This window comes from Aulonocara sp. 'chitande type north' Nkhata Bay, linkage group LG3 (assembly GCF_057382095.1).
Source record: "Aulonocara sp. 'chitande type north' Nkhata Bay isolate Kocher_YH1m ecotype deep benthic linkage group LG3, A_spYH_male_GT1.1, whole genome shotgun sequence".
Taxonomy (NCBI): domain Eukaryota; kingdom Metazoa; phylum Chordata; class Actinopteri; order Cichliformes; family Cichlidae; genus Aulonocara; species Aulonocara sp. 'chitande type north' Nkhata Bay.
The window spans coordinates 48946188-49230491 of NC_141346.1; the positions used below are offsets into that span (position 1 = coordinate 48946188).

The 284304-nt window shown below is 42.0% G+C and overlaps 16 protein-coding genes, 1 long non-coding RNA gene and 6 other non-coding genes across 35 annotated transcripts; 6 read left to right on the forward strand and 17 right to left on the reverse strand.

Annotated features, from left to right (window-relative positions):
- The first annotated feature begins 10273 nt into the window (after positions 1-10273).
- On the forward strand, positions 10274-15093 carry badb (BCL2 associated agonist of cell death b). Its single transcript, XM_086284451.1, has 4 exons — positions 10274-10428; positions 11101-11247; positions 12286-12506; positions 12608-15093. The coding sequence occupies exons 2-4, from the start codon at positions 11109-11111 to the stop codon at positions 12722-12724; spliced, it is 477 nt and encodes a 158-aa protein (XP_086140577.1). The 5' UTR covers positions 10274-10428; positions 11101-11108; the 3' UTR covers positions 12725-15093.
- A 2-nt stretch (positions 15094-15095) lies between these two features.
- LOC147335965 (uncharacterized) lies at positions 15096-17536 on the reverse strand. Its single transcript, XM_086284412.1, has 6 exons — positions 17279-17536; positions 16610-16915; positions 16338-16483; positions 16033-16172; positions 15791-15949; positions 15096-15708 (listed from the first exon to the last, which is right to left on the reverse strand). Exons 2-6 carry the CDS (start codon positions 16852-16854, stop codon positions 15529-15531), a joined length of 870 nt encoding a protein of 289 aa, XP_086140538.1. The 5' UTR covers positions 16855-16915; positions 17279-17536; the 3' UTR covers positions 15096-15528.
- Positions 17474-31183, forward strand: majin (membrane anchored junction protein). Of its 3 annotated transcripts, none has more exons than XM_086284431.1 (10): positions 17474-17701; positions 17887-18003; positions 19814-19859; positions 19958-20033; positions 20219-20317; positions 20922-20938; positions 21191-21321; positions 27050-27116; positions 30009-30076; positions 30549-31183. In XM_086284431.1, exons 2-10 carry the CDS (start codon positions 17903-17905, stop codon positions 30592-30594), a joined length of 651 nt encoding a protein of 216 aa, XP_086140557.1. In that variant the 5' UTR covers positions 17474-17701; positions 17887-17902; the 3' UTR covers positions 30595-31183. The 3 variants fall into 3 exon arrangements, with proteins under 3 accessions (XP_086140557.1, XP_086140550.1, XP_086140566.1); XM_086284424.1 differs by having other exon boundaries at positions 17476-17659; XM_086284440.1 differs by having other exon boundaries at positions 17476-17659; positions 30012-30076.
- Positions 31184-32119: 936 nt separating this feature from the next.
- gpha2 (glycoprotein hormone subunit alpha 2) lies at positions 32120-35891 on the reverse strand. The gene is made up of 3 exons (XM_086287573.1): positions 35586-35891; positions 32318-32502; positions 32120-32224 (listed from the first exon to the last, which is right to left on the reverse strand). The coding sequence occupies exons 1-3, from the start codon at positions 35704-35706 to the stop codon at positions 32120-32122; spliced, it is 411 nt and encodes a 136-aa protein (XP_086143699.1). The 5' UTR covers positions 35707-35891.
- A 6451-nt stretch (positions 35892-42342) lies between these two features.
- Positions 42343-46874, reverse strand: LOC147335968 (glycoprotein hormone beta-5-like). Its single transcript, XM_086287574.1, has 3 exons — positions 46711-46874; positions 45663-45864; positions 42343-42951 (listed from the first exon to the last, which is right to left on the reverse strand). The coding sequence occupies exons 1-3, from the start codon at positions 46872-46874 to the stop codon at positions 42763-42765; spliced, it is 555 nt and encodes a 184-aa protein (XP_086143700.1). The 3' UTR covers positions 42343-42762.
- A 2679-nt stretch (positions 46875-49553) lies between these two features.
- Positions 49554-102589, reverse strand: ppp2r5b (protein phosphatase 2, regulatory subunit B', beta). The gene is made up of 13 exons (XM_086284459.1): positions 101094-102589; positions 74850-75046; positions 71258-71359; positions 70674-70766; positions 70140-70270; positions 68253-68312; positions 63530-63638; positions 57713-57766; positions 56414-56464; positions 56160-56279; positions 55764-55891; positions 54969-55070; positions 49554-54399 (listed from the first exon to the last, which is right to left on the reverse strand). The coding sequence occupies exons 1-13, from the start codon at positions 101284-101286 to the stop codon at positions 54171-54173; spliced, it is 1569 nt and encodes a 522-aa protein (XP_086140585.1). The 5' UTR covers positions 101287-102589; the 3' UTR covers positions 49554-54170.
- Positions 87510-87591, forward strand: trnal-aag (transfer RNA leucine (anticodon AAG)). The gene has a single exon. It is a non-coding gene; the product is annotated as a tRNA-Leu (tRNA).
- Positions 102590-105541: 2952 nt separating the features above from the next.
- Positions 105542-114799, reverse strand: batf2 (basic leucine zipper ATF-like transcription factor 2). Its single transcript, XM_086287575.1, has 3 exons — positions 114427-114799; positions 113263-113382; positions 105542-109387 (listed from the first exon to the last, which is right to left on the reverse strand). The coding sequence occupies exons 1-3, from the start codon at positions 114493-114495 to the stop codon at positions 108323-108325; spliced, it is 1254 nt and encodes a 417-aa protein (XP_086143701.1). The 5' UTR covers positions 114496-114799; the 3' UTR covers positions 105542-108322.
- Positions 114800-121670: 6871 nt separating this feature from the next.
- Positions 121671-123939, forward strand: arl2 (ADP-ribosylation factor-like 2). The gene is made up of 5 exons (XM_086284466.1): positions 121671-121872; positions 122160-122270; positions 122867-123029; positions 123448-123528; positions 123617-123939. The coding sequence occupies exons 1-5, from the start codon at positions 121808-121810 to the stop codon at positions 123749-123751; spliced, it is 555 nt and encodes a 184-aa protein (XP_086140592.1). The 5' UTR covers positions 121671-121807; the 3' UTR covers positions 123752-123939.
- A 385-nt stretch (positions 123940-124324) lies between these two features.
- On the reverse strand, positions 124325-132116 carry LOC147335973 (uncharacterized). Of its 2 annotated transcripts, none has more exons than XR_015127315.1 (12): positions 132096-132116; positions 127697-127730; positions 127406-127436; positions 126997-127044; positions 126771-126807; positions 126462-126510; positions 126170-126219; positions 125917-125971; positions 125524-125567; positions 124971-125009; positions 124689-124771; positions 124325-124491 (listed from the first exon to the last, which is right to left on the reverse strand). It is a non-coding gene; the product is annotated as an uncharacterized LOC147335973 (long non-coding RNA). The 2 variants fall into 2 exon arrangements; XR_015127314.1 differs by lacking the exon at positions 132096-132116 and adding an exon at positions 128300-128365.
- LOC147335974 (small nucleolar RNA SNORD31) lies at positions 124561-124632 on the reverse strand. Its single transcript, XR_015128673.1, has one exon. It is a non-coding gene; the product is annotated as a small nucleolar RNA SNORD31 (small nucleolar RNA).
- On the reverse strand, positions 124836-124907 carry LOC147335975 (small nucleolar RNA SNORD31). Its single transcript, XR_015128672.1, has one exon. It is a non-coding gene; the product is annotated as a small nucleolar RNA SNORD31 (small nucleolar RNA).
- LOC147335976 (small nucleolar RNA SNORD22) lies at positions 125677-125802 on the reverse strand. The gene has a single exon (XR_015128674.1). It is a non-coding gene; the product is annotated as a small nucleolar RNA SNORD22 (small nucleolar RNA).
- On the reverse strand, positions 126322-126386 carry LOC147335977 (small nucleolar RNA SNORD29). The gene has a single exon (XR_015128675.1). It is a non-coding gene; the product is annotated as a small nucleolar RNA SNORD29 (small nucleolar RNA).
- A 2272-nt stretch (positions 132117-134388) lies between the features above and the next one.
- On the reverse strand, positions 134389-139739 carry LOC147335978 (uncharacterized). Of its 2 annotated transcripts, none has more exons than XM_086284488.1 (3): positions 139586-139739; positions 136987-137735; positions 134389-135598 (listed from the first exon to the last, which is right to left on the reverse strand). In XM_086284488.1, exons 2-3 carry the CDS (start codon positions 137638-137640, stop codon positions 135446-135448), a joined length of 807 nt encoding a protein of 268 aa, XP_086140614.1. In that variant the 5' UTR covers positions 137641-137735; positions 139586-139739; the 3' UTR covers positions 134389-135445. The 2 variants fall into 2 exon arrangements, with proteins under 2 accessions (XP_086140614.1, XP_086140621.1); XM_086284495.1 differs by having other exon boundaries at positions 136987-137732; positions 139586-139686.
- Positions 139740-144065: 4326 nt separating this feature from the next.
- b3gat3 (beta-1,3-glucuronyltransferase 3 (glucuronosyltransferase I)) lies at positions 144066-148669 on the reverse strand. Its single transcript, XM_086284505.1, has 8 exons — positions 148493-148669; positions 148024-148131; positions 147715-147895; positions 147438-147621; positions 147179-147340; positions 147003-147089; positions 146658-146861; positions 144066-146405 (listed from the first exon to the last, which is right to left on the reverse strand). Exons 2-8 carry the CDS (start codon positions 148115-148117, stop codon positions 146307-146309), a joined length of 1011 nt encoding a protein of 336 aa, XP_086140631.1. The 5' UTR covers positions 148118-148131; positions 148493-148669; the 3' UTR covers positions 144066-146306.
- Positions 148670-149215: 546 nt separating this feature from the next.
- On the reverse strand, positions 149216-158389 carry naa40 (N-alpha-acetyltransferase 40, NatD catalytic subunit). Its single transcript, XM_086284516.1, has 8 exons — positions 158023-158389; positions 156018-156113; positions 155147-155199; positions 154898-154993; positions 154425-154583; positions 154231-154314; positions 153914-153991; positions 149216-152816 (listed from the first exon to the last, which is right to left on the reverse strand). Exons 1-8 carry the CDS (start codon positions 158026-158028, stop codon positions 152669-152671), a joined length of 720 nt encoding a protein of 239 aa, XP_086140642.1. The 5' UTR covers positions 158029-158389; the 3' UTR covers positions 149216-152668.
- A 2775-nt stretch (positions 158390-161164) lies between these two features.
- Positions 161165-161246, reverse strand: trnal-aag (transfer RNA leucine (anticodon AAG)). The gene has a single exon. It is a non-coding gene; the product is annotated as a tRNA-Leu (tRNA).
- Positions 161247-174927: 13681 nt separating this feature from the next.
- On the forward strand, positions 174928-188054 carry rcor2 (REST corepressor 2). The gene is made up of 14 exons (XM_086284578.1): positions 174928-175174; positions 178341-178466; positions 179945-180001; positions 180757-180837; positions 181130-181182; positions 181277-181438; positions 181529-181653; positions 181925-181991; positions 182095-182334; positions 182490-182567; positions 182871-182928; positions 184524-184591; positions 184885-185046; positions 185761-188054. The coding sequence occupies exons 2-14, from the start codon at positions 178343-178345 to the stop codon at positions 186106-186108; spliced, it is 1623 nt and encodes a 540-aa protein (XP_086140704.1). The 5' UTR covers positions 174928-175174; positions 178341-178342; the 3' UTR covers positions 186109-188054.
- Positions 188055-189280: 1226 nt separating this feature from the next.
- Positions 189281-240579, reverse strand: mark2b (MAP/microtubule affinity-regulating kinase 2b). Of its 8 annotated transcripts, none has more exons than XM_086284537.1 (21): positions 239241-240579; positions 217888-218058; positions 216267-216320; positions 214172-214220; positions 213868-213933; positions 213409-213479; positions 213086-213142; positions 211132-211368; positions 209978-210097; positions 208963-209062; positions 208664-208776; positions 208349-208423; positions 208062-208119; positions 207584-207735; positions 206136-206230; positions 202638-202784; positions 199085-199351; positions 196818-196844; positions 193544-193582; positions 192722-192828; positions 189281-192039 (listed from the first exon to the last, which is right to left on the reverse strand). In XM_086284537.1, exons 1-21 carry the CDS (start codon positions 239289-239291, stop codon positions 191690-191692), a joined length of 2406 nt encoding a protein of 801 aa, XP_086140663.1. In that variant the 5' UTR covers positions 239292-240579; the 3' UTR covers positions 189281-191689. The 8 variants fall into 8 exon arrangements, with proteins under 8 accessions (XP_086140663.1, XP_086140681.1, XP_086140694.1 ...); XM_086284555.1 differs by having other exon boundaries at positions 208385-208423; positions 208963-209065; XM_086284568.1 differs by lacking the exon at positions 202638-202784 and adding an exon at positions 200832-200879 and having other exon boundaries at positions 208963-209065.
- Positions 240580-245527: 4948 nt separating this feature from the next.
- On the reverse strand, positions 245528-252146 carry krcp (kelch repeat-containing protein). Of its 2 annotated transcripts, none has more exons than XM_086287577.1 (14): positions 252009-252146; positions 251842-251918; positions 251376-251537; positions 251208-251289; positions 251041-251088; positions 250691-250931; positions 250486-250572; positions 248867-248998; positions 248591-248778; positions 248308-248504; positions 248102-248196; positions 247950-248004; positions 246660-246757; positions 245528-246267 (listed from the first exon to the last, which is right to left on the reverse strand). In XM_086287577.1, the coding sequence occupies exons 2-14, from the start codon at positions 251901-251903 to the stop codon at positions 246038-246040; spliced, it is 1677 nt and encodes a 558-aa protein (XP_086143703.1). In that variant the 5' UTR covers positions 251904-251918; positions 252009-252146; the 3' UTR covers positions 245528-246037. The 2 variants fall into 2 exon arrangements, with proteins under 2 accessions (XP_086143703.1, XP_086143702.1); XM_086287576.1 differs by having other exon boundaries at positions 250486-250575.
- Positions 252147-253346: 1200 nt separating this feature from the next.
- cct7 (chaperonin containing TCP1, subunit 7 (eta)) lies at positions 253347-258784 on the forward strand. Its single transcript, XM_086284608.1, has 12 exons — positions 253347-253456; positions 254693-254776; positions 254890-254959; positions 255048-255154; positions 255232-255410; positions 255499-255670; positions 255790-255954; positions 256033-256221; positions 256438-256535; positions 257203-257335; positions 257673-257879; positions 257971-258784. Exons 1-12 carry the CDS (start codon positions 253388-253390, stop codon positions 258199-258201), a joined length of 1704 nt encoding a protein of 567 aa, XP_086140734.1. The 5' UTR covers positions 253347-253387; the 3' UTR covers positions 258202-258784.
- Positions 258521-277828, reverse strand: hspa12b (heat shock protein family A (Hsp70) member 12B). The gene is made up of 14 exons (XM_086284593.1): positions 277147-277828; positions 275177-275240; positions 274520-274602; positions 273983-274107; positions 273712-273898; positions 273395-273499; positions 273072-273188; positions 270180-270357; positions 264942-265028; positions 263873-263977; positions 263540-263798; positions 263342-263445; positions 261538-261728; positions 258521-261452 (listed from the first exon to the last, which is right to left on the reverse strand). The coding sequence occupies exons 2-14, from the start codon at positions 275220-275222 to the stop codon at positions 260979-260981; spliced, it is 2061 nt and encodes a 686-aa protein (XP_086140719.1). The 5' UTR covers positions 275223-275240; positions 277147-277828; the 3' UTR covers positions 258521-260978.
- Positions 277829-284304: the final 6476 nt, after the last annotated feature.

Sequence of the window (284304 nt, forward strand, 5' to 3'; positions counted from 1 at the left end):
GAGGCGAGGCTGCCGGACACTGGCGCCACCGGGCCCTCTGACCACCACCAGTAGGCAACGGGTGAAGTGTCTCGCCCAAGGACACAACGATCGAGACTGTCCGAGCCGGGGCTCGAACCAGCAACCTTCCGATTACAAGGCGAACTCCCAACTCTTGAGCCACGATCGCCCCATACATGTATATATATAAATTTTTTTTAAAGGCATAGATGATGGCAGCACTCAAACCCAGCTGACATATTCAGTTGCTGGGTTATTGGTTTGTGCTGAAAAGGCGCTGCATAATCAGGGGACAGAAACCAATCAGACCCGTGACAGAAAAGCAAAGCCCAGGCACACCTGTAGAAACCCCCTCCTCCCCAATCCCATGTATCCTGAGCTCATGTCAACACCATCCACCACCCCCGCAAACACATTTCTAATATTCTGCGCCCCTGCCGATCGTTGTTGTTCCATAATTGCTGCCCAAAAATGAAAGGAGAAGTTTATGCAAGTGATGCAAGTCATTTATGGAGAGTTCCACTTCGCAATGATGAGTGTAACTGCGAGAGTGTCCAGTACAACCGCAACATGCACACGTGCTGCTGTGCATATAAACTGTCAAGTTTGCGAGCCCGCGTCTATGACCGTGTGATACTTCTCTCTTATCCTTTACACACTATAGCATTTATTTCCTCTTACTTTACTTCTGCTGAGCATACACACACGGGAACACGCACACGTGTGCCACACACCTACTCGTGCGCACCTGAACGCCCTCCCTCTCTCTCTCTCTTGTGTCTCACACACGCACTCACGTGGTTCACTACAACCTGGAGTGTTGCAGGGAAAATGGTCTGAGTGCAATTCATCACTTCTCCTCTGTTTCATCTCTCCTCGAGCCATAGTGACCTTTCACTGTGATTCATATCACCACACACAAGCTCACAGTCGCACATATATAGGCGCAGATACACACTTTTTCCTCACATGTTATGCCAGCGTGCAGTTTCGAGCTGTGCGGTTTAAAATGTAAAGCTGAGTTGATGAAACGTTCAGTAGCCAGCGGCGACTGGACTAAGTTCTACAGTAGCTGAGCGGAGCATTGTGATGACCTAAGGATGAAAAATACATTGAGTTATAGGCAAATGGGTTCCAATTCCATTTCCTTTAATGATGTCCATCTATCACAGCCTTTATTTGATTATTTTTATGCAGATTTGTATTGTTATGGTAATGTTACAGCTACTCATCCCATTTCTGTTCTGCTGACTGCGCCGTCCTGGTGCCAGCAGCGAGTGTAAGTTCTCATTAGAATTCAATAGTTTGTTAATGTAATTGTGTTTCCCGCTCTACAGTTTAGTTTTTTTTAACAGCACTTCTCTCTAACTTTGCCAAATGAAAGTGCAATCGGAGAAAAGCAAAAGTGTTCATCGTGACACTGTGTGAACCTTTTTTTTTTCTTAACGTCAAACACAAGAAAACAACTCCAAAAGTGAAATTGCAGACACCCCCAAAAATGTTTTACTCGCCTCTCGAGTTTTACCTCATAAGGGCTCTTAAGATTTTGTTACCACCTGAGTGAATCCAACAAGCAGCTTGTTTCTATCAAACAGCATCAATTAAACACAAGCGATGGCGCCATCAGCGAGGAAGCTCCTGGTGAACTAGTTCAGCAACCCAGATACAAAGAGGGAAGGAAGGAAAGAGGGAGAACTGAAACTACATGAAAGAGAAGCGGAGAAAAGAAATCAGGGTGAGTCGAGGGTGAGACGGGAAGTAACGACAGATGAGGAGAAAAGAGGGGGAAACAGGCACAGAGGGGCAACAAGTGATGGACGCAGAAGGGCAGACTAATTGAAAACAAAAAAATAAGAGGCAAAAATGATGAGCTCGTGAGTGGGTGAAATGATGGAGAAGAGAATTAGTCAGTGAGGAAGATGAATCTACTAATGCAGATGCCGTGTACTCTCGTCTGGGCTGGAAATGTGTCTTGTTTTGCACCGTGTTTTTCCTCTCCACCCAATTTCCTGCCTTTCATCAGTGTCAGTAAGCAAATAAAATCTTTAAGGAGGATGGATTACCCCTTTTTCTGGAGGATGGCAAGAAAAACAGAGGCCCCAAGCACAGATACTGAAAAGTGTTGCCTGATACCTTGAAATAAATTGCTACGACCTGACACTTTTGATATGAAAGACAGCGGCAAATCAATATATGGCTGGCGGAATAAACACAACTGAGATACTGTTAAACTGTTTCAACCATCTTAGCTAACATACATAGTACAAACTTACAAATCCAGTGTGAATTAAAAGGTCTTCAGCCATGACCACCACGGTTAAAAGAGGTCATTTACCGCATTTTTCGACCATAAGGCGCACTGTCGATGAACGGGTCTGTTTTCATACATAAGGCACACCGGATTATAAGGCGCAGTAAGCGAAACAAAACAGTCAGATAAGTCAGACTTTACTCAACTCATTCTTCCTCCACCTCGGTACCATTGATTAATTAATGTTGAATTCTCTCGCAGCTGCTCCATTCCCATGTTGTTGCAGTATATTAATGACTAACCTCGTATTGTGGATGGATTATCTCAGTTGTTCTCTTGACTGAAGTTTGGTCCGTTTACAGCATCCTGCCATGCGATTGCATTTGTCCCTAACCATCAGGAACCCTCGTGTTAACTTTTATCGAGTGGAAAAAGTTAGCGTTCATCCTCCAGCTTCACTGTTTATTATGCTAACCTAGCTATGTTGCTAGCGATCACGTAGCACATCAGTATATACCAGCTAGCCCAACTTCAGTAACTCTACAAAAGTCACTGTTGTTTAGTTTTCTGTCTTCATTTTTGTCGGAAGTGATAGCAGAGCTGTATGTTTGAATTTTTTCAGAAATCTCGTACTAAAACATTTTTTGACCGACTTTTGAGCGCAGTGTACCACATAAAATCGGTTCGAGGTCAGTAAGCACGACCAGAATTCATACATAAGGTGCACTGTTTATTTTTGTGAAAAATAAAGGATTTTAAGTGTGCCCTGTAGTCTGAAAAATGCAGTATATTTGGAGGTTCGGCTCTGTGCTGAGAGGAGCAGGAGGATCTCCACACAGATCTGAGCAGGCATGAATGACAGTATCAGTATTAGACACAGCACAAAAATCAGAGCTTGGAAGAAGCTGGGTTGCAAAACGGCTTGCAGATGCATGCCAGCTTTGGACAGGCTTGAAAAGCGAGAGCATAGCACAGTTAATCAGCAAATATTGCTGGGACTGCATGAAGCTTGATCTCAAGGCCTGCATAAACTAACTCTAGCTCAGTTCTCTTTTAATAGTGAAAACAACTAGCACACATCATAGATGTATCCTACAGAATACTATCACATTTCTCAGTAGAAGTTTCTAGATCAAGTGAAATTAGACTTTGCTCTCCCTTTGAACCCAGAAAGCCAAAAGAATAACTGTTAAATGTTAACCAGTCTTGCTTTGGTTGGTACCATTCATTTTTAACTCTTGTTTAGTGAACAAAACGGTCCACAAGTTAAAGTGTGTTTTACCCTTTAGAAACACATTGGCACTTCATTACGCTGATTGAACAATTTCAATTTGTAGGTACGGCTTCACGCTAAAAAAAATACTGATTAGCCAACAAAAGCTGAATTAAGCACAGATAATTAAAGCCGCACTCTGCTAATGACCATATTGTGGTCATTAGCAGAGTCCTTGCTTAATCATGCATTATTTCTTTTGAACTCACTGAAGAAAGGCTGATTAAGACCTGGAATCATGCACAACTATGTCAGGTTTTACAGTAAAAGCCTATCTGAGCAACCTTTTTTATATATAAAAAAAACAGCTGCTATTCATTAAGTGTCATTATACAATATAATGATAGTTAATGAATAAGTCTGTACCTTAATGACATATAAAGGATACATGTGTTTCAGATGAGCCTCTGAACTGAACTCACACACACAGCCTAGACCAACCACATGAAAACAACCCAACCATGTGATGATACTGGAGGGTTAAAAAAAGAGGAACAGACAGAAGTGTGGGTTTTTTTCTTTGTCAAAGCAGAGAACTAGCTTGGGTGGAACCTTTGCTAACCTTCAGCTCATAGAGAAAGGCAAACAAACCTTTGTTAGCTACTGTTGCTTCTTACCAAAATCAATAATCAAGTATTTAAAATAAGAAGTTTGAGATTTGAGATAAGGATTAAATTTACATGAGGTTGGAGCTACTTAGCTTAGCTTAGTGTAATAACTGCAAATCGGGAAATTAGGGCTGGGCGATATGACCCAAAATTCATATCTCGATATTTTTTAGCTGGATGGCGATATAAGATATATATATCTCGATATTTCTTTTAAAGCCAAAAAGTAAGAACAAAAAGAAAGTTCTTAGTCAAAGCTGTGTCCCAGATGTCACACAGGCACTTTTATTAACATACAGCACAGATGTACATGAAAAAAAACTACTTAAAAATAAATTATCAGCATTTATTAAATAATAATGCTCCATAAATAAAAGAAAACTGTTGTTTTTCAAGCACAACCAGAATTCATACATAAGGCGCGCTGTCAACTTATGAGAGAATGAAAGGATTCTAGGCTGTGCAGTCCCTCTGGGCTGCACGGCGTTAGCGTGGTTAGCTCGTTAACACGTTGACGCCGTCCAGCCCCACGCACGGGGCGATGCGCAGTAACTCGTTAACGGAGATTTGCCGTGTCCATCTTGTCGTTGCCTGCAGGTGAAGCGATGGGGGAGGAGGGGGAGTTGTGGAGTAACGTTGCGTAGAGACAAAAGTGGACGAAAGAGAGGCGAACTTGTGGCTCCACAACTATAATTATAACGTAACATAGATTACATCGATATAAAGGATATGATCACATCTTATATCTCGTATAAAAATATATCGATATTTTTAAAAAACTCGATATATCGCCCAGCCCTACGGGAAATCACTACTCTGGTAATTTCACATTACAGCAACTCAACTTTTTGCTATTATAAATGAATACTGGTTTTTAAACCACCAAAAAATAACAAAAGTGTAAAATGTCATGTTCCAGTTTCACAAGTGGCTTTGTGTTGAATTATATATCTTCACCAAAGTCACCAAGTTACACTTTTATTTCTAAATAGTAAATGAAGATACCATTTAGCGATATTTTTGATTCTGGTAGGTGTATTTTTTGATTCTAGACAGAGCTAGGTTAGCCGTCTTCTTTATTTTCATTATTTATATTAAACTCTGCAAACTGGCTACAGATATGAAAGTGGCGCAAATCATCCCAGTCCAGAGCTGACACATTTGGGCCCTGTGTGGGCTCATTGTGACATGTTTGTCTCAGTTACAGCTCTGGCAAATGTTATGTGGAGTGCATGTGGCCCAAAAGTCACCAGGCTAGACAAGAACACAGCAGTGTTTTGTGGCCCAGATGTGGCCCAAATGCCACTACATAGCTATACATATAGGGTGGACCTGAGGCTGAGCTGAGTCATCGCGAACCAACAATAACTGCAGATATGGACCACTTTTGGTCCAAACATTGATTGCTATAAATGATCAAAGCACACTGCTTTCCTCTGTCAGGCTATTACTTGTTTGTTTGTTATCAGATGGGATCGATTTGATATGTTTTGATATTTTTCTGCACCACAGAAAAAGACGTTTTTACCCATTTATATATTCCCAGGCTTTAAGACCTTAGGAAGAGCTGGTTCATAAGACCAGCAAGCTAAACAAGGGCGGGGTGGATCAAATTAGAAAGCTGCTAAATGCCAGCTTTGTGATCACAGAGTGACTTGGTACTACAGCAAGGGAGCGGTCCGTATATAATGAGCATGTACCGAGAGCAGTGATGAAAGGGCTCGAGTCGAAGCAGCGGGCTGCAGGAGTGGATTCACTCTGATGTAGGTTAAGTTTGCTCTCTCTCTGTGTTCCTGTCTCTTTCACATGTGCCATCCTTGAATTTCTGTCTCTCCAGCTCATTTTTATTCCGTCAGACGATGTCACCTTTTCAGCTCCTCCGTTACCTTACCTCTTCCTCTGCACTCTCAGACACCTCTCAAATCCCTTGGACTGCTTTTACTTTTGATCTGTTCATCTGTTGCTTTTTCACTTTCTTTGTCTGTATCGCTGCATTTCAAAGTAGCGGGTACACACTGCATTTCTAATATTTTTTTCAGAACTGGGTAACCAAATTGTCCTTTTCTTTCATATCACCTTTCTTTTCTTCTCTTTCTCACTCAGGTATTCAAAAACTCCTTCTTCGCCACCAGCACAGAGCTAACTGACTGAACTTGGGTCTGCAAAGGCAGGAAAATATTCGAAAGGACAGAGTGCAGCTGTGGTGGTGCCGGTAGACAGGCTGTGTCGGGGCATTAAATTGAAAGGAACATTTTGGGATCTGCTTGGACACAAACACACACATACACACACACACAGATGGGTGCACTGAAACACACTGAGTGGTGGTTTGGAGACAGTGTGGGAGTGCATACGCCTCCATTTCCCAAAATAACTAGCAGATGAGGGGCAGGGAGGCAGGGCGAGGTTGGTACAGGGAGATATAAATGGATGCTAATTGTATAGCTCCTTCGGATAAAGCTCAAATCCAGCAGACTCATGCACAAACGCACACTTTCTGAGCTTCCATGCTTGCGTGTGAAAATTATCCTGATCATACAGAGTGCGTAAGAGCTTTGACACTCACACACTGTCATGGATGGCAGTTTTAAGGGGAGTACACACACACACACACACACACAGATTAAAGCAGATATTAACTGTATAGCTTTCCAAATCCAACCCAAAGTCCCTTGTATAATTTCTATGAAATCCATCCCAAAATAGAGGTCAAAAGAAGTGAAAAAGAACAGATTATTTAATAATTTATTTTCTGAGACGATCCATTAGTGTATGAAAGGCTTTGGATGTTTGTCTAAACTTGTAAACTCACATTAGCTCCATTTGGATACACTGAATCAGAGAATGCTGCATCACATCGCTTCAAATCACATCACAGTGTCCACAGAAACAGTTTGTTCCTCCTGTTCAGGTGTCATTTACTGACTCTGCAAAAACAGACTGATGGAAAGATGGAAAGAGAAGAATGATGTAAAGGTGGAGATGAGGACTAGAGGCAGCGTTACATTTTTTAAAACAAGTTAAAGGTTAATAATTACATGGTTGACTTTTCTGTGTTGATGATGATGAAGTGCAATCCACATGGGACATTGAGCCATATACAGGTTTGCTCGAGGCCAGGCTTTCACATTATCAGTTCTCTGACAGACGCATTATTGCTGAAGCCATAGATATGCAGGAACTCCCTCTGGAGCTGTAGTTACACGTAGGATAACAACAGTTTATGCCCATTACTTTCTCGACTTAAGTTGCAGCTCAGTTTGTAGTCCTGCCTCCCCACCTGGTGCTCTCACAGGGAATAGCAACAAATTGCTGTCAGTCCTCCCTGCACTTCATTTCAGGAAGGAGAAAAGAAAAGAGCATTTTTCATCATAAATGTAATTTAAATGACTATGGAGTTACTTCTACCTGCTCTTTATAAGGCAAAGTTTGTATTGTATTTATAGTCATATTAATCAGATACAGTAAATGTTTAATCCACTGCTGAATTAGCATGTTTGTTCACTTAAATGCTCACTTAAATTAAACAGTCTCAAATGTTTGTATTAGTTTCATTTTAATAGAAAGAGACAGAATATCAACAAAAAAATCTAGAAAAAAACATTACATTACATAAAAGTTATAAATTTATTTGCATGTCATTGACTTAAAATGAGTATTTGATCCCCTATAACCGAGCCCGAATTCTGGCTCCGACACAACAACTCTGTTAACTCAGCCATTTACAGATACTCCCAATCTCAACTCATTATATAAACTTATGTCTGTCCACAGAATCAGTTTCTTCTGTTGCAACCTCTCTTCCAGACCGATTATTTGGAAATGGAAAGATCAGTCACCCTCAGTTTGGAGCTCCGTGATCCAAAAATCTTGGATCTTAGATCATGGGGTGACAGTGATTATGAGAAAGGTGTTTGATTAGCCCAAAACTACATGGGAGGAGCTTATTAATGATCTGAATGCAGTTGGGACTACAGTCACCACTGGTAACACATATACCATAATTGAATTCATAACTGAAATTTTGCAGCACCCGCAAAGTACAGGCCTGTCTTACGTTTTAGCTCGACCTGCCATGTTTGAAGAAGCTGAAATGCTGAGTATTACCTGAAGAACACCATCCCTACAGTCAAGCATGGAGGTGGAAATATTATGATTTAAGGCATTTTTTCTGCTAAGGGGACAGGACGACTTCACTGCATTGAGGGGCCAGTGGATGGGGGCACGTACCATAAAATCTTGCCCAAGAACCTTTTTCCTTCAGCCAGAATACTGAAGAAGGGTCATGGATGAGTCTTCTGGCATGACAGTGACCAAAAGCATACCGCCAAAGCAACAAAGGAGTGGCTAAAGATGTCTGTGAAGGTTCTTAGTGGCTAAAGAAGAAGCACATTAAGATCATGGAGTTCCCTAACCTGATTCCATCGAATATATATAAAATCTGTGGAGCAAGCTGATGTTTCAAGTTCCCAAGCAGTGCAGTGCAAATCAAGAAACTCTAGATGTTCCAAAGTTTTGGTACTTTGGTTTAGCAAAGTCATCCTTACCTTCACATGGGTACGTGGAATCATAAGAGGCCCCTGTCTGAAGACCTAAAAACCTGACTTGTAGACCTGGAGTGGAGCAATTTAGTAAAGGTAAGGCCACACTTTAAGGCCATAAAAGTCAGATCCACAGTGAAACTGTGGGTCAGTGAAACTCACTTCTGTCCAGTGACAGTGATGCTGAGGTGAGTTATTGAGGATATCCTGAACCTTTCTGTCTGCTTTTACGCTTTTAGCTGATGCTCGCTGGCATTAGTGAAACTTTCTTTTAAGCGGATCTAACATTGTAAGACTCAGACATTTAGCTAATAAACTCTCATGAGACATAAGAATGTAAGAAAACTTTTTATCATAGGAAAAGGGTCTTTTTTCTTTTTAGGACACTCAAAACTAACATTAGCTGGCATATTAGCTTATATCCAGTTGCTGTTGTCATTTAGCCAGCTGTCTGGAGATGGGAGGGTCACATGTTTAATCTGCTGATGATAATTACTGACAACAATATTGGGAAGTTTGGAGACTCCCTAATCAGTTTTTAATTACCAACAAAATTAAAGATATTTCTTATAAATTAATACACAGAATTTATCCATCTAAAGATTATCTTCAAAGCAAATTCAAATGAGACATTGATACAAGCTGTAGCTTTTGTAAAACTTCCAAGGACTATGCATCTTTTTTGGTTTTGTAACCTTGTGCAAGATTTTTGGCAGAGCTTATGTTTTTATCTCAGAAAATGTATTTAAAGGATTGGTACTGTTTTGGAAATATGTTTTATTTGGTCTACACAAAAACCAAAGACAATTCAACATTGATAACAGATATATGACTAACTTGTTAATTTTAATGGCTACATTTCATATTCACAAGTCCAAATGTTTAGGAAGACATCCCTCTTTTTATGTATTCTCCTTTGAACTTGTACAACTCCACTAACCCAAAAGCTATAAAAACTATGGGTGTTTGTGAAAAAATAAAGATCTTTCAATCACTTTATTCTTTGGTTTGATCAGTTACTTTTCCCCCTCGCGTGTTTATATCGTAGGTTCTGAATATTGTTCATTTATTTGTTTGTCTATGTTATGCAATCTTTTTTTTTTTGTAAGTACAACACCATTAATGTGGTACTGTTTAATTCTATTTTGTATTGTACTGTTGTTTAAATAAAGGTTTGAATGAAAAAAAAAGTATTTTCATTGGCATAATTCTAAGTTCATAAGAAGGCATTAGTTTGTTAGGAGATGTAATGACACACTAATAAATGTATATTTTGTGAGTGCAGCATATTTTTTCCTATTAAACTAAATAAAAAAACAAAACAAAAAACAAATAAAGACTAACTGTAAAATTGCAGTACTTTTAATTTAAGAGCATTTTTTATGCAACCTCGGTATTATTTATTGTGTGGGATTGTAAAAGCGGGACTCTTAAATATAAAGTTTTATTATGCAATTTTACTAGAAATCCAGCAGTTAAAAAAAATGCGGCGGCTCTTGGAGTTAATTGGTACTGCGCATCTACGCTGCATATTACGGTAAGCCGGTGAGACAAACAAAGGCACAGCCCAGTCCTAGCTCGCAACAGTGACGTCAGCGCGCCGCTGCGGTGCAGTGACGCGCGGCGATTGGGTGAGCGCGGAGCTAAAGTGTGCAGTAGAGTAAAAAGACAAGAGGCGGACAACAACAGCTGCGACCGTATGAAGCAAACTAAAGACACACTCGCACTTTTGAGGCTCACACGATAAAGATTCGGGTAAGGAGTCGTTTTTTGTGGAGTCATTTCCTTACAAACGCTGCTAGCTAAGGTTGGCCGGAGCAGCTTCCGCCCTTAAGGAACTTTCTTTTGTCCTCTTCAGTCAACAACAAAACAAGCGAGAGAGTGTGTTTACCGAAGAAGAAGGTGTATTGGTTAATTTAGCAACAGTCAAGTATCAAATCCTTATTAATAACACCAAATACAGGCCCGTGTTGTCAAAACAAGTCTGGTATCTTGTGGGTAGTTAAAGTGAAATACCTTTGGACCGGCCAGTATCAGAGGCATTAAAAAGAAAGATATAGCCCGCTGGGTGTGCTCTGTGGCTGTTCCACCGATACAATGAATTATCCCATTTTACGAGTCTTAGGTATATTTACACATAATTGGGTAATGTGTTATATGACAATAAAATTGCACACTTGCAATATAGCAACTTTTTGCAGTGCAGTCTTCTGTTAGAATAAGATGTAAATTTAAAAAAATAATCAATTTATCATTGTGGGGTTTTTTTCTATATCTGCTTGAAAGGTCAAAGGCAGAGCAACGCCAGTATTAACCTGCTGCGGTCATAACAATATTGATCTGTTATGTGCATGCACTTAAGGACACACTGTCATTTCTTTAACCGTTTTTGTCGTTCATATTTCCAACACCACCCTATCTCTCCAGATGTCAGGATGGCTGCAAACTTCAAAATTTCAGACAGTGATTCAGAGGCATCAGAGGAGGTAGGGGAAGGAGAAAACCAACAGTCAGCAGGACAAGCTCAAGAAAGCAAGCCCCAGACGCTTTCCCTTCCTGTAACCAAAACGACAGGTAGGAACACAAAATAAATTGTCTGATATACGGTGGAATAGCCAACCCCTTTGGACCATATCAACACTTAAAATTGTGCATAATTAAATTTGTGGATTAGTGATAACTCCCCAGCTCACGCGTTCAGATGTGGTCACTTTGCACCCGGTTTCCAAAACAACAGCCAAGGCCACAATGCTTGAGGCTTTCAGGCGATCTCCCACAAACCAGAGGGTGACATCGCTGTGGCTTCCTCTTTCTGTTATGTACAGTTTGAATCACGAGGTAGAACTGGGGGGGAAGCAAGGGATGTCCTTATTACAGTATGATATTAATTTTGGTAAGCAAACAAAAAATAGACTTAAAACACACTTGCTGAAAAGCTGATTGGTTTGTTTGTGTCTTTTAGTACAACCCAACCAGTGGCACGCACTTGGCATGAGGGGTGCAATTATGCGAACAGATTAAAACACTGTTTTTTTTTGTATATGGTTGTAAACATGTTTATAGCTGCAGTATTTATTTTTTTTAACTGTACTTTAAGAGGGCAAGCTGTTGGGACTTGTGCACTGGCTTTACTGTTCAGCCCTGGATGTTGCACCTTGTTGTATGTTGTGGATTAACTGAGCAGAAGTTCTGATGGCAAAACATATATTGCAGCATACGTTACCACAGCCTGCTCTAGATGAGATCCCCCCCCACCCCTTTATTTAGCCATTTCTTGGCTGTATCTGTAGAGAAGTTTAGAATATATCCTTTCTCCTTATTTTTCTTGAGATGCATTCTGGGGTGGGACATTAAAATGAGGTTGCGTTGTAAGCTAACCTGTTTTGCATTTTGAATTGCTTCATTCAAAGCACTATAGGAGGATGTTTTGGCTCTTTTTTTACCGTGCAGCTGAAAAGAGCCAAAATAACAGTGTACAATAACAGTTGCTGGTCGCAGAGACAACTAATGATTTAAATTCCTCTATTCCTACATTACTCTTTATTTCCTCCTTTCTATCTGCCTTACATTAAAACACTCTGAACCCATCTCACTTTTCCTTTTTCCATTTAGCTGCTGGAAGGCTCAGGGTGAACTCAGAGTCCCACACTTCCTCAATTGCCAGGGATGAGGAGCTCATGGCTAGAGGGGAGGATGAGGTCTGTACTCCCACAGAGGGAGACCCATTCAGGCGAAGGTCAAAGTCAGCTCCCCCTGCTCTGTGGGCTGCCAAGAAGTATGGCAGGCAGCTTCGACGAATGAGTGACGAGTTTGACAGCTTACTAGATAAAGGGGTAAGAATGGGAGTGAGTCAAGGCTTAAATTAGTTTTTTGGGGGGAAAAAGATGGTGATGATAGGTTGCTAACTTGACATTGTTCCTCTTTCACTGTGCAGGAGATGAAGGTCAAGAAGCTGCACCACTCTAAAACCTGGTGGAGCTATCTCTTTAGTCACCAAGAGACTGAAGGAGAGAACAACCATCTTGAAAACCACAACCAACGCACTGAGTAAGCACTGAGAGGACAAGGATACAAGGTCCGGAGGAGCGGATTGGGGAAACTGTAGCCGAGAGACAATATTTAAGATCAGAACAAGACTGAAGAGGATTTGGCTCGATCAAAAAGAGTGGGACGTGCAGTAAAAAGCAAAAAAGTACATGTTCAGTGAATCCCATCATAGTCATGCCATTTTATGTCATTGTTAACTACCTTTAAATAGAACTTTTGTACTCGTGTTGAGTGTGGTGTAAACAATGTTATTGGGAAGTCCACTGTGGAATTGAAAGGCAGTGATGAGGAGGAACTGCTGCCGGAATCCTGCAAAACGGATAAAAAGATGGGCCGAGAGAGGGGCTATAATCTCTTCTAAACACACAAACAAAGCCTTGTTTAGTCGTAGAAGAGACGCTCGGTTTAAAGACGCTTAGCATTACAGTTGTCTCTCACATTGACATTGCACGGTGTGCTGTGTATGGAGAGAGGAATAACACCTGACTACTGAAGGCCAAATTGAATGCTGTTAGATTTTTTTTTTCCTTCCTGCTTTCCTCATTTTCATGAGGAAATCTCCAGAAGCTGTTCGTGTTTGACTTGCACGCTCATATTGTGCCAAAACGATCTGCCAGCAACAGGAGACAGTACTTTTTTCTTTCTTTCTTTTTGGGATTCGGTTTAGGCCTCTTCTTAAACAACTGTACTCAACTATCATCTGCTTTATATCACAAATTTATCCCAAAAAAAAAAAGGAAAAATCTTTTACAAGGACAATCTCTGATGCAGAAGTAATATCTTTTTTTGTAAAACTTCAGGGATAATAGCTGAGGGCGTTAAACAGTAAGGCACAATCCAATATGAATATGTTTTTAAAGCCTTGGACGAGCATAAACAAACAATTGAAATTTTTATGTGTAAATATTTTAACATTTTATGAAATGGTAAAGGGTGGGGAGGGGGTGAGTAAGATGGTTTAGCCAGATTTTATTAACGAGGTTACCGTGCTGTTAAGCTCTGCTAACCCAGCAATAGGCAGTGTACAATCCATGGCTGTTGTGATAAATGTTGCGTGCTGAGCTCTCGGTGCATGGGTGAATACAGAGTCCAGTCACATTAAAAATGAGGGATTTCCACTTGCTTTTTGCTTGAAGGATTTTCAGGAGAAATCACATCCTGATGTTTTTTGTTGTTTATTTTGTTTTTAATCAGTTTAAATGTGAGTTGATCACTTTGACCTGTAAGGGGATGTGATTAAAATGGGCTCATAAACTCTCATGCCTTAGCTTTAGAAGTGCTGATCTGATGCCAGCTTTGCTGGTGTTTTTTAGGCACGTAAGGCGCATAATATATATGCTTTATGGAAATTCTAACTAAGGGCAAAGATCAGCATTTCTGTGCAGCTCGGTAAACATGAGTGGGCTACTTGTGGCTTGTTTATAAATACGTGATTGCTGAAAATGATAGTGGGTTTGTTCAAGTTGTCTTATTCTTCCTTCCTCTCGACTTGTAGCGTTGAGTTGTGAAGTGCTCGGGTGTGCAGGCATTTATATGGTTTTCAAATTCAAAAATATATATATGCGTATATAAATATATATAGCTTGGTTTTTAATCAGAGAATTCCAGACAATCAAACGGTGGCAACTTTACCTGACACTCATCCTGTTCTACCATCCTTTTGGTCACATGTGTCTTGACTGGTCATTTGTCAAATTTAAACTACTTCCCATTATAAAAAAGGGATGAGGAGTTTTCTGATATCAGATTTCTAGAGACACGAGTGTTTAAGCAAGAAATAGCATTTTGCATTTTAACACGTTAGACCCATGTTATCCAATTGCAGGGAGTGCACACACAGTTTTGAGAACTCTGGGTCAGATTATAAAGCTTTACTCTGCTGAAAATAAAGATCAGATGGAATTTAAATGAATTTAATGTTGCAAAGAACTGCCTTGAACATGCTGTGACCTGTGACGGCGCATAGCCAGCCTCGTCTGTTTACCCAATTACAGCCTTAAACTTCACTGCTCGCTTTCACAAGTTACACTCAGAGGAAAAACAGAAAGCACAAAAATGTCCCGGTGCATTTACTGTCATGAGATTTTTAAGTGACACACGCGTACACTATAAAATGGCTGATGTGGAGTTTGGCAACTCTTTTTGACTTTAAACATCCGTGACAGTGAACACACCCCAAACCTGCCTGGGCACCTGGATTTTTTGCAACCATCCTTAGTATTACTTGAATCTGGAGATGTGTGTGTGGAGAAAATAAAAATTTAATATTACTTTTTTTTTCTTATTTTGGTTTCTTTTTCAGTTTTAATGACTTGTAAATGTATTTTCTCTACAACTGTGAAAACTCTGGTCTAAATAAATAATTTTAAGAGAGCTTTTAAAAGGTATTTTGTTCTTTTAATTGTCTTTACACAGGTTTAGAAGACCTTTGAGTTATGTTCAATGGAGATTTCTGGTTAGTCAAAGATATTAGGCAAAGGAAAGGCAAGAGATTATGAAGAATAAGGAGCAACAGTTAAACTGACAGATATGTAAAAGTTTTCGTTATCCAATAACAAAGGGAAAGGTTCTCACTAAGACATGGCTTATGGTTGACAATAAAGTCATGTGATGGGTGACGTTCCATAGATTTAGAGTTCATACCACAATATGCTGTATTTTTGTCTTGAAATTAACAAAGTGTCGACACAAAACTTGTAACAGCTTTAAAAAAAAACAACCCAACCCCCCCCCCCCAAAAAAAAAAAAAACAACTACCACTGTAAAACTGAAGACAAAAAGGCATCATGGAGGACACAAGCTGGTGTTTCAGGCGACCCCTGACGGATCCCAGCAGTACTTCTGTCCACAGTCCAAAGCTGACAGTCTGTCCATGTCTGCGTCGCTCAGTGTAAAGTCAAAAAGTCTGGCGTTCTCCTGTATTCGGTCTGCGTTTGATGACTTTGGGAGCACAGCGACACCCTGCTGCACCGCCCACCGCAGCAGCACCTGAGGAGAGGGACAGAAGAACCTTAAAATGTTTGCAATAAAAACAAAGGTATACCCAAGATAGCAGAGCGAGTGGGCTCACTTGTGCGGGGGTGCGTTGGCACTGCTTTGCCACCTCCAGGACCACAGGGTCAGTAACCAGATCTCCTTGGCCTAAGGAGGAATATGCTTGGAAACAGACTCCATACTCCTCACAAACACTCTTCAGCTCTGCTTGGCACAGACGTGGGTGAAACTCTACCTGAAGAACACAAAAAAAAACGTGAGATTTCAAACAGCTGCTAATGTCTTTCACTGTCCTCCATTCAAACTCCTGCACTGTACCTGTAGAACTGCAGGGGGGACTTTGCAGCTCTGCATTAGTTCTCTCATGTGAGCCACTGTATAGTTGGACACTCCAATGGCCTTCAGCTTCCCCTGGCCATGCAGCTCCTCCAGCGTGGCCCAACTCTGAGCTCGGTTTCCTGGGATCAAATATTTATTAGGACCTCATCTCTGCCGTTACTCAATGCCTGCTATGTTGCAGTGGAGGAATGAGAGAAGACAGCTTGAATGGGTTTTGTGCAGTTAGTGCAGAAATGAAATATAGATCACTCGAAACACCTGGAAAAAAAAAAAGTGGAGTCTACCTGGGTTGCTCTGATCAGCCACTGCTAGACCCTGCGTGCCAGGCCAGTGAATCAAATAGAGGTCAATGTAACCCAAGTCCAGCTGAGACAGGCTGTGAAGGGCACCTTCCATAGCCCGCTCACCCTGATCCTTAGGGCCCAGCTTACTGAAACACAGGAAGAGAAACAGGGATCTGAATGAGCAGCGCAACACCTCAAGTCAGCTTTAGAAGCCCCAATGTGTTCTCTTAGAAATCATGTGTCAACTTATGCTTTAGAAGCCTGTGCATCACCTGGTTATGAACACATCCTGTCTGGTCAAGCCATGCTTGTGCAGGAGCTCCCTCAGGGATCGGCCCATGTCGGCTTCATTCCGGTAGACGGCTGCACTATCAAAGGCCCGGTAACCCGCAGCCAGGGCGGCATCCACGGCGCGATACACTTCTTCAGAGCCGTGCAACTTGTAAGTCCCCAACCCCAGGAGGGGCATTTGAACCCCAGTATTCAGGGTAACAGAGGAGGTGGTGGTGGACGACATCCTGGACTGCAAGGCCCTTCTTTACTTTGCACCCTGTTAGGAATAACTGGTTTGCCAAGCTCTATCAAAGATGGATAGAGAAAGTGAGTTTAGCCGGTTTTCTGCTGCCCTTTGCCCCATTTTGTGTGTTACATCACTGGAAAATTGCTTGAAAGCACTTCCTTAAACTTGGTAACAATACAGATTTTATCTTGTTCCACTAGAGACTTTTTGGTGCTTCTCTAACGCAAAATAAGAAAGGCAAGCAACACGAAGATGTAAACTAACATCACTAATTTAGCTGGTCACAGTGTATGAAGACTATGACACTTGAAGAGCACTTTTAATAATTTCTGTAGGCAGACACGTGGACATTACAATGCAGGAAGGGGACGGTATACTCTAATATATAAACAATTTTACGTGAAAAATATTTCCACCCCACCTTTTTTTCACCTCAAGTGACTTCTTTAGGAAAGGCGGTGCATACACTGGCAGTGTCCTCTCAAAGAAATTACTAACAAGTTATAAAGCAAAGGTAACTTCCAGCATGAGCACAGTTTCCTACTACTAGCTACCATATGTGGTCAGCTGACAGTCACGTGACAGTTGGGTCGGTTTTCGCCGTCACCATAGTGACACCTGCTCTGACACTGTGGATTGGAAGAAGACGTGAGGGATCCAACGAATCACAGCAGCCCGAGCGGCCGGAAGGCGGGAATATATCCTGCTCAGCAAATCTCGAGACGAATCAGACGTTTGATTGACGGATACAGATTTAACTGTTCACGGTCTGCTTGAGGTCGGAGATAACCCAGTGAACGAGGTAGCGAATTCGAGGTCGCAATTTTAAGCATTAGACAATACGGTAATTAAAAAAATACTAAAGCGAGAAAGAAATTTTGTTTTTCTAACATATGTAAGGACAGTACTGCATGTGAAATCTGCCCTGTATAGCTATCTGAACATTTTCTCCCTGCTGTATTTCCTATTGAATCCTCACTATAACAATGAATACATGAATTGGCTAATTTTCTCATTTTATTTCCTAAGCTCATTTAGGTCGACTATGCCGTTGCAGGCCTTCTCATTTCCTCTCCCAGAAACTCGATTCTTTAAAGCAGGGAGTTTCATCTACAAGTTCACGATCAGAGGAGGCTCCAGCTACAGGCAAGGCAGCGTTATACATAGTGTTTCGTACTCAGGCTCTAGTTTATATGTGTACAGCTCAGAAAAATGAAAGGAAGGCTTTTTAATCAGAGTATAGCTTAATATTAGCTAAACTTCAGCAATATTGATGTGGTCAGTTAAACAGCAGATGGGGTTGTTAATTAGTTTCAGCTGCTGCAGTGTTAATGGAATTAACTAAAGGTTCACAACAACTGGGCGACAATAAGACAACCCCCAACACAGCAACGGTGTTAGAGGGTGGACGTCACTGACATTTTTCCCCTCCTGATCGTTTGTCACTATTTTTTTTAACTAGTTTTGCATCTGGCTAGTATCACTGTCACTGCTGATAGCATGAGTTGATACCTGGACTCTACAAAAGTTTCACAGGTAGCGAGACTCCTCCAGGATGCCCCGACATTCTCGGGCTTGCATACAAGCACGTAGGGGCCATGCAAATTACTGGGTACCATTTTGAGTTGCTCCAATGAAATTTCGGCCCATTTTCAGAGTTTTTCGAGTTCAGTTACTCTCTAGGTTGATAATTTTCATTTTCAGGAAATTCTGCATGCTTTCATTCCTAATACACGACTCAGTCAATATCAGTATAGTTATCAAGCATTGTAGTCACAGTGAGAGACAACTGTAATGCTAAGCGCCTTTAAACCGAGCGTCTCTTTAGTCTTCTACTAAACAAGGCTTTGTTTGAGATCTGATGTGTTTTCAAAGTGTTCCTGTGATTTTTGTGATTAGTGCGTTTTGCCTCTCTTCAGTATAGAGAATGAACCAACGTCACATCCCCACATAAAAAAGCAGAAATAAACATGGTAACAGTCGAATCCTAATTGTGTGCTAGTGAAGACTTTCTTGTTTGCTCGTTTCTTAGTAGTCTTTCTCCAAACCAGAATGAGCTTTACTAGCATTTTCAGCTATGAAATAATTTAACTGTGTCTAAGCCTGAGACGATTCCACTTCCACGTGTATGTCTTCAAAGCAGAGCAAACCTGCAGCACAGCTTCAAATCAGTACACGCGCTGCAGAGAAAGTAAGGATTCAGGTTGCACCTACCTTTTTTCTTCTTGCCACGTGGGACATCCCTTTTCCTTTGATAGTCTAAGTTCTTTAAAGCACTGTAAAATGTTTTCAATCCCCAAATCAGTTGGGGAAACAGCTGTGCTTCAAGCTTTGATGATTTCCGTGCTTTTAATGCCACTCTTTATAAGGGTTTCTGTTATATATCACGATATATGATTCCTGGCAGTTATTTTGATCAGCAAAAGAGAAACATATCTCACTGGAGCTGTATGTCTATATTCCAGGATAATGCCCCATAATAAAAGTCTGAGTGATCCTTGATTCTGCCTTAAAGCTATTTTCTGTTATTTAAAATACAACATACATGTTTTTTTTACACATTTAAAGCCCTGCAGCACTTAACCGTTTCTATTTCTGTCAGGACAACTTTAATCAAAATATTCTCACCACAGTGTGTCATATTTGGTCGTACAGTATGGCTCTGCTCTGGTGTCCACCCATACTCTATCAAAGCAGCAGCAGCAGCAGAACCTCAGTGGTAACAGAGGGGGTGGAGGTGGGTTGCAAAGAAGCTTGCAGTCATCGAAAACTATTCATGCTGAAATGGTTTAAATAGCACAGTTCGTATGGGAATTCCAAGCAGGATGGCCAGGTTGATAAAAAGCCTTTAGTGACACGATAGATATTATATTTAACCTTACTGCTTTTGTAATAAGTTGACAACTTCTTTAAGAGAGAAACTTTATGTGAGCATCAAATGGGTGTGTCTCAACAGCCAACAGGATGTTATGGGAGAAGTCGCCTTCAATCAGGAATTAGAGGTAATTGTGGATCCTTCTCAGCACCCATGTGTTCTTTCACACACTGTTCTTTTTTAGATCCTCTTTTCATGTTTGTGCCTCTTCTTCTCTGTTTTAAGGAAATTATTAGAACCGTTCTTGGCAACCTGGATGACCTTCAGCCCTTCTCCTCCACCCATTACATCATCTTTCCTTGTATCCTTCACCTCTGCATCATCTCTGCGTTTAAGCGCCTTTCATCCCTCAATTTGACCCATTATTTCTCTACCTATGCTACTAAACTGATATAATACAGTCCATAGGTATGTAATAAGGATCACAGAAGTCAAAATGTGAATGGTAGCTCCTGCCTGGTGTATTTTGTTAACTGTAGCTGTCAGATAAGAAACAGTGGGAGAGTGTGTGCAAACATGATGAGATGAATCTGAGCATCTACCCTTTCACTCTTATCCTCTACCTGGAGAAAAACATGCAGAACGGTGAGGGCAGCTGCACGTCTGCTGGATATCTTGCAGCTTTAAAGCTGACGTACTAACATAACACACTATAAAGTAAAGGAAGCTTCAACTAAACTGACTTTCACCTTTTTTTTTTTTTTAAATTATGTTTTAAGGACAGAATCTGGGAAGAGAGATTTAATTCGTCACCCTTATTTATCTTTTTGTGTCATCAAAAGCAAGATGCAAGCAGAGGCATGGACGAATACTTTATAGAGGTTTAGCAGTTTTCTATTCTTTATTTTATGCCACCTTGTTGCTTCTCCTCTGTCCATCTCTTAAGGATGACTCCACTTCATCTGACAGATAAAATATGTCAAATGGCCCATAAAATATAACAATATATCATAACACAGCTATATTGTGCAATACCTAATATTAACTGTTTTCATTTAAAATTATGGCTCCAAAACAAAAAAATTCTTTCCCTGTTGGTTTACACCTGCCTTCTTTATAACTCATCTTTAAGACACGAGGAAATAAGGGAAGGAATCAAAGAGAGAAAATCTTGGGAAATGAGAACAATGATCAAGGATAGTGTTCAGGGATGATGATATCTCATGTCAGTTTATTTGTGTTCTTTCAGGGTCTCAATCAGTGGAGGTGAGTGGATTATTATGTTACTCACAAGAGTACACGAGAGAATGTTTACATTTTATATTCAAACTATTAAACAAAGAAATATATGTTGCTGTGGTTAGTGCCGAAAAGTTCTGCTCTGAACACATAGTTTAAAGTTAAAATCAGTGACTAGATGAAAGGTTGTATGATGTTTTCCTTATAATATAATAGAGTGCAATCAGGTAATACAACAGTACAGTCGAGCTGGGAAGTCATTGAAGCGTCTTTCTGTAGGAGAATGATGTAAGGCAGCACATCCCTTCCATTCCTGAGCCTCAGTTAAAGAGAGATTCACCACTAGAGGAGGCCATACTAAAGGACTTAATCAATGACACGGAGGCCGAAAACAGGGTGGCAGTGACTGGGTGAGTGTTCTCTCTCTACATACATCTCTCACAAACTGCATTTGCTCCATTTGTAACATTTAAAATTGTCTTTGAAAATGTAAAAATTGCATATCTTCAACACTCACCTGGTTCTCTTGTGACAAGTTTTATGCTAATGGAAAACAGCAGAAGTTGCACTTGGTTTGAAGTGAAATGGTGAGCTAGTTGAAGGTGGCGAGAGAGCAGACACATAGTTAGCTACTCCCCTAAGTTGGGCATAATAAACCCACCACATACTTTAACAGGCCAAATAAACGTGAGATGATGGGTGGTGGGAATGAACAAAGAAGTAGAAAAACGAACCGGCAGCAATACAAAGCTGTGGTACAACCTGGAATCGTCTTGGAAAGCGAAGATGGCACAACAGAAGAAGTGGACCGCCAAGTTCACAACGAGACACTCCGAGTTTGGCTTGCTACAATCGGTAGAGACATAAAAGACCTTACGCAAGAGCTAAAAACCGAACTAAGCACTTTGAAAGGCAAACTGAAAAGAGAGTTAAAAGAAGAAATTGGTGCTCTTCAGCAGAAACTTGAGCGCGAGCCAACTGAGCATGTAAACAAACTATAGACGTAGAAGGTGAGCCTCACTGAAGCCCGGATGCACATAGCAGATGGAGTTTTATCTTCAAAGCTGATGTTCGAAGCAGGAAAAATGAAAAAGCGTAACGATTTGAGTGAGTCTAACAAGGACCAAACTGTGATGGCTGGATTACTGGGTCAGAACGTCTCCAAAACTGCTGCTCTTGTAGGGTGTTTCCGTCTGCAATGGTCAGTATCTATTAAAGTGGTCCAAAGAAGAAACAGTGGTGAAACAGAGACAGGGTCATGAATGGCCAAGGTTCGTGGGGAGGCTGGCCTGTGTGGTACGATCCAACAGACGGGCTACTGTAGCTCAGATTGTGGGAAAAAGTTATTATTGGTTCTGATAGACAGTTGTCAGAATACACAGAGTATCACAGTTTGTTTGCATAACCACAGACCAGTCAGGGCAGAGCTTTAATCTCAATGTGTAACATACCGACGATGTGTCACACCCCTAGGTGTCACATAGTAACGAGAAAGGTACCCTTCCGTGTCCTTATCAAACGCTTTGTGTTGTCAATTGAATCCAATAGAAACATGCTGATAATTTGTCACAGTCATCGGTATGTTCCACGTTGGGATGAGAGCGTGTTGGTCAGGGTGTCCATGGTGGCCCCTGTCCACTACTGAAAGTGCCAACAATGGGCATGTGAGGATCAGAACTAGACCACAGAGCATTAGGGCAAGTGGCATGGTCAGATTCCACAGCACACCTTCACGGGTCTGGTGAAGTCTGTGCCTCGACAGGTCAGGGCTGTTTTGGAACCCAAAGGGGGACAGATTTGACTGGACAATTTAAATCGGACCAACACAACAACAACAACAAAAAGCTGTCCAGTTCTGCTTCCTCTAAATTAGATCCAGCTCTAGATTTAAAACCAATGCAAACTGCAGAATAACATTGTTCTTATCCTGACTTCATGGATTAATCCGTTTGCTCCCTGTACATTTTATAATTGATTTTAAGATAATAATAACTTCTAAAGCACGCCCGGACCTGCCCTCTGCTTCATCTGAGCCAGTCACAGCGTTAGATCCACGGATGGAGCCTTTCCAAAGTCAAGTTTTCAGTCTGAAGGTCATCATCCTTTTTCAATTGGGGCCTTAGAAGAGGACATAAAGCTTGTAGAGTCAGTTCCTTTAAGGACTTGCTTTTTATGTGATGACATCTTTTATCGCCCTTTTTCTCACTTTTTTTCTATTGATTAACATATTTTAGTCTTCTGGTGTATTCCTTTTTTATTTAATCGTTATAATTATTATTGTTATGATGATTATTATTATATAGGATCGGCTCATAGCTGACATACTTTTGGCTATCTGGAGGACTGCACCAATGCACATCTTGTAGCTTCTGTATTGGCTCTGTGTACACGCAGAGCTCGACAAAGGGTCACCCAGTGGGGGCCTTAACCCTCGTTTAGATTTACTCTATTTCAGGTGAAATAAGGTGACTGAGTCACTGAGGTGACTGACATAGGTAAACTTTCTCGGAAAGAAGCCAGTGCATATTTTTGTGTTCTCCTTCGGAGTCCATTTATGTTGCTGTTATAAGACGATGCGAACAATAAGAGGACACTTGTTCATACAAGTATTATACACGCACAGTTTAGGGATCAAAATCAGTGTCCTTGCTCATAAAATCACTAAGTCATTCATTTTGACGACCACTTTGTTTCACACACACAAACGCACGCTTCAGTGGTTCTTGCAGTTATGAAACAGGCAAGAGGCGCCACCTCAATCACTCTGACAGTCAGATCAGTGGGGCGAAAATTATTATTTGAAATGTGTGCACACACATAAACAAGGTCTCGTGTTCCATCTAGTTTGTTTTAACTTATGTAAACAGAAGTGTCTCCTTTTTAAAACTCAGGAAACACACACACACCCTGCAAACGGCACAGCCTCAAGCTTCAGAACCAATTCACAGGAAATAAAATTTCACTGAGATTTTTAAGCCTAGTCTTGAAAGTAGAGATAGTGTCTGTCTCCCGAATCCAAACTGGAAGCTGGTTCCACAGAAGAGGGGCCTGAAAACTGAAGGCTCTGCCTCCCATTCTACTTTTAAATACTCTAGGAACAACAAGTAGGCCTGCAGAGCGAGAGCGAAGTGCTCTAATAGGGTGATATGGTACTACAAGGTCATTAAGATAAGATGGGGCCTGATTATTTAAGACCTTGTATGTGAGGAGCAGGATTTTGAATTCAATTCTGGATTTAACAGGAAGCCAATGAGGGGAAGCCAAAACAGGAGAAATATGCTCTCTCTTTCTAGTCCCTGTCAGGACTCTTGCTGCAGCATTTTGGATTAACTGAAGGAGGGAGTTTTTAGGACTTCCTGATAAAAATGAATTACATCTCTACTGTTTTCCTGTGAAGCAGGATCAGTTATAGTTAGGCTCTCAATTGTATTTTTAACACAAGCCACCATTGGTTCACTTTTCTCTTTTCTGGGCCTTGACTCTAAATGATGGTTATTTTCAAGCCTCTATGTATCTGGATTTAGAAGTTCTTGTTTTTTGCACACAAATCATATAAGCACTGCTGTTTTTAAGATTTCTGGCCAATCGGAAGCTTTCTGAACCAGAAAGTTTCCTTAGTCACAAGAAAAAATGAATAGTTTAGTGCCCTTAAGGGCGCTTGTAGAGTTTCTTTGTACTTGCTCACTGACCTAATATAGTGTGGATGGCAGATTATGTTAGATCTAAAGATGTACAAGGATATTTCATGGAAGGTTGGCTTTTTTTTTGACATGTACTATTTTGATAAGCAGACACTTGATCCAGTATAAGGAAGCAGTTAATGATGAAGCTTATGTGCAAATTTCATACACAACTGGCATTGTGTAGTTATTTGCTCACATGGCAAAGTACTTCCACTACATTTCTCCCACTGTAATCTACACACTTCCATGTGAGACCCTCGCTAACTCAGTTGTACTGGCTCCCATCAATTTCAGGGTCCACTTTAAGATGCTGTTTTTAACTTTTAGAACTCTGCATGGACAAGCACCAGCATCTTAAAGTGGACATTTACATCCATACATCCCTAGCAGGTGGTTGTGAACAGGGCCTGCCTGCTGTGAACTAAAGGAGGCAGAGCCTTTGCAACAGTGGTGTCATGGTCCTCGGTCGTTGACCCAGCATTTTGTGTTTCATTTTGGTGTCATCTTGTGTTTTGTGTTAATTCTTATTTTATATTAGGGCTTAGGGTTTGGGTCTTGTGTTTAAGTGCTTTAGTGTTCTCCCTCCTGTGATCTGTTCGTGTCCCTGAGTTTGTCTTTGTGAATTTCCTGTTTTACTTTGAAGGTCTGTTATCACTGTGTCAGCTTGTGTTTTCCTGTCGTCTTGTGAATTAGCATCTGCTGTGCTTCCCTCCTGTGTGCCATTACCTGATTACCTTTTGTGTGTACATATCGTGGGTGTCAGTCTGTGCTCCTTGTCGGTTCGTCTGTGTAACCTGTGTCATTCTGCGTCTTGTGGTCATCTCTACGCCACACTCTGATCTTCCTTCCCAGCTCTTCATCCCCTGCATACCTCCTTACGTTTTCCCCGGCTGTGACTTTGTGAGTTATGGTTTTGTTATTATTAGTTTTCCCCAGTTTAGGTTCATGTTTAGTTCTGCCCTCGTCTTTTGTTATCGAGCACTGTAAACAAACCTCACTCGCATCTCCACCACTGTCTGCAACTTGGGTCCTCATTCACTCCACCACGGCTGCTGCCCCAGCTGTGACAAGTGGCCCCAGACTCTGGAGATCTCTCACATTGAGCCTGAGATCTGTGGTGTCTTTTAAAAAGCACCAAAAAAAAAAACTTTTTAAACTTGCTTTTGGCAAATAGTTGGTTCTTATTTTGCTCTTTTTTTGTGTGTTTTTTATTTATTTCTTGTCATTGACCTAGCAGATTAAAGTTCTTGGACTAACATGTTTTAACAGTAGGTTCTTTATTTGGCCGGACTTGGGTGGTGCTTTCTGTGAAAATAGTAGAACCTACTTAGAGAATGACAAAAGCTCTGATAGTTTGCTGTTACTGTCACAGTGTCAGAGTTTTTAAGAACTGTGCAGACTAGTTACAGTTAGTAGAAATGTAAAAGAAACTAGATGATCTAATAAATGACCAAAGATCTGCCATCAACGATGTGATTCCGGGTTCTGACTTATGGTGATAGAAGTTAGCTAGTTGCTGTGTGTCCCTTAATTTTTGAAAGCCAGCATTAAAGTGCAATACCACTCTCTACTATCTTGGATATGTATATACTAATATGAATACATTCATTTTTTTTAAGCAACATGGTGATCGTCAATATCCCCCCCCCCCCCCCCCCCCCCCCCCCCAAAAAAAAAGTCTGCTGGGTTTTTTTTATGTGTGTAATTTGGTCATATTATCATATTTTAAAGACTGCTAGTTCGTTCGAGGCTGGGTGTCATGCCCAAGAAAAAAAATCCTTCAACAATCCCAAAATTTTATCCTGGGATCTGCAGGTAACTGTTGCAACTGTTGTGCCACCTTGCATGCGTCACCAATCACAAAGAAGCTGAACACAAATTTCAAAAGACCAGGCCTCAACGACAGAGATGTTTGCTGTAGTGAGACAGCTGTTCATCAGAAGAACCTCAAAGCAGCTGTAAAGCCAGTTGAAATTTTGATTGCTTGTTCCTCTGCCTCAGGGACTGGGTCAGGTACTTGCATTCACTGATCGTACTACGGTTTGTGAATAATAGCAAAAGCATTTAAAGGTTATGTAAGGCCTTGTTTCTAAAAACTGAAGTAGACATGGAATTGGACTTTTTAACAACATCCTAAGCAAATACGCAAAGGACTGAATGCTGATAGATGGGCTAGATTTAAATCCTATTTTGAATCCTCAAATGTATCACCTTAATCTGTGGAGCCACTATTTGCTTGTTAAAATAAAAAAATCAAAGGCGAACATTTTCCATTTGATGACAAAGGTATCGATCTGTGGTGGCCGAGCGAGCATAACGCACACTTAAACGATCACACCAACACACTTAAATCAGGACAATTATTGCCGAGGCAACCAAAACTGACTGACAGATCTTCTTGTATTTATAATAAAGTTCCTCAGATACTTGAAAGTTGTCTGTGTCTAAATTACAGCAAGTTGGACTTGGTCAGTGAGCACTCTCAGGGAAAGACCAAAGAAGATCCAGGACACGTTGACAAGGTGATCCTTTCCAGTTCGACGTTTTACTCGTAACTTCTGATCGATTCTCACACTCTTCCGTGTAAAATTGAAGCGTCAGTCATTGTTTAGAGTTACGATTCCAACGCTTCAAACTCTAATGTCAGTCTTGTAACACCCTTTCATTTCCTCTCTGACACACACACTCTTGTAGCATCTTTGTCTTTATTGCAGCCCGAGGCTAACATTAGCGCAGACAGGTAGGATAACTAGTGTCATTAAGGTTAATAATAGCATTACATCAGACACAGAACTCTGTAATTGTGTGCATGTGAGAGAGTGGTGATGTGCTTTCGTTTAATTAGCAGTAAAATCCAAAATTACCCCTCTCTCCGTTCCTTTCTCGTTCATGCCCTTTCATCTAACCTGATCCTCTGTTTCTACATTTGTCCACTCTGTCTTTTTCCACCTCTCGCTTCTGTTCCTTTTTTTCCCCTTCAGCATTTGTTTCAAGTGGAAAAAATGATTTAAACTTGTTATGTCAGCCCTTTGAGTTATTATTGTCTTAACGCTGAGAAGGAAGTGTCGATACAAGTCTGCAAGCTTTAAAAAGAATTATGTTCGAACGTTGTGGTCTTGATGATGTTAATGTACATACGAGCTTTAAGAGAAGGATGGCAAACATTTTTATGAAATTAATTTCAATTTAAACTAATGTTGACTGCAAATTTGTGGTTATTTTAAGGCCGTAGTTTGCTTTTTACATGTAGTTTTAGTAACCCAGGACTTGTCTGTGAAGGTTCTCAGTCATCCAGGTCATCGTAGTCAAAGGAGCTTGCAAAGAAAAGTGTCTGGACTTCTTTAAGTTGCTTGAAGACGTTTCACCTCTCATCCGAGAAGCTTCTTCAGTTCTAAGGTCAAATGGTGGGGAGTCCCAGATTTAAACCTAGTGGGAGTATCCCCTCGCAGAGGGACAAAAGGACCCCCTGATGATCCTCTAATCGCCTGAGCCAAGGTGTGAAACTGGGTGTGGGTCCCAATCAGCCAGAGTTTCGGGTGTGTTCATTGTGAAACCTGGCCCCACCTTATCATGCGAATTCCTGAGGTCAGATGGCCCAGGATGTGAGTGGGCGTTAAGGCGTCTTGGGAGGGAACTCAAAACTGGATTATAGATGGCAGACAGTTGGTGTGGTAAACCACCGCCTCTGTTCAAAGATGGTCGCTCACAGTGGACATAGATGGCTTCTTTCACTCCTCTCTGTTCAAAAATTGGATGCCAATGTTCACATTTTGGACAGAGAGGACAGATGGTTTGAAAGAGGAGTGAAAGAAGCCATCTATGTCCACTGTGAGCGACCATCTTTGAACAGAGGCAGTGGTTTACCACACCAACTGTCTGCCATCTATAATCCAGTTTTGAGTTCCCTCCCAAGACGCCTTAACGCCCACTCACATCCTGGGCCATCTGACCTCAGGAATTCGCATGATAAGGTGGGGCCAGGTTTCACAATGAACACACCCGAAACTCTGGCTGATTGGGACCCACACCCAGTTTCACACCTTGGCTCAGGCGATTAGAGGATCATCAGGGGGTCCTTTTGTCCCTCTGCGAGGGGATACTCCCACTAGGTTTAAATCTGGGACTCCCCACCATTTGACCTTAGAACTGAAGAAGCTTCTAGGATGAGAGGTGAAACGTCTTCAAGCAACTTAAAGAAGTCCAGACGCTTTTCTTTGCAAGCTCCTTTGAATAACCCAGGACTTCACTTACTGAAAGAATTTTGTGGTCGCATTTGGCTGTTTCTGTTCACCGAAACAGCCAAATGTGCACTTGCTGGTCACCTTATTACTGTTCAGTAAACCTTGCTACTATCAGTTTGGCTCAGCTTTTGCCTTCAGAACTACCTTAATTTCTCATTACACAGATTCAACAAGGTGCTGGAAAGATTCCTCAGAGATTTTTCTCTGAGTCTTTCACATGACAGCATCACATAGTTGCTACACATTTGTTTGCTGAACATCTGTGATGTAAGTCTCCTGTTCCGCCAGATCCCAAATCTACTCTATTGGATTGATCTGGTGACTGTGGAGGCCATACGAGTACAAAGAACTCATTGTCATGTTCAAGAAACCAGGTTGAGATGGTTTGAGCTTTGTGACGTGTTGCGTTATCATGCTGGGAGTAGGCATCAGACGATTGGCTCACTGTGGTTGTGTACCAATGGATGTGGTCAGCAACAGAATTCAGAGAGGCTGTGGCGTTTAAATAATGCTAAAGTAGTACTACGAGACCCAAAGAGTACCAATTGTGTACCACTAACACCAACTTGAGCCATTCATATAAGGCTGGAGGGATCTATACTTTTATGTTTTTACACCACATTCAGACCAAGTTGAATTTTGCTGCAGAAATCAGACTCATCAGACCAGACAACATTTTTCCAATCTTCAATTGTCCAGTTATGGTGACCTCATGAATTGTACCCTCAGTTTCCCATTATTAGCTTACAGGAGTGGTACCTGGTGGGGTCTTCTGCTGCTATAACCCATCTGTTTTAAGGTTCCACATGTTTAGCTTGAACTTCAGCAGGTTGTCTGGACCATGTCTTCACGTCTAAAGCCATTGAGCGATGCAATGTGATTGGTTGGTTACATATTTGAGTTAACAAGAGTTGAAAAAGTGCACATAACAAGTTGGCTGTTGAATGGACCACTGAAAACCTCATACTGGCTTAGTTAATGCATCTCTTCCTATGCCCTTTTGTGGCTCTGTCCTGGTCAATTCACATACTTGAACATTTTAGATTTGTTTTGGGGGTATTTGGGTTTTTTATGCTTTTTGGGGTTATATCACCATATGGGAAAAGTGGTGAAAACAAGTTATAGCAGGTGTGTGTTATTTATCTATATTTTCTTCTCTTTTTTAAATAAAAGCAGCCTGAGATAGTACTGCAGGAGCAGGGGACACCTGTGAGACCAGGATTTCTGAAGCAGCTGGCCAGGTCAGTATGACAGTGCAGTGCCAACACCATCAGTAGAGTTTTTCCTTGAATGCTGCAGGCAGACACAGCAGGGTAACAGTCAGACAGTTAATTGATTTTTTACACCCAGGGGAGAAACAAGAGCTGATTTGTACGGTCGATCTGCTGATAAAATAAGATGTCAAAGATTACAATGGGTTGGGAAGTCCCACTCTGCAGGAATGCTGTAATTCCTGTGCATGTAAGCACAGAAATTACAGTATTCCTGCGAAATGCCTGCTCACAGTCGCCCGATGTCCTTAGGCATATCAAGGACTGACATGAGCATGTTCTGAACGAGCATGCCAAACCATTTAACAAGTCTTTTCGTGGTGGTAATGAAATACGGTAGCAGCTCTGTGGACTGAGCCCAAGAACCCTGTCTTAATGTTATCAAATGTGCATTTCGTTCACTGCAACAATCTCTAAAAGTCTTTGTTTTTTTTCTTTGCAGCCATGTCTTCCCTTTCTCATTGTTCGTCAAAGATCCAGAGAATTAGAAAAGCATTTCCTCAGTAATATTACCAACTGAATTGTTTATTGATATGATGCGTGTACAGTGAGTCAGTGATGAATGAGGTTCATAGGAGCACAAACTCACTCAACATTTATCACTTAATTCAAGGCTGAATTTAAAGTTAAGCTTAGGGATAGAGGTTGTGGTTAGGCATGTTATGTGACCGCTTAAGTTTATTTGTGCGTGGTTGTTAAGAAAAAAAAAATAGAAAATTCACAGAAATTATTTTAAAGTTGCAGAATAGAAATTTATTGACATACAGTTTCATTACAAATTACACAGTGCATTGTTCCTCTTTTTCATTTCCAACATTCTTTGGTTTCATCAATAGATATTATTTACAAAATGACTTTAGTTCAGATTCTTAAATATAAATAAATTGTGTACATTCTTTGGTCTCATGACTGTGATTAGTGGTTACTACAAGAATGACATTCCTCATATATTTGAGCTTTACGTTGTTTCCAAAGACGGTATTTCAACTTTTTTGTTAATCGAAGTCAACAAAGACATGACTCGACTGTTTTATCGACTGCTATGTTTTCATTCATTTTATATTAAAGTCATTCTAAATCTGACTTTCGGTTCCTGCGAGTTTGATTATATCTGTGTCCTGACACTTGCTACTGAGTCACAAAGTGTGATGAAAGATGATTGAATTATGAAGTGTTTGCCAAGCCTCAAAGCCCCGAGGCAACACTATAAAAATGTTTAGTTTGTGTGCAGTGTGTGTGTGACAGAATGGTTTCTACAGCCTAAACTCAAAGCATGTCAATCAAGTTTCTCTTACATCACATTTTACACAAAAAAACTAACAGCACATTAAAAAGCGTGAATTTTTCATCCAGTAATAAAGTAGTTAGATCTGTAGCCAGAGAATTTACTGTCTACAATTTCAGGGTGTCGTGGTCATTAGTACGTTTAGTACTGCCGGGAGCTTTTCTATTTTGGATCTCTTGTTATTTCATTTCCTGTTATGCTCATTTTCGATCTTGGACTTTACTAGAGTAGCTTTGCATGAATCACATATCAGATTAATCTTTAATTATCTAATACTGAGCCTTGGTGCAGCCCCTCAGCTCTTCTGCTGTCAGAAATAAGTCGTTTTAGCTCCTCCCCCTCACCTCAGGCTCACTTTGTTCTGATTGGCTGTCTGTCTTAAACAAAAGATTTGAATTGTGTGCTATATATGTAAACTATATATATGTTTATAGCCAAAACTCTGTGCTTCTGATGACCATATTAAGGATGAGTTTAATTAATATGAGCGTCCACCACTAAAGCAAAGTATATATATTTCACAAAATTAAGGGAAAGCATAATAGGTCCACTTTAGTGAAGGAGGCCCTGCTATGAAAGTACCATATTACAATGTCAGTTAAAGTTAATTTTGTTCAAACAAGCCAAAATGGACAGAAAAAGAAAAGTTGTCAGTATTTTACTGCCTACACTGTAACCTGGTTTCTCATTGTGGTTAACATTAGTATGCAGTATAATATCATTGTGTATCAATAGCGTGATTTGCGGCACATGTCACAGCGACACGCCTTCGCTGTCAGGATCTCTATTTCGTCATGGTGACGACCCTGCGGGCAGTCCAGGCGAACTTTGACCTAAGTGAAGAGAAGCCAAAGAAAATGAACAACAGTAAAAATGAAGCAGTAGTTGCTCCTATAATTGTTTCCTCAACATCTCCCACCTCTTACCTTGGCGTCCTTGCTAATGGTGCAGCATCGTGAAGTGGAAGTGATGTTGTGGGTGAAGTTGGAGGCCATCAGTACTGAGTATCTGGATGGAAAGGCACTGGACTCACAGTAGCCCACGCAGGCGTAGACCAGATGGGTGCCTTTACATGTGCCGCGACGGTCACTGCGGATGGTCACGTTGAAGGCTGGAGGAGGGGGAAAAGTACAGGTTTGCAGATCCATGCAGGAATTTAAGACTAACCAATAGCTCACTCCCAAAGAATCATGGTCTTTGATATGCATTCCCACTAAGTCCAAGAGTGCTTAGTTATGTCCCACTGTCATACAATGAAATGCATAAGAGTTCTCAATGTGTACATTTTCTCACCACTAGATATCAGTAGATTGCAGATTCCAATCAACTGAGTTCTGTTTTCTTACCTCTCCCAATTCAAGGCAAGGCAAGGCAAGTTTATTTGTATAGCACAATTCAACAACAAGGTGATTCAAAGTGCTTTACAGAGACATTAGAAACAAGAACAAATAAAAAGCATGATTTAAAATTGAATAAAACAAGCAAATAAACTAACTAACTAATTAACAAACAAACAAACAAACAAACAAACAACAGTATATAAAAGCAAAACAGATAAAATCAGAACAGTAGATAAAATCAGTAGTTAAATGTAAGTTTTGAAATTTAAGCTTAAAGTGTGGATTTGGTGCTTTATTCAAATGCAGCTGAGAACAGGTGAGTCTTCAACCTGGATTTAAATAAACTGAGTGTTTCAGCTGATCTGAGGCTTTCTGGGAGTTTGTTCCAGATATAAGGAGCATAAAAGCTGAATGCAGCTTCTCCGTGTCTGGTTCTGACTCTGGGAACTGATAAAAGACCGGATCCAGATGACCTGAGGGATCTGGATGGTTCATACTGGGTCAGGAGGTCATTGATGTATTTTGGTCCTAAACCATTCAGAGCTTTATAGGCCAGCATCAGAACTTTAAAGTCTATGCTCTGACGGACAGGCAGCCAGTGTAAGGACCTCAGAGCTGGACTGATGTGGTCCACTTTTTTGGTCTTAGTGAGGACTCGAGCAGCAGAGTTCTGAATGAGCTGTAGTTGTCTGACTGATTTTTTAGGTAGACCTGTAAAGATGCTGTTACAGTAATCAAGCCTACTAAAGATGAATGCATGGACTAGTTTTTCCAGGTCCTGTTGAGACATCAGATCTTTTATCCTTGATATATTCTTGAGGTGATAGTAAGCTGACTTTGTTATTGTCTTAATGTGTTTTTCTAAGTTTAGGTCTGCATCCATCACTACACCCAAATTTCTCGCCTGGTTTGTGGTTTTTAGATGTATAGATTGAAGTTCTCTGGTGACCTGTAATCGTTTTTCTTTGGCGCCAAAGACTATTACCTCAGTTTTGTTTTTGTTTAGCTGGAGAAAATTGTGGCACAACCAGTCATTGATTTCCTCAATGCATTTACCAAGAGCCTGTACAGGGCCTCGGTCTCCTGGTGACATTGTGATATATATTTGTGTGTCATCTGCATAGCTGTGATAGTTTATTTTGTTGTTGTTTATAATCTGTGCCAGTGGGAGCATGTAGATGTTAAACAGAAGGGGTCCCAAGATGGAACCTTGGGGAACTCCACATGTGATACTTGTCTGCTCAGATTCAAGTGCATAGTCCTTGCTACGGTGGCTGCTGTAGGACAAACGGCCAAAAAAACATTCAATTTAGACTGAGCTGATCCGTTTGGACTGAATCCATCCGGGAGTTTTTCCCTATCTGTGGAAGGCTGCCATTTCCACATTTCACCTCACCTGCCAATGCCATGTGAAAAGTGTCCAACTTTATTTACACTGGGAGACGGTATAAAATTTGTGAACAAAAATTTGTGAAAATCATCCCATACAAATCATCATTCTTGCTTCTGAAGAATATTACTGTGGTGATTTGTGAGGATATGCTAAACTTTGCCACCCTTAACTACTGTACTGTCTATTAGCTATTGTTAGCCTCTATCAGCTACTATTTGCTGACAATAATAAAACTTTCTTTGAAGTGACACTGGTGCACTTTGGCGCTTAGTGAATTAGCACTAATATGTTGTGAGAATGTAATGGACACTCAAGCTTAGCATTAGCTGGCGTAATGCTTTGGTGTACTGCAAATGTGGTGGGTCTCTGGCTACATGGTGGAGCACGGTGGTTTCCACCAACTTCAGACCAGTTCCTATGTATTTTTAATGCATGAATTATAAGTTTATGAGAAGGCAGCATTGGGCTGTTCCCAAGTAACCTTAGGTAAATACTGAACCCTAAGTTGCTCCCCAGTGCGTCCATCAGTGTGGGAATGTTAGACAGAAAGCACTTAGGTAGAAAAGGTATAGAAAACAAGTGCATATATGAATGAATGAATAAATGAGACATGTTGTATAAAGCATTTTGAGTGCAGTTAATAGAAGAGCACTATATAAGAACTAGTCCATTTACCTTTTATTACATACACCCCCCCCCCCCAAAAAAAAAAATGCTGAGTGTACTTTTTAAGTCCACAATGAAAATGTCAAAATGATATTTTGACCTGGGACAGCCTGGCGTCCTGTAGAGTGTACCCAGCTCATGCTATGGCAGCTGGGATAAACTCCAGAACCCCGCGGGGCCGCTGAATTGGATAAGTGGAAGAAAGTGGATGTATGATACTTTGACAAGTACATACAAATTGATTGTGGGACTATTGTTTCTCGGTCATGTTTATAAATGCAAAAGCCTATAAGTCAGTTTAAATCAGACCTCAGTCTCTGAGGTTATTCATCCATGAAAAAGTAAAATACGTTAAAATAAAAAAGATCCAAACCACAATTATGAAAAGTATGGTTTGGCACTGTCAGGATAATGCTGCTAGAATAGGACATAATTTAAGTCTGTGAGGATTTAATGCTAAAAGCTAACTTTGAACAAAAAAGTATATCTAAGTGGACACTGCAGCAACACCGAACTGTTTCCATTCTGGTTGGTGAACCTATATTTGAAGAAAAACACCCAAAATTTGGTTCCTGTTTGGTTTACAGTTTGGAAAGGGGCTACAGTGTCTGCTGAGAAACAGCCCACACTGGAAGAGGTTTGGGAATTGAATATCGCATAAAACTGTGCAGCCAAAGGTGGGGTAATTTCCGTAGTATGAGCATACTGAATCCGCGAATCATCTGTGAATTTCTTCTGGTTACCTCTTCCACAAACTTTAGACCTGGAAACTGAACTATACAGTTCAAAACTTACGGTAAAGGTGACAGCCTGGGGTGAGGACATCGGAGCTCCAACCAATAGAAGAGGAGAGCAGCAGGAGTGAGATCACTGGTAGGGCCAGCAGGCAGAGATGTGAGGTCATGCACAGCGACATCTGAATGGTTCAAACAGAGGGATACGTTAAATGTTGCTACAAGAACCCAGGAAAGAGAAAAAGTGTTTTGTCCCCAGCTTTTAAGGAAATCATGCAAAATGCACAGGGCCAGTGGTTTCCGATCCTTGGCGCAATAAATCAGAGCAGCCTCAGGACGGCTCAGAATGATTATTGCTGCACAAAAGAGTTTTTCAGCTTTGTCTTATTTTATTGCCTGGTTTCCTGTAAAATCTTGGAGAGTTTAACCTCTTTAAGCCGAGCAGGCATTGTTTGGTTTTGAAGAACATGCCAAAAAAAAAGTTGGAGCCAGTCATTACGTCACTTAAATCAGATTTGCATTTGGTCTTCTGGGCCATGAAGAAGCCACGATGCCTTTTTTAAAATCTTCTCAGGATGAACTTTCCCCTCAAATGAATGGCCTCCTGAGAGCCTCCTGCTCTTTCTGCCAAGGTGGTTTCCCATCCTGCATGTCTGCCTGTGTGTCACTCGGTTGAGTAACGGCTGATGTGAATAAAGACAACACTGTCTCTATCTTTACAGTCTGCTTCATTTAACAGGTACCCGCTGACGCACGCACGCACTCCGTTTAAGTTCACAGAACGTACACAGCCACAAATATATATGTCAAGCGCACACGCAGACGAACACAAGTCGCGATCGATGAGCCTGAACATCGTAGGTTTGACGTACCCACCAACTTCACCCACACGTGTGCAAACAATAAAGTCACGCTGCTGACCCCTGCCTCTAAATTTGCAGCTCTTTCCAGCTCTACTTCTGAGAAATCACGACTGTGGCATTGGCAGAAAGGCTTGGGGGATGCCATTAACACTGCCTGTGCAACCAAATCAACAGTCAAGCCGCTTACATATGACTGCATGACAGTAGAAATTTCCCCCCTTTGGGAAAAGTTTTAGGCTTCTCTGAAAATAAAAAAGTAAAAGATAAATATTTAGCTTTAACTTAACCTGTTTCCTTAACCCTAAAGCTCTTCCCGTGAATATGATACACTAAAATAAATACATATTAGTGTGTTATATATGTTTGTTTGTTTTCATGTTACGGACTCCAAAAAACCATTGTGTAAATGATATTCACTTTGCTTAGTTTTGCAAAGATAATTTTGAAAACAAAGGGATACAATTGTAGTCATGACTTTCAAAATAAAACCCCTGCAAAACTCTTTTCTACAAACTGCATCATTTGGATGTATTTTTGAGAAATGCAAATGAATAAAAAATAGCATTTTTTCATATTTATGGATACTTGATATGACGCAAGACGTGCTTTTACCGTGATATGTTTCTTATTATATAATACATGAAAAATCCTCCCACGGCAGGATGTTAGGAAGCGAGAAAAAAGATGAAAGCGCTTCCTTAAAATTTAGTAATGTCAATATAATCTAGTTTGTAGGAAATTAAGAAAGAAAAAAGCACCATTTGATTTAAATTTCTAAGTGCATTAAAGTTTAGATCTGGTGTAAAAAACAAACTAAACAAAAAGGAGAAGGCTCTTACCTGGAGATGCAGAGCTGAGAGTTCTCAAGTGCAGGGGTGTGTCGTCTGACAGGTGTCTGTGAGAGAGTGCTTGTTCTGAGCCTCATGCAGGGATATAAGTAACACAGGTAAGAACGAAGGCACTTTTAGCTCTGGACACGCCCACAATTAGAGAGCTGAGTGTGTCTGAAGCTTTTTTCTTTTCCTCTGCTCCCGTTTCCTCCTCCTCTGTGGCTGCTCTTTCTACCTGCGCGACAAAACTTGTGGTACTGAATTCTCTCTATATTCTAAAATCGAGGTGAACCGTTTTTTCCTGAATGACTTCTTCTTGGAGCGTGTTACCATCCCTTCACCACTCCCTCCCCCTTTGTCTCAGGCTCCCCAGTTTTTAACCTTTTTAAGGGGACCGCTGCTGTGACACAGAGGAAAACTAGATAGGTTTTCCATCAAGCTCACAGCTTTGCCCCACATGCATGCACGGAGACACACACACAAATCACACAGGAAATAATAATGTTGTAGGCCTCGGTTGCCAGTTGATACACAGCACGAGTGAACTGAAAGGCGGACCTCACACAAGCCCATACAGAGTCGGGCTGGCTTTTCCATTTGTGGCTGCCGGAGGAAGGACGGGGTCAGGTCCGAAGATTTTGTGGGTTTGGGTCAACTGTGTGTGTATGTGTTAGTAAGAGAGAGAGACACATGGTAGGTATATTGTATATTGTGGGGAACAGCTGGCTCTGCTTCTCTTCTTCCTCATCATGAACAGAGAGAGTCAGCTTAGCAACCACCCTCATCCAAACTCCAGCAGGTAAAGACATTCTTTTAATAGACTCCCACATTATTAGTTGGATTTTTAACAGCAGCTTCAGCAACATGTCGCTAATGTCCCAAACTGCCAGATCAGACCGCTGATGGCTGTGTAAATCTTTAAAAAGGTTCCCGAGGGATACTTTAATGTCTTTGGTTTTTCATTGAGTTTTATTTAATGCTGTGAGAAAGAATCTGGGACCCGAGTAGACCACTGATGTTAGGCTATACAACTGTGGACCTTTTAAAGCCATCTATGCCCCTGACAGAACTGGATACTGTGCCAGTAGAGACGATTTTAAGAAGTCAATAAAGTCAATAAAACTTAACTTTGGTTTGGGTTCTTTGAACAGATGTTTCTGAGTGAAACTGTCACTCGAGATCAAAAGATGTCAGAAGGTGAAACTCTGCAAGCAATTTCTGAAGGTAACAACAGTGAGTAAGACAGGAGGGCTGCTCTGTGCTCTTATCAAAACTTTGCTTTCTATACGTGCCTTCAAAGATTCTGCTCTGTGATTTACTTATAGATAAATGTGGAGAGAAAATGCAAAAATACCAAGTCCCATGAGTCTTATCAAAAGATTTAGACCATCAGCCATAAAAACACTAATACTTTAGAACTTTAAATTGGTTTAAAACAAATTACTAAATTACTAAAGTCACATTTTTATATTTAGTCCACATGCTGGACTTCTTTGGGAAATTAATGAAACATTAGATTTAACCAGTAAATCTGATTTTCCTGTTCAGTAAAGCCATCATTTTAAAGACTGTAATCATTTTTGGCGTCTTAATAAACTACTTTTTGTAAAAGCACAGATTTTAAAATTCACTGATAATAGCAATTATTATATTTTAGCATTAAAAATATGATTCTGATTAAACATTTTTTTTAATTAAAACAAAATGTTTACTGTAAGTTAATTAGTGGAATTGTTTTATTTTACTTTACAATAGCAAATGATAATAATTTATACACCACAATAAAAAAATGGCTTTAGAAAAGAATCGGCTGATTTGCACTGTAAGGAATCAATAAATAAAAATATACATAGATTAGAAACATTTTTAAAATTTCAAGCCTGTTGCTTGTAGGCAAAAGTTAGAAAGCTGGGCTTTTCTTCCTTGCAGCTTCTGCTCCCTGGCTTTTCAAGACACCTACAGTGTCTCACTGTGAACAACACTGAAAACAACATTGCAAAATATATCAATACATCATTAGAAAATTAGAAATATAAAATAGTAATGACGCTGTCCGGGATGGAGAGATATTCTGTAACTATAACTGTAACAATATTAATGACATGTGCATTATTGACAAGACATACATGAATTTCACTTTTATCATGACTTTGAGTTTGTAGCTAAAACATGGTAACGTTTCTCACTACCAGGACACTCTGAACACTTTATTTGAATGACATAAGCGGTTATATCTCCATGGTACTGCAAAGCAGTTCAACCCCTGAGAACATTGGTGCTCCCAGTGTGTGCAGCCTCACACACTCTTCTCTCTCTCTCACACACACACACACCTTCTTAGGAAAACACAATTATCAATATGGCCCCTCTACCCCAAACATTCCCACTCCAGTTATGTCAATGGAAAATGGAATGTGTGACATCATCACCGTGAACCCCTCACCTATACACACACGGAGTCATAAAACTATTAGCCTGTTGACCCCAAGTGTCATGGACGGTCACAGTGTGTGTGTGTGTGTGTGTGTGTGTGTGTGTGTGTGTGTGTGTGTGTGTTTCCTCTTATTCCATGCCAACCAGAAACAAAAAGAAAGAGAGACAGAGAGAGGTTATAAATCTGAAAGGGCCACAGCACCTCATCAGGAGTCAATGAACTGAGTTGAAGCGTACACACGCACACACACACACATATTACTCCAGGGTGACTCAGCGGGGTGACTGATGTTTGTATCGCTCAGTGTCCCCGTCGCTTTCAGCTGCCATGGAAACCATGGCGTCTTGAATAACTATAATATCATTAATGTGTCCGCTTCCACTTCTGCCCTGTTATTTTAATCTCATTGTGTGCGTGTGTGTGTCTGAAGTGAGGGTAGGGATATTGTGTGCGACTGTTATTCTAAGCGGCGTACGTGTGTGTATCATCACGTCTGACGGGATATTGTGTGTGCTGTCAAAGTGTTGAAGTCGATGTGAGTTTGAGATAAATTACGTGTGTGTTATTTTGGGCGCAGAGACAATGCACGGAGAGGATTAGACAAAGTTTTCCTGTTTCTAAGATGATGTTTTAATCCTGCCGACCCATTTACTTCCACTGATAATGCAAACAACCTTAGACACACCACACACAGACCCACAGACGCACAAATTAACAAGCATACAGTCTTTTACTTTTTCTGTATCTTTATAGTTCCAACAAGTGACACAAATCAGCTGTACATAACTACTTTGTGTGCATCTGAAATAGCATCGTATATCTCAGACTGCACACACAAGCTCACAGAAACACAGACACACACATAGAACACTTAACTAATTTAGACTGACAGGAGGAAAGTGGAGTTTCCACAAAGTGAGCTCAAGGTGTACCATTCTGAGGACACGTGCACACACACACACACACACACACGGAGGAGTGGAAATATAAAAAGGCCAGCATTGTCTACAAAAAGCAGAGCAAAAGCCTGTGGAATGTGTTCCTGTGAACTCATCTGACAGTCAGCGTGCTGAGGAGCATCAGGATGTCACTTACTGGATTAAACTGTGCCTGCATCCATTTAAACAGTGTGAGATTTATTTGAAGATGCCTGACATGTGAAGCTGCTCACACTTATTTCCATTTCACTTACAGCACACTGTTTAACCACTTGATCTCTCACTGTTGATACAGTGCTAAATCCTTTGTAATCTGTAGGTAAACCAGGAGGCAAACTGTGGGCATGTGTCAGAAACTGCAGTTCCCTTAACGGCCACTTGAGGCTGGCTGTAAAAGTGAAACAATAACCACAGACTGCTGAGTTGAAATGTTCGACTTTACAGCGTTCAAAAGCATGTTTACAGCCTGTTTTTCAGTCTCTATAGTTTCCCTCCTCATATCAACTCAACTTGGTTCATGCACTCGGACATTGTGAAGGCTTGGAGTGGAGTGAGGGGATTGCTTGATTACTAAGGAGCCATGACTGTTTTGGGTTGGGTGGGTTTCACCTCCAGTAATTGAAGGTACTGAACTGGAACTCGTAACTGTGTTTGTGCTGCTGGTGCCTTCCTGCCTTGTTTTAATTGAAATATTTGACTAATAATCTGGCTTGCTATGAGGTGGAACCAGTCCAAGTAGAAGAAGAAGTAATTCTACCATTTTATTAGTCTGCGACTTAGCATGCATTTAGCACGTGCCTGTGGAATGTGCCAGTACAGATTACGAATGCAGCTTATAACTCTTCATTCGTATTATTGTAAGGTAAAGACATTACATTAGTACAGACAAAATCCCAGCAATCAAACGTCGCCCTACGAGCAAGCACTTGGTGACAGCGGGAAGGAAAAACTCCCTTTTAACAGGAAGGAGCAGAACCGGGATCAGGGAGAGGCGACCATCTGCCGAGACTGGTTGGAGATGAAGGGAGGAAGACGGGACAAAAGAAACTGTGGAAGAAATTACACGTGGAGTTGTGTATAACCACACAGAGAGCGAATAAAGGTGAGTGAAGAAGAAACAGTGCGTCATGGTAAGCAAAGTGCTTCACACACTGATGGGTAGAAAGCCTTTGACCAGCCTGCCTTTGGAATTAATGCAAATCTGCCCACATCTGGAGCGTTACTCAGTAAATACATTGTAATTGTTACCATTTCCTTTCATGTGCACTGCTGTCATGTCTCTGATGGCAGACAAGCAGATGCCATGTCCAGTAATCTGAGAGTTTGAAAAGAAGGCAAATGGACCTCTTTAGGTTTCTGAAGATGTTTTGCGTCTCCTGTAACGAGGGCTGTTTCCTTTGGTGCCGGTTTTGAGGGTCCCGCGGAGGTTTCACCTGCTAACCCCAGTGATGGTAATAATGACCCATCCATTTCTTTAATGTGATGACTCATATGATCAATAGCGAGTTAACAGCCCTCACCTCCCTTGCATTAGCTTTCCCTTTTATTTTCACCCATGTCATCTTTAATGTGTTTGAAGCCTGTTTTATGGTACAGGTAACTGCGTCCCATAGTTTTTGTTTGCTTATAGTGTGTTTTCCTTAATGCCTTTAAGTATTACATGCTGACGAAGAGCTCTTGCAAACAGTGCACTGCATATTACCTGTTTTTTTTTCTTTTCAGACATTGATGTAAAAGTAGGAAAACTGCGGGCTGGAATTTTATTTTATTTTATTTGTGAGTATTCCCAAACATATTAGTTGTATCCAATTTCGGTATAACTTGGTACACAAGGACAGGAAAACTGTTACGTTACAAAATGCATTCAATGTTAATTTTTCTGCAGTCTATATAATGAGAAACCGAGTATCGTGAACATTATGAGTATGACATTACTTGTATTTTTTACAGCAGATGCAAAATAGATGCACATTATTGTTAGTTGACAAAGTCATGAAATATCCATCTTCCTGGACTTTTTTTGTTTTTCAGTTTAAACATCCTGCTGTTATATCTTTCTAAGTGCTATCACCACCAACTTAAAGTTTGAATCACATGTTTTTATCTTTTTTCAGTTCAGACTCCGCCATCACACTGTTGATGGAAGCGTTTAGGGAGAGGAGAGCCTTGTCTGTCAGAAGGTCTCACACTCTGTGTCCTGTGTGGAGCACACATCGCAGTGGCACTCCAGAGCCACGGGATAGTGGTAGAGAGGGGAGACGTCAGGCTGGCAGCCGGGCAGCCGGGCGGTCATGTGGCGACTGCGGTTGTACGTGCACACACGGTGGTGACGGTGGATGTAGGGGGGTTCTGGTACAGGTTTCTGCAGGGTTCACACACACACACACACACACACACACACACACACACACACACACACACACACACACACACACACAGGTGAATCACAGGTTGCGATTGGAGGAAACAAACTTCAATGACTCTCACATGAATTAAAAGCTTTTAAGAAGTTGAACTAAAAACAAAGAAACATAAATTTTGGTGGTTTTTTTGGTAGTTTAAAAACAAACTTCAAATTTTATGTAGTAATAGTTGACATAAAAAAACAGTCTGAAAAACACAGAGACTGCAAGTTGTTGTTGTCTAAAGTTACCCAGATGTACAGCATTAACATGTCAAGTTTTCAGAAGTACAGCGGAAGATTGGTATCCCCTGACTGGGATCTGAGCATTTCTTATAAAAAAAAAAGTTACCAGAAAGCTAACAAGACAATAACAGATCATCAGCTTTGTTATAGTTTGGTACAAGTCCTAGGACATGTAGGTGGGACGTTCAATCCAAATATCGATAGTTTGATACCAGTTTTGGTTAAAAGCACTTCTTCCCTGCACATCATACGCACTAGAGATGGCACGATACCACTTTTTTATGTCCGATACCGATATCATAAATTTGGATATCTGCCGATACCGATATGAATCCGATATAGTGTTTTTTAATCAACAAAACTGTTTTTTAAATATCTTGCTGCATTTTGTATAAGTTCATACTCAAGTTTAAAACAACAACTACACTAAAGCTATTCTGTTATACCTGTATGCAAAAAAAATATTTCATAGTTCAGCAATACTGATCAATCTAATAAACTTCAACCTACACCATCCTCCCTATTCTGGTATTTTAAAGAGTACTTAGCGTAAATATTAAGCAACCTAACTAATAGGGTTCCAACTCCCAGCAACAACAAAAATAAATAAATAAAAAATAGGGAACCACCCCTCACGCTCCACCTCATGATGCTTAATCGCCGTAATCAACCTTAATTTGATGCAGTGTGAAAAAAAATGCACAGAAATCAATTATTTTTCAAGAAATATTAAATAGATTCAACATCTTTCTTCAACAAAATTGCAGACTGCACAGATGATACCTTCCCAAAGGAAAAAGTACTATAGCTTACTAGGGTATATATATTAGACTTAATAGTCACTATATACAGTAATGGACTTCTATTCATTTTACATCAAATTAAAACTTTGGCTGTCAGATAATTATTTATTAAAAGCTAGACATTTTAAATGAGAATAAGAAAGAAAAGTATGTCTTTGTGCCCCCTTTTCCCTGTTAATGCCCTATCGGCCCCCCTGGCTAAACTTTGCTAGATCCGCCCCTGCACAGTTACCAGCGTCAGCTACGTAGAAAAAGATCCTGGAGTAGAAAGTAATATTAAATACATTCTAACAACAGCTTATCAAGCTTAAACGTGCTGCTGTTGTTCAGCCGCTGGTTTCCTCTTTCTGGTGCAAAGTGGGCCAAAAACAAACAAGAGAGACGGACTCGCGACAGAAAAGCTGATCAGCTGATCATTAAGCAGTTTCATGATTGAAGTAGCAGCAGGCGAGGCAGTCGCTCCATATATCGTTTGTTAAGCTTAACGCAGGAATGCTTTACAAACATTCAGAGATGGACTTACACACTTGCTTTACTTCTCTCGGGGATAACTTTGTCGGAGATGAAATGCCGGGTTGCTAGCGAAGCTCCAAATGCTATCCAGACCACCGACAGGTCCCGCATGCCACAGCCGCTCTATCACGTGACGCATACTGCTCCGACGTGCTAACGTTCTGAGGTGAGTTACGGCGTGTTGCAAGTTTTGTGAGGTGCTTTCGTGATATTTAATGGATCGGATTACATTTTTTATTTTTCTCCGATATCCGATCCAGTAATTTAGGTCAGTATCGGACCGATACCGATATGTAATATCGGATCGGTCCATCTCTAATACGCACCACACTCGCTCGTATATCCCCCATGTTTCGATTATTGTATCGTCTGAGTCGTCTATGTCCTTGTCCTGGATATGTCTCTTCTAAGATGTTTTCCTGTTTTGTTTGCAAATGAAGTTGTTGTTTTTTAAAAGATTGTTTCTAGCACAATGTCTCTATCTGCTACCTTCAGTATATAGCCAACGGTATTATGTGAAATCTTATTTACTTATTTTGTTTATGGAAGTAAAGTAATATACCTCAAATATGCACTATGAAAAATGCAGGTGTAAATGTCTTTACACCTGCAGTGAAATTGGACCCCCCCGACCATACATACATAGCAAAGACATGACGTGGGGAAACAGGTCGGAGAGCCTATATCACATATCGCATTAAAACAACAGAAAATAACCCAAAGTCCTTTAGAGACAGGTGTATTTACATTCCATGTCTTCAAAAAACCCAGTTTCAAAATACATAAAAAGCTGAAAGGTGTGTCATTACTGTGTAAAATGAAAATCACAGTGATTAGGCAGTCATTAAAAAGTGTTCATGATTCATCTCATAAATTAAAACACACTGCTCTCTCCTAAGTATCAGTATCGCTATCGGCCCCGTAATTAGTTAGTGTCGGATCAATACCAAAATTTGTAGTATCGACATCTTATTAGTGCACTAATAGGAGATGACTCTTTTATTGGATGTTTCAGTATCCCAGCATTAAAGACACAAACTCCTGTGTAGGTTACAAGTAGCTGATGTGACATTTATTTTCTCTGTGTGTGTGTGTGAGAGAGAGAGCTACCTCCCACGTGTGACAGCGCCCCCAGCAGGCCTCTGTGGTGATGCGCAGCCCCTTGCAGCCAGGCTTGTGGGCCACAAAGGAGAACTCCCGCACTGCGCATCCACGGAAACCCTGGAGTACTGTTGTCACGTTGACACACAGCACGGCTGCCCCGGCAACCAGCAGGAGGAAGAAGGAGAAGGCGATACGGTGGAGGTGCATGCTGGGTATAATGGAACAAATAATAAATAAAGAGGGTTAAGTTCAGCAGCTTTGTGGAGTAAATCATATTATTATTTCACTCAATCATCAGGAACACATGATGTGCTGTGATACATGGAAAGATGCTATCATTGATATTGAAGAAAAAAATATTAAATGGAGAAATATTATCACTAATTACTTAAAGAATATACCTATACAGTGTATATCTCTTCTTGTATATTGAAAACAAGTGATAGTAGCCAGTAAAGGTGATGAATTGTCAATATTTTACATGAGAACAGAAGTTGATCTACAGCAGTGTGGCAATGAGCATGACTCACAACTCCCTCTAGTGTCTACTCTGGCTACTGCAGCCAGCAACGCCACTAAAAAGTTGGACACAAAAACATTTCTTAGTGTTGAGTACAAACATCTTTGCAGATGGGAAACCTGACACTGGTGTTTACGTGCATAAAACCTCATCTTCGTCTTCTCTTGTAGGAAACACAATAAACATTTGTGTCTTTTCAAAGGTCTTTAATGCTACAGGAGACGTTTACTCAAAAACTGAACGTTTTCAAGCAACCCACCTGAAGTTTACTGAAACAGCTGGATTTAACTCAATGTAGCCAGACTGTTAACTGTTTCACTGGTTTCTTTTAAGAATACATACAACCCCATTAAGTTAGCAGAAAATTAAATTCTTTCAGAAGCTCTGAGACCACGGTCACTGGACTCACTCTGTAATGACTCAATAAAGACTGCAAAAGCATCTGAACAAAACCATGCACATCAAGCTCAATTTGTTATTGTCGCATACCCATCCTACCTTATTTTAAAAATGTTTCAGAAGACGATCTCTCACCTTTTCAGCTGAAGATCTTTCAGAGGGTTTGAGCTGCAGGACTCGGGTCTCTCTCTGTCCGGACAATCCAGTGAATGGAACCAATCTGTCCTTGTTATTGTTTTTAGAAGGCCAATAGGGCGGACGGACACTCTGACATCATAGCAATTACAATAAAATACCATTAGAGACCCCAAGCCAGAAATAATGGAGACTCCCTGGAAAATAATGATGCTTGTCTGTATTTTCTTAACCTCATCCTGTATTGTATCTCTCTCTCTCTCTCTCTCTCTGTGTGTGTGTGTGTGTGTGTGTGTGTGCAGTTTCATGTGGGGAGTTGCAGTACTGAACTGTACACCAGAGTTACAGAATGGATAGACTATATATATATATATATAGTCTATATATATATATATAGTCTATATATATATATATAGTCTATATATATATATATATATATATATATATATATATATATATATATATATATATAGACTATATATATATATATATATATATATATATATATATATATATATATATATATATATATATAATGCACAAGTCAAACCGCTGACATCAGCAGTGTTTGCAATCTTCATTTATATGATCTTAATGCATCAGAATACAGATTAACTGTGTCCTCAGCTACAGAACTGTTTAAACTGTACCCATTCTAGTGCTGTCACCATCGGGGATGCTCTTTTGCACTCACACACTGGCACTGCCAAGTTGAAAATCTAAAAACCAGAGTCACAATTATAGTCAGTTTGTTAAAATACCCCTGTGCGCTAGCAGATACAAGTAAACAAAATCGGAACTAAAAATCAGGATCTCTGAGCACAAAAGCAAGACAAGAAGTGCTGAAAGATTCCCAATGGCTAAGCATCATAATCCAGCTGGCAATCTTGCAAATTCTCTTAAATTCCAAAATATAGAAATAATACTTCTTCCTAAAAGAGGCGGTGCCTGAGAAAGATTATTGCTACAAAGATAATCATACTGGATTCATGCCCTTCACACAGAAACGCTTGGATAAAAAAAATATTGTCATATTATAGAATGTTTATATTTTACTGTCTGATAACTTTAGTGCAAATATGTCTGTGAAGGTTCTCAGTCATCCAGGTCATCATTGTCATGTATTGATATGTTCTCCGAAGGAGGCCCCGTTAAGTGGCTAGTTGTCAGATGGACAGTGTTCAATAAAGCAAGATAAAGACCGTGCTTTATGTCCTGATTTAATTCAGTAATAAGGTGGGCACACAACAATGGCGACGAGGATGACACGGACCTGGATTTGTTTTTGTGAGAAGTAGACCCAGCGGCGGCACGGTGTTAGCAAAAACTTGTGGGCTAACATGGAAAAGTCGGGCATTCAACCATTCGCCTGCTACACTGAGATGGACGCGTGGTTAACATCCTTCGAGTTGTTTGCTGATGGGAAAGGTCTTCTTTTGACGCGATCAGACAGCGTAGACGCGCTCTTCTACTGCACTTGGCCGGACAGGACGTGCAGGACGTCTTCTCCACTCTACCACAGACGGGAGAGGCGAAGGATTACACCGCGGCGGTGACTGCGCTCAACACTTATTTTGTTCCTCAAGTGAATGCAGCATACGCACGCCAAACTTTCCACAAATTGTCCCAAACACCAGGTGAGACTGTGCAACAATTTTGTACACGTTTAAGGCGAGCTGCAAAAGACTGTGACTTTCAAGGTGACAATGATAACCAGATAAGGGACGCTATCCTGAGTAAATGCACTTCTGAATATGTACGGAGAAAGCTGCTCGAGGAGGGTCCCGGCTTAACTCTAACTCGCACGTTAGAGGTGGCTTCACACTGCGAACACGTGGAGGAGCAGATGGCGGCGATGAGTGTCGCCGGGGAAAAGAAAGGAGAGGACACGGTCAGCCGGATTTTTACGGTAGACTTACTGGGACCGTTACCTTCGAACCACTCAATACTTGTACTGATAGATTACTACAGTAGGTACTATGAGTATGATGTAATGTCATCTACAACTGCTGAAAAAGTCATTGACTCTATTGACTGTATATCTAGCAGACATGGGCTACCAGTTACCATCAAATCTGATAACGACCCACAGTTCAAATCTGAGCTGTTCAGAGAATATTGTGAAACTAATATCAAAATGGGCTCAAGCAAATGGGGAAGTGGAATGTCAAAATGCATCATTGATGAAAAGAATCAGGATCGCACAAGCCGAAGGACTTGACTGGAAGCGAGAGCTAAGAAAATATGTGACAGTGTATCGCAGCATTGAACATCCAACCACGGGCAAAAGTCCAGCAGAACTCCTGTTCAACCGCAAAATGAGAGGAAAGTTACCGAACATCGGTGAGGCAAAAGCAACGGAGTTGGACGTGCGTGACAGAGACGCTGAACAGAAAGGAAAATCAAAGATTTCTGCTGATGAACGACGGGGAGCTGAGTATTCAAAAGTTGACACGGGAGACACAGTGCTGGTTCAACAAGACAAAGTGGACAAGTTTACAACACCATTCAACGCAACACCACACAAAGTTGTAAGCGGAACTGGAAACCAAGCCTACCCAGCTTTTGGAGGACTCAGCCCACTTGGACCGCGAAGGCCGGGTCCTCAGGTGGATGCAGCCTCTGAATTTGGACACCCGGTGAAATCCAATTAATTTTATTCCGAGTTTTTTGTATATATGTATGTCACCCCCCCCCCCAACAGCCCTTTTGAATGTCTCCCCAATTCCGAGGTCTCAAGTTTGGCAAGTATGTGATAAGTATCCCAATCATGTCTGGAAATGGAAGAATCATTGATAGGAATTAGGCGATGCAAAAAAGACACAGACTCCAGAGTGTTTTCTCAAAGTGAAGTTTTAGTTTTTAGCACATTATATTTTTTTCTCCATTCTACACTTCCCTGTAATGATACATACAGTAGTAAGCCACTCTACATTCAAACCCCCCCACCACTGTGTTGGTCCCCAAAATATACATCTTCTTCGTCTGCATCATCTTTATCATTTTCTCTTGTTTTTTTTTCTTCAACACAACAAACAGACCATTGGGCAGACAGTGCAAATCTAGAAATTCAGTGAAATTGCTACGTAATGCAGTAGTAGGTTTCGGTAACGTTATATTCTCATTCTGTTGCTCTGACTTATTGCCATTCTATCGTGTCTATGTCTTTTCTTTCCTCTATCTTCCCCCTCCTGTTTTCTTTTTTTGTCTTTACTGTCTGTCTTTCATCAGATCCGCCCACATCGCCCCTCTGACTTAAAGCATTTGTTAAAATCTGGCCTCCTGAAAACGGCCACAGAGAGGAAATGCGAGCGTCCATGAAAGCAGCGCTTGATGGCTGTCTGTGAGGCGACACCGGAGCTCTCTACAAACACTCTCTCCTCTCTCACTTCCTGTTCTGGAGCAGTTCCTGATTGGATGGCAGAATGCTAGAATTGAGGAATATTATTATTAATCATTATCATGGAGAATTCTTGAACAGTGGGAGCTGGGGTCATCCCAACAACAACAATCTAGAGGGTTTGTGAGTAAGCAACCCAAGAAAAAAAAATCATGAAGCAAACCAAGTTTAGTGACAGCGAGGTCAAGTTTTGTCTCTGTTCGATTGTGTTTCTGAGTGTCACCTGCCTGAATCAAGACAATGTTTGAAATCCCAAAAATGGAAGGGTCTCTCGTTGTCAGCCAGGTGGCGACGTGGAGTAAATTATAGGATTTAAGAAAGGAAATGTTCCACTTGTTTTTGGAGTTTCAGGCGATTGAGGATGACGACGAAATCAGACTTTGGATTTTTGCACTCTTTTTGCAAAATACAATCAAAGAAAAAAGTCAAATTAATGAAACCAGCACCAATAACTTATCTGTAGTTGCCCGCTTCTAGCGTTACCCATAGACTGGTGGTGGTGTTCAGTTGTCCTGTTGTTGTAACGATAACTCAGGCGCCTTTATGTGACGGTAGCTATCAAACAGTGGCAAAATTTGGTTTTTGGCGTCAAAGGTGACATAAGTTGTAAGGTCTTTATGAAAAAGAAAAGAAAAAAACGCAAAGCCGCTTCACCAAAGTTTGAAAGCAAAAAACCCTTTTGGTACGAAGATGGAAACGATTTCGAAACATTGCTGATTCAGACAAGTTTTTAAGTGAGCGTCTAGGAAAAAAACGGTTCTGCGGGGTTTTTTGAAAGTTTGGTTCGAAGCAGCCGACACTTAGTTCTGCCTGTCAAGCGTAAAAAAAAAAGAACAATCAGTTTTGTTTCACGATACATTCGGATTCAAACCCTGTCCCACAGGAAGGAGAGAAGGCGAGAGAGAGAAAAAGAAGCAAAGAGACGACTGCTTTCTCCCGTTCTCTGTCGCTCTGTCTACGCATATCTCCTGCTCGCCGAAACACTCACTGGATACACGCTCAAGCACCCACGCACGCAAACACATGCGCGCACACACACGCACACACAACCTGACCGTCAAATAAGGTTACATTTCCTGATCAAATAGAAAATAAATAGCATCAGACTCAGTTTTCCACAAAAAACAAGATTATACAAAAACCAATAAAATTAACAACGTAATTTACAAAGCAAAATCATTTCTCATCAAATAAATCTACACAGAAGGTACCTTTAAGACAATGTGAATATCAAGGACGCAACAGGAGTAAAAACAAGAGTGGGAGGTAAACGTTTCAGTGTGACACCCACTTCCTGTCGTCACCCCCTAAAAAACACAGATTATCCTGAAAGAATGAAAATATTGCTAAAATAATTTTTTTTTTCAGTTTTTTTCCTCCCTCTCTTGTATCCCATCACTCTATCATAATGATCAGACAAGAATAAACAGATTTTTGTTGGTTCACATCAAAAAAAAAAAAAAAAGCTTCCTCATCATGGTCACCATCTAGCAGCTTTTGGTCTGCTCGAACCTGCAGACGTTCCAGGTTCAGAAATCCAACTGGATTGCGGTGTTTTTCTTTTGATTTGACACACATGCGGTGGGTTTCATTCATTCTCATGTGTTGGGTGGGCTTTATGAGTCTGCTTGGATTCGTTTAAATTTAATACTCTGTGATGAGGTTCTAAATGAGAGAATAGACACACGTACACACCAAAAAAAAAATCATCATTTGGTGCCAAATTAAAATTAAAGGTAAGCTGTGGAACTTTTAACCAATAAGAGATGATAGATAAAGCATGTTTTATGACTGGATCCAAGTTTTGTTTGCGTGTAAGCAACACATTCACAATACTGATTTCATGCTGTTCTCCTGATCCAACATTTAGTGATGTGTAGAATTTGTGCCAGAAAATGCTGGAAAGTGAAGCAAATGTGCCCAAAACCGCAGTTCCTCAAATGACCACTTGAAGCTCTCCTGTTGAAATATTTATTAATGGTGGAACCCAACCTAGCTGTCTGCTAATCTCACCCAGTCAACTACACCCACGTGGAAAGCGTTTGTGGGGTTGGTGTGCTCTCTTAGAGCTCGGTTAAGAAGCTCGATCATCCAGGAGGCGCTCAGACTAAAGCTGCCACTTCACCACACAGAAAAGAAGTCGATTCAGGTGGTTTGTGACCAGGATGCCTCCCGGGCACCCCCTAAAGGCCCATGTATGCTCAACATGCATCAAGTTGCGATTGGTTAGTTTTTGTGGCGATCGCGTCAATTTTCACAACCATTTTATTGACACAGATTTACAGATTGCAACAGTATTGAAAAGATGAGACATTCTGGAATAAATAAACATTCAGTGATTTCTTTATTTACGATTTTGACCGAACCAGCGCTAATGTGGAGGTTCTGTCTGAATCGCCACGCCTATCATTTAGGAAAATACTGCGGCGAGTACCGAGTCGTGGCAAAGCCATTATTCGCAGACACGACGACCAACACGTCGACCAACACGTCGAGGATTAATTAGCCATCAGTCACGGGTGGATGCATGGATTGAGGCTATGCTACTCCCATTCAGTGTATGCACCTTGCTAACAAAGGTTGCTATCATTAGCCAATAACCTCTGGATCCAGAAAGCCAAACTTCAAAACAGGACTTCACAAACCAGTGGGTATCACCACAGAAGCTAAACCTAGCATATGTAGCTTTTTTTAGCGAGCAAAGGCAGATGTTAAAAATGTAAATTCACCAGGCCTCCCTAACAGACAAAGTACATTCATGATGAGTGAGACATAAAATCATCAACGTAAAACTGTGTTTAGAACAAAACTCCACACGGCACCTTTAAAAAAAATGATTCAGCTTTAAACGTGGAATGTTTGGGGATTTCTTTGTTTTTTTAAATCCACCACACCACAAGTAATGAATGAAAGCAAATCCACCCATGCCAATCCAGTTCATTCCTCCTCCTTTTAAGGTCTGCTAAAGGGGAATTCTGCTGAATTTCAGCACTCACATTACAGCCTCACACATTTAACACGTGATGTGAATTCAGAATTCGAGTGGACTTCCCCTTTATGATATCTGCTACACTAGTGTTTCTCCCGTAATACACTACAGAAATATCCAGAGACATATGTATATATATAAAAACATTATCATCATCAGTAGTACTTAGAGTAGAGTAATAGTAGTAGAGTAACAAGTAAGAAGAAGGAACATTATTGTACTTATATCATCATCTTCATCAGTGGTTATTAGGGACTTCAGGCTCATCCTTTGGTGGAACCCGGCAGACTGGGAGAGGAGTTAACGCCAGAATCAGCCGTGTGTGTCTGTGTATGTGTGTGTGTGTGTGTGAGACAGTGTGATTTAAAGTAATATTCAGGTGCATGAATCAGCTGTTGGCGTGTGAATTGTTTAACCTGGATAAACTCTCTGTAGCTCTGTCCTCTGATATTTACAGTAAAAATGTACCTGCGCCCGCGTCTATGTGGCGGTTCGTGGGTTCGGCAATAGTTTTGGGACTTTTGTGTGAAATTGCTTCTTTTGTTTATTGATGTATTGTGCTATCCACGCATGAAATCAGCATCTCTGACCAAAAGATAAATACGAGGCCACGGCGCAGACCCTTCCTCCCTTAGGTGACTTAGAAATGTGTTAAACGTGGTAAGTGTTGCACCAAAAGAGATGTTATATCTCTCGTTTTGAGGCAGATTTGAAGCAGGCCAGCTACCGATTTCAGGGCACTGATCTGCCGTTTCCACGAATTTAAATTTCCACGAGTCTGCACTCGGACAGTATTTATCTTCTGGTCTGCAACATAATGTGTGTACAGCAAAATGTGAACCAGTTTCACACAACTCAGTTAGAAAGAAGGTACAGTGTTTACCTTGGATCACCGAGTTTGCGCCTTTTTACAAAAAGCAACCACCTCCGTGACACAAGACGACAGAGGAAAAAAAACAGTGGATTGTTTTGTACCTTTTTCTGTCTCCCAACACTTTTACCGTCATCTTCCTGATTTCTCCCTGTCCCCTAACCCTCCCCTACCCCCCATTGGATCTAATGGAGTGACACCTAGGTGGCGCTCTCCCCGGCTCCAGAAGAGGCCCCGCTGGGCTTGGGCTCGGGCTGGTCGGAGTGAGCTGTCTGCGGGGAGGAAGGGTTAAGCGTGTCCCCTCTCTCGCCTCGCTCCTGGAGGTTGCGCTGGTTCCTGGCGGCCTCCGTGAGCATCTGCATCCGGCGCTCCTGGTACTCCTCCAGGCCTCGCCAGAGCTCGGCACGCTCCCGTTCTCGCTTCAGCTCCCTGGAGAGGCGGCGGAGAAAGGAAAGTAGTTAAGTTTAAAGGGCAGAAATTAGAAAGTGGTACCGGGCCTCAACTCTCACGGCCCAGTACCAAACGACTCGGGGGTTGGGGACCGTTGATTTATATCGGACTGTCATCCCTGACTCTAATTTCAGCTTCTATTAAAATGCTAATTCTTACAGATATGTAATTCTAGATCTAGTTCGTGAATAACAGGGTCCAAATTTTCTATCCTAAGCTAAACTTAGATAAATTCATCCAGTCTTTACTTCATCACTTAACAAATAAAACGTGTCTTTTCATTAAGAGATGATCAAACTGCTGAACTATCCCTGTAGATTTTATTTTCCTCTGGTATCTACTATCTTGAGGTTGAGGCTGGAATTATGATGTGATCCGTGTCCAAAAGATGACCTAAGCGATACATACTTACAACGTGAAATACAATGTGACAGATAATGGAAGAAACGCCGCCTAAAAAATGACTTAGTTCTTAGTTTCTTCCTCTTGTTGTCACCGTCGTATCCAGTGACACAAAGACACGCACAAAAGCAGTGAGTCACACTCACTTCTGTTTCTCCACTTTGTAGGAGGCAGTGAGGTCATCAAAGAGTTTGCTGTTCATCTCCATGAAGGTCTTCAGCACGTTGTAAATCAGAGACACGATGGTCCTGGAGAAACACAGATGGGTCATCAAATGCTTCAATGATGGTGAGAATATGAAAAAAGTCATTTGGTGTGTACCTAAAAATTTAAATGAATAGTGAAACGTAACAGGAGCTTGTATAGTAATATGGCAGTATAGTATCAGGGTCTGAATACTGTGTGTGATAAAGACAAGAATAAAAGGACTTCTGTTATGGCTAACTTAAGGGTTCCTACCAACAATTATTTTCATTATTCAACTAATTTGTAGCCTAAAATATGACAAAAGATCTTCCCAAATGAACTCGCCACTAACAGACTAAACTCATAGACTGAATATAAAAGATGGAAACCAGCCCCTGCCTCCTTTAAGCTGGAAAGCTTTGGCCTGAGTATTTTACATGTTGCCATCTTGGGGGTTTGTAACCGAATATTACGAATGAGGAGCAGATCTCAGTGAGAAACGGAGGGTTATGCACGCTCGTGGCGTATCATCGTATGAGCCACACGGCTGCAGACTCCTTTTTGACTCTAATGGGACCATAAATTGAAAGTGAACATCAGGCTGTATTCATAAGGACTTGAAGCTAACGACTAAGCCTGTGAACCCATCATGACCCTTTTCACCCTCTGACTGGACAAGTTGTGATATTTGCTCGTAACAGAGGTTAAGCTCTAAACAAAAAGTTACGATGGGAGTGGTTATGCGTGCCACTGACTGGTTCCAGTGCTCCTTGGAGACTCTGTAGAGGGTAGCGAACACCAGTGGAAGGATGACTTGACAGTTTTCCTCAATCAGACTGAGGATGTATTCATTGTTCCAGAAGTAAAGAGCCCGCTCCGCTACCTAAAGCACACACACACACACACACACACACACACACACACACACACACACGGGCACAAAGAAGAGTTGATTTTCTTTCATCAGAGTTGTGCAACATTCTTTTTATTAAACTGATTCGTCTAAGAAGTAACTGATTTTCCAGCCTAATACCTGGAGGTAATCAGATTACTATAATCACATTTGTTTTAATCCTGTCTACACCCAAAGCGGTTTTAATCTGTGAGTGACGTCTGTGGTTATTGTTTCCACTTCTGCGTTATTTTAGCACCTGGAAGTGAGGACTGGAGATGCAGGCTGCTATCTGCTTGAAGAGCGGCTCCTGAATCCGCATGAACTGAGATGGCTCTATCACATCCAGGATCTCCTCGATCTCCCCCAGGAACATCACCTAAGTGCGTGCACATTTTTTAAAATGCAGATACAGAGAGATAGGGAACGACGAGTTAAATCGACACAGTTGCAGCGATGCAACAGTTGAGGAGAAAGAAACATCAACAGCTTTTTCATCGTCATCGGTCTCACCTCTTTCTGCGTGCAGGTTTTAGGCCAGTACTTGAGCAGCCCTCTGATGATCTGCAGAGCAAATATGAGCACATGTTAAGAGAAATAAACACTGAAGCCATTAGCTCAGCAGGGTGGCTGGCTGACATCCATCTCTACCATCTCCAATGAGTCATTTCCATGCTCTGGCTTTTGCATTAAGAATAATGTCTTTAAGTTTTCACTGACTCTCAGCTGGCTGCATGGGTAACATTAACCATGCTGCTTAAAACTCCTACTTGCTATCTGTCTAAAGTCTAGGATCATGCGGTTATTTTGGTTATTATTAAAAAGGCAAAAAAAAAAAAAAAGAGAAAGATTTTTTTAAAACATTTTAAACTGGTTTCTTCGGGGAGTAAAACTAAAAAGGCGTGCAGCTAAATGTTCAGAATAATTTTGAATTTCCTGTAAAGTGTGAACAGAAGCATATCTAAACCAAAATAATGAAGTTGTGGGCCCCAAAATCAAATCAGAAAAAGATCAAATGACTTAGTTTCAGGAAATTCACAACATATGGCTGCCCCTCGCTGAGAGTTTTTCTTTCCCACTGTCGCCAAGTGTTTGCTCATAGGGGCTCATCTGATTGTTAGAGTTTCCTCTGTATTATTCAACCCAGTATCAGCAAAACGTGTAATAGACACACCGGTCCACCGTGTCCATGCTTTGCCTCTCCAAAATGTGAAATAGACATGCACGCATGTTGCAGCACCAGCAGGGGGAGATAATATCTTTAAAGCCAAGAAATCAAAAAACATATAGAGTATATTTCAGGGTTCTTAATAGTCAGAAATTATTAAGTTAATATGTGTTTACATGTAAATGTGTCAATAATGTCAGTTTAAAGCTTTCGCATGATTATTATATTGTTTGCAACTTTTATTGTTTGCAACTTACTGCAACTTCTGCGTGTTTTTTCCCTTCGCGTTTTGGAGAGGAAAAGCGTGACATGGACACACTTTGTGGTGATATCAGGTCGTATTTTTGCCGGTCTTTACTTTGCAATTAAGAACGCTTTCAGGCGACTTTGTTTTGACGGTTTATAAATGAAATTCAATTCGTCCAATAACTTTTTGTGAGTTTATCTCTACAGTTGTCTTTCCTCACTTCACAAATAGTCAGATGACCCACTGTTTACCTTAAAGAAATGATTCATACAGCTTTAAAGCGTCTATGATTATTCACATGCATTATTTTCTCCCATATTTTCAGTTCTTAGGAAAAAACTGAAAATCTTTATAAAACGTGTTGGAATAAGTACAGCGAATGAAGAAGCAGTCTTACATATTCAGTGACTGTGGCATCTTTCTCCATAAACTGCACCACACAGTAGGCCAGCTGTAACGACAGAGAACACGGGGTTACGCACACACAAACTGTCACACTCACACCTACGCACTCTCTCTCTCTCTGGCGCTGTCAACGAGACAATGGGGAATTTAGCACTTATCCCTCAGGATTACACACTGCTAAAGATCGGAAAGACAAGTTTTCCAAATGTGCGCGAGTGCGCGTACGTGTGAGTGTGTGTCTGCAGCTACATCAGCTTTTGTCTCCTCTTATATTAGCGGCAATCATTTCCTATTATTCTGATATTGTGTGTGCATTTGTGTGTTTGCATATGTGTGTTCTGCGGTTGCCCCCTCCGCCCAGGCCGGTTGCCGTGGCGAGTGGGCACCGTGGCGACGGAGACTGTGTGTACGTGTGTTTACTTCGGAAGGAGTGATGTCACACACGCAAAGTCCCTTAAGGGCAATGTGAGATAGAGGTTAGACCTCTTGTCTCTCCCCCTCCGTCTATCCTTTGACTGGTTCCCAGTATTACACTAGTGGTTCATTTTATCTTCATAAGTTAGAGCCGAAGTGACTCAATTAAAAGTTTTTTGGGATTATACTGTCATATTATTGATGATGTTTTTAGATCTTTTTGTAGGACAGTTTTCTTCTTTGTTGTTCCTTCCTTTGCCACCTTGTTGAACTGCAGCATCATTGTCTGCCTCACTGTCTGAGCTTTCATCTCTTACAGATTTTTCTGTCTAATCTCCCTTTTTCTCCATACTGGCTATCTTTCTTGTTCATCTTCTTCTCTCCCTTCATCCAAGACTTTCCTATTGCTGCACCCGTGGCACAACATGTTTACAAAAATACAGTGTAAGAGGGAGTGGCGGCTAAAAAAGGAAGTGTTGAAAGCTGGAATATAAAGAAAGCAGGAGAAAAGAAGAGGATTAAAATAAAGTGGGCAAACTATTTAAAGCATTAGTGAGGCGTTTGAGAAACTTGGGGTAAATATGACATTGGATTCTGCTGTCGAGTCAAGGTTTGCGGTTGCATGAGGTCATTGTTAGGCAGGGATTATGTAGTAGACTTCTGTGGACCTTTGTAAAGATTTTACTGATATTGATTTGTCAGGGTGACAGGTCAAATTAAGCTCTATTTTTGGAGCTGAAGTCAGCTCTACTTGATAATGGAAATGCAAGGCAAGCCCTGCTTGCCCAAAAAAACCGAGCAAAAGACATGAATTAAAACCCAAGTGAGTGCTATCTCTGTCCTTGCATCTCAAACAATCTGTTCCATAAGCTTCTCTCATTGCCTGTTTGCACCATCTTTTAAATTACTGTCATCTTCTGGCCACAGTTGGCTAGTGTCTCTAAAAGCAGCTCTGCTTGCCCCTGGTTCCATTGAAATCTGTCTATTTCATGCGCATGCCTGTGTCCAGTTAGCAATGACTGGAACATGTCAAGCTAAGAGGCCTAAAACTTTTTCTGGTTGCACATGTGAGAATTAACTTATAGCATATCAGTTTTTTGCTCTTTAAATACAGTATTGGAATACAAATATTACAGCTAAATAAAGCCTATGACCAAATCATCTTTGTAGTGTCTCTATACTGTTTCCACACTTTGGAATTAAAGAAAATAAAAATACTGAAATCAGAGGAATGAGACCGTCCAAGAAGGTTGGTTCATAAAAATAAAGTTATTACTATCAAATAATGATAGACTTCAGTCACTTCAGTACATCTCACACTTCAGTATCCACAGTAACTGCTCAAAGCCTAACTATATGCTTAAGAAATGAAAATATGTATATTTTTAAAATCTGAGCTGCAAACAGTGGACCTGCAGCCGAAAATAACAGCCATAAATCGCTAAGGAACACACTTTTTAATTACACTGGTGACACAGTTAATGACTGGTAATGGTTAAGGGGTTAGGAGAGCAGAGAACTCCATTTGTGTTCATGAATAATTTTGCCAGTGCACAAGTGAATAATAAAAAAGCCCCCGTACTGCATCCCTTTCTTCCCCATTTTATAATCAGATTCCGATCATAAACACTTGCCACCCTGGAAGTTCCTGTTCCTGTATATGAGTTTATATCTACTGCTGAAACACAATCCATTGTTGTTTTAACCCTTGTATGGTGTTCGGGTCTGTGAGACCCGTGTTCAGTTTTTTTCAAAAGAAAAATTAAACAATTAATTATTTTTTCACGTGTAAATGTGTTGTGTCTTTCCACTCACTCCACTTGATTATAACTGATTTATTTATAACATTTTATATAAAAGAAAAACAAGAAGCACATTAATTCATAAATGTGATCTAACAAAGGTAAAGGGAAAAAATTAACCATGTTTGCTGTTCATATGTCTTGTAATTGGGATGAAGTAAACATCTGTTGAGTAATTTAACATAAAATTGTTTGATAGTGTTAATTTGGAAAGCCAAAACTCTAGCGGGTCCACCAGACCCATGAACACTGGCTGAGTAACAAAAATACGAACACCACACAAGGGTTAAGAAGCTTGCAGCAGCCAAATAAGAGAAAAATTGTTTAGCAATGTTGTGTTTAATTTATGTTGAAGCAAATATATCTGCATTTAATGAAACATGTTTGTGTGAGACGATGTGGACATGTTACTGATGTTACTTGTGTTATTTTCATCAGACAGCCAAAGTCGTGAAGCTCAGTTTAAGCTGTGATTTTAAACTGGCCGTAGGTGTGAATGTGAGAGTGTGATTATCTGTCTGTGCTAGCCACACGATGGGCTGGTGACCTCCAGAGTGTAACCTGCTTCCACTCCCTATGATAGTTTCGAGAGACTCCAGCCCAGCCCCCTGTAACCCTAAGTGAGAGAAGCTGTTAGGAAAATGGATGGCTGAATAGATGATTAGCTTTACTGAACCCACACTGGGGCCACATACTCTAAGTCAGTGATATCAATACATTCAAATGTATTTCAGTGCTCATCTTCTAAGATGTTTAAACAGTTTGCTGTGATATCATATTTTGATACCGGCATCCAGAACTAGGTCAGTCCTGAACAGCCACACCTACTGAGTACAAAACTGCCATCCACAAGACCCTGCTTCTCCCGTGACCCTGTCAAACCGAGTGTGTGTGAGTGTGTGAATAATTTATGTGTGTGAACCACAGGGAGAGGAGAGATGGGGAGAAATGTAGGGCACAGTGATGCTGAGACCCAGAATACACACAGACACACATTTTGTGGGGAACAAACTGTATCTTCTGCATAAGCAAACAAAGTATGGCACAAATAAAATGCACAGGCGTGCACAAACACAATAGACTGGCAGCCATCTGTGTCACCAAGTATTATAATAACCCAGACACACATACTCGTACACAAACACCAAAAAAAATCAAAGGCACTCACACACGAATGTAACTCAGATGTGAGTGCGTCTCTCAGCGGCACTATCTGTGACTCAACCCTGCCTCCTAGTGGTACATTTGACACATTGTTAAAATGTCTAAGTATTACCAGGAACAATTTTAGACACATTAAGCTCATTTACTTCTTCTTGGGTTCATACATATATTCAAGCCAGATGTTTGTTTAGATGTTTTTAAGTGCAGGAGACCAATCAGACAATGGTCATGGTGACAGGTAGAGTTTAGGATAGCCGATTAAAGTGTCTGTCAAGAATAAAAGCAACAAGCTTGCTTCTACCTGGAGATCTTTTTCTATAGATTTAGTTTACAAAGACATGAATATAAAACTGTGCAAAAGTCTTGAGCTACCCTTCATTTTTTATATGTTATTTTATTCAAACCAGTTGAAACACAAATAGAAAGAAATACAGTATATCAGGCAAAAACAGAGTTTGTGCAATTCTAAAAAGTTTAAAAGTTAATTTTTGGTATGACCACCTTGATTGTTAAACACTTACTTGTGAGGTAAGCTTTCTTGTAATAATTTCTTTAAGTAGTCTTAAGGAATAATTCTCCAGTTTTCCTGAAGGGGACTGAAAGATCTGTTCTGTTCTCTGTCAAGATGATCTCACACTGCTCTATGTTGATGTCTGGGCTCTGGGGAGGCCAATCCACGACTGACGCTGCTTCACTACTCATAACATTAGTCGTCTCCATCCTTTTCTCTCCCCACACGCCACTGCCATTCTTGTTCATAGCCTGGTCACTTCCCGGATCGACTACTGCAACTCTCTTCTTTTTGGTCTTAGTCAAAAATCTCTCCATAAGCTTCAACGTGACCTGAACTCTGCTGCCCATATTATCACCAGGACCCCTTCTATGCACCACATCACCCGTGTTCTGCAGCAGCTTCATTGGCTTCCGGTTAAATACCGCATCAATTTCAAGATACTTTTGTATACATTCAAGGCTATCCATCATCTCTCGCCTTCATACCTCTCTGACCTGGTTCAGATCACCATTCCCGCTCGGTGTCTCTCTTTCCATCCCTTCCCCTCGGCTACCTACCACGGGGCGCAGGGCTTTCTGTCGCTCTGCCCCCCGCCTTTGGAACTCCCTTCCTCCTGAGATGAGAAACATCGCTTCCCTTTCTCTTTTTAAGGCCAGACTCAAAACTCACCTGTTCACAAAAGCCTATTCCACATAAGCTTTTCCATCCTGCTATTTTAATTTATTTTATTTAATTGCTCCATGTTTTATCCTTATAAATTTGTAAATTGTTATGTTTGTTGTTGTTGTTGCTTGTCTCTATTCTGCTGTGTACAGTGTCCTTGAATGTTTTGAAAGGTGCTTTATTAAATAAAATGTATTATTACTGTGTTTTTTCTGTCCAAGTAGGTTTTTTCACTGCATGGGGAGTTTGTTTGAGATCACTGTCAGGCTGAATAATTAAGTCTTTTTCAATCACCCACTTTCCAGATGGCATTGCATGGTGCCTCTAAATCTGACAGAACTTTTCTATGTTCATAATTTGATCAGTTTTGACAAGTTTTCCAATACTCCTGACTTAAATGCAGCCCCAAACCACGACAGAGCCTCCATCATGTTTTACAGATAGCTATATCTCTCAGGTCCTGTGCGAGGTCTTTACTTTTTTGCTAATTTTATCTTAAGACATGAATTTTATACACTGCTCATCTACTATAAATAGTTTTCAGGCCTGCCACTTCTTCTTTTCCCCACGACTTACCCACTTCCTCAATTTTTCCCAAGATATACTCTTCGGGAATCACCTCGATGGTGAAAAAATGCTATTTTTTGCATGTCAAACTGGGTTATCTGTGTGAGTTTTCATAGATTCAGCTCAAGAAATGGGAGCAAATTATGTGTTTTACGAAAGGCTGCTAGTACCAGAATCAGAGTACTTTATTAATCCCAGAGGAAATGATGTGGTCACATTTGCTCCAAGACAGTAAGAACAGTAACTAACTAAACTAAATTAATTAATACAATATATTAAGAAGTTACAAAATATAACAAAATAGCTCTAATTATAAATATCCCAGTATATTACAGTAACAAAGTATCTAAAGAATCCTCTAAAATGGACTGAAACTGAGTGAAGGCAGGTATTTTTGCTTGAAAATGTAACAAATACAAGCAAAATACACATAAGGACACAGGAAAGTACGGCTGCAAGGAACATCAGTCATTCAAACACATACTCTCCTCTTCATTCGGATGTAATTAGGGCATCAAACGACATCAAAAAATGTGACTGCATTCGTGGTGATAAATAGGTGTCGAAAACTGTTTCCCATGGTACATAAAATCAAAAGAAGCTGACGACAGGGCCGAGCTTTGTTAAAGAGTCTAACGTTAAAGCACAAATATAAACTGGTAGTGAGGGTAGGATAGTCACCGACCTGCGCGTGGAAGATGGAAAGGGACTTTGCCGTGTGTAGCGGGATGAGGACCCGAACCAGGAACTGCTTATGTTCAGACTTCAGCGGCAGGGCGAAGCCGTTTATGATGCTGGAACAGAGGAGATGAGAAGGCAGTTAAAAGTGACCGTCGTTTCTCGGGGGTATGTGGGGGTTTTTTTTATGACAAAAAGCACATGTACGCCTTTTACTTAAGTCATCCTGTTTAAAAATCAGCACCACGACCCTCCAACTTTAAGGCCACCTGTCCAAAAACATCCCGGTCACCTGTTACCAAACGCGATCTTCTAACGAACACATTTCAATCAATGAATGGTGCGAATGGTAATATTTATTTACACCACAGCATCATGTGTTGCTTCAAAAAAGAAAAAACCCTCCTCTGAGTCACACATGTGTACGCCTGTGCATTCATCTGTGCTCTCAGACTCTATTTTCGTACTGTGTCCGTTTCCGAGTGACTGGACGAGCGCGTGGTCTGCTCTGTTCACAGCTGCACCGGCTGCCCACAGAGAGAAAAGTATGAGCAGCAGAAGAGTGGGAACTAAACTTGGAAAGTGCGACGCTCATTTAGCTGTAAAACGAGCCGCCCGTCAGTTTTTTTCACGGGCGATTCATGTGTTTGTCTGCATCAGTCCGTCCGTCTGTCTTCATTTCTAATAGCGCTGTTGTCAGTTTAACAGAGGAGTCCTTCAGTAATATCTCCCTCCTGCTGTTCCTCTAATCTGTCTCTCTGCTTCCTTTCTCGCCCTCTTTCTGAACGCCTCCCCGTCTCCTCTATCTATGCACCGCATCCTCTCTCACCCATCTCTCTCCCGCACTCTCCATGTGTGGGAGGAGCTATAAATACCTCTGTTACCACCAACATGAATACAAACCTCTCTCTCCTCTCCTGCTCCCTCCTTCCTCCACTTCTGACTCACTGTTCACTCACTCGTCCCCTCTCCGGCTCCATCTATCCCTCCATTCCTCCTTTTTCCCTCACCTTGGACTCGTCCTCTCCCTCGCCTTCCTTGAGCCGCCACTTGTTTCCGAGATCGCCTCACTATTGTTAAGAGCTGAAAAGTTACTGTTGGTCTCTTATGGCAGGAAAAAAAACACTCTCAGTCTGGATACATCCTTCTTTTTAACTCCTAAGTATAACATCAGACAAGGAAAGACAAACACACAGGGCAGAGGCTAGACTCCATTAGCCGAAATTCCCCTGAGAGGGATTAATATTTATTGTTTCTGATACTGATTTGTTTGCGTTCTTATTGCTTATTACTTCTTTGGGTTGTTGTCTTAGTCTTTCCATTTCTAAATTATCATTAGCACATCTGTTTATCTGCTCTGGCTACAGACTTAAAACACGGATGCAGCTTCACAGCGAGGCTTCACTATCCGACATCAAGAAGCTGATGTCAATCAGAATCAGAATCAGAATCAGAATACTTTATTGATCCCTGGGGGAAATTATTTTTTGTTACAGTGCTCCATTTTAAACCAACATTAAGACAAGACAGAAAATACACTAACTAAGAATAGTACAATATATACATATATATACATACATACATACATAAGTCACTCATAAATAAATAGTTGGAAAAGAAACATGTGTAGTTGTAGCAGCAAACAGTGTGTTAAGTGGATGTGTTGTACAGGGAGATGGCCACAGGCAGGAATGATTTCCTGTGTCGTTCAGTGGTGCTTTTCGGTAATCTCAGTCTCTCACTGAACGTGCTCCTGTGACTGACCAGCATGTCATGGAGTGGGTGGGAGGTGTTATCCAACATTGTCTTTATCTTGGACAGCATCCGCCTCTCCGACACCACCTTGAGGGAGTCCAGCTCCATCCCCACAACATTGCTGGCCTTACGGATTAGTTTATTAAGTCTGTTGGCATCTGCGACCCTCAGCCTGCTCCCCCAGCATGCAACAGCATAGAGGATCGCACTGGCCACAACAGACTCATAGAAAATCCTCAGCATTTTCTGGCAGATGTTGAAGGACCTCAGTCGCCTCAAAAAATAGAGACGACTCTGGCCCTTCCTGTAAAGTGCTGTGGTGTTTTTAGCCCAGTCCAGTTTATTGTCAATGTGTACTCCAAGGTATTTATAGTCCTCCACAATGTCAACACTGACCCCCTGGATTGAAACAGGGGTCAAGTGTTTCCTGGTCTTCCTGAAGTCCACGATCAGTTCCTTGGTCTTTGCCACGTTGAGCTGCAGATGATTCTGCTCACACCACGTGACAAAGGAGTCGACCACAGCCCGGTACTCTGTCTCATCATCCCTGCTGATGCATCCAACCACCGCAGAGTCATCAGAAAACTTCTGAAGATGGCAGGTCTCTGTGCAGTGGCTGAAGTCTGTGGTGTAGAGGGTGAAGAGGAAGGGGGAGAGGACAGTCCCCTGTGGTGCCCCTGTGTTGCTGATCACCTTGTCAGACACACACTGTGGGAGACGTACATATTGTGGTCTTCCTGTCAGGTAATCAACAATCCAGGACACCAGAGAAGCATCCACCTGCATCGCTGCTAACTTATCACCCAGGAGGGTCGGCCTGATGGTGTTGAAAGCACTGGAAAAGTCAAAAAACATGACCCTCACAGTGCTCGCCGGCTGGTCCAGATGGGTGTAGACACGATTGAGCAGGTAGATGATAAGCGAACTGAAGGGGATCCAGGTGTGGTCTTACTATGGGTCGCAGCTGGTCCAGGATGAGCCTTTCCAGGGTCTTCATGATGTGGGAGGTCAATGCCACGGGCCTGTAATCCTGGGGGCCATGTGCATCTTTTACTCCCTGTCTGTGACTTTAAACTTGTGCCTTTGTGGGTTTCTCTGCCTTAGACTTACTAGAGTGCCCTTGTTAGCATAACAAGACCATTAGGCTACTGCTATATAGCCTGCTAAAAAGCTAGGTTGTTATGTAGCTTTAGATTATATGTCAGCATCAAACCAGAACATCAGTAGCATTGCAACTCATCAGCTCACAGGTTACTTCACAACAGTTTGAGTGAAGACTCATTATGCGATGACTGTTTGCAAGGATGCTGTTCTTTTGCACTGTAGACAGATGGGCGCCTTGCCATCACATTAGCTCATCTGTACTTTAGCCGGATGAGCTAAAAACATTAAGCTAACTTAATTCAGACTTTTCTCTGGAGTCTGTTCTGTTTTAAAATGGCTTTCATGGCTACAGAAGAGGATTATGGTCAGAATTCCCCCAAATATTTTTTTCAGTGGCCCTAATCCTCATCAGTGCAAAATTGATATAATGCTAAGTACTCATCTAAGCTACTAAGCATCTAAGCTAATCTACTGGAAGCAGTACATCTACTTAAATCCAGAACTATTTTTGTGTCTCCTGCAGATAACAAATTTAGGGTTTTTTTGAGTGAAAGCAATATGACTGGAAATGTTTATTTGTTGCTAGCCAACAATACTAACAGTAGCTCTTTCTTTGGTGCTAATTCTAAAGTTACAACCCCTTCAGCTAATTAACAACAGAGCAATAAATAGATGTATGCAAATAAATAAAACAGCTAGAACTAATATCTGCAAATATGTAAACATGTGGATAAAATATTATTACTATATTATTGCTATTATTATTATTATTGTACACTGAACAGTCTTACAGGAGCTGGTATAAAGGACCTCCAGAGGTACTCAGTCTTGCACCTTGGTGCAATCAGTCTTTGACAGAAGGTGCTACTGTGCTATTACTCTATAACTACCAGCGCATGGAGTGGGTGTTGATCATAACTGATTTGAGAGCATTCTTCTCATGGCCACCTGCTGGACTGTCTCAAGATCAGAACCGACCACTGAGCCGGCTTTCTCGATAAGTTTGTCTACTCTGCCCCTGTCACAGGGGAAAGGTGTCCGCACCAGCAGACCACAGTCCACAGCAAAAACAGAGCACTGGCCACCCCTGTATGACACTTTGTCCAAAAGAGTGGGGAGATGTCGCTTGACCTTAGTCTCCTTAGGAAATAAAGTCTATTGCTAAATATTATTGCTTAGAATATCAAATGTAACCATAACGGGTCCACAGGTGTTGATAAAGAGGCTTTTTTTCCCCATCTTGGACAAAGCCAGGCTATCGCTTTCTCCTTAACCTAGTCTGATATGCTAGGCTAACCACAAGCTCAGCAGCTACCACGAAGACACGGTGTTGATAGTAGTTTTTTATATCTCACAATGACAGCATGCACATTTCACTGATTCGTCCATTCTTGCTCCTGGTTGTTTACATGTGAGGCTCAACATAAGAAACACGTGTTTGTTTATCAGTTTGCCTTTCTTCTTCGCTGCCTCTTCATTTCTGTCTTCCTCATATTTTCCCTCACAAAAGAAGGCAAGAAATTAAACAAACCTGTGAGTCATATTTCGTTTATATCTTTAACCCCCACCTCCTCCCGCTTCTCTCCTTTCTGCACCATCGCCCACCTCACCCCTTTACTCATTCCCCTCCCTTGCTTACTCTCATTTCCCTTGCCGTCACCCTGGGTTGTCTTTACTTGATAAGAAAGAAGGAAAAATAAAAATGCATATTGTTTTATGTGCCGTGCAGATGCAGCAGCGGCTGTGCTTTGTAACCAGTTTTTGGTGCCGGCTGTCTCATAAACAGGAACAGCTGGCAAGTATAGAGTATATGTGTGTGTGTGCAGCACAGCAGCAGTGTATAGTTCAAACGTGTGCTTTTGCAGACAAACCTGCCGAGGATTTCCAACAGTTCCGCAACTCCATTGAAGTGCTCAGTTTCATATATGAACCTGAAGGTCAGAGACAGGACACACACAGGCAAAAGCACTATTAAATCAAGCTACAGCTGATAGTTAAACAACACTAAAAACAGGAATTAGATAAACATTAAATAAACAGTTTTATCTTCCTGTAAAATGACCTGTGCGTGCATGAAAGTTGCTAGTATTCACAAATTTCCTATCAAACCATGTCTGAAGCACACCTCCGTGACATTCACAGTTGAATGTGAAGTTTATACACATTTTAGCTGAAACTACATTCAGCAAAAGGAAAAAATGAAAAGCAAGAAGCGCCTTCACTGAGGCAGCTCACTCTCTGGGCAGTATCACTATTTAAAAGAAAAGTATTGCATTTTGTTTTCTTTGTTCTCTTTTAACATAGTTTTTAACGTACTTTAAAAAGTTTGTAGTGCAGAAAAAAGAAGAGCAAAGTGCAGGCTTGTTAAACCTATTTTAATATTTTCAATTCAATTTTATTTTGTTTTATTTATATCGCACAAAATCACAACAGCAGTCACCTCAAAGCACTTTATATTGTAAGGTAAAGACCCTACAATGATACAGAAACACTGGTGACAGTGGGAATGACAAACTCCCTTTTAACAGGAAGAAGCCTTTGGGACAACCAGCCATCTGCCATGACTAGTTAGGTTTGAGGGACACAAGACAAAAGACATGAAAATACTTCAAATAATTTTGAGTATAATAATGTTTTTGTTATAGTTACATTTTATAATTAAAGATTATTATATTTATACTGTCTTAAAAACCCATCCTGGGGAATCTTGAAAGAAAGGCTCATATAACAGTATCATTCAGTATCAAATGTTACCAACACAAACAAAGGCAGTAGAATTTAAAACATAGTTTTAATGGTAAAAGACATTCTATGAAGTAATTTACTGTTTAGAATGACCACATATCATTTCCTGTATACCTATATGATGCCAGTACAAACAACGGCAATAAGAAACATATTTTTAAATAGCTCTGTAGAGCGTTATTATCGCTTTGACTTTCAGATCAATCGATCGACCTTGAAGGACAGGTCAGAGAGGTCATGTGTGACGTGATGTTTTAAATGTTTCCACAGTACTTTCTATGTGTCGACAATCAACATCACACTTGTAAGAATCATAGTTTCCAAGTCTTACATCTTTTTGTCAATTTTGAACCAATATAATCTTCTATAATCATCTTCACGACTGATTGATCAATCTGTGATTTAGGACACATGTAGGATGAACATTCAGTGAGCTGAACACATTCATGTTGTGTTTGTAGGAGAAAGAATACAACTGATTAAAGATTAAAGCTAGATTTGACCTTTTTGCTACAACACTAGTTACATTAACAGTCCTGTTTTCACTCTTAATAATTTCCTTTATAAACTAGAAGTTCTAGTACAACAAAAATACCAAGCAGACACTACAATGAACTGCTGCAGGATCCAAAAGATCTTTTCGTTTCTTTCTGAATTAACACAGCATGCAAACCCCTGTAAGGGCTTGGCAAAGTAGAGCCAAACCAATAAACCAAGTTTGTTCTTGCAGAAGAGCAATAGCTCCTTTGGAGCTCAGGCTATAACCTCAATTAGAGATACAAAGAGCCAGCATTTGACAAGTATTCTCACAAGGTGCACGCTGGTTTAAGTACTAACTCTGAGGTCATTTTGTGGCTGTAGCATAATTATCATTTATGCAGGATAGATGCACAAAACGTGGTTTCTGAGCCCGCTCCCCTTCCTGCTCATCGTCTTTGACTGTCATGTGATGTTGAATTATTCGTTTTTAAATCATGAGCATGGGTTGGATGGAGGTTTGGTGTAGCTTGTACCTGAGGAAGATGTTGTTGATCTGTTTGCGGATGTAGGCTCGGAGGCCCAGCAGTTTTCCGTAGACGCGGTGCAGGATGGTCTTTAGGTACTCCCTCTCCCTCGGGTCCTCGCTGTCAAACAACTCCAGGAGCTACTCACACACACACACACACACACACACACACACACACACACACACACACACACACACACACACACACACACACACACACACACTTGCTATGAATGAAAGTCTGTACCTGTGAGTACTGCGCTCTAATTCTGACCTCCTCACTCTTACAATTAGTCTCTCAAACTTCAGCTTCTGGAGAAAAATCAAACATTTGTACCAAATGCAGCAGGATGAATATTACAATAACAGTTAATAACACATTAAACATAAAAAAAAGTCAATTTTTAATACATGCACTGAGAGGTCATAGTTGATGAAATTTGAGAAGTACAGCTGCATGTTTAAGAGAAGGGCTTCATTTCTTTACACCTTCAAAGCTTTGGTTTTGCATCTTTCCAGAAGATGAAGAGGAAAGGATTACCTGCAAGACAAACTTCTGGTCCACGTAGCGTTTGGCCATGGAGGGCTGGAAGTCCGGGCTCTCCAGGAAACGCAGAAAGAACTCATACACCAGCTGAAAGAGGAACAAACACCACAACATTACACAACATTTGGCGTGTCTGTGTTTTTATCTTCAGTGGATAGTGTGGCATCCAAAATGTCAAACTATTCTTTCAAAGACACACACGCATTTTGACTCATCTCTTCCTGAAGATGCTGTAAAGTGACTGTACATCATGTCTAAATGTCATCTGGGTAAACATCGAGTCTATGCAGGATTTGTGGGGGGTTTTTTGCAGGATTTGCATTTGTTATTGATGCTGGCTAAACTCATAATGTGTTGGCATAAAACTTGAGCCAACATTTAAATGATCTAAATGAGGTAAACACTCAACACAGCATTAAAAGCAATTTAACCCCACTGTGAGAGAATTAACAGTGCTAAAGGCATATTTTGCCTGAACTGTGCTTTTTTTCCCATTACACCTTCATGTTAACTTAGATGAAGTCTTGTAAATCTCCAACAACACGTGACTGCATGTCACACGGATGTATGGTGTGTACCTGCAGGTGTGGCCAGGAGGCTTCCAGTGTCGGCTCATCTTCCTCAGGGTCAAACTCTGGATTCTCGCTGGGTGGGAGAGTCCTGAAGATATTTACCGAGATCTGGAAAAAAAATCATAAACGCAGGCAAGGAGAAGGAGGTAGTGTGAAGTAGAGAGACAGGAAGTAGAAAAGATGAAAATGCAAAGGGAGGAGGAAGAAGAAAAAGAGATTAGTGAAGAATAAATAATGCATTCTCGCCAATTGTGGATTTAATGGGCAATAATTCAGAGATGAAAGCAGGCGATGAATCGTTTTTAATACTCTATCGCATAATGGACGTGGCAGCCTTGTTACCTTCAGTAATCACCTGCAGTTTGAGGACGTTTGTGTCACTTTAACTCTCGGAAAAGTCGCTGCAACAATGAAACAATTCTCCTTCCGATGGAACGTTTCCAGGAGTAAAGCTGTTGTGTTTGGTGGGTGTCTGTGATAATCTTTTATGTCAACTGACATCTACTTAGCAAGCGTGAAGACGTTTTGGGATGAGGGAAAAACGTCTTTCTGTGGTTTATGTTATCAGTTTCCAAGCAACTTCCACTACCGCTGGTCACACTTGAACATCTGAAGGTTTAACTCACCCTGTCGTTACCTGCTCATTTTAAAGCGCTGTGTGAATCTTGGATAGGCCGAAATCATCTAACCTGTTCATTTTTCCATCTCACTATCTTTAAGATTGTTTGTCTGCTGCAACTTTTCCTACTGTGCATCTCCAAACCTTTGACTATCAAAGAGGTCCAGAACATCAAAGTATCTTAAATTTGCACGTTTCATTTTAAGCTAAATTACTACTTAAACAGCATAAACACTTTTTATTTGGGTGAGCACACACAGCCGCAATCATTCGGTGCACTGCTCGTTCGACAGCTGTCCAGATGTTGATCATCAACAGAGGGAAAACCATAGATGATGATCGGTAACAGGACTGTTGCTCAGACAGACAGTGTGATAGAAAAAGGTCTGCAAGCAACAACGGTGACCTCAGCTTTGAGAGGATTGTCAAGAAAACTCGACAGAAGAACTTGAGAGATTCATGAGGGGTGGGCTGACACATGAAGAGTGCGCATAGATGTCTTCAGGAAAGCAGAACCAGAGACATCATCAGAAGCGTCTTGTGTGGACTAAAGAGAAAAAGAACTGGACTGCTGCATTACACACTGTATTTTAGTTGGAAATCAGCATCCTAGAGTTTGGAGGAAGAGTGGAGAGGCTCAGAATCCAAGGTGTTAGAAGTCCAGTGTGAAGTTTCCACAGTCTGTGATGATTTGGGCTGTCATGTCATCTGCTGATATTGGTGATGGTGGCGTTTTTGTTTTTTACAAGTCCAAAGTCAACACAGCATCTGCCAGGAGGTTCCAGAGCACTTCATGCTTCCTTCTGCTGACCACAGTACTTAACTACTACTAATGGTTTACCGCGTCTGTTATTACTGAGCTTGATTGGCGAGCCCACTCCTTAACCCCACAGAGAACCTATGGGGTATTGTCAAGACAACCAAAAATGCAGATGAGCTAAAGGTCACTATCAAAGCAGCAGTAACACCTCATCAGTGCTGATCTGCTCCATGCCACAGCACAATGACGCAGTTATTTATAGGAAAAGAGAAACAAAAAAGTTACGAGTGCATAAATGAACCGACTTTCTTTCTTGGCAATCGCATTACTTCCATGATGCATACGTGTTGACATCACTGTGAGGACGTTAGTATGACTTTAACCTGGGTAATAACTGGGTAATAACACAGCATCAAAGAGAGTCTAGCTCGACTTAAGATTCTTAGGTTTGCAAAGCGTAGCAAACCTAGCCTCGCTTTTTTTTCTTGGCATGTTTCTCCTACGCTGCTTTCATTCCATAATGCTGCACTTGGCTTTAAGAGTTTGATTTCTAAGCTTTTTTAAGTTCATTCACTTTCCTTCCACCCCCATCCTCTGTCCTATCAGCATTTTCGCATCCTCTGGGTATAGCACCTCTATCTACTGCTGGCTTTCTTTTCCTGTTTCAGACCCTCCTTTCTCCTCCTCTCTTTATCCTCTGGGATCTCCATAGTCCACACTTTCACTCCACTCTTTCTTCCTTTCTTTTCCATCTCTCACACTCTCTCTCTCACCATCTGTGCAGCCGATTGCTCTTTAGCACCTTTGTAAGCACTCTACTTTTCTCTCCCATCCTCCCTTTTTATTTATCTATCTATCTATCCCTCGCTCATCACCTTTGTTTATCTCCCATGGTAACTCCACCGGAGATCCTCCATTGGATACCACACTGACTAGCTTCTCTTTATTTTCCCCACAGCTTGGGATGGGCATCCAGGTGTTTGACAGGGACTGACTCACAGGTGAAAATGTCTTTCCGGCCTTCTAGATCTCTTCTCCCTTCAAGTATCAGGCTATCGATTCATTCGTCCACCCACCACTGTTTGTCACTGTCCATTCCCAAAATATTCCTGGTTTGGTTTTTGGATAGTGAATATTGGAGAATATTGCCTTGTACCTGAGGTCTCTTTTTTAACCCTTCCATTACTGTTTTAGTGCTTTTTAAAGCGCACTAATTTTCCACTTCTCTATTCTTAAACTGTACTACTGTAACTTTGTATTAATCACATTTTTTTCTTTATCTTCACCCGTGCCTCAGTCCAGCCCCTCAGTTCATACTTCGTCTGAAACAGGCTGTTTTAGGTCCTTTCTCCCAGCTTTCTTCTGATTGACTGCCCCTCAGAAGCACAAGATTTTCACGGATGTTTGGAGCTTTTACTTTTTGTGGGCATAGCCACAGCGCCAGAGCATCTAAAACCTGAGCTTCAAGTTCATAGGGATTTGTATACATGCTATCCTCATGCTTAACATGAACATTGACCACTGGAACCAGGATTTCTGCCAGTGTGTTGCAAGTCTAAGAAAGCTACCAGCATCTTTTTTTGGCAAAAGAAAGAACCTTTACATTAGATAATGTATCCTCCAAGCCCACATTTACTGTTAAGTATTTTCACACATAAACAAAAGCTAGAATAAACAAGGGGAACCAGCAGAATAACAGTTTTACTAGTTACGCTGCTATCCAACCACTTGTCTCCACTAATGATGTTTCAAGAGATAAATCGTTCACTGCTGTATGTAAATGATGTTATATATATTTTATGCTGATATCTGTACACATCTGTTGTTATGCTGGAAATGGGAAATAAATAAATTCCCTGGTGTCTTTGTGTTCCTACATCTCTTCATTGTGCAGAGCTGCATATACACAGTGCTGATTTCTGTCTGCGTCACTGCACAATTAACCAGTAAGCAATAGGGGCGTGCCACATTAATGCTGTTCAATATTTAACTGTACTCGGAGTGCTTTAAGTTAAGTACTATGTACGAAATGATGACCCATGTTTTAAGGGATTTTTATAAGATCAAAGAAAAAGAGTAATCATGTTTCCAAACGAATAAAAATTAGAGGAACATTTGTGCATCCTTTCAGTTATCTATGATCTATGATCTTTATCTTTGGGCTGGAATTGTTTGCACTGGTGCATCATTTTAACCCCTAACCTCCCCTCCTACTGTACCATCTTTATAGCCTCCGGGTAGAGAGGCTCTATGAGGACTCCTCTGCTCGTGGCCACGCTCTCCACCAGCTCGTTGAGCGCCGCACGTTTGATCTCCTTCCCTTTCAGGTCAGCCACGCAGTCCAGGAAATCAAACAGCACGCAGCACTGCTGCAGCTTCTTACAGAACAGGTCGTGCAGCTCTGCCACCGGGGCGTCTGGACAATTGAGAGGTAGGAAGAAAGAGAGAAAGCAAAACGTCAGACACGGAGGTTAAACGAAAAAATGCTTCCCTGTGTGTAGAGCGTAACGCAGGAAGCTGGGGTTTACGTATTGTTTGGCGCGGATCCTCTCTAAAAGCTATTGGGATAGAGAATATTACTCTACAAACACATCTGTACACACCCACGCATACATACACGACTGTCCACACACACACCTTCCTCCAGAGGGCTATGTTGTATCTCACTCCTATTACCTGTCAGATTCATTCCTTAGACCAGTTTGTCACGATGAAACTACCTGCTGCTGGTCGTCACGTTGAAATCTCATGCCTCCAAAAACTCCACTTTTCACAGAAAAAGAGAAAGTGCCTGATGCATTTGGATTACTGAAGCCCTAACTCATACAATGAGTTTTAAATTGATTCCACAGGCCTGGGGAGGTGGGGAGGTGGGGTGCAGAGGTGAGAAACTCAATGCAGCCTGTAAAGCTTTATGCAAAAGAAATAAAAACATTAAATCCACACAGAAAATAGAGAGCTGCAGGGTTTGACAGCTGCCCAATGGGAATGCTTGGTTTCTTTTTATGAGTAACCAGATGATTGATGACTCAATAGCTAAAAATAGCAGCAAAAAATCCACATCTGAGTGAGATGTACGAGAGGCTTGCACTGAAAGATAATAAACAAATCCATACGGAGAAAAATTATGTTAAAAAAACTAGTGCAAAATACTAAAACAACTCCTCTGTGCTAACATGCTAACAGCAACAATGTAAAAATGCGAAGGTGTCATAGGATGTTCATGTAATGGTTTTGGACTTTGGGTGTATTCAGTTCCTGTCATTTCTTGTTTCGTGATGTAACCCCCGACTGCAATATTTGTAGTTTTTTCTCCGTGTTCTTTGTTGAATGTGCTGACCTCCTGCACATGTATGACTTCATCCTCAATTAAAGACGTAGATATGAAAACTTTTTACTCCAGAGTTTGCATCCACTTTTTTGACTACATTTGATTACAGTCAATTTAGTTTTGTCACAACAATATTTCTTTCAAAGCAATTTATATTGTAAGGTAGAAGCCTTACAGTGAAACTGAGAAAAGCCCAACAATCAGATGACTGTCTGTGAGCAAGCATTTGGCAACAGTGGGAAGGAAAAACTCCCATTCAACAGGAAGAACCTCCACCAGGGAGGGGCAGCAACATTTTTAAAAAATCTAACTAAACCAGCAGCTAAAATTTTAAAGTCTAAGGAGCTTGGAAGAAAAAGCATCTGGACTTCTTTAAGTTCACCTCTCATCTGAGAAGCTTCTTCAGCTCAAAGGTCAAATGGTGGAGAGTCCCAGATCATCCCGGCCCTTCTGGCCGCAGGAAATCACATGATAGGGTGGGGCTAGGTTTCACAATGAGTTCACCCAAAACCTTGGCTGATTGTGACCCACCCCCGTTCTCACACCTTGGTTCTTTTGGGGGGGGGACACTCTCATAGGGCTTAAATCTGGGACTCTCCGCCATTTGACCTTAGAACTGAAGAAGCTTCTCGGATGAGAGGTGAAACGTCTTCAAGCAACTTAAAGAAGTCCAGAGCTCCTCAGACTACGATGACCTGGATGACAGAACCTTCACAGACCTAAAACTTTAAAAATAACTAAGTACAGATACACTGGTCAGCTAACCAGAGACCAGAATCGGATGATTTTCGGCATGCTAAGAGAAAAGTAATTAATGCATCTGTAAACTGGTGTAAAATACCATACTTAAAAACATATGGCATTTAATTGCATTTAACTGAACTGGTGTATACTGGTTACTCCATATCCTTTCAGTCTGCTATGTCCCATTAATCTCCCTCTGTCAGAGGAAAAAATACAGCTTACCAGTGGCTGGGAAACAGTCTAGACTAACTGTGTTCGAAGGTTCGCACACTCACACACACAGCGGGAGTGGATTAATTTTAACCCTTCTTAACCCCCAGGTGGGAAGCACAGGAGGAATATGGGAGTGCTGACTAGAGCTCTTCCAAGCCCCAGACCCCTCACCTATTGTGGGCACACCACAGCCATCTGCTGCCTTTGGCACAGAGCTTCACAAGGATAGACGAGGACTACCCTTCGCTTGAGGTGTGAGAACATGCTCTGTCGAGTCCGTTTTATTTCATCGTTTGTGCCCTTCTGTGTTTTCCATACGGTAATATCTCAGTCACGAGATCAGTGACCCAGGTTATCCGAATTAGCACTTTGGGGTTAGGATCAAGGTCACGTCTTGTTTCTGCTCCATGAGTAATCATTCCATCAAGCTCTTCATTCTGATGTTTCTACAACCTTCTTGCCTTCCATAAACACTAATGGTTGCGGTTGGGGCTGGCATCCATTGAGCTGCACTGAGTGGTCAATTTGTTCTTGAATTGGAGCCATTTCTCTGTGACTGGACAAACGTGTGAAAGCCAAGTTCGCACAATCTTCTGACTATTTGCGACGGGGAAAAAGCGAGTGTGAAAAGTCCATGGATGAACTACTTCTTCTGACAACTCGGAGAACAAATGCGAGTCTAAAAGTACAAACATTTTCATGTCGTTGACGTGAAGACGTGTCCCACCGCTCCACTTTTCCTCGCTCCTTCCTAATCTACCACCCCCTGTCCTTCCCATCTTTCCAATCTTCTCTTCTGACTCCTCAAAGGTCCACACCCCTGTTTTTTCTCCGTCCTCTCTCAACCTCTCCTCCCTTTCTGCTCTTCCTCTGTAGGCCGACTGTGAAGGTGAAATCTAATCCATTTTTAATGGAGAGTAATTGTATGAAGATGTACCGTGCGGGACTGAGAGGAGGAAGGGAAAAAAACGAACATGGCAAGGTGAAAAGAAAAGGAAATGAAAAACTGCGTTTGTGCGCTCGTGCAGACAGGCAACGAGGACGGGAGGTGAGAAAAAGAGAGGAAGGATGAAGGGAATAAAGGGACTCGGTGGGTCGTGTGAGAGCAAGTGTGGGAGAGAGCAAACCAAAGAGCCGAGAAGAGAGGGGAAGTGTAGGGAGATGACAGGCCCAGACGGAGCGGCTGATGTCACCCCGACATGCCGCTTACAGGTTGACAGTGGTTAGATTTAGAAAAAGAATTTACAAGGATACAAATTGAATACACAATGAGACGGCAGACGGATCAAACTGAGGCGATAATGAGCGCGTTTCAGTTTTTTGCAGGTCACTGCAGACTCGCTTATTCAAAGCAGCTTTAATATCATGTCAGTGAAGCCATTAGAATATCAACTAAGGATCTTAATCACACTGAGTCACTTGTGACTGAGCTATTTTCATGTTTTCTGACAATCCAAATTGGCCGTGCTCTGACTGTAACACCGCTGCCATTAAAAGCAAGCGGTTACATTTTATTTTTCGATTTAGTGCGTCTGTATTAGCTCAGGACATCCATCATCGACGTGGCACACACAGACACACACACCAGCGTTACATCAGCAGCACACGAATATAAAAGCACGTAAAATACAAACACCCTTTCCCTTAAAAATATTCCCAGCTACACTCATGTATTAGAGCCGGTAAGCTATCAGTACTCAAAAACTGCTTTTCTAATACTTTTTTTTGCTGCTGGTCTTCGTACGGCTGCAAAGAGAACAATTTTTTTCAGACATGAGAAGAATAATTGATCAGTTTGGTCTTTTGAACTTCTTTAGTTTTCCTTTATATGTAACATTCTCAGCTTTAAGCTTTTTGCTTTGGTTTAACCTCATTTCCAGCGATAGGCTGGTATTTTGAGGGGAAACGGATCTAAATCCTGCTGAACACTGCCTGCCCATGACCAAAGAGTGAACAAAGTAGGCCACTTTGCAAATAAAGACCCAAACGTTTGTCTCGGGAAAAGTTGGAGGCCAAAACAGAGGCAAAAGGAGAGTGAATATTTGTGTTGCATTTGTCAGGTGCACAAAAACATGTCCCCAGGGTCATAAATGCAAATGTAAACGCTAATGTAATCAGGCCACTGCAAGCAAACCCACATTAACTTTAGAAAGTAAGCTGCTTCCAAATGACAACTTAATATAATACTGTATAACATCTTATTGATTTTTATTATTTAATCCATGAATTAAAGTTTTAGAGTTCAGGCCGCAATATGCTGTCAGGACAGATTCGACGCACCGTAGCATGGTAATTTTAAAAAGATTAAAAGTGTGTTGAAGATGTTGATGCCGAGCATGTATATTGTTAACATCTACCCTAAAGACAGGGACTGTCACCCTGAAAAAAAACCATTTCCACTAAGATAGAAATGTTACATCATAGGACGAAGATGTTCACTCTGTGTAGCTGTGTACGGGTGGTTGTTTCGCTCGGAGGCTAGACGCACATAGCCAAAAACAGCAGCTCGGGTTCAATCCTGTCCTAAGTGTCTCTGCTGTCTTTCTTTCTGTGTCAACATGTTTTTTAACAAAGTTGAAAAGAATAACTGTGTATTCATTTGCAGTAATCATTCCTCTTAAGGAGAAAACTGGGACCAAAACACACCAGCCAATTGCGATCACTTTCAGAGGGTCAAGGTTTTCCCTTTAATGCGTCCCCCTTATCTTCACTACTATTGATGCACGATAAAAATACTTTCATATGAATTTTTAAAAATTCTGAAGGTGCAAAAGGAGTTGAAGGTATGGAAAAAGCAATTAAGTTAGAAAGTTTTAACAATAGCTGAACTACAGTGATCAAGAGTTTATGTTCGGTTTAGGGAAGAAAATTAAATTAATAAAGAAGCAGTGCGCAGTTTATGGGATAAAAGCTCACATATAATGTGAGAATGAAAATTAGGATCCTTTTACATTTTACTGATACACAGAAGTTCATTTGCACATAAACTGAAAGTCTTAAATAGCTGCCTCAAACATCTGGGCCACTATACCAAAATACAACCATTTATACAAAAGAAAGACACAATTACAAAATACAGAGATCTTTATGTGCCGAGCGGATCGCTTTTTCTCCTCAAATGCATTTTTATCCAAATCAGAGCAGCATCTTTGTGAGGTTTTTCCATTGGGAAATCAAAGAAAAGTTACTGTCGTCCACTCAAACCTGTGTGTGTTATTTATTAAAGCCTAAAGGGTTCGAGTAACTAAACTGTTCTTTCTGCAGGTCAAAATACGGTTTTTATATTTATAATTATTTATAAATTCATATGATACAGTTTCATTTCATGTCTAAAACATTCAGGTTCACACAGTGGAGCTGATGTTATGATTTTTTCTTGTTGCTAAAAAACCACCTAAATAGGCTTGTGTCAAGTGCTGTTGTCATGCATCTTGTCATGTAGAGTTAAAAGCTAAATTCCTGATACAATTCAGCATCATTACAAAGCTCTCACTGTGCGATGTGGGAAGGCAACGTGTCATAAAAATATAGTTTCATTAGTTATTATTAATCTTAGGCTTTCACAGTTTGTTTTTGCCTTTCTCCCCTCACACCCCCAACTGGATGTGGCAGATGGCTGCCCCACCCTGAGCCCGGTGCTGCCGGAGGTTTCTTCCTGTTAAAAGGGAGTTTATCCTTCCCACTGCCACCAAGCTCGTGCTCAAAGGGGATTGTCTATCCCCTTTGGCTTCTTTATATATATATAAAGGCAACTCTTGTTGTGATTTGGAATTGAAGTTTAATTAAACAGAAAAAAAAAGGAATCTCCTCAAAGGTGCTCGATCCGGAGTCAACACTGCATTTGTTGGGCTCTAATTTTATCATCATTGTGGAATCACATGTTAACAGTTGTAAATATGTGTTGTGCATCAGCAGCAGGATGGTGATTGTGTATCAGATGTTTACCATGAACGAACGCATGACCTGAACAGATCTGGTCATGAAGCCCACAGGCACGGATGATGTTTTAGCGAAGCTGAGCCATTTTCTTTTAAAAAGGGTTTGTTGACCATAAGAGAAATCTCCAGCATCTGCTTTCCAGGAGAGGAGAAACGCTCGGTGGCCGATTAAGAAAAGACGATGGACCACGGAGAAGGAACAGACAGAATGTGACGTAGAGTAAAAATGTGAGAGGAGGGTAGGGCTGATTTGGTAACGGGAGCATTAAAATGTAAGACTGAGTAGCGCCGCAACACCATCAAAACACAAACACTCACATACCCCCAGCTGCATGCGACTAAATATAGTCCTGCTGGAGAGCGACACGGAAAAGAAGGAAGAAGAATCTGGGGAGGAAACAGGAGAGAGGAGAGGGGAGCGGTACAGGGTTAAAAGATGACATCATCCCCTTCCTCCTCATCCTTCTGCTTCTGTCTCGCTCATCTATCCATCGATAGGTTCCTCCCTTCATTTTTCTCCTCTGGTCCCTCTCTTCACTCATTCACTTCCCTTCCCTCCCCATCTCTCTGATGTTTTTTTTTTTAAATAAGCAAGTACAGCTCAGCTCTTTAAATAAGAGTCATTCTGTTTGGGGCTGAGTGTGTGACACAGAGAGACGGCAAGAGAGGAGGACAGCTTCTGTTTTAGCTACCATGCAAGCCGCCTCTGCAGCCCTGTCATTAAGCGCACATGCTCAATGCACAGATAAAGTGACGCAGAGAGGAAGATAGGATGGGGAGGGAAGGGAAGAGGGGGGGGGGGGGGGGGGGGGCAGAAAGAGGTAGAGGGAGATAAAGCAGAGAATGGCACAGTTATAAATAGTAGAAGGAAGCTACAGCAGCTATCAGAGCTGAGACACCATGCAGTGTGTAAAAGTCCGGGCGGTATAAATATCACCTTAAGGGGTTTAGGTGACGTGCTTTAAGTCCATCTCTAAATAATCTAATCCTCCTGAAACACACGATCTGTGCACATCGTGGCAAACTGTCAGGGAAACATGTGCAACATGTATCTTGCTCATATAAACAACATGATTAGGAAGATTAATGAGAAGCGAGGGTTGCGATGTGCGATTAGACGTCCCCCGTTTTATGCGTTTTCAATAAGACTGAAGTGTAAACAACAATTTACCTCCCAGGGAAGCTCAGGACCAGTGATCCTGGTGCTTTAAATTAGAGCAGGAAATACTTGGAAGTTGTCATTTGGTGACGGTACTGAGAATTGGTAATGAGACCAGCTGGGTATTAGCATATAAGATGTAAATAGTGTTGTATGTACAGACTGTTAGAGGCAATCGAGCCTATACTGGCAAACAGAAATGGTTAAAAAATGTGGTGTTTTGGGGGGTTTTTGCTCTTATTATATTCCTCCAAGTCAGCTCAGATATCAGAACCGCTTTTCATGAAATTTGGTGGCATAAATGTGGTATTCCAGACGTCTGTTCTCCAGTTTCTCCATCAGGTGTCCGAACTACCTCAGCTTCTTACAGTCTCCGCTCTAATTCATCCCAAAGGTTTTTCTATCAGGCCGAGGTCAGGACTGTGTACTGGTGCGCAGTCACAAAGTTGGGAGCAGGAAACTGTCCAAAATGTCTTGGTATGCTGAAGCATTAACAGTTCCTTTCACTGGAACAAAGGGGTCGAACCCAACACCATAATCCCTCCTCCTCCAAACTTGGTGCAAAGCAGTTAGAGAAGTACTGTTTCTCCTGGCAACCGCCAAACCCAGACTCGATTGTCACACGGAGAAGCGTGATTCACCACTTCAGGGAACACTTCTCTGCTGAGTCCAGTGGTGACGTGCTTTACACCACTGCATCCGACATTTTGGATTGCATTTGCTTGTCCATGGAAACCCATTCCACCAAGCTCCCTATTCACTGTTCTTGAGCTAACCTGAAGGCCACATTAAGTTTGGGGTACCATTGGGTTTCTTAATTTTTGTAATTATCAGAATGATATGAAAGCTTTAAAAAGTTAATCAGATTTGTGCAAATGATCTTATTTAGTTTATGATCTGCTTTTCAGGGAAATTGTACAAATCATGGCATTAAATAAATTAATATATGAAATCGCTATTCAAACTTCCAGACTGCACTTGAGCTAATCAAGACTGTCACAAGTGTAAGTGGTAAGAGTAATTTTGGGGGGGCAGTTTAATTGTGCTTATTTTCTGTCATATGTATTCTATATTGTTATTGTTCTGTATTGTAATGAATTCAAGCTATCTTCTTGAGGCAAAAGCTCAGGCTCCAAGGTGCTCTAAACTCTCAGTTTTAGACATTTTTTACTAGTCCTGGGTCCACATGACATCACTGAGAGAGGATATTCCTAATATGGTCATTTGGTCAGGTAAAAGTGGATTATTCTGAACTGTGAATCATGCAAAGCTACTCTAGTTGAGTCTGAGAACAAAAATAGTGAGCTTGACATGAATATTAAAGGTCTAATTTAAGATAAAGTGAGATGTTTTGTATCCAGGAAACCAAACGGACTTTGTAGGGTACAATCAAACATGATTGTACCCTACAAAGACTGACATGATCTTTAGGCAAGCTGATTTTGTCATCATCGTGGTCTGAATTTTTAAAAGTTGTGCAGGATGTTTGAAAGGTCAAAATAAAATTTACTATAAACTTTAGAAAGGATTGGTCTTGTGGCTTTTAAGAAAGTGACTATTATCTCTTTTTTTCCTATTTTTTAGGTCAAATCATCGCTAGGACCTTCTGAGTGCCAAAAAACAAGACAAAATCATACTTATGTATCAGTAATTTCTCATCGTGCATGCTAAAGTAAAACAAAAAAACGAGGTTGAAGTGAAGCTTGTTACTGAATAACAATGACGCTGACAGCCACATCTGAAGACCTGCGCTCCAAATCGGCATTATATTTTAATAGCGGCGGATATCAAAACACGCAGCGAGTCTTTATGCCGTACTCAGCCATTCTCTGTGTGACAAAGGCTGTGAAAGAAACCTCTGTCATGGCAAAAGATTAAGTAGCGCGCTAAGCCCATCTTTAAATAATCCAATGTTACTAATAATACACTTTTCCACCACAAAGCATAATGAACAGAGACCGACTGGGCGTTCAGGCCGCGCGTTCACATCTGTTGTCTGTGATTTATTTATTTTTTGTTGCTTTGGTCATTACCTACGATCAGATTAGTCGCCATCAGGAAATGGATTTCTCATAAGGATCAATAAGAAACAAGCTATTTGAGCTGCCAAGCATCGCCACTCGTCTCCTTTCTTAAAGTCCACACTGGCGTTGACAGCAGAGCGACTTTCAAAGATGTTGAAATTCTCCTTCCGAAACAGAATATTTGCTGTGAGAGATGTAAACACAAATTGGAGACGGTTAGTAAACAAATATGAGAGAAGGTTATCCCAGCTGGAGACATCCTCAACATTTGATTAGCAGCTTTCTGCGCTGCTGTTGCTGCTGCTTTTCACAAACAAGGAAATGTGATAAATGAAAAAAATCTCACATTTCTTGTCCTTGATTTAGGCCGAGCATGATTTTTTTTTAAAGCTGCTTGTGATTCATTGCAAACTGGGAGCAAGCTCCTTGCAGCGTATTTATTTTCCTGCTTTTAATATCTCACCCTTCTAAGAGCATTTTCCTCAAAACGACCGTTCACGGCTCGGCCAGGATTTGATGACTCTTTATTGGCCTTGCTTTGCACGTGTGCATATTTAATAGCGAAGCACCCACAAAGGTTGAAACTTGCAGTGATTCAATCAGAGAGCTTATTTACCCGAGCATCGCTGTATTCCTTTAAGGATCCACTGTTTTTTCAGTGACACTGCAGCGCGAGTGCTTATTGCATTGCTGGCCGTTTCATTACATCCTCTCCCCTGCAATATCCTTTTTTTATTTTATTTTATTTTTTATCTCTACCGTCTCTCCTCCTCCACCTGCCAGCTTAATGCTCAGTCATTTCCTCTCTCCTCATCCACTCCATTTCTTTCATCATCCCCCTCACTTTCTCCCCCCCCCCCCCGCTCCCTCTTAATTGATCTTAGACAGTCAGAGAGAGCAAAAACTACTCCATGCCTGCTGTAACCCAATACCAAGGCCCATCCAGCTGGCCCTAACACACACACACACAGAAAGAGAGAGTCATTCAATCGCCCACATGCAATCTGTGTGAGAAGGTGAATGATTTACAGTAAACAGCACATTTAAAACAGAGCCTTCTGTACATTCATTATTTTAATGTGGACAAACACACAGCCCAGACAAGATAAAACACAAACATGTGAACACGGGGGCTGCTCATGTGGGGTTATGATACGCTGCACAGACAATATTTCCCTCGTTGACAGATACAGTATGTAACCCTAAAAAAATGAGAGTAGTGAGGAAAATGAAATACACAAGGATAACTTTAAATACTTAAACATGTGCTTTTTTTAGGGGAAATGAAAAATGTGGAGATTCAGAGGTACAGCTGGATAAAGTGCACCTCGGCTTAGCTCTTTGAGCTAGCACAGCATTCACTGTTGTGGCTAATATTAGCTAATATTTGTAAACCTTATAGATACTGTAAATATTATTGAATTATGGACATGTTTGGTTAAGTGTCTCTACTCTATGACTCCTCTGCCATAGTTTTATTCCACAGGTTAGTACATTTTGCCTTGTTAGCATTAGCCATCAATGGACTAGCAGAGCACCACTGATGTATATAAACACTCATCATGACCATGAACGTCACGGTAATTTGGGGCTTTTAAGGATTTTTTTTAACTGATTATACAGCAGACACCTTTGATGACTAAAAAACAAGAAGTGAGTGCAGAAGTCTGAATTTTAAATTAAATGTTCTCTAATCTACAGGAGTTTAATCAAAAGTTTAAAGTTTGAATACAGAATCAAATAGATAACTTTAATTAGATGACTTTGGTAGCCATCTGATCTTCTTGTGGATTGGTGGAGTTCATTTATTTTGTTGGTTCCCTGTCACGGACCAAGCTTTTAAACAAATTTTCAAGATTGCTGAGATCAGAATTTTGGTCGGCCATTCCAGATGCCTGATGGGCAAAGTGAAGATTCAAGAGTCATTAGTCTAAACAATTGTCTACCTCTGTACCAAGATCTGGAAGAAGACCCAAAATGTCACTTAAAATGTGAAGGAGTTGGTTCCTCGGGAGCAACTCAGGAACCATCAAGTTTCCAGTTCATGCCATGAACTGGAAACTGCTAGAACACACCAGCTTCACTGTCCATGGTGAAGCACACTTTATATCACCTGACCAAGAATGAAGCCAGTGCTCCAAAATCCAATGCCAAATGCATTCTGGAGAAAGTTTGATGGTAAGATGAGACAAAAAATTTTGAAGGGGTGAAGCTGAAGCTTTTAAACTTTAAGACTTAAGTACTAACCAAGCATGATGGTGGTAGCATGCTCTGGGGCTGTTGGTTACCAGTGGTATTTGTACATCGCACAAAGTGGATAGAATAGTGAAGGAGGATTGTTGGCTCAAACTAGGATACAATCGGGTGTTCCAACAGAACAATGATCACAAACACACATTAATGCTGGTTTTGAAACAGATAAATCAAGCTAACATTAAGCTTCTGGAATGGACGTCCTAAATTCAACTCAAATCTATTCAAAATTTGATTTAAAGCCAGTTCTGTGCCAGGAAACCAGAAGATTTAAATGATCTCCACCAGTTCTACCAACAACAATGATCACATATCCAGCCAGAGTGCCACAAAGCATCGAGTTGGTCCAGCTGCAACATTTTAACCATATATCAGTGGGGGTGCATGTATACATTTAATCCTGTATGGATTAGAGAAAATTCAAATTTGTGTGCCGATTCTATTTTTTTTTCCAATTCACTAAAGATGGACGCTGTACGTTGCACCCTGGAAAAAGAAAAGTTCATCATGAAAATATTAAAAACCCAAAACTGCTACGACGATCACGCCCCTGATGAGTGTATGTTAACTTGTGACCACAACTGCAGATGCTGCCTTCAGGCTTGTGAGATGCAGAAGGTACGACCTCTTTCTATTAAAAAAAATACTTTGTGATGCTTTGTGACGTTACAGTAAGAAAAATGAAAAGCAGCCAGCAGACCAGTGAGTGCTACTTCACAGGTGCCAATATTATTATGACATTTGATGGTAATCAGCTATATCAAAACAATAAATCCTTTTTAAGCTACCTAAATGAAGTGAGTGTCTGACACTGAATTAAACTACCTTACGTCAGATAAAGCAGACAAAAAGAGATAAACGATTTCAACAATATGCTGACAGTGAAATTGTCCTTTGACTAAGCTGCATGTGTTATTATGTTAAGTGATTTTAAATCATCTAGCAGACAGCCATACTGAAGGGGAAATACTCCGAGTCATCTGCACCTCGTATTACAGAAGACTTCAACCACACTGGATACTGGTTTATATGACGTCAGTAATCCAGTCAGTTTTTACATGATACAGTTACTCTTTACGGGAGTAGCAGCTGCAACTGTGATTTATATTAGAGAATTATGATAGAATACGTATAAAAAAATAAAAAACTGCATTTTTATTTAACTACAATTCTTCTGTCATAGTTGCAGCATTTGCAGAGCACGCCTTAGGCAACATGGTAGCGTGGCCGAGCGGTCTAAGGCGCTGGATTAAGGCTCCAGTCTCTTCGGGGGCGTGGGTTCGAATCCCACCGCTGCCAGACTTTTTCTTTTACATAACTTCCTTAAGGATCAATAAAATATTCTGATTCAAGGTAGAAATGCATTGTTGTGTTCTCAATCCACAGCTCTCTTAAAACAGAGAGACAGAAAAACAACGCAGTGTAGCCACTATGTTGCTATAAGTTTACCCATTTTCTGCTACGTATTAACGCAAAGGTTTACACAGCTGCTTTTTATCTACACCTACCGGTCACCGCATTAGGTACCCTTGTTCAACTGCTCATTAATATCTCATCGGCCAATCAAATGGCAGAAACTCTGTACATATCATCAAAATGAGCTGCTGAAGTTCAAGTTAAGTGCTGATCTACTATATTTTCCCACACAACCATCTGTGGCTAGATGGCAGAGGTCATTACAAACAAGAGATGCAGAAGAGCATCTGTGAATGCACAACAAACAACATGAAAGCGTGTATCCATCCTGCCTCCTATCGCTGGTTCGGGCTGGTGGTTTAATGGTACAACCGAGGGTTCCGGTTGGTACTGTTATTGACCATTTCCATCCTTACATGGCCACAGTGTACCCATCTTCTGATGGCTGCTTCCAGCAGGATAACACCAAACCAAAAATAATTTCAAACTGGTTTCTTGAACGTGACAAGGAGCTCACTTTGTACTCAGACGCCCTCCACAGTCACCAGATCTCAATCCACAGATTCACGTCACAGACCTGCAGCTACTGTGTGATGCTATCATGTCAACATGGACCAAAGTCTGTGAAGAATGTTTCCTGCACCTTGTTGAATCTATGACACGAAGAATTAAAAGTAGGGTTCAACCCAGTACCACTATTAGTACCTAATAAAGTACATTATAGAGCAGGGCGATATGACCAAAGATATTTATCACGATATACATTGGAAAATTTGCGATAACGATATAACTGACGATATAATTGACACTAAACAAAATACTTTACAACTCCACAACTTTATTAGTGCAAAAAAAATAAATAAATCAACGTATTTTCACTTAAACAAGCAGCTGTTTTTTATGTGCATTAAAGTTATATAAAAAGTTAACAGTGCAAATGCAAATTCCTTGCTGACAGTTTAACCAAAAGGCATTTCCAGTGGAAATTGACCGACATATCCTCAGCATAACCATGTATAATATCCACAAAACTTAAAAAGAGGTTATACACACATAATACGGTAATATTATGTTGAAGCACAGTATGTATCACTCCGCGAGGCTCCTGCCTACGGTAGCCGCAACGCTCCGACAATCCATCAAGTGGTGCGGGTTCGTAGCTTAGCAAAGTCGTACTAAAACATTTGACAGATCTTCGAGCGCCGTGTACGACATAAAATTGTTTCGAGGTCAGTAAACACAACCAGAATTCATACATAAGGCACACGGGATTATAAGGGGCACTGTCGATTTTCAGAAAAATCAAAGGATTGATTTTAAGTGTGCCATATTTTCCAAAAAACACTTTAATAACGACGGCCCGCTAGCACGCTCTACCAAAAATAGTGCTTTGCTGTGTATCTGACGGACGAAAGCTAAACCAGTTCCACACCACTGAAGTTGCAGCAATTCTGGTTCATCCGTTTCATTCAACGATCCGCTTTCGCCTTTCTTGTTCTCTGTCGCCGGCACGCTTTTTCCGCCATGTGCGTATGAAAACAAAGGCACTGCACATGCACGCTTTACCCATATTCTATCCCGATATTTAATTTTCCTATCGTTGCCCGACATTATACCGGTATTACCGTGAGCGGTATGATATGGCCCAGCCCTAGTACATTATGTCGTCTTGACCACACATTAAATACAACAGCCAAAGTGGCCGGTGAGCGTACATCACCAGCCCAGTTTGCACTGAACCAGTGGAAAGAGTAAGACTTTTATTAGAATTCATCTTCTAACTCAAAGAAATGTCCTTATCCCATTAGCAGAGTGTGACGCTGCCAGATATTAACCTTTATTTATTTTTTAACTTCAAACACAGTAAGTCTCATACTGAACAAAACTGCAGTCTTTTTCTATCTACATAAGATACCATTTTCTTATTCTGTTAGATTTTAGCATCTTCTCTAAGATTTCAATATGAATGTCTGACGGCGTGTTTTTTCCTTCTAATCCCTTCATTGTTAGCCGTGAAAATGGCCCATTTTCGAGAACATTACGAAACACAAGCAGCAGTGTATTTTTGTACTTTCCAAATCAGCAGTGGGAGCGTTTGAAATGCATTTCCTATCAGAAGCAGAGGTACTAAAAAAGCATACTTCGACCTGGTAAAGAGCATTCAGTGGGCTGATAACATAATCAGGCAAATGAAACGCTGCTAAGAAGCACACTTGCAAAAAGACTGACTACCTACTGTGCGGATGAGTATTTCTTATCTTAAAGGGGAACACGAGCTTCTAAACTATTACTTCACATAACCACTTATTCAAAACATGAAATGACATTCAGGTCTTCCTATTATCCCACAATGCATCAACTCACCATCTGTTACTCTGTGAAACAGAGTCCGATTGTTTGTAGCGCTTGTCTCATGTCTGCAGGGTGTTTCGTAGCTTTTAGAGCTGCTTAAATGCTACATCGACTGGCAGAATGGGTTTTGTTCAGGTACGGGAGATTTAACGCTCCCTAAGCTCACACAGCATCCTTTAGGGTCTTCAGTTATTTGAAGACACTCAGCAGCCCTTTGAAAAGCCACTGCTTCTGGCAGCCAGTGATGAAAATGTCAAGGACGGAGAACATCATGCATGGCTATTTGCTTATGAGAATATTTCTTTGGCATGGTTCAAATATCAGTGAGAAATGCCAACGCTAGTTTGCACACGGGCGGCTGTTTGCATGGAAATATGTGCATGCTGCAGTTTTGCTGCTTTCACATAAGTGTGGGAGGTAATAATAAACAACTAGATATCAATTTTTGATGAGCAGAAATCCAACACCATGGATGACTGCAAGAAACAGCTGTGGTGAAACAAATGCTTCATTATTATTATTATTATTTTGCCCTTCATTTGCTGCTGTTTTACCAATAGGATGGTGAGCCTGACCAAATTGTCCTCTAACTGGGACGGCAAAACTAGAGCCTCTGGTGGCATTCGTTTTACAGGAATAGTTCGAGTATGATCATCTTGTGATTTCCAAATACAGATACATGTTTGCTTATGCCCTAATTTTAAAAGTAGAAAATGAGACATAGGGCAGGGCTTGAAGAAGAGCTTCGACCTTCCCTTTACTTTGGCTCTCCTGTTGATCCATGTTTGGATTACATCATTCACCACAGTCAAATATGCAATGTAAGCTGTAAAAGTGGGGGAGAATGAGCTGCTGGGCCGGGCTGAGCAGAAAGTCTGCTTTGTGTGTTTTCTCTTTGAGCCCCATGATCTCCCCGCAGATGCACACACAGTCACGCACACTCAGACCTTGGGAACATTTTTCGGGCAGCTCAGAACATGATTGTTGATCTGCTGCATAGTAAAACCACAATTTCGACTTTAACTTATTTATATGGCATCAAATGACAACAACAGTCGCCTTACTGTAAGATAAAGACCCTACAATAATAGAGAGAAAAGCCTAATAATCAAGCAAGCACTTTGGTGACAGTGGGAAGGAAAAACTCCCTTTTAGCAGGAAGAAAGCTCCAGCAGAACCAGGGTCAGGGAGGGGCACCCTCTGATTGGTGGTAAAACCTGAAAAAGACCTAATCCTAAACTCTAGCTCCTATCATGCTTATTTGCTATCTGGACATCACTTCTCTGTACAGTAATAACATTTGTCCTGCAGTGCAGGTGCTTTTATTTTCATTCACCATGTGGGCTTTTCTATTAGCACACATATTATTTCATTTTAACCAATCACTGTTGATATTTCTACCAGCAGCAATGGCACCTCTGCTTTGATGTTATTGCTCATGGTGTGTTTTGTTCTTCATGTCGATTCAGTCTGTTTGAGAAAGAGGTTGTGCGGATTGTACATGACCTACATGAATTACTGTAAATCAGACAAGAACGTAAGCACAGTGGAAGCACAGGCCTCTAGTATACTGTACTATATTAAGTGCAACAGGAAGAAAAGTGCGAAACTTAGCTGCAGAGGGAACAGAGACTGAGTGGATGTCAAGGTCAGTGGATGTCAGGCCTGCTCACAGCAGTTGCAGGTTCCTGTTTTAATCTATGGCAACAGCTGGCTCAGTAATCTCAAAAATCATCCTGAATCACATACGTGCAAATTCTCTTTGGTGTGGGAAAAGGCCACAAATCTTAATCACAAGTTTGCATGTCTGCTGACTAGATGTCGAACAGGAATGTGACCTTAGTCTCGTTGGCCTGCCAGCAGCGACACAAGACCCGTGACCGAGGAGCTGTGCTGGTGTCTGTGGCCCCAGGGGAGAGCATCGCAACTATGAAGGAGCATTGAGCTAACAGCCTGTTCTCTATCTAGGCAGGCAACTGCAGTGCACCTGAGCAAATGGAGGACTAAAACCGGGACAAACTCAATGGGCACCCCATGCTAATAATTCTGCAATCAAATTCTTCTATAATATGTAAAGAAAAAAATGCCAAAACTCTGGATCTGACTGGTGAATCCCTTTAGGGATATGTGCAATTAATTAGACGATTAAATATTTTTGCCCTCTGTTGGCACCAGAAATACTAATAGGTTAAGCTAATTATCCATATTCATTTATGTGCAACAGCAATTAACTGTTGTTCTTAGATGCCCTTAGCCAGCACTATAGTCCCATCAGACAGCAGCACCACTCTCACTATGTGACAGGAAGTTGTATACAAGAAAGGTGGAAAGTGAGACGAATAAAAGCCTGGCAAAACACAGCTGGCATCTACCATACAGTCATTGTAAATGAACCTGAATCCATAAATCATGGAGTCTATGGTGCTAGCAGTGGTGTTGCTAATAGAGGTGGCAATCACATGACACATAAAATCAAATGTATCTAATAAAATATTGATATTCGGCGTCTATGCATTAATACAATATCGCCACACAAAATATTGCCATACCACGCTATATATCAACCCCACCCCCACCCCTACGTGCAACACTAACCTGACTGTATGTGTGTGCAATGTTCTGCCATTGAGTTAAGTGGTTTAAACCGCTATTCTTTCTAATGGCTAGCAAAGGCCAACTCCCTCTGGCGGACAGATCTGTTAAGAAGTCTGTTGGAAAACGAGCCTCAACATCTTTGCTCTTTGACCTTAGTGAACACTCTCCTGATGAGTTTAGTTTCAAATCCTATCCTATAGTACTGCATGATGTCTGTTTTCTTAATTCTTGATCCCTGCTAGAGTAAAAAAGGATAATAAAAACAGTATGGCATGTCTACCAAGCAACTGACAAGTCAAGGAGCCAATGAGTGCACAGTATCTCTCAGTTCCTCAGTCGGATCCACCCTCGCTCATCATGTCCAGTTTCAAAACACTGAGATGGAACCGGAAAAATTTTTTCTTAAAGCTTATATTGGATTTTACTGACCCAGAGGGTGACGTTACGGTGACTATCCATTGTTATAGTCTATGTCACAGGTGTCGAACTCCAGGCCTCGAGGGCCGGTGTCCTGCAGGTTTTAGATGTGTCCTTGATCCATCACAGCTGATTTAAATGGCTAAATTACCTCCTCAACATGTCTTGAAGTTCTCCAGAAGCCTGATAATGAACTAATCATTTGATATTGGTGTGTTGAAACAGGGTGATATCTAAAACCTGCAGGACACCGGCCTTCGAGGCCTGGAGTTCGACACCCCTGGTCTATGTGCTCTGCACAGCAGAAAGTCACAAACATGTTATCAGCATTTAAAAAAGCTTCAGTTATTAAAGAGGTTGATATAAGAGCTTCAAAGAGCTCAAATATCTACATGGACAATGTTTAACCTTTAATGGTGATTAATTTGATCAGTTCTTACTTTCTTACCAGTCAATTAATCTATATTTTTCACTCATTTTAGTGACTTGGTTTCCTGCAAAATGACTTCTTTAGGATTTGGATTGCTCATCGACTAATGGATGGATGGGTGGTTAGGTAGGTAGAGAGCTACCATGTGCTGCTCACTTTCAGACTGATTCGGGTATTTTACAAAAGGAAACAGGGAAGAGAGGACCGCGGACAGTTAGATCCACTTGGCTACGTTCCCAAACCATTAACTCCCAGCGTCTTTACTGGACACCATCCTCAAGTGTTTTATAATTTTTTAATGCAATGATGAAAGTGTGGAGAGAGCGGAAAGGAAGGCAGTGCTTTCACCGTGTCTAAAACATCGCTGATGCCGGTCTGTTGGCTCTGTATGTGCTGATATGCTGGTTCTCTGACTTTATAATCACCTGCTTTTGCTGAAATTGAACCGGATCTCATTTGTGAACGCTAATTATTGACATCTATTTAAAACTTTGCTGTTAAAGCTCAGTTTTAACAGGAGAATTTAGATTTTAATGAAGCAGAACCACTCAAAACAAGAGCACGTGCTAATTGCAATAAAGGGGATGTCTAATATCATGATTTCATGAAAGTGGAACAGAAATGTGAGGTTGTGTCAGCTGTTCTTAAAAAAAGTATTCCTGGATCTTTTTTTAAAAAGAGTCTTTTGCTAGTAAAGGATTTAACAAATCATAAATTTCACGTTTTAAAAAGGCGTTTCTATTTAGACCAAATGTCCTCTGCACATCGAAGCAGCCGCTTTGAAGAACCAGTCCTAAAGCACAGCGCCCAGAGAGCAGTGAAATGCCTGTGTTTGTGTGTGAGTGTACGTGCGCACATGCATGCTGCAGGCCAACTATGAATACACTGTAAAAAAGGATTATAGGGACCCAGTATCCTTCACCCTTCATCTGTGGATTAATTGACTTTCTTGGCTGTGCCTGCTACTCTTTTATTAGCCAGTTCAGTGTTCCAGATCAGCTCCCTGTTTACACAAGTCTCATGTGTTTATCTCACATTATTCATCTTTAATGCAAAAAAACCTTCATAGTAGTCTTTAATTTGTCTGATTTATCCCTAACTATCTGAAGAATAATATTAATAACACTCCTTCATCTTGTAATTCAAGAAACACTTCGACGTCAAATCACCAGCCCTGAATCTCAATCACAAGTCAATACCTTGTTCAACAAAACACTAGCAAGGTAGTTGCTCCCTTACACTAAAGTTTAACCAGTCTGCTTTATACATGTATTTATGTCATATCTGTGAAATTCGCCGTAACAGTTAATATGACTGATTACAGCATCAGTATGTGGTGCTAATTATGGTCCATTGCCAGCATTTTTTAAAATCCAGCAACCTTAGATTAGCTGATACCTGTCTACACATCTAATAATGTAACTCATAAATTGTATGTTATATAAACTGCTTTAGCAGGTCTAGAACTGCTTCAAAATTGCAAGCTGCTTTGCAACCCACCTCCAAGTAGGGCTGGACAGCTGAGCTTTAATCTCAATCACAATTTTGGTTCATTAAAATAAATAAAAATGACTGAGCAATACTAAAACTGCATGCTCTGCCAACAAAACGCAAAGCAAAGGCAAATCAAGCGCTCCCTAAATCGGCGCCTGATACTGTGCCTGCATGTGCCAATCACAGCTGTTCCCTGGACCGCACAGTGTGGAGTTCCCTGAGCACGCTTGACCTCCGTGATATGCAACAGATAACACAGCACTGACACAAAATTCAAATTTGTGGCACAGCAGAAGGTGAAGAGCTTGTCCCTTGAAGCAGATCGTCATCTGTTGTTTGGAAATAATTCAGATTTAGGGCAAGAGACGTTAACCAAGAAGAAATCATAAGGGCGCCACGTGGCTGCACTGCAAAGAAACACAAGTTAGTCAGCCGTCTAAAAACACGCCACAATCTGCAGCACGACCAGTGCACGAGGCCAAAGTGAAACGGCGCAGCATCCGACACAAACTCGCACGTCCAGGAAAAGGAGGCTGCACAGCATGTCGGCGTGTCAACACCACCCACAAAGATGAAGTCTGAACTGAAGTCAGTAAAGCAATCGCATCCCAGTTTGCAAGATATGGCACAATACGTGATCGATAATCAGTAAATAACGACGACTTCAGCAAAATGGTCAAGACACTGGACAAAAAAGATGTTTTCGCCTTTTTCTGCAAACCTGCGCTGATGGCAAAGATCACAGGAGAAGTGGAAAGGCATACACAAGTTTCAAGTTTATTTTATTTACATTCATCCTGCAGGCACCACGAATGTATTTTGCTTCTAGGAGACGCACAAACACACATTCGTCTGTAAAGATAAACTCACAGGGCTGCAGCACAGTGTTAAAGTGAAGCAGCTCTGTTGATTTAATTTTGCATTAAGCTTTGGTACAATTTATATTTCATACTTTTCTTCAATGAGATGCTCTGAATTTAGATAAATAAAGAGGAGCAAATTTATTCTGCTGCAAAGGAATGGTGCAGCAAATGTGCAAACAGTTTACATGACAGTGAAGTAAAAGCATTTTTGCACTATATTTAGTGATTGATATTGATCAAAATAACTGTGATAATCATTTCCCTCCATCCCACGTGACTCAATAAAAGTCCAAATACAACTCAACTTCTAGACATTTGCTGTCCACCTCGCTACACTTGCTGTTCTTAGAGATCTGCATTGATTCTGGACTGAACTTTGTCTTCGTCTAACCCACAAAAAAAGATATTTTTAAGACAGATATATTTCACAGGCTACTCAGATCGCAAAGCTATGAATGGATTCCATGCTAAAAGGGACCATTAATATGGTCAGTGAGGAAATGAACCTCTCAGAGATCAGCTAACAGCTTGAGGAACTTTACACGATAATACTACAGATCGTGGATCGGAAGAGACCAGAGGACTGGCCTGTTTAAGGCTTCTGACCTGAAAAAGACACGCTGTTAGATCATTCCTGCTGTCCAGTCATTCATAATCTCTGAACTCAGTTGAAAATGTTGTTTTTCATTCAAATTTCCCAAAACCTCCCTTTTGTACGTTTGCTATTTTACATTTAGTGACTCACTTTTCACTGCAATGCCTTTTGAATACCACTAACGAGAGAGTTGGCTTTAAGCTACTGAGAGCTTTTAGTGAAAATATACGGTTCCATGTGCAAATAAGTTGTTTTGAAGCAAAATCAAGCACATGTTTTAAAAAAGTCCTTGGTTCTCTATATTTCTGCTCTAAGCCATCCATCCATTCCACTGATCCAAATCAGGGTTGTGGGGGTGCTTGAGCCTACCCCAGATGCCACAGGGCGAGAGGTGAAGGACACCCTGGACAAACAGACTGTTACAAAACTAACACAGAAACAGCCACAGAGGCGGGAAGGTTAGCGCTGTTGCCCCACAGCAAGAAGGGCCTAGGTTTGAATCCAACCTGGGGGCTTTCTGTGTGAGCCAGAATAGTTGACTGTTGCTCAGCTTAAACACTGCTAAAAATGTGTATTTCTATGATATATTCTAGTTTGCTGTTAAATGTCAGGTCTTCCAGTTTCATTTCTGTCATGTCACAAGAATGAGATGAAGCTTTGCTCAGAGCTTCGAGTGCAAGAAGCAGGAGGAGGAGTTCAAATTAACAAAGAGAATGTGACTCCCTGGAGGGAAAAACACCCACAAGTCTGTCTACACTTGGCCTACATACTTCCCGTTAGAGACTTCCCCACACCAGACGCTTCTCCTGCTGCAGAATCTTACTATCAGTTCCTCAAGGGGGTCCAGAAACAGTGCAGCAGCAGTAGTCCAGTAACTGGGACTTCTACAGGACATGTGCAGAGACCCACCTCAACCAAAGGCGCTGTACTGATGCGGTAAAAACCTCTTATCACCTTGCTGCACACACCCCTCGCTCACGTGCTTCAGAAGAAGTTAAAACGCAGGCGCACACAGCTCACGCCTCCTCTGAAAGCACAGAGGTCTTCTTTTCAGAGGGTTAATGGGAAGAGATTGCAGGCTAAGTGAAAGGGGGAGTAACCTTATAAAGAAGGGTCAGAAGGACACACGAGCACATGCAACCTGCTTTTGTACTGTACACGCAAACGAGAGAGACAGGAGTAAAGCCACGAAGCCAGAGAAGAGCAAGAACGTATATAAAAAGGACGGAACATGAAGCGATGGGGTTTGTTGACTGAGTGAAGCAAAGTACAAATTTATTGATCTGGCCAGCTCTAACGTGTACTCGCTGCCTAAACACAAAGCCTAGCAAGAAAATATCTGCTGTTAAAGAACCTGTGCATGAAATCAATGCTGCAGCACGTTTATAGAAAAGCCATAATGTCAGTGAACTCTTTTTACGCCCGTTACTGTTCAAGAACAAAACCAAGCATCCACAAACCAAAGACATTCAAACAGCTAAAGCTCAGAGCTGACAGCTGGATTCAGAAAATTCTATCATCCATGAATCCATGCATTTACTTCACTTTACTATCTTTGTTTTACTTTACAGTCCACTGCATATTCATTTAGCTATTCCAATCACAGGTTTTCCACAGTATGATGTTGGGATGCACCAATTCCAGGCTGGGCTAAGAAACAAATCTTCATTATAAAAGATAAACAGAAACAATCTTTAGCCACCGCAAACATTAATGCACACGTAAAGAGGGCATGCCTAGTGGCTTGACCAGGAGGCTTCACCCAGGCAGGTAGAATATACAGAATATGCAGGGTGGTGCATTTGCATCCCCGGGGCTTGAATCTAAAAGGCCACAACACGCCTGCACAGATCAAATTGGCCTCTGTGTAGTAACTGCAGCTCTGGGATTACAGCTATGGCAACGACAGACCTGCAAATAGCGCAGCTCTGCCTGCCTTCATGGTGGATGCTGCACCAGCCTGAATGTCAACATCTTTGGCGTTTCACAGATTTTACAACCCGAGGTCTATTCACCGAGGCAGTCTTACTGACAGTGACCGTCAAGGGGAGAGGCCTCATGATGGAGAGACTCTTCTCTCATCCCCCCCGCCCCACCCCACTATCAGCCAATCAAGAAGACAAGCACATGTTGGATGGGTTTGCTTAGTGTGGGTGAAAGTGGTCAATGCAAATGAAGTGACTCCATGCAAGCAATTCATCTTCAAGAAAACAAAAGACAAATTATAAAAAAGCTCAAAAGGAAGCATACGGTCTGATGAGAGCTCGTCTCAAACAAAAAAACAGACACTTCACTGTCACCTGACTGAGAAACAGTCACATCTCAAAACCACCTAAAGGACAGAAATGCAACGATGATTCAATGCACGGACTACTTCTGCTCCTCCACTGCAAAAATTCACTGCTGCTTTAAAAGGACCTTAAACTGATTCTGTTATTATTTGGCTGTGAAATACTGCGATGGTCATTTTTTCACTTGTTTCCGACATTTGACAGGAGGGGGGAAATATGCATGACACATGTTAATCTATTAACTGCTAATGAAAAGGACTGTTTGTCCCAGCACAGAGGAGAAGAAGAATAACAACAACAGCAAAAACAACAACAACAGGCCTTTTACTAGGGGTGCAACGATATTCGTATCGATATTGAACCGTTCGATACAGTGCTTTCGGTTCGGTACGCATATGTATCGAACAATACAAAATTTGTAATTTATTTTATCAACTTTCCTTCTGACGATGCTGTCTGTGTTGAGCGCTCAGTGAATCTGCGTTCGACTACTCCGCCTAGGCTCGACAGTGCAGCCTAGGCGGAGTAGTCGAACGCAGATTCACTGAGCGCTCAACACAGACAGCATCGTCAGAAGGAAGAGCGCAGGGAAAGCTAGCAAGACAGAAGTTAAGCTCTCCTTGCAACATGGACCTCCCCCACCCTCATTCAGATCTGGCGTTTGGAATTATTTTGGTTTTCATGTGACGTATGACCCTGAAGGTAAGCGAGTCATGGACTAAAGTAAAACAGTATGTTGGATGTGCCATGCAATGCTCAATTACATGGGTGGGAACTAGTGTGTTAGCGCAGTTAGCTCGTTAACGTGTTGGCCGTCTAGCCCCATGCACGGGGCGATCGGTGGTAGCTCGTTAACGGAGATTTGCCGTGTTGTGGCGTTAAGGTCATTTCAACAAGATTAACCTGAAAGCACTAGTGGGAACACAACGAATATGACTGCACATTTACTCCGACATCATCCTAGTGCAAAGACAAAAACAACAAGCATGCTACTAACTTTAGCCGAGTCATTTAGACAGCTGTTAGCACATGATTCTCCTTATGCTGCTGAGAATATAGCCCAGAAGAAGCGGATAGTATAGCTTTTATTTTGGAAAGAGACATTTCTCTGTAATAAACTCTCTTTTCCAAAGATGAGTGATTCCTCAATCAGATACAAGGCTTGCAATATCGCTAGCCCGACGTCCTGGAGCTAGCGATCTTTTCAGTCGGGCTACCAAAATCTATCTCTGCCCTGCCCGTCGGGCTATTGTAGGAAAAATATATGTCAATGCTTTTGCATTCTTTCAGAAATGTAGCTGGGTAATTATGTCATTGGGTGAGCCACTGTCAATATGTGACATATTGAAATCGCGTTTGAATTTGCGCTTGTTTTTTTGCTTTCACTTTGCAATCGTGCGAACTGTGTATAGAGAGCGACAGCACTGATCTGTGAGTGATGATAATTTGTGCACCAATTCCTCTGACATCGTCTTATTAATCGTTAGCTTACTATGCAAACATGACAAGTGAAATCTCCCGCAGCAAGCTTAAACATGTGAGAGGTTGATCGCGCAGAGAATCGCTGAGCTTATGTGAGTGCGCGTGTAAAAGCAGCAGGATATATATTTGACTACGATGACCTTCACAGACAGATATATATTTTAGTTCTGCTGAGCCAAATAAGACAGGTCAGGGCGAAGAAGTGACAGCCAAAGAAAAGCTTACCACAAAACTGAGAAGTTATGACAAATCAGACTATAAGGCAAAAAGAAAGTGCAGCTTTATGGTTTCATGGACAAAAGAATTTCTGTGGCTGCAATATGACGAGCTAAATAACCAGGGCTGCACATAAGTGGTCCGCAGGTGCGCATTCGCTGTCAAAATAAAAAACACGCACAAGGGTTAGGGTTAAATTTAAAAACTGTACTTTTGAGTTAAAATATATATTTATAATTTTAATAAATGACAAATTAAAAAGGCATGAACATTTTTTTTGTATCGAAAAAATATCGAACCGTGACACCAAAGTATCGAACCGAACCGAACCGTGAATTTTGTGTATCGTTGCACCCCTACCTTTTACATATCCAAAAGAAGACAGGCAGCAGATCTGTTAAATAAACCAAATCCACCACCGTCACCTCCGCCTGTCAGACATGACAAGGACTGAGAGGAGAGCATGTTTAAGTGGAAACCAGTCAGTGGATAAGTGTGTGTGTTGTGTTTTAGTCATGTAGGTGAGCAAAGAAGGCAAACACAGAGAGTTGACTGTGACCTTTTACTGTCACAGCTTTCTCAGTGTCACATGTTCCAGCTGTTGTTTCTCACATTGATCTGTGGCTGCTTTGGGGGAATCAGAGCCTCACCTTTGAGCAGGGGCAGCGGGGTGAGCTCCACCTGGGAGCTCTGGTAGCGGAACTGAGAGGAGCTGTGGGACCTCCTCTGTCGGGCCCTGCGCATGGACCTTCGTGGGAAGCCATCCACCTTCTCCGCGGACGGCACCGAGAAGCTGGTGGTCGGCGAGGATGGGCTGGACGGAGGCAGCTTGGTCGTCTCCATGATGGCTGGAGGTGGAGGTGGTGTGGATGCTTTTGCGAGTGAGTGTGTAACGAGGGGGAATGTTTATTAAGAGGATGTAAGGCTGAATAAAGCAGAGGATGAGGGTGGAGGGGGGGGGGGGGGGGAGTGGGTGGCTATCTGAATCACAGATGGATTATCAACTGATCAGAATTTAAAAAAAAAGCGGCTCCAGGGGTGGTGGTGGTGGAGGAGGAGGAGGAGGGAGGAGGAGGAGAGGGGTGAGAGATAGAAAGTATGGATGGGGGAGAAAGGTGCAGAGGCGGAGGAGAGGTGAGGAGAGGTGAGAGAGAGCTAGATTTTCTAGGGGTCCAGTCACGTGCTGCGCGCCTCGTTGTCTCTATCAGAGCCGGACTGGAAATGGCATCTTCGTCATCGTCATCATCATCCTCGAAGCTTCAGCTTTTCACACACAGATGAAAAGAATCGCTTGTGTATCATCGCCGTGCAGGAGTAGCTTGGAACAGCTACCAGATGATGCTCAGACAGGCGCGTCTCCTCCTCACACACACACAGACACACACACGCCTCTGCTGCTGCTGCTGCTGCTGTATTGGCGTCACACACCGCCTAAGTCATCAGCCTGGATTTGGATGTTTATTTGCTGTATGATATCAAGCAGCTGAGCTCCTGATAGGCTTAAAAAATAAAGACAAAAAGCACCTCCTGTTTATCCGGATCAGACGCAAACAAACGCCCTCCGTGCCACTTCACAGCTTCTTCTCCTCGATTTTTTTTATCAATAAAAATCAGTGCTCGGTCCTGGCGGTGAATGATGATATCATAAAATCATCAATCTGGGCCCACTTCAGCTGCGGCATCACTGTTGTCCTCCTGCCTCGTTTCCCCCCCTCTGTAATGGGTCCTTCTTTAAACCGTTAAAACCTGATATTTCTTTTTTTTTTCTTTGATTTCTTTGAAGGCTAAAGATGTTATAGTCCACTCAGCCTCCTCCTCCTCCTGCCTTCCTTCAACCGTATCAGGGCGGGGAAACAAGCGGTCCCTCACCGCACCGACATGTGCAGGTCCTCCGATGTAACGGCGAGCCCCGCAGCTCCGCTCGGCGTCTCCCTCCGCGGTCAGAGGACAGGGAAAAAAGGTAAATGAAAGAAAAAAAGAGGCCGCTCCTCCGCGCAGGGGCAGCCGGCAGAGGAAAAGCTGAAGGCCTGTGTTATACAATAGCAAAACCGTCTGCGTCTGACACACTGACGCGGTTTTTTTTGTTTTTTTTTCCTCCTGTACCCCCTTCTCCGTTCCCGTTATCCGGTTGTCCTACAGCGACTCAATGAGCTGCGTCAACATGCACGCGATGAGTCGGAAACATACCGGAAATGAAGCTTCATGACTTTCAAAATAAAATAGGCTACCTGTGCAAGCTGTGTCTGGATTGCGGAAATCAAGCCCCTTTTCATAGACTGTACATAAAAGATGATAGTAGACAAACTGACGTCACTTTTTGTCAGTGACGTTTCCTATTCTATATCAGCAGCTACTTGAAAATCACAAAAGAATAAAGAGTAATAATAATAATGGCCAATAAGGCCAGTACACCAGCGCCGCAACATCATCACACAGTCACTTTTATTAATGCTCGCCGTTAAGGTGCTTTGAGACTCTGCAGCATCCAGTAGTATTATTTTGCTATTTCCATATAGTTGTGTATGTTGTACCGGTGCACGCTACAAGAAGTACAAGTGCACTTGTTGCCATATGCAGTGATCTGATTGGTTAAATCTGTGTGTCTGGATCTGGAAATTGAGCTTTGTTCAAAAATTAAATGCTGCAAATTCATCCAGCAAAATTACTCGGTCAGTGTGAACGGCTGTATTAATGATAAGTGAATCCCAAAAATCTTTTTGATTAACGATATATTTTCACAAAACTTTTCTAAATGCCTTAACTGTGACCATAATTTATAAAATGAACGTCACCCTTTAATAAATAAGACTGGAAACTAGTGGCCTTGACCTCTAGTCCCTGGTCCCAGGTAATTCTAAACAACTGTACTTCTGCTTTACAACCAGAGGAGTAATTGTGAGAGCAATTGTGGCTTAACTTTTCAGACCTAAAAGCTGTTTTAGCCTGTGAGGGTTACTGGTGGAGCCTAAGGGCTTCTGTGTAGTCACAAAAAAGGAAACTTCAGAGATCTAAATAGATTTTAATACGGCAACCCCTTAAGACAGCTCCTCAGGATCATCATGGATGTCAATAAGCCTGGTTACTTTGGTAACTGCAGTGCTATTGGACTGAAGCATTAATGTGCAGGTAGAGATGAAAGCAAGGTTGAAAGTCTCCTTTTGATTTCTCTAGTTCAGTCTAGACAACAACAGCAAGATGTACCAAATAAAAACTGAGCTCAGGAATTCTTTCTTTATAAGTATAATGGATGCGCAGAAAGAACTTCTTACTCGTTCTGTTCTACACAGATACTTTCATGGTTAACAGAGAAAATCCAACATGTTTAACTTCTTTTCGTGTACAGGCACTAAGCACTAAGGCGGTCAGCTATGATGAATCTTCTCTGGCATTTTTCACTGCGGAGTACAGGCTCAGCCAGCAAAAAAATAAAAATAAAAAATAAAGATTTTATTTTGAAAGCGCTGAGCAGATGCTGCCTCGTCTCACTCTCCGCGTCTTGACGCAGGTTCCTCAGCCTTGAGGTGGTGCAAGGAGAGAGAGGAGTGAGCCTCCTCCACTGCGGATGACGCTATATGATGGAGTTATTTATTTATTTGCCTTTATTTACGCGTGGCCGGCCCTGGCTTTTTAAAGCCGCTCGATTATAAGCAGGTGTTTCATCGGCGTTCCTGCTCTTGCCGCACCACCTTTGGCTTTCTCACTGCCGTTTCATCCAGTAAAGAAATATCCCCTCCTATCCTCCATCAGTGCACCGCTTTGACGCTCACCGCCTCCCCCCCATTCCTCCCCCTCCCTTTTCCCCCATTTTGCTCTCCTCCTATTTGAGGTGAAGCTGGCTTTGAGGATCAAGTCCCATCCATTGTTCTTCAGCCCGCTCAGCCACTTGCTCGCGCTCACTCTCTCGTGTAAGCACACACGCACGTGCATTTAAAGGCGCATTTATCCGCGCCTTTCATCTGTTTCTCAAAGTCACACACACACTGATTTTCTCCCCATAAACACACACAAGCCTATTTTGTCTCATAGAGACTACAGTGCAGTAAGTGCTGTAACTGCGCATGCGTCCTTTGCTTTACATTACACCCTTGTCCCCTATGTGGTGTATCAGGTGAGTTCACCCAGTCATCTTCCGGGATAAAGACACACACACAGAGTTTACAGTGTGGGTCAGGGCAGCATTGATGCTCTGCTTTACATTTGCTATCAGGGAGGCTGTGGTGCTGTTAGAGACGCGCGCTGGTTAACCGACATTCAACAGCATTTTGGAGCTTTTTATTAGAGCAGTCTACAGTTGTTAGCTGTGCACAGTGGGCATTGTGGAGTCTGTTGGGGCCCCTCCAACCAGCATTCATCACCATTATGTTATGAGTAGTCTGACAGCACCAACAGCAGTCCTCTAAAACAACAAGAAAAACATTACTACAGCAGAGACCTTGTTTATTTTAGCAACAGTGACCAAGACCAGGTTGTCTGGTTATGCAGTGTTAATACTATAGAGTGCTGTGCAAAAGTAACTCCTCATTCTGTTATGCTTTGACAGAAACAAGAGGAATAGATGCACTGGTTTACTGAAAGGTTTGCAAACATATGAGGATATAAATACCAAAAATAGAGTTTGTACAGTTATTGAAAGTCACAGCCTGAACTCTCTTAGGCAGCTTTCTCGACATTATTTTCAGTAATCTTCAGGAAAAGTTCTCCAGGCTTCTTGAAGGACATTCAAAGCTCTTCTTTGGATGTTGACTGCCTTTTGTTTTATCGCAGTGAGACTATTTCTGTCGAGGCTTCTGTGAACAAGTGGATCCGTTGAAGGTCCAGATGCCACTGCTGTAGTTTAAGGTTTCTCAGCCCTCAGGGCACTACCAGGCACCCGGTGCCCCGAGCAGTCATCTGCCTTGCCTGGTGTCAAGAAGCACATCCAGCTATATATTACAGAATTTGCATAATTCTGCTAATAGACCCCAAACAAATATTCATATGTTGTGTAACAGCATATGAATGAGTGAGCTGAACTGCTTGAAAATTGTACTGTATTATAAAATAAAAAAATTTAAAAACTCAATCAGGACAGTATTTTTTTAAAAGCATAAAACCGATTTTAATATAATTTTTATTATTAGTTTCCTTGTTCAATATATTATTTGATCCATGATAAATACAAATACTACAAAGCCCCACAACTGCCATATGCACAAATATACAGGTATACCATATAGGCTGAATAGCAAATATATAAAATAAAAAAAATAATTAAATGAAAGGATCGCTTGGAAAAAACACTTTTTTCAGCAGCAGTTTCTTTAAAAGACATTAATCCACCTCCTGGTTCACAGGGTCAAACCACTTGAAATGAGCACAAAAAATGTACTAAAACATAAATTGTGTTAAATTGTCAGTTTGGACCAACAATTTTAAATTTTTTATGGAAAGCAAGAGCTGCATCAAATATAGCATCTGATTTATAGAAAGATTTTTTAAAATTACAAATGAATTAAAATTACAGGGTAATTATTGCTCCCAATCCACCTGAAAAATAATGGGTGAAAACCATTACTCCATGCACAGCATACTTGTGTGCACCCCCCATCACCCACCCCTTGACATCCAGAAATTATTTTTATTTCTACGTCATCTATAATTATCCTTTTGGGCTCTATGAACAAACATAAAATGAATAACTTCAGCAACAACAGCTGCAGGTCCGTCTTCAACCTTTTAAAGTTTTCGTGGGTTTACATCATCCTGATGTCTACATCATCAGTGAGATATGTTCCTTCTGATTCATTTATGAGGGATAAATTGCAAAAATATGCAGGGTGCAAATTAATAGTTACATTTTTTTTTTGTTTAAATGTCGTTAAAAGGTTAAATAAACACTCCATTTTCAATAAAGTTTGAATTTTTAGGTAATCGTTTCACAGTTCAGGCTTTGAAGGGTTAACCAGTCAACGGTTATACATAAGAGGTTATTTATTCTCATAGTGTGCTTCTACATGGAAGTCATGCTTGTATAAGCAAGTCATAAGAGTGCGTGACAAAAAAAACAGACCAAACAAACACTAACACGTTCCTATACAAGACTTTAAAATGTTATAAACATGATCTGACTCGACCATTGTCAATGAGCTACACTGTTAGAGAGTTAGCTCCATCCGGTCGTTAAGTGATGACGCGACGAATCCTACTTCCGGGCCTAAAGTAGCCTGCGTTTAATATGGCTTTTGTGTTGTTAACATGTTTAATGTTTTGTATTTTCTTCTATTTAATCTCAAAAAGCTCCTAAAACAGTCAGTGATCACTGTTGACCTCCCTCGGCTTTTATTACCGCTAATCATTTATTTAAGCTCAGTTTTTAAAACCTTAGGATGTAACTACAGCCCAGCCCATGCAGCAGTATATGAATGACTAACCTCGTATTGTGGATGGATTATCTCAGTTGTTCTCCTGGCTGAAGTTTGGTCCTTTTACAGCATCCTGCCATGCGATTACATTTGTTCCTGACCACCGAGAACACTCACATTAACTTTTATCCAGTGGAAAAAAAGTTAGCTTGTTTATATTATGCTAACATAGCTGTGTCGCTAGCGGTCACGTAGCACATCATTATATACCAGCTAGCCCAACTTCAGTAACCCTACAAACGTCACTGCTGTTTAGTTTTCTGTCTTCATTTATGTTGGAAGTGATAACAGAGCTGTACGTTTTAATTTGTTTCCAAAACCCCGCAGTCAGGACATGCTATATTGTATTTAGATAGAAGCTAGCGAGCTAACTCCCGGCTAACTTCTAACTCCGTTAAATGTCATAAATTCCGTTTTCATGGATGCCTGGATGTTAAACTCAATTGTTACACCTGGTAGAGCAGAACGCTGATCATTTTATTAAAGATGAAAGACTTTAGACAGTTTTTCAACTCTCAGTAATGCCATAGTGATCGTTTGATATATGGACCTGCAGCGGAGTTTAGGCCCAGACACGGCTAGTGACGTCAGACTGAACAACCGGATTATTAGCTCTGATAGCTGGGATCACTACATTCTAATGCAACCTTGTAATAAAGCAGCCCTTCACAGTGGCTCACAGGGAATTTAGAAGGCCAGCGATCCCACTGTACTGTACCAATTTCATGAAAGTGGCTGATTTCACTTTAAGATTTAAATATCAATTAGCAGCAGTAGCAGAATATGTGCTGAGAATGTGTGTCTTCAATTAAGATTAAGGTACATAAATAAAAAGAAGAAGAAAGTGAGTAAGGATGTGTTGTTAACTTTGGCACTGCCCTGTGTTTGTATTGCAGCTTAGAAGGAAATTTATTCTGGTAACCTTTCCGTGAAGTTGCAAGGAAGTGAGAGGACCACTCCACCCAATCTAAAATTAAAAGTTACAAGTTTCACCATGTTGACTCCTTTTTCATGATTTAGGAAAGAGCGGTGCCTGCAAATGATTACTGACTGTGGAAAAAGACACTGGAATTTATTGCGTTCGTTCTTGAAATTAGAGATTTCTGCTCAAAGACCCTCAAAGTTCGGGAGGCAGTTTTATGCCACTTACTAATAAGCGCAGACATAAAGATTACTTTAGTCTCAGAGAGGATGAGATAACCTGTGACGCTGGAGGTACAAATACATGAGAATCTAGTCAGCTACTGGTTGCATTCTGGAAACCGCAGGGTTCAGATTGACAATTTTTCTGTGACCAAACCAAATGGAAGCTCAATCATGAAATCGCTGCATTTTCGTAACAGAAAGCTCAATAAATAAGTAGCATCTGGTATGAATATGAAATATGACAGAAGACATTCAGTCTTTGGTTTGTTACTAGCTTGAGTCCAGAGGTCATCTCCTCACAACACATGAATCAAAATGACTTTTCTGTAGCGCTACTGGTTATTATTCCCACTTATGAGCCAGTCGAAAAAATCACAAAGTTCAAGTTCCTTTGAGGGAACCCCTGGTTGTGGCGCCAATGGCGGAGGTTCAGACGGAGCCCTATCGAAGCTGCTGGAGGTAGCTTGAGATATATCAAGTGGACCGGGGACAGTGAGCAGGGAGAGCAGAGACACACTGTTTGATGTATTGTCTTGATCATAACTCTGCTTTGAGGAAAAAGAAGGCATGGGTGATGGCTCCAAACCTGAAACGGCTGGAGCTAAAAGAGAAGGAGGAAGAGGATTTTGAAGAGGTGATGGTAAAAAAGTAGACGGTGAAACTGAACTGCTTGGGTTTCCACTAAAGCGACATGGAGGCATTTGGGGCACGCAACCCGGTGCTACTACACCCGCACTTCCAGCCTCTAAATGGGAATAAGGGGGTGTAGCGTCAGCTGTAGCATTTAGAAAAGATGTTTTCTCCTTAAAAAATCCGTCCACTGTGTAACCCATTTCACAGAGGGTGTCTTGCTCCAGCGTGGGCTGCGCAGCTGTGGAGAGCACACCGGAAGGAACGGGGTTTGAAATAAGACCGTCACAGATGGGTATACCATTTGTTGTGCTTGAGGTCATTATAGGTTCTTTGCTAAATAAAGAGTGCGGAGCTGTGTATGTGGTGAAAGATGCTGAATAGGGAACTGTCACTGGGCTGGAGGAAGAGGAAGAGGAGGAATTGAAGAGCTTAGGTGAAGAATGAGCAGAGGAGGCTAATGTTGTGTTAGCTGGAGGAGAGACATGGTTCCTTTTGACGCAGTCAAGGCTCTGAAGTCCCAGGCTGGAGGTCAGAGAGAAGGGGAGCGCAGAGGAAGCAGCCACGGTGGAGTCCGAGGCCTCGGCGATTCCGTGATGGTTGGAGCTGGTCTGACAGTCAGCTGAAGAAGAACCCGCAAGGCTGGAGGGGAGGCGGCAGTAAGGTTCGTGACGCTCCAGCGACGTCGTTAACAGGTGCAGCTCCTTTTTCAATGCAGCGATCTCCTTATGAAGAGCCGAGTTCGAGTGCTCAAGACTCTGGAGTTCCTGAGGAGACAGAGGGCAAAGGGGAATAGGAAGCGATTAAATAAGGGGGTGGGGGAAAAAAGACAAAGCGGAGGGATCAATAGTAAAGAAGAAAAGTCAGGTATATCTTTATTATCCCTAACTGAGGCGCTCACCAGCCATAAAAACTTATTACAGACATACATCAAAGGACAAACAATGAACGCAATCACATGCCACCCACATAATATCACACCAAGCCTGTGCTGCGCAGTAATAAAATGACACAGCGAAACAATCTTAATGACGCTCCTTTAAGGCTCCGAGAGTGTGCAGCAATAGAAAGCACAAGAGGCATGAAGTGTGGCCAACGCCAGAACCCCAAAGGAGAACTGAAATATTGCTCCTAAGTGACAGCGCTGCAAGATCAGCATGAAACGAGTGGGTAGGCGGTGGAGAGAGAACAAAAAGTGATTCCTTGCTGATAAGTGCAGACTAATGCATGGGACCAATTAGGAAAATTTTGAATTGAAATGTGGCAAAAAGCTTTCTCAATAAACGTGCCTTTTTGGAGCATTTACAACGGTTTTCTTTACATTTAGCGGTAAACTTAAAGCACTTTCGAGATGCTCTTCCTTTTTTTAGTGGTCATATATACATACTGTTACATTGGTGGCCATAGTTTCAAATACATACAACTAATGAACTCAGTCTTTAACAATAAAATTCACTGTTTTTGACTGTTTTTTTCTACTCTTGGATCTGCCGGGGATATGCCTAATATAGTCATCTCGGACAGACTGTGGCTGAAGCCCCATCACCTGCTGCTCAAACCTTCGAGTCGCAAAGAGCAGATAATAATAAGAAATCTGAGTCAGACCTCAGTAAGTTAGGCCTAGAGATCAGCTGATGACCCTCAGTAACCCCCGTTCACTATAGGGGGAAAATAAATGTATATTCCACGACCACCTCTTCGGCTTTGGCTGCTAGCAGAGTCGCCGGTAGTTTGCACAGAAGGCTCCAACTCCTGCAAACACTCGCTAGCTAACCACCAGCCGGCCGATAAACTTGAAACAGTGCGGCGTAAACAAGAAGCAAACAAGAACAAAGACCTTCAAAGTAAAAGTTGTACCTCATCTCTAAAACCAACACACGTTAAAAGGCACAACTTCTTGACGATGAAGGCAAAGGTTCTCTGTTTTTAGCTGAGGTCACACTTCTTCCCAAATTTCACTACTGCCACAGACAACTCAGCGTCTTCCATAAAAACTAGAGGCCATCTCTGACTAACCAAAGCAAACACAGGGTGATAACACTGACGAAAGGCAATTTCGCCTTAAGGCGATGCCTAAAGTGGGCCGGAACAATCCGGAGCAGCATTCCAGCTCATTCAGTAAAGTACAGAGTAGTTAAATGTGATTGGCAGATTTGACTAATGCATAATGACTAATGATTTCATTTGCAGCCTGCTTTCAGCTGACAGCATGGAGATATCTGCTTAGTTTCCAAAAAAAATGTAGTTCCTAAGAACAGAAGAAAAAGGAGGTCAGCATACAACAGCCTCAAAGATATGAGTGAACAGAGAACAGGAGAAGAAGATGATAAACTGTTTTCAAAGTTAAAAACTTTTCAGCAAGGGACATTTGATAAAATGGAAATCTTACTTGCAGTACTTGAATCTACACATGATTTACTGCTAATCATACTATTTTATCTATATATTGCAAAACTGTGAAGGTTGCATGAAAATAGTAGTCATTGTGGTGCAAGTTACGGTGGCAGAGCCTGCACACACACACACACACACACACACAAAATCTACTGTTGAGTTCAAAAATTAATATGCAGCTTGTCTCTAAGTGACTATTTTCACCCAGCAGTAAGGTTCCCACAGCTGCCAAATCCCACTTTAACCTCTACACAAAAGAAGAGCTTTTAAAGGAATGGGTGAAACCAGCAGCTACACCAGCCTTTTTGGAGCATTTACAACGGTTTTCTTTACATTTAGCGGTAAACTTAAAGCACTTTTGAGATGCTCTTCCTCTTTTTACTGGTCTTATATACATACTGTTACATTGGTGGCCATAGTTTCAAATACATACAACTAATGAACTCAGTCTTTAACAATAAAATTCACTGTTTTTGACTGTTTTTTTCTACTCTTGGATCTGCCGGGGATATGCCTAAGATTTAACTAAGGATTATTTTGAACTGTGACCCATTCAAATCTACTCTAATGAGCCGTCACTTCAGCACAGCTAACATTCGTCTACTTTTAACATTAAAGTGTAAACTTGACAGTTGCCCTGAAGAAGAGTCAGAGCTGTGCTATGCAGTTGTGAGTCACGGTCTCCGTCCCATTAAACTGTAAGCTGCTGACACAACTTTGAGTTTTTAACAAGTTCGAGTGGCTTGAGGCAACGACACTTCCCAGAACTTCAAGTGAAGCACACACACACGCAGCAGAACTGAAAGAGAAGGAAAGAGGGAAAGCGAAAGTGCGAGTTCCCGACACAAAAAAAGACACGCACACACATTCACACCCATTCATAAATTTGGTACACGCAGACATATTGAGCAGGTTACAACAGGTAGGATGTAATCTAAAAGGAAAATAGAGCTTAGTGGTAGTAAAAGAGCACGAGCTCGGGTGCAGCACAGCAAACCGGTGGTTTTGTTTTCTCTTTGTCAGAATGAGAGTAATTAAACACATTTATGAGCGTGAACCGACGGACGAATCAGATTAGTGACATGACAGGAGAACAAATGCTTCTTTTTACTGCACAGAAACCTGAATTTGCACAACTCAACCTGTTGGTTAAATAGGACTCTGTGGCTTAGGCTCATCCTCATGTCCACTCATACTTTTTTGGAATTGGAAATGGCAAATTTGTTTAAGATAGTATTAGGAAAAAAATTGACCTAGGCTAAAGAAAATTGTACAGAAATATATATACATATGAAGCATAATTATCAAATTATCAAACGAAACTGCAGATCTCATGTGATGGGAGAAATTTTAAAACTACGAGCCAAGTAATCTGGCTGGAATACAGAAGTGCAAAGTTTAGCAAGATAAGACAAGAGGAACCTATTAAAGGTCTCACAAACAACCAAAGCAGGTGACCAGCGAAGTGAACGCAACACAGGAAGCGTGCTAAGATGCGGCATTCCCACCGTGCTTAAAGATGCACATCAACAGATTAACTGTATGTACAACTGTGTGCCACTGCTTATCAAAATCACCAGCATATGACGATGCACAATAACTTAGTTCCATTTAGCTCTTCATGTAACTAGTAGCTAACATTATTTCAGTATTTTAGAGAACACCACCACCTGAATACTTTCTGCTTCAATGGATGGGTTTCAAATCACAGTAAGAAATCTTGAACACCACATTTTTACAATAACCCTTCATAACTGTAATGCATGTATGACCTTGAAACAGTTTTCAGGGCTACGTGCTGTTAGGCTTGTGTGTAAGCACGCGGTCATCAAAGATACTTTAGAAATCTGACTGAGTGCTCTGGGAAGCGTGTCCGTGTGTGCGGATGTGTACCCTGACCTGTGGAATTTGCACCCGCCCCCCAGGGGAGAAAAAAAAGACAGGCAAGTACAGATTGAAAACAAATGCGTCTGTGTGTGTGCGTGTGTATATGTGTGTGTGGATGGCAGACAGGAAAGGGAGGGCTGATAGGGAGGGCAAAGCAGAGGGAGTGAAAGTCCTTCTCCTAAAGCAGGCTATTTACAAGAAACGCCTGCAAGCATGCTGCCAGATTACACAATACGCACGCGCGTGCACACGCACACATACACACACTGCTCATCAAACAGGCTGTGTGTGAAAAGGAGACAGAAAGTGACAGAGTCAGAGGATGACAATGGAAGGAAGCAGAGGGGGAAAGGAGTCAGACCTCATGAAGTTCATCTGCTCTCTCTGTCTGTTTTCTGCGGCTCTTCCTCGCTGCATCCCTGTTCTTCTCCCGTCTTTTTGGCCCTCTGGGTCCCATCTGTTGTCCCCCTCTTTCTCTCTCCTGCCAAAACAACAACAGAATTAAGGAGAAATATCTGGGGTTAATTAGACCGCACAGTGACACAGTGGGCGTTCAAGTATGCACTTCTATTTTGACTTTGGCTTTCTTCTTTTTAAAGGGCGTGTATCGATTTCATTTCGATACCGCGTTTTTGTTTTAAAGGTATAACATGACTTACAAGGTCATGAGACAAACCAATCACATGAGACAGTGCGTGTGGCCCTTCAAAATAAAGCGGGTCAATAATACGTGAAGTGCTTTGATGCAGCGCGTGATGCGAAGCAAAGGCGAGGGCTGACAAACCATATGACAAATAACAAGGAAGATTCTTTTTATTGCACACAATAATTCAGGTCTTTATTAGACTACACCTTCCATTCATTTCATGAGTTCAATTTTCACTCAGCACAGCTGTTGCTGACTGTTCTACAGGCAGTATATACAATCTGTGTATACTTTGCAAACACACACACGATAACTGCAGTAAATAACCTGAGCCGGACGTGAACTGAGGGTTCAGGGCACCAGAGGTGGAAGACCAATACTCAGTTTAAAAACTAATAACAATAATGATAATTAAGGTACTAATAATTTAAATGAAATTTAAATAAATCACTTATTTTACAAACAGATCTGTTTGGAGGGCTTAAAGTGGATCTGAGTTGATAAATAGTGGTTTTAGAGGCAGTGGATAATGATTATAACTAGCATGACTAATAATTAATACTATATATTACTATATATTGCTGTATATTACTATACAATAATGATAATAATTATAACTTTAGCTTTAATAATATATCATTTTTATTTACAGTGTAAAAAGGAAAAAAGCCAGAGGTTCATTAATCAGAAGAGGATCTGACTCAATATAAACAGTGAATGGGTGTTATACCTGTTGTAGCCCATAATTATAACCAATATCGGTGTGAATTTCATATCACATAAGTTTACTCTTAGCATCAACAGCGTGAAAAGGTCCATAGGATGACCTGAATACGGGGATTTGATGATCGAGTCAAGAGACGAGAAAGAGGAACTTACCGATCCTGCAGTACTGCTGGGGCTGGCGGACTCGGACCCGGACCCGGAGTCCATGTATAACGGGGACATCTTGACCCACGCTCCTGCAGCAGACTGGCTCACCTGTCGGCTGGTCGCCTGCGGCAGCACGAGGCTTTCACCTGTCTTGGACCATGAGTGCAGCAGGGGAAGCCGTATCCATTCATACGCGATTATCGGGATATCAGGACAGAGCAGGAGTGCAGGTTACAGAGCAGGTAATGCTGGGACCTGTTGCCGTGCTACAGACTAACATCGGATGTGTTGCTTGGTGACTGTGTGGCGCTGACTGAGGCGCTCAGTCGCTTTATCTGATGACTTATGAGTTCAGCAGGTCTGGCAACAGATGATGCAACATGATGCTGCGGTTCTCTTTCTCTTTCGGTTTCTCTTTATTTTAAACTGACCCGTTGCCTTGCAAAGCTGGAGGGGGTGGGCGTGCTGCTTTCAGGTGCAGCATGTTAGTTTCACTCCCCACACGTGCTTACAAAGTGCATTCGATTTATCTCTCACACGCGCACATTGTTGTGCAGCTTCACGTCACGCAGTAAATCCGTGTTTTTCTGCTAACATCTCTGACATGTTAGCGTCACACTTTTAAGGTCCGGATTGTGAAAAGACCAACGTGTGAAATCCTAATTTCCGACAGCACGTGAATGCGTTATTTTAAATGGCTGGGGAAAGTTTCACAGGGGCAGGAAGCGCTCGGGTCTGCTGACCATATATAGACTAAGGTGTCTCCTTCCCCACGTGCAGGGAATTTCTAAAGCGGATTGCCAGGAAATTGCTGTCCAAGCCTCCAGAAACAAGCCAGCGCTTAGAAGAGTTCTCGGCAGAAAATGATGTAACTTTCCACAGAAACATTTGAGCTCTGATGGCTTCAGGTCTTCTAAGCCGAGAAGAAAATGGCTAACTCATGGGATTTTCAGAGATACCTGATCCAGCCTGTAGGCTGAAGGGTTTGTTTGTTTTGTCTGCATGTCATTGCACATGTGTATAGTGACAATAAAATGCATTCTATTCTATTTTCTTTCTCTCCTTTAAACTTAGCTTAATATTAGAAGCTGCCCTTATTTACTTTTTTACACTATTGTCTCAAATTTGAAATGTAACATTTTATCTCTGAGATGTCAAACATTTGGTCCGAGGACCAGACCAGACTCACCAAGGGATCCAATCCGGCTCACTGCAGGGCTTGAAGGGCTGGAAAGTTTAAAATACAACGCATCTGGGAAGTGTTCACAGCACTTCACTTGTTCTACTTTTTGCATTGTTACAGCCTTATTCCAAAATGAATACATTCATTTTTCTCACTTTGTAAATATGGGGTATTATGATTGGAAAAATTAATGTAATCTTTTTTTTTAGTGTAAGGCTGTAAAGTGACAAAATGTAGAACAAGACAAGTGCTCTAAATACATTCACTGTATGATATATTCGGTTTTTCCTAAAAAAACAAAACAAAAAAAACAAACCAAAAAACCCCCCAAATGCTGCTATTCCTGGTGTTAAAGAGTGAAAATGTTTTCCAGCTGAAGTGGTGAGGGAAAGTACCAACAAGGTAGGTGGTGTATCCTCTTGACAGGAAATTAGAAAGGGAAAGTTGGTGGCGAATTAAAGACATACGGGAAAGCATTTGAAGGAAGAGTCTAGAAAAAAAAAAGAAAAAGACAAAAAAAAAGTGGGAAATGAACAAAGTGCAATGAAGAACTGAGAAGCTAAGTGTACAGCAAGAAAAAATGTTTAGAGTGCATTGAATTTGAGTCTCGGCAATAAAGGAAGGCGAAAATAACTTGTCAATTGGCTAGACAGAGATCGAGCTGGAACGGATGAGCAGCAGGTTGGGGTGATTAAGGATAGAGTTGGAAATGTGCTAATGAGTCAAGTCAGGGTGTTGACAAGTTGGAAGAAATACTTTTGAGGAACTGATGGGTGTAGAAAATGTAAGAGAGAGTAAGATGGGTGGAACATGGATAAGAAAGGATGAAGTGAGGGCAGCTATGAAGAGAATGAAGAGTGCAAAGGTGGTTCATCCAAATGACATACACAATCAAAGGTTTGGACACACCTTTCCATTTAATGGTTTTTCTTTATTTTTACTACTTTCTATATTGTAGATACATCAAATGTTATTAAGCAAGATATATGGAATTATGTAGCAAAGAAAACATTGATAAAAAGCTCTAAATATGTTTTATATTTTAGATTCTTGAAAGTAGCCACGCTTTTCTTTGTTGACAAATGTTTTTTCTATCACAGGTCTGCCTTGTCAGGGTTCATTTGTGGAATTTCTTGCCTTCTTAATGCGGGGTTGGGACCATCAGTTGTACTGTGCAGAAGTCAGGATGGTACACAGCTGACTGTCTTATTTGACAACTGTTAGAATTCATTTTACGGCAACCAATCGCATAAGTGAAACGATAGTCTGTAATTTCTTTAAGATCTGAATCTAAGTCAGTCAAAATTTGAATGTGTCCCAAAGTGGAGTTACAAAAACCATCAATCGCTCTGGTGAAACTGGCTCACACGAGGACCGCCCAGGAAAGGAAGACTAAGAGTCATCTCTGCTACTGAGGAAAAATTCATCTGAGTCAGCAGCCTCAGATTAGAGCCCAGATAAATGCCACACAGAGTTCCAGTAGCAGACACATCTCTACATCAAATGATCAGACTGCACGAATCAGGCCTTTATGGTCAAATAGCTGCTAAGAAACAACTCCAAAGAAAAGCAACAAGCAGAAGAGATTTGTTTGGGCGAGGATACAGAAGGATTCAATTCAATTCAATTCAATTTTATTTATATAGCGCCAAATCACAACAAAAGTCGCCTCAAGGCGCTTCATAGATAAAGAGAAAAACCCAACAATCATATGACCCCCTATGAGCAAGCACTTTGGCGACAGTGGGAAGGAAAAACTCCCTTTTAACAGGAAGAAACCTCCGGCAGAACCAGGCTCAGGGAGGGGCGGGACCATCTGCTGCGACCGGTTGGGGTGAGAGAAGGAAGACAGGATAAAAGACATGCTGTGGAAGAGAGACAGAGGTTAATAACAGATATGATTCAATGCAGAGAGGTCTGTTAATACATAGTGAGTGAGAAAGGTGACTGAAAGGAAAAACTCAATGCATCATGGGAATCCCCCGGCAGCCTACGTCTATTGCAGCATAACTAAGGGAGGATCCACGGTCACCTGGTCCAGCCCTAACTATATGCTTTAGCAAAAAGGAAAGTTTTAAGCCTAATCTTGAAAGTAGAGATAGTGTCTGTCTCCTGAATCCAAACTGGAAGCTGGTTCCACAGAAGAGGGGCCTGAAAACTGAAGGCTCTGCCTCCCATTCTACTTTTAAATACTCTAGGAACAACAAGTAGGCCTGCAGAGCGAGAGCGAAGTGCTCTAATAGGGTGATATGGTACTACAAGGTCATTAAGATAAGATGGGGCCTGATTATTTCAGACCTTGTATGTGAGGAGCAGGATTTTGAATTCAATTCTGGACTTGAAGCCAATGAAGCGAAGCCAAAACAGGAGAAATATGCTCTCTCTTTCTAGTCCCTGTCAGGACTCTTGCTGCAGCATTTTGGATTAGCTGAAGGCTTTTCAGTGAGTTTTTTGGACATCCTGATAATAATGAATTACAGTCGTCCAGCCTGGAAGTAATAAATGCATGAACTAGTTTTTCAGCGTCACTCTGAGACAGGATATTTCTAATTTTAGAGATGTTGCGCAAATGGAAGAAAGCCGTCTTACATATTTGTTTAATGTGTGCATTGAAGGACATGTCCTGGTCAAAAATGACTCCAAGGTTCCTCACCGTGTTACTGGAGGCCAAGGTAATGCCATCCAGAGTAAGAATCTGGTTAGATACCATATTTCTAAGATTTTCAGGGCCGAGTACAATAACCTCAGTTTTGTCTGAATTAAGAAGCAGAAAGTTAGCGGCCATCCAGGTCTTTATGTCTTTAAGACATTCCTGCAGTTTAACTAATTGGTGTGTGTTATCTGGCTTCATAGATAGATAGAGCTGCGTGTCATCTGCATAGCAGTGAAAATGTATGCTATGTCTTCTAATGATGCTGCCTAAGGGAAGCATGTATGATGTAAACAGAATTGGTCCTAGCACTGAACCCTGTGGAACTCCATAATTAACCTCAGTGTGTGAAGAGGACTCTCCATTTACATGTACAAATTGGAGTCTATTAGATAGATATGATACAAACCACTGCAGTGCAGTACCTGTAATACCTACAGCATGTTCTAATCGCTCTAATAGGATATTATGGTCGACAGTATCGAATGCTGCGCTAAGGTCTAGCAGGACAAGCACAGAGATGAGTCCACTGTCAGAGGCCATAAGAAGATCATTTGTAACCTTCACTAAAGCTGTTTCTGTGCTGTGATGAGCTCTGAAACCTGACTGAAACTCTTCAAATAAACCATTCCTCTGCAGATGATCTGTTAGCTGTTTGACAACTACTCTTTCAAGGATTTTTGATATGAAAGGAAGGTTGGAGATTGGCCTATAATTAGCTAAGACTGCTGGGTCTAGAGATGGCTTTTTGAGGTTTAACTACAGCTAGCTTGAAGGCCTGTGGTACATAGCCGATCATTAGAGATAGGTTGATCATATTTAAGATCGAAGAATTAATTAATGGCAGGACTTCTTTGAGCAGTTTTGTAGGAATGGGGTCTAAAAGGAATGAACATTAGACCGGTGGACATCTGTGCTTTGGTCTGATGAGTCCAAATTTGAGATGTTTGGTTCCACTTGCTGTTTCTTTGTGCAATACAGAAAAGGTGAATAGATGGTCTCTACGTTCATGGTTCCCACCGTGAAGCATGGAGAAGGAAGGTGAAGATGCTTTGCTGGTGACAATGTTGGGCATTTACTGAAAGCTGAAGGCACACTGAACCAGCATGGCTACCACAGCATCCTGCAGCAACATGCCATCCTATCGGGTTTGCCTTTAGTTGGACCATCATTTATTTCTCAACAGGACAATGACCCCAAAACACACCTTCAGGCTGTGTAAGGGCTATTTGACCAAGAAGCAGAGTGATGGAGGTCTGCACCAGATGGCCTGGCTTCCACAGTCACCTGACCTAAACCCAATGGATGGTTTGGGATGAGATGGACCTCAGAGTGAAGGCAAAAGGCAAAAAAGTGCTCAGCATCTCTTGGAACTTCTTCAAGACTGTTAGAAAACCATTTCAGGTGACGACCTCATGAAGCTCATAGAGACAATGACAAGAGTGTGCAAAGCAGTAATCAAAGCAAGGGGATGCTATTTTGAAAAACATGTTTTGAGTTATTTCACACTTTTGTGTTCACTACACAAGTTGATGCCTTCAGTGAGAATCTACAATGTAAATAGTCATGAAAATAAAGAAAAAAGATTAAATGAGAAGGTGTCCAAACTTTTGACTAGTAATGTACATGTGGAGAAGTGTAGCTACTGATTTAGAAGAAAATGGTAATGTGCAAAGCTGTAGTAACTACAGAGAGATAAAGCTGATGAGCCATACCATAAAGCTACAGGAAAGATGTGCTGAAGAGTTGCTGAAGCTAGGTTAAGAACAGAGGTGACGATCAGTGAGCAGCAGTATGGAGAGTAAGAGCACTACAGAGGTGTTGTTTGCTTTGACAGTGTTGATGGAGGAGTTTAGAGAAGGTCAGAAGGAGTTGCACTGTGTTCTTAAGGATCGAGAGAAAATATAGGATAGGTCAGACGAGAGGAACAGTGGTGCTGTATCAGGAAGTCAGGAGGGTGGTGCAGGACATGTATGAGGACAGTGAGCCAGGGGATAGGATTACCATCTTGCCCCTTCTTGTTTGCAGTGATGATGGGCAGGTTGACAGATGAGGAGCCAGAAGTCTCCAGCAACTCTTATGTTTGCACATGACATTATAATCTGTAATGAAAGCAGGGAGCAGGTGGCGGTATGCTCTGGAGAGAAATGGTAAATGGCCTGTATTTGTATAGCGCTTTTACTAGTCCCTAAGGACCCCAAAGCGCTTTACACAACCAGTCATCCACCCATTCACACGCTGGTGATGGCAAGCTACATTGTAGTCACAGCCACCCTGGGGCGCACTGACATAGGCGAGGCTGCCGGACACTGGTGCCACCGGGGCCAGAGAAGAGTAATTAAAGTCAGTAGTGAAAGTGAAAACTGTTCTAAACTAAGCTGACTGCTTAGGAACGCTGCAGCAGTACAGAGTGTGAAAAACAGCATCACTATCAATCACAAATATCCACAAAAAAATCTTGATTTTCACCATCTTGTGAAGGCACCGCTGCAGAAGTATTTGCATACAATGACATTTGACCACATCCACACCAGCTCCCTGTGAGGGAGAGCTATTTATAATAATATGTTTTACTTAATGTAAATAGATTAAATGAGTTATTTTAGACCAATTATTGTTAGAAATGTCACATCTTACTTAAATATATTATGTTTTCTCTAAACAAATTCATATTTTACATTTAGATTAACTGACTTGTTTAATTCCCACATAAAAATGTTGTTAATTTAAATTGTTTTGTTATCTTAAGTAAATCACGCAAGAAAAAAATATGAAACAACTCAGATTTTACTTTACAGTTTAAGAAACTATGTTTTTGTTTTAATTTATTTTTTAAGAAGAAGAAGAAGAAGAGGGAAAGAGCTGGTATGGTAAAGCTTTGGACTACAGAGCCTGAACTGTATTTATTTTCTTTGGTTCTCTGTACATTAACTTAGATTAATTCGATTTTTAATTAGATTTATTAATATTTATTAATAAATCACATTTATCACATAATTCACAAAAAGGTGTCATTGCAATTTTTCCAGTGTATTTTGTTAAAAGTTAGAAAAGAAGCGCCTAAGAAATATTTGCAAAAATCTGTAAAGTGGATTCAGTGGTTGAAAACTGTGGTAAAAATAGCTGACTCGTTTATAACTCCTAAATGTAAAAATGTTCACATTTCTGATGCTTGTTTTCATTTTCACAAGATCGTTAACATTTTATATTTTGAAAATTAGAACATTCCCCAAACCGACTCAAATGTGTAATTTCCACAACAGACACAAGTAGGCGCTGCCGCAAACCATCACAGTAGTTCTCTGGCCTCCACAGCCCGGCCACACCTTAAATATGCACACTGACCAATCTGCCGGCGCCGGAAGTTGAAAGCAACCAATCCACGTTCTCTTGCTGCAAAACAAGCCAATCGGTGGCTACATGGGGCGGGATTAACACTCTGGCTTCTTCCTGAGTTGCAATGCTGCTTATGAGAGCCGAACATTATCATACTAAACTTTAAAATTATAACATACATTTATTACAGTATAACAGTTAAACGAGGCAGCGTCACGATGGGTTTACTAACAATTTTGAAGAAGATGAAACAGAAGGAGCGCGAGATGAGGCTGCTGATGCTGTATCCTTTCTGTGACAGGTTTGGCTAGGCTGAAAACAAAGTGGCATTCGTGCACTTGGTTTATTATAACTATACATGTATCAAATAAGAACCCGCAAGCTTCTCTGTGTGTCTGTGTCGTTAGATAAAGATGCCGGACAACGCCTTTCTCTTTATTTTTCCCTCTGTGCGGATTCATCCTTCTTGCTATGCTAGCTGTTACACGTATTCTAGTAAATATACGAGACGCTGATTAATCGATTAAAACCTCTCAGGTGTGTGAGTTGTCTTTAACCTGGCGCGTGCAGAGGTCTGGACAACGCGGGGAAGACGACCATCTTGAAAAAATTCAACGGGGAGGACGTCAGCACCATCTCTCCCACACTGGGCTTCAACATCAAAACGCTGGAGCACAAAGGGTAACGCGCACACTGGCTCAAACACGCGCACACGCACGTTGCTTTGACACCCATGTTTCTTTAAAAAAAACTAATCTAGTCAAGGAAAAATTTCAAAGATGGTCGATATAATAATCTAAAATTAAAATGTGCCTATATGAATATGAAAGTAGGTATTGTGTATTGTCTTGTGTGAAAACCATGACAAATAATAAATGAAGCTTCAGTGTAATAAAGGAATAAAAGTCACAGGAAATGCTTTATCCCTTCAGATCTATTTGCCTCTATTTCCTTCCGCCTGTGGCGCCTTTTGATTTGGCTTTTATTTCTGTGTGTCAGCCTGTTAAATCCAGAATCAAAGTTAAAATCCTTCATCTCTTAAATAATCAGGCCCCATCTTACCATAAAACCAAATGGGACTATATCAGAGCACTTCGCTCTCAGGCTGCTTGCCAACTTGTGGTTCGTACGGTATTTAAAAGTAGAAGGGAGGCAAACGTTTGCTGAAAACCTCCTGTGTTAATGTACAAAAGTATTCTTTAGACCTGTTTTTTTTTTTTTTTTTCTAGCTCAGTCTGTACATTTCCATTCATGCCTCCCACTCCTTGTGTTTCCAGGTTTAAACTGAATATTTGGGACGTAGGCGGTCAGAAGTCACTGCGCTCCTACTGGAGGAACTACTTTGAGAGCACAGATGGGCTGGTGTGGGTGGTGGACAGCGCAGACAGACTCAGACTGGAAGACTGCAGACAGGAGCTCAGCGCACTCCTCCTGGAGGAGGTATATGAGAATGACACACAGTGGAGTGACAGAATCCTTTATATTGGTTGTTTTGTTTTTTAAAGGATAAAAGAGTAAACGCAATAGGTTTGCAGTAACCGTTAGACCAGAAGGGTAGGTGTGTAAAAATGTGACACTCACTAGTCCTGAATACCAGCCTTAACCCTGGTATTCCACCTGTCATTTAAAAGGAATATTTTGCCCAAACCAATCAGAAGTATCCATTTATCTTTAATAGAAAGCAAATCTTTAATCGTTTTTCTGAGTTGTCTGGACTTTCTATATCTTTTAAGATATTTTCAAAACTGGGCAACTTACACTGGCCTCCATGGACCCCTAAAAGCTAGAGTCAAAATATTTGATTTCAGTATGAACACGTTATGCTATTTTTAAATAAGCTGCGCTCCGTTCTTTGCAGAGGTTAGCTGGTGCAACGCTGCTGGTTTTTGCCAACAAACAGGATTTACCAGGAGCTCTGTCCAAAGAGGCAATACGAGAGGTGAGCTCTGCACCCACTTGACACTGCATTTCAGCAATGATATAGTTGCATATATCACGGTGGATGCTGACACTTTGTTCTTCTGCAGGCGCTGGCCCTGGATAACATCAAAAGTCATCACTGGTGTATCATTGGTTGCAGTGCAGTAACAGGAGAGAACTTGTTAGCTGGCGTGGACTGGTTATTAGATGACATCGCTGCGAGGATCTTCACTGCTGACTGAATGTTTAACTGCAGACCAGCTGGTCTCTGTTCATGACCTGCCGCCTTTAGTGACTGAATGCTTTTATACTTGTCCCATCAAGTAAGGATTTACCCAGCAGTCCTGGGTTTGCACTGATTTAAAGGAGACTTACCATAGTTTACTTGTATGAACCCAGTAATAAAAGTTCATCCATTCTTGTGGCAAAACACTGCAGTTGCCTTCTTACAACATCCACACTTGATTCTTGCAGACAACTTGTTATGCTCGTTCTTATGTAGTCTAAAGTTCTCTTTGACATGCAATTCTTTGCAAATTCTGGTTGTATCACAAGCTCCTACAGAGAAAAATTTGGTGCTTTCCACCATTCTTGCACAGGCCAGTTCTGCATAATTTGTCATCTCATCGATCAGCCTCAAGCCAATTCTTTGACAGTTAGCATTTAGGTTTGATTTAATTTGTGCTACAACACAAAGCATCCTGTGTTATCCCTTTAAGCCAGAAACCTGACATTCTAAAAACTTGCACTATTAAAATGTTCTGGTTTATCGAGTCTCCCCACAGTCACACTTGAAATAAAACAGCTTAGTCTGCTAAATTTTAAACACTTTATTGTTTTGTTACTGCAAATTTTAAGTGACAGAACCCCACAAATGTAAACATTATCACAGGTGTCCACACAATTCCAGTGTAGTTCAAACTGCAGTCATCTTGGTGGCAGCACACAGGAGATCGTCACGATGTGGCACGTACCGTCCAATCTGCAAAGTTTAAAAACAAACACTTAGAAACATGGAGGGCAGGAACGCTCATGTTATGATCATGTCCGTTTTAAATCAGAGTACACCAATCAGTCATGAATCTTCAGACTGGGGCGGTAAAACAACCTCATCACTTCTGCTTAACACTAAACCGTTGCCTAATTAAGTAACTTTTCCAGTTTAAACTGGTTACTCACCATCATGACTGTGCGCAATGTCAGTCTCATGACATGAGGTGCTGGACACAGACCACATGACTCCATTGCCTCAAACAAGAAACCTGCAATAGATCAAATGTGTTAGTAGAGTCTGCTTGTGGAGTGACTGAGAACACATTTTAGCTGCTGAGATCAGAGTATACCAATCAGTCACGAATCTTCAGACTGGGGCGGTAAAACAACCTCATCACTTCTGTTTAATTTTTAACTGGACATTAAGCTGCTGCATGCTGTTAAAACAGAAGCAGAGTTTGTACTCACCAGCATGAACTGACTGAACCGACGATCTGGTGTTTAAAGCTGTTTAAAGACAGACAAGTATTAAGTATCCTGCTGAAGCTCTTTTGGGGAAATTGTCAGACTGACATTAACACTTTAGTGAAGCAAATCTATAAAGCAGCATTCAAAGCCACTGTGTTATAAAGTGTCAAAGAAGTTTAAATATGACATTTCTGGGATGTGATCAGAAGGTTTCTTTTCAGCCATGCCTTGGTCAGCACTCCTTCTCCATCAGAGCACCAGCAGGTCACCTTACACCTGGAGGGGTAACAGTCAGGGTTCTCAGCACCATGCTAGGCCAACAGGAGGGGAGACCAACTGAGTTGGAGGGGGTAGAGTCAACCCCCTCTTTGACTGTGGTGTCATGTCATCATTTGCACAAACCCAGCAGTACTAAAGTCAAGATCCAGGGCTTTCACAGTCTTATCAGACAGGAAGCATGACTGCACAGTTTTAGACCTTAATACCAGAATCATTCATCCTTTATTTTCACTATGATCACTTTTCTGTTGATGTTAACATGCACAGCACCTACCTAGGGCTTGCGTCCAGCTCACAGATTTGACAGGCAGCTCTGTCCTGAAGGACGACACAAAGTTACATTAGCAACGTTTGCTCACAATGACGTTAGGCTACAGGTTTGTTCCTGTGCAGATAAACATCAGATGATTCACAATTCCAGTATGTTTCCATTCAGACTGTTGGTAACCCCAACAGGTCATCCCCTTATTGCCAAGGCAACACCAGTGGGTTCACCTTTTCAGGTCTGGCATTGACACGAGGCGTAAGACGTGTGCAAGTATCATCATACAGGAAACTTGAGTGACACCCATCAGTCTAAATAAAAGTTTAGAGTCCATCAAGCTCTAAGCCTCCTACATAAAGATGTCTAGATGAGCACTAAAACGAAGCTACAGAGTTCACCCACCTGGACAAACAGCTGGGATGGTGATGGCAGCATCTGGAGTCCAAACTTCAGCTACCTGTAAAATGATTGCATCAAGTCAAGGTACAGAAAGGAGGTTCAAGTCTCACAGTGTTTCCTGTGGACCGTCACTGACTTCAGATTTAAATTTTATCAACAGCAGTTCAGACGAACGAGATTCCAAAATTTCTCTCATCATTTTCAGCAGGTCTGAATATTTAAAACTGCACAGATTTTTTTTTTTTATTAAACATACCTTCAAACCGGAAAGCCTCCATGGAGCTGCTGAAGCAGTCATCAAGTCACCTGACAACAGAAATCATTTACATCACTCAAGTGGCCATGCAGATTGTATTATGACAAATAAAATACACAGATGATAGAAATCCTTCAAAGTGAAAAGCTGCAGTTGCTCAGACGTTCGTGTCGTTTCACATCGGGTCAAAGTGAGCTAAGTATCATCATCACTGAAACTGCGCTGCAGATGAGACGTCTCGTCTCTGCACGACAAGCTCAACAGAAAGAATATTCAAGTCTTAAATCCTTACCTTGAAACTTTCTCGACTGCCTTCCTCCCCAAGCATTTGGTGGAAGTCCCTAAAGGAGAAGTTGGGCCGTTAATAAAAAAGCAGGGACTACTTCTTGTGCCATTAAGGACTTGCATGTTTGATCAGGGCTTTGGTGACAAACTGCCATGTGACACATGTCGTCCAGGTGTTTGATGGGTGCTAACCCATTTCATCCTTTCAAACAGTCAGAAATGCCTCACATTATGGAACCAATAAATTAATTTAGCATTTCAGATTCAATTTCTAGAATTTCACATTAACCTGAAAAAATTAAAGCTTAATACTTACATGCGGATTTGGCATCACTTCCTTCTGAAACTTTAGCCTAGCAAAGAAATACGACTGTTAATCATTTGCAATAACTAACATTTACATGTTTGTTAGCCTAAATTAAAGGGTAATCAGATTAAAGGTTGACATCACATTAATCAGGCATATGCTTGTCATTAATGGTAATCATCATGCTTAAAACCCTACTGTGGAATTTTAACAACGGCAGAAAATCTTAACTGACCTCTGAATTTAAGCCACTCTGAACACTGCGGGGTTCACATCAGAGGACCTACACAGAAAAAAATAAATCTTTGTTAATGAGATCTGTATTTAAGCCCTCAAGAAATTAGAACTAGAGATTTGTCAATTCAATCACTGCCCTTAACTTTAAACCACAGTCATTGTCTTATAAAAGTGTTTTAAGAGCCATTACAGCACAATCAGGTTGGAGCCTACATGCTGCTCAGAATCTGGTAAAGAAGCTTCTTCAAAACGCTGATTCAGTAAGAGAGAGTTCCAAGACTCATCACCGCAGCACAACATGCTCATTTATAGCCACACAGATGTTTAACTGCAGAGCCACTGAGAGAGATCATTTAAATTCCTAATCCAGATTAAAATCTGAAGCACTCGGAGCATTTTCTAATTACCTGATGTAGGAAGTGTCCTCACAGGCCATGCCTGAAACCAGACGAGAAAAAAAAAAAAAAAAAAGATGGCGCCGTTAGAGAGTTGTAAAAGAAGAAGCACGAGACGATCAGTGGTGATTCCTTCATGCTACTCAGTGTTTGAAATGCTGTCTTCAGCGTTTTTATTCAGTGAGAGAGTTCAAACAGGTCATCACAGTAGCATGACCTTTCACGTTATGCCATTTAATACGGTTACATGACCCTACTCTCCATCTTATAATGCAATAAAGCGAATCTGTAAACAGACATTACCTGTGCAGGAAGCACGTTTCCAGCAGCTCCACATCTGGAAAGAAAAGAAAGAATGCGTTAGCATGCTGCAGCTAGCAACCAGCTAGCCATGCCGTTTACCACGTGACCGCTAAAATTTAACGTGCTACTGTTCGCGTGAAACAGTATGAAAACTGAGTTTAACAGCGTCTCAAATCAGAATAAAAAGAGTGCAATCACTGCCATTCAGGACAGGTCTGTGAAAAGTTTCATCATTTAGAGACGCTGTTAGTTGCCGTGCGGTCACTTCTGAAGCCATTAAAATGCAAGCCTGCTTTACGTTTAAGTCTCAATACTGGATGCATCAGGTAAAGAACATATTTTTATTAGTATTGACAGAAATTTCAGTCGAAATGTTTAAATTCTGCTGGTGGATGGTTGAAGATTACGCTAAAATCTGGTCGGTGCTCAATGAAGAGAAACTTCTAGCAAAAACACCACGCAGCGTTTAAAATGGCTGAAAATGAGACGTGAACTAACGTGAAACTGCAGCATCACTACAGCAGTTTCTTTCTTTAAAATCATCCAGTTAGTGGATAAACTCTGCAACTGAACTAAAGCGGCTAAGTGTTGCACAAATCTTACCTCTGCCAGAACATCGAAGGAAGTGGAAGAAGAGCGCGGTGCATCTCGTTTTTATGTCCCGCCTGTTGGACTCCGCCCACCGGCAAACGTCACCGAGTGGCTAACGCTTATCTTGACTCTCATCTGTATTACCAAACAATATTTGTCCAAATTTATGGCTGAAATAAATGTAAATTGTACCTTCTGTCAAGAACAACCTGAAACAGTTTCTCATTGGTTTTGGTCTTGTAAATTTACGTGTAAATTCTGGAAGGATTTCCACAAGTTTATTACTGACTCTGTTCTCCCTAATCTTCAACTATACTATAAGGATGTTATCTTTGGCTATTATAATTTTAAAGACAAGGACAATGATGCTTTCTTCTTTATAAATTTGGTTTTATTTTTGGCAAAATTTCATATACACAAAAGCAAAGTCCTCGGCAGAAAGCCTGAACGTCTTGTATTAAAAATGGAACTTGCACAATATATAAGGACAATCTCCTCATCAAAAAACACTAAGGCTCTCAAGACTGTTAACATCTATAACCGATTGAAACTGCTAACTTGATTTTGGCTCTTGCAAACTTTTGTTTATTTATGTTCCCCTTAATTTATTTTATTTTTTGTACTCACTTTTGTCTCACTGTCCTTGTCTCTCTCTCTGTTCCTCATTGTACTACCACAATGTCATCTTTTATGTGATTCCTGTTTTACTTGACTGTATGTCTAAAATGTGATAAATAAAGTTCATTTAAAAAAAACAAAAAAAACCTCTCATCTGTATTCAGCTATGGGTGAATTAAACTGGATAGAGTCTTTTGTACACAACCTAAACTCTGTATTTTTAACGCAAGAACATCGCTCTCAGCATGTAGCTGGAGAAAGCCTACAGAGAGTGGATTTTACTACGTCACTTCCGCTAAGATTGAGCGCCATTTTTACCTCCACCAGATGGCAGCAAAGACACAGAAACAGGCTGCAGATTTTACAGACCTTAGTGAGTGTGTGTGCGGGGGAAATCCAATTTCTACATCAGACAAGACAGAAAAGAATTATCCAGCTAAAGCATAACATATATTTAAACAGCGAAGCACTTTACTATCAGTAATACCTGCGTAGCCAAATAATGCAAAAGCAATTTTGACTCAGAACACGTGATTTTCTACTCTTCCACCCTCCACAGTGTTATTCTTTCATGTAAATATCCTCCATTCCAGCAGTGGGCGAGATCAGGATCTGGGTATGACTATTGCAAACTAAACATTGTTCATTTACTGGAGTGATTTCTTTTCACTGAGTTCAAGATTTGAACACAACCTTAAATTAGGAATGATTTTTTTTACTTATCATCTCTCATTCCCCTCTCTAGTCTTGACTTGTCCCCATGAAGAGATAATGTCCAAATGTCTCGCTTATTATGCTCAGATTCTCCAAAGTGTAAAAAAAGACATGGTTTTATCTCTCTCTCTCTCCCTCCTTATTTTTTTTTTAAGGCAGAAAATGAAACACCGTCCAGCCATCGATCTGGAGCACACAGTGCTTGGATGAAGTATGAAGTGCTACCACAACATGAACAACGTGTTTCTGATACTTCCTGCCAGCCAGCAGCTCATGTGTGAGGGCAAAATAACCTGATAGTGACAGCAAATGATGAATCCAACCTGAAACAGTATGTTTGAGTTGGAGCTCAGTGATGCCCTGGTTCAGATCTGGAAGGAGATTGACCAGGAGACCAGACTGTCTCATTAGGAGCATGCTCCAACAATCTGAGACATGCATACAAGCACGTGGGGGCTACACAAACTACTGAGTATCATTTTGAGCTGCTGCATAATTTGTTAACTTGATTTTTAAGGTGTCTTTGGAGCTGTAGGTTCTCTGTAGGTTGATCATTTTCATTTCTATCAATGTGGGATCCTTTATTTCCCAGCACATTACCCAGTCCATATCAGTATAGATCTGCATGATTTGTTCCCACTGAGATCTAAAGTGTTCATTTCCTTTAATTTTTTTAAAGTGTATGTTTTTTAAATTTATATATATATGCGCTCTTCTGGACAGAGCTCGCCGATGTTGTTCCTGGGATCTGCTGGAGCCACTCGCCACATCTTCTCAAGCTCTTCTCTGAGCCCTTGGTATTTCTCAAGCTTCGCGTGTTCCTTCTTCCTGATGTTGCTGTCATTCGGTATCGCTACGTCTACCACTATGGCCGTCTTCCTCTGCTTGTCTAACGCCACTGTGTACGGTTGGTTAGCCACCACCATTGTGTCCGTATCTGGAAGGATCTTAGCTCGGCCATTCTCCACCACCCTAGGGGGCGTCTCCCATTTTGACCTCGGGACTTCTAGGTCATACTCGGCACAGATGTTTCTGTATACTATGCTGGACACTTGGTTATGGCGTTCCCTGTATGCCCATATATATATGTGTATATATATGTATGTGTGTGTGTGTATACATGTGTGTGTGTGTGTGTGTATATATATATATATATATATATATATATATATATATATATATATATATATATTAGGGGTGCAACGATACACAAAATTCACGGTTCGGTTCGGTTCGATACTTTGGTGTCACGGTTCGATATTTTTTCGATACAAAAAAAAATGTTCATGCCTTTTTAATTTGTCATTTATTAAAATTATAAATATATATTTTAACACAAAAGTACAGTTTTTAAATTTAACCCTAACCCTTGTGCGTGTTGTTTTTTAGCTCGTCATATTGCAGCCACAGAAATTCTTTTGTCCATGAAACCATAAAGCTGCACTTTCTTTTTGCCTTATAGTCTGATTTGTCATAACTTCTCCATTTTGTGGTAAGCTTTTCTTTGGCTGTCACTTCTTCACCCTGACCTGTCTTATTTGGCTCAGCAGAACTAAAATATATATCTGTCTGTGAAGGTTCTCAGTCATCCAGGTCATGGTAGTGAAATATATATCCTGCTGCTTTTACACACGCACTCACATAAGCTCAGCGATTCTCTGCACGATCAACCTCTCACATGTTTAAGCTGCGGGAGATTTCACTTGTCATGTTTGCATAGTAAGCTAACGATTAATAAGACGATGTCAGAGGAATTGGTGCACAAATTATCATCACTCACAGATCAGTGCTGTCATTGCAAAGTGAAAGCAAAAAAACAAGCGCAAATTCAAACACGATTTCAATATGTCACATATTGACAGTGGCTCACCCAATGACATAATTACCCAGCTACATTTCTGAAAGAATGCAAAAGCATTGACATATATTTTTCCTTCCTACAATAGCCCGACAGGCAGGGCAGAGATAGCCCCGGGACGTCGGGCTAGCGATATTGCGAGCCCTGTATCTGATTGAGGAATCACTCATCTTTGGAAAAGAGAGTTTATTACAGAGAAATGTCTCTTTCCAAAATAAAAGCTATACTATACGCTTCTTCTGGGCTATATTCTCAGCAGCATATTAAACATATCAGGTCTCCATAAGGAGAATCCTGTGCTAACAGCTGTCTAAATGACTCGGCTAAAGTTTGTAGCATGCATGCTTGTTGTTTTTGTCTTTGCACTAGGATGATGTCGGTGTAAATGTGCAGTCATATTCGTTGTGTTCCCACTAGTGCTTTCAGGTTAATCTCGTTGAAATAACCTTAACGCCACAACACGGCAAATCTCCGTTAACGAGCTACCCTATACAGAGGGGCTAGACGGCCAACACGTTAACGAGCTAACTGCGCTAACACACTAGTTCCCACCCATGTAATTGAGCATTGCATGGCACATCCAACATACTGTTTTACTTTAGTCCATGACTCGCTTACCTTCAGGGTCATATGTCACATGAAAACCAAAATAATTCCAAACGCCAGATCTGAATGAGGGTGGGGAGGTCCACTTCTGTCTCGCTAGCTTGCCCTGCGCTCTTCCTTCTGACGATGCTGTCTGTGTTGAGCGCTCAGTGAATCTGCGTTTGACTACTCCGCCTAGGCTGCACTCTCGAGCCTAGGCGGAGTAGTCAAATGCAGATTCACTGAGCGCTCAACACAGACAGCATCGTCAGAAGGAAAGTTGATAAAATAAATTACAAATTTTGTATTGTTCTTTTTTTTTTCTCCCCTTTGGTTTTCTTCCTTTCTCTCCCCCTCTTTCTTTCATTCTTTCCCCCTGTCCTATCCCACAGTCATGTCTGTCCCGTTTGCAACTGAAAATAAAATAAATTCATAATTATAATAAAGGTCAATCAAATGGACCAATATGATGATCCACTTAAAATAAATCCTCTTGGCATCTTTCTTGGCCTCAAGACAACAATTCTGATGGCTATAGATCCAAACGGGACACAAAAAATAAAAAATAAAAAATAAAAAATAAATTGAAAAAAATTGTATTGTTCGATACATATGCGTACCGAACCGAAAGCACTGTATCGAACGGTTCAATATCGATACGAATATCATTCCACCCCTAATATATATATATATATATATATATATATATATATATATATATATATATATATATAAAACGGAAGGAAGGGGGCCGGGGACTGGTGAGTGTCAGCACCACAGTCCAGGATGAGACAACGAACATCCAAGAATACATTGGGAAGATGGCCCCAACTGACCGAGTGCTCAGTGAATACCTCAGGCAGCAGAAACCCAAGAAAGAGGAGGGAGACGAGGAACCATCATGGAAGGACAGGCCCCTGCACGGTATGTACCACCGGCAGATAGAGGAGGTGGCTGATATCCAGAAATCCTACCAGTGGCTGGACAAAGCTGGACTGAAAGACAGCACAGAGGCACTAATCATGGCAGCACAAGAACAAGCTCTGAGCACAAGATCCATAGAGGCTGGGGTCTATCACACCAGGCAAGACCCCAGGTGCAGGCTGTGTAAAGATGCCCCAGAGACAATCCAGCACATAACAGCAGGGTGCAAGATGCTAGCAGGCAAGGCATACATGGAACGCCATAACCAAGTGGCCGGCATAGTGTACAGGAACATCTGTGCCGAGTATAACCTGGAAGTCCCGAGGTCAAAATGGGAGATGCCCCCAAGGGTGGTGGAGAATGACCGAGCTAAGATCCTGTGGGACTTCCAGATACAGACGGACAAAATGGTGGTGGCTAACCAACCGGACATAGTGGTGGTAGACAAACAGAAGAAGACGGCCGTAGTGATCGATGTAGCGGTTCCGAATGACAGCAATATCAGGAAGAAGGAACACGAGAAGCTGGAGAAATACCAAGGGCTCAGAGAAGAGCTCGAGAGGATGTGGAGGGTGAAGGTAACGGTGGTCCCCGTGGTAATCGGAGCACTAGGTGCGGTGACTCCCAAGCTAGGCGAGTGGCTCCAGCAGATCCCGGGAACAACATCGGAGATCTCTGTCCAGAAGAGCGCAGTCCTGGGAACAGCTAAGATACTGCGCAGGACCCTCAAGCTCCCAGGCCTCTGGTAGAGGACCCGAGCTTGAAGGATAAACCGCCCGCAGGGGCGTGCTGGGTGTTTTTATATATATATATATATATATCGTGGTGGAAGCAAAACAGCAAAAGTCAGAGGGAATTCATGACGACATTGATCAAATGTGAAGCGCAGTTTGCTGCTTCTTTTGCTGCTGGTTGGAGAGAGACAAAACCTGCTGCTCAGAATCAGCGCAAAAAGACGTAAACACAGCGCGGACCCGAAGAATCGCTAAGCTCCGACAGCGTGTCCGTGTTCGGGCCGTCGGGTGAGAAAGCCGAGAAAGACGAAGCTGATTCTGATGTGTTGGGTCCGCTCCGTGTTTAGGTCTTTGTGTGGAATCCGTTAATGAATTGATATCGCTTTATTCAAGCTACTCACCTCTCTCTTCCACCTGCACTTTCAACTGGACCACGGCCAATCAGAGAGGTCCCGCCCCTGACTATCTCTGATTGGTTTAGTCCACGATAGGGGCATAATGTGTGTCTGCTGTTGACCACACGGAGAGTTGCAGAGATTTTTTTTTTGTTACCGGAACAGTTGGTCGCACCTGTGCGACCAAATATTTATTTTTAGTCGCACCACTGAAAAATTTGGTTCAGTATCTGTGAAGTGGATAAGGGCAATAAAAAAATAGATGAATGAATGTTTGAAAATTAAAGACCATTTATTGCATTTTTGTCACATCTACAAACGTCCATTATTAATAGTTCTTAAATACAGTCGTCAGTTTTACAAATCAAACACATAAAAAAGACACAACTTTGCATTCAAATAGAGAAAATATGCACTATTTAATATGACTTTTTTGACCAAAAATAAGCATTATCTTTTTCTGGACGGACATCTAAGCTTACACCTCCCTGCTCTGTCCCTTCAGGTTTAATAACCTTCACTAGAACACACGCAGGGACCTCATGAGGAAAAAGCTAAAAAGCTCTAATAGAAACTCTTACATATTCCTTTGCACAAGGTTGGACCCTGTCCGTCTTTTTCACTTGCAATAAAGCCTACATAAATAATAGAATGTGTCCATAATAATGTGAATCCCTAATAAAGTTTAATTACTGATTTACTGCATACTATTTACTCATAAATAGCTTGTCTGATTAGGCAACGAGCACCACGGTTAATCCTACAGAAGTATGTATTACTCCACAGCTAAAGTCCATCAGTCAGCTGCTACGTTTTAAACTTTCCACCCCCTTTGGTTACACATCAACACTCGAGGAGTTTCACAGCGCTAAACCAAAGGAAGCAGAGATCATTTGCACTGCGAGCTCTTAGTAACGAACTGGATATTAAGAGCTAAAATGCTCTTACTTGACTAAAACTGGAGATCAGAAGGGGACGAGCAGCTGCTGAACTCAGTCACATAAAGACCAGGGATTTCTGTTCAGGCCAGTCTCATAGACATCACTGTAAAACCAGCAGCCCATCGAGCTAAAGTGGATCCCTGCAGTTTGTGTCCTGACTAAGGTGCATCCTAATAAGGCGATAAAGGTTCAGCTGAGTAATCAAGACTCAGTAAGTTACATAATTGATTAATATTCCTGAGGTGATGACTCAGACACGTCATGTGGTAAATGTTATACAGGCAGGATTGTCCGATACTTTGCAGCAGTCGCGGTAAAACGCTGCATGACCCTGATATTATTAAAAGTTAAGAAGCCTCAAGCTTCATTGTCCATTTCTATCTCCATTTCTATTGAAATTCTGCTAACACTGAATTGTGCTGGTGCTTCTTCTTCGACGACGGTGAAGACGACGATGGCGAGGAGTTCACCGGTGAGAGCGTGACGCTGTAGAGGTTGGCGACGAAGGCCTCCCAGCCGCGGCGCAGTGCTCGGTCCAAGGCCTGGTGGGAACAGGAGGAGTAAGGGTTAGCTACATTACAGCCACTGACAGGTGACAAGAAGAACCTCAGATGTAGTTACAATGTTACAATGATAAAGGCACTCCCCCATGGCAGCAGTCTCCCCTAGCAGGACATTGCATCACAGACAAAACAGCTCAGCAACACCTCAGGGAATGTGACACAGCTGCTCGAGCGCCCTCGAAACTCTACATCACAGTCCGATCGAGCATGTGTGAAACAATGGAGCAAACACCAACTGCTAGGACCCAAAGGATCCCACCACAGGAGACCTCAGTGCTCTTGTGTCGATAATGAGTCAGGAATCAAAGCAGCTCCATGAAGCTGTTTTGTGACTGAGCTCTTCAGTCTTGAATTGAGTTTGTAGTTAGACGCTGAATTTAAATTGGCCAAGCGCTTCATTAAACAGGTAAAATAGTAATAAACACCTGGAAGTAGCCATTTGCTTAATATAAATGTGTTACTGGAAGGTTTTCTTTGAATGCTGAATGTTAATGTTTGACATTATCCTGCTCTAGGCTCATTTCTTGTGCATGGAATAAAAGGATTTTTCCTGGAGTTCACTGGAATTCCTGTACTCAGTATACAAATTAATGATTGTTTCTGTTGTGTCGCAGCACGGCTGCTTCCTGGGAAATTCCAAGAGACACGCTATTGACCTTTTCTATAAAAAGAACCAATGAGCTTTATTATTGTCTAAAAGTCCATCTGGAAAATAATGAGCTCACTGGAAACAGGTTGTGCTGTGGTAACTCATGACTAAATATTTAACCAGCGCCGCACACTGAGCAGAAACCAACCAATCGTCTGCAGAGCGGAGCTGATTAACAGCACTGGAATGTTTTTTCACGGTGCGGGGTTTAGCAGGCGGGTCAGCATCACCTGACCTCGTTCCACTGATCAAAGGACATGATAGAGGAGCCTGTGTGTGTGTGTGTGTGTGTGTGTGTGTGTGTGTGTGTGTGTGTGTGTGTGTCAGCATGAGCAGAAATTCTTTACAATAACCTGCTTAATTTTTCGTCATTAAAAATGACGTAGAGGAAAAACTCATTTGGGGGTGACTTCATGTGCCGTGACACGCACCAGTGACCGCTGGACCTTGGACGCGCAGTGGCAACATGTTATAAAGGTGATAAGATCGTTTCCATGGCAGTTAATAACCCAGAGTGCATTACGTGGAGGATGGCGAGGGAGAACTTTACCCCTCTGTTCCACACATGCTGGACGTGCAGTTACACAACCTTCAGCTTCGGCTTAAAGTTTAACCCGACGCAGCGAAGCTAAATATGGAGTTTATGTAAATGTGACAAACTGAAGAGGAAGTTGATACAAGTCTGCAGCCTAAAACAACACCGCACATTTTCTCTCACCTTGCGGTAATTTTTCCTCTTCACCAATTTCATCCCTTCCTCTTGCTCCTTCGTCATCCTCCTCTCCTCCTCCTCTTCGTCTTCTCTTCCTCTCTTCTTGTCTCGGATAAGGACTTGGTCGTCAGCGTCCTCCCGAGCCGGGAAGTGAACGAGCACGGGTTCCTTCTCCCAGCCCGCCTTTTCATTTTCTTCCTCCACCTTCTTCAGGTTCTCCATCTCTATCTCAATCTTCACCCTGATGTCCTCGGGTAAGTCAGCTGGACCCTCCGTGCCCAGGCTGGGCCTCTCCTCTCTGGCTGCGTCCTCGTCTGCTCTCCCCTCTTTCTGCTTCCTCCTGGAGCTTCTCCTCCACCTGCTGCTGCGGCGGCTGGGTTTCCTCCTCAGGAGGCTCTCGTCGTCATCTTCCATCATGCCTTCGCTGAAGCCAAACACCTCGCCTTCTTCCTTCTCATCAGAACAATGCACCGCTGTGATGGATGGGTCACTCGAGACTGCCTCCTCTATGTTGCAAACATTTACACCAGTCTCCTCTACCTCTGTGGCGGCCTCGGGCTCGTCGAGGCGACCGTAGAAGCCACTCGATTTGTCCAGAAACTTTGGGGCCCTGATGGAGCTTCGGACTGAGCTCATCCTGGAGTTCCTGCCAATAGCCATCTTTTTGTTGGAGTTTCTTCGAGTTTCTGTCTGTTACTTCTTTTGGCCTCTGGTGCACTTTCTCACACACTCTTTCTGCTCCTGGTTTGTTCCTGCTGAGAGAGGAGAGATTAGAGTTTAAGGCTGTTACATAACCCTGCCCTCTGTCAAACGCACAGTCCGATCCATTTCCATACAGGCAGCCAAAATTTCAAGAACAGTGATAGGAGATAAAAGCTGAAGGAAAAAGCGTAAAAGACCATAGACGAAAGATAATTACTTTTCACATCAATGTGAGTATGTGTGTGTTTTATCAGCCTCTCTGGATGGTAAGTACTGTACAACAGAAATGCTATGCAGGCGTCACAAGAATGTCTGTGTTTGAATATCGGTGGCCGTGACCGAGGCTGGAGGTCAGAGTCAATGTTATCGGGGTTGTGATGATAACAGATGTCAAAAAACTGAACGCGCAGCATTCTTAGCGCTGAAGATAAACACACAGGGAGTCGGACAGCCGGATGTGCAGCCAAAATCAATGACTTCAGACTAACTGTCGGTGTCAGCGACCTGCTTGTCTGTCCATTCTCCACCTGTTCTGAAAGTCAGTCATACAATCTGCGTCAAACATCGACATGTTTTTTTCAGGGGTCCCGTGTAAGCACAGTGTTGTTTAGATGAGTTCCTTATATTCTGGCTGTGTTGGAGTGGCTGATGACTGCTCCACTCCCTGTGCAGGAAGAGCAGCATTATTACCTCCACCAACGAGGTTATGTGCCGGTGGCGTTGGCACGACTGATCCGCGTTAGCGCGTTAAAACAGGCTAATCCGCGTTAACGAGCTAACGCAGATCAATCCGTGTAAGGGGTTACTCGCCGTTAACACGTTAATGCGGCTTAAACGCGTTAATGCTGTCATTACGACTAACGCGATTAACAATTAACCCATCTGGAGCGCAGACTGACTCAAAATCCCTGAAATGTCTCTGTCAACGCCTTTTGGGCAGTTCGTCCATTTTAATCGCGTTAATCATTAACCACGTTAACGCAGCCCTATTAGAAACTGTTGCCAACATATTGAAACTTCCTTATTACATCTTAAATATCATGTCACATTTGACCTCTGACCTCTACTTTATGATCAGTGGACTGATCTGTGTGTCACAGTGATTACAATGCAAGCCACACAATCAACGAGCGTCTCTCAGAGCGCTCCTCTTTGAGGTCCTCAATGATCACTGCTTGCTCGACTGCCCTTTTGGGCAGAATTGCAACTGCAGCAAAAGCTTCGCTTGCACTCTCCGCCTGGTGGGACACTTTTAATTAATAAAAGAAAAGCGGCCAAACAAACATGTGTGTTAGTCCAGGATGAGGCAAGAAATCAGCTGCTGTGACATCACTGATTGCGCTGCTGGTAGAAATGAGACGTACTCAGGGGTTTTGACCCTGCAGTGAAAAAGTGCAAGATCGCTTCCCCTCCCCTCTGTGATCACCTTGTAAACCGTTTCACCGCAAGTTACATAATAACAAAGTCCACACTAATGCTCCTCTGAAGGAGTACACTTCCTGCTAATAACCAGAAACTGCAGACATATTTGGTGTCCTTTCCAGATCAGCTTTGTTTTTTAAAACAAATGAAGACTTTGGATTGTTACAAGGGTGGCAAACAGAAGAGGAAACCAAAAAACGTCCTTCTGTGCTCTGACAAACGGCGTCCTGGAAATCTCGAAGACTTGCGAAGTGCAGGTAACGTTTCATATAATGTGCAGATTGCAAAATAAAGACTGAAAGGTGTTGTGTAATAGGAGGCGAATAAAAAAAAAGGATGACTAAATTAAAGTGTTAAAAATTAAACAGGGCTGAGAAGCAGCCCAACAGTGAGAGCATTAAACAGGAGTGAACAGAAATGCCTGCTACCACATATTAAACAGTAACGCCTTCAACAGGTGAAGAAATAGTTGCAGCCTTACCAGATCTCTCGCTCTCGTCTCGTTCCCCTCTCGGTGTGTGAGTCTGAGTGAGTGACACGGAGCCGGGAGCGCTGCTTATTGCCCTCATACACGTCACACGCCAACCCTGCCCAGACCTGCAGAGTCTTCGTCACTGGTACGAACACACACACACGCTGTAAAACACTCTCCCTCTCTCCACCTACACACACACCTTGTCATTACATCCTTGAACACACACTGACTTAGAGATAAAGCCATGTATTAAACAGGTCAAATATTAACTTACTGAAAAAATTCTCAGCAGCAGCGCACGTCCTACCTTTGCTGGGTAAACTCGCGGGATCCAGCTATAGAGGCTTTGCAGGGATGCAACAGAGTTTTGCCTTCAGTGCTCAATGCGCCAGGGTCTCCATGGTCAAATAAACGATTTATTGGTGGAGATGGACACGAAGCCTTATGACTTAGAAACTATGATCATCCAATCTCTGATTTACCTCATACTTTGTTTTAAACAGCTCTTTATAGATGAACCTTTTATAAAAACTCTATCAACTTTATTCTGCCTGTGAGCTCAGTTATTGCACTCTTATGCATTACACCAACATACAGTGGGGACTCTGTATATCCTGTTGGTCCTGGAGAGGCTTACCTGAACAGTCTGTTAACTTTCTGGATACTACTCTGGATACTAGGACTTCCCCCCACAGTCCAACAATATGTAATTAGTGAGGTTGGGTTAAATGTTAGCCCTGTGACAGTCTGGCGACCTGTCCAAAGTACAAAAACCATTTACATACTGCATTAATCGATCATTTTATAATCTAATTATTTGGAATATACATTTTTCTTTCATTCAGTTAGCACTTTATCATCAGCTGGTTACGTTAACAGGACAATTCGTCACTCGCTCGGTGTCCAGATATCAGAATGAATCAACTGACTTCAGTTTCTCTCCACACTTTTTATCCAGGCTGCCTGTCACGTGGTCTGTGTCTGCGGTTGCAGTTTTTTCTCTGTTTTTGTCTGTAAGTTTGTTAGCTTATTATTAGCTGTGATGGAATGACAGGAATAGTTGTCCTTATCCTCCTTCCCATGAGAAGATCAGCTGGACTGTATCCCTTTGCCAGTGGAGTGGCATGGTCGGCCATAAGGGCGAAATAAGGATCACCAGATCACTTCTTCACAGAATGTGTTGTTAACATCAGGAATATAACATTTATGTACCATTCTGAACTGAATGAATGAATTTATCCAGCGTGCCTGCAATGATTTTTAAACCCAGCAGATGTCGCTATTAAGCAACACACCAACACGGCGTAAACACGGTAAGGGTCATGTAGCGCACACTCCGTGAGGCCTCATTTAGTCTGACCTGATCTGATAAAACAGTTACGTTTGTTTCTGTCACTTTGTGCAGATCTAAAGGGTCTTATAACTTATAGCTGCTGCATGCTAGGTGGGCTAATTTTTGTGAATTGTGGGTGCAGCTCTGTGCAGCTAACCAGCAGGTTAACTTTAGTTATGTCTGTTGTAGATTCAGCACTCTGGTCTCCAGCTGTGGAGCTACAGAACACAGGGAAACACAGGGAAGAGGTATCCTGCCATAAATCCTATACATAGAAAAGTGGTAATGGTAATGTAGTTGTACATAAACTTTTTCTGGAGTAAAAGTACACATGTTCTGTATTAACAAACATTTCAGACTCTGTGTAATTGTTTAGTCATTGAATTGTACACCACAGCTGGAGCTAATTCACTCAGTCACACCATCATTTATTATTCGATTAATAGTTTTATATGAATCTTTTAGTTCTGCTGAATAGCATGAGAACATAAAAACATTTCTATAGCTTCTCTGTTTTTGAATGAATCAAAAATCACAGTGAAAGAGATGATCTGTGCTACACATCAGTAACTTGCTGTCTTGAGGGTTTGTTGACTTTTTGAAGGTGAAGTTTGCCAATTTAACATTTGCTGTTGTTTCCACTGAGCACCGGTGGATGCACTGATTTATCACTGGTATTTCTACAACAGCAGTATTGTTTTACTCCCTTAAAACGTACGTAGCTTTTTGTTCTCTTCACAGATGGCACAATAGATGTTGATGTAGCCCTGAATCCCCCTGGACGTCTAACTTAGTGTCGTGGAGGGTATGCCGTGCTCTTCTCTGGTCAAATTTGGACAAGCACGCCCAAAGATCAATGATTTGTTTGGCCTTGTTCTCTCTCCACAAGGCAAATAATTGGTCACATTCTAATGAAAGTTTTAATGAAAGAAAGAGCTTCACAAATTAAAGTGCATTAACAAGAGAAAATGCGGTCGATGCAGGACACTTGCAATATTTAGGGAGGTGTCGTTTCAGTGCAGACAATTCCACCAAACGCTTTCAAAGCATACAAATATGGCATGAACTGGATTCAGTAGAGCATCCCTGTTTTTTAGTTACACGATGAACACAAAGAGGGTGTTGCACCAAAGACCTCACTGTGCTCGGATTTCTAGCAGACCGCCATCTGCAGCTTGTATGAAAGACGTCGACTCGTCTGCAAACACTCGGCATTGACACAATCGCACTTCAAATCTATGCGTCAAAACGAGTCAAATGATCCATAGGAAGACCAAAGCCAGTGTCAGAGACCTTTTAGATGGTCTGAACATAAAACGGTGCCATACGTCGATATCGGACTGCACATTCCGTCCTACGATCCCACATTCCTAGCTCTGCGAGAAAACAGTCTTCCAGATATGCCAGAGGCCTCCTGAATTTGGATGGGAAATGCCTACTAAAATCAGAAGTCTGCTGGCTGGCCTCTGGCTGAACAGTGTCTGAAACAGGTTCTCAGGTGGATCAGTAGAAGTTTCTGGTGCCCCAGGAGTCCTTGAAAGATTGTAACTATTTCTTACCAGTGTGCTTATCTTGGCTAGCAAGGTCTTGGGTCCAAATCCACCTGCAGCCTCTCTGTGTGGAGTTTGCATTTTCTCCTCGTGTCTGCATGGTTTCTCTCCGGGTACTCTGGCTTATTCTCGTAGTCAAAAGACAGTTACAAGTTAGTGGGTCAATTGGTCATTCTAAATTAGCCTTAGGTGTGAACGGTTGTCAGTTCCTGTGTTCGACCTGTCCAGGGTGTACCCTGTGCCTCACCCTAGGAAAACTAGGCCTGTTGAATGGCCTAAACTAGACTGACTGATATGTAGAGAACAACTATAGTTTTTCCACTCTTGCACGAATCTTGGTCGTGATTCAAATTGAAGGCGTTCCTGCAAAACGTGTTATCATCTCAAAACAGATACATTCATCCAAACACAACTAACACATTAATCTCTCTGCAAATCTTGCACAAAACCTCCCGTAATTGGTTGCATCCTTGATTTGCTCGCCGCAAGAAGACATTTAAAAACCACACGTGAGTCAGTGTAACACCCTGAACTGTTAACTTCTAATGCAGGTAAACCCTGGAGTAGGAATGTGTGTATACGGATTAAAATCAGTTAGCCTGGTCAATGATATGGTAGTGTTTGCACAGTGAACACTTGGTCTGGGTGGGACTGGAAGTGGGAGCTGTTTATCTCTGTGTGTGTGTGTGTGTGTCAATGCCTGCTTTTTTGCCCGTGTCACATTTAATAGCCCTTTGTGCACCTTCATGTAAACGCATGCAGAGGGTTCCTCTGCAGCTGTGATGACACACCATCAGGAACACACACAGATTAAAAGGAGTTTAATGATGTGTTATTCATGACAGTGAAGCTCATACTTTTACAGGTAATAATACAACTTCTTTCAGTATCACCACTAATATCGTCTACTGCGTGTTCGTGCAGCTGCACTTGTGACTCATCAAGGTCCAACAGTGGCGTGCATGTAGCTCTGACTTCAGCTCCTCTTACTCATCTCCCACTGCATCTTCATCTTGGAGTCCCTCCGCGAGTACACCTCCACACGCTCCAAATATAGTCACCAAGTGGGCCGCTTCCCCTTAGAGAGGGCGTACCAGCTGTCAATCACGCAACTTCAGCTGTTCTGAGGTTAGAGAATCCCCGCCCACGAGAGAGTAATCACCCATGACTGAGCAGGTTGCAATGGTCGCTGTCAGGCACAGACAAGTTGGGGCTCGGTATCTGGACGGTGAGGTGAGGATGTGGTGAATGTGCAGAACATCCGGCTGGAAGACGGCGTTATAGACGATGCTAGGTGCAGACAACGTGATAAAAATAACAGACACGCTGCGTGACAGGTCAGAGGAGAGGGACCAAGTCATATATCACAGCTTGACTACTGAAAGTGACACGCTCAGAGAACAGATGTGCACAATGAATGTGGTGTGTCAAGTTGCTGCAGGCAGCAAAGGTTAAACGCCGCAAAAGCCTGTCTCACCGCAGACTACCTCCATGATTTTCAATATAACTGCTGTTTAAAAAACAACAACAAAACAACTAATTTTAAAGACAAAAAAGCTTCACTTAAGTTCAAAAGAACTGGAGACAAACAAAAGTGACAAAGTGTGTTTTTCATTACTTTTATTTCCAAGGCCAGGGACAGACATGATCACACTGTACAATGTAAAGAACAGTAATAAATACGTTATACACCAGTAGAGAAGTTACTTACAGGCACTAATTACACGTAAGCAGGCACTAGCTGTTTTTACAGCGTCTGTTGCATTGCAGGGAGTGTGGAAGATGACGAAGCACAGCTCGAGTTTCCATATTCTGCAATCTTTAAGTACCAGGGATTTCCTGCCCGCTGGAGGCAAATTCAAGTGTTTTTCTGATCGCAGCAGTGTCGAAACGTAACACGTTTGTTTATTGCATAACTCGTTTATATGCGCTTCAGCAGAGATGTTTGTTTAATCACTGCCTTAAATGGTTTCCACTTTGAGCGTGGTTTTTAAAAAGCATCACTAAAGCTGCTCACAAAACACTGGGTTAAACTAGCTGTGGTGTGATGACACCAGTTACAACCCAGAACTTATGCGTTGGGTGTGGAACCATTACACGGGTGTTTGTCGTGCCCGTGTTGCTAAGTTGCACCACTTTGTCTGCAACACGGGTTGTTGAGGGCTTAATAAAGACGCAACAGCAAGTCGTCCGTGGGGTTTGTTCACTGCTCGGCGTGTTTAGAGAACACCGTCTCAGTCATGGATATTTTTATTCTTAAAAAAGACGTACCGGTAGTAAGTATTCACTGCCTTGGCTCTACAATGCTTAATCCTAGACATTGTTATTACAGTTTGAGTAAAGATTATTGACATTGCTTTGATGCTGATGACTTGTTTTTAGGGGTAAAAAAAAAAAAAAAAAAAAAAAAAAAAAAAAAAAAGGGGGTCTACATCCTGAATATTGACTTACAAACACAAAAATCAGAAGCCATGCATGAACTAAGTGCACAGTTGTAACTGATCCTTGGCCTGAAAACTGGAACGACACTGAAGGCTGCACTGCTAAACCAGGGTACACATTATATCCATGTGACTGACATACTCTAGATATCAGTATCAGGTTTTTGCTTTAAACCCCCTAAATATCGGTATCTACCACAAATGTCCTGTATCTGTCAGAGTCTAGTAGACGCTTCCCTTGTTAATCATTTGTATATAAAAATAACAGTTTGCACAAAACGCTTAGACATGAGCTCAAATAAGCAGCTCAGTATCACTAAACATAAAATTCAGACCCAGAATTGAAAAAAAGATAAATGTGTTCTGAAATCATCACCAGCCCAAATCTGCTGTGTGAGCAAAACTGGGGTGATAAACAGTCCAACACCTTCAAAGTAACCTTTCGTACTTCATTATCACACCCGCACTACTGAAATGTACACGAGGGTCCTTTGAGCTGCTCCCTTACTTCCCATGGGGTCACCCTTGCAGACTTAACCCTTGGGACTGCTAATAGGAGTACACTGACTTGTTCTACCCCGACGCTGCATTTGTGTCACCTCCTAGTCCCAATCCGGGGATCTTTGGCATGCTAGGCAAAGGTTTTACCCACAATAACATGAAGCCACAAACATTTATGATCATCTAACAATAATGATAAAATTTAGTAATTTTTCCCCCTACAAGGCAGTTTGTGAATGAGACACTCACAAAAAATGACAAGCTTGGTTGTCTGTATTTCCCCCTTCTTTCTTCATCATCATATTGACTCAACTCACTATTTAAAAATAATGAAATGAAAAACCAAATCCTTCTTTTTAAAATACCACTCCATGTTTTGGAAAAGGTATATACACGGTTTCTGCCTGTCACATCATTTATACATCCAGCCCCTGATAAAAACATCTAAGTGCTGCCGGGAACGGGAAACATCACAGGCGTCTAACTGAGCTACAAGTAAACAGAAGTGATACAAGACGACCCTGCTATGAGACGCACCCTCCCTCCAGTTTTAAGCCGCAGTGCTCCAGCAGCACGGCTTCACAAACTAATACACTGGCGCCCCCATCGGGTAGTAGTTTAACATTGACACCGACTGTACTGCTAAACAAGGATCGCAAACTCAAAAACGAAAAAGACGCACACACTAACATACAATCAGCACAGTTATGACAAAACACACACTCGATACACATCTATATGTACAACCGGGTGTAACAGTCTCTCAAAACCAGGTTCTCTCCTGTACTTTAGTGTTTACAGTATTTACAATGCAGTTATCTATACAGCATTAACAGCAGGATATAATCACACACTGTGTGCACATGTGTGTGTGAGTGTGTGTTGATGTGCATGCGTTTCCCTCAGACCTCCACAGCAGGGTCTGAACCCAGTCCCTGAGCCTGCAGCGCCTCCTCTCTCTTCATCTTCGGTTTCTCTGTCCGTGTGTGCCACACCAGCACCTGCAAAGCACACAAACACACTATTACTACATGTGACCTTATATATAAACTGTTACTAGAATCGTAATGCAACTACTGCAAATGCCAATGCACGAACACTTCTTTCTTAAAGGTCTCTTTTTCTGCGATTTCCATAAATCATAAAGAAAAAAGACTGAAGACTTCAGAACAAAGCATTTCACACTGAATCATCTGTTCTAAAATAATTATAGACAAGTCTTCATTCTTATCTCTTAACGCACACACGCGTACTTTAGTGCAGTTGTCTGCTTTGGGCTCCAGTTCATCCATGGTAACCAGTCCCTGAAGAAAGCTGCTTTCCAGCAAGCCCATTGGTGCCTCTCCGTCAAAGCATGCCTCTGGATTGGCCAGGACCAATTTAAGGGAAACGGCGAAGCCAGCCATGTCGATCGGAAAGGGCCGACTGGGACGCCAGCCGGTATGGAAGCGAACGACCTTAAACAAACCATCGTAAATATGATCTCAGTATTTTAGATCAAATGAAAAAGCTGAAAAGCTTAGCTCTTAGGTGCAGTTAGATGCAGGGGATTTTTGCATCTTTAAAAGAGCAGCATGGCAAAATGTCAGTGACCTTACCTTTCCTCCTTCAACCACAGGCCTCTCATACTTCATCCCTCCAACCAGGCCCACCGGCCAAACTGACACCCGCTGCGTGCTCCTCATCTGAGGAAAAGAGGACATTTGTTCGCAAGCATCAGCAATAAGCCTAATAGTGAAAGAAATAAACATAGTCACACACTTAAATATCCCACCTCCTCAAACAACTGCAGGCTGTATGTGTTATCGTCATCAGCAAAGTACACCACTCCTTGCTGGTTATCCCCTCCTGGCTGAGCCCTCCTGTCCTCTCTAAGCCACCGTAGCCCTTCGTTTCTCTGCTCCACTCCACGGGGCTTGAGCCAGCTGGGGTCACCCTGAGCAGGAGAATGACTCAGTGTTTTTAAATAAGGAACAAAAAAATTTGCAAGAACATGCATGGATAAGACAAAAATAAAATAAAATTGAACGAACCTCCTGTAGTTTGCGGTCCTTGGCGGTGGGCATGTGTAGGTGAGTGTAGGTCAGGCCGCTCTTCATCAGCAGGTCGGTCACCAGAGGCGTCTTGTGTGGCGAGTCCTCCACCAAGATCCAGTGGAGCCGAGGGACATGGAGAAAAGTCTGGGACATACGAGTCAGCTCGGCCTTCTGCACCAGCCTGAAAACAGATGGAAATCGGAGAGAGGGTGAGATCAGTGCAGGAATGCACAGCGGAGGGTGGACACCAAGCAATGGTCGCTTGGAAGACTACCTTGCATATGTCGGCGTGATAACAAAGATGGTGGGCAGGGACGGTTTGGCTGGCTGCTTCTGAGGTTGCTTTGTTACTTCAAACTTCCTCATCTCCTCCTGAAGACGGTGTAGTTCCCCACGCAGTCGAGATATGGTGCGGTCTTTAGGGAAGTCATGTTCTGTACAGTCACAGCGCTGGCCTGCACAAAGAAATCAAAGCAAAGTGAAGCTCTGCCACTCAGGTTTGCACATTTTTGACTCCTTTACACCTGCTGATGCTGAAATTTTATACCATTATTCATTCTGCTCATAGGTAGGATTCACTTACCGAGCTGCATCAGTGCATAGATGAGGCCCAGGAGCGAGACCATGAAGTAGAGCAAAAATACAGTCTTCAGCTTTAGCTTCATCCTCGTTGCCATGGTGCCCTGACTAGCTGAAAGTTGACAGAAAGTGCAACTTGTTCACGCTTTTCTTATTAATCCAGTTGTTTATGTTCTGATGAAGTTGTGCAGGCTGTAACCGAGGAGCTAAACTGAGTTCAAATGTACCCAATTTGACACAAGCAACATTTAGCTTGCTAACAAGCTAAGAGGGAAAGCATCCCCATGCAGCGGGACGTTTCTGAGAAGCTAACTGAGGAAAAGTTGAAGCTGTGCACGGGTCAGTGTGGCCTAACTCCCGACGAGGTCGAATAACATGAATCTAAACTGAACTCAATGATAAACCAGTGGAAGCTAAGCTGTATTAACCAGACAAGCACAAACATTCCCATTTTTTTCTTTTCTTTTTCTTACCGGAGGCGACAATCGGCGGAGCTGAGCGATGGAAGCTCAGAGCTTCATGTCATTTTGGACAGATGTGAGCAAAGGCACCTCACAGCATCCATTCATTCGGCTCAACTATGACATTTTTTCTGCAGCTAATGTACCAACAGCGTCCGGTTTCTGTGCGACGCGAAAAGGAATCCCCCTCGAAACATTTACAGCCACACAGACAGTTCCAGAAGCGGCACAGAAATCTGTGCAGCGTAAAAATGAAAGAAAAAAAAGTACTTATCAAATTAATTATCACTCATTTTGATAAAACAAATATTTTTTAAAATCTTAAAAAGGAGGTTCACATAGGCAGCTCATTTTCTTGACAGTACTTTCGTTAGAGGATTTTTTTTCTTTAAAGGTTGCATTATAGGGTCAACTTGAAAGAAAGCTAGAACAGCGAGGTCAGAGGTCAAATGTGCCATCGTATTTGAATGCAAATTATAATTTAAATATTTTGAATCCCAATATATAAAATTCCATATGTACCTGTATGTTGTCAGTAGAAACAGTGATAGGATGAAACTAAAAAACAATTATTTGACCTTTAGTTCTACTGACTTTGGAGGAGAGGTCAGAGGTCAAATTTAACATATTGTTTTAAATCACTCCACAGTGCGTTCTATATGTTGGCAATATACACCACACCTATATGTTAAGCATTAGTGAATGGTCTATACAGGCAAATCGGCAACCTTAACACATTTTGACGCAGCTACATGTGTAACAACAGCATAATGAAAATCTGAAAAATTACCTATAAAAAGAAAAATACTAAATATATTAAACATTTCCATACATATCCTCTTTTCCTGATGGAAATTCACTTATGTTTAAAAAAAAAAAAAAAAAAAGTAAAGAAAAAGAAAAGGAGGCATTTCTTGAAAAGTCAAACAACTTTCCTTTATTTGTAACATTATTTGTAACATAAAACACTGACAAGGCAGAATGACTTAGTTTTCCCTTTCATTGTCATTTACGGACAGGACTGGAACACTCACTCTCAAACACCGAGGTTTTTTGTTTTTTTTTTGCCTTTTATTAACATCATGTTTAAAAAAGTGTTTCTCCTGTAAAAGGCCAAGAAATGAAGATGGATCCACAACAGCTTATATATTTATATATATTTATATACATGTTGAGAAAAGACCAAAAGCAGTATCTGGAATTTTTTGTATCTGGAACCATTAAAAAAAAAATAAAAAATTAAGTCCTCACTGACTTCAAAGTAAATTAAATTCAGGCTCATTTCCAAAAATTACATTTTCACATAAGATTTTTTATTTTATTTTATTTTTTATTCCCAGTGAGCCTTTTTAAATTCTTTATGATTATTTGTTTTAACTGCCCACATGCCTGGATTGAATATGACCACCGAGTGCAGATCCAGTCTCTGTTCAAACTTTGTTACATTTACTTTCATGCAACTTCACATTTTCAAAGAATAGAATAAAACTAAACAAAAATCTCCTCCTGAATACCAGGACTACTTTCCGGTTGTTTCTTTAAACAGGATGGTAACAAGACTGAGCCGTGGGTCAATCCAATCCAGCCAGCGGCTGACTGACTGACAGCGTGGCTGTTAAGTACAACAGATGAGGTTTGATTATGTTTGATTAACCTGAGAGAGACTGTCAGTCCATCGATCTCCTACCTCTATGTACAACATCCTCTTTTTTTGAAATTGTAACATATGAAGTACAAAATTTTTTTACTGTACTATTCAATCAGATAGTCTAGTCCCCGCAAACAAGCATGTTTAGTTGTTTCTGTTCCTCAGAGTTCAACCAAGCAAGAAAAACCACCATGTCTCCAGGTGCAGAATGTACGTTTAGCAGGAAACAACCAAAGCTTTCATCCCAGGATCCCGTAAGATTTTTCTCCTCAAACCCTTTTTTTTTTTTTGGTACCAGATTATTTTAGTACCAAGCATTTACACCAAGTGTGTCTACTTCACATAACAGCCTCTAACTCCACGTACTTGTAGCAGGCTTTTCATTATTATTTCCATTATTGTCTGTCATTGGTGTGCTGTTACAGTAGTGGATCCAGCATATGTACACGTCCTCTCTGTGAACCAAAAAACTCAGAGTTTAACACAGAAGCACTGTTTCAGACATGTTTATCTACTCCTGGCTTTGTGCGATGTCAAGGAGAGCCTTAATATAGATGACAATTGAAACCATCAGTTTGTCAGGGATAGCCAATGAGAGGACAGCTGTCTTATTAAAGGGACAGGAGCTGTAACAGCTCATTTGAGACAGTGGATAAAATAAACTGCACCAGAGGCCAGGATAGGATAAATAAGGATTATTTTTAACTGAATCATGCAAAGCCAGAGGAAAAAATAAAAAATAAAAAATAAAGGACACATGGAGCTGGAAATGTGCACAACAGAACCCCGTTCAATGCAGTCAATCTCAATTCTAAATCAATTTTTTTTTAAAAACAGCAATTTAATCCAAAAACACATCAAAGGCTTTGTGAACAGGCGGGGAATTAAGATTATTCTAGACCAACATGAGAATTTTAGATGCTGCTTCTCGCAGTGGACCTAAACCTTTTAGAAGCCACTAGTCCGTAATCCTAATTTAAGACTAGATTTACTCCACCCGCCCCCACCCCCAAAAATACCTAATTTTACAGGAGGGGGCCAGGAAAATAAGTTAAGACTGTGGAAGAACTCAAACAATTTAAAAAGCAAAAAAAAAAAAAAAAGCTCCCTCAAGTGCGCTGCCGTTACCCTCATCTGCATCCATTCACGTGTCGTTTTCAAGCAGCTATATGATCAAACGGTGACCTCTGTTGATGCTACTCCACCTTAAATCCACAAGATATGCAAGAAGTGCAATGGAGGATGGACTTAGTTGTTTTTAAACAGGCCTAGTAGCGTCAGAAACTAAAAAGCAAAGAGGGAAACGGGTGTACTACGAAAATCCGAAAGCTCAGTAAAAATGAGAACTGTGTGGCAGCCGTGGGTGCAGGTCAAGAAGCAGGAAAAACTCAAAAAAAAAAAGAAAAAGAAAAAAGGAGGCCGAAAGGTCAAATGATGAATTTTCACAACTAAAGATGTCTTCTGTGAAGCTGAAAAAGCATCCAGTTACAGCATGCATCTCTAATGAGGCGATATGACACAGGTGGGGACAAACTGGGAATATTTACTTAGTCGGATGCAGATTTACAGCAACTGATGATGTTGAGAAAACATTTTTTTAAACGTATTTTACTGAGAGACTCGAAAGAAAAAGGCAATCTTGGAAATCTCATTTGATAAGCTGTAAGCATTAAAAGCGAGGGAGACATCGATACATTTACCTGAATCGAGGAGGCGGGTGGTGCCGATGGTGTATTGTAATCATGTAACAGCAGTATCACGTGCCAGCTGCTGCTAGCTGCAGTGTCTTCTGTTACAGAATAACTTACAACTAGAGTCAGAACAGATAATATTACAGTGCAACGGCGCTTCTCGTGCTGGTTTAACCAGGACCTAAACTCGGGCTCTCACATGAAGCCCGATCCGAGGACCCCGGTGCAGTGAAACAAGCAAGTCGTCTCAGTGCAAAGGCCCCAGAAAAACCCCGAGCTGGATTGTAGAAACTGACTAACTCTGAGTTATTTTTATCTGCTTATTTTGGATGGTTTTAGTTGTGATTTCAAGACTCAAATAATCCCGTTTTACACTTGAGAGACCACAAGTGGGGAGTTTCTTCAATACAGCTCGAGGCCAAGAGTCAACTTTAGGTCTCGAACCACAGTTTAAGAAGCAGATCCAATACAGTATAGCAACACAGAGATGATGAGAGCTGCATGGGATAGGATCGGTCTCCGTGATGGAGACCGTCAGCTTTTTCTTGATTGGAAACCAGTTCTGGTAATAACAGCGTTATGAGAATGGGAAGAGATGATTTGGACAATGAGCCGAGGGGCTGGAAAACAAATTAAACAAACAAAACAAAAACATAGAAAAGGCTGCGTGCGAAAGCTCACACTGCACGCTGCATCGAGATGCCGGCTTTTAATGCGCAGGTGGGTTTTCCCACCTGTCGGCCTCCATAATTCAAAACCACTCGTGGGCTAGCAGGCAGCTGAAGCTTTCGCACGCAGCCGGTTAAAGTTGCTGGCTTTTAACCAATCGCGTGGCGTAACCGAAGCCGATCAGTGGCAGCAGCCCCCGCAGTGTCCGCCCCCGTGGGTGTGTCCCGCCGAGGCCTCGCCGTGCTTGGTCCGCCTGCTCAGGATCTCGTAAGAACAGTCGTCGCCGCAGCAACCGGACATGCTCGGTGAGGTCTCATCGATCTCAAACCTGGAGGTGAGGGGAGACGGCGAGCTTCGTTAATGGGAGACCGAAGGAAGTCGGGTTTCAGACGAAGAAGGACCGTTTCCTGCCTGTATGTGACCTTTATAAGTGGGAACTTCCTGGAGTGTTAATGCACTAATGATGGCGATCACATTAAGACGCCATAACTGTAAGACCCGCCAGTCCCACACGAAAGAGAAAGTAAAAGATAATTCAATAAGGCAGCGCCGTGACGTCTCCATTATCCCAATAATAACCCTCAACAGTCCTCGTGTTTGCAGCGCAGTGATCATAACAAAACTGAACACTAAAAATGAAAGTCGCCAGTTCAGTGTGGGACTAAAAGGGAAATCCGGTTGCAATCTTTGCTTCTGTTCCAGTGTTACGACATTGAATAAAGGCCAGAGAAGTTCCACATTTCTCTATGATTTCATCTTTCATTTATATTAAATTAAATGAGTTAAAATTCCTGGATTATGTCCAGAAATACATTTTTGGGAACTGCCAGCTTTGCCCATTCCTTTCTGATCTAAGACAGCAACTTCATGAGAAAGAGACTAACCCACAGCACCTGTGGAGCCATTAATACTGAGCTGTGAACCACGTCATATTCTAAGAGGCTTGGAAAGAAAAGCGTCTGGACTTCTTTAGGTTTCTTGAAGACGTTTCACCTCTCCTCCAAGAAGCTTCTTCAGAGCAATTGGTGGACAGTCCCAGATTATAAACCCTATGGGAGGGTCAGGGTGTGGGTCACAATCAGCCAAGATTTCTGGTGAACCCATTGTGAAACCTAGCCCCACCCTATCATGTGATGGCTTCACCCGAAACCTGTTTTCACACCTTGGCTCGTGTGAGTAGGTAGAGGATCAATAGGGGGTCCATGACCCTCTTGGGGTCATTACAGACTACGATGACCTGGATGACTGAGAAGCTTCACAGACAACTAACCTTATATCATATTCCATAATAATATAATATAGTGTCCATATATTATATTATAACCTTATATTATACTCCAGACTACACGTTCAAAGGCTGAACATTTGTCTCATTACAGTTAAACCCTCCAGATTTCCTAAGCGTTAAAGAGCCGGCATACTCACTGTAAAGCTTCTCTGAAGAACTGGTAGGCCCCTTTGTTCTGTTTAAAAACTGTCAACATCACCTTCTTCATCTGTGTACTGGACAGAGGACAAAAAAAGAAACACTTGTCTTTAGTGTAAAGTGACCTGAAGGCGTGACCATAGACTGTATATAAAAGATGGATGTAGCCCATGTTTTAGCATTTGTTATGATAAATGTGCTGTGAATGGATTGTTACATCCTCCAGTTGTGTTTGTATTCAGTGCAGGTCACCTGTAACCAACTTCACAGTCACCACAATCTTCCCTCCCATAGTCACACAACCGAAGTTCTTTACCTGTTAGCGATGAGCTGGAGTATCTGGATGAGAAACTTGCCAAGCCCTTTCCTCCGCACTCTGCTCTCTAACTGCACCTCATAGCTGCAGAGCAAAGAAAGAGGCGCAAATTTAAAAAAGATAAAACTTAGAATAACAGAAATGAGGTTTGAAATCTTTTCTGAAATCCACAAACACACGGCTGGGTACCTCACCAATATAAAACCTCCTCCCCGCACTCTATGTCGAACCGGAAGTGGGAGAAGGCCACGGGAGAGGAGTCGGCGTCGCGAGCCAGCAGGTACCAAGCCCTCTCGTCATTCATCTCCTCCCTCTTTTCCCTCTCCTTCCATCCCCACTCACTCTGCTCGTACCTGCAACAGAAAGACAGCAGACGAACTCGAGCATGGCACAATAATTGGAATTCTTTGCTCTCAGATTTTTCTAAACTGGACAAATACCGTTTAAAACTGAATATGAGACAATATTAAATACAGTAACTCAATCTCTACCTTCTTTTTATACTCTGCGTTTAATTCATGGCCTCAGATCCACATCTTGCCATCTGCCCTTATCTCATGTCACAAAAAGAATTTCTGGCCTATCTGCACTCTGCTCTGAAAAAGATAGGTCACTCTGTTCCTGAACTACTTCGAACTCTGAGAGGAGGCGAGAACAGACTTCTTACAGCGTCTGCATGTTGGCTCTTGTGAGTTCGAAAGCCCACTCCACAGACAGCGGGTTAAGCGCGGTCACTCTCTTGCACTCTATCTGCAGGTTCAGCCTGGAATGGGAGGACAAGTCAACGTGTGAGTTTATGAGTCTGTGTCTCTGGGAAAGCGGCTGTTCCCTCCATGCGGAAAACACAAAACAAGAATGAATTTCATGGAACGGGATACTGAATAAATCCTCTGCGGGTGTACAAAGCAGTGCGTACCCATTTCTGTCGTATTTTTTGAAGGCTGGGAAGGCGGCCAGGGGGTCCTCGAGCTGTGAGAAGAGAGGGCAGAATGAGAAAACGCTAAACTATCAGCACTCTTCTCCATTCAGTCATGTCCTTTAAGCAGCCTTTACGCTCAATGACCTGAAAAGCCAAATAAGGGCAGGACAGGCTACACGTCCATTAGTCAGTCACGATGACACAAAAGGTCAGCTTCACCTTGTTACTATGAAGATCAAGACTACTCTCATCCTTGGACAGATTATGGCACACTGGGCCGAAACCACAGACACTCAGGCTCAGAGAATTTAAGTATGAAGGCCAAAGACGGACCCTCAAAATCAGGTTCAATTGCTCATTTATTCATTTGAAACTATGGTCCACTTTAGGAGATTTTCTTGCATTCCTTTGCTGTTATCACATCCACCACAGTGGGGGCAACTCATTTTGAAACAAAGTGACACAAAAGTAATCGACCCAGCCAAACCCATCATGATCCCAATGAGGAGGCTGCTGCAGCTCAGATCATGTTGTGCGAGCTGTTTTCCTCCAGTTTGCCAACGCTCTAGCCAACCTCCAAGCTGCAGGAGCCGTGCATTCGAATAGACAGGTGGGGGATTTAATGATGCAGATTAATTATGCATAAAGGCACACATGGTGCGGTATTTGCCTTTTCCTGTCATGCCCATATCAATTAAGGCTGTAATCGGGGTGAGGAGGGCATCCCCGAGCTTCTTTTTTTTCATGCCTTAAGCTTACAATGGAACAGCGTGCGAGAGAGACAAAAATCAAACCGCGCATTTTTAACTTCAGTGCAAAGCCACAGCAGAAGATTTCTCCTTTTCACTCATATCCACAACTGAGGTACCTTATTGGCTGCGTCTACTTTGGCACATACGGCGTCCATAGCTGCCCTCTCCTCCAGACGTCTCGCTTTCTTCTCCTTTGCTCTGTTGGACTTCCTCTGAAGACACAAAATGAACGGAGAGGAAAAAAAAGCAGGGGACATTTGGTGAATTACAGATGGATCAGAATGAGATTTTTCACCCTGACACAGACACACAAAAAATGCAAAATCCAGAGATCACTACAGACAAAGAGGTGCTATAACCCTTTGCCTTTTTTTTACCACTTAATTTATTCCCTTCTCTGCTTCGCGTGATCAGTGCCAGCCATTTTTCACCACTTCTTTACTGGTGAATCGATCTTCTCTTGTCAAAGAGTGTAACCTGTGCTGACGAAATGACAAGGTAATGCAGCATTCTGGCACAGCAGCTACAGCCTGTCAGGTCACAAGAAATCACGATGAAACCTGGTGGCAGCAGAGCCCACAAACACAGAAGCAGGTAGTAGCCAGAGGATACCACTGTACTTTTTCGCCAACACACACACACACACACACACACACACACACACACAATCGATCAAACGTAGAGTGCAGTCTTTCCCACTCATCTGAGTATTAGCAGATCTTTGAATTTCTGTTTAATAATGACGTGTGCTGCTGTACACGTTTTAATTACAACCCCAAAGCCACGTGGCAAATCAATCAGAGAACAGATCGACCCTCAGACACTACGCATGAGCACATCCGGGAAGATCGAAGCTCCAAAAATACATCAAGGCCTGGAAAACAATGAAAAAGCAGAGCTTATTACTCTTAATAACGTGATTATTGTCTCTCTGAAATGCTTTCATTCTAAAGCCATTACAGCGGTATAGTATTTCTATAGCCTGTGCTGCTCCCTGTGGGAAATTTCTCTGATACCGTTACTCTCATTAAGCCTGCTCCTGGTTTGATGTCCAAAGCATCTGCATTGATGGTGCAGCCATAACTCACACAAATGACCCTGATAGCGTTTATGCTGTGCAACAGAGAGATTAGACACTTTAACAGTTCCTATACCCATCCTCTGGACCTGATGTAGTGATTTTTTTGTGGCTCCATGCCATTTAGATACTTATTTGTCTGGTTGAGTCAAACAATCACAAGTAGTATTAGTGTATTGCCCTGGTTGGAAGACTCCATGAGTTATTAGAGTTGGTCGTGGTGCGTTTAGGGTGCAGAATTGGTGCTTCACTGGAGAAACAACTAGGCATTAACTGAATTCCTTCATTCCAGGGCTGAGCAATTATGAAAAGGAATGCCAACTTTAGCTCCAAGCATTAACTCTGTACCAAGCACAGGGAGGCTGCACACTGAGCTGGGGAAGGGGGGACACGTGGATTGGTTTATCTGGAGCCAAAGAGAAGGACAAAGTCAAGTCTAACTAAAGTTAATAAACTCAGCTTTACAGCTTCAGAGTGTGTGCAGGCCTGGCTGGTGTAGACAGGTAGCTCATATTATCAACTTCCAACATGTGTGAATTAACCAAGGCCAGGTGGGAAAGAGACCCCACATCCTGGCCTGTTTGGAAAATGTACACACACACACGCACACGCACACACACAAGTGACTAGCATTAATGGTTAGCAACGTACTCGCCATTTGCTGTAATGGCATTCCCCGACAGCTAACAAGGCTAGCGGGCTAACAATGTCACAACACACATGACATGTTAAGTGTGCGCAACGCCAAGGACGATGCAGTAACCCAGCTGAAAACGTCATAAAAAGCCATGTGTGTGCTCGAGCTAACGCTACAATGCTATGTTACTGGGTTTATGTTTAGGCAGCTAGACGGCTAACAGCCAAACCAGCACCTTCAGCCACATCCATCCACCATGGTCTTTCTCGCTTTCCCTCTCTCCTGCCTTCCTTCTTTCTTTCTTTCATATCTCCTCTGCTTAATCAGCCACTGACGAGCTAAAAACCTTTCTTTGTGCCACCTCGCTTCATATATATATTTTTGGGGAAAAACACATGCAACTCACCCCCATTTTGCTGCCGTATCTGCTCGATCCCCCTGGAGAAACACACCTCTATTGTCCCGGTGCTTTGCTGAGTTATTAGTATCGTGACTACAGGCAGAAATAAGGGGGCCAGATGAATATGACAATGATGGATAGTGTGCTAACAAAGCTAGCTGGCTGGCTACAGCAGACGACCGAAGGCTTTGAAAGAAGCAGCAACCGGCTGCGAATTTGATTCCAACGTGAGTGAAAACCGAGCCGTTTAATTTCCCTCTGAAGTCGGATTGGCGCCAAGACTGCGAGGCTGAATTATCCGGGCTGCTTCGTTGCCCTTTTCTTTTCTCCTCTCCGCCGCGTCCAGCTATGCTGCGTTCACGTGTTCCACCTCACCTCGGACTTCTGACACCCTTAGCCCCCAAATAGATTTAAATAGTCTTAAAAAGACTATTTTGGGTTAGGGTTACCCTAACCCTAAACCCTACTTTTCCTCTCCCTACACTATTTACTATAGTGGTTTAAAACAAAACTAAAACCTAAAAATGTTAACCTAAATAAAAATATAAAATGGAAAACGAATTTAAACTACATTGTTTGTTTACAAAGCTTCAATAATCATTCAATTCAATAATAAGTTGTTGTTTTTTTAACTCTTAGCTGTAATATTTATTGATATGGTCATCAGGAGCCTCTGCTGCATGTTTATCTAGACTTGGATGTATACATGACTTTAAGTGTTGTGTTTGTGTAATATTTAATCTGAACTTCCTAAACCTCGACCGTCTATAATCTTTTTTTTTAAGCCAAACACTTAACATGTTCAAACAATATAAAGGTGAACTGAAATGAGCAAACCCACCCTGGAAAGTAAGTGAATTTACACTGAATTGAAAACGAAAATTCAAAATTAAACGAAAATTAAGACTTTTTTTAAGGCAAACAATAAATATAGAACCTAAACATCATGTGCAGTATCCTCACATACATCTACTACATGAAAAGTGGCACTGGAGAAAAGCGTAAACTATAGCAAATCAGCTACTGTGAAAGTGTCTTGAGCCTGCATTCCATCTGAAGACCACTAGATGGCGACAGCTGTGTTGCAAAAATACTTGAGGTCCTATTGAAGTCTAAAGGAAAACAGTTTCCTGTCTTGACCTCTGTAAGCACGTTGATGCTTGATTTATGATCTCAGTTACTCATTTGGAGTTATACTGAATAAAAAATGAAGCCTATTTTGGCTTTTAGTCAATCTATCTTTCAAAATAGATCTGTATAAAGCTACACAATCATTTGCTAACTTGTCAATCACAAGTCACAGCCAGTGAGTGTATGGTTTCACAAACCGGCATGTACTTGTCACATGTGGATTTTGGCAATCAACATGGCCACAGTGGAAACAATCCAGTGTTTGTTCAGTGATTCCAGTTAATGGAGATGAGTAACTGTAGCTGCCATTGTGGGATGAAATGAAATAATAACAATAATAAAACAAATAAAAGTAGTCATTATGCAAATCCCCTTAGAGGATGCCATCGCCCACGTCCTACACACCACTCTCAGCCACGTGGACAAGAAACAGGGTAACTATGTGCGAATGCTGTTTGTTGATTACAGTTCAGCGTTTAACACAATAGTGCCCTGCAGACTGTTCACAAAGCTGAGGGATCTGGGACTTAACAGCCGTCTGTGTGCATGGGTGTTGGACTTCCTCACTGGCAGAACTCAGGTGGTGAGGGTGGGCAGGTGCTTCTCCAACAGCATCACCATCAACACAGGAGCACCTCAGGGATGTGTCCTCTCGCCACTGCTCTACTCCCTCTACACTTCAGACTGTGTGGCCACCCATGGCTCCAACACCATTGTGAAGTTTGCTGACGACACAGTGGTGTTGGGTGCCATCTCCAACAACGATGAGGCGGCCTACATGGATGAAGTGAAGAATCTGGCATCGTGGTGCCAGGACAACCACCTCCAGCTGAACGTCAGCAAGACCAAGGAGCTGGTGGTGGACTTCAGAAGGGGTCAGCACAGAGACTACAAGCCCATTATCATCAATGGAGCTCCAGTGGAGAGGGTGCAGTCCTTCAAGTATCTTGGTGTCCACATCTCCTCAGACCTGACATGGGCTGCCCACATTCAGGTCCAGACCAAAAAGGCTAGGCAGCGCCTGTATCACCTACGACAACTGAGGAAGTTCAGGGTCTCTCCAAAGATCCTCAGGATTTTCTATACAGGCGCTGTGGAGAGCATCCTCACACAGAACATGACATCGTGGTTCGGGAACAGCTGTGTGAAGGACCAAAAAGCTCTCCAGAGAGTGATCCGTACAGCAGAACGCTGCTGCAGGATTGCTCTCCCCCCGCTTCAGGACACCTACACCAGGAGATGCCGGACTAGAGCAGCGCAGATACTGAAGGACCCGTCCCATCCTGGCAACAAACTGTTCCAACTTCTGCAATCTGGTAGAAGGTTCCGCATCTTCCGGGCAAGGACAGAGAGACTCAAGAGGAGCTTCTATCCCCAAGCCATCCGGGCCCTAAACACACACACCCGCCCTCTCACATCATCTATAATTGACTGAGACAGGACTCTTCCAGACACTAAACCAAGGCACAATGTACATTTCAATTCCTTTAATTTTAAATATGTTTATATTGTCTATCCTGTAAAATAGTCAGATGTCTATTCTTATTAATGTACAGAATTCACCTGCTTGCTCCTACTACTGCACATTCACCCAATGTATATACTGTATGTATATATATATATATATATATATATATATATATGATGTTCTTCCTCTACACCCCCCCCCCACAATTTTTGCACATGTCGAGGAGCGTGTCAGGCTACATTTCACTGTGTGTTATACTTGTATAACTATGCATGTGACAAATAAAGAACCTTGAACCTGAACCTTGAACCTTACATTGTGTTGATGTAGTAAAACTTTAAATTCATTAAAAGCTGCTTTTTTTCCATTACTATTCTACATCATTTTAAAAGGAGCCAAGTATCCTTGAATTATTGAAATTATACAGATTTCACTATCAACTCAACTGTCACACCTAATTCTGTTGTTGTTCTACTCACAAAGACCACATGTTTAAAGTATATTCTGTGTGTATTGACTGCAGCTTTCTATGTGTACTTGAAAAATGTCTGGCAGCGGTGGGATTCGAACCCACGCCCCCGAAGAGACTGGAGCCTTAATCCAGCGCCTTAGACCGCTCGGCCACGCTACCACGTGCGAACCTGTTTTCCTGAAAGAGCTGTTGGTCACTTTTCTGACAGTACCTGAACGCACCGCTGCGTTAGCGCGAACATGGTTTCCTTGTTTGTGACGACAGAGCGCCAGGCAGCACAGGTCAGGAAGCACGCGGCACTTTCAGTACAGGAGGATGACCTCTGACCTTTACTACTTCTATGACAGAATAATGCTCAAAACGTGAAAGGCTCATAAATAACAGGCTGAGAGTAACATGTGCGGCAGCTACAGTAATCTGGTAACTCATTAAATACATTTTTTTCCAGTTCTGGTTATCTGAGTCAAAATCAGACGTTACCGTCACTCAAACGCGCATGTGTCAAACAGCTGCATATATGACAGAAAACGCATGTAAGCATTGTATTTTCAAATAAGACCCTTCTTTTTTATAAAGCACCGACTGTGTTCTGAACAAGTTTTCTCAACGTGAAAACAAAGCATCCGCATTTCACGCGTGAGCTTGTTCATTTTCCTGTGCTTTGTCTGTGCAGCAACGGAGGTTTAGTGAAATTATGGCACATTTGCCTTCTGAAGTCACTCTTCCAGTTTAGGGAGTTACAGCATCTAATGCTAATGTCACCACTTGGACCACTTTGGACTTCACTTTCCACATCTGCTCCAGCTGTTCCTTCAGCCCCTGGTACGCCTCTATTTTCTTGTGCCGCTTCTTCCTGATGTTGCTGTCCGCTGGGATTGCCACATTTATCACCACTGCGGTCTGCTTCTCCTTCTCAAACACCAATATGTCTGGTTGTCAGTCTGGTTTAAGTCCCACAGGACCTTACCTCCATCAGCTTTGTCTCCCACCAGGAGTTGGAGGCTTCTAATTTGGGGCAAGTTTTTCAAAATATTTCTTTCTCACAATATATACTCACTACTTCACTAGCACTTACATCACAATACTTTACATCATCATTATTACTAATAGTAATAGTGGTTAAATAATTTAATAATTTACATGGAAAAGAATAAAAGAAAATGATTTCTAAGTATATTTACATAATTATTGGTTGGAATTTCCAGTAGAAAATTTCAGTGTCTTTTCTGCTATTTTGCTAAGATTTTATAAGAATACAAACCAAATACTCCACTTTTCTCAGTTGTGCATCTATAGCTCATAGTTAATCATGCGAGTGAAAGATAACTGCCACAGCGTGAAACCCCATGCTGCTCTGGGCAAATCTGGCATGTCTGGAGAAGGAGTTTGCCACAGTGACCAATAGGTGGAGGTGGAGGTTTGGGAAATTAGCCAGTTCATACTACAGCTCTTATTTCATTCTACTGAAGCTAGAAATGAAAGTTTTTGTCAATTACTCTCAAATTTTTTACAGCGTTTGTAAAACAAGATGCATTTCCCCAAACAGCTCATACAATCAGTCGCAAAACATTGCAACTAATGTGAAAAAGGTTGTAATTTAAAAACCTTTAACTGTTTATCAAAACAAACTATCTGCATTAAACTATAACACTGGTCAGCGGGTTTTTTTCAGAGATGAAATGTGACATTTCTTATTGACTTTGCTGAATCCAAATATAACAATTTAAATGCATGATTGACGGTTTCCCACGATGTTGAACTTTTTACATTTCACACTTATATACGTTCTAACATTTTAAAATAAATTAAAAAAAACAGTTCCACGTAGAGACAAAATTACACCACAATACAAAGCAGCGTTGTTCAAGTTCGGTTCACACAAAGGGTCTGTTAACGGTAAATTTATCTGGGCTCCAGCCTGCCAGGCCAGACCAGCATGTTGTGTTTAGGTGGGATAATGTTATGACATGTAACATGACATGTTGGTTTCTTCTTCTTGGCTGCATGTCTCTCTGTAGATCTTCACAACCAAACTTAGTTCATCACTTAACAATGTGGGGCACCAACAGTGAAAATGCAAATGTTTAATTTGCATGTCATTGGTGCGCACTCTGGGAGTCACGTCACTTAATATATTTTTTAAAAAATCACGCAACTTTACTCTGCAGCATTACACATTTTCTGCTACTGGGAAGGACAAATTTAAGGTCACAGTACGGGTCAAAGGTCAAACAGAGAGAATATATTTAAATTTGATATTTGCTTGTGATGCTTGATACCTCCACCTGGGCCACTACTGTCAAAATTCAGGGCTTTACTTTATTTATTTATTTATTTATTTCAGAATCACTGACTTTTTTTTACCCACATGTCGCCAGGTGTTGAATTCTGCTGTGCAGAAGTAACACAAACCTTTTAAGGATTTTGCATGTTGTTTTAGGAAAAACTTTGATTTGCATAAATCTGTAAAGATTTAAATTAGTTTCCAGCTCATGTAAATATCGCAGGATGGTTAAACTTGTGGTAACATTTTGTCTCCTTGCTGTTTTTCCTAATAACAGCCAGGGGTCTGACCTTGATTTTCCTGCTTTTTTGTGGTTTCTTTACCACAGTGACTTCTTTCTAATGCCTTATCCAACAATTGGATTGTTCGCACTAGATCAGTCTGCTCTAAATGGAAGCCAAGCCAGTAAAGGTTGACATAAGAGTTTATATTTCCTATACTGCCTCATCAGTTATCCTTGTTAGGGTATACTTTTTACTACTGAGCATTTCTCCTTCTTTGTTAGTGTCTGCACATGTTTCAGCACATTCAGGCAAATAATTAGGCACAACTGTCAATCCTTTGAACAGTTACTGCCTGTATAATACGTATGTTTAAATGAAATTGCATGTGACATGAGAAGCTACTTTCAGCTGCCTCCTTCTTCGTCACAAGAGGTCACCACAGCAGGTAGCTCTGCATATTTGGCTTGGCAGGGTTTTTACAGCAGATGTCCTTCCTGATAGATCCCTCAAAGGGATTTGTGTTTCCTCCCAGGATCAAACCAGAGAGTTTTCACTTGGTAGGCAAACATTTAAACCAGTAAGGTGAAGAGTCCATCTAGTATTCAAAATCTGAATGAACATGGAGGAGCTGCTCAGGTAAAGAGGAAGCAAGACTATAGATTCTTCATTGCTTTTACTGCAGGAGGGGATTTATGAGGACTGACTGTCAGTCGCTGAATGGAGTGACAGACATTACAGTTATTTTCTTGTTGTAATACACGGTTGCATATTTTATTTCCACTGTATATGTTTGTTTTTTGTTTTCCATATTTTTTCCATAAGTTTCTTTATCACCGCGTGAACAGACTGGTCAAAAGTAGAAGACTTATATTTCAATAAGTCTTCTTATAGAAAATACATATTTCTATAAGAAGACTTATTGAAATATAAGTCTTCTACTTGTTAGTAAATATCTGCTGTACCAAGCTACAGATATTTGTCTGAGAACACACGGCTGCTCATCGTGTGACTTGTTAAGGGTCACACATTATCACACTTTGGCTCCTGTGAACTGTAACGACTCGCATGATGACAGAGGGTGGGTCAACGACTCTCTGGACCAACTTCAAGGTGACAACCCCACTAGGTGTTAAATACCCAGTACTCAGAGTCACAGCCTGTCGCTCCACGTAACCACACACTCTCAGTTATCTCCCTTGAAAAATATCAGGGAGGGACTGCTATGTATGCGGCACTCGTCTGCATCTTCCTATATTCTGATGCCTCTCACCGCCACACATACTGGCTCCTCATCCATGGGCAGACGGTAGCCCTGGTAAAATATTTATATGCAGGTTCCTGCTTGTTGCAGTTTTTCGCTGTTGCTTTGGCTTCGTTCTCAAATTGCGTTTAAAGTTATCGAAAACATAAGAAATGCTTCACGGCGTTTCATTCAAACTGAGGATTTTTCATTGTTATTGCTTGGAAATGTTTTAAGACATTAACACAAGTGACTTAATATACTGTCTACAGTTTACATGTGGGCAAAGTAGAAGTATTGTTTTTAAGCAAATGCAATATTTGTGTTGTGTTTTCCACATTAATAAGACTTTTGACTTTAAAGACTGATGTCCCAGAAATTAAAGGTGGTATTATTGTGCAGCTGACATCTAAGATCCTGACAGATGAATCCTCCAACAAATAAACAACAAATAAAGTTGTTGTTTTTTCCTGTCATTGTAACTGTAGTTGATTATAATGTGTGACCACTGAGGGAAAAGTATTCCCCTCACAGTGTAAGGGTGCTTTGTATAAACTAAACCTGAGACTGAAGAAGTCACTTGGGCGAGTGATGAAACGTTTCTCCCACAAAACGCTACGACCAGATGAACAGAATCAACTTTTGGAGATTTACTTACCTGGATGATTGAGAATGCATCAAGATGTACAAAGTAAACATGCCAGTGAAATCAGCACCTGAAGAATATTCACTCAGGAAATCCTGCATGATTCTGACTTCATCTCCTCACAGTTTAAACACATTGGTTTACACATCGCTGAAATAATTTGGGATTTTGGTGAAAGTGACTTTCTTTAGTTACACTAAAAAATAAATCTTGACAGATGATTAACTATCCTGGCAACGCTGCATTTAAAGTGAAAAAAAAAATGGGAAAAGCTGCTTCAGAATTGAGAACATCAACATTTTTAGCAAAAAATGTGCAAAAGCTGCTTGTTTTAAATACTTCTGACTTTCACCTGGGGGCTCTGCAGACGACATAATGTGCATGTGATGATTTCCACAGACTGCTACTTCTCTGCTGAGAGGAAACAATCTATTTGGATCACAAACACATATACAAATTCCTCTTAATTCTCAAGTAAAACCTTGTCCTCATGAGTTCAGCATGTGGAGAGTTTTCACTTTGGGGCACAGTAGCAACATTCTCCTCAGAAAAATAATAATCTGGTGCAGTAGGCATTCGATGTCAGTGATGACACTCCTTTATTATTGTTAAAAGTTCATTTGAGACGAGAATAAAAGGTTTTGAGCAAGCTTCCACATTTTGCAGGTTAACTACAGTGTTTCCTGTACATATGAACAGTTTGGGGTACTGATTGTGTACTGGGTTTTTGCTAAATGTAAGGGTCTTCAGCTGTTAACTATGGTTACATATCATCTATGATCAGCTCTTCTATATCTGGAGCATACGCTCTCAAATCCCAAAAGACTCTGTTTATCAGTATTTGTAGTTTATGACATCATACTGGTGAGTAAAGGGTGGTGAAGTAATTCTTAATACCATGAACTGCCTTTCCAAATAAATTTTAATCTCATTGATCAGACGTTTTGAAGCCGACTGAAGGGTCGCCGCCTCAGTACTTTTCCACATGTTGGCGTTGACTAGAATAAGGCCAGCCCAAAACAAAAGGGTTAATTATTAGACTCTGGATTGTTGACTCTGGGAATTCTTGGTTTGGTGGGATATGAAATGGCCACCGACACAAGCCCACCCACTTTTCCATAATGCAAATAAAGGCCCTGTGTATGGGGGGTTCTCTCTCTCTCAGTAACCTCCCCAGCGCAGATGGCCCAGTCTCTAAACCCCGCCCACAGTCTTTTGTCTTCAGGGAATCTGTCTCTTGGCTGTTAGTAGAAAAACTATTTATTTCATGTGTCAGTAGGGGGCGCGACAAAGCCTACTGAGGCCCCATACTCACTGTAACAAGCAGGTCTTCTTTTATTTTTGGATGCATAGCCACGGCAGAAACACAGAATTATAAACAGGACCTGAACAGAAACTATTCGACTACATTTTCTTTTGTTTTGTCTTTAAATATGCACAGAGACCAGCATATGAGGGGATACTAAAAAGCAAGCTGCCCCCCCTCCCACTACCACCCACACATATATATATATATAAACGTTCACGCGCACAACTGTGAAGCTCAGTAATGCTCTGTGCATACATACATAGATATATAGACAGGCACAAACCAAGAATATCAAGACAAGGACAGATGAGACCAAACTTGAAAGGGTGAAGAGCAAAGTAAATGAAGATAGAAGAGAAAGGATGAGGAGGAGAGAGGTGAAAGATGAGGCAGCAGGGAGACACAGAGAAGCAGAGGGGAGGAGGATGAGAGAGGGAATCAACAGATGCAGTGTGGAAAGGACCGAAGGAGAATGGTGGATGAGAACGAGGCCTCTTTCAGCACAGAGAGCTCTGCAGCGTAGAACTGAAAAAGAGAGACTCGATATCCAGTTCGTGGCTGTCTCACTGTTAAAAATGCAGCACAGGATCCATATTTGACCTGAAATATCTGATATCTGCCTCCAGAATCACACGTCTATCTCTATTCACTGGGAATATTTAACGTTTTATTTATTTTCAGGCTACTCTCACCAGATTTGTTTTTATTATTCTCCACCCGATTAATTGTTAATGCGAATGTCTGATCGGCTGTCACGTGGAAGCACCTCAGTGCGTTTAGGCATATAGACATCGTCAAGATGTCTATATGCTGTAGGATGGGGAAGAAAGGTGATTTTAAGTGACTTTGAAGGTGGCATGGTTGTTGGTGCTAGATAGATCATCTGAATATTTCAGAAAGAGCTGGTCTGCTGGGATTTCCCCCCACAATATACTGTAGAGTTTACAGAGAACGGTGCAAAAAACAGAAAATATCCAGCGAGCAGCAGTTCTCTGGCCAGACTCCTTCAAGCAGGTAGGAAGGCAACAGTAACTCAAACAGGCACTCACTGCACCCAAGCCATGCAGAAGAGCATCTCTAAACACATAACACATCGAACTTTGAAGCAGATCGATTATAGCAGCAGAAAACCACACCTAACATCAATCCTGTTAGCTAAGAACAAGATAATGAGGGTACAATTCACACTAAAATTGGACAATAGAGGAAAAATGGTGTTGGTCTGATGAGTCCCAATTTCTGCTCAAACAATGAGATTTAGCACAAAATGACATGAAAGGCTGGGTCCAGCCTGCCTTGTATCATAGTTCAGACTTTTGGTGGTGTAATGGTGTTAGGGATGTGTTCTTAGCACACTTTTGGGCCCTTAGTACAAACTGAACATTGTTTAAACACCACAGCCATTGTTGCTGAAGATGCCCATCCCTTTATGACCACCATGTACTGTACCATCTTCTGATGGCTGCTTCCAGCAGGATAACGCACCGCATCACGAAGATCAAATCATCCGCAACTGGTTTCTTGAACATGACAAGTCACTAGTCACCGACAAATTCACATTATGGATGCACAGCTGACAAATCTGCAGCAACTGTGCGATACTGTCAGGTCAATATGGAGCAAAATCTCAGGAATGTTTCAAGCACCTTATTGGATCAGCTTTGAAGGCAAAAGAGGATCCAGCCCAGTGCTAGCAAGGTGTACCTAATAAAATGTCCACTGAGTGTATGTGGATCCAACACCTCTGAAATGTAAAGAAGTGCCATTTGATTGGATACCTAATAAACAGAATTTTGATAAAACTCATCAAAGCTCAGTTTCATATAAGAGCATAACTCTGGTAACAATGTCTGTTTATCAAAAAAAGTGATTATTACATATTAACATTGTTATTTAAACAACCCCCTGATAATTAAGATTTTTTTCAGTAATGTTAGGACCTCAGAGTGTTAGATTGCTTCTAAGATTGCTGTGGCTACCGATTATATCATCCCTTAAAGAACTTTTACTGACAACCCGATGAACATCACTTGTCACGGTTTGCACTGGCAGACCATATGGAGGGAGGAGGAGGACCCAAATGCAGACACTTGGAACAAAATTATAATTTAACAAAAGTCGAGCCGTTTAATTGTGGCTGGGAAAAGGTACAAAACAAAAAGCAGTTACACACTGAGGCTAAACTAACCAGAACTAAACTGGGAACAACTAAATGCTAAACAGAAGAGACAAAGAACAAAACCTTGAACATGATAAAAACCTGAACATGAAAAAACCTGGAAATATGACGAGAACTCAACAGACAACCTGAGACCGAACAAAGGAAGACAGGACTTAAATACACAGAACGGTAATGAGGGAAGTGGAAACACATGAGGAACATAGCTGACACAAATTAACACAAGGGAAACAAAACTATACACACTGAACATGGAAACACGAGACTGTCAAAATAAAACAGCAAACATAATGAGACGAAAACTGTGACGACACGAGCTTGACAATATGACATGGAAAACACAGACATGAAAGGTATAACAGACTGGGGAGACAGAATGATACACAAGGAGAGGAACATGGAACCAGATAATGGGAACGAGGCACAGACATAACTAAAAATCACATATAGAGGACAAGAGACTTACACAGGAAACAGAAAACAACAGAAGGGATCATGGATGAAACTTTAACTAAACAAAACCTAATTACACTGAAAAAAAGGCCATGTTGGATTTACTTGATTCAATAGTGGACATTGGTTGCACACAAACGTTTTGCTTTGGCAGAAACTTAAACAACTGAGTTAAATCAACACAACTTATTCATAGTCAATAAACCTGTGCATTTTGTGTTCATGAAACGTGATTGAAACATGTTTAGATTAAGTAAGTTGAGCTCTTGGAATATTTTAATCCTTCACAATTTTGTCATTTTATTTCAACACTATTCAATAACCTTTACCACAGTACTACTTGATTACTTAAATACTACATGTTGTCTTCATATTACATAATGTTCAAAAAAGTCCAGAGTCTGGTTATCATAAAAGTTGAATGGATCTACAACAACTAACATCCTCCTGTCTTTTTCCTGGTTGCATTCACGGTGAATTTAGAATCACAATAAGTTAACTCTAATAACTGCATGACTTTTAACTGTGGGAGGACACCAGAATACCCAGAGACAAACCAGTGCAAACTAGCCAGATTGTGGATTTGAACCCAGGACCTGCTTACTGTGAAACAACGGCGCTAACCACCATGTCGCCAATCCAGGGTTGACAAAAGTAGGAAAGCTATGATTGCAAGGCTTGATGCAGAATTTTCTGTACGTTTTTGTCCTTGACAGGTTAAACCACAATAAAAAGCAATAGCATACACTTTGTGTGTGTGTAGTTGTCTGCCTCTTATTACTCCAGTGATTTTCCCGCAGTTAGAAATCTCATGTGATCTTGTTAATTTCATGAGTCCAGCAACTAACCATTCTTACTAGATTGTATCATGTCATCTCCACAAGAACAAATTAAGTTGTTGAATTTCGTACAGATCCTACATGATTTTATTACGTTCAAGATAGAAACATGAAAATTTTGTGTTCAAATTACAAAGTAGACTTTTTTAATGTAACAACCACCCAATTTACTTCTTTCGGTATACCAAAAAAAGTAGAGGTGGCTGTTCGACTTGACTGAGATGGATGCCTTCCTCAAACCACGATCCAAAGAGTGCAAGACTGAAATCCCGTGCAGTGTCGCGAGATTTAACATTGCTATATCATTGACTTACTTCACTCGAACATGATATGAACAATTTAATCTACCCGCTCTGCATATCATGTAGTTTTTACACTATATAGTTACACTTAACTTTAAACCATGAGGCAATTGTGTTAAATACACGCAAGTTGCTTACATAAATCCAAGAGCTGGCCAATCCCTTTTTTCAGTGTAAGACATGCTAATAATAACACTAGAACTTACCATTACTCTAATACATCATAAGAAATCAGGCATACAAAATAAACTCAAAATGCTGGGTCGCGCCCTGACAGTCACTAACTGTACCTCTTCAGAGCCCTGGAGGCCCTTGTACCAGGCTGTATCTCTATATATTTTTTTTTTTTAAAGGACAACCCACCATTTTTCAACAAAAGATGCCAAAATGGCATCACCGGCTTACTGTGACTCAAAGGGATTTGTTGTGCTTGATTTGAGTTGCATCAGCTTTGGTGACGTTATAGTTAATAATCCAACAGATTTATTAGCAATAGTGCTTACTGACCCAGTGCTTTACACTGCAATTTAGGCTACAAAGCTGAATAAGTAGAAGTAAACGTGTCAATATGTACTAGAGCTTTTAAGTAAAAAATGTGCTGGACAGCTAAGGTGTAAAGTTTGAAATGAACAAAAGACTCAAAAGCAAACTTTAATTTGTCAGAATCAGAATACTTTATTAATCCCGAAGGAAATTAGGGCTAAAAGCAAAGTCCAAAAAGGAACCAAAAGAAACCCACAATCTTCATAAGAAGCCAGAAAAAGAGAAAATTCACCTGGGAAGATACACTGATGCTATATGAAAAAGACTAAGAGGAAGGACAGGACTGTAAATACACACAGACGATACACTGGGGCTTGGAAATAAGACGGAAAGAGACAAAGTTTAAACTAATCAAGGCAATCTGACAATCTGGAAATAAAATTCAATACCAGAGAATAAAAGAAAAGATGTTACCAAACTAAAACATGAAACTAAAGACAGACAGTAGATGCAAACAAGAAACCCCAGATTAAACATGACTCAGAGAAACCCTGGGGAGGATCGAATAACAGAATCGAGGGAGAAAACAAAACGTAAAAATATTACAAACCTGAAGTGACTCACAAGACTGACAAAGCCCAAGCAGGAAGTCAAATCCTAAAGAGTGTTATAAAAAACCCAACTCAAATAAAGCAACAACAGATGTTAAGCAGAAAGTGACATACTAACAGCATTAAACAAGAATCCAGACCTCAAAAACACAACCAATCCCAGATCCCAGCTGTTACTGGGTAAACTTTAGGGTGTTTTTTTTTTTTAGTTGAAAAAAGTCAATATTACCCAAAAAATGAGGAAACCTAAGAGATTGCCTGAGGCTCTTCAACTTCTAAGAGTGCATGAACAGTGGCTGGATCGTTCTGTTCTCTAAATATGCTAATATTATTAAACTGTGTGAGCCACGTAAGAGTCAAAAGCTGGCCATGATGCTTTTTGTGTTATTTTTTGTACTTTTTTTTATTTTAAGGGTTTGGATGAGTTGCACCCTTTTGCAGCTTTCTAGCCTTAAGCTACAGTTTGTGACTGGTACTGGATAAACTACCTCTGAGTTAAGCTGATAAACCAAGGAGGCTAAATCCATTTTTTCCACCTTAACAACGCTTTTGACCGTAAGAAAGGTGTCTCAAAAACTGAATGTTGTGTTTTTGTGCAGTTTTTCAGTAAATTATGCCCCAAAGCAGGGATCCTGACTATCTTTGGTGACTAATTTCCACCGGCATCAGACTGGAGTTTTGCATCAGTCAATACTGACACTAAATCTGCTGAGTGCAGTCATGCTCCTAACATGGCTGATAATGGATGTCAGTGTTAGTGCTTCTGCGTGTGTCTTTTTAAGTTCATCTTGTTGTATCACAGTTTATACTAAGGCCTGGAACCTACTTGTGGGGGTTTGAGCACTACATGCTGAGCACAGAGCCTCAGGAAATTAACACCTGATCTGTAAGCAGAGAGTGCTTTACAGGGGAAAAAAAGGTAAAAGTGATGAGGCCTTGAGACACGGCTGCATATCTATTATGCAAGAGTTCCTAATTTCTTGTGCACACGATGACATTGCAGATATACAGCAGGCCGAGCTGTGCAGCAGACACTCCAGTGATGTTATTGTCCTTTTAAACTCAGCTTGAATTTACATACCCTGATCCATTTCTGTGGCAAACCGATGAGGCCTCATCGCATTTCACCGTGGCACTAAAACGAGCAGAAACATTCAGTGGTCCTCCAGTACAACGGCAGCTACAACCAACCTCGGCAGGAAGAATCCTTTCTATCGCATCTGATTCTACACCTTGCATCTCTTGAGATCAGAGAGACTCGGGGGAGTCAAAGGAGGAATAGATGGAGGGATGGGAGTCAGGGGGAGGAGGGGGACTGAAGACTTGGGGAGATAGTACGGGAGACACGTTTTGCCTCAATGGAAGAGAGAAGAGCACACAGACTGACAGATAGACGGGCTAGGAGGAGAAATGAGACAAGTGGAGAGCTTGGGTGTGTGTCTGTGTGTGGGGTGGGGGGGGGAGGAGGTGGAAGAAAGAGTGAGCTAAAAAAGAGAGTAGGAGGTACACTCGGCTCTGAGAGATCGAAGAGAAACCGAGCGCGAAGAGGAGGGAAGGTGGTGGGGGGAGATGGAGTGACAAGTGGAGGGGAGGACTGAGGATGAGGAGAGGAAAGGACAGAGAGAAAAGGGAGGAGGACGGGTAAGGGGAGAAGGGCTGAGGGGAGAAATATAGCAGTTGTTCATTAGTGAGGATGTGTTAGGGATTGGAGGACTGAGCACGAGGAGAGACAGTGGAGTGGAGGGGTGAGTTATGGACACTGACTAATGAGAGGAGAGGAGGGAAGGGAGACACCAGGGGAGAGGAAAGGAGGGTAGAGGAGGTGGAAAGGGTGTAAATGAGACTGGAGAGGGAGGAAGAAGAGGGAGGGAGGAAGAAGAGGAGCAGGGGAGGGGAGGGGGGGTTAGAAAAGAGCGAAGCGAAACTGATGGGGGAGGGGAAGAATTTGCACGTACGCACACACAGAGTTGAAAACTGCAAGCGACATGAGAGGGAGACACAGGGGAGAGGAAGAGGGTAAGGAGGAGGCTGAAGAGAAGGAAGGAGGGGAAGGGAGAAAGACAGGAAAAGAGTCATTACTGGAAGGTAAAGGGGTGAGGAGGATGTGGAAGAGCAGAAGAGGGGAGGAAATGGAGAGAGGAAGGGGGAGAGGAAGGGAGAGGAAGGAGGAGAAAAAACAGGGAGGGGGCACAGAGAGAAGACAAGAGATGAGGGGGGAGGAGAAGGAGAATTAGGGCAGATATTTAGGAAGGAAGAGGGAGAGGGGGAGGAAGGAAGGCAGGAGAGAAAGGGGGTAAAGTAGTGAAGAAGAAACAGGAGCAAAAACAAGGAAATGGAAAAAGAGAGAGAGAGCAGCAGTGAGGAGATAAGGTGAGAAGTGAGAGGAGGAAGAGGAGGAGGAAGTGGTGATGCCACAGAGAAAGAAAGAAGAGAGAAAGAGCTGGAGGAGTTTGTAACAGGCTGTTACATGTCAGCAGCAGGCACTGGTGACGGGAGCAGTGGCTTCTGTGAGAGTGTTACTGCGAAGGTTAGTGGGTTTATTCCCAGCATCAGGTGAGAGAGCTCCTGCTAAAGCTAACACTGAAACATCCCCCATTCTGCTCACACACACACTCATCCACCTGTGAACTCACACGCGCACAGGCTCGTGCACACAAACACATCCAGGTCGCAACTCTTTGAACTGTTCTGTTTTAAATAAATAAATAAAAACGAGCACACTGAGGCTATTCATCTGAGTCACTGTCAGTTTATGCACAAAGTAACGCACGCGCCTGAAGACACGTTCGCATACTGACGTACTCGCGCGCGCACACGCACGAACACTCGTTTCAATTGTGCTCCGCTCCTGCCCTTTTCTCCACCAAGCAAGTCTGGACAGCCTGCCTCAGTACAGAGATGCACTGAATCCCTCCGCCGACACAGTGGCAAGTAGTCCCTAATTTATGGGATTTTGATAGATAGCGGATTAAGACTCTCTAACACCTATTGTTTTACAAAATGAAATACCGACACGTTTCTCTTCCATTTAAAGGTCATTAACGATGTAATGATCAAGACGTGAATTGTCAGGCAGGCATATATAAAAGGCAAAATATTTTTAGGACAAAGATTTTAAGTATCGCGCACTGACGTGAGCACGCTTAAAAGTCAATTCACACACATGGCACATAAGGTAAAATCCAAAACCAAGACTGAGATAAAGTTAATAGTTAAGGGACTACTTCTTGTCAATCCAAACGGCTCCTAAGCTTGGGAGAGGCGAACGCATCCAAGCGGATGTCCACCTCACTTTTCTCCGGGTGTTGTCCGTCTCCCGGCGCACATACACACTCACAGCTTCCATCTATCCGTGCAGTTCTCATCATTGTAGTGTGACTGTGCTCATCAATTAGGCGAGAGTTCAGGCTTTTTAGACACACTAATTGCCTTTGAGCGCTTCGGAGGGGACTGCAAGCTGCAGACAGAGGCTCGGAGAAGTTTTGGCTGCGGGGAAGCGGAGAGAAGCGAAACACAGGTACAGTGTGACTATTATCTCCACTTCTAACTACTGGCGTTACTAATGTAACGCGAGGGTACTAGCCGCAAGCTAACTAGCTAACGTTAGCATCCCAGCGACCAACTAGGCTAGACTTAAATTGCACTTTGGTGATGAGGACAGATGTCATATATATATATTTTCTAGTTTCCAGCCTTTTGGAATGACTTGGACCTTGGAAATTGCTACTATTTTTAGTTTAAGGACCCTAAACATACCGGCAAGTTGGGCAATTATGACATAAAGAGCGAGTTTTTTTTTTCACTCCAGGGCAGCAGCAGACAGTAGCGTTGGTAGTAACAGCAGCGTACGCGTGGGGAAAACAAAAGGACTTCAAAGTGAGACACAGCGTACAGATGACTGTACAACGAAGCTGTTAAAAATATTGATTTTTTTTAAAGCTAGTAAACGGGACTCAAATTTGAGAATCACCCGGTGCGAGTCCGTCGTCTCTTATTTTTATTTTTAGTGGTGGGATCTCAGGGTTTAACATATTATAAAACAGTCCGCCTATTACAATGTTAACTTTAACATGTAATGTCCCCCCCCCCGCTTTAAGGTCATCCTGTGCTGACTCTTGCGAGCCATGAGCACCTGACTAGTCACTGTAGGAGTACTATTGTTTTTCCTTTTACCACTGTGAGTCAAAAAGTGTTGATCATCAGACTACCCACTTAAAAATTGCGGTGAAGAACCTAAATAGATTTTAGACATATTACCCAAAACGAAACGATCGAATTGCTCGTGGTATTGTTCACTACAGTGCAAAGCATATCTGATGACCCAATATTGTGTTTAAGTGAGGAAAAGTTTAGAAATCTGGCCATATGAGGGAAAAGGATGTAGAAGAGGAAAGCCTGCATGTGATCGCGTAGTTGAGTATTATGTATTACTACGAGTATCCAGTCCTTGTCGAGGTTATCAGTTAATATGTTGTAGTTATAGCTCTCGTTCTTGAAACGGTTGATAAATCTGCCAGTGATTGAGGCTACCGCGATAGAGGCTACCACAACACTCCCCCCACCCCCTTCCACCACGAAACTCGCTGAAAGTGAAGCGGGGCGGTCTCACGCAGCCAGTTCTCTTGTAAATAAGTAAACTTGAGTATATCGACAAAGACGAAGGGATGTGTTGAAGGTGGCGATGTTTCCAGTGAAGCCGGACGGGGGGCAGCCGCTGTAGTTTCCGAGGCCACCGGGAACAGCGATAGACAAAGACCACCAGAGAGCTTCAGACACTTGTATTGTCTGCTCTGAGTTTGGTGTGTATGGTTTTTAATCTCGAGGATCGTGAGGGTTGCGACTCGTTTCCCCGCAGAGGCTTGACTGGCTCAGTATGTTGTGCGGTGGTGGTGATGTGTATGCGGGGGTACGGTAACTACATCGGTCACCCAACTTCGAGTCCATGCTTTGTTCTGGCCGCGGTTCAAGTTGACAAGTGAAGTTGCGGGTGAGATGGTGAATGAAAGCACGCGCCTTTTAACGTGCGTTTGCACTGGGACTCGTGCCCGGTGTCGCCAGTCATTGTTTTAGGGGCTCTTATCGTTTGCGCTTGAGGAGGAAGAGGGAGTTTAGATGGGCTACTTTCTGCAATATTTCATTGGCCCAGAGATGTAGAGACATCGAGAAGACGACAAATATCATGTAATAGTATAGTAATGGCTGTGGATCACACTTCGTCTCTTAGAGGAGGGTCTTATTTATTTATTTGTTTGTAGATGTTTCTTCTCATCAGCGATTATATTCTTTGTTTACTGATGTTGACGTAGATCCCCACTGAACGGGTTTTACCTTTGCTTTGCCTTTGCTGTTGGAGGGGCTCATGTAATGGATTTCTCTTTATGTGTGATTACTTGCAATGTAGCAACCAGCGCCTTTCTGCACCAGCAGATGGGTGGTGTACTGGTATCAGCCAACAGCAGCCTTGTTGACTGATAGGAAAGTAAAATTTGCATCTCGGTGGATAATATTTACTTGTTGTGTCAAATCAGTTTTTTAAATGTCTATTTGCATCCTTGTAGCAAAAATAAGATGCATAAAAGTTACAAAAAATAAACAAATATGTAAAATATTGGTACCAGCTATTATCAGCCTAACAAATAAGGGATTGGTATTGATATCAGTATTTTGTGCCAGTATTGAACTAAAATTTGGTTCACCCTTTTTTCTGTTTTTTTTTTTTTTTTTTCTGAATAGACACAAAGGTAGGACCACATCTAGTTAATTACTCACTCATCTAATCATTATATGTTGGATTAAAGAAAGCTACTTTCAGCTTCTTCTTTGTCACAAGGTGTTGACACAGCAGGTAGCTCTGGATGTTTGAGTTGGCAGAGTTTTACAGCGGACTTTCTAAAAGGATTTGTTTTGTAAATGGCTCTAAAAATGTGACTTGTTAAACTTTTAGCTGAGAAATACTTGATTATGTTAACTGCAATCAAACTGATTTGATCAATTGCTTATTATTATTTATCTTTAATATTATTATTTATTTGAGCGTCATAAAGAAATTGTCAGATTTTGGTCCAGAGCTCAGTGCCGTGTCCTTGATGGCTCTTACAGAGCGACTGCGGTGAGATAACAGATGTTCATTTGGGAAAAAATGGGATGTTGACATGTCACTTGAACTGTAAACAGTGGGTAAAATAGGCCTCTGTTCTGTTTGTTTGTGGGTATTGCTCCACCCAGACAAGAAGACATCTTTAATCAGCTGGAGCGACAAAGGAAGACTCCGGTTAATCAGTCTGGCTCTTTTGTTGAAGATGAAGTTGTTCCTGTTGATTTAGTCGGGATTTGCTCTTGATAAGTCAGAACCTGAGCAGAAAACTTGCATTTAGAGATTCAATCGTAAGTAGTTGAGGTCTTGAATGAGTTGTTGTATAGAAAGCTGCTTTTTGGAAAATAAACTCAGCTCCAGGTAGATAATGGGATTCCCTCCAAGGTGGCAACATAAGGGCCCATTTTACTTTACAAGCGTGAGTTGGTTTTTATAGGGTTGCAAGTGGAAACAAATAGCAGCCAGTGCACTAATGAAACAAGGCATAACTCATAGTTTAATAGGAGATTGAATCGCTTGGGGCAGAAATGTTGATGAATGGTGGATTTTTAACTAGTGACATGTTATGTGTGTGTCTGTGTGTGTGCAGTCATGCCCTCAGTGATGGAGCGCTCGGGGGCTGGGGTCCTGTCCAGGAGCAGAGCCAAAACCGTAACCAACGGGAATAGCCAGCCACACTCTGAGGAGGAGAGCAGCGATGAAGAGCATGCTCACGGTACACACGTACACACTTTTCGTTATAGTGTTTGATTTATCAGATATCACGGTAAACGTTCTAACATGGAGCATTAACCTACATCTGATACTTGCAGGCATTTTCTTGCCAGCTGTTCCTGTTGCATGCATTGCATTGCTGCAGTGCTCTCTGTCATCCCCTCTCTTCATCCTTGTCCTCTGCCCACATACGTCTCTCCTTCCTTCATTCTCTCCTTCACCCACTGACTTCCTGTTGATCTTTGAGGAGCCCATTTTAAGATAAGAAATGGCAGTTTTACACAACTAGTTTTCCTCTCTGTTACCTTTCTTCCCTCCTCTGTTCCTTCTATCAAGCATCCTTCTTCTTTATCATGCTCCTTCTGGCTCCATTCATTTCACCCATCTGCTCATGTTTCTATCATCCCCTTCTCCTCCCTTCCTGTCCTCTGTCCCAGAGGAACCTGTAATCTGTCTCTTCCTCCTTCAGGTTTGCTTCCCTGCATTTCTCACAGTCTCTTCACTCCTCGCTTTCCACATTCTCCAGCTTCCTAGTTTCCTGCTAGCTTTACCGCAGCGATAATTACCTGATGTCTGCCACCCATCGATGCTCTACCCGCTCGTCTTCGTCGGGTGGTGAACAATATCAAAATGTTAAATGGCATTTCTGGATTATCTTATTTATTGTTTTTACTTATTTATTAATGGAAGTTGTACATGGAAGTTTTTCTTTATTTAAATGTTTTCTTCATATACCAGTGTTTTCCCCCCACTTGTTTTTTACTGTATTTTTTACAAATGTAGTACAGTTTTGTTCTAATGGTTAATTAGAAAATATGTAGCTGACCTTATGTACGAATAGATTAATACATAATAAAATAAACAATAGATGCATTTAAAAACAAATTGGTTTGTTTTGAACATTAAGACTATATTTAAAAGTTAGATTTAGCCTGTGTGTCTAAAAAAATGAAACAAATACAAAAATGCCTGAATGAATTCTTTCTACTGCCCTGAAGACTCTTCTATGCCAAAAAGACACCTGGTTGTATGGAAGTTTATGCGAAAAGAGAAGTTCAGATTCCTCAGTAAACACGTTCTGAATGAATTTATGGTTACAGATGCTAGTTTGAAGTTTTAGTGACAACTGCGTGATGTTAGACAACTTGACCAGAAGGCATCTTTGTGAGATACCTGAAGCACTCTCCAATGACTGAGCTCCTCCTGTAAGGGAGAGCCCAGCCATCCTTTACATAAAGCTCATTTCCACCGTTTGCATCTGCGATCTCATTCTTTTGGTCAATACCCAGAGCTCGTAACCATAGGTGGGAGTAGGGACATAGATTGGCCAGTAAATCAAGAGGTTTGCATTTATGTTCAGTGGTGTGATCCACTTTGTTTAGTTTTGCAACTTGGAACCTTTTCTGGTGTGTTACACAAATGTTTTTGCCCTGCATTGCAGCTCTTGAAATATAAACTTATGTACGCTTGTCTCTGCAGACAGCATGATCAGAGTGGGAGGAGACTACCAGGCTCAGATCCCAGAGTTCAAACCAGGTGAGCTGGGAGGGAGAAAAGCACAACAAAAGGAGACGACAGAGGGCATTAAAATTGACGATAAAAAGAGAGAGAGGGAGGGAATAACCTCTGTGTCTCCTTCCAAGAGGAGACACAGAGGTTGAAGAGAAGTGTGGAGGAGACTGCGGATGAATGCAGATTAGTAGAGGAGTGAAGGTCAAAAAGAGTCATTTTACAATAGAACAAAAAACAGGAAAATGAAAAGAAGGCTGGAGGGGAAAACGAGGAGCTGTCATCTTTGTCCAGTAATGCAGACGTCAGAGTGACGCTTATTTGTCAGTGTTTTAGTGTTATTGAATGCAAAATCAGAAGGTTCAAAAACATTAAGTGTCCTCCATGAAAGAGCCCTGTTGCTTTGCTTGAGTAGATGAAAAATGTTTTGATGCTGAGGAAACAGTCGTCATAACCTTCACGGAGGAACGGCGGCATGCTTCAACAGCTTGTATCAAAGAAGGGGACAAGCAGGCAAACCAGCATAATCTGTTGTACGGAGTGCACAAATGTTGACTTCCCAAAGAGTTCAGCTGATGAAGAGGGAGCTTTAGCCAGATGGAAACATGCAAAGATGGGTAGATGGATAAGAAAAGAGAGATGCTGGGGATTGAGAGAGCTTAAGTGGTGGATAGGAGGGACATGGAGTTGACATGAACGAGTAAAAGAGGGATTGACAAATATGTATAACCTCAAAGTGTGGATTTAAGTGTTCGCTTTGTGTTGTTTGTTTCCATTTTCAGACAGCCCAGCCCGCTACAGTGAGAAGGACCAGAGGAGCATGTTGGTCTGGTGTCCCAACAGCCAGCTCTCTGATGCTATGTGTAAGCTCCACACACCTGCCTTACCTTGTATTCATGTGTGCGAGCTAAAAAACTTGACCTTCAGTTTAATGGATATATGCTGACTGGAGGGTGGCAATTAAAACTCTCGACTGTCTCTTCCTGTGCACTTATGGTCTTTCTCTCTCTTACCCTTTTCCTCTTCATCTCTCTGTTTTCTGTTATTATGCAACCCCCCTCCCCCCTATTCATTTTTTTTAGTCTTCTCTTCATTCTCCTTCACCATCTTTAGATTATTATGTATTATTTTAACAGTTTTTCTATCTTCTTCCAGTGGACGAGTACATCCTCATGGCTAAGGAGAAACACGGATACAACATGGAGCAGGTAAGGGCATCAGAAACAAAAGCTCAGATGTTTATATTTCTTTCTGTCTTCTGACCTAAACTTTTCCTGGTTTCCTGACTTTTGGCTCCATCAGGCTCTGGGCATGTTATTGTGGCACAAACACGACGTGGAGCGCTCACTGGCCGACCTGGCAAACTTCACCCCCTTCCCGGATGAGTGGACAGTTGAAGATAAAGTGCTGTTCGAGCAGGCCTTCAGCTTCCACGGCAAGAGCTTCCACCGCATCCAGCAGATGGTGCGTGACTGAGAGAGACACACATGCACTTACCACCCTAAATATTTAAAACGAGTGATGAAAAGTAAATTCTTTTTTTCGTGTTTGTAGCTTCCAGACAAGCTGATCTCCAGCCTGGTAAAGTACTACTACAGCTGGAAGAAGACCAGAACCAGGACATCAGTCATGGACCGACAGGCCAGGAGGCTGATCAACAAGAGAGAGAAAGATGACAGGTTTGAGATGCCTTCACCAATCGTGGAGAAACAACTGCTCACCTGAGATCTGACATTTGGAGAACTTTTTTGTTAAATGACACTCAGTGAGCGCGGCATCCTGGGAAACTAGGCTCATGAATATAAATAAGACAGGCTGATATTATTTCTTGTCTTTTCAGCTGACATTTTAGAGCATTTCAGACGTGTGTTTGATGAAATTTCAACAATAAAACAGCACAAAGTTTAAACACTGGTGTGCTTTGTGTAATTTATGTTTTTTGTCTTGCAGTAATGATGAGATTGAAGAAGGAGAGCAGGCCAGTGACAGTGATTTTGAAATTGATGCCAAGAAAGAGGTGAGAAAGTGTGTGTGCGCACATTCAGAGAAACAACTTCTGTGAGGTGAGGACCGAGCTGCCTTGACACTTGAATGATATTTGTGATTCGATGTGCACACAGGCGGCAAAACAGAACGCGAGCAGCACCAGCTCTGACAAAGCCACGCCCAGCCGCTCCGGTCCAGTGAAGAAGGAGAACATCGGAGCTCAGTACAGACACCACCCGCTCAGAGCCCGCCGCAGGCCACCCAAAGGCATGCACCTGGAGCAGGCGGACATCATGTCTCTGTCGGCCTCTCACGATGCTGGAGTTCTAACCATTCGCCAGCTGGACACACAGCTGGTTTCACTCAAGAGACAGGTGCCAGGGTTTTCAGTGTGGATTTAATGATGTCTTTGGTCATCAGATTATAAATGCAAAGAGTAAATGCACATGAATGTTCTCTAAGCAGGTTTTAGCTGCAAGAACTACCAGCTAAAAAATAACCCTACCTCACTGCCCCTCCTCTGTCTCAGGTCCAGTCTATCAAACAGAACAACAGCAGTTTTAAGCAGAGCCTAGCTGAAGGTGTTGATGGCTCCAGACCTACAGACGTAAGTCTTGAAACTCCCCTCTCTATGCCCTTTCCCTCCTTTCCATATCCCTTATTTACTGCCTCATTTCTTGCCTGTATTCAATTTTCTCCTCCCCTGATCTCGCTCCAGTTTGTTCCTTTCCTCATCTATTCACGCGGCCCTTCCTCAACTCCCTCCAGACAGTATTTCACCCCTCGTGGGACTGACTCTAGTCTTAACCTGCTCATTGCTCTCTTACTGCCATCTTCCTCCCTCTCTCCCCCCCTTGTTTCCTACCACCTACCTCACTCTCATTCTAATCTCTAGTTCTTTCTCTCCTAGCCTGCCCCTAAGATGAACTCTCGTTGGACCACAGAGGAGCAGCTCCTTGCAGTGCAGGGTGAGTGAAGGCTGTAGCTTCCTCCCCCTCCAAGAGGCACCTCTTGTCATCAGCTCTCCTCTACCTGCCTCCCATTCACAGCCAGATGTCTTATTAGACATTCATATTGATATTCTGCACACACAGGAGCTGCCTGTACTCATGTGTTGGTACGGTACAAGCTCCTCGATTATTTCTCCAGGAGCTACTTTTGGATATTTTGCAATGGGCTGATGCTGGTGGGAGTTTTTGTCTTCAGGGATGGTAACGTTTAGAAAGCTTAATTTTGCCCCTAAAAGAGATTTTTTTTATTTTGACATGAAAAGTGACGAAGTCCTATTGTGAAGCCTCTGGGTGTATTTGCCCTCATTATATTAGTTCTTTCAAAGACAGACATGAGTATGGGGTGATCTGACTGTGAGTGAAGCACTTACAAAAACTTATCATTAGCTCGTTCCCAAAGTGAGGGCCGAGGCCCCCTGGTGGATCGCAGTAATAACAGAAATTCAATTTGAAATTAGTGGTAATAGGAGGTAGTTGGGTTGTGATGTTACTCATTACTCTACCCTTGTGTTGAAGTCTTTGTCCCAGTGACAGGAGGGTCACACATTGACCTCATCACTTTGCATATAATATAATAATATTAGCCATGTATAGCCAACCGCCTGCACTGTTTGATTTTGGATCAAATTTCCTAGGAAATGCATCACTTCTGTTTTGTATTTTGATTAGCATGAAGGTTTAGGATTGGGTGGGCCTAGTGGGAATTTGTTTTTTAACTGGGCTGCACCACTCTTGACTTTGGGAATGGTTGTCCTAATTAATCTATAGCTTTGTCCTTGATGGAGACCATAACTTACAAAATTTATGTCATTTTATTTGGTATGAAACAAGCATTTGAGCTCAAAGTCATTAAGAAAGTGCTCACTGAGGTCAAAGCGCAAGGGAACCAGGGACTGTTTCCCAGTATACCTCTAAGACCTAAAATGCCCTTTTTGCCCATAGATGAGTCCTCCTGCTGGTCATTAGACAGAATGCAAATTTAAGGCACTTCTAATCTACTCAGTTCTGACGTTTAACTCCATCACCAGTATACAGTCTATAGGGGGAGAGCCCTGTTTGTTTCAGTTTTTCATGACACGATGGAGCCACAGGGTGCAGTTGGACTGGAAAGTGCCGTAAACTTCAGGTCTGTTCATCGTGTGCATTATTTCAGCTTTAAAAGCGAGCACGAGGAGAGAAAATCAGAAGTTGTTAGGAGCGTATCAGCCACAAAAGTGGAAGGTAAAATTAGCAGCTGCAGCCCGTGTGCCTTTGAGCAAAACCTGTACCTCCATGTGGTACAGCTGCTCCAACAGAAAAAACAAAACAAAAACCCTGAAAGTGTGCAGTGAAGCAGGTCAGGGCGGGAAAAGAGCAGGTGCACTGAGCCAGCTGAGCTCAGATGGAGGTTAACTGTAAACATGCTCACCATACGTGACTCTTCCTGTCCCTCCTCTCACATCCTCTGCCACACACCCCTCACTGAGCGAGAGGAAGCTGGCTGACTCTGTTGCTTTTGATTGCTATATGCTGCTTGGTACAGGCAGGACATTAACCCGACTTCTCTTTTCCAGCTATCCGGCGTTATGGTAAAGACTTCACCGCCATCGCTGAAGTGATCGGGACTAAGACTCCGGCTCAGGTGAGCTTCCTCTTTCTCACATGTTGAAAGTGTGTGAAGACCACCTCTCGTCTTATTCTGACCTCACCCAGCAGTGCACTTGAGCGAGCTGCCTATCAGCTTTTCATCTCTTTTCCATTTTCCCTTTCATCCTCCGCCTAACGGTTTCCTCTATAGGATCTCTGTAATCTCCATTATCCCTGCTTTCATTTGTCTTCTCCCCTCTAACGTCCGCCTCTGTGTCCTTGAGATCGGCATCACTTTGTCCTCATTCTCTTCCTCGCCAACTCTCCATCTCTCCCCGGCTTGCTCAGGTGAGCTCGTTCTTCGTGAGCTACCGGCGCCGCTTCAACCTAGACGAAGTGCTAAGGGAGTGGGCGGCGGAGCAAGTGGCCACCAGCCGAGACCAGAGAGACCCCAGGAGGAGTGGTGAGGAGATGGCAACGGCTACAGATGGCGGCGTAGAGGAGGAGGAGGTGAGGACAGTTAATACCCAAGAGGTGCCTGTAAGAGTTTCAGATTTTGTTGTCACGTGAAATCTGTTTAAGAGAAGTTTTACATGAAACTGAAGCAGGTTGTAAGAATATTATTTGTATTTAATATAAAGCTGTCAGCATGTGAGTGCTGCACATGAATCTGTACACCTCTGTTCTATCTTAATTGCACCTTCTGCTTTTTAATAAAGGATTAAACACACGACAAAGGCTGTAAACAGATTTGTATCTCTGTAAATAATTATTAGTTTGATGGAACTACTTTCAGCGGTGGATTAACACGTGTGCTGCAGGAGAGCACATGACTGAGTGTAGGACATGTAGCTTCAGTAATATTTGGAAGTAGTAGGACTGGGAGCTTTGCCATCTCCACCAACCCTGTCCTGTGTCTCACTGACAGATTTAAAACGACAGACCTCGTAATGCAACTTTGAGTGATTCACAGTTCAAACTCATCCCTATGTATCTCACACTGGGTGTCGGTGTAGCCCCTCTGTCCGACCCACCAGCAGGTGGGCGGGGCCTCTGTGCTCACAGACACACTATTTGCTCACTCGGTGACAGCACACAGAGCCAAACGCAGCATCCGATTGCAAAACGTAAAGTTTTTATCTGCCCACCGCTTTTGTTCCTCTCTACATCCTGTTTGCACCTCCTCCTGACGCTCCTCCATCTGTCTCTTTCCTCCCCCTTCAGGTCAAAATGGAGGACCCCCCCTCAGACGCCACAGGCAGCTCCTCTCCCCCCTCCTCCGCTCACGCCCCGTCCTCTTTCTCCCAGCCTCCCCCGCTGCTGCGTCCAGCTCCTCCTTCAGCACCCCCGAGCCTCCTCCGTCAGCCACCTCCTCTTCAGACGCGCCCGCTTCAGAACAGAGCTCCCCACAACCACCCCCCACCTCCGCTCATCCGGCCCGCAGTGACCGCCACCACCACCTCCTCCGGGAGTCTCAGGGGTTCTCCTCCCACCTCGTCCTCTTCCTCCGCTGCAGTTCAGATGCCTCCATCACTGGTCGGGCTTAAAGTGGAGCAGCCCAACTCACACTGATAGACACACGCAGCAGTAGGAGTAGACGCAGACACGCGCACACACATAAAAAACACACAAACACAAAGCTTCTCTTCCTTCACCCTGGGACCATCACACGACCACATCAAATGACACGCTCAGGTCCCCAGTGTGACATCAATCGTCATTAGTGACGTGAAGCTCCTTTACTGTACTGACAAACACCTACCTCCAACACAGTCCTCCAACACACACACACACAGAGCTAGGAACTCCAAACACTACCTGCACACAACACACAGAAGAGACACTGGATCATGAAGCCGTTAAAGAAAGCCACAACCACAAGAGTGCAAATCCACCTGCACGTCTCCATGGCAACTCTTGAACATCTGGAGGACTGTGGATGAACACTATGTATATCTATATGCTGTAGTTGCATCGGTCTAGTCATCCACACAACCATCAGGAGAAAGAAAAGGAATAAATGAGGGAAAGAGGAAGAGTGGCCCACAGCTGAGCCAGACGTGCTGCTCCTGAGAGGGCGTCTGCGTCACACGCAGCATTTTGTTTTCTTCTTTCAGATTTAGACCCTCAAAGGGGAGCGGAGGTACTTCTGCAAAAGCTTTGTGATCAAAGCTGAATCTTTTAGTTTGGTTTTGAATTGTTGATTCTTTTCGTTCTGCGTTGGGCGAAATCTTCCCTCATAGCCATGTATTGCTAGTATTAACTGGAGTGGTGTTTTGGTTTTTTTTTTTTTTTTGGTTCAACTAGAATTTTAAAAGGTGTGCCTGAGGTAGGCAGTTAGTTACTGTAAGTAGATTAGATGGTGTACTTTGATTACTGAGCGTAAAGGAGAAAAAGAGCCCGTTAACATGCTCTGTCTCACCTTTCTGGAGCTGTTCATTTGCTCAGTGTTCAAATCTTGTTACTTTGGAGGAATATTTGAAGTGATCAATCCCCAACATCTGCAGTGCAGCTCTAAACATCAGTCTGTGATGTTTCAATAATGGTGTTAATATTCTCTAAATAAGTGATGTTTGATCTTTGACAGCCGCGCCTGCCAAAGTGTATTGTTGCTTTAAACGCAGAGTTAGGCACGGAGCGTCAGAGAGGAGTCTGACATTTCACATGGTTGCATTGTTTCTTACACAGGAAGAGTTTGACATTTTTGGAAACACTCGTTTGTGCTCTCGCAGGGTCTCAGTCTCCGAGCGGCAGCCTCGATTACCACTTCAGAGTGTTATCTCTCTGCACTCGTCAAAATGCCAAACAAGTCATTTAAACCCAAAATAGTGCAAGTTGCGACTTTCGGTTAGTGTGTCTGAGTAATTTATAGAAGTGACTTTACAAAGAGGTGATGACTGTGTTTCCCCCCCCCCCCCCAAGTCCAGATAAGGCAGCCTCGAGTCCTGTGCTGTCCTGGCGCAGAGGTCAAAGGAGATCTGGAAGACATCTTTGCTGCAGCGTCAGCCACTTGATTCATTTATCCAATAAACTGAGTGCTTCTGAGTTGTGCAACAGTGCAGTTTTCTGTTCATGGCTAGTGCTTCCAAAAGTGATGGTATGGCACAACCTGATGAACAAATGCAGATGATTGAAGCATCTGTCTGGATGACCTTTGTTTATTTCTGTTGCTAGTCTTAGACTACTCTTATCCAGCTGTCTGCATCGCTGCCTTTTTATGCAGATCTGAGGTCAGTGGTTAAGCTTCCTTAAACTGTGGTGTTGCCCCAAGCGTAGCCTCAAATCACCTACTTTTGTTAGCAGAGGCCTTCAGCGTTCAGTTGAACGCGGCACTGAGGAGGAACGGAAACTGCATCGCTACGTTTGGCTTTAATAGAAGTTTTGCCTTTTTCACCTGTTTTGTTTGTTCCTCCAAAAAACCCTGCTTGTGTGTACTGTATGTACCAAGGTGTTTACATTGTGGAAACTGAACTGTTTGAGGCGTTTTTTCTTTTGAATAAACAAATGACCAAATTCTTCATGATGTCGGTTTTTGAAGACATTTCTCCAGCTAAGCTATATTTTCTGTCATAGATAGTCATTTTATTCATATTGAACTATTTGTTAACGCAAATCAGTGCATTTAGGCATGTTCAAGAAGTCCTGCTGAAGTTCAAACAGAATGGTGAAGGCAGGTGATTTAAGTAACTTTGAATGTGGCATGCTTTTGGTTCCAGACGGGACTGTCTGAGTGTTACAAAAAAATACTGCTCTACTAGGATTTACGATAGGGGCTTAGAATGATCCACAAGACGTGCAGGTAACAGTAACTCAAAACCACTTGTTATGACCAAGGTGTGCAGAAGAGAATCTCTGAATGTACACATCAAACCAGATGGGATACAGCAGCAGAAGACCACACTTGAGTGCCACTCCTGTCAACTAAAAGCAGGAAACTGAGGACAACTCTGAGCTCACCAAAAACTGGACAGTGAAACACTGGAAAATGCTTCCTCGTCTGAGTTTTGAATTCTGCTTCAACGTTTAGATGTTTAGGTCTGAATTTAGCATGAACAACATGAACGCATGGATCCCTCCCACCCTCCTGGTGGTGTCATGGTGCACGGGACGTTCCCTTGGCACATTTTTGGGCCCCTTAGGATCAAGAGGCTACCTTTTTACCACAGTTTTCCCACCCCCTTTTTGGATGTGGTGCAATTGGAGAATCCCATCAAGACAAAAGTGCAGAAAGTCTGCCATCTAATCACTGGAATATGGAGTGTGCCACGAAGAATTGAGGCAGCTCTGAAAGCAAAAGGACATCCAAACTGGTGTATGTAATAAAGTGGCCAAAGTGCTGCAGGGGAGTTTCATGACTTCGTAATGCCAAATCATCAAAACCCTGTTTAGTTCTAACAGGTTGGATCACCTGCATTCATCACATGCAGGGCTGCAGACACCAGCCTGCTGAGCTTGACCTCTGTGACTTTCTGCAGAACGAGAAAGAAAACAAAGCATATTCTGATAAATATTTAAACTTGAACTTCAAAGCTTTCATAAAAATCATAATGAAAACCAAGATTCAGTCACGTTGGGAAGAGCCGAAAGAGAAAGAAGAAAAAAAAAAAAAGGTCTCACTCCTGTACAACATCCACTTGCCCAAGTTTGAACACAAACATCTGCTCAGGTGATGTGACATAGATTCACAGCGGCTACTACACTAAACCTCAACTGCTGCTCATATAATGGATTTTCAGAGTCCGGCTATCATTATATCATTGTTTTTATTACTATCATTGTAATTTTTCATCATTTTGTCTTTGCACAAAAAAAAAAGAAAAGAAACAAAAAAACAAAACAAATAATACATTTTTCAGGAGTTGATCACCCCCTCCCAACCCCCCAAAAAACCCACCACTACAGTTACAGTTCGCTCAAAACACATTTAAATCAATGTAAATTACAGCAATGTAAAACGAAATAATGTCAAATAAAATCAACCCTGAAAGAGATAATATAACAGCAACAGCCAGAATAATTAGAATCCAATACCCAGCACCTTAATACAATGATCAACGTTTTAAAAGGAAAATCTGACGTATTAAAAACTGAAAGAACTAAAACAATAAAATTAAAATAAAAAAATAAAACGACAGTGTGTCATTGTGAGAGAAAGAAGGAAAAGTGTTCAGTTAGGTACAACCAGCTGACGGGCACCAGCCTTACTCCGACCCCTGCGTCTGTCCGTGCGTGTGTGTGTGTGTCTCTCTGTGTGTGGTTTCTTTTTCTGCACTGACAAAACCGGAGCATCAAACGCAACGAGAAAACGAGTTAAAGGAAGTGACTTCTTCTGCTTGTGGTTTCGAGAGTGAACGTGTGCTCTGAGAAGTCTTTCCTGCTTTTTTTTTTTCTTCCTTTTTCCTCTCTCTGCTCCAAACTACTCTGGACCAACGAGTCCTTTATATATATAAAAAAAGAAAACGAATTAAAATAAAATAAAAGGCCAAAAACGAACGAGCAGTAGTCGTCAACACCACCACCATCAACATCATTAAATACATCGACATGTCCTGCACCGGAGAGGAGGAGGGGGGCTGGGTTTGTCCGTGTGTTGAAGGTGCGCTTATACTTTGGGAGGGGGGGGGGAGACAAAAAAAAAACTTTAAAAAAAGGCAGCGATGATGTGATCTGACAGTGAGCCTTCACTGCGCCCCAAATCTGTACAAACTCGACGACACAAAAATATATTATCAAATCAAAAGTAGAAGAAAATAATTCACCATTCTTCGTCAATGTCGTCCTTAATCGTTTTTGTTGCTTTTTAGTTTTTCCAGTGATCTCTTACAACAGTCTCGCACACATACCAACAACCACGACTTGTGTGTCTGCTCTTTGGGAACACCGGGCTGGGGCGGGGGGCGTATAAATGCGTCGGTACTGGGTTGACATTCTGGATATGAAGGCGTGATGCCAACCAAGAGGTACCAAAGAAAACCACAGGAAACCAGAAATCATCTGAGCGTTTATGTGCTGACAAATGGCAATGAAAACAAACGCCCAGATTTGATTCTTCAAAAGAAAGGCAACTTTAAAATGAAAAGAAAAATTCCATCATCATCAGTCCTCCCCTCTAATAAGATGCTGATCTTTTTCCAGTGCACAACTCTTTAAAAGCCGATAAAGAAATTCAGTTTAAAAAAAACAAAACAGAACTAAAAGTACGGACTTACAAAGCTGCAGCCCGCAGGATCAACTGACCTCCTCGGACGTGACTGTGTGAAAGATTTAAAAAAAAAAACATAATGGGGGGAGAAAGGGAGTGAAAAGGTGAGAAGATGGATGTGCTTGTGCTGACTTCAGTCTGAAGGCGGAGGAAGAGACAGCGAAGAGTGTGTGAGGGCAGGAGGGAGGTGGATGGATTAGATTTTTCTGTGTGTGTGTGTGTGTGTGTGTGTGGGGGGGTGTCCTTTAATCTTTAACAGCAGAGTTTGTCCATCCAAAATCCGTGTGTGTGTGTGTGTGTTCTGGCTCAGGCTCTAGTCCACTCAGGTTTGGAGGAGAATCAGAGCAAAACTTCTTTTTGAGTTTTCCAGCAAAATAAGGCTCCACGATCCATTCTGAACTTTCTGTCAATCATTCAGAGCAAAGATCCCCCCCCCACAGCATCCCTCTGTTTGCTTTGATCTCCCATCCACCCGCCTGACCCCACCCCACCCTGTCCCGTTCTGGCATCAGAACCGTGCAGAGAAAACGGAATAAATAGCAGGAAGAAATGATAGGAGTGGTCAAAGTGTGCCTCCTAAAAAACAGAGAAGAAGAAGATCGGACATGCAGAAGAGTGGAACGTCTAAGTAGAACGTGACAGAAACCCCTCACCCTACAGGGGGGTGGAGAAGAAGAAGACCGGCCTGTAAGTTCTTCACAACTCAGAGGAATTCGGCTCCGGTTCTCTAATCCGAGCGCCTCGGGGAACTTATGGAACAAACTTCTAAGGAAAAAAAAAAAGTTTTCTAGTCTCAGAACTGGCAGCCCGACGTCAGACCTGACGTAACAATCGTGTCGTTTTTAAAGTGATCCCACCCCTTAGCTTACGTCCTAACCCAACCTACAGCATCATCACTCCTCTCGCCCTCATCCTTCACCCTTGCATCTCTTCTTCGCTGCTCCTCTGCGCTCACAGTTTGAGCTCGTTGGCGATCTTTGAGGCAATGTTCTTGAAGGCGATGGACGTGCCCGAGATCCGCTTGAAGCGCACACCGTTCAGGGAGAGTCGCGGCAGCTTGCACACCTCCATTTCCCACTGGACGAAGTCGTCGTGCGCCGGTTTCCCGGACATGCACAGCAGCATGTAGCGCTCGCGCAGCTCGTACTCGCAGCTGTTGGAGTCGAGCACCTTGCGGATCTCGCGCATCATCTCCGTGGGCTCCATGGACGACGTGGTCTTCATGGACCAGGTGAAGCGCAGCGAGCGCGGCTTGACAGGGTCCTTCTGGCTGGAGATGGCGGGAGGGGTGCCAGTGCCACCTGGAAGAGTGGAGAAGAAGAACAGTGAGAGGAGAAAGCAATAATGTCTAATTTAAAACCTCACTAACCCTGGAGAACCCATGGGGTCAAATTTGACCCCATGGGTTCTCCAGGGTTAAGACGATTGTCTACAAAGAAATGCTGACCTCAACAGCACCAGAGGTGGATTTAGTGTGCCTGAATGAGGAAACTTTAAAATCCTGGAGATGATCAATTTTCAGGAAATGTAGCTACTTATCGAATCTGCCATATCTGATCTCAACAGCGCTCTCTAGTGGCCAAAAGTAGAGTTTCTCTTATAGCCCGTTTCCACGAGTACCTACTCAGCTTGTCTGGACTCTGTTTTTAGGGTTTTCCATTAAGTGGTAGCACCTGGTACCAGGTACTTTAGTTCCTGCTCGATCAGGGTTCCAAGCAAGCCGAGTTGATCTGAAAATGTGATGTAAACAGAGAGCATGCCGCCGATTGGCCACTCAATGGCATCACTCTGAGTCATGAGCTTGTCTCCTCCAGAAATATCAAACCTGCCATTTTTTAACCTTTGCAAAAAGGGAAGCGGCAGCAGAAAAAACACCACCCTGGTATACTATCGCCTAGATGTCCTCCATTGCTGTGTTGTGTATCTGTCACATATAAAATGACCAAAACTGAGTTGAGAAGAGTCAAATTGTCATGAACCCACCAGTGTTTCCAGATCCTGGAGACGAGTTGTTCTCATCGTTGTTAGAAGAGGAGGACAAACCACCGGACGTCTTCTCGGACTTGTCTACAGTACTGGTCAGCACAGGCCTGTGTGGAGCGATGGGAGGGTGGAGGAGGAGGAGATAGTGCGAGAGAGGAGGAAAGATAAAAGGGAAAAGAGAGGCCAGAGGGACAGATGGGGGAGGGGCAAGAGGGGTGGAGAAAAGGAAGGAAGGGGAGAAGGCAGGAAAAGGAGGGAGGATGGGCATAAGCAAAGAGAGAAAATGAGGATAAAAGTGTGAGAAATCAGAATTATTTAAAGAGCAGAGACAAAAAGGTGGAAGGAGGAGGAATGCAGAGGAAGGAAATAATGAGGATTGTGGAAATGAATGAAGACAAAAAGAAAAATTTGAGCACCCCTGTGTGCGTTTGTGCACGCGACTCGCCGGGCAGCACGCGGGTCGATCAGGCCCGAGTGCGCATTTGCGTTTCGGGTGTGCGAGCGCACAAACGCACATCGGGGGCGCTTGGATTCTGATTTTCCCTTCACACACAGGCACCACCATGCAGCATCACCCTCCGCACCATCACTCTCAGTCTCTAAGATGCTACCATTCACCTCTCATCTCCCATCCCCTGATTGGTTAAACCGTTACCACCATCACCAACTAATTACACATCCACAGCTCGCCCCTCACCCCGGCCCCCACCATTCACAACAAGCTCAGATCATCTACTCATTTCTTCCACTCTACTGATTGGCAGGCGATTCGGTAGCGTCTGGGAGGTTTGTGGGAGGTTTTTTGTTTGTTCTGTATCTCACCTGCTCCCCTCATCATCACCCTCTCCCTCATATGGACCCCTCGAAAAAAAAAAAATCAACACAAGTTTAGTCTTTATATTTTTTTAAGGGCTTATGGCAACAAGTGGGCTCGTACACAGACAGGAAACCAGCTGGCTGAACACAGTCACGCCGCTCACCATGCCCGCCTCAACCTTCCAAGCCAACCACTTCAGGTGTGTGCCAAATATTGAATTCCACTCCAACTGCCTAAAAGGACTCCACAGCCCACAATGCATTGCTGTTGCAGGTGTTCCAGGTAATACCAGTCCACTGTGAGCAAACACTATCATAGTACCACCACTCAGTGGAATTTAACAAGTTCAATTCAGCTTATCTAAACAACGCCAAATCAAAACAGCAGTTGCCAATATAAATAGTTGTATAATGTAAGGCACAGACCCTACAATAAGACAGAAATCCCCAACAGTCAGACAGTGGGAAGGAAAAACTCCCTTTTAACAGGAAGGAACATGTGGAAGAACCTCGCTCATGTAGGGGAAGCCATCTGCTGCTGCCAACATTAACATGTATTTACTAACACTAAAAAAAACAACAACCCAACGACAACAAAAGATTCAATGCGTCACTATGGACTTGTTCAACCTGTTTTAATGTTAGAAAACTCTACCTAGAAAACACCCAAAGTTATAAGGTGGAATTTAAGGAACTGGTTCAACTCGCTCTGGGATGGATGAGAAAATGTTTGAGTCGAAATAAATTAAGAATGAAGCGAGTCCGAATGAAATAGCTAGACACAAATGGAACGGCTCACTGTGGACCAGAAAGGGGGTAATTTGAAGAGTATGGAACAGCACGGACTTTCACAGAATGGAACGGTGGGGTAACTGGTGTAACACTTTGGAGTGGAGTGGAATCCAACAAACATGGAAAGTTAGGAACACATCATGAAGTGGAACTGTTTAGATCCCAAACGGAATGGTTTGGAAGAGAATGGTCGGCATGGTGAGGGCGAGTCCTGTTGCTAGGAGGAGGTTAGGAGCATTAATAATCCCAGCACTGCGTTAAAACCTGTATTAGTAACACTTGATCTACACGAAAGCTGTTTACCTCTCTCTCTCACACACACACACGAACACACACTCCCTGTAAACAACACATGAACTTGCAGCCCATCTAACATTCGACATATGCACACGCATCCTCTCTCACACCTGCAAACAACAACGAACGCACACAAACGAGACTAAAGCAAGAAAAGCAGACGACAAACAGAAAAACACAGACAACAGCCAAACACGTGCAGACGATGCCTGGAAAGTGACACAAACATGGAAAAAATTCAACACATGATTTGCAATTCAGTTTGTTTCGGACAAAGACAAAATTCTTGTTTTACATTATTGAAAAGAAAATGGGGGGGTGGGGAAGAATGACCAGAAACACCATGTCAAATACCTTCTGCAAAAGAAGCCATGGTTAAAAATATAGCACAGTGGAAATGACGAGGAGGAGCGTGGGGTGTGGGGAGACCCCAAACAAACTGTAGATGAGGAATTCTGTAACAATGTAAAGTCATTGTGCCATTTTGCATCCCATTGCCATTTAACTTGATATGAAGGGATGCAAAATGGCTCCCAGAGTAGGAAAACCGTGACCGTGATCAGTCTTTTGTTTTCCCGTGGAAGGGAAAACAAAAGACTGATCAGATGATTCATTGATTTTAAATACAGCTTACTCAGTCCCAACATACAGGTATGATAATCACTGGAAATATGTGACTACTATTTAGTCATGTGTTTAGCAGTGGCTTTAGATTTCACCCTATAGTTAGACATTTTCTACTATTACATTTTCAATTTGAAATATTTTTAGAGTCACTAAACAGCTTAGAGAAAACACAGCTATAATAATTTCACCGTGATAATAAAGTAACAGCTTTAAGCCAGCAGGTGGAGCAATGGTCCACTCTAAGACCTGCTGGTTAAAATCATCCAACACACTAATCAGGAGACATGTCCAGTCTGGTTGTGTACATACAGAAATGTAAAATGTGTCAACACGTGTCTTTCATTTAGACTAAATATGTAGATGGACATGGAAATAAGGTGTGTGTTTTTATCTTAATGTACACACACAGACACACTGAGCTCAGTGTGTCTGTGTGCGTACATGTGAAACAAATGTAATTGTGTTTATATATTCACAGCATTAAAAAAAAACAAAAAACAAACAGCTTCTTTTCCAGCCACTGTAGGTCAAAGCCATCCACTTGTGTTTCTGCTGCTGTTAGAGAGCCAGTGCTACAGTGAGAACAGAGCAATGAATGAGTGGAAAGAGTGCAGCCTCCAGGAAATAGTGCAGCCCCGTCCCTCCTGGGCCCTCTCCTCCTCCTCTCTGACTTCGTCCACAACTACAACCGTATGCTGACTTATTCCAAGCTACCTCCCCACTGGGATCTAACAACAGGACACCTTTAGCCTGCGTGGCTAAGGCAATTCAGATTACAGAGGCCAAACTAATGAAAGCAGGAAGGTGAAATGGGTGATGGTTTGGTTAGCTGGGATAATGGTTAGCCACACTTTAAAGAGACTACTGGTTCTATTGCTGTGCTTCTGTTATTTCTACACCGAGTTATTTATTGTAAACCGTGGTCAGCGACATGACACGTTTTAGTATTGCCTCACTAGTTTTACATTTTACTATGATCCAGAGTAATAACATGACTGGCACCTCAAGCTATGAACGGGTTAAATGAGGGAATGGATGAGTTTGATGATGGATTTGTCATGACCTAAATCTGGGACTCTACAGGGAGATGCAAGCTCACACACAATCTAACTGGAAAACAAATGTGGGGTGAGGATGAAGTAGAGGTGGGCGGGAGGGACGATGGAGGGACGAAGAGGAAGATGAGTGAGGTGTTAATGTGCCACGTGATGATGGAGTGAGTGAGTTAAGTGAGTGGATGGCTGGGTGAGGGAGGGGAGTTAGTAAAATGAAATACATTTTTAAAAAGAGAAAGAAAATGGACCAAAACACAGCACTCAAAATCAGAAGGCTCAAAAAACAAAGGGGCCAAACCACAGAGAAACAAAAAAAACAACAACGAAAAGGTGAAAAGATAAAGGCTCAAGGCACAAAAGGAAGATCTCAACAAAAAGCTGCACGAAACACCAAAAGGGGAGGAAGTATTTATATATATATGCATATATATATGTAAAATATATATAAAGAAGAGACGTGTGTTTATATAAATCAAGGGGTTATATTTAACGTTGGGGATGTTGCCTACCTTCTCGGAAACCTGAACGAGAGATTTCTACAAAAACAAAAGAGGGATAAAGAAAGAGAAAAAAAACGTATGTGTAAAACGCATATATCAATGACGTTCTTGTAAAAGACAAAGCTGCCCTCTGAGGAGCCAACTTCAACAGAAAAAAGAAAAATCAGTCCAGACTCACTTGGGATTGAAACGGCAAACAACACCACAGTTAACACAAAGAGAAGAAGGACAACAACAACAACAAAAAGAAGAAGTTACTGCACTGCTGTCGACGTGCAATCTGAACGTGTTTAGATGTACCCTTTATTGGTGTGAATGTGTGAACAAAAACACCTCAGAGGGATTTAACGGGCTCTCTCTGAACACACTCCCCTCCCTTACACAAAGATGTCCGGGATGATCCTGAAAAGAAGCGTTTGTGAGGTGAAAAGTTCAAATGTGATAAAACTTTAAAAAGAAAGAGAGAAGGCGAGAGAACGGCTGCTATAAAAAACACAAATCACACATGTACAAATGACAAAAAGAAAAGCAGACGTTAAGCAACAACTTTTATCTCCTTTAACACAGACAAACCATCGCTCTCCAGACCAGGGACCTTATATGATACGGTAACAAAACACACAGATTTACCGTGTGTGTGTGTGTGTGTGTGTGTGTGTGTGTGTGTGTGCGAGAGAGAGACAGAGAGACTGGTCAAAATGTACAAATGCAACACAATCTGTCTGCCTGCTGTGCTACAGGCACATAACTGTCTGTGTGTGTGTGAGCATGTGTATCAAGGTGTCCCCAGTAGCGGTATTTATAGTTGAGGGAAAAGTGATATCTCCGGAGTAACCATGGATACTGTCGCCACGGAGCTACAGTATCTCTGAGTGGGAGGCCTGGAGAGTGGCTGTGCCTGTACCCTACACACAGACAGACTCTACACCATGCATGTAGGCTACACATATGATCATTTATTAAGCAGACAAAAACAACTAAAAATACAAGCAAACATATTCCCTCCTCACGCACGCGCACACACACGCAGGATAAAAGAACAAAAAAACCTTATATGGTGGCTGTGGCACATTGCTCACTTGGAACTTTTCTCACTTTTGTCAGAGGTTTTCACTTCCTGTCCTGAGCACCTCTCATTCTAGCATTTGTTCTCACTGTGAGGTAGCTACATTAAAAACTCCTCTTATTAAGTATATGATATCTTAAATGTAACATCTTGATCAACTTTGCCGAGTGTAAAACAACCTGCAGGCCATGCATCTAAAATCAACTGTGTTCATGTGGTTTACGGTAGTTCACTGGAATGAGTCAGTCAACAAATCTTCTAAGACCAATAAAACCAATAATAAATCCACTAAAATCTGCATTATTTACTCAGAATGCTATTCTTCTTCCTATATGACAAACACTGACAGTGCAGTTCATTTGGAGTCAGGTCCAAAGTCCACATACGCAGACCTGCTGCTGGAAATGCTAAAGTAGGAAACATGCGTGAATACCCATCAAAACAACACTTTAGATCACATTAGCCTCATTATTTGATTACTTAAACATTTTTTAACATCAGCAACATCGAATTCTCCTGAAACTAAAACTTATTTATTTGACAAATGTAAAAATCAGTATCCTGTATTTACTCAGCAGAGTTAGACAGCCAGGAAAAGTTCACTTTACTTCCAGAGAAAGTTATAAATATCGAAATAAACAGTGCTGGCTTTTATTACAATCAGGTACCCTGATCAGCGGCTTCACTGCTGCAACCTGCACTACAAGACTGAGATGAAAACTAGGCCAGACTGGAACCACAACCAAAATTACTCCTCCGTCACCACTGCTCCAAGCAAAATTATAGAGGACGCACAGCTGTTCCCTTCCTCTCCCTTTCTGCTCTGAGCACAGTTACAGATCAGCGCGTGGTTAGTGACAGACGAGACCAGCCCCTTTAAAAAAGTACTCAGTGATGATACGGCCACAGAGTACAATGTTCCTCGGAGAACATCAAAATGACTTGTAATGGAAACTTAGTCATTTTCTGGTTCAAGCTGAAACCTCATAGACTTTAAACTGCACTGGTAACTGGATAATAAAGAGACTAGCTGTTATCACAACTGCTTTGCATTTACCAAACTCCACGCTTCCTCCTTCTACCACACGTCCTCTCCTGTACTTCAGGTTTTTCGACTTCCTTCCTTCCTTCCTTTCTCTCTAACGCTACAGAATCAAACATCAACTAACCAGTGTTTACTTTTTGTGTGCGGCTTACGCCCGTTACTCACTTGCGTACAAACTTGGATGTGAACTTGCTGAAAATCCCCGTGGCGCCATGTGTTCTTCGGGCCTGGCTGTTGCCATGCGACAGTGATGGAGAAGCAGGCCCGCCGGGGTAGGCGGAGCCATGCTGGTCCCGGGCACTACGCTGCTGACCTGCGTGGAACGTGCTGCGGATGCCCACCCCTCTGGAGAAATTGGTACGGTCTGACACGGCGGCGCTGCTGATGTTGTGGGCAGAAGGCGAGGCGCCGGGTGCCCGCTGCGCCGGGGCACTACAGGAGAGAAGGTGGAAAGACAAGAAGGAGAAAAAGAGAAGGAAGGATGGTAAAGAAAAGGCGACACAGAGGAAGGACAGCGGAGACGTGGTCATGAGGAGGAGGAAAGAAGTGCGAAACGTTTTTTGTGAGCAAGAAAAGGTTTGAAGGTGCGATAAGTAAAGAGGTGGGAACGAGGAGGTGAAAATGAAAAAGAATGGTGATGGATATGGGACAGGAGACAACAGAAGAGAGGAGATAAAGGAAACGCGGAAAGAGAAGGATGAAGGAGACGAAAGTGAAGTGTGGGAGGTGATGCAGGAGGAGAGAAAAGGGATGAAGAGAGAGGATTGCATTGGAGAAGAGTGTGGGACAGGAACATAAAATTAGTCCAACAGTTAAAGATTAAAAATCACCTTCTGATGTGCTGTTAACTTCAGCGCAAGGTCGTGTTTCATCTAATCCCTCAAGTCAGTATTTAGAGCCACATGAGGTCAGTGGCCCGTGCACATGCACGCACACAGACACACACGAGAACGCTTTTAGCTCAGTGACTGGTTGCAGTCACTGAGCTAAAAGGCTGGATTTGCTTTGTAGGGATGTGCATCTTCCATGACAGTGTGTGGCTGCGGCACGCCTGCAGCAGATGGCAACAAACAAGCACAAATGCATGCACACACACACACAGATAAACACCAACACAGAAGAGCAGCAATACAAAAATGAACACTTATTGGCAATGTAGCAAGTCCGCTCGGACGCTTCGGGTACCCATCTTAACAGTTGCCTACCAGCTGAAAGTTGTTGCCAGTAACTGGTATGATCACAGTCTAGCTCGAATGATTGCTGAGCTCTTATGAGAGCAGGTGGTGCTGATCAAAAATGCAGTTTCTCAAGTGCAACAGAAACCAAAGGGTTCTGCACAATCCCACTGACAGCTTCAAAATCAAGAAAAAAGACCAAAGAAGGGGCTCCATTCAAAGCACCAGTGAGACGAGCGAAAAACAGCTCGAGGGTGTCCTTTAATTTGATGTAGATGTGATCATGCTGTCCAGTAGATCAAAGGTATCCAACACACACACACACACACACACACACACACACACACAGATGCAAATTCAAGGAGAGAAAAGCTGGATGAGGCAGATTAGTAGGGACCAGTATCCAGTGTTTTAGTTGAAGATGATAAACTTAATCAGACTGGTTAATATTTCTGATTGGTTTCAACCTATTTTCCTTCTCATTGCACATTAAGTGAAGTAGTGGAGAAAAGGCTTATTCTAAGGTGGTTCAGGGTCATATTGTAGTCTGCTCCTACCCTATATACGTTTCAGCACCAACCTGCTTTATGGCAGTACTGTTATGAACACGTCACTCAGAAAGATTTCAGACTAGATGTATCAAACAGGAATGGATGTGAGTTAAGGGTACAGATTATGTTCTGGAAAAAAGGTGCCTAATCATCACTCAGGGTACAGTCTACGTGTTGAAGCGGTACCTTCTCTCCAGCGTTCCCAACCAGGTTCTGAACAGCCCAAGCTGACTGCTGAACGACGCATGCAACAGAACAAGACTTCAACATAGAGCAGACAAAACCACATACAGCCAAAAAGGGCCACCTTAACACGTGCATGGGTGGAATCAGTCAGACATTTAGCAGTCGTCTTTTTTTGTTTTAAAAATGGGTCGAAAGCTATCAGAAAAATGGCTGGAGGGTCTGCAGACTGAAGTTAAGGTAGCTGAGGGACACATGCAGTCCTTCCACCTTGTTCTGTGAGACACGGCTGTCTGAACTAAAGCCCAAAAATGTTAAAGTAGCCCGTGAAACAAACACTGTGAAGCAGGGGAGCTAGCCAGCAGAGCAACATATACAGACAAACACACAGATGGCAAATACACACAGGCATTTCACACACATGACCAGTAGGATCCTCGGGTCATTACTCCATTTCACTGACTCACAGAAACAATGTCAGAGCACAGTTAATGCTTAATAGATGAAAATGGGGTTTTCCCAGGCAAATTCATAACTGAAGGAGGATTACACATGTCAGAAGGAGACTGTATGAGGGGAAAATCTTCCTCAAAGAGCCTTTGGGAACAAAACACTGAGGCTGGGAAACCTTAAAGGTGGATAAATTCCCACAAACAGCTGAAAAGCATTTCTACCAGCCGGGGAAAACCCTCATCAACAAACACAATGTGTGCCATAATATCAAATCGGGGACAAAGGGAAAATACCTATAGAGGACATGCAACAGATAACACAAAGGTGTTTTCACATAAACAGAAAGTAACACAGCTACATCTGTAATTTGTCTGGTTCTCCCCAGAGCAACTGCACATTCTTTTACTTCCTCTAAATGACACAACGCAGGGATTGTCCGCTCCTTCAGCTTTTCTATTTCATACGCTGGACTGAGAAAATAGATGTAGGATTATCAAACCAAGATTCTTATGCAATCTATTAAGGCTTCTGAGAATAGAGACATAATTCTTGTTAGTCCGCAGATGGTTTATGCTGCGAGGAAACAAAAACAAGTAGAAAAACAGCTCTGGCCTGTCAGAGGTACAGGACAGCTTAAAAAAATCAAAATAAAAAAAATGAACCTGCTCATCTTGTTCTCAAATCCTGCCTGCTCAGTTATGTCTCCACTGATAGATGAGAGCTTTGAATGTGAGTGACTGGCCAAAGACGAGCTATGTCAACATCTCCACAATTGTGCAGCTTTTCTGAGCTCCGCGATGTACTTCCTGGCCGTTGCTAAGTAACTGGTGAGCCTATGATTGCAAGCCTTAGAAATGTTGACCATCTCACTATGGTGATGTTATAGTGGAGAATGTATACATGCAGACAGTGCATATCACAGCAAGAATAGCAGCAGCAGAGCCTCACTTATGGCAGTGTTACTTAGTGTGTTTGCTGCTGCACGTTTCTTCACAGTTCTGCTTCGTCATGGGGGGAATAATTGTTACCATGAAGTTATACAGTGACCGTAAGCTTTATGCAGGATATCCATCATAAGAAAAAGAGGATTTTTTTCTGATTACTGTACACTTTACTGTTTTGTGATGTTTGGTCCTGTAATCAGCTGCATTTTTTTTAGAAGCTTTTAATCAATTCTGCATTTAGTGTAGATGAGCAGGTGTAACACAATCTGAGGACCTTTCTTGGGATAAATCACTTTATCCCATCTTCATCTCTTCTTTTTCTTTTGTGTCCATTGCAGGAAAGATGATGATCTGAGCAGAGAGGTGTGTGTGTGTGTGTGTGTGTGAAAGACAAAGAGTGTGAGAGACTTGCCTGGGCCGTGGTGCGTGCAGGTCAGAGGGGCATGGATGATTGGAGGAGGACAGGGACTTGTGGTGGCGGGGACGCGAGGATGAGGAGGAGGAGGAGAGGACGGCAGCGGCTGAGGCAGTGGAGGCGCGGGAACCCGGAGTGTTTAGGCTGAGAGGAAGGACGGGGAGGAAGAGGAGGAGGAGGAGTGCCCCGCCCAACACACACACACACACACACGTATATGCAAACACACCCACAAACGTGAGTAAGACAGGACAGGCACGCCAAACAGAGACACAATCAAACATCCACCCCAAAAAAAACAAACAAAAACAAAACACAAGCACACCGGGCGGGGTTTGTGTGTAGGTGGGCAGGGAGGTGAAGTGGAGTATGGTTAGAAGCAGCACTTATCATACACTGTAAGGGGGGGGGGGGGGGGGGGGGGGGGGGAGGAGGGAGAGAAGAGCAGAGAAAACAGGACACAAGAGGAAGAACAGAGGAAGTAGAAACAAAGAGCGACAGAAAACGCGCGCGCGCACACGCACACACACACAGGAACAAAGGAGGAGGGCCAGTGCGTTGCTGTGAACATTGCTTCATTGTGAAACCTCATTCAAAAGGCTGCCTGTCCCTTTAACTTTACATATAAAAATGTACGTGACACAGAGGGCAGAGCACAGGAGACCAGCTTCTTATCTCTCACACACAGCACAGCAAAAAGTCAAATTATGTGGATAAAGTCAATAAACACAGTAAAAACAAAGTTTTGCCTATAAATTAAAGAGATAAATAAAACAACCATCCGTGCCTTCATTTCGGTATAAAATCTGCCAGATCTTCCCTCCATGACAACGCGAGGCTTTAGTGTAATGTAGCTTCTATCTTTAGCGCAATGCCCCAAAGTCCGTTCTGACCACCTGCACTCGTGCATCTGTGAGTTCAACACAGACGTCAAACTGGCACCGAGAAGGCATCAGCCTGACAAAACCTCTGAACAGAGCGTTCAGCAGAGATCGGCCAAATTTCCCTTACGTGTATACATCACTGGGGAAAAACGAAAAACACACTCGAAAGCTCGACATCCTTTATGTACACAGTAAAATAACAAACAATATTTTTCCTGTTAAGTTCCCCCGTCAGTGGATAAATGTGCTTTGTTGCCTCTTTTAAGACAAATTTGCTTCGTTACATTTTCAAAATAAATACTACTGATAGAAGCAAAATGTGCTATATTAAGTCAATTCTGACAACAAACTGTTTCCTTTGCAAACAGTCATGCCAAAAATGCAGATTCCAGCAAATGACACGTTAACAAGTTTAGTTTCTTACAGTAAACCAGCTGGGTAGGAGATCAGAGCTTGCAGTTCCTGACTTACCACTTTCACATACCTCCTCAAATGTAAACAATCCAAACTTTTTCCATCTATTTTATCACCTACAAAGTTGCACAACTGACATTTCTTAAGAATTACTTAAGAAAACAAACAAACAAAAACAAACAAACAAAATGCTGAGTTCCTCTTTGAACCCTCTGCTAATCAGGAGGCTGCTACAGCCTACAAAGCTCTGCACATTACCGACGGCGTTAACTTGACCTTATCCACATGCACAAGAGAACACACACACACACACACACACACACACACACACACACACACACAGTGTAAGGGACAGCGGAGAGTGGTACCGTGGAGAGACAAGAGATATCAAGAGAGTGTGGAAGAATGAACACAGAGAAAGAGGGACATTTACACAGAAAACAAGCACACAGCTGAGAGAAACACAGGGATTAGCATGGCTGGTGATGGAAAATATTAACTGGATAACCCAGTGTGTAGTGAGTGTGAGCGTGTATGACTCGTGTTGAAATTTGTGCATGCCCAGCCGCCTCTCTGCATGTGAGTGGATGTATTTGTGCATATGTAAGCCTATTAGGAGGTGAACGCGAGGACCATATAGTGCTACTAAGAGTTAATATTCCATCACAAGTCTCTAATCTCCTTAGAGAGAGGGGAGGAAAAGAAAGAAATAAGAAGAAAGATTAATATAAGGACAAGAAGAGGGGGGGAAAAGGAAGCTCGAATAAAGCAAAGGAAGGAGGTGCCAAGAAAATGTGAGCGACTCCAGAGGGAGGCTCAGCAGCAGATAAAAGAAGCCAAATTAAGGAAATTAGAAAAGGACAGAAAGGGGGGGTGGTGTGGGTAGGGTATAACAAGTATAAAAGCCCAAACTTCAAAGCATTAGTGATGATCAAATAAAGTAACTTTAAAATCAAAGCAGATGACAACCACTGAGTTAGCAGAGCCTACCATAGTTAACAGACCCACAGTACTAAAAAAGCAATGCTGTCTCAAATGACCGTTTCCAACAGTGAACGCAGAGGAGACTTGATTTTACAGCCTCTACTTGGATTCAACTGAATCTGCCATACTGTAGGTGGTGCGCCACGTTGGGAACAATGGGGTCATTTGAGACGGACACATGAACAGGTAAACAAAGCAGTATGAACCATGACCATGAATGCTGCGTCCTAGTAGGGATTATGGTTTGGTTTTATGTTTAATGCTCATGAAAAAGCCCACAAAGCACATGGCTGGGTTAAGCATGAGTGATGTGCGTATAGCTGTATGCGGGGACGTGTTATGAGCTGCTTGACACCAGAAGTTAGCACGCGCAGAACCGTCAGAGGGCAACAAGATTTGGACCGTTCTTTTAAAAACCGAAAGGGGATCCAGGATGAGAGGAGAGCCGGGAGGATGAATCACACGCAGAAAGTTTAAAATGAGAAATTAGAAAGTGGAAAATAGGGGGAATACTCCATAAAACTCCACAGTAGCTCGTTCCAGTGAACAAGGAGGGGGGAAAAAGATGGAAGCTTGACTTAAGGCTAAAGAAAATCAATTATTTAACTTAAATGCTGCTTTTAGCCATCTGTGATTTTATAGGATTAATGTCACTTCTGCACCTTCTTTTACCTGGGTGCAGCATGGGTGTGACACCTGAAGGGACTCTGGAGGGACTGGAGGTGTCACACTTCTATTGTGCGTTTTTATAGCGTTTGAAGATCGCGTACGTAAACCTGCACACTTGGATGCTTCCACGTCAGGGCTTTCTCCCGGCCTCCATCAGGCCATCACGAGTAATCTGTAATCTTCTGGAGGTTTGGCCTAAATTCCCGAGAGAGAGCCCGATTTCCATGTCCAGCAGAGCTCACCCCACCCTGGGGGAAGGCTGCGGGCCTCCCTGAGCCAGCTGGCAGAGCTCTGGAGAGTACCAGCCAAGGTCTGGGATTCAGTCACTGAGACAGCTGTGGGGCTGCTTCATTCACAAACCATGGTGAGTGTGTGTTTGTATTATGTGTATATGAGTGAAGACGCGGCGCTGCCTCAAAGCAACTAGTTGGGCTTTGAATGACGAGAAAGAGTGCCTGTGAGAACGCCTGAGTGGCTGCGTTTGCCCTTGTCTTCTCTCATTTGTAATTCTGTGTGTGTATTTAGTGTGCGTGCGTTTGCGTACCTGTCTTTGCCGTTCTGAATGCTCTGGTCGAGAGTGGCTCTGTCGGTCAGAGGAGAATTCCGACTGCGGCCGGTACCGGTGGACAGGATGCTATTCTGAAAAGGAGGAGCATCAAAATAGAAATGTTAGAAAAAAGGGACAAAGGTTTGATTAAGGGTTGATGACCCCACCAAGGTATCCAGGGAACAGCCTTTCAGCAAACTTCTAAATGGAAAAAGGACAAGCAGCTTAAACAACCTAATATGAATGAAAAACCGCCGTAATTAGCGCTCAAGAGAATTTCCCGGATCAAATTAATTTTCATGCACCCTCGTCCAAATTATCTGTGAATGACACAAGAAAAAAAAACCCAATTCATTTTCACCTTGACATGTTGAATAGTCATTTGAAACCTCTCCACTCCCACGTGTGCACTTTCCATGAGAATGACAGTTAAGCTCTGCACAGCTTGAGGTTGGGCAGAGCTATAATACATGTCTGTTATGTCACCAAAGCCCACAGATAAATGATTAATAAATGTCTAAAGGCGTGTCGAGCTGACAGGTGCAACAAACCTCAAGAGAGAAGTCCATCGAGCAAAGTTTCTAAACACCCACACAGTCCTACCAAGAGGTCTGTCCAGGGGCTTTAAACCAAAACGGGTGGACATGAAATTTCCTAAAATATTTTTCATATGCACACTCGACCTTTACAGTTACGTTTTAGTTTAATGGTAGGCGTCAAATACAGATCCCTGTCAGGCACTTCCTGTGTCAGATGTTAAGGTTATAAGACTCCCTCAGGGTTCTGCCAATTGATGCCAACTGAGCAGATGAGAGCAGGTGACTGCACTTAAGGCATGTGACACGTGCTTATGTCGTTAAATGAACGAAGCTGTAACCAATGCGGGCGGATGTGCTGTGGAATGCATGTTCTCTTTGTTCAGGGTTGTGTGAGTAACCGGAAAGACGAGCTTCTGAGCTCTCGTTCTCGGAGGCCTGAGCCCGGCACAAGGCTGTGAAACATCGAGTTCTTCATCAGGTTTGTGGACGCTGCTCTCATCCCCGGTGAGACGTTTTGGGTGTACATAACTTAAAGATAAAGGCCTTATCTAACCATCTTCTAATGTAAAAGCAACTACATAGCACGGCAGTGTAACAGCTTCACACCCGCACAGTTTCACTTTCGCAGAGCAGTTAAGATGTTCATAGTTTAAAGGCCACTTGTTTTTATTTTGTTTGATAATTAACTAGGAATTATTTTGATCTTTGGACCACAGCATGTGAGTAATTATGGCTGATGACAGCATACACTAAAGGGCAAAAATTACAGCTCTGCAGACGCAGCAGTTACTTGTGCGCATGTTTGGGAATTTGTGTGTGTACCAAGCGATGACGCAAATACAACCCTTTGTGTTTTTGATACGGCTTAAATGCAAATATATCAGCAGCATGGGTATTAGGTCTCACGGTGGAGGGTGTGCCACTCTTCTTGCGGTCGGACGAGGCCAGAGGACTGGCCGGCACCTTGGTGGTGGAGCTGCCTGATGAACCCTTCCTCCCAGAATCCTCCCCTGCTGACCGGTTGTCTGTCTGACCTCCCCTTTTGGAGTAGGAGGAGCCTGGAAAAAAAAAAAAAAAAAAAAAGGAAGACAGTGCGTCAGACCAGCACTTAATAGGCTTGAACCTTGGACCTTTCTTCTGCTTTGTCTGCTGGTTTGTCACTTCCTTTTTTACTTTAATCAATCAAGAAGCAGTCATAGCAAGCCCTCTACTCATGCACTCACTCTTCTACTTCCTTCGCTTAACCTTCTCTTCCTTGTTCATTCTCCTTCTTAACCTTTATTCCAGCCTAAATCTTATCCTCGTCTTGATCTTCCATGTCTACAACACAACTACAACTATGTCTCCAGTGTTCCCGTTCCCCTTCAACACACACCAATCTCACCCTGGTCGGTGGTTCGGCGGTTCTGAGGCTTCTGGTTGGATGACACGCTGCGCTGTACCTTAAAGAGAGAAAAGATACACAAAAGGTCAGAGCAGCATTTAACATGCTTAAATACACAATGGGATAGTTTAATGTAGAAGCCATGACCTATGTGTATGATTAAGAACCTCAAACATCAAGACCTTTTGCTACATGTGTGTGGTCAAGTCAGTGTATCTGTGTCGCTTGCTGGAGTTGGGGAAACCTCATTAAGCGCTAGCTGAAGACATTATGTGTTCTCATTATACCTTATGAAGCGGGGGGGGAGCATTTATGTTGCTTACATCACTTCCCGGCCGAGGTTTGATGCCACCTTCATCAAGCTGAGGGAAAAACCAAAACAGACGTCTTAATACAAGAGAGAAAGAAACTGGTATAGGTCATGTAAACAGAAAGGACTAAAAAAAAAAAAAAAATCATATACATATTATTAAAAAGAAGATATATAAAGATAGAGTCACTTCTTCATAAAGGACAGCTCAGCTCTGACAAACAGTACCTTGCATAGTTATTATGACTCTGGTATTACAGGGTGAAGCATGATTTAAAAAAACCTGAGTAACCTCAGAGTTCCTATAGTCCAGAAGCAGGTATGTGGCCATCACGTCGTTGTACTTCTGGTTCACCAGCGAGTCCTGGATCTCCTCCTGAGAGAATCCCATCTGCAGCATGATGTCTGCACATACAGTAAAACCATGTTATAAATAGAACGGTGAGCTGACACCAACTTTATATAACTCCTAAAGATTAAAAAAGAAGACGAAGAGAAAGAGAGAATGTATACAGGCTTAGGTGTTGCTGTGTGTGATGAAGAAAAGGGGGTTTAGAGAGTCATCTTTTTTTCTTTTTTTTTCTTGCCTACCTGTCCTCCTGGGGTCCTTATAATCTGGCTGAGGTTCGATGTAGGGTTTGAGTTCCTCTTCCTCATAGCCCACATTCATCCACCGGTCTCTCATTATCTGCTGCTGGTAGAAAGCCAAACAAACAGATAAAGGGAGGCATGAGTTGGCAAAAAGGACAAATGGGCAGAAAGGAGTGTGGGGAAGGATGAAAGATGAACAGAGTAGTAGTAGTTCACCCATACTTTTCTCCTGGGAAACTAACGGTGTCACAATTCAGATACTACACTGACAGAAGCATTTAGACTTTAAGGATGAAGCCCACAATATCGCTCATACGCTGCAGAGTCCACGATGATGAAAATGGACATTATATAAAGACTGTATGTCTGATAAAAGCTGAGCGCAATCACAGCAGGGTTCAGTTAAGAGTTATTGATCCACTGGCTTCTTAAAGCAGAATAGACTGTACGTTCATTGTTTGAGCGAGATGCACTTTGCCGATTGAAACAAGTGCGTACAATCTTAAGTGGGTTTAAACGAACAGGCACATGACTCATTTTTAAAAAACATTAAACTGAATTTATGGGGTTGTTTTAGCATGACCAATCAAGGATCGGGAATAACTACATACGCTGACAAAACCTACAACCTGACAAGCCAATGCAAGCAGCAACACTTCCCCCCTCCCTGTCACCCTAGTAATATTTTTCATCCGAGCAAGTTACCTTCCATCCACATTCAGCGCAACCAAATTAAATTACTCTTAACAGGTATTTACTAAGTCTTTAAAAAGCACTTTGCACCTCAGCAACAAACTCACATATGGCTGATGAAGCAAGTCTAACTTTACAGTCTTATACGGGCTGTAAACACCATTCTTAGCAACGAGCTACATTCAAAACATCTGTAGGACTCACGCAGTTACATATAGGTGGCTGAAATGATCGTTTCATTCACAAGGAAACAAATGCAGTAACTGAATTAAAGGCATTTTGTGACTTGTGTGTGTGCGTGTGGCACTGCTGTGCGTTATACCTCGAGGCTGCCTCTTTTTGAAGGGTTCAGGATGAGGAACTTTTTGAGCAGGTTCTCACAGTCAGTGGACATATAGAAAGGAATCCTGTATTTACCACGTAGCACGCGCTCTCTCAGTTCCTGGAGATGGACAGGTATATGAAGAGTCAACAGTAAGCGCAAACAATCAGCAATTTTAAACACAAACACACACACAGCTTTGCTTTGAAAATAAATTTGGGCAAAGCAAAGCAACTAAACATCCAAAGGTTTATGTAAAGATTAAACACTTTATGATGCGAGTGAAGAGGAAATCTCATCAGTATTCTCCTACCTCAATCAGATATGGCTCCACATAGCCAAGCTAAACATTATCTATGCTTACAAATGAATTACAGTTTTATTAAACAGGAACCAGCTGGTTAGCATTTCAAAAAGCTCTGATTCAATCAGAGCTGCAGCACAGGACGTGGGTGATATAAGCATTAAATGAAATTCACTGACTTGTGGATATTTCTTTAGCTTTAATACGAGAACGCACTTCCAGTTCCCAGGCACAGAGTACCATCGCAATTTAACTTTTTTTTTTTTTTTTTTTAAATCACCACCGTTCAGCTCATTTATCAACTTTCATGTGCTCAGACACGGAGCAGGTTAATGCATGTAGTAACGCTTGTTAACTCAGCTGTAATGAATGTGCTTATTCTGTCAAGCACTGCATTTTCATAAAACTCAATAGGAGGTAGAGCAAAAGGCATGCTCAGTAAGCCTAGATTATATTTCTCTGGCATTTTAATATCAATACCATCACATTCAATGTCATATCGCCCACCCAAAATGTGTCTGCACTTCCAGAATGACTCATGTGGGTACTGACTGAATGCACAGTGTGATAGGTGGTGTGAATGATTGGTAGCAAAGGCAGTTCAGGAAACATTAAATCTCTCTTTAAACACCGAACACATATCATCAACGAATGCAAATTTGGAAAGTCAATACAGGCAGAGAGATAATAACTTTCACCCATTCTAGAGTTCAATTTCTGCATTCCGCAGGAAGAGGGAACAGAAACCAGCATGACAAATACTACAACCACCCACAGAATACAGACTTCCACTTATGTAATGCGTGCACACACACACACACACACACACACACACACTCATCCTTCCGACCTTGAGGTTTTGTCCATCGAAGGGCAGCGAGCCGCTGACCAGTGTGTAGAGGATCACTCCGAGGCTCCAGACATCCACCTCAGGCCCGTCGTACTTCTTGCCCTGGAAGAGCTCTGGAGCTGCGTAGGGCGGGGAGCCACAGAACGTGTCCAGCTTGTTCCCCAGAGTAAATTCATTACTGAAGCCAAAGTCGGCTATTTTGATGTTCATGTCTGCGTCCAGCAGCAAGTTCTCTGCCTGCAGACAAACGGCGAGGAGAGAGGTCAGAAGAAGGGGCATTTACTATGTTCAAAATACAGGAGCGCAAATAAAGAGGAGGAAAGAAACCACGCCATACCAAATGTGCCAAAAAATGAAAAACACTTAAGATCTGCTTTGTGGGCTCATCAGATCAGAGGCACAAAAAGTATAAATCTGAGCTGCTGACAAAGTGGAATTAAGAAACTGACTAGCTTGGGATCAAATGTAACATGATCTGACATGCAAATGGCTTTGTAGGTAGCACATTCATGGTACAGATGGATTTCTAAAACACTTTTCTTTGGGTTAAAATAAACAGCTGTGTGGGAAAGAGAGCTTTCACAGGAATCGTCTGTGCCGTTCAAGCAGCGCACAATGGGTAAACGTGAGAGACCACAGTTTTTCCTGCGTGTTTGTATCTTTAAGCTTGAAGTGAACCAGTGAGCAAGGAGGCTGGGGTTGCCTAGCAACAGGTCCGCTCTCCTTTTCACTTGCTCTGAATACTTTGCAGCTTCTGTGCGTTTGAGTGTGTGAGAGTGTGCATGCACACATTAAATACAATACTGACATCTCTAACCTCTGAGCTAAAAAAAATAAATTAAAAAAAAGGAAGATCACAGGTTTTTAATGATTTGTTGTTGATATTAATCACCTATTAGTCATCCACATCAACCTTATTATCTCTCATGAAAAGAAGCAGAGATACAGTAGAGCATGACATCAACGATACAGTATTCATTTATTTTTATTTTTTTAAGTCTTGGCACTCAAATGGGGTCATTTTAGTCTCCGTGTGAAAATGCACACTCATCAAAATTTGCTCTCACTGTAAGACCAAACAGCAGCCCTGAAAAATGAAGCCATGGCATTAGTGCCTAAACCTGCAGTTCATCTTGTGGCCACTTGAGGCTGGCTCTAAAAGTAGGTCAATCTAAGTATGAGGGTCTAAGATCAACATGTTTACAACCTTGCCAACCAATTTCCTTATGGCCAAATATGGGTGATACCAGCAGGTCTACAGCCACCCTTTTGGAGCACTTCTTAGAAATAAGCCTGTGCTCGATTTTTATTTTATTTTACAACCCTCAGATCAACAGTGATTGTGTTAATGTGAAGGAAGGCAAGCGTTATGATAATCCTTCTGTCTCAACCAGAAACGGCTTACTTCTAAGCCTGCCTTTTATTGTGTGTGTGTGTTTTAAATGACAACCATTAGTAACTGTTATCCGTAGGAAATCCAACCTTGCTAAAAGCTGCTAAAATTTCATTAAAAACCCAAAATAGACTAGAAACAACTTTGAAATAGGAGGTTTCTGTCCCACTAATCATGATAATGTGTTGACTACAGGTCTGTCTGGTGGGACAATAAGAGGATTTACAACTTTGAATAATACTATGAACCAAACTGACCCAGAGGCCTTGGATCTGTGTGTGCATAATGTGCGCTTTGGTTTTTGGGATAATCTAAGATGAGCTGGCAGAAAGGAAAAAAATAACAAAAAACAACAAAACGATGACATAGGAGGAGAAATGTATACAATACATGTTTGCGTTTAACAGACTTTGTGAATATCGTCTGGGTGACTCGTTTGCAGAGGTGGGATTTCAGCTCAAAGAGCCAATTGTATGAAGATTAAATGTGGAGGTGAGGAGAGGGGAGGAGGTTGCTTTGACACCAACTCTAATTCAATAATGCCTTCGAGTGTGTTCTCACCTTGAGGTCTCTGTGTACTATACACTTCTGATGGCAATACTGCACAGCTGACACAATCTGGAGAGTGACAAAGTGAGCGAGAGAGAGGGAACGGGGAGAAGCAGGGGAGAGGAGGGATGACAGGATGGAGAGGTTCAAACAGTGAGCTCTTCATTAGGAGTTCATCCAAAAAGCAATTTCGGGATAGAGCTAGTGATGCAAGACTTAGTACAAACTGTACACTCTTAATATCAGTCCAAACTGGCTTGAAACATACGACGCTTACAAAGTTGGACTAGTTTCTGTGAAAGGAGGGGGGAAAAGCCGTTTTCAACCCAACACACCTGTCTGAATTTGGCACGGGCTTCCTTCTCCTTCATCCTGCCATGAGCCACCAAGTAATCAAAGACCTCTCCTGGGAGACGACAGAAAGAGGAGGAGAGCAGATTTAGTGCTGGAACTGGATACCTGCCTCCAGAATAAAGGGTCAGGAGTACTGAACTGAACGTTGTCGTTTAGGAGTTTATTACTGATACTCTGTTTTATTACAGACTTGACTTATAATGATACAACAGCAGTACCAAAATAAATAAATAAAAATCTGGTCATCACATTGACTCAATAACATAAATAGATTATTATAACAACATTTACAGTGGCATTCTTTTTCAGCAAATTTATCAATAATAAAGCTCTTTGCAAATGATCCTGCTTATAAAGGTCTTTATTTTTTTCCTTTACTTATGGTCTATCACAGAATGACAACTTTTAGGGGGAATCATTTCACAGTGACACGCACTTACCTCCACTAGCGTACTCCATTACCAGGTACAAAGTCTTCTCTGTTTCTATCACCTCAAAGAGCTTGACTGCAGGTGGAAAGAGAAAGGCAAAGCAAGAGGAATGGAGGAGGAGGGAGTGATGGGGCAAGGGAATAAGAAGAGAACAAAGGGAGAAGCAGAGCAAAGAGCAAGAATGAAAGCAAAAAGGGATAAAAAAAACCAAAAACAAATAGCAGGATTAATATTATCTGGCTACATGGCCTTAAAAACACTGGCTCCCAGCAAGTGACGACACACTTGAACCTCATGTTTCAGGGTGACTCACCTATGTTGGGATGATTCAACATCTTCATGATCCTCACCTCCCGGAAGAGCTGTGAGAAACGAGACAGACCGTCAAACACGCCATCAGACTGCAGAGGGAGTTGTTCTTGTTGTGACACTCATTTATACGGTCATTTCTCCAGTGTAAATGTATCACTTGATTATGTGCATTTGCTCCAAATGACAGGGAGCGAAAACAAACGCCAGTATTGTAATTTCTGTGTGATTACAAAGACTCCAGAGTCTCTGTTTGTGGTAGGTAAATTGACACTGACACACAACCACTCACTTCCTGTTCAAGAGGAGGAAGGAAAACAAAAACAGTTAGTGATGATATACCAACAGAGATCAAAGTAACTCAGCTACCAATCTAAAGTCTGGTGCAATTTAGAATTGCATAATTGAACAGAAATGAGTTAAAGGCGACTATTTAGCGTTTTCTAGACAAGCACTTCCTGCAGGTAACATCTGAACATATCAGCTCAATAACTTTTCTGTTAAAGTCAGAACCGTAATCTTTCTAGATCAGACCCAATAACACTTCTGTCTGTTTCCGCACGGCCAAATTGACAGCTGCTGGTTCCAGATGTTTCTCAAAGTCTTTCATGCCTCCAGCATCGTGCAGCAGCAGTATCTATTCATAAGCTTCTCCAAAATGAGAGATTGTGTTCTCTACAGAGGCACAGTTTATAAGCTGTAATAACCTGCATTCCCATAAATGCATAAAGGGAGTATGGCCTTTTTAATAACCACAATAGCCAAGTATCAAAATACAGACCCCAAATTTTAAAAGGTTCTGAGTCCATGTATTAGACTGTAGTGTTAAATCGTGCATGTAGTATAAAACATTGCATATTTCATATCAGGAAAGGGCGTAAAGATGCGCTGCTCCCTGCTCATTATATTTCTTCTGAGTCAGCAGATAAGGTCAAGCGAGGCCGACTGAGCACTTTATGGGCACATTAACTATTTATCCATATAAAAACTATGCAAACCAGGAACTATTAAAGTTACCAACAGCCCTAAATGCACCACTAAAGCAGCATCTCAGTGTAAAATATTTATTGCTTTGTTACAAGTGTTACCTTCTTCAAAGACTGCTGTCCTTGAGCGTAATCTAAAAACGACATCAAAACATTAAAGCTGAGTTTATGCTTATGTTAACATGAAAGCGGCTACACTGTTGCACCTATTGTGTGCTATGCAGCTAGAAGAAAAAATACACAAAAATACAGCCTCTTAGTTTGGATTGCAATCCAAACTAACTTGTATTAACTGTTTGATAACCCAAATAAAACAGATAAATGAGCCACATTGCACTGGAGTGCAAACGTGTACTAATCCGCCACATTATATAGTCCACAGTAAACATATTTAAATCTTATGCTGAATGAAACTAAAACTGCTTGGCTTTTTTTTTTTTTTAGATTTAGAGACTTGAGGCTTCAGACTGACGTATTCTTAGTTCGGCCTTTATATAAATCAATGTTTAAAAAAGAAAGAAAAAGACACTTCAAGATATGATAGCGTATTTTAACTAGCATTCCCTGCCAATTCCTGTTCTAACTTCCATGTGACCTTTTCCCTTCGTCTTTACATTTCCTTATCTGTGCGTCGGCGTTTATAGAAGTACATACTCTATGTTATGTTATGTTATGTATATATATATATATATATATATATATATATATATATATATATATATATATATATATATATATATATATATATATATATATATATATATATATATATATATATATGTGTCTGTGGAGTGGTTGGTGTGTGCATTCAGTGTGCACGTATACATGGTTAGACAGTGTGTGCGTGTAAGTGGACAGACCCCACCCTGCCACGATCAAAGGAAGTAATTGCAGCTTGTTTCCTGTAATTAAAACTCTCTCCGAAAACTAGACCACTTCAGAAAGCCAGAGAGAGCGAGGGAGAACGAGAGAAAAAGACACTTGGGGCAGGGAGAGTGGCTTAAAATGACTTCTGAGAAAAGGGATGAGAAGGACTGAGGTTTAAATTCTGTGCTGGGAGTGTGTGTGTGTGTGTGTGTGTGTGAGAGAGAGAAAGAAAGCAAGGTAACTCACCTTTTGCAAACTGGAGGAGTTGAGCTGTGTCTTATCTATGATCTTTACAGCCACCTAGAAGCAAGAATGTGCTCACTTGTCATTACACTTTGATTCATTTATTATGGCACATTTTGCTCACACAAACCCACAAAACCACAGCCTGCGACAGCCACGCACAAACACAAATGTCCACACACTTCTCTCTTTTTGGGACACATCTCACACACACACGATACAATTTCACAGCATTAAGTGATAAATACACAATCGCAGCAGGTGATAGTTGCATAATAGGATAGAAAATAGGAGAGAGGCACACACACTCTCAAGCTCAAGCATGCTTTTTATCCATGCCATTTTAAGGGCCTACAGCTCATAATCCAACAGCAGTCCCCAGCAAGGGAGACTGAAAAACAAAAAGCCATAAGGGCAAAGACAAATAATCAAAATAGCCGCAGAGGAAAAAAATATATATAAAGAGAGAAATGCACAGATGGGATGGATTCAAAGTGAGAGCTGTAGGAAAAAGAGGATGACGCAGAAAATGAGGAGAGAGGACATGAAGGCAGGGGGAACAAAGAATCGTGTCTTCAAAGGGACATGGGAAAGGGAGGGCTACTCCTCAGTCCAATTATTGTCTTTCCCTGTCAACTAACGTCTTTCTTTCACCGTTTCTGGTCGTGCTCGTCTATCTGACTCCTTCGTGCCCTCTGACTATCCCTTGTTTTCGTTTTGTGCGAGAGTGCGTGTGCGCCAGCCAGCAGGTCACATGGCATGTTATCAGGGTGTCAGGCACAGAGTTGTCACACATTGACAGAGCACGCCCACCCCACTCTCTCTCTCTCACACACACACACTCACAAACATGCACACACACACACACACACACACACACACACACACAGTTGGAGAGCCGACTTGACTGGGCAACAGACAGAACCAAGCATGGGCTCACTGCAGTCCCAGCTTTTCCCTTAAAGGGACTGATCACCGGGTTACATCACATCTGGAATTCAAAGTAAACCGGAGACATTTAGGGCGTCTCTATTCAGGCTGACAATGGTGAACTAATCTCCTGCAGCAGATGCACTGTCTCCAAAGCCATGCAAGCCTCAGACCAAACTGTGTAGCACAGCATGAACCCTCCCCTACACTCAGCAACCAGGAAGACAGATTAACACTTAGCAGCCATTTTTCCTGCTTTTTACCATCTTTGCTAACTGGAAAGAAAAGGTTGAGGCTTCTTTTCTGTCAAAGTCTAATTACCAGGTATACTTGTATTGTCAATAAGTACACTATTATTACTATTTCTGTTATTATTACTATTACTACTATTATTATTGTTATTATTATCACCACCAGCAGTGATCATCAGGTTTCATCATCACAACATGACAGCATGTCTCAGCAGTTTCCCTAGCATAGCCTGTTTGTTATTGAAACACTGACGAGCCTGTTTCTGGTTAAATAAAGAGTCAATACTAGAGCATTTCTCCTGAATGTGATCGAAGCAGCTAAAAATAAAAGCCAAGTTCACAAAGTCAGAACGACTCTGTAAGTGGAACCGCAGGATAAGATTAAAGCGTACAGTCCAATCTAGCCTGTGTGTGTGTGCATGGGCGCGTGCACTCATGCCTACCTCTTTTCCGGTGAGGACGTGTCGTGCCAGTTTGACCTTGGCAAAGTTGCCTTTGCCAATGGTTTTCAGTAACCGATAGTTACCGATGTGCGGCTGCTCGTCTGATGTGGTCGTGGCCACGGAGTTTCGACCTCGCGACGTACTGGAGCGGACAGATGATAACTTGGACTCCTGTGAAAGAGGGAGTACAGTTTAACCATAAAGACAATGTAATGACTTGTAAGCAAAAGGCTAAAGAAATTTAACTAAGAAACATGACAGAGCACAAATTACAGGGCATTTAAAAGGTTTGTGATTCGCTGACTTTTTAGTGCCACTGACCAGCCCTATTTCCTTAAAACTGCAAGAACACAGAATCAGTGATTATAAAAAAAAAAAAAAAAAAAAAAAAAGGACACGACTTTAAAGCATTTGGGTCAGTGATTATATAACAATTACCCAAGTGAAACAAAATAAGCATCACACACAAACACACGTTTTTTTCTGTGAACTTTTGGAGGAAGACAGTAATAACGCATTTTAAACCTAGAGATGCAATTGGAAACCGTCCTCATCCGACAGCTGTCACCATTATAGAGAAAACGCCACATCTGTTGCTTCAGATGTAAGAAAATCTGTAAATAGCTGGGAAGCAAATGCTGATTAAAAATACAGCAAGAAATGGAAACTCCCCTTTTTTCTCCTATTAAAACTTGTATAGGTTACCGGTTCTGCTGGTGGACTGCTCACATTACACCCTTTCTAACATTTAAGATTCAAATTCACAGTTTTCCCTGTAGCACCTACCACATTATGACAGTGCTTATTATTTAGGCATGTGTAGACGTCAGAGAACTGCTGAACTCTAAAACTAAGCTAACAGTCTGATAAACTGGTTCTCTTATGTACTGAGGATAGGCGCTACCACTGTGGGCTTAAGCCTCAATTATCCTCTGTTGTGGTCACAGGCAGCTGGAGACGTGACGGCCGAGTAGTCATTCCTGTTGCACTTCAGAGGTTTTCTTCAAGTCTGTTGCCTGAGGTGACGTTGGTGCATTGTAAAGTCGCAAAAAATTAGCAGGTACGCGGATATCCCCACAACACAAACCTGTGCGCTCAGTCTCAAGTTTACGTCACTAGGAAAAGCAGACCCTTAGAGGTTGGTTATAATCTAGACATGCTGACCCTGTTTTTAAGCAACAAGTTTTTAGTTACTAAGTAGATTTTTTTTTCCTCAAAGCCAAATATTTTTCCCCAGTCTCAACATGTTTACATATTCTCAGCTTTTAACAATTTGGGGCCTTGTGTCCAACTGGTGACAGGTCTGGACTGTAGGGCACCCAGACCATTACGCTAGCCATACATGTGGTATACATTTAGCATGCTATTAGGACCCGATGACGTATGCAAGGCCTTCCCCAAAAAACCATGAACATCAGCATGTGGCACTGAAATTTGTAAATATGGTTCAGCATAAACTGTGCCTTACAAGACGTATGAGATAGTTGTGGCTTTTGCACTTATCACACAATATCATCACAGAAAATGGCAATTCTCTGCTTTACCCCAGAGTCATTTTAATTGCATTTACTCATACAGAGTAGAAAACCAGGAAATAAATACTGATCCATTTAATAAAGATGTTCCAAGTGTTTCTGAGCCGATCCATCGAGTTCGAGTACAGAAACATCATTTTTTAGTGCAGTCCCACATGAAGATCATCTAATATTAGGTTTTCGGATTTGTCTCTTGCATACTGAGATTTCACAAGCATGTTTACATATTACTAAAAGATTTAATGTAGCTGATGGACTTTATGAAACACTGTTTTTCAGCATATTTTCAGTGATTTAGGAAAAGTTTCTGAATTGTAACATTTGATATTTTGTGTAACTACTGTTTAACTCAGCTACTGGGCTTTTTTGGAAAAAAGCTTAGACATCATTTAAGTTCTTTGCACGACTCAGTCCAAGGTCAATGTGTACGTGTTAAGTCCTTTAACATGGTCGTACTGAGCCTTCGTTCATCTCAAAGCAGACAGTAAGTTGTTCGAATCAAACACATACACCCCCCAACATTTAAAAAAAAAAGAAAAACACAACCTTGCTGTGCTGGCAAGTTTTGTATGGCTGGCAACTGCGATTGGATTTCAGCTCCAGGAAAGGGTCACAGCAATTGTGTGTCTGTGTGTGTGATCTGAGCAGACAGGTGACGGGGATCAGGGTCAGAGGAGAGAACGACTGGCTCCAGGGTGACGAGTCACACACACACACACACACACACACACACACACACACACACACTAGAATACACACAAAGGTGAGGGTGTGAGTTGCACACATCTCACAGAGATTTGATACCAACAGAAGAAAGCGTCAGGTGAAATTCACACTGCTGGTAAAGAGTTCAGATGTCAGTACAAACTGACCCTTTCTTTCGTCGTCTCCCACTGACCGGTCATTTAATCACCCAATTATCTCCCCTTGGCTTGCGCGAATGAGAAGCTGCCGTTGGGTTGCAAAATACCCTCAGACCACGTTTTTATCAACACCGTCTTCACCGTTAGCAAATCTTGTGCCACGGGAAAGAAAGATAACCGTGATTACTTCACTATGGTTGCGTGTTCCTTGCTCCAGATGGTATGATCTAACGTCTGCGTCCCAACAAACCCCCGCGCACACATGCTCAAGCATCCTCATCCTGACAGTGCAGACCTGCATAACATATAATAGGCCAGATTAAGCTCCAACACAATCGGGGGAATTGAGATAAAAAAAAACAAATGACAGCTACATTAAGCCCAGAGGACAGGAGAAGGGGGCTTATGTGCACTTATGTGAGGGGCGAAGCAAATGATTTTTATTTTTGGAACATGTGGGAGAGGGAGACAGACAAAATGTCCAGTGTGGGCATTACTTGAGACAATGAGGCCCAATCTGACGGTGCAAAGCTTCTACATCAGTTGGGCTGTCCTCAGAGTTCGTAACACAACACATTATAAAAACCACAAAATTTAACAAATTAGCTCTACTATATATAAACAGCTCTAATTACAAATATCCCAGTATACGACATAAAATTGCTGTACTTCTCTTATACTGCAATAACGTTCCATGTGTACATAGGAAATCACATCATGGCTTTTTCTTCTCAGTGCACTTTCAGCTAGACAAGAAACTGTACATTTCCATGACTGAACTGTTTGCAGGAATCAGTGATGTGTGCTTTGACTTCACTGCAGCGGATATGACTGAAATGACAGTACCAGCCAGACTGACAGGTGAAGCTGTCGCTGTCAACAATGACTAAGAAAATAAATCAACCATTCTGTGTTAAATAAATAAAGACAACTGCACACAAACAGACCGCATTACAATACACGAGTGGCGATGGAGACACTGTAAATCATGGGAAGAGTCGAGACATTTCCAGTGAACCGAAACCTACTCAGCTGTCAGCCTCAGACTCTACAGCCAGATAGAGAGAAAAACAGACATCGCGATGTTCCACGTGTCAAATATTTGAATGCTTCAGAAAAGAAACACTATGAAGCGATCTAAGATTTCAGTGTGGACGCTAATCTTAGGATCAGGACTTTATCACACGGCAACAAAGAATGACTAACCTTGTGTTGTGGATAAGGTCGTTTCAGGTGTTTTGTCTGTTTTCTGTCTACTTCCTGTCACATGATGGCATTTGCCTGCCTCTTATTAGGAACAATTTAACCCCCATCTTACATGTTCCCTAATGCGGTTATAACGGCCTAACCACAGCTCTGCAGCTACCACGAGGAAGTGCATCAGGTTATGTCAACTAACCAAACTTCAGTAATCCTCAACACATTGCATTACATTTTTATGTTTACTTGCATTAAAGTTATAGCAACGCTGCCTGTTTGAGGGCTGCTCTCTAGTCTCCAATCTGCATTTAAAAAAAATCCCCATCAGAGATACACTTCTGAAGATGCAGCAAGAGGAGATAAAGAGGAACAGCTCTGTCAATCCAGAAGAAACTGCATCGAGAGCACAGGTGCAGCACAGCACTGCCACTGTTCAGCTGTGCACGCTTTGGGGTCAATACAGTGACGGTGTAAAGTTGAGAACAGTTTGTAATCACGATTGCTGAGCAGTAAAGGAACTGTCAATTTGTGTCTGCCAGAGCGACAGCAGCAGGAGTCATTCACGCTGTTTAATTTCTGGGTGGCAACTTTAAAAATAAAAGACAAGCGTACACTGAACTGAGACTGCAAATGCAAAAGTTTAGTCTGTGGGAGTGTGAATCCTTTAGTTTCCTGCTGAAGGAGAGGAAAATCTAGATGACTATAAGGTTAAGACTGGACAATTTGTCATTAGGATGCTTTCCCACACTTTAAGCCAATTTTTCACACGCGCGCTGAAGACCTGAACTCTTGCCCGATTGCTGGATGTTACACTTCTAGCTCCCTACCACAGTGCGATTGTCCATAAAAGCATGTTAGACTCCAGGGACAGCCCCTTTCTAAACACATAGTATTTCAGGTAACAACAAGGTTACTGAACAATATCTACATGTGAATGAGCAACTCTGCATAATCTTTGGGAGTTGTAAAGATGGTTCTATTTTTTGTATTAATTAACATTAGTTCATAAACAATGACTGAATGTAAATGTGAGAGACACTTCAAAGGGCTAATGCGTGCCTGCTGTCACAACGCAATTTGATACATTACATTAAAACGGAAACTGACACACGAAAACAGAAGCCAGAAGAACATTAAAGCATATTTAAAGTAAACGGGCTAACCGAGGCAGTGTAAAGTATGAAACTTCACTTCTGAGGGCGATACCATCTGAAATTCACACCCAGATGAAGAGAGAGAGTGCAGGGGCATTGTACCACTTCATCTAGTTCTCCCTTTTTTCGCCTGTTTACTGTATTTGTGGCCTTTTTCATGTGAAGTGCACAATTAGCTCGGCTTTTTAAACAGTATCGCATCCTCACTGACTCTGTGATAGCCGACTTTTCGCTCGGCCACTGGACTGTGGCTGCTCTAAACAGCTACAATCAGTGGAGATTCCTGCTGGGATAGCACGTCCTGCAAACTAGTTCTGAGGGCAAATACTGGTCTTTACAATTCAAGTGCGTTTCCTCCAAGTTCCTTCATGCTTCCTACACCTCTCTGCTCTTTAGTCTTCCTCCTCTCCTATCCTCTTTCATGTCTGACTATTTTTGTCGTCTGATTCTTCCTTCATTTTTGGGCAGCTGCAGACCATGCAAACCCCCTCCCCCAGTATACACACACATGCATACTCACTTCCCCCAGTTTTAATTATAGACGTGTCGGAGGACAATAAGTGACATCATTGTTTTCTACTCATATTACTCTGAAGTTGATTCTGACTCATGAATACCAACGTGGAACTGGTAATATACACAGTTTAGACAAGAGTTTAACCACACAAAGACTCAGCGTAATATACATTTTCATGTCCGTCAAGACCATCAGAGGTCATTGGAGAGTTGATCCTATTCTCAGTGGAAAAAGCTTAGGTAGTAAATTGGAGACAAAAATCCCAACAGATCTACGTAGCAACGCTAAAATAAGGACAGAAATTAAAGGCACAATTCTAAACCTTAGTTAATACCAGCACATTAATGAGGGACATTAAGGATGAAATTGAAAAGAAAGAAAAAAAAAACCTTTCCAGTGAAACCAGCTGCATGCTTTTAAGTCTTAATTTTCAAACTGAAATATTCAATTATGCTATCTCAGAGGTCTGAGTTAATTTAGTCCAGATTTTACAGACAACTTCAAGTCAACTCATTCTCGTGTCATCTCATGAAATAGTCACAACCTACAAAACTAATGATTAGAATTTTTGGACTTTAAACATCCCCCCCCATGCTCCTCAAGAAAGATTTACCACCATTTACTTTCGATGCCTGCACATGACTTCTCTTACATATACATGAACAACTGACGTTTTTCCACTTTCAAATAAAAAATTCTAACTACTACAAACTGAAAACCACACAAACCATCCATCAACCAGCCATCAGTGTGAACATTTGCACAATTTGGAGGTTCTGGTGGCAGAGATGGCTGTCTTACCAGAGACCAAAATTCAGGTCATTAATATCTCAGATTTTTATCATTTTTAAATACGCTAATAATTAAAATGCTGTTGCCTAATTAAGTTCTTGCATTATCCTAAAACAAATTAGTCATGTGTATGGAGTACAGAGGGCGTGTTTAGGTTTGAATGTGAAAAACAAGTTGGTTATGTTTAGGCATCAAAAGCTGCTGGGTCAGGTTTACCAAACCACAAGCTTGGGTTAAAACTTACAACAGCTGCCACTTCTTTAAAAACTTCACTTTCTTGGTTGCCATGGTGACTCCTAACTTTCTCTGGACCAACTATGTGCTTCTGTTCCAAGACAGTACTTGGAGATTCATGTTGCTGACATGAAAAACAAAAAACGAGTCCAAATATGGACTGTAAAACTTTTTTTTTTATTATCTCTTAGTTAAACACTCCTGTGGCGATTGCATTGCAGCATCTATAGAATGCTTAAAACCAAAACGTGCACATTGTGCACATGTCTTGACAGCTTTGTAAGCCACTTCCTTATAGTAAACACACAAACATTAACATGTTTACACAAGTTTCTGGTTTGTATAAAGTAATGAATTTTAAAGCAATACATGATACCATGGGGTTATTTTAATTATCTTCATACACTTTGCAACTTAAGACTGTGGGGACACTGTTAAGGCATACTAAAAGAAACTGTGTGCCTGTGCAGTAAGGGTGACACAGGACACTACTCAGATGTACCCTTTCCCCACTATAAATAAATGCCCATATTCAAAGTTATATTTAAATTTTAGTGAATTTACAGTTTAGTTCATTTGTAATTTGGCCGTTTCATATTGTTGTTACTTAATACAAGGTTGGCTGTGAAAGTTCACAAGGTTTACCAACCTGTTACACATCTGCAGTACAATGAAATAAAGGAAGATAAGCCACCCGCAAAACTCAGAGCCACACTTTTTTGGCTACCGCGTCTCAACTAATCTGCAGTGAGGACAGCCCTGTTCTAAAACAAATATAATGGCAGTATAGTGTTCAGACCCAGTCCAACTAAAACACACCTCCCAGCACACACTCAAGATGGAAAGTCACTGACAAGATGTTTGCAGCTTAAATCCACTCTCTGTTACACTGTAAGCACAAGCATTTGCAATTGACCACAACACAGACAAAGCAGTCGAGCTAATCTAAGGTACTGCCTGTGTTTTGACTTCCAATCACTGACCTTTACTAGTCTGAGTTCTGGGAGAAAGGCAATCAGATTCAGCCTTTTTTCTTTTAAATACAACAGTGCAGTTACGAAAGTAAGGGAGGGCTGCACAAGAAGTACGCGTTATGCACTAATAGTAGGACAGCCGAAACCAAATGTGAGATTGGCCTGTGTCAACTGACCTCAACAACAGAGGGCTAACCTAAGGTTTAAAAAACAGGGAACAGGTGAACTTTAAACACACCAAGAAAAATGATCATTACAAACTGAGCTAGGGTAAGAAATTAAAATTACCCAACTTGCAGCACATTAAGAGAAACAGACACTGTTCATTCTTTCCAGTTTACCACTACCAGACGCCAGTTAATTATCAACTATTAAACTGATTAAGTGTTAAGTGTACATTCAATTGTAATCACAACTGAAAGTTTTAGTTTTAGAGAAACGGCCTGAAATTAGTATAGAAGGATTATTTTTGTTACATCTCTGTAGAGTGTAACAAACTGTGCGAGTTTAATTCTAAAAAAGCGGCATTATGACAAAGACATGTCAACTAATGCAATTACACACAATTAAAACCTTGCAACTTTGTTGCCAATGTTGGCAACAACTAACATGGTACACTGGCAGCTACTATTAGATGCTGTTTTTCTTTCCAAATTACATTTTTAAATTGCACATCCCAAACTGCTGTTAACAATTAAACATTCTCGCAATGTTCCCCCTCATTTGAAATGATTAACTAAAAATTTGTGACTCGTTTCATTCTTGTCTAAAGACAACTTCAGTTTGTTGTTGAAGGCTCAGAGAAAGCTTGAAACAACACACTGCACTGTAGTATTTCAGACTGAAAAGTAACTGATAAACAATTTTTTCATTTTTTTTTTTTTAAATGCATGAGTAATGAGCTGAGTTTCCTATTTGACAACACATCAATATCTGTAGTTTTACCCTAAAGCAAAAACCTACAAATCAGCTCATAATAAGCAGGGAGACAATCAGCTGTCTACACAACGAGCCATGTCCTCAGTGTTAACAAAAGTAGAAAACTAGTGCTACTTCATCGCTAGTTTTAATTGCTTATTTCTGTTCATTATATGTAGAATGCACTTTTATTTGCTTTGCAGTGAAGAGTAAAGAGCTGAGTATTTTCTTATTGACAGTATGGAGCATTTAAGTGATTTAGCCAAGAAATGTACCAAACCATGGCAGGTTTATACTGAACCGTGCTTTCTAGGTATCATTACTCCTTCATAAATTTGTAATGAATATAACCTTACAAATGAAGAAAACAACAGCTGATAATTAATCAAAAAATAAAGCTTATAACTTATAAAGAGGGCATGGAGCTGGACAATTTCCAATTAAATCCAGAGTTAAAACTCAGAATTTTCGCTTTTCTTCCATTTTAAAGACCGTTTACAACAATACTCAGCTGTAATTGAAAGCCTGTACATCCAAACAAGAAAAATGGAAAATTTTCAAGCCCAGCCAGATTCTCTGACTTCATTAAAAGAGCTGCTGCGATGTCAGTTACATGTGATCTTACTAACAAGCTTGTACGCTGCCTTCAAATAGCCAATTTACCATGTGAGGAAATCTGAGGTGGTCTGTAACGAGCCTCTTGCTGTAATTTGGCGGCAAGATGTGTAGTTGATGAGAGCAGTCCTCCTTAAATACACTTGTCCAAACTTAATCTTATTTAATAAAAATTAAATTGGGCTTAATCAAGTGCAGCCACGCTGCTATAAAAAGAAACAAAGTTATTAAGCTATAGTTTATTGCCCCCAATTGCTCACTACCAATGTCCTTGAATGCTGTGCAGTAAGCTAATGTCCTATCGGTAGGGCTGCAACGATTTGTCGTTGTAATCGATGATGTCGACGCTGAGTTATATCCTTAAGTCACATAAATGCGTTTTTGTAACCGCAATACACTACAGGAAGCTATGGGGTCAGTAACGCCTGTATCGTCTGTCAAGACCGCACGCAATACCAATGAAGAAGAACAAAGGACGGAAGAAAATGGAAACAAGATATATATATTTTTTTCTTTTTAAAAATGTGAAAGCATTTGACAGAAAACTAATTTAAAGCAGACTGTGCAACGTGGACATTTCCTTCCACGACAGCAGTGCTGCAGCACACGAGCATTTAAAACGTCATCACCCTGGAGCTGTGACGTTTCAGAATGAATAGTTAAATTAGTTTATGTTAATGTTTGTACAGTAGTGTTTATGTTAGCTTACCTGTCAGAAACTTGTCCGAATGATGTTTGCTAAGCGAACACCATTTCAATTTTGTTAGCTAGTAGTAAGCCATTAAACAGGAGTGGCTACAAATGGCTGAAGTCATGAGAGAGAGCATCGTTAGCATGTCCACTGTAATTGTAAACTCATGAACTTTCAAAGCTTTTTTTAGTTTCCCCATTTGTACATTAGCTTTTGCTTAAACATTACTAGCACTTTCATTTTTGCTATTTTTATTTATTTAATTTTTATTCTGACGGTCCTATTAAGTGATGTTAAAATACTTTTGACTATTTTCAAATTCACGTGTTTCCTGGGTCATTAATTTTATTGCCTGTGGGACCAGACAACAGGGTGATATTCACAGTTGGGCAGACTTGAGCAGGTGAGGTACTGGAACCTGGAACAGGAGGTTTGCCCACAGAAAGTGGTGATAACAGTTACTGAAATAATCATTGACTAATCAAAGAAAAATTTGGCAGATTAGTTGACTATCCAAAATAATCTTTTCTTGCAGCTCTCGCTACAGGTGATACTTAAAGCACAGTTTGTTTTTCATGGCATCAACACAGGCGCCCTGTGAAAAAGCAGCTGAAAGCAGCTGCTGGTCCCCATTCGTGTGCGATTTGAAAACGTTGATCATATTCCTATAAGCACTTTTTGGCATGCATATGCCACGTCAGTTTGCCAAGGGTTGGTCTAAATGCTAGCACCAGCAGCGTTCTTCATGAATAGAATTATGCGATGCTTCTACCAAGCGGTTATGTCAGCTTACTATGACACAGGCTACATACCACCTTTGGTTTTCTAGATCAAAACAGTGCAGAAATGTGCTGCTTTTCACAGCTGTAATCCATCACAACTTTCCACCTAGCAGAAATGCAGCTCCAATAGGAGGCTGCTGCAGAGCATCTTAAAGCCAGCAAATGATGCAACAAAAATAATCCTTCTATTCCAAAAAAGAATATTTAGTTTAACGAGCATTTCTGGTTCTGACTAGCAAAGGCAGCAATGTTTACATGTCTAGCTGACTAGTGCACATTTCTAATATGAAATTAGGTAATATGGGGACAACAGTTATAACTCAAGTCTTAAAGTCATAAAAACTTTGCTATTGCATCAAGGATTCAATCCCCCAACAACATTTGGACTCAATGTGCAAACTTACTTTACTACACACAGAACAACTACAGACAGAAGCTGCATTACTTCTACTTTCTGAGTGAGAGGGAACACACACACACACACACGCACGCACACACACACACACACACACACACACACACACACACAAACACACACACCAAGCTGAAGTCATGATGGCTGTGTTGTCATGGAGATTTGTCACTTCCTAAATCCTGCCATCTATCTTAATGCTGGTTTCTTCTTCATACTTCTTTTCTTTTATTACCCGTTGTGCTCTCTTCCTTCCCGTAATTCTTTTCTTCAACCCAAGATCAAAGCACATAAAAAGTGTACGTGACAAAGAGAGTTAATTGTCCTTAGATGGCAATATTTTGTGTATCATAACTGTCAGAAAAAATCCATCTGAACAGAGCACACTGTTATTATCTAATCACCATAGTCAGGGTTTTCCTGGCTCAGAATGGGGCTTTGGTACTAAAGGCAACCAGCCTCCAATCAATCCTGGTTGTGTTATTTGACAGAAATCTATGCATTTCTTTGTTATTTGTGAATACTACAAAATAGATTAAACAAATTCTACATGATAAAACGCAAGGAGCTGTGGGCCATCTTAGACAAGGATTAATAAGGCTTCGTTATCAGCATTATGCATGACTTACAGGGCAAAAATAAACTGCTGTACAAGTGTAAGAGTTACATTTTACACTCATCCTCGTCAACCAAGCCTTCTGAACATCTGGCATTCGGTGAACTGGACCTAGGGCTGCTCAATTAATCGAATTTTAATCACGATTACGATCTGGGCTTTCAACGATCATTAAAAATGACTGAGCCGATTATTAGCCCCTCCCTCATTTATCCGCGACACCTTAAAGGCCGTCTGTGAAAATATTGTCGGGCATAAACCGTCCGTGGCGCAAAAAAGGGTGGAGACCGCTGATTAAGAGGACCCGAGGGAAGCTCGGAAAGCTAAGCAGGAGTTATTTGGAGAGTGACTGCCGTTGGTTGAAAAGAGTTTAAAAAAAAAAAAAAAACTTCAGTGGTGTTGCACACTATTTTATATTATTTTTTTAAAGTCATTGTTAACCCTTTAAAGCCGGTCAGAGCAGCACGCTCCGTTTTGCGTAACTATTGTTAAATCCCTGTAGAACCTGAACCGTGTAAGCTAGCGCAATCATTTGTTTTGCATATGAAACCGGAGGAGTTGTACTTACATCTGATGCCATCAGCTTGTCCTCAGTCACGGTTTCGTTCCACATATAGCTTTGCAAAAATTGCATAAAAAGCGCTTGCAGGAACAAAAACATAATATTCCAGAAACATGCTTTGCCGTTCCTATCAGCTGTTCGTAACACTTCCCACAGTAAAATGATGCACCTGCTGTTTTCTTTGCAAATTTGCATCATAGGATTGTTTTTTGTTTTTCCTGCAGTATATAAAAATTGGTGTATCTCCAAAATAAAACTATGAAGACACTCAAAATAAATTTCCTGTGGTGGGAAACTATTTTTTTGCAACTTTATTGTATTTAAAGTTTTGAGGGATAAACCTCTTAAATTTCTCCAAGTAGAAATATATGTAAACAAAACAAAAGCGATTTTCAATTTTTTTTGTAGTTTATTGCACTTTTTTGCAATTTATGTAATTACTATGGACTTAATGCATACATATTATTAAAATATGGGCTATAACAGTTGTATAGCAACTTGAAATGCTCCCACAAATGGCACTACAGCATGTAAAAAAATAATATAAGCTCTGGTGGACTTGGTTCTATAGTAGGTCTTAAAGGGTTAAATAAATATCGTCAAATAATCGTGATCTCAATTTCAGTGAAAATAATCGTGATTATCATTTTTGCCATAATCGAGCAGCCCTAACTGGACCTTTATACACTTGGACTCATGTGAACAGGAATTTTATCAGACAGCTTCTTTGTTGCAAAATCAGGGCTTTAGCGGTGAAGTGGGTTAGAATAATAGCCTAGAAATTAGTCTTAGTGGGCGGCATGAAAAGAAAAGGAATATACAAAAGAACGGCTTTTGTTAAATGTTGCAAAAACAGTTCAGAAAGTTGGAGATCGGTAAATAGATTTAACGTTAGCTGCAGACAATTCTCATTCTAAACAGACTGACTTCCCTGCTGCTGTGGGGACATCGCTAATGGAAATAAAAGTTAATTCAAGTGGTCAATCGCTCAGATACTGGAGGGCATGATCTGGTGCTGAAATGTGGCACTTGACAACGCAAAGGCGTGCGTTTGTCTCTTACACACTCACACACACAAGGGTTGGCTACTCTGTAATAAACTACTGCTAAAGCCCCTGGGAGAGTCTGGGATTTAACAGAGTGCTTTCTGCTCAGCTTTCAGACCATGGACAGTATAAACATTTCATTTCTTAATATTAGTCTGAGAGAATCCGTATGCTTTATGCCTGAATGAGCAGCCTGGCCGTGTTTTTGTAACAGTCAATGACTGGAACGTTTACGTAAAACTTTCAAAGCAGCAGTATTACCTCATGCACACACAATACCCCGACAGCATGCATCTCTGGTGTCCACTTCTAATTTACAGTAAGATTGAAATGTTAATCTACAATGAATTTTTGCTGTTCAAACTCCAGAAGAGGGATCTGTATCTCTGAGCCCATCAGCCAGCACCGAGCTCACACAGACTCACAAATCACTGATATGATATGTCTCAATGAAGTCACGAGGAAAAGAAGCAGGCCATGTCTGAATGGGAGACTTTTGCAGAATGTTGATGTTACATATCGAGTGTCTGAAAAATGCCTCACTTAAGAGCAGATATGAAAATGCACCGTTCATTTGATTAAAATAAATAAATAATGGACAGTTTTTAAAATACAGTTAGACGCCAACACAAAGGAGAAATAATTTTGATAGCAAGTGCCAAGAAATGTGCCAATGCATATCAGCTTGCACCTTCCTTCAGGTGTAGGGAACAATGACGTGATTAAGCAACATTTCAGCTGAAGCGGTAATTCATAAATCCAGGTGTAGCTCCATCTCAATTTGAATTCAGGACAAAAAGCGATTGTAATATTAGTACACTGGTTAATGTTGCTTCTTTGTCATGCCTTCTAAAATCCTGCAGGCTAACATGTTATGTACAGTACAGCTACTATATAGCCATACTAGCCAAACAAACTTGACACCCCGCATGAGGCCAAGTAAATCTTTGAGAGGCCTTAACTTTAACAAGGTGGTGTCACGCTCGATCTCAGTTTGCTGTCAATGTAGTGTTGTGTGTGTTCTCTTACACTGAAACTCCCTAGATAAGTGAATGTGTGTGTACATGTCAAATCAGTTCAGAGTTTGTGTTTGCACTACTGCTGTCACAGTTGGGACACACTGCATAACACTTCCTTGTGTGCCCTCCTCCTGCTGCTATGTAACACTGGGTGTGAGCAGTGTGTGCGAGCCACCAGAGTAAACAGGTCTGTGTAGCTCTCACAGGGTGGAAAAGCTGAAGGTTACATGCGTGTTCCATGCAGATGAAGCACCACGACCGGCCACCTCGCTTTGAACAAAGATGCTCTCTGACAACCCTGTAACACATTTACTTGCCCATTCTCAAAGCTCCACTGCAATACTTAGGTCACACAAATAAGTAACAACTGATACAAATGCACAATGTGGCAAAAGTCGACGAAATTTGTCGTGTGGGAATTTATTTTTCAAACAATCAGTCTCACAAACAGTCATTTGAACTTGCGGATCCAAACTAACAAATTAAACCAAAAACATAACCAATGCAGGCTGTAGACAGAGCAGCAAACTCACTCATCATGCAAAGTAAAATTACTGTCGATTGAGTTTGCTTTGATGATGGTGCATAACGGGTTTTTGATTGAAAGTAAAGGCCTAAAAATGTTCTTAATATAGCATACACTTAGAGAGATTGATTTTTTTTGTAGGTTACTAAAATCCATTTGTAGATCGCCTGGCTTCTGTGCTGGTCAGTACTCCATGATGCGGAGCGTACTGATTTCCATCTGTTTTTGGAAACACTGGATCAGAACCTCATACATGCCAACTCCAAAAACTTTGAACTATCCCCAACTGAGGGAGCCCAGTGACAGTTAAAGTTATTTACATTTTTATAGATCTCCAGGTTTTCTGAAAGACTTTCAAAGTTTTTCTTTGGATACTGGCTGCTGTTTAACTCACTTTCAGTCCTGTCCTTGTACTTGAATGATTTCTGGCCGCAGCACCCAGCCCTAAGCAGAGATGACGTCTCTCTAAGCCTATAACATAGCCTGAGCAGGTGCCTGACGCCGTTCCCAGCATTTAAACCTGTGCGGGCTGCAACAACACAGTCAAAATTCTAGGGAAGTGTCCATCAGGTTATGACACAGGTTACACTGTAAGGTTTTGGATGGGTTTGTGGTAACAATGTACCTGTAGTGTTTAATCCACACAAATGTTATAGTGATGAGTGCAGTATGAAGTTAAATATTAAGCTGGGCAACTAAAACCACTTTCAAAGACAGTTAAGTAGGCAAATCAAGTTCTGGCACAGCCCGTCTCAGCCTTGGGAAATATGTTTTGGATACTGAGCTGCACCACAACAGCATGAATGTAGTCAAGAGAGCAAAAACAATAGCACTTCGGATGCATGTTTGAAAGCCCTCGTTTTAAACTGAAACTAAGATGTTTGTTTTTTAAAGGTCAAACTACATAAATAGCTTTACTTCAGGAAACAATTATGAAGAAGTTAATACTCAAAAATGTGACAATTTAATGATGTTCTCAAGTTTTTAACTTTTCCTTGACACAAAAACCAGGCACACTGGATTACAGGAAGAAATCCAAGTATTCACAGCAAACTGATATCAAGCGACTGAATTACATTGAAGTGGTGAAAGAAACCCACACCTTCACCTAAATGACGTCAGGCTCTTCAAATCGCACATCTACAGTTGGCCGCCACACCTACCACTCTGCTCAACTGGTAGGGCCTGTTTTACCCTGTTCCCTCAAGACACAAAACACACACACACACACACACACACAGACTGAGCACTGAATTTCAGTGCATGTCGGTCAGATCCCTCGGTAGCACCTGCACCCGGACCTTCAGGTATAAATGCACTTGCAGTTGACTAACTGAACGTACCCAGTTGTAAGGGGAAAATGAGAGACTGCTTGTGCTCGTGTGTGTGTGTGTGTGTGTGTGTGTGTGTGTGTGTGTGTGTGTGTGTGTGTGTATAGGCAGGAGCAAATCCGAGTGTGAGGAAGTAAACGCTTGTGTGTGTAAGGCAGGTTCTCTGTTGCTAAGGCCCTGGCCAGCTTTGTCTCTCTGTTCATCTGCCTAGTGATGGCTCTAATAAGGAGCGGGAGAGACATGGTTTATGGTTTCCTGGGCATTACAGCAACTTGTGTGTGCATACATGTGTCCTATAGCTCCTTTACACGATGACTCATCCAAAAAGAGCATGAATGTAGAAATGAAAAAAAAAAAGAAAGGTGAACACAGATCAAGTAAACACACTCACACGTTCAGTGCTCCTTTCTTATCTATATTACATTTCCAGCTCCCCAGCTTGGTGGGACATTCTTGCCTTCTTTCATACGCCTGAGGTATCGAGTGAAAAGCATCAAACTGTGCTCAGCTCTACTCCTATTTCCTTCATGTTTTCTGTTGTGACGCTCAACAGGATTTTGAATCTGCAAGCATCACTGTTTCAGTTCTCGTGGCGTTTACAAAGGTCAAGCTAAAATAGAAACTACTGCTGATGAACTGTAACAGTTCAAGTTATATTAACCATTTTATAAATCAATAAACTGATTTAGATCAATGAACTACCATGCACTTCATTCAATGACTTTGTTTTTTGGTACACAAGTTACATTTTCCACTCACTAACTAGAAGTAACCTGGTGTCTGCCAGTGACCAATGTCAGGGTAAACTGCAACCCTGACCAACCTAAGCCTGGAGAGTTCCACATCGACTTTGTAGGTATATTGCTGGGAACCCCGAGTTCATGTTGATTATGGTTTCCACAGGTAAAAGGATCAAACTATCCATAAGATTTGGGGGGGTTGTTTACAAAACCTGAGCTACATTCGCATCTTTTCATCAGGATACTTTTAAACAGTTTTTAAGTAGTTAAAAAAGTATCCTGCTTGGAATAGTTAGTTACTTTTGACTGTTTTTAATAGTTACTATCTAATACAGTTTAACCCTCAGTTGTCAAACTAATATCCATCCACTCAAGTTCACCAATTACCATAGGCTCAAGGCACTGCTGTCAAGACTGAAAGCAATGGCAGACGTGGTCGACGACCTTCAATCATTCACTAATTCGGTGAACTCCAATCAGTCTGATGCAAAATGACGTTGCACCAGTCTCAATCACACTAAGCGTCAGAAGGATGCTCAATGATTAACCCAGCACTGAAACACACTTGACAAAGGAGGTATGACGGGAGAAATGACGGTTCATAAAAAGGCTTACGAACTGCACTTGTCATTAATAGCCGTTTAAGATAAAGCATATGAACATGCCTTAAGTTTGAAATTTTCCATAGTCCTGTGTACACGACAAGAAAAGAAACCGATATACCGATGATGATATTCTGTACTGTAAAAATATCTGTCTGCCCCAGAGCAATATAGATATTTGTTTGCTTATCTTGTTGTTTATTCCTTTGTTTTTGCTTGAAAAAAACAAAACAATTTTAAATTCTTTCAGGAGCTAAAGTGGAAAAAGCCAGTGCAAAAGTGGAGTTACACAACAAATAAACAGACAACTAGATCACTATGTTCCATCCCATTGTGCGTGCCCACCACCTCATATCAACCACAGTGAGCTACACAAAACATGTTTATGTCTGATCCGAAGGTGAGGAAATTCTCCCCACACATTTTATAATGATTTTAATAGGAGTGTGTGAGGATGTAACATCTGTATGTACTGTTATGTACATCTGGCTGGAGGTGGGCAAGTGCTTTATCTCCTATTGTGTTTTATTTCCTTGTTCCTTGTTGCAAGTCCTTTGGGAATAAAGACTTGTGTAAATAAACCTCATGAAAACTCAAAACCTCTAACGCCACTTCCAAATCTAGTTCAGTTAGTTTTACATTTTCTCCCAATGACCCAATAAGGAAATGTCTCAACTTTGACAAATTAATGGCTTGGCTCTATAATGTGCGGAAGATCCGGCATAGTGTGCAACCATCCAAACAAAGAAGGATGAACTGACAGACCTGAAGAGCCATACCAGTATTTCTAGCTATATTAGTGGGTCAGAAGACATGGCTTAATGAATAGAGGGAGAGCACTGTAAAACAGGAAATCAGACAGTTCAGTGATCATGTCTAGGGAAGTGGACAAACTGTGCAAACTTGTTAACAAGATGACCTGTGCCAAAACCTATTTCAAACTGCACTCATGTAATATTTTAACACCAGGTAGTTTAAACACAAAAATACAACCTAACACGTAGTAAACATGCATTTATCCTGTTATTTAACACTGAAATGTTGTTACACTCATGTGGACCACAAATAAGTTCCTCAAACTAACAGCAGGCCTGAACCCTTGCACAACGTGAGAACGTGTCCGATCAAAGCCACTCAACATATCTGCCATTTCACACCGTCAGAAAGATGTCATAAGTCACTTCTCTGTATTTGACAGCTCTCTAATTATATGTGCGCAGCAACTGTTCATGATGACTGAATGGAAAACTGTGTTGGTCAGTAACTTTACTTCACAATCCCCCCAGACCTGTAGAACCATTAACTCACAGATTAGCTGGCAGTCATGTGTAAAGAAGGAAAAAAAGAAAAGCTTGCAAACTCTGAAGCCAAGTAAAGCAGCTCCCAATTAGGGTTCCTCAAAATATTAAAACAAACCACTGCAATCAAGCCGTCTTTAGCAGATACAAGCGGATCATAACCTGCTCGTGGGTTGAAAGGATCAGAACCTAGACTTAAATCTCTGACGGGCACAGAGAGACTCGTCAACACTTAGCCTGTCCTCATGCCCGGTGCCATTTTGTCCCGTATCTTGAGACCTGACACCAAAGGCTTTCTATACATGGCCTTTAAAGACAGACTGGACTTGTGTGGGAGTATTCATCCATGGCCTTTTGCCTACAAACCTAGTTAAGAATTTGCCATGACCCCAAACTTTTCTCTTTTTTTACCCCTCAAATCCAACCCTAAATCCTCACTGGATGCTGTGGGACGAGAATGGACGCATTCAGAACAAGAGCAGGATTATTTCAAACCGACATAAGGTTAAGGCCGCACAAACAGCGTCCGACAACAAGTTCAGTTTGAGGGGTTATTAATCGCCAAGGTACCGCAGTTAGGTTTTACACTCTTATGAGCCTGACAAGATATCACAGGAGCACTTATCTCCCTTCCTGCTTTGTGTGTCCTGTGCTACAAACTAAACACTGCTCCATATTCTGCCTTCAAGTATTTGCCTATCAGAATGGGCAATGTTTGATTGTCCATTCTAGATCTGGCTAAAGTGGAGCCAGGTCTGACATTTTAATCAACCGCTTCTCTTTCGGCAAGGTCCTGAGCAGAAGCTGTCACACTGAACACAGTGAGGAAGCTTCTGCTCATGACTTTATACGTGTCTCTCTTACAGCAACATGTCCAAAAGCGCCCAGCTTTCACTATGACGTCAACTTTTAAGATCCCACTGGAGATGGAAATGCCCTGTCTGTTTGTACTGTGTGCGAAAGGCAGCTACAGTGGATGACTCTACTGCCTTACTGCTGACCTTTGTTCCCATAAGGGTGTAGCTGTGTACGCATGTCTCATTCTCACTGTGTCTACTTATTTGCCTACATATGAATATAAGCGTATGTCCACTTTTCTTTACACCCTGATGCTGTTTTTAAACAACAACTCAGAAAACAGGTGAAAAAGTAAAAGTTTTTGTTTGGGTGAAATCTGACTGATCATGTGGACTCATTAGGAAGCTGGTAGGTTAAAGACAGTTTGTCTGATCAGACATTTGCATTCTTGCACATATGTCCATCAGGTAATAAATAGAAGTTGTTTCCAGCTGCACTGCATGTGTAAGGAAAAAAAAAGTGGTTTAACAGAAGTGGCGACAGGCAGCGGTACACGTGCGTTGTATCTACTGGTAAACTTATGTCAGCATTTTGCTTTTATGGGAAGTAAAGACAGAAAAAAATATCTTTGAACCCTTCAGTGTTTACTACCAAGACACACTCCTATTGGCTAATAAAATAAGTTCTGTATTTTGGTAGGGCCATGCATCAGCAGTTCACACTTAAGTTTGGGGTTTTCGTCGTTTCTGTTTAGCTTGACAGAGTGCACTGTAGCACTCCCCTTATTGTGTTTCTTTTGTGTTACATAGCCACGCATCTAATTTTTCACAAAGGTTTCATTAAAAATACTTTGCACGTCGGAAACAATAGTTCTAGTTAAGTTCCCACGCTCGTCAAAACTGCTGATCAGCTGCTAAAAGCAAATCCTCACCACAGATGCATTCGTAGGACAGCACCGCAAAGTGGGTTTAGCTTCAAACGCTTGCTGACATCATCCAGTGGCTACACTGTCAATACCTAGACAATTTTCCTTCCCCATCAAACATTCAGAGATTTTAATGAGGAGGCAAATACCACGTGATGCTGAACATGGACTGCCCGAGTCACACTCTTCACTAGAAGCTATAATAGCTTTCATGTGAGCAAATGCGGCTTTCTCATAATGGAAAGATAAAACTGTCTGCAAGATTAAGACAGATGCTGCAGATATGGAAGCTTATTTCCAGCGATCTAGTATGGATTTGGAGCACATACCTCAAAGAACTACTAATCAAATGTATAGACAAAAAAGGGTTCTTGAAGCGGGAAACCATATCTGCACAGCCTCTGCAACTGATGAATCTCAATTTTTATTGGGATTTTTTGGAGCTCTTTCACATATGGATGGGGGTTAGCAGGCTTTTACTAGGTCAGAAGATGCGTATTGTTTGCACAGCCTGAGTGCCTTCAGTCACCCCCTATAGCCCTACTTGCAATCCAAGTTTTACTTTTTTCCCCTTGAACAATGATCTACAAGGGTTTATTGTTAATAAACTGAGGATATATCCAAGCGCAAACCTCCTTGCAAGTTCCCATTTGAAATACAAATTCTCATTTCCATTTAAATGCCACTTCTTCTGTCTGATAGCTTTGTGACACATTTAAGGTTGTCAAATAAAGAGTGCAACAAGCAACTTTCTTCCAGAAGGACAGGTAAGTTGCAAATTAGCATAAATAAATAAAAAAGAAATCTACATGTCTTCATCAAACTTGGTGATAAAGAAATGTGTTGAAAACTGACTTTCAGCTTTATGATTGCCTGTATTGCAGAAGGTCAAAAGTGACAAAAAGTCAAGTGGGAGGACATGTCTAAACACAGACTAAACAGAAACCTAAATTTGCTCTGCTATCCTGTAAGGAGTGGGAAATCCAATGTGAGTGCGTAGGCAAGCTGGTGAATCACTGCTCTGTGGCAAAGACAACAGAGACACAGGAGAGGAAGGAGAGAAAAAAAGCAACCAGAGACAACCAAAGCCTGTAAAAGGCCAACAAAGGCCTCTCTCCCCAGCAGATGAGAACTTCAAGTAATTTTGTGGACAAATATCACAAATAATTACATTTTTAAGAGTCATTTACAAGGACATCTTACCTGCCCGGCCGAATTTTCAATTACTTGAACCAGTGGGGGCCTTGTTGACATTTTTGAAGGAGTCTGTGTTGCCAAAAAAATAAAAATTAAAAATGGAAAAAGGAACCTTGAAACTAGTACGATTCGTCAGTCTCTGCTGAGCATTTAAAACTTGTGTAGTTGATAGCTGAGGAAAATCTCCAACAGATGTCCAGTGCTAGCCAGCTAGCAGCGCGACAGACAGCCTGTGAATCAACAAGTTGAATCCCACCATCAGCGGCTAGCCGAGTTAGCCAGCTAGCTCGAAACTAGCTAGCAGCAGCAACCGCAGGTCTCATGTTTGTCAACAAGCAGAAAATGGGAAAAACTAATGTTTTCTTCAGCTCCGGCCTGGGTGTGAAGGCATTCAGTTCCCAGTTCAAGTTGATCTGCGTCGATAGCGAACAGTGAGGTATAGCACGGATGTAAGACGCGAGCTAACTACCTGCTGCTGTGACGTTTTGATCAGCTAGCTACTTATGCTAGCCTGAAGAAAAAGTTGGGCAATGGTTGTATTGAAAGAAGACAAGGTTCAGATAGGTGGCTATCGTGCTAACTTGTAAGGTTGCCAACTGAGGTTTGGGGAAACCAATGACCGCTTGCCAAAATTTACAGCAAATGTTGACACGGCGTCGTTTTCATCGCGCAGTGTCGCCGTTTGTCTTTCTCCTTTTGTGGCAGAGATGTTTCCTTTTAGGTCTTCAAACCAGCTCCGAGGTCTACAAACTTTCGGGCCAAAGTTATTTCCCGGCGAGGTCTCGACCTTCCCACCTCTCACAAAGCAAATTCAAATATTCCCAGTGAGTTATCCGGGGCCAGGGTATCCTAAAAATAAAAGCAGCACCTTGTGAAATGGTCACATGGCAGGTGAGAATCACAAATTAATTTGTTCCGCTAGCTAACTGGTCGACATTAGCCCATGTAGCTAGCTAATTCAGGATTTTTTGAGGTAAGGCTAGCTCGTTAGCTTATTCCCCAGCGACCGCAGTGGCGGTGACTGCCAGAGAGCAACCCACAGAGCTCAAAATCCACGGAAATCACCGGCGCTCTTCCTTGTGTTGCGTGATTGGAATAAGGTCGTTCACCAGTGCTGCACTGCAGTGTGGCGATATACCAGTTCGTCCTGTCGGTACACCGACTAATATTCCAGTCACCAGCCGACCGAAGGAGGAATCATCAAGTTGTAAAATCCATTATCAGCAAAGTGGGCTTTTCTTGCTCGGAGGTGCGTGTCACGGGGAGGGGGGAGAAAAGCGAGGAGCTGCGCCCGAATGCAGTCTATGCGCACGATCCTGCCCTCATACCGGAACAAGCTCGCGGCAACATGGCTGCTTGCTTGCACCACGACTTGAAAGGGGAGGGAGGGAGTTCTGAGTTCGGCTTCACTCGATTTTTTCCGAGCCTTTACTGCTGAATGACCGCAATTCCTCCATGCTGGTAAATGGCAGGTGCGGGAGACTGTAATTGTTCTCCTCAACCTGGCAAGAATGAAGGCTCAACTCCAGACATAATGGAAGAGAGAAACTTGGAGCCTCCGGGGTGCAAAAGTTAACCGGTCTTTCAGTTAATTTCCTCTTTTTTTTTGGTTTATTGATTTATTTAAGTATGCCGATGAATATTTTATCGGGCTCTTTGCCTCCTGCATTGTTAATATTGTGGCAAAGTCTTTTACAGAGCGCTCCTGACAAGTTAATGTGCATGTTTCTGCTTCCAGCTGTGATGGAATTTAACCCACCCAAGTAAGTCTACTATCTTACAAACATGAGAAGCTTTACTCGAGTATGTCGGATTTATGTGACTGTACTCCACTACATTTCAGAGGGAGCGATTGCACTTTTTTTACTACACTAATCTGCATTTAATGGTCATATTCAATACTTATAAATGTGCTGATTGGAGGAAGTTTCTGATCTTTACAGATATTACCAAAAAAAACAACAAAAACCCAGAGAAGTGCCTACAGCATGAATGCACGTAGTCCCATGAACCCTTTCAGTAAAGCCAAAGAGAAGCTGGACTTTCGTTCAGTGAGTAACTAGTATTTCCTCATTATGTCTGCACAGATTCATTTCATCTGTAAACAGGCTTATGGACACACGCCTCTTTCTGCTCATCCCTGGAAGCTCCAGTTCTGCAGGCAACACATACAAGAGTTGCCAGATATTTTTACCACTGAGTCACATCCCTGTTTCCTTTCATCTGTCACACGTTTAGCTTATTCCCATCACACCTCTAAGAATTCCAGTGCTCATTTAGTGAGGCACACTGTTACAGTGCAGTGCAACACTTATGGAGAGCACATAAACACTTCGATCTTTAAGCCTAAAACTAGTCTATTGGCTAGGATTTGATATTTTGGACTAAAACAATAATACTTTGGTTGATATACAAATCCATTTGAAGACAGATTTTTTTTTAAGCCAATTACAGAACAGTACCTCTTGGCAGCCACAGCTGTAAAAATAACATGTAACTAGAAACTCATGCCATCTTAAAATGTGAGATGCTGACTGCAGGTATAGACATTTTCAAGTTACTTAGCAACAGCCATAGACTGACAAAGGTAATATGACTTCCACTGGAAGTAGTGATGCCACAAGTCTGTCAGCTGGGAGGTCGGCAGAGGTGCAATATCAAAAAAAAATCATCATTTGAACAATGTGAGGATGTTGTGCAAAATAAAAAAGAAGAATTCAGGATATGAACGGGTATGAAAAGGTTGTTGGGGACGACCGGGAGAGCATCCAACTGGCAGGATTTCCCGATAAACGAAGGGGGGAAAAAATCACCCCCCTGATGATGGAGGGAGAGCACTCCAGGGTATGTGCACTGGGTATGTTCCAGGAAACACACACGCCTGCTTTTAGCATATCAATCTACCCTCTATATATTTAATAATGAACCTTGTTAATGCAGAATCACTGCACCTTTCACTCAGTGCATAAACCTGGATCATGTCCAGTTTCATGGTGGATCAAAGTAGAGGGATGCCAGTTTGGGGGGGGAAATGTCAGAAAGCTATAGCAAAACAGTAAATATGTAAACTCAGTGACACCACAGTCTTTTTTTAGACTGTACATGGACCATTTTAGCAGGAGACAAGCTGCTTACAGACAAATCTGTGCTGAAGTGTCGCCATCTGCAGGAGGCTTCCTTATATTACATCCATCCATCCATCCATTTGCACTGAAACGCATTTTCTGGCTGCAGTAGAGAAGAAACAACACTCTGTGTAGGAGGCTGAGTCGCAGACTGAATTGCACTAATCTAAGCATATTTTAAGTGTCACTGGAGGAACATTAAATAAAATATATCAGCCTTTGAGTCTCCAATTACTATTTCCATGTGCCAAATGTATGTGGTTGCTTTGAGGATGTAATATGTAACAGTTATTTTTGATATACAGTCAATAGTTTTCCCAGTAGAGCAGATAAAAAAAAAACCCCAAAAAAACCCCATGAGCACTTTGATCTGTGATCGTCAGGCTTTTCCAGCAGTTGTGCTTTTCAGCAACTCCCCTCTGAAATCCACCTCAGCCTGGGTGTGTGTAAGTCAGTTTTGATATTTTGATATTTCAACACTGTTATATAACCCATGGCTCAAGTCACTGCATGCATGGCATGCATGTATTTGGAGCTACTGATGTTGTAGTTTTGTGTCATACTTTATAATCTCCTGTTCTCTGACAAATTCAAGCATTATTAACACCCACATATGTTTCAAATAGTTCTAATTAACACCTGTATTGAGTGTAAAGGTATGCATGCTGGAGTGCTTTGGGCCATTAAAGTGTAATATTGCTTATCCACCATGTAGAAGATTAAATGAAGTATCACAGGGGTGGCTATAAAACAAATGGAGCAATCCAAGGAAGCCAGGAAAAGAGTGGAGGACACAAACATAAAATTAGTGATTCCCTTAGAACCATTATTCTTTCTTCAGCAGTCCGCTGGGTGAAAATCCTGCCCTTAACCTTAGCAATTTAGAAGCTGCTGACTCGCAGCGTGGGCAAAAGTAGTACGGAAAGAACCAAAGCCAAAAACCAGGCTTTTTATCCACACTGTGCTATAATCACAGTAAGTGCAACACCGTGTAATTAGATAAACGGATTGAAGCACATCACCGTTAGTTATGATGAACATAATAAAGACTTGTTTTGTGGCCCATTAAGCACGATGCATAGCAACACGTTTTGTTTTTTTTCCAACAGTCTGTGAAATAATGAAGTGAGGACGGTTTTATATCCACAGGTATAAAATAAAATATGTTGAGGAAGTCGGGCTTTCCTTTGTATCGCCACAGGAAATACCATGGAGTAGGTGAAAGCAGTTTGATGGCCTCCAACTGATTGGGACCAGTTTGTTTTTGAGTTTTTAAGGTAGAAAAATTGCAAATGTCTGCCTCTCTCAGCAGATGTGCCGCCTTCCAAGAGACACTTTGACAAAGATATCTATAACATACTGAAGTCTTAATTGTATGTAAAATAAAGCAGAATTTTACTGTTGAAATATTCAGTTGGATGGTCATTAAACTAAAGGTTTGATGTACATGTAGCAGTCCTAGAACATCCTGTCTCAACGATGCTGAAAAGCTATTCAACGTGTTACTTCTAGGCTGAATTTATGTAATTGTTTATCAGGTTTCTCTAAAACAGGGGTGGGGAACTCCAGGCCTCAAGGGCCGGTGTCCTGCAGGTTTTAGATGTGTCCTTGATCCGACACAGCTGATTTAAATGGCTAAATTACATCCTCAACATGTCTTGAAGTTCTCCAGAAGCCTGTTAATGAACTAATAGTTTAATTCAGGTGTGTTGACCCAGGGCGATATCTAAAACCCGCAGGACACCAGTCCTTGAGGCCTGGAGTTCCCCACCTCTGCCCTAAAAGATCTCAGGAAAGCCTTCAGTTGATCCAAAACACTGCAGCAAGAATCCCGACAGGGACTAGAAATTGTGATGATATCACTCGCATATTAGTTTTTCAAGTCGCATGTGGTAGTTGGAGGTGTTAAGACTAAAGTACCATGTTAAACAAACAGAGCACTTCACTGTGAGAATTCAGGCTGACTAGAGTTTCTAAAACATGAATTAGAGGGAGTCTTCAGCTACCAGAATCCAGACAGCCTCTCTACTTTAAATATTAGGCTTCAAACTGTACTTTTTGATAAAGCTTATCGTTATGGCTGGATCAGCTGACTCTGGCATGTTCACCATACATCACATATCAGATAAACATGCAAGTTTGCTAACTTTTGCATTAAATACATTTACAGCTGGGGATGATGTGGATCGCATTTCTTTTGCAGGTTATGTATTAAGGTACGTAGAACAGTTGGCCATGACGATGACGCACGCTTAAAACTCTTTCTTAGTGCTGTGAGAACGAATCTCTGTTTTAAATTAAGTGTGTATTTACTGACCTCTGTTAATCTCAAGTTACCCAACGTGGGGCTGTCTGTTTAATCCAGTGAAAAAAGTTCAAACACAGCCACAGTCATGACACCGTTATCAGGAACCGAGCGGATATGAACTTAATCCCTCCCACGCTCCATTAATCTTTTATTAAAAAGTCTCCATTTAGCTCTGGCTCTCTGAAGATAACAGTGTCACGCTGCAGGTCTCACGTTAGCTTGCGTTACTGTCAAGTGACCACAGCAGCATGAACGGCCTTTTCTGTTTAAAGCTGTCAAACCTCTTTTAATTGATGTTGGTTTGATTTTGTATTCCCATGCAGTAATGCATAGACTGTACAGTCTACTCTACATACTATCCATGTAGAAAATAATATGCAAGTGGGTTTAACTTGATATAATGTTAATATTGAGCAGTTATTATGCAGCTGCGTACTTTCATTCTTGGGACTCTGCTAGAGTAGCTTTGCATGATTCATAGTTCAAAATAATCCTTGTTTATTTTATGTAGGGCGTCAGGTGCATCCATCAATTCATACTGTCTGATACAAGCCATTATAACTCCCTTTAAACCAGCTTCCACTGGCTGCAAGAAGTTTTACACGGCAGGTAGGTGGGGCATTCTGCCATAATGACCATATTAAGGATATCTGCTCTTTCTGACATCAAACTGATCCAAGAGGTAAAAAAAACAAAACAAAATCTGAAGCTGAGTGTATATACATTGAACCAGTATATGCACAATCTAAAAAAAAAAAAAATTATATATATATATATATATATATATATATATATATATATATATATATATATATATATATATATATATATATATATATATATATATATAAAATAAGGGAAAATACAATAGTTAAACAATAATTACCTTTAAAAAGCAAAATGGTACAGCCCAGTGACATGAATGGAAAATTCCCCACCGCTGATAGTTTGAAGATGATGACAAATACAAACAAAAGCAGGAATAAACATTGTAAAAAATTCTGATGCACTTACATATATCTGCAAGAAAAAATAAATAAATTCTGAACTAGCCTCAGTTTTTAAAAAACACAATCAATATAAACCAACATTTTAAAAAAAGTACCTGAGGAAAACAAACATATTTACATCATCAAATCTGCCCTTTAAAGCAGATATTGTTTTTATGAGTGGAGCTCCATAATGAGAGAAATCTTTCTTAATCCTGCTCAGATGTATCAAATAAAACCGGGAAACCTTTTAAAGCGAAAGAAGAAAGGAGACAGAAAGGGATAAAAACCCACAGGATTATAAATAACAAAGGGTGAGGGTGTTAAAATAGCTTTACATCCAGCGAGGCAGAGAGGATTCACCTCTGACTCGCTCTCTCTTTAAATAGCACCGAGCAGCTCCTCCACGGCGACAGTCGTCAGGTCGGAGTAGAAGTTGCCCTCGTTGTCGCCGCCTCCGAACACCAGCAGGGTTCTGCCGCCGTTCATATCCGCGTCTTCATCTTCCTCCGAGAAGCAGCGGTGACCGGCCGTCTCCATGGTGATGATGGAGTGCCCCGCCCTGGGTACAGACAGCTCAGGCGCGCTCACCTCTGTCCAGCTGTTGGTGTCTGAAACCGCAAAACAAAGGCACGAAATTTGTATTTTTCCGCTAATTCTCGTTTTTACACTTTATGTTCAGAATAAACTCAACAGTCAGGTGAAGGTGGCGGTTAACACATTGTTACTTATGTAAGCTACTTTATTGCTTATAGGTCTGTGGCTTTTATTTTAAATATTAAGGACGTGAAGGAGATATTTTTTGGGCACAGAACCAACCGGACCTACAGTAAGGATTGTGCAGGAACAGTAGAATAAGCAGTGTCTCCTACCTAGTTTGGGAATTACGTTACCAAAACCCTAAAATAATTCTGTCTTGATCTTAAATCCTCTATCAGTCAGACTCTGTCATTAACAAAAAAAAAAAAAAAAGCTACTTTTCAGAAACCAAACCTCTGCTCACCTATATCAAAGACGAAGGCGTCACTGAGGGCATTGTTTCCGTTGTAACCACCGTGGATCAGGAACTTTGTGTCTGACAGCACAGCGCTGCCGTGCCAGCTGAAACACACGAGCACACAATGTTCACATTTAACTTCAAGTTGCTTAAAGGTTCTTAAAACGACTGCAGACGATATTGTAACAATCTCTGCTCTCATTTTAATCTCCTGTCTTATTAAAATCGTATTAAACCTTAATTTGAGGAACGTAAACGTCTCCATTAAGCCCCCATTTGTCCCTAAATGTTACTGCTTGTGTTATGTTTATAATACAGCTGTGCCTACATAAAAGAAAAGCAGCTGGTCTCAGAGGCTAAAGTGTGGAATTAACCGAGCTACCCACAAACATCATCGGTCTTTCCCCATCACAGTACATGATGTCCCCACCTGGGTAAAGACATCCATTATAGCACATGTTTCCAGACAGTTTGTAGTAAATTGCCTCAGTAACTACAGGCCAGAGGCTGTAACACTAAGAGACTGATCCTCAAATACATCAAGCACACTCCCACCTACTCTGGACCCACATCAGGATTTATACAGAACCAATAAGCCAACAGATGTTGCCATTTCCAGTGTCCTCCACACCACACTATACTGTACCACCATCTGCCCACTGACTCTAGCTTTCTTGAGAACCTGGCCAAAGTTGATCAGGATGGGTCCCCTACCACCCCTCCATCCTCTCCAAAGGAGCACCACAGGCTGTTTTGAGCCCTTGATACCATCTCACAACACAAATGGCACCATTAAGTTTGCAGACAACACAAAAAGAAGACAGGAATGATCACTGGAGGAGACACAAAGAGCTGTTCATTAGTTTCAGGAGAAATCAGAATGACCATCTGTCACTGAACATAAATGGAGAGGACGTGAAGAGTCTTTAGTTTTGGGTTTCTGGGATCAAAGAAGATTTCCATGGACACACAGAAGGCACTGCCTCATTTAGGGGGAAAAAAAGTCTGTTTTCTGAGAACTGAGGAAATTAAATCAGCCTCAAAACCTGGTGTCTTTCTACCTCTGCACAACTGAAAATGTCCTCACAGCATCCTGACACAATACCCAAATGGCTCTGCAGCGGATAATAAAGCGCAGCTGCCTGCTCCTTAAGACACATAAAGAAAGTATCCCCAGAGGATGCCCATCAGCTGTTCATCAAAGCACGCGTAACACGATCAGATCCATCGTCACACTGAACTCAGCTCTGACGTCTCACACGCTCACATAATATTTTGAAGTGTTATGTGCGATACCTTCGAGGAGAGGGGGGATTCCCAGTTGTTTTGACTGCAGAAAACTCCATCAGACCTAAGACATAAACACGTTGCATTTTAATAATGCAAGCATGGATGTGTAGTTGCACGTTTCCCCTGATTTAGATACTTTGTGTGTGTGTGTTGCTCACCAAGGTCCAACATGTACATGTCATTGTAGCATACAGGAGTGTCCCAGCCACCAAACACATAGATCTTCCTCTCCTGCATCACACATGCAGAATGACTGCAAGACAAAAACAACAAAGAGGAGGTTAAAAATATGGAGCAATTATATTTAAAAAGAAAAAAGTTAGAAAGTGTGCGTTAAATAAAGCTTTGGACTGAGCCGTGTTACCCTGAGCGGGGGGAGGGTTTGTCTCCGGTGACGATGGGCTGGTACCAGATGGAGAGGCGGGGGTCGAAGATATACAGAGAGTCGCTACAGCCATCGGGCTCTGGGTTGGGCCGAGGAAACACCCCTCCCAGCACGAACAGCTCACCCTGAAACATACTGCAGCTGTGGTAGGCCAGGGGAGGAACCTTACCCTGAGCCTGAAGAAGAAGAGCAGGAGGAAGTCATTTAAAAACAAAAACAGAAATAAAGCGAGCACAGCGTGTGGACACAGATCACCACGCACCTCTACCATGGTCCACTTCCAGCTCTGCGTGTCCAGGATGTGCACGTCATTGAACCACTTCTTGTTTTTAGAGCCCCCGAACACAAAGATCCTTCTTGAGTCGGGGTCGTAGATGGCTGTGTGGCCGATCCTGGCCTCAGGAGTCGGACCCTCAGCCAGAGTCTCCGCGGCCACCCAGGACACGTCCTCTGTTGCACACAGAACGTCCCCTTAAACACGGCTCTCACCTGAGCTGTAGTATCAACGAGAGTCTAAAATGCTGTTGAACTGACTGACCTGTGCAGAGCTTCCACATGGGATCTTTGCAGAACTGCATCCTGGCTCCCTGGCCTCCAATCAGAATTGCTGTTTGAGCATCGATGGGACATAACGTCTGACCCCAGCGACCTGACGGGCTGGCCAACGGAGCTGCAAGAAAACACGACATGTCATGTTCTGTTGGGAGTAGCCAGACATGATCATCACTCAGATCATGTTTCTGAAACACTCCCAGCAGCCTGCCTGTCACCAACAACCATGTCCAAGTCAGCTAATTCAACTGTATTCCCCATTCCAGCGCTTGGATGTTTATCATATGAATCCTGTGTACTACAAGCAGGATTTGGGGCTTAGTGACTTCACTTTAGTGTTACATTACTGGATTACATCTCCATAGTAACCTGATTTGTAGAAATAACCTGCTCTGGACCTCCATGTGCAAGTTTTGTAGAGTCAGGGTCAAACTGACTGAGTTCTCAAGTGAGCTCGACCAGTTAAACCTGTATTTTTAAGGTGAAAAAAACAACAACAAAAGCCCTAAAACTGTGTCCACACTGGCAGTGACGTGACAACCAGACACCACAGAAAGTGATATTCAATGACTTTAAGCAGCTGGAGGTGAAAAAGCCAGCAGCGATAACAAGTTGAGCGACTCACAGAAAACAAATAAACTTTTCTCAACTACCAATGAGAGCACAGGAGACTGTTGACTGGCTTATGACTACATTAGATGTTTACCTAGACAACTTGACCCTGAAACTGGCTTCAGCTTTAAAGTGACATGCGAATCATTTCCTGTGTGGATGCAGCTCTCATTTCAAGTTTGTGTAGTAATAGTGACATTGTATGGCCACACAGTAATGGTGACATAAAAAATGACTTGACTGCAATTTATTACACTTTGCATAGCCGTGCAGAGGGCTTGCTCTCGTCCCCTGGCCGCATGTTTGACGGCCCTGCTATATTCCCCCATTTGTGATGCCAGCTGCAAGCAGTTCTCATTAAGCAGAGCAGACAGTCTCATTATTCTACAGACATATGGCAACATAGCCCTAAAACTGCAGAGCCTTGTTTGTAATTGCAAACAGGTCTCATATTTGTTGTTTATGTGCTCACACACAGTCTGACACCAGCACTTTACACTACAAGCCACATTCACATATTCGACTATAGCTGCATACGAGGTGCGATTGGTCACATGCTCCCAACATTGCCTCTTGAATGCAAACTCGCTCACTGCTTTACTGGGAAGGCCTGGTTTGACCTCTTGGTTTGATGGTCACCTTAGAGAGGCCAAATTCGAATTTCTGGCTGATGAAACACAGCAGCGCTTCAACATGCTGATAATAAAGTGAGAAACGCTGTCTAGATTAATAATTCCCCAAATGCTCTTCCAAGTGATTCATTTGTTTGACTTGCAGGAATACCGATACAACGCCAACAGCGCAATCTAAAAATCAAACAGTCGGAGGGAGCCGAGCCCCGCGTGAGTCACACGCCCAGGTTTATGTTACTTTCCTGCAAGTGAGCAGTGAATGGAAAACATCTATGCGTGAATGCGGGATGGGCTGTGTCAGCTGCTGGGACGGAAGAGGAAATAAATATGACAGAAAAAGGAAGAAGAAAAGAAACAGTACCAGTGTGTGTGGGAGCCTTGGCCTGCCTACTCTTCGTCCGGACTGCACTCTGAGGAGGCGTTCTTCCCACAGTCCCCTGCATCTCTGCTGCTGTGTAGTGAGGACAGAGAGAAAGCAGGTTTGATAGAAGAAATAGCACCTAAAGAAATTTATTATTATTTTTTTTTTAAAACACAACGAAAAAAAACAAACAAAAAAAAAACACCTTTTCCACCTGCTCCCTTCAGCTTGGTGGTTTCGGCACCGCTTGCAAACAGCTTTTGGCTGCCTTTGGCTTGACCTCTGACCTTGCGCACAGGTGTGGTCTTCTCAGTAGTTGCATTTGGACACGTGTTCTCTTCTTCTTCTCTTCTCTTTGTCCAGTCATTGCCTTCTTCTTCTTCTGCAGTTTGCTCTCTTTTCCTCTTGCCGTGGAGCTCTCGGGCTGCGGGTGGAGCAGCCGTGTCCTGAGATGCAGCACAATTGAAATAATGTCATTATCGCTATCTGCTTTCACCGACAGCAGCAACATTTCTTTGTGATATTATAAGACACAGTACATCCTTATCAGATTACCTTTGGAGTGTATTCCTTCACGGCCATGATGACTTCTGGTTCTGTTGACTAAAGAAAAAAAAGGGAGATTATATACATTAACCTGTGACATCTGTCCATATCTTAAAGTTTTAACTTAAGAAAATCCTAATGTTTTCATAAGCTCTTTAGATTTCCTTAGTATTTACCAGGTTTCCTCCCTCCAGAGAGACGTTCAGTGTCACACTGTCTATCCAGGTCTCCTCTTCCCACTGCTCCCATGACAAACATCTGAAGGTGAAATATGCATCATTCACAGAAAGGCTGTTAGAGTGCATTACAAAAAATAACAAAACGGATAAATAGGGCGAACCTACTTATTATAAGGAGTCAGTTTTCCAATAGTGATGGGCATCCGATCAGAATCGCTGAGCTCTGCGTTGACGCAGATCCGCTCCCCCCACCGGCCGCTGCTAAACAGCACCACCTGGCGGACGCTTGGTGGAACTGCAACACGGACCCTGCTAGAGCCTTCAGCGCTGACACGGCAAAACAAACGAAGAAACAAGCAAATAAAGGCACACTGCTCGATTTACATGCAGAAAAACGAGAGGCGAAAAGTATTTACTGTTTTAAAGAAAGAGAAGTTAAGCGACTGTGTGTAAACAGGTCTAATTCAAAGAGGCGCCAATGAGGAGCAATAAAAGTGTAGCGACAGAGCTGTTGAGCCCAGCAATTTTAGCTGAAGGCGACTGAGCTATTTAAAGACACATATGAGCGTCTCACGGGTACAAACGAAAAACAAATACATGACATTATGTGCGAGTCGAAAGCCTGCGTTACCTCAGCAGCTTCTGAGGCGGCCCGTTTACTCCGAAAACCGCATAAACTCCGAAATCATCCATCCTCGCGAAGTCCTCCTGAAAAACACAAACAACATCCACCCGGTTCCGACTATACTCTTTTATTTAAAAGTACGATTTTAAATATCTCAATAAATCACTCTTTACCCAATCTCCCGCCACCGCTGTTTGTACAGTATCTGAACTCCGCGCGAGCTCTGGGGTCAGTTTAGGTGCGCGTGTTTTGTCATCACAGTTTCTAGTAGACGCTGAAGGCTACACAGCAAACCAGTTCTCCGCCCGCACGGCAAACGCGGATAAAAATTTCAAGCAGACTCAGGGCTGCAACTTTGGGGGCTCCAAGCCAATCGCAGGCCTGATTTCGGAGGCGCTGCGAGACGCAACAGAAGCTGCGTTCAATAACACCTTCAACAAAACGGTGAATTCTACTTTAATTAAGGCATTACTTTTATTACTAAGTTAATTCTATTTACTAATTAAGAAAACCTATCCGGTATTTAGAAATTAAAACAGCAAATTAATAATAGAAACATAGACTATACAAATTATATACAGTGGGTGTACATAAATTACAACCTTTATGGCACCAAGTGGTGTGCAGGAAGAGTGTTTGCAATGATGATGGACAGGCTGACAGATGATGAAGGAGGAGTCTTTGTGGACTCTAATGCTTGCAGATGACATTATAATCTGTATTGAGAGCATGGAGCAGGTGGAAGAGAGCCTTGGGAGGCTGAGGTATGCAGAAGAGGAATGAAAGTCAGTAGAAGCAAAACAGAATGTGTGTGTGAATGAGAGTGAGACAGCTGTAACAGTGGAGATGCAAGGAGCAGACATAGTGAAGGTGGATGATTTTACATACCTGCGGTCAACCATTCAAAGGAATCGACAGTGCACAAAAGAGGTGAAGAAGAAGTGCCGGCAGGGTGGAGATGAGTGTCAGGGGTGATTTGTGACTGAAGGATAGCAGCAAGAGTGAAACTCAAGATGGTAGTGACCTTTGTGCTTTGGAGATGGTGGCTCTGACAAAAAGACAGGAAGCAAAGGTGGAGATGTTTTACTGGGAGTGAGAAGGATGGACAAAATTAGAAACATATACATCAGAGTAACGGCTAAGACTGAGTGGATTGGAGACAAAGTTAGAGAGGAAGGATGGTTTGGACATGTGCAGGGGCCGCGTATTTGACAACGAATGCTGAAGATTGAGCTTCTAGGCAGGAGGAAAAGAGGAAGACCTCGGAAGATCATTGGATGTAGTGAAGGAGGACAGAGGAGGATGCCAGGAATAGAGTGAGATGGAGATCTGCCACTGGGACCTCTAAATAAAGCAGCCAAACGAAGACGTTTATTGCATGCTGCTTATTTATTTATTTTAAACGAGACACTTTGATGCTGCAGATAAATAATTCACGCTCATATCACCAACACTTGTTTTATTTCAGTATCATAACATCCTGAAATAGTACATCTCAAATCGTTGATAAACTACTGCTGTTTGTTCTTGAACGTACCCCCACCAACAGCGCATGCTTTCGAAAAGCATTCTGGGATCCGATGCCGGTGGAAAGCTTCTCGAAAGAACTGCAAAGATGATGGTGAGTCAGCTAACATCATGCACAACACTCAACATCTAATCCATCTCCATCCTGTAGTTTATCAGAGAACATGGTCTCCCGGAGTGCGCCTGGTGTCGGTGACGGGCCGTTAGAAGTCTCGGAAAGCTCTTATTTTATGAAATAGCTTTTAAAAAGGTTATTATTTTTAGCCAGACAATGCTAGCATAGCCGCTATCAATGGGCGGATACGATGCTAACGGTGATGCTAAACGGCTTCCTATAAACTAGTGTTAAAATTTGAGCTAGCGTCGTGTAGTTACATATTTATCTACTTCACGTGGATTCGCTTTCAGCGTTTGAACATATTTGATTTTAATACCGCCCTCCACCTAGTTTGTGATGAGCTGAGCTGCTGTGTTTAGCCTCTTTGTACGGCTGAGGAGCTGCACCGGCTTGTGTGTTGTTCTGCTTTTAGCAGTAAAAATCTGAAAGCTAATGGCCCGGAAAATAATGCGAGCTGTACAAACCTACATGCATGCACTGACACCACTGACAAAAGCTATTGCTACAACGATGTCGTGTATAAATAACCTAGGCATTTGTACTTTGACACATTGTTCATCCTTATGAGTGCCTACAATGTGACATCAATCCTTCTGGCAATGTGGATGTACAATAGATGTTTGCGCATCGTCACTGTCACAGTGCTTTTGCAGGACTTTTTCCTCCTATTCTTGGATTTGTGTGATGTCAGAGTGTATATGTCTGTGTAGGTTCTCAGTCATCCGGGTCATGATCGTCTTAGGAGCTTAGAAAGGAGGCGAGTGGACTTCTTTAGGTTGGTTGAAGACATTTAGCCTCTTATCCAAGAGGCTTCTTCAGTTCTGAACTGAAAGTGAGAGGGGAAACATCACCAAATTTAAAGAAATCTGTTTGCCTGCTTTTTAAGCACCTGAGATCAGCATGCATGTACTTAAAATAGCACCAATGTGAGCAAATGAACCACAGCCACCTTCTATTTGTGAGGTACAGTCAGAAGAAATTTGAGGCTGAAGTGTGTTAAAATGGTTTGTTCCAGATAGTGGACAGACTGAGAGGCTTTGTTGCAAAGCTCCTGTAGCAGAGTCCAAAAACACTAACGTTGTGCTGGAAACGAGCAGAATGATGGGATTTCTGAGGTGCCCAGTCATGATGGATGCTGCTGACAGGTGTGAGCAGATTATCAGTTTGCTTACCCTCTCTTCTTGTCTTCCTGTGTCTCCCTCTCTACTTCAGCCCACACCGGTTATTCTGCTTAAGGAGGGGACGGACACATCTCAGGGTATTCCCCAGCTCATCAGCAACATCAATGCCTGCCAGGTCAGAACAATAACTCATCTCTTTGTAGTTCTGTGTCTATTTTTCATTTGCTCTGAATTTAACTAAACATTCTTGAATTCCTCTAAATGTGCTGCTCGTGTTTCCTTCTGCAGGTGATTTCTGAGGCTGTCAGGACCACCCTGGGGCCCAGAGGGATGGACAAACTGATGGTGGACAGCAGAGGTGAGATGGATGGGGGGAAAAGAAGGCGTTATTGTTCCTAGATTGGTCTGCGGCACAGTCGGTGTAATGCAAATGTTTATTTTTCCAGGAAAGGCCACAATCTCCAATGATGGAGCCACCATCCTGAAACTGCTGGATGTGGTTCACCCTGCGGCCAAAACTCTGGTGGACATTGCTCGCTCCCAGGACGCTGAGGTGAGCTGTTTGAGGCCATTCGTGCATCAGAGTTTATGCTGTCAGGAATTTCAGATTGACACCGTCTTTCTCCTCAGGTTGGGGACGGCACCACCTCCGTCACCCTCCTGGCTGCAGAGTTCCTGAAGCAGCTGAAGTCGTACGTGGAGGAGGGTCTCCACCCGCAGACCATCATCAGAGCGTTCCGCACCGCCACCAATCTCGCCGTCGGCAAGATAAAGGAGATCGCCGTCTCTGTGAAAAAAGACGATAAGCAGTGAGTTCTCTGTTTGACTTGAGCAACTTTTGATGTTTCTCCGGTGAGCAGTACAGCTGACGACCTCTTTTCTGCTTCACTGCGCCAGAGAGCAGAGGGAGCTGTTGGAGAAATGTGCGGCCACAGCTCTAAACTCCAAGCTGATCGCCGGTCAGAAGGAATTCTTCTCCAAAATGGTTGTGGATGCAGTCATGTCACTGGAGGAGCTCATGTCTCTGAAAATGATCGGTATCAAGAAGGTCCAGGGAGGAGCTCTGGAGGTTGGTGCCAGGAAGTGTGATTTTCCTGTGTAAAATCTTTCAAAACAACAGTGTTAAAGAAGCAGATAATATATCATACATGGTCTTACCTCAGCATGTTGGTTTTTTAAATTGTTCAGGAGTCCCAGCTGGTCTCTGGCGTTGCGTTCAAGAAGACGTTCTCCTACGCCGGCTTTGAGATGCAGCCCAAACGCTACGAAAATCCAAAGATCGCTTTGCTCAATGTGGAGCTGGAACTGAAAGCCGAGAAGGACAACGCTGAAGTCCGTGTGAAATCTGTGGAGGTACGAATCAGCTGCCACAAAGCTGTTTGTGAAAGGGTTTTGTTTCCACGCTCCCTCTAACCTGAACCTTTGCTGCAGGACTACCAGGCCATCGTGGATGCAGAGTGGAACATCTTATACGACAAGCTGGAGAAGATCTACCAGTCAGGAGCCAAGGTGGTCCTGTCAAAGTTGCCCATCGGTGATGTGGCCACCCAGTTCTTCGCTGACAGAGACCTGTTCTGTGCTGGGCGGGTTCAGGAGGAAGACCTGAAGAGGACTATGATGGTGAGGCATTCACAAACTGTTAGTTTTTTGTTATGGATCAACCGGGACGCCAAAAATCCAAAATCAATCTTGGTAGTTGATTATTATGTTGAAAACTGCAGTTGGTCATTTAGCTTGAAGAATGACAGCTAGTTGGAGCCGACTTGGCTTTTAAAGTGCTGATGCTTGGACTGATTCTGAGGGTGAAAGCAGCTGACTGTGTAATGTAACCATTAGGCCTGCGGAGGCTCCATCCAGACGTCTGTAGGAGCGATGACCAACGATGTGCTGGGACAGTGTGAGCTCTTTGAAGAGGTCCAGGTCGGAGGAGAGAGGTGAGAGAGGCATCTATTGTGACCATACATAAGTGTAATGGCCAAACATATTATAATAATTATGCTACATTCAGTTTTGCATATTCTTCATCCCTCTGAGAGTTGTTTGTGGTGGGTTGCACTAGAGGTGACGAGATCAGCGGTGCTGTTATGAACCTCATCAAAACGGTTTCTTTCACTCCACCAGAGTTCACGTCTCAGTCACAGCTCCGCTTCTGTGCGTTGCAGCCCAGCACAAAAGCTCGAGAATAAAGCTGATATGGATGCATACTGGGCGTCTCCTGGGTGAGGTAGATCCAGGACACGCTAGAAAGATTATATTGCTCAAATGGTCTGGGTGGGGTTAAAGAGGTCTGGACTCCTCTGCTAACACGTGTATTATAATTCTGCATACATGCACCTCCCTGAGAAATCTAACTACATGTTGGTCGGATGCAGTTTAGGGATAAAAGGAGTTTCCGGTTACTATGCAGGTTAAAGTCTAAATCAACGTTAGGCTGCTGCCCCCTCGACCCCGGCCCAAGAGAAGCAGAAGAGGATTGATGGATGGATGAGATTTTAGTCAGTGTGAGAAAAGACAAAACTGTCACTGCAATGGCAAAATTGGTAAAGCAGCAACTTTAAAGTGACAAATTTGTGTTTTGTTGTGTATTTTTTTTCTGTGTAGGTACAATTTCTTTAAGGGCTGCCCGAAGGCAAAGACATGCACCATCATCCTGAGGGGCGGGGCCGAGCAGTTCACAGAGGAGACGGAGCGGTCGCTGCACGATGCCATCATGATCGTGCGCAGAGCCATCAAGGTCAGCTGCACAAGTTTTCAGATGCTGATTATTCCTGGTTGAGTTTAAAGAATCAGTCTCTGTTTTTATTTTGTGCACGTGGGAGGAAAAAACATTTGATTGTACTTAAAAGTGAGATTGTAATTGGATGATGATAAATTACATGCGTACTGGTTGCTTGACTTGAAACATGAGTAGAGCTTCAGCAATGCTTCATGAGGAGAAAGCAGCTTGTTTTTGAGTTGCTGTGACCCCGTCTCTGACTCTTGTTTCCTGTAAGTTTGGTTTATCTTTGCTCGCCACTGTCATTGGTATATTTTGATTTCCAGTGTCTTAACTGTATCAACCCTCTTCCTAGAATGACTCTGTTGTAGCGGGTGGAGGAGCCATAGAGATGGAGCTGTCCAAGTACCTGCGGGACTACTCGAGGACCATCCCCGGAAAACAGCAGCTCCTGATTGGAGCATACGCCAAGGCCCTGGAGATCATCCCCAGACAGCTGTGCGACAATGCCGGCTTCGACGCCACAAACATCCTGAACAAACTGCGGGCGAAACACGCACAGGTAGAAAACAAACAAACACACACACACCTTTTAATCCCTGGTAGTATTTAAAGTGAAGGTGACTTTGTGCGCTTCATCCGTCACCTGTCAGGGGGGCATGTGGTACGGTGTGGACATCAACAACGAGGACATCGCAGACAACTTTGTCGCCTGCGTGTGGGAGCCGTCCATAGTGCGGATCAACGCCCTGACGGCGGCGTCAGAAGCAGCTTGTCTCATCCTGTCGGTCGACGAGACGATCAAGAACCCCCGCAGTACTGCGGACGGACCTCCAGGTGGCGCCGGCAGGGGCAGAGGCCGCGGGAGACCCCATGCTCACTAACGACGCGAAACAGCAAAACCCCATTTTAAACAAGGACTAAATCCAAACGCCAGAAAGAATGTGTCTCCTGTAGCGATGCAGACAAAGATTTGACATGTTTTACCCACGTTTGGATTTTAATTTTGGATAAAATGAGGTGTTGTAAGCAGTCAGACACACGGCAGATGTTACGTTTAGTCAAACAGCAGGGAGAAGAAGAACGACGGCTGATGTTTCTTGTTTTTTTGGGGTTTTTTTTTTTTTGTCTGTAGGTTTTCTTACTAAAGCTTTCACACGGTAACATCCATTAAACATTTCAAGCACTGCATCTTTTCACACATTTTATGTTTTTTTACTGAGGAATGGTGAAGTGAAAGCAGACTGTCAGCAGCCCCCCTCTTTAGTAACACACTCCTGTGTCCTGTGATCTGAAGGAGTCGTTCCATAACTTCTAATTTGGTTTTGTGTTACGTGACAAACTGCTGTGTGACATGGAAAGTGAAGCACTGATGCAATGTCGAGCAGTTCTGAACCATTTGTTAGCCCCGCTGTGTGAAACTATTTATTGGAGCACTCTCATCAATAAATTCACAGCTGAAACCTGGACTGTTTGTTCTGACTAACGTCTGTCTCAGCACTCAGATCTTTAAAGAAGTGATCCAGACACAAGTGAAGTTCTGTGTTGTGTTCAACAGCGACGTGGATACAAATGCATCCCAGTTTAGACAACATATAAAAGATGCGGTCGGAATTATATTTATTCGTGTTAGGGTTATTACACAAATACACAAGAAGACAGTTACTGGTTTAAACATGAGGTCTGCGTGACCTTAGCTCCACACATATACCTGATTTTCTTTGTACAGGTACTCAGTACAAGGCTCCACTGATCAAATCTTGAGAATTATTAGATCTATAAAGTAACAATTACACAGTATTTATAAAAGATGGATGTCGCAACTATGATGTCAAGTACTTGGCAAAGTCATATTTTGTAACAACTCTGTAGTTGCCAGTTAGGCTTTCCACAGCTTTATCATCTCTTTCCTCCACAGTGGGGACCATCATTTACAACATACACATGTGCTGATTAAGACCTTTGACTTAGGTCTGAAGCTTATTAGACATAAGTTGTAACTGAGTGCATAGATCAGGTTAGCATTTTCTCATATATGTTGTACAAAACGACACACTCACTGCTTCATTAGTAACCAATGCTAGTACCGGGTTGGACCCCCTTTGACCTTCGTTCTTCGTGGCACAGATTCAACAAGATGCTGGAAACATTCCTCTGACATTTTGGTTTATGCTGACGTGACAGCATCACACAGTTACAACAGATTTGTTGTTGCAAATCTCCCATTCCACCACATCCCAAAGGCGCTCGACTGCACTGAGAAGTGTGGTGATTTGAGTTTGTGACATCGTGCCTTATCTGCTTGGACGCCAAATTCTGACGCTATCATTGAAACCTTGCAGCACAATTAAGAATGATCAAAGCATGCAACATTTTTCCAGTCTTGTCAGGTTTTGGTGAGCCCGTGTGAATTGCTGCTCGCTGGATGTTATCTAGTTTTCAGATCTTTATCTATAAACCCTAGAGATGGTTGTGTGTGACAATCCCAGTAGATAAGCAGTTTCTGAAATAGACCAGCACCTCTGGCACCAACAACCATTCTCCATTCAAGGTCACTTAAGTTGCCATTCGCTCCCATTCTGTTGCTCGGTTTGAACTTCAGCAGGTCATCATGACCATGTCTGCGTGCCTAAGTGTACCTAATGAAATGGCAGGAACGCAGGGTTAAGGAACTTCACAATAGATTTCAGTTTAAAGACATAAAGCTGCATCCATCTGCAGGTAGTGAGTGAGTTCTTATGTGCATGTGGTGCTTCATCTAGTGTTTCCAGTAGTAACGATGCATCTGTAGAGGGCTATTTCCTGCTGTGTACTGGATGAGAAAGTCCATATGTTAAAACAGGACATGTTAGCGACTAGCTGGTGGACATAGTGGGGCGTTTATCAGCTGATGAGCCAAATGTTTCCTGATGAATTATGAATTAAGCATTGGATTTAAATTAATAGTTTCCTCTCAAAATAAAAGCTCACAACTTTTAGAGGTCACGATAGGTTTATGAGCTTCGTCTTCAAATAGCACAACTTCTGTTCAAAGTGGTTTGAAACATTTTAAATGTTATAAAGCCACAGTTCTTTTCTTATAGTATGTGTTTTGACGGATTCCAAGGCAGTGTTGTAGGTCAGTCTCTGCACCGCTAGGGGGAGTGCTTTCACATTAGAGAAACAAGGCTGCGGTCCAGTCGGTGACGTTTTATCTGCAGCGTTGCGTTGGTTTAAATAAGGCATTGTTTATTACACGAGGCCCAAAGGTAAAAGTCTGTATATTTAACGATCAACATGAGCGAGTTTCACTCATTAGGTAGCATATTGTGTTTCGTTAGAGTCACTGAGATAGTAAAGTCAGTTTGTGTCTCGCTCAGCTTTCATTCGTTTTCACAAAGTGTTTCTCTGACTGTTGGCGGGAAATGCTGCTGACGACATTATAAGGCGAGACATGGCGGACTTTGTCCCTCTTCAACTTCAAAGAGATTGAAGGACTTTGGTGTTTGTGAAGCGTGGATTCTCTCTTGATCTTCTTGCATCCTAAGTTGCTCCTAAGAATGCAGTGTTTTTCCAACAAAACATGTCGCCCACTCCCAAAGTACCGCTTTTTCTAAAATTATCATCCCTCCAATCAGCTAATGTGTGTTTTTGCATCCACGGCTCCACTTCCTGCTCCTCCTCAGTTAGACAGGAAGTCTATGGAAGCCCGGACGGAGCGGTTAGACATGACATCAACGGCCGTGACTTTAATCTCCGTGTCGCCAAACTGCATGGTCGCTCTGATTTCCCTTCTCTCTGGGGTTCCTGCTCCTGCTCCTCCCACCGCACCCGGTGGCGGTAACGGTTCGGGCAGGTCTAAGGTTATTGTGCCACACTTCCTGACTCCAGGGTCACAGATGTATGTGACGTCATCGGTGGCGGTGCAGTAGATGTTGATGATGATCTTCCGTTGGCCCAGACGAGCAGGCGTGTAGCTTCGCCTCACAACCTCGCCCAGGGCCACCGACTGGTCCACGGAGACGAAGCGATCGAGGATGTCCGTGCACCACTCACGACCGTCTTTGATGAGGAGTTTATCCCGTGGGTGGCGTCCCTCCACAAACCTGTTCAGGACACCAACACCATAGGTCAAAGGGCAACGACGCACTCGGACCTGTGACAGAGAGCGAGAGAGAACGATCGTAAGATAATGTGTCACATTACTACTCCGATACTTTCCGGTATTCCCGAACTCTCACCACGGTAGGATCCAACCCGAAGAGCACAGCGCCCTTCAGTATCGTAAGACCAACGTCGTGAGGAATGATGATGCGGCACGTCCTCCCCAGTGCCTTCTGGACGGCTTTTTGCAACATAGGGGATTCTGCAAAACCACCAACTAGGAAGAGGAAACGCACACCACGCACTTCTGGTTTTGTCATCAGCTCCTCTGTGAAGAAAGAAGATATAAAGCTTCTTAAGTAATTTGTCTTTCCATTGAGAGAATTTCTGCCTTTTCCAGCAGCTGTCCCCGGTGTTTCTTCATGTCAAACCCTTTGTTGACTCCCAGTTTTCTTTTAATGACCACCAAATATTCATACTGGGAAACCATTCCATGGTTTTGAATGTACCACTGGCATGTGCTTGATTTGAAACAGACTGCATTTTTCTGGTTTTGTTCTCTTTTGAAAAGGTTGGAAAACATAAAAATGAAATCACAACCATCTTGAAAAGGGTCTCAAGGAAAGCCATTATGTTTTGATTGATTTGAGCTGTAATTTGTAGCTGTAGCAGCTTTTGTCCTTTTACATCTGAATAAGCACACTTCATGCTTTTGGCAGTCGATAATCTAGTAAGGTCAGGAGTTCAAGCAGTGTGCAAGAATCTAAGCAAACTCATGTCCCATCTTTAGTCCATGTAATCCGTTTTTTTTGTTATGTTTTTGTTTTGTGTTTTGGAAAAATCTGCATTAAAAAGTCACCAAATATTGGTCCTAAAAAAGACTATAACCTAACCAGGCTTTACGAATGATGGAAAATACATGGTCACAACTTGGTATAAAAATAGTGCAGCTAATTTCCTTCTGCATGACAACTGCATTTCATTACTGGGCCCCTAATAGAGCTGCTAGGATTCTGTTTAAATTTGTTTTTTTGTTTTTTTCAAAAGGTGGTGATTTAGTTTTGATGAGTTAAATTCTATTATTTCGTTAGTCAGTTACCTAGCACTAATTAGCTGAAATCTATTGCGCATGATTAACCCGTTATGCGCACTCACAGACAATAAATTGATGGACGTAGCTTCTGCGAAGCCAAAGCATCAGCGCGTGAAACCTACATTCCTTTCAACGGCCACCAGATGGCGATAGCTGTGATTACAAAAAGACTTCCTGTCTACGCGGAAAAAGCTCTCTGATTTGACACAGATAAACACTTCCCACATGCGTTTGTCACTTGTTTCGAATAAGATATTAATGTCGTTTGATTTCAGAAATGAGGATCATCCAGGTTAGGCTATTTGCAAGCAGTTTTACGCTCAGACACGCCCTCTCTCACATCCAGTTTCAACACAAAGATGGCAGAAATTCATCTCGCTCCAGGCTTCAAAATGGGATTAATGGGTGACTTCATGGTAGCTGCGTCTATTTTTTATGTTTTTAATGTGTGCACTTGAATTTTGCCACTGCTAACAAGCAACTCTACCCTGTTGTTGAAACACGGTCACTTCTGGTTCCAAAAAACCCTTAAAAATGTCGATAATTTCAAGGGCCTATTCTGCACAGGTTCATCTTGACGCCCGAGCACGGCGTTCGTTGAGCTTGAATACTAGTTTTATCTCGGAAAGCCTTTGCACTGGCTTTCTCCTGGGGTTGTTTTTCAGGTTTCTCCTAGTAGATTTACTGCAAAGTTAAACAGAAGAGTTATGTGAAAGTACACAAAACATAAGTGGGGAGTGGAAGGAAAAGGAAGTTTTTAAGTGCCCGGGTCTTTTATGTCAATCAGTACATTTTTGTGTATAGCATGTGCGCAGCAGCCCCCTTCTCTGGACATTTGTCTTTCTTACCAATGTGCTTCACAATCTTGCTGATGGTGGGCTGGAAGAGCTCATTCATGGCTTCCTGTGTCAGCCGCAGCATCCCCTGGGAGGACCACTTCACTATATTCATACTGCACACACAGAAGGAAGTAAAAAATCACTCTGTCATCTAAAGTTGCACGTACGCTCGTTGTTCACTCATCGCACCTCTCAGCCCACACTCACTTGCTCCTTCTCAGGGCAGCCTCCACACTCTGCCCTCTGTGCCTCTTGTAGTAGTCGATGAAAGAGAAAGGCAGGGAGATGTTGAGGGCGTTGGTCCTGCCCGGAGACGCTGTGCGTTTCCTCGCCTCAAACGCGATCATGAGGTCCACCCAGGCCGCTGGCCGCTTGGCTTTAAAGCTCTGGATGAAGTCCTCGCCAAAGATCTGGCACAGCATGGCTTCGAAGGCCAGGTCGACTCCGACGGCGCCGTAGGGACCGCCTGGCGGAAACACCGCAGCTATAGAAACTGTAGGAAATGTGTTTGCTTTTTTTGTCCTTTGTAAAAGGATGTACCTGAGGCCTTGTAGAGCTCTTTAAGAGTTCCCTGTGGCTGCTCAATCTGATGGACTGTCAGGTCAACTGTTCCTCCTCCGCAGTCTGCAACCACATATCTATCACCTGAACAGAGAGGGCACGGATGAACACATGCTGTTGTTTTGTTTGCATCCTAAGAACATTTTTTGCTTTTTCATACCTCATATTTCAGATTTTTTAAAGAAAAAAACACATATCAAGCACATCAAGCTTGTAGGAGGAAATCGTGGAAGATAACGTGTCTTCATTTTTGTGGACGATGCAAAAATGCGTGTGTGTATATTTGGTTTGTCTGCAGCTTCCCCAGAAACTCTTGAACACGCAGTGTTTTGAATGTAAACAACCTTGAGGCATCTGTGGTTGCTGCTCTTCCCCTGCTAGAGTGTATGTTTGTGATATGTCCGGTGATAAGGGTTAGTTTTCGTGTAGCTACCCTGACGACTGCACCCTAAACACGAGAGCTCATGAGACGTGTAGAAGCGAGTGAGGAAGAGAAAAGAAGGCGTGTGGTGGAAATGAACAGAAATAAAAATATAAGACAAGAGGAGGAATCAAAGGATGTTTGCAAGGCAGGAAGATAAGAGAGTCTCTTCTTCTTGTATCTGCCGTGCAGAGAGTCCCATGGGCTGGGTCCTTCCTGTGTGTGTGTGTGTGTGTTGACAGGGATGAGCGCACTAAGGGTCAGCAGGCGCACGTGGCTCCACAAAATGCAGTCATGCCTCAACAACAGAGTGAACAACTTTCATTTCATAACCCAGGAAAATGCAAAGTATGCAAAGTAATTGTTAATTTTCCATCATACATATTTACAGTAAAACAACAAAAAAAAAGATCTTATTATTAAAACACATCAGGAAGCCATAATTAGATTATTTAAATCAGTTCAAATAGAACCTGCAAACATCAGGTTTGGGGTTTGTCCTCTATTAAAGTGGGCGGGTTTGTTCCTCAGAGTCTGCAGGCTGGGGTTAAAGGTCAAAGTCATCCATATCTCCCACATGTGGGGTCTGCCTGTCTCTTAGGCTCACATACGCACAGATGGCCTTACCAGTCTGCAGCTCTGACCACAGCTCTCCAGTTCCACTCTCCACCAGGAAGGTCCTGCTGTGTCTAGATCGCCTCAGCTGCTCCCTTGCTGTAACAGAACACACGCACAGAATGATTTATTTATTTATCTACTGTTTCTTTGCTATTCAGAGGCACGAGCCGGAACCTCTTCTGTCTTTCTGTGAGTCGAAAAAAAAAAAAGTTGAGCATTGAGGTGAAAGTGATGCTTCTGATTACTAATTTTGGGAGAAAAACATGGAATCAAAGGGGAATTCTCGAAAACAGTTCATCATCTTCTCTGTCAAACACTGTTATCAGCTGTTTCCACAGCAGGTAGCTCTGCATGTTTGATTTGGCAGTTTTTTCACAGGATGCCCTGCAAATGCAACCCCAAGGGGAGTTTGTGTTACCAGCTGGAATCAAGCCAGAGACCTTTCACCTGCCAAGTGTTATCCATTACACCTTTGGAGGCGCTTGATCAGGTTAAAATCAGTAACATGAACATATTTATAGGCTGGTACAAAAACCAGTTTTGGTCTTTATGGTTAATTTAGCACTTTAGCCACTCTGAATGATGAGCAGCTGCCCCCGATCTTTGCTAATTTATGGCTTTTTGGACCATTTTAATATAAATGAAATATCTAACAAAATTAATGGCCTGCTGTGTGGCATTGATCACCCATGACTTTTGCACTTGAGCTTGGTTGATGAAATCCCAGCTTTTTCTTAGTGTGTTACTGAGCACTAATTAGCAAGTATCTCCATCTGTACATTTTCACATTTCGTGGATACAGCGTACTAACCAGGCTTGTTAGCCTAAACTGATAATTAAGCCCTCCACCCATCTGCTAACCTAAATATGTGACCCAGCAGTAGAAGAGCAGACCATGAACACACTAGAATCCCAGCTGTGCACAGAAACAGTATGCATCTCATCTTGTGCCATATAGGAGGCACTCAACGGCCTCCACAGTCACCAGATCTTAATCCAGTAGATGTGGTTAAAAAAGAGATTTGGATCATGGATGTGCAGCTGACAAATCTGGTGTCTGTTAGTAGGTCTGCCTCCTGAATTCTCCATTAGCCCTGCAGTCCAGTAATTTGACCGTCATTTATATGATCTGGAATAAAGAACTTATGATAAATATAACTGTTTGCCTCCAAGTGACCAAATAACTAATTGCAAGATTAATGCACTTAAAAAAAAGAAGGAATTTCTCTGGACTCTCTCCAGCTGCGAGCCCATAGAGTCATCACCACCGTTCACCACCATGCACCGCCTCGCCTGGATTCAAACAGTCTTTATCTCTCTGTATAAACACACTTGGTGCACGGTCAGACACTTAAGTTTGCTTCTGACTACTACTCCTCAATGCAAAGAGGTTCGAGCCAAAGCACAATCTTCCTCAACTTCAACCGGAGAGATAAATGTTTGTAATTTATGCTACATATGAGAGTTTATGGCATTTGTGCAGGACGAAGCATAAATCATCCGATCCAAGTTAAACAAGAAAACCGTACGGTCATAATATTTTTATGTGACAGGAGCAATTTGTTGGAAATGAAGAATGCGCTCGAATTTCAACATTCTGTTTGTTCTCCACGTGTAAACTGTGAGAGTGGCGGGCTAAGTGGACGGATGGGGGAGGCCAACAAAAACACAGCAGGCTCACATGCAGCTGGCAAAAATACAGCATACCTGACAGGCTGTTTGACAGAGCAGATACACTATATATGCCTGCACACGTCAAGGTGAACACATGAAAGGAGACATAATGGTTCTGAGAACCAAATAGTTACAAATTAATGGAAAACTAGATGAGAAAGTTAAAATGTAAAAAAAAAATATATAGCACTAGTCATTTGGTAAACTGTGAGCCTGATGAAAGGCAAGCGTAAACATGTGTGTCATAGGCAGCGAGCACGGCTTTTGATGGAGGTTAGTGCTGGTGAAAGTGGTTTTTACATGGTTTTCTCAAACCGCATGAACACCACACACCACAATAATTAGAGTAATGGACGGGGGTTTGTGGGGGAATAAGAACAAAGGTTGGAGACTTATTGGGCAACACTGTGTCGAAAGCAAATATACACATACTGTTGTTTAAGGACCTTGGATGACACAGAAGGTAATGTATGTACCTCTGTGTGTGTGTGTTTGTGTGTGGTCGCACATAGTAAATAAGCTGAACGAAGAAAAGCACAATCACACAGGCCTTGATTTCGCCGGTGCCTGCGTGTATGTTTTACAGGGGTGACGGATGGAACGCAAGTCTGGAAACCATTTACATAAAACAGCAGAAAAAGAAAATGTGTGTGCGTTAACGACTCCCCGATGCTATCTTTGGAGATGAAATGAGGTGGAAGACGCGCTAAAGATAGTAAAAAAACACGACCGGGAGACCAAGTGTGTGTGTGTAAATACGTCTGTTTGCTCGAGTCCTCGGAAAGCGAGCGAAAAAGCGAAAGAGGTAGAGAAAGTCTGGGAGAATAAAGGGAAAAATGAAAGTGAGTGAAGGAGGGGGAGACTGACAGGCCAGGAGGGGGTGAGATCATAGTCTCGCTGCACCTTGTTCCAATTACAATATCCTGTGTTTAGTGTGTGTGAATGTGTGTGTGTGTGTCACTGACTGCATATGTATAAGTGGGCCTTTGCAGGGGATTTTGGTCAGCATATGCGCCCACTGAATTATGCATCACTCTTCTTTCTCCCCAGCTTGAAATGACTTTTCTTCATTGCTACATCTTCGTGGTATTTCCTTCATGTGGGCACGAAGGACACGCTCTTCTGTTTTGGAAGTTTTTTGTTGCATTTTGGCTTTTTGTTAAAGTTCTCACTTGTGTACTGGTTCTGGAGGTACTTTCCCGACTGTAAATCCCCATATTTGAATTTTCTTTTAAAGCTGCGCTCTGATCCAGATTTCTATAGCAACAGCGGCTCACATTACTATGTGTCATGTGAATGAAGTAATTTGTAGGCATACACTCACCGAGAAATGTTGCCTGAATTTATTTTCATTTCATTTGGCAAACTTTTGGGTCATAGCTTTGGATTTTCATGAATAAAACATGACTAAATATTGATCTACTTAGTGTATCTATTGGCAACTACACTACAAACCCCCAAAATTGGTAGAACCAAAAAAAGGAACCAGATTTCCTTAATTTGTTTAAGCTGGTGACGTTTTTTCATCTTTTAATCTTTTAATTAAATTCCAAATGTAGTACATCACTTAGACAAATCAAAGTAATTATTAGTGACTTAACATATTCAGTTAATAGGACTTACTTACTAAGAGTTAAATGAGATCATTAATTATATGGTATGTTCGATGGAGAGTGACCTTTTTCTTCTAATGAACCCATGCTTACTAAGCCACAGGCCTCAGTGATGCCTTTGACATTGATGGCCATCCATACGTGACTCAGATGCAGCCCTAAAATGGTTCAAATGATCTCTTATACCAAGAAACCTTGCTGTCTTTGTTCAAGGCTTTGTGTCTTTGAGTCCCACCAAGCTTGGTTCTTGGGCCCCTGTTATTCATTTGTCTCACATCTCTGGGACAGATTATAGAAAGTTTTAAAACAAGCTCAATTGTTACTTATTTGCTGATGATAGCCAGCTTTATTTCTCAAACCACATGAGGTCTGTAAGGTTATCAATGCTTATGCCAAAAATGCTATCAGGGATCAGTAAAAATGGTAAAACTCTGCAGCTTGATGCTGATTTTGGTTCTGGTTGTCGTCCTCGTCATCAAGAATAATCTGGACTGTTGGCCTTTGCTGTTAATGTCAGTATGTGTAATTTAGAGGTTATCCTTGATCAACCCCTGTCCATGTTAAACAAATGTTTCCACCAGGGAAATATTTCACCGCTCCCTGTACTGACGTGTAATTTTCTGGTTTTTAATTTAGTAAATGTTTAACAGTATCACCCCACTATAATGTCCCTTCACTGGCCTCTTTTAACATCTATGATCCAGTTAAAAATCCTCTCCCTTGCTTACAGATCATTGTAAGGTCACGCTACCTTGCATGTCGTCGTGCTTCTTTAACTTTAGTGTTCAGCCAGCTCATTCAGGTCAAACAATCTGAAATGACTGTTTGCGCCATGTTATGATCTAAGGACATGCAATGATAGAGCCTTTGAGGCTTTGCGCTGCTCTTAGCCATGTTTAAATAATTACAATTTTGTTATATATTATTTTTTGTCTTTTTTAAATTTGTTTTTCAAATGTTCTTTTGTATTTTGTGTCATTTACCTGCTTTTTCTATTAGCTTAGATTATATTCTACAAAGCACTTGGTGAATCCTGTCCGTTAAAAACACTAATCTTAAGTATTTCTTCCTTGTGTATTTTAAAATTGTTATTTTTAACATGGACACACTGCACACTCCTGTTACTGACATTCAATAAACCAGTTACATGCTTCACTTATATTGTTACAGCATCACTGTTCTGACATTTTTCCTTCCCTCAGCCCCAACCAGCCATTGCAGATGGCTACTTCTTCTTGAACCTGGTTCTGCCCTCAGTTTCTTCCTGTTAAAAGGGAGTTTTTCCTTCCCACTTTTGCCAAGAGCCTGCTCATAGGGAGTCATCTGATTTATTCTCTGTATTATTGTAGGGCCTTAACAATATCTTACAATATAAAGCTCCTGTTTTTTTGTCAGTTGGCACTAACTGTAGCAGCCTTTAAGTACTATTTGAGTTCTATTTTCATTTAAAAAGTGTAAAATGGAGTAGAAATTCCAGCTTGTTCCTTTTTAAGAGTTTCATGTGATTTCTTATGAAATGTTAAGTGCTTGTGATCTACTGCCACAAACTTAACTAAACACTAAACACTTCTAAGGAAAAGCTTTTCTGGCACTGCGTAAAGTTAATTAAAGAGCTGATGTGTTAAATAGTTCCTTGCATCCTCTTCATGGGATTTCTGTGGTCTGTTTCCGATCAGACCCTATGGTCTATCCAAACACTTCATCGCACACACAACTGCAAAGTCATCTGAGCCATGAGTAGTATCTGCCTTCAGATCGCTGTGCTTAGTGCGCTCTCTTTCTTTGTCTTTGACAGAGGCGCATTTAGCCTTTGAAAAAAAGACCCCACAACCCCCAAGTGAAATCAAAAAGCAGCATTTCCAGGAACACAGCGCGGTTTCACGCTCATGCTAATGGCAAAGTCAACAACAAGACCCCTGCTCAACAGAAATTACATGCACACATGCTCTCTGTTCTCTACCTTGTCTGAAGCTGGAATCAAAGGGCCGCGAGACATCCAATTCCAGGCCGTTTGTGATTGGCTGCATGCTCAGGTCAATCACCTGGTGGAGGCGGAGCTTCCGACAATAAATGGATGCAGCCTCGGGTTCAAGAGCAATGAGGAGCTGCTCAGGACAGTCAGGAGACACCAGACCAGCCTATAAAGGACACAGCAGAAGCTTTACCCATATTGTTGACTGACAGGCAACACTTTTTAGTACCTGGATGAAAATCCACCTTCAGCTGTTGCTTGTTTGTGAATCTTTGCGTCCTCAGTTTTGTTTTAGTAAGTGATTTAATAACTGTAGGTTAAGGATCAGGTGGTTGACTTGGTCTTTCTCTGGTATTATCCATTTGCACTGTGAAGTGTTGTATGAGTAGTTTTACAGCATTTGGCTGAATTCACCCTGATACTTCTTTTAGCAGTCACAACATCATTGAAGACTGATTCCACTGGCAGCATTAGATGCCCGTCCTGTAACATTGTCTCCACTATATGATGTGGTATGCTTCACATCAAGAGCTGTTCTTTTACGTCTCCATACGTTTTTCTTCCCATCTTTCTTTGTTTCATTGTCCAAAGGATCCCCCTCTTTTACAATATTTCTGGCAAATTTTAATTTGGCCTTTAAGTTCTTTAGTGTAACCAGTGGTTTGCACCTTGTATTTACATCCATGAACATATCTCTTGATCCTAGTTTTGCACATAGCACTTTGCTTTCAGACTTCTGGCCTGCTTGTGGTTCCTAGAGTAGAATGGGAGGCATAGTCTTCAGCTTTCAGCTTCCCAGCTTGGATTTGGGAGACAGTTTTAAGATTAGGCTTAAAACTTTCCTTTTTGATAAAGCGTATAGTTAGGGCTGGATCAGGTGACCCTGAATCCTCCCTTAATTTTGCTGCAATAGGTCTGGCAAGTTGCTGGGAGCTTCCTGTGATACACTCACCTTTTTTCACTCTCTATGTGTTTACACACCACTGTGCATTTTAATCCTTAGCTATTATTAATCTCTGGCTGTCTTCCACAGAGTGTCTTCTATCCTGTCATCCTCCCCTCACCCCCAACCAGCCGCAGCAGATGGCTGCCCGTTGCCGAGCCTGGTTCTGGAGGAGGTATTGTCTGCTAAAAGCAAGTTCATTCACTATTTCCCTAATATTTTGATCAAGAAAACTAGAATATGAAATCATGAATGTATTATGAATTTTAAAAATATAGCTAATGTAGGGAGAAAAAGAAAAATATTATAAAGTGAAATATTATAAAGTGAATGCATGAATGCATGTTGTAATAATAGAGATAATTAAAAGAGCCATTCATATATTTATAACTCAAATGTCAATGTTATTTAACACACACACACACACACACACACACACACACACACACACACACACACACACACACTGAATTACAGTGGATACAAATAAATAGAAACAAACACACATGGTGAATGACAGCAATGGGAGCAAATTCACTGACAGTTGGGATAAAACGCTGAATAGAGTAGGAGAGGTGTATAAGCATAACTCATGATATATTGGGGGTAAAGTTGAGTGTCAATGTGTGTGTGTGTGTGTGTGTGTGTGCGTGCAGGGCGGGGGTCTAGTTTAAACTTCCTGTGTTTGTACGCCGGTCTCCCTCATTGTTTAGCCATGATGACATCATCACCAGCAGGAAGTGCACACGCCCCAAGAATCAAGCCAGGAGCCAGCTCAGGGTAAGTGTGTGTGTGTGTGTGTGTGTGTGTATGTATCAGTGTTAATATCAAAAAGTGTATGGATTCGACTATTCATGTCTGTACTAAAGTGACTAAATGGTAGATGGCAGATAAAAGTAAATAAATAATCACAGTGTTTGTTGCGTGTCATGATCCTGGGTCCTTTTGACCCAGCGTTTTGTGTTTTCTCTTCGATTTTGGTTCTGTTCTTCCTCTGGTTAGTGTTTACTCTGTTCTGCCCGTGTGTTCTGGTATCCAGTCCGCGTTTCTTAGTTTGTGTCCTTTCATGTGCAAGTTCCTGTTTTATTGTGAAGGTCTGCGTCTTATGTGAGTGTTTTCAGTTTGCCTCCCTAGTCTCGTCATGTTTATCACTCCCACCTGTGTGTAATCTCCCTGTGTTCTCTGAGTATATTTAAGTTGTATTTTCTGTCTTAGTAATTGCTGGTTCGTCTGTGTTGTTTCCCCTCGGTCTCCCTGCGTCTCTCCGTATGTATTTCCCCGGACCGCTGCATCTTCGTTTCTGGTTTGTTTTTGTTAGTTTTACCCAGTTTAGGTTTTCCTGTTTCACCTTCACCCACGCCATTGCTGTTTGTATTTTCTTTTGTTAATAAACACTCACCTGCTCCAGAGCTGCTGCCCTTTGGGTCCTTTTCTACATTCCACACGACTTGCCCCGGCAATCCGTGACATTGCGTCAGTAAAGAAAGGGTGGCATTAAGAGTAAAAGGTTGTTGAGTCTTTCCCAGGCTGGTCCTTTCCCATTGATTTATACTGGGATAGGACCTCTTGCATTCTTGGGCTTGTACGTACACTTCCTACATCTTCTATGTACAGTTCATAGAGGACGGTGTGTGCATGGGTGGGAAGATGTGCAAAGAGGAAAAGAGCAGTGTGCATGTGTGTGTGTGCGTGTGTGTGTATGAAAGAGATTGTAAATAATCCTCTGTGAGAACATCAGTCCTTATCTCATGCTTTATTCACTATCTTTCTTTCCACTGGCCCGTTGTTCTTCCTATTCTTCCGATTCTCACACACACACACACACACACACTCCACAGTGATTCCCTGTGTATCCACATGTGCACAACACCGTGATACACTGTAAAAAATAAAAATAATTTTTAAAAATCAAACAAAACAACAATGTGTTTTCATACCAGGTATGCTGCTTCTCTCATGAACTGTTTGGCAGGTTGTCTCCACACAGCAGGAACAGTAATCACCCATCTGATCTCATCTCCCTCCAGCACTGATGAAGACTGGTCTTTCACCTCCTAAAACAGGAGCCCCCACCCCCCCACAAAAAAATCATTTTCTTCTTGTACTCTGAAGTGAACCACACAGAGTGAAGTGATCTCCCAAGGGGTTTCATTTAAAAGTGCTAAACAAAGGTACACCAAATACACATTCACGTCCTATCCTAGAATATGAGAAAGTATTCAGTGTACTGCAGTGGTGAATGAAGTGATCTGAGGTGTACCTTCAGCGCGTGTTCCCTGAAGAAGCGAAGGGCATGAGCAAACACGTCTATGGCCCTGACCTTTTGACCGTTCACCGCCTCCAGTTCCGTCTCCATAGTGAGGTCCTGCAGCAAACACAATCACAACTGCTGAAAAAAACAAAACGCCGCACCAGGAAGTCTGCAGCACCAGTTAAAGCTTGTTACTTTCAACCACAGTTTTACTTCTCAGCTGTGGGCAGTGATATAAAAATCTCCCACTCTTGCACATGTCAGTGCACCATAATGTCCTTTAACACCGGGTACGAGATGTCCCTATTTTCACATCTGTTTCTTACACTTGTGCTGTGGATCCTCATTTTGAATTTGTCAAAGTAAAGCCAGTGCCGGGCCTCTTCTGGATCCAAGTCATGGTAGAAGTCTCGAGCGGCAAACCCAAAACTGTGGAACCGCAAATCTGGAGTGAGCAGCAGACACGTTGGGCTCTTCTGGTTGGCCACTCCAGGGTCGCCACCCTCCCACCGCCTGCATTTAGTGAAGAACCACTGTCAAAACTTCAAAATAAAAATACAGAGTATATAATTGATGAGAATACACACAGGCTCTTACTTCATCATGTGTATGGCTTCCGAGTCCTGTGTGAAGCTGAAAGCGTAGCCGCTGGAGGTCGTCCCAAAGTCTATAGCTATGACAACGGAGAATGGACAAGCCATCCGGGGCCTGACCTCCACCCTCTTAGAGAGCGATGAGAGACAGAGAGGTAAGAATGGATACGGTTTCTATCAGTAAACCTGGTGGTGTTTTTAAACTGACATTGCTAACATTAGTGGACAGAGTCAGAACAGAATTAATAAGCAGGCTTAGAAATCAGAAGCTATTTTTGATGGACCTCTACTTGCATACATTGGCGCCAAGTTGGTGTGTTTCTTTGCCACTAATTTCAGTCTCTCCGTAAGTTTTATACTGTAAGATAAATGTTATGGTAAACCACTAAGAGCAGTTAGAAGTGGATGTGGCATTGCAGGCCTCGTTTAAGGACTTTATATAAAGTTAAATGAGTAGTAAGAGAGGAATGAGTGTGTAGGAGTGCCTGTGGTGAGTGGCCGTGTGTGTGTGTGTGTGTGTGTGCGTGCGTGCAGTAGCTACCGGTGAGGGTGAGGGTGTGAGGGGAGTGATGCTGCAGTCATTTCTGGCTGTGGCAGGCGAAGATGGAGTGGATACGTTTTCACCTGGAAGACAAGGGAGGAGATGAAATGTGTGAATATGCAGTGGTGCTAACAGGGGATGTGGCTAATGAGGGAAGTGAAGGTGAATCCCCTCTCAAATATGAAAGTTTCTTTAAGTCTTAATATTGGAAAAGCACCACATGCACTCCCTGAGAACAAACATAAAGGTCATCCTGTCTGTTTAAGGAGATATGCAGTTATGGGAACACTATTATCATAAGAAAGGAGGTGGTTCTGAACTGTCCTCAGCTACTGATACTAACATGCTGAAAGTGCATTTGCTGAGTAACTGCAGAAAACACCTCATTTTTCACCGTGGATGTTAGAAGATTAGGTCAAATGTAAACACACTTGACCTCTCTAGATCAAAAAGTGATAATCGTAATGAAATGGAATCGTGGGAATGCCACTGGAATGTGAAGTGCGTAGTATACCCAAGTGGGAGAGGGACATGGAAAGGTCAGCATGTCCACGGTCCAACAGATAAAGAAGGAGAAGTCATTTGGACAGGACTGCAATAGCAAACTAGTGTTGATGTGTGTGTGCGTGCGTGTCAGTGTTTGAGTGTGTATCTCACTTGGTATCTGCAGGCTGTTGGAGTCTGGCTGCAATACGTCAGCCATCTTTACAGGAGCCAGGGTCTGCAGAGAAACAAACCGATGATAACATGATGAATGGAAAACGATGTCTGTGGAAAACACTGCTGTAATACATATTATCACCTATTTGACTCTTAACACAAAGAAAAAGGACTTTACCCAAGTTTCATGATATATTTATAGGATACATTAGCTTTTTTTAAAGCAAGTCTTATCTGGCAGGCGCACTGGCAACACTGTTGCCTCAGAAAAAGAAGAAGGTCCTGGATTTGAGTACACTGGGCAGCAGAGATCTTTGTGTGGGGGGTTTGCATACTTCCCCTGTGCCAGCGTGGGTTCTCGCCTCCCACAGTCCAAACATATAAATGTTTGGTTATTTTGTGATTCCAAATTAGTTGCAGAGTGAGGTTGCTGAGTGCTGAGCTGCGTAGTGCGTAAAAGTCCGTTCCAAACCTCCTCTTGCACAAAAACTGTGCAGCAGACATGGGTTTAGACAGCATAGCAGCTCCTGTACTTTTGTCCATGTAGTTTATCATCTGCTGCAGATACAATGATTAAAACCTGACCTTTTTATTCACATGTTTCAACATAACAGCACACGGATATCATGGCTCCATCAATTCACTAGCAGGTGCACTTTTATGGCCTTCAGGGATACTTTTGGAAGTCATTGTCAGGATTATTATTAGTAATAACACTCCTGATCTTTGTGCCATCACAAAAACCAACGTGCCAGAGTCAAAGCATCACATTACGAGGTCTGTTCACCAAACAGCATGACGCAGACACTTCTTTGGAAGGCGCTACGTGCTGCATAAACATGTTGGAAAAATAGATATAGGAAGAAAATGGGGAGTTGTTTTGGACGAAGAAAAGTGACATTAATCAGCGAAGGAGGGGAGGTGAACAAAGCACACGCAAACCATCATTCACAGCTAACATCAGCATCAAACTTAAAGCTGTTAGAGCTGCACAGCAAAGATTATAACATGATATAAGTAAATGAGAGTTGATTAAAATAGTAAGATATGTTGTTATTATGTTGTTGCTGGAGTATATCTGCTCCATGCTCTGTACATATGCTGCATCTGCTGAACTGACTTATTTCTCCTAAAAAAAGCAAGTACTGTATGTGTGTGTGTGTGTGTTTTTTCCTATGGCCAGTGTGTGTGTGTGTCTCTATGTGTGTCTATGTGTGTATGTGTGTATGAGTATTGATTACAGCTCTGGGATTATACTGTGATCTGAGCCAGGAGTAAACTAAACAGATGAGTGCAATGAAACAAAGATGTGTTTGTTTAAATCTCTTTCTTGTGAGTGTGTGTGCGTAAGAGAGAGAGAGAGAGAGAGAGAGAGAGAGAGAGAGAGAGAGAGAGAGAGAGAGAATAAAGCGACCATAAGTTATCTTGACATCCTTTCTTTGCATACATGCATGCAACATCTGCGCGCATTTATCCGAGCCTGTGCCTGGGACACTGGAATATAATGTGTGTGTGCATCGCTCGCTTCCTTTCCCAGCAGCTGTCCTCACTATTTGATGTTAAAAACAGAAAGAGGATGAAACTCCCCAGCTACTCCCTGCCTTTTCGTTTTGCATATACCTGCCCCCTAAGTAATGTCATTCTTTTTCTCTCTGTCGTCTCATCATCTCCTAAGCCTAATGTGCGGTGGATGCTTCACACCCACCCGAGTCCCAGCCGTGGATCAGCAGAACATGCAACTAAAACTCCTGAGTGACAGATTTTGCAAAACGCTCCACTTTTGTGCACCATTAACAATAAGCTCTATCAGTTTCTAGACTGCACAAACAGGATTTTGCCATCTTAGACAAAAGTTTTTTGGCTCGGAATAGAAGGATTATTGCATTCCTCTTCAGAGAGTAACCAACCTCATTATGCCAACAAGAGCTGGACTCCACAAAAAAGCCTGATCTTTTAAGTTAACTCACCCTTTAAGTGCTGCTTTCTCCTCTGTGCCCCCTGTTGTTTCAGCCGCTCCTGGCTGCAGCACAAAAATATTCCCAAACTCTGGAACTTGGCAAACTTGGAATCTATCTCCAGGGGTTTGCGATGGAGAGAAAAAGGGAAGAGGAGGAAACGAGAGGATGCTTTTCTAGGAATCCCGTGTTAAGAATGCAAGACTTCTTCCCAGCTGACTTGCAGGCAGATTCTCTGAAAGAATCGGAAGAAAACAATGGCTTGTGCAAGAAAAATGACAGGAAAACAAAGAAAATCCTTAGTTGCTTTCAAATGGATTTCTGAATTGGGTTTGCAGCTCAGCCTCTCTGCAGCTCAGCTCACCGTCTCCCTGCTCTGCACAGGAATGTCAGAGAAAAGTGGTGACACACACACACATGCAAACACAGACACGCATACACCAGTTGCAGAAGTAGGAGGGCTATGACAGGGCACGGTGGGGGATTTACCCCAATGGGAAATTGCCGTTTGCGTTGGCGACTGAGGGTGGAGTCGTTTTGAACAGTTAAGTCATCTCGCCCTCTCGCCTCCCACCCGCTCCTCCACATCTATCCTTCCACAGTTTAATTAGCTCTTCCTGTCTCCCTTTTTGCTCTTCTTTTCATCTTTTTCTCTGTTTTTTCTTTTTACTATTTTCATTCTCAATCTCATATCTTTGCACTTTCACTGATATTGCAGCTGGCCTTCTTAACCTCTTCACACAGGCGTGCAGATCATACAGATACACAGATGCACAGAAAAAGCAAGAAGTGAGAAGGAAAAAATGGCCCCAGGTACATACGCACACATCCACATATACGCCCCTTATCCCGTCAGATTTCCAAATCAAATTAGAGTGTAGTCTTACTAGTGTGCAAGTGTGTGTGTGTCTGGAAACCATTACCTGGCACGCCTCCCCTTTGCTGCCCAAAAACCAAGAGGCCCCATACAGATCCTGCCATCACCTCTCTCTTTCTCTTTATTGCCTTTTTTCATGCACATGTCCCCCCCCCCACACACACACACACATTTAAAGCAAACTCTTTCTTTGTTTAATCCCTTTCATTTGATCTCTTGCCCACGTTCATTTGCTCCTGCAAATTTTCTAATCATTTACATCAGCGGTAACATTTCAGATCTGCGCTTTTCATCATTTCGATTGTGTTTAGCAGTCGGCTTCATCCCGATCATCATCAAATCTACGAGAGGGGCCTCGCTCGGGTTCCGCTGCCCCTTTCGTCAGCCTCACCATTCTCCTCCGAGATTCAGACGGCGGAAACTGAGCGCGGGAAGTGATGGAGTCAGGTGACAGGAAGGAACCCCTGCGTGGCATTCCTCTCATGAATTCCACATTATCTCTGGAACCCTGGAAGTCCTCGAGCAAAGGAAACACACCCATAACACAAATTCTAAGACAGCTCCTCTAAATAGCTCACGGTCACAGACGCGGCCTGAATGAGAACCTGTTCCCTCCCAAGATAACATCAGACCATATAATGTTGATGCAGAAGAGCCACGTAACAACAGTTCCTTTCCTTCTTGGTCACAGCACCCAGCTAACTCAGGTTACCGATGACAGCAGGAAGAAAGCAGTAGTTAAAACTCCAGTAATACCCGATGTATAAATAACAACATTATTTTTTAACTAATGTGTTTCACTTTCGCTTATGACCTTTATCAAGGTCGCTGTGTTCTGTAAATGATACACTTTTATAGCACCTTTCTAATCAGCTGAACACAACAGCTCATTGCATTTAACCATGCAGTCATGGTCAAGACAACCTGCTGAAGTTCAAACCGTGCATCAAAATAGTGAAGAAAGGTGATTTTGAACATGGTATGGCTGTTGGTGCCAGACACATCAGAATATTTAAAAAACAAGTACTTAGTATCAAACAAGTATTGTATTAAAGCCATCTTTAGACGTCTGCTTCCATGGGATAACTTACCGTGCCAGAAAGTCCAGATCATCTCAACTTCTATCTTTTTAACTGTTAGAAGAAAATAATTTTCTAAATCTGGGATAAATTAAATCAGTCTTATATCTTATCTTATTAGCTCTTCTTAATGTTGCTAATTAGCATACTAAGTTTTATGATAAACTAAGTCACTGCTGATGGCATTACTGGCTTCAGTCTTATCAGTGTCTTTGATCAAACTGATTGTGCAGCATGAACATGCAAGACCTTTCCATTTAAAGAGAACATATTCTACTCATTTCCAGCTTCAAAGCTAGTAACTTTACTGATCCTTATTTATCATATACCTTTGTGCAGCCAACAGTTCCTTAACTGTCTAAAACAGGCTGTTTCTCTGCTATTAAAGCCAAGTTCCTGCTGACTGGCTGCCCCTTGTAAACAGAAGGTTTAAAAAAGCAGGTGGGTGGGGCTACTCTGCCAACATCTAGAGCAATGAAGCTTTAACCTCATTATTTGACACTTTAGCAGTGTGTATATGAGCTTCCAGGATTGTAAATAACAATGGCACAATACATAAACTATGGAAATCATAATAAATGTGAGCCAAAGTATATTCAGCAACCAAGAGGCCCCCGAATCTGAACACTTGAGGCCCACAGTGTAGAACACACGGGGGGAACTGGAGGGGGAGTGAAGCAGCAGTATTGGCAACGCCGTTTCTCATTCTTTCAAACTTTCAGGAACAAATGTACAACATGAGGATTTTTTTTAGTCATGCTTAAATTAAACACAGTGCATGCCTGTTGTTCATTGCAGTGCTAACAGAACCTTGGATCATAAGCACCTGCATGCAGGAATATTGCAAGAATTCTGAGTTTCTGCAGAAAAATAAAGGCCAGTATTAGAGTTTTGGGTGCTTTGCGTGTGTGTGCATTAACGAGTCATGTCCTGTTTGTCTGTGTGTGAGGGTGTGTCTGATGTTCCACAGTGTGTGCACAAACTGTACATGCAAATGTGTTTCTGTGTGCGAGCTACATCGGACTAAGTCACCGGTGCAGCCTGGGGTGGGGACCAAGAGCACAGGAAAGCCTGAAGTAGATGGAGTGGAAGACCCCCCCCCCCCCCCCCCCCCCACACACACACACACACACAAAAACACATTAAGCATGTCTGCCCTCTGACATAAAGTCTGCGCTATTGTGTAATAAAAAGTATAGGGAGCAGGGGATGGGGGGGTGGGGGTGTTACAGGATGTGTGTGTATGATTTATGATTCAATAGCAAAAGACAAGGGATGAAATTTATAGCAGAGGGAAGTGAGGGAAAGGGGGAAGAGGGAGGGGGATGTGGTGCAGCACCAATGAAGAGGGGGAAAAAGGGGGAAAAGTCAGAGGGGAACATTTCTGCAAATGTGTGCGTACCTCGTTATTTTACCACAAACTCCTATAACAATATATGTGTGGATGTATGTGGTGTGCATCTATGCTCAGTTTTCCAAGTCCGTCTTGAAGCAACACTCTGGTACCCATGTGACCACTGAGACCGTTTTTGTTGGATGTAATCATTCGTTTCATAGCAGCCATTAAAAGATTGTTTCCCGATGGGGACTAAACCTGCATTCCTTGTTCTGAGTTGCAAAGTTTAGCTGAAACTTAGAAGTTTGAGTTAGTCAAACAAAAAGTGGTATGTTTAAAAGTTACAGCTTCTTTTGTGTTACTTTACCTCAACTGCTATTCATAGAAAGGCGTGTGCACAACACACAGAAGGAACCTGATCATAAGAAAAAAATCTTCTGGAAGATGTCCAGCTGATTTGATTAAATCAAACTAGTGGAAGAGCATTAAGATGTTTTTTTTTCTTTAGATCTTGAAAACTGTCAAGCCATCCTTTAAAATAACTGAAGCGCATGTCTTCTTTTAGTCAAAAACTAGAACTCGTTTTGCGTGCTGTTTGGATGCAGTTTTAGTTGTAGTTTTAGTCTTTAATCACAAGGACATGAACCATTTCTTTAACCCTTTGCATGTTTCCCACAGGAGAGATCGCTGCGGCTGCAGACAGATACATGCACACACATGCGTTTAAGCTGACACTATAGGGAACATCTGGTGCGCTTGAATGCTCATTTTATGTCTAGCATCTCCTTCTGAGCACACACACACACACACACACACACACACACACACACACACACACACACACACACACACACACACACGTCGGGTATTCATATCTTATGGGGGCATCTAATTGACATAATGCTTTCCCTAACCCCTTACCCCAACCCTAACCATGAAAAGTGAATGACTAACCCTAACCTTTACCCTAAACCTAACCATAACCCAATTGTAACCCTCACACTAAAACCACATTTTGAGTCTCAAAAATGCCTTCAAACTCGTGGGGACCAGGATTTTAGTCCCCACAAGTATAGTAAACTTCCAAATGTTGGTCCCCACAAAGATATGAATACACACTTAAACACACACACACACATGCATGTATTTTCATAAAGCTGAAATGCAGAAATAATGTAGCAGGTTTGGGATCTGTTAAAGTTAGGATTTATGGTGAAGTCCTGTTTCTCTGTGATTACAGTCAAAAGCAGTGATGTGGTGTATAAACCTGGCCTGTCTGTGCCAGAGAAATCAGACCTAAACCAGACCCTGACTTTGAACTCGGGCAATGTGTGTAAAAGAACACAAATCATGAGCACTGCACTGTTTTCAAAAGTCATAACCTGAATGATGGACTGTTACGTTTTTATGACTTTGCTCATTCTGTCATCTGGCACATTTTTGTGACTAAAGCTGTGTCCGCTTCCTTCAATAATTGCGGGAGGCTCATATTCCCTTTGTTCTGCTCTACTTGGATCCAAACTTACTTCATAATAATGATAATGTTCCTGTCGGAGGGCACGTCATACAGGCCAACAGCCACCCTGTGTGCAACAGTCGCCCTCCGCTGTGATGTCAGAGTAATGCACCCTTCCTACTGAAAGTTGCCAGGATTAAGAAATGTTGGCAGAGCACGGAGGCTGAATGTTATTCTGTTAAAAGGCTTTGCTTTCAGCCTCAGCAAGGTGTTAAGAGTGCCAAAAACCTAAGTGTTGAAACAATGCTGCTAACCAAAAATGTGTCTAAAAATAGCCTGTGAATGACAACACTGACTCCTTATTTTCTATAATGTAGTTTCAAAGAATAAAAGAGAGAACGACAAAAACACTTTTATGAAGGATCTCAGTTTCCTTTGGAGACAGAGCTTCTCTGCTGATCTCTCAGTTGAGCCCACTGTTGCTGTGGACGCTCAGGTGCTTGTACTCCTCGACCACATCAACATCCTGTCGCAGGACAGACACCGGCCATGTAGCCGTCCTCCTCCTTCAGAAGTCGATCGCCAATTTCCCGGTCTTATTCGTGTTCAGAAGCAGATGACTCCTCCCACTACGTGTGGAAAAGTGATCCCTTTGACCTGAAGTTGCTATTTCAGTGTTTGTGTATGATGTCTCTGAGACTTGATATCCACATTATGGTCATCTCAGGCACACAGCTGTGGCTGTGAGTGCAGAAGCCCCGCCCACCTGATCAAATTCTATTTGTGAGTGGGAAAAAAGCAAAATCAGCTTATTTTAAACTAGTCATGCAAAGTTAGTTATTAATCCCTGAGGGCTAACTGCAGAAAAATCACACTAGCAGAAGATGGATTCAGCGCATCGCCTTCTGGCTAATTGGCCCAGCATGCTCTGGCTGCACCACTCTGCTTTCACTTAGATGGGATTCAAACCCACACCCTGGCTTACGAAGGCTGTATTAGGCCACCATGGCTGCTACCTAAGGCCCAGTATTGGGTAAATACGTTTTTTTTTAAAAAACTGGGAAATATGCAGCTATTCCAGTAAAGTGCAAGAAGAAAAATACTAAGTTGAAAATCAGGAAAACAATAAATAACAATCAACCAAACACTTAAGATTTTATGTGCATTATGTATAAGTAGGCAGATGATAATACAGAAAATGTTCAAACCCTTTGGACACGCTATGGCAGTGCTCATTTTCTGTTTTCAGCACACACCACGCCGTGAGAAGTCACTTATGTTCATGTCACTGTCATTAGTGACACCAGTGTTTCTGATTCACAACAGCTGCTCTCACCAACACCATTTCCAGCTCTCCAGAACTGCACGAGGGGGAAACGGGTGAACACGAGTCATTGACTTTGACCAAAAATAGATGAAATGGGCTCGGATGCAAATGCGGTGGCTGCTCTGAATAATCCAAATAGATAAAACATTCATTGAAGCAGCACTGTTTACCTCAGTTATACTGTAAGTGCACTCAGGGAAAAAAAAAAGTTTTTTTTAGAAAGTCCATATTTATTATAGACTATAGACAGGGTATTATAGTGTTTACATTTGAATAAATAAGCGGTGTATTCAGTAATATCACACAAAGGAACAATGTTGCTGCGCATGTGTAGATTGACGCAAGCAAGTGACATTTAAAAACAATTTCTCACAGCGTTTTCTGACTCACGACAGTCACTGATCAATGTATTGCGTTCACTATTTTCTTTTTCCACACAAAATACAGTTTACTGCTCTGACATCATTTCGTCCCTTAAACGTTGACCCCTGCAGAAACACGAATGAGGTCGTTGGTTGTCCTCTCCTCTGAAAAACACAGTCGCTCTGTGATTGATCTCTAGTCCTGCACATGTTTATGAGACAAAGCTCGTGTTCAGACAAAGTTCAAGTTTATGTTTGTAAAGGGATGAAACAGCAGCCACGTTGTTAAATGTTATCTCCACAAGGCCGCATTTTGAGCCCTAAAACTTTTTTTGGTTTTCAGAGTTCCCTCAGTTCACTCCAGTTTTACACGGGAGTGGACAATTCCCAGTTAATCTCATTACATATGTTAATATCACGCAATATGATCTGGAGAACAATATATATATAATATATATATATATATATACACATATATAACACAGAGAACGTCTATGCAATATCACTATGTTTATATATATGTTACATCAGCTACACTGACCTTCATAGGAGGGTGTCACAGTCAATGGAGAGCCCGCTGAGCACACTGAAACTCTGCTTCACTCTCAGCTCTGTGCGCAGCAGGCAGTCTGAGTTGAACTGGGAAGGCCGAGTTGGCCCTGATACCTTTGCCCTGTGCGAGGTGTCGCAAAGTGTAACGATTACAACACGGTGCACAAAATGTAACTGACAT

Coding starts and splice junctions, on each gene's coding strand:
- badb (XM_086284451.1), top strand. CDS start 11,109: ATGGCTGCAAACTTCAAAATTTCAGACAGTGATTCAGAGGCATCAGAG. Junction 11,248..12,285: donor TCCTGTAACCAAAACGACAG/GTAGGAACACAA, acceptor TTTTCCATTTAG/CTGCTGGAAGGCTCAGGGTG. Junction 12,507..12,607: donor ACAGCTTACTAGATAAAGGG/GTAAGAATGGGA, acceptor TTCACTGTGCAG/GAGATGAAGGTCAAGAAGCT.
- LOC147335965 (XM_086284412.1), bottom strand. CDS start 16,854: ATGTCGTCCACCACCACCTCCTCTGTTACCCTGAATACTGGGGTTCAA. Junction 16,484..16,609: donor CAGGATGTGTTCATAACCAG/GTGATGCACAGG, acceptor CCTGTGTTTCAG/TAAGCTGGGCCCTAAGGATC. Junction 15,709..15,790: donor GCCAACGCACCCCCGCACAA/GTGAGCCCACTC, acceptor CCCTCTCCTCAG/GTGCTGCTGCGGTGGGCGGT.
- majin (XM_086284431.1), top strand. CDS start 17,903: ATGCCGTTGCAGGCCTTCTCATTTCCTCTCCCAGAAACTCGATTCTTT. Junction 21,322..27,049: donor AACAGGGTGGCAGTGACTGG/GTGAGTGTTCTC, acceptor TCTAAATTACAG/CAAGTTGGACTTGGTCAGTG. Junction 27,117..30,008: donor ATCCAGGACACGTTGACAAG/GTGATCCTTTCC, acceptor TTTAAATAAAAG/CAGCCTGAGATAGTACTGCA.
- gpha2 (XM_086287573.1), bottom strand. CDS start 35,706: ATGTCGCTGTGCATGACCTCACATCTCTGCCTGCTGGCCCTACCAGTG. Junction 32,503..35,585: donor CCCAGGCTGTCACCTTTACC/GTAAGTTTTGAA, acceptor CCCCTCCTCCAG/CCTTCAACGTGACCATCCGC. Junction 32,225..32,317: donor CCATTAGCAAGGACGCCAAG/GTAAGAGGTGGG, acceptor CTCTTCACTTAG/GTCAAAGTTCGCCTGGACTG.
- LOC147335968 (XM_086287574.1), bottom strand. CDS start 46,874: ATGGTATTTTATTGTAATTGCTATGATGTCAGAGTGTCCGTCCGCCCT. Junction 45,865..46,710: donor AAAGATCTTCAGCTGAAAAG/GTGAGAGATCGT, acceptor CATTATACCCAG/CATGCACCTCCACCGTATCG. Junction 42,952..45,662: donor GGCGCTGTCACACGTGGGAG/GTAGCTCTCTCT, acceptor TGAACCCTGCAG/AAACCTGTACCAGAACCCCC.
- ppp2r5b (XM_086284459.1), bottom strand. CDS start 101,286: ATGGAGACGACCAAGCTGCCTCCGTCCAGCCCATCCTCGCCGACCACC. Junction 70,767..71,257: donor CCTCCTGGCCACACCTGCAG/GTACACACCATA, acceptor TTCCTCTTTCAG/CTGGTGTATGAGTTCTTTCT. Junction 54,400..54,968: donor TACAAAGTGGAGAAACAGAA/GTGAGTGTGACT, acceptor CCGCCTCTCCAG/GGAGCTGAAGCGAGAACGGG.
- batf2 (XM_086287575.1), bottom strand. CDS start 114,495: ATGTCCCCGTTATACATGGACTCCGGGTCCGGGTCCGAGTCCGCCAGC. Junction 113,383..114,426: donor CCAGCAGTACTGCAGGATCG/GTAAGTTCCTCT, acceptor TTGTTTTGGCAG/GAGAGAGAAAGAGGGGGACA. Junction 109,388..113,262: donor GAGCAGATGAACTTCATGAG/GTCTGACTCCTT, acceptor CTGTCTCCTCAG/GAACTCCAGAGTCTTGAGCA.
- arl2 (XM_086284466.1), top strand. CDS start 121,808: ATGGGTTTACTAACAATTTTGAAGAAGATGAAACAGAAGGAGCGCGAG. Junction 121,873..122,159: donor GAGATGAGGCTGCTGATGCT/GTATCCTTTCTG, acceptor TGGCGCGTGCAG/AGGTCTGGACAACGCGGGGA. Junction 123,030..123,447: donor GCGCACTCCTCCTGGAGGAG/GTATATGAGAAT, acceptor CGTTCTTTGCAG/AGGTTAGCTGGTGCAACGCT.
- LOC147335978 (XM_086284488.1), bottom strand. CDS start 137,640: ATGGCTATTGGCAGGAACTCCAGGATGAGCTCAGTCCGAAGCTCCATC. Junction 135,599..136,986: donor AGAGGAAAAATTACCGCAAG/GTGAGAGAAAAT, acceptor TGTTCCCACCAG/GCCTTGGACCGAGCACTGCG.
- b3gat3 (XM_086284505.1), bottom strand. CDS start 148,117: ATGGCAACGAGGATGAAGCTAAAGCTGAAGACTGTATTTTTGCTCTAC. Junction 147,341..147,437: donor AGGACCGCAAACTACAGGAG/GTTCGTTCAATT, acceptor TCTCCTGCTCAG/GGTGACCCCAGCTGGCTCAA. Junction 147,090..147,178: donor GCCTGCAGTTGTTTGAGGAG/GTGGGATATTTA, acceptor TCTTTTCCTCAG/ATGAGGAGCACGCAGCGGGT.
- naa40 (XM_086284516.1), bottom strand. Junction 154,994..155,146: donor AAAAAATACGACAGAAATGG/GTACGCACTGCT, acceptor CTCCCATTCCAG/GCTGAACCTGCAGATAGAGT. Junction 153,992..154,230: donor CTCCAGCTCATCGCTAACAG/GTAAAGAACTTC, acceptor TCCTCTGTCCAG/TACACAGATGAAGAAGGTGA.
- rcor2 (XM_086284578.1), top strand. CDS start 178,343: ATGCCCTCAGTGATGGAGCGCTCGGGGGCTGGGGTCCTGTCCAGGAGC. Junction 181,439..181,528: donor TCCACCGCATCCAGCAGATG/GTGCGTGACTGA, acceptor TCGTGTTTGTAG/CTTCCAGACAAGCTGATCTC. Junction 181,654..181,924: donor AAGAGAGAGAAAGATGACAG/GTTTGAGATGCC, acceptor TTTGTCTTGCAG/TAATGATGAGATTGAAGAAG.
- mark2b (XM_086284528.1), bottom strand. CDS start 239,291: ATGTCAACAAGGCCCCCACTGGTTCAAGTAATTGAAAATTCGGCCGGG. Junction 210,098..211,131: donor TCGATGGACAAAACCTCAAG/GTCGGAAGGATG, acceptor GTCCATCTCCAG/GAACTGAGAGAGCGCGTGCT. Junction 207,736..208,061: donor CCGCCGAACCACCGACCAGG/GTGAGATTGGTG, acceptor TTTTTTTTCCAG/GCTCCTCCTACTCCAAAAGG.
- krcp (XM_086287576.1), bottom strand. CDS start 251,903: ATGGATGATTTCGGAGTTTATGCGGTTTTCGGAGTAAACGGGCCGCCT. Junction 250,932..251,040: donor TGAAGGAATACACTCCAAAG/GTAATCTGATAA, acceptor GCTGCATCTCAG/GACACGGCTGCTCCACCCGC. Junction 248,505..248,590: donor GGAAGTGGACCATGGTAGAG/GTGCGTGGTGAT, acceptor CTTCTTCTTCAG/GCTCAGGGTAAGGTTCCTCC.
- cct7 (XM_086284608.1), top strand. CDS start 253,388: ATGCTTTCGAAAAGCATTCTGGGATCCGATGCCGGTGGAAAGCTTCTC. Junction 257,336..257,672: donor TCGTGCGCAGAGCCATCAAG/GTCAGCTGCACA, acceptor CCCTCTTCCTAG/AATGACTCTGTTGTAGCGGG. Junction 257,880..257,970: donor TGCGGGCGAAACACGCACAG/GTAGAAAACAAA, acceptor GTCACCTGTCAG/GGGGGCATGTGGTACGGTGT.
- hspa12b (XM_086284593.1), bottom strand. CDS start 275,222: ATGGCTGACGTATTGCAGCCAGACTCCAACAGCCTGCAGATACCAA. Junction 273,189..273,394: donor TCAGGGAACACGCGCTGAAG/GTACACCTCAGA, acceptor CTCCTGTTTTAG/GAGGTGAAAGACCAGTCTTC. Junction 261,453..261,537: donor TCGGGTTGGATCCTACCGTG/GTGAGAGTTCGG, acceptor TCTCTGTCACAG/GTCCGAGTGCGTCGTTGCCC.